The sequence below is a fragment of the Lissotriton vulgaris genome, chromosome 9 (assembly GCF_964263255.1).
Source record: "Lissotriton vulgaris chromosome 9, aLisVul1.2, whole genome shotgun sequence".
NCBI lineage: Eukaryota > Metazoa > Chordata > Amphibia > Caudata > Salamandridae > Lissotriton > Lissotriton vulgaris.
The window spans coordinates 674451497-674739854 of NC_141697.1; the positions used below are offsets into that span (position 1 = coordinate 674451497).

General features: G+C 43.7%; 1 protein-coding gene across 1 annotated transcript; it reads left to right on the plus strand.

Moving 5' to 3' along the window:
* The first annotated feature begins 61896 nt into the window (after positions 1–61896).
* FOXA3 (forkhead box A3) lies at positions 61897–181290 on the plus strand. The gene is made up of 2 exons (XM_086938394.1): positions 61897–62670; positions 175930–181290. The coding sequence occupies exons 1-2, from the start codon at positions 62599–62601 to the stop codon at positions 177112–177114; spliced, it is 1257 nt and encodes a 418-aa protein (XP_086794520.1). The 5' UTR covers positions 61897–62598; the 3' UTR covers positions 177115–181290.
* Positions 181291–288358: the final 107068 nt, after the last annotated feature.

Here is a 288358-nt window from a genome sequence, read left to right on the forward strand (position 1 = left end):
ACAAGTCAGGAACGGCGAGGGAACAGAAGGCAAAGAGGGCACAGGGCACAGAATCCAAGGGGAAGGAGGAAAAACTAGCAAATTAAATTATTAAAAACAGAGGCAATACAGTACAAGCAGAGGGGACGGGCCGCAGGGGAAACAGCGGCGAGAAAGACAGGGGTAGTAACAGCGAAGGGACAGAGGCAAAAAGAGCACAGAATTAACAATGCAAAACCGAAGGAGGAGAAAAATGAACAGTTAAACAAAAACAAGCAATACAGTGCAAGCAGACCTACGGCCAGCCACTGGCCACCAGGGATGAGGCGCAGGTGGTAGCCTGCAGGTGGAGGAGGGCCTCGAACTAGCAGCAGTGGCAGTGGCAGCAGCAGCGAGCACGGAAACACAGGCACAGCAGGTGGTGCTGTCGCGGCGTGGGGAGCAACCTGGCTGGAGCAGGGTCAAGGGTCGCTCTACTCACCGTGCAGCGGCCACCATAAGAAGGGGAGGTGGGAGGGAGGAGCAGCTAGGAGGAGTGAGTGGACGAATGGGCAAGCGGGGGGCAGGGCTGCAGGGGGAGACAGCGGCTGGGAAAACAAGTCAGGAATGGCGAGGTAACAGAAGGCAAAGAGGGCACAGGGCACAGAATCCAAGGGGAAGGAGGAAAAACAAGCGAATTAAATGATTAAAAACAGAGGCAATACAGTACAAGCAGTAGGGGCGTGCCGCAGGGGGCACAGTGGTGGGAAAGACGGGGGTAGTAGCGGCGAGGGGACAGAGGCAAAAAGAGGCCTCAGAATTAACAATGCAAAACCGAAGGAGGAGAAAAACGAACAGGTAAACAAAAACAAGCAATACAGTGAAAAACAAACAGTTAAACAAAAACAAGCAATACAGTGGAAGCAGACCTACGGCCAGCCACTGGCCACTAGGGATGAAGCGCAGGTGGTAGCCTGCGGGTGGAAGAGGGCCTTGAACTAGCGGCAGTGGCAGCAGCAGCAGCAACGAGCAGGGAAACACAGGCTCAGCAGGTGGTGCTGTCGCGGCATGGGGAGCGACCTGCCTGGAGGAGGGTCAAGGGTCGCTGTGTGAGTGAATGTTCAGGTTCTTGTGTCACTATCTCACTGGGTGTTTTAGTAGCCGTCTGCTTTTCTGCTTAGGTATGTCAGAATAAAGTTTGAGTGGCAAGGTAGATGTACAATTGCACACATGGGTCTGTAGGAGTGCATATAGTTCACTGAAACTTCAGATTACATGCCTTCCACTTTAAGCACATAGCCCCCTGCCCAATGGCTGAGGTAGCAGTCCGATGAGATGTTTAAGTAAATGAGCCAGTATCTCACTTTTTAAGCAGGAGAGACTATCCTTTATGGCATACCTACATCATATCTCAGAGGGCAGATATGTCTACTAAAACATGAATTTAACACTTCACAAACAGATGTTACATGCCAAGTGAAGCTGGCAGTGAGACTCCATAGGCACATTCAGCACTTGTAACCCTGACCCATGGTTTAACACTGCATGTTATACTATGCCTAACAGTCTCATACTACACATGTGGCTCAATACAAGTTTAAAAAACATACCTCCTCATCTTATCATATTACAAACCTGCCCTATAATTTAGCAACACAGACGCTAAACAGTATCTAATACATAGGTTCATAATTCATATACAGATACAGGTAATGTTTTCCCCTTTTAATTCTGAGACTTGTAGTTTTCTTTTGTGATGGGATAAATAGAACTACAAGTCCCAGAATTTAAAGAAAAACATTATTCCTGACCACCACATCATGTTTACACATCTAAAGCTTCCACATCTCATAATACATTATTAAGAATAACGTTACCATTACCATGCAGTGTTTTTTTCTATCATGAACAGAATTGAGTAATGCAGCACACGTGCAATATGCACTTTCATGTCAACACATTGTGTACAAACTTCTCACAGACCTACTTTGCACCTGAGACAAACTGAGTGTTAGTTAAGTGTTACTAAATATTTAAAAGCACTCACACTACCAGTTATAAATATTCTCATGTACTTTCAGTACTTTAAAAAAAATATATTTCATACTATTTTTTAACAATCTCACAAACACATATACCTTTAAAATCATTTTGTTCTTAAAATTAAATGAGCTCCATATACCAGAAGATTGAGTTCTTTGATGAAATTGCTTTTTTGCTCTTATTAGATAAATTCAATATTCTCAGGATTTGTGAAAACTAAACATAAGAATGGCACATCACTCTCATACAAAAGAACCATAAATGACAACCTTTTAAACTTTGCACTGTCTGCTACTGAAAAAGCCAGCAAATAAAAATATACCTTTCATATTTTACTGTTGTAAGTCTACTTCTGAAGAGCTAGTTGTGTTAACCCTTTCACTCACTTTTATGAAGAAGTACAAAATGGATTCCTATTTCTACATAATTGCAACTTCATCCCGATCACCACGATGACTACGCAAAGAAAAACGGGAGTCCAAAAACATATTTAGCTTCATAGTTTTATGATTTTAACAGTACACTGCACTGTATATGGAAGCCCTTGCTAGGAAATCAAACCCTTGTTATAGTACAATGAGTCTAAATACCTCAAAATTCTAAATACGGTGACTTCTCTTTAACAGCCTTTCCTAATACACTCTATGCACAGTCTCCATAGCCACCCACTAGAACCAATAGCTCACAAGTTCACACCACATTCTAGAAGGACCGTACTTATTATAAAATGCACTGCGGCTGGTTTGGTTTACTGTAAAAAATGAAAAGCATACCCAAGTCTGTATTGCACTTTTTTATTTTTTCAAAACAACCTAATTCAGCTCCAGCCTTCTCCTGTCTGCTACTGCTGCTTCACCTCAAAATGGTTAGAGTGTGGACTGTGGACCACATCTATGTCTTTTGAGCTACACAGGCTTCTAGAAAGAGAGGTACTTGGGTTTGCCTAATGTGAACATTAAATGGGTTGGTCAGAGAGTGTTAAAGTGGCAGAACTGCTGCTTTTGTTAAGAGTATCGTAGATTGCTAACATTTAGACGTCCTAATTGTGCACTGTGGTGGCAATGATTTAGGCACTCTTTTTGGGGTAAGTTTGGGAATTGCGATGAAGGAGACCTTTGGCTAATTATGCCACTTTTCCCTCAAAATGTCTCGGTGTACTCCAACATATGCCAAAGGCAGAAATGGAAGTGGTCAAACAACTCTATCCACAGATTGACAAAGCAAGTAAAAAATTTAATAAAGCTGTTTCTACATTCCTCAGAGACCATAGCTTTGGCTTTATCTGCAACAACCTGTATGGAATTTACAGAAGTGATGGGGTTCACTTTACAGACGATGGCAACAGGGTGTTTCTCAGCAACCTAAAAATCTGCATCCGCTCTTTTGTGCAGTTATTTTACACACAAAATGAACACAAAGGTTCTTCTAAATTTTTCACAATATTTGCTATTACATTGTGATATTCACGAACACGTAGCGAAAACACAAAACAAAAGCAAACATTCCATAGCCACCAGCATATTTTAAATATGTAACTATATATAACAAATTCTACACATTACACTAGCTACATCACTTTCTAAATAAACCTATAAACACGTGTATGGCTTTCTGACTGTGTCTGTGATTGCATCTGTGACGCTTTGATTGGGTCTGTCAGTGGGTGCATAACTGTCTCAGAAGTTCAGACAGAGGATGTGTGAGAGTTTCACTACATCTATAGAGCATGTGTGAATGAGTGCGTTAGTGGGTGCATTACTCTCTTAGTAGGTTTCTAAGTGGTTGTATGAGAATATGAGTGAGTCTGTGAGTGGTGCATGAGTCTGAGTGGGCTTGTCACTAGGTGTGTAAGTCTGGGCGGGTCTGTGAGTGGGTGCATGAGTCTCTCAGTGGGTCTGTGAGTAGCCCTATAAGTCTCTGAGTGGGTGGGTTCATAAGTCTCTGAGTAGCTCTGTGAGTGAATGCATGAGTCTCTGAGTGGGTCTGTAAGTGGGTGCATAGCTCTGAGTGGGTCTGTGAGTAGGTACATGAGTCTCTGAGTGGATCTGTCAGTGGGTGCATGAGTCTCTGGGTGTGTGAATGGGTGCATGAGTCTCTAAGAAGATTTGTGAGTGAGTGCAAGAGTGTCTCAGTGGGACTGTGAGTGGATAGATGAGTCCCAGAATGGGTCTGTGACTGGAGGGATGACTCTCTGAATAGGTCTGTGAGTGGATGCATGAGTCTCTGTCTGGGTCTGTGAGTGAGTGCATGACTCTGTGTTAAGACTCTTCAAACAGCGCCAAAGACGAAGGGAAAATCAGAAATGCATTAGCTATGGAAACAATGATCATAACTGTGTATATATATATATACATATATATATATATATATATATATATATATATATATATATATATATATATATATATATATATATATATATATATATTCCAATTGAAACTGCTCACAGATAGAAGACACCGCACAAAACGTTGTATGTGACCCTCCTTTATTCGGCAGGCAAACAGCAGAATGAACCGTTCCTTTCAGCGAAGTCTTGCACCAGATCACGCCATACGCATTGCGGGAACTTTCCCTTCATCATTAGCTTGGCCGCTCAGTGGAAAGAAAACAGCGTACCTGATTCTTGCAAGTGTTTTTAGTTCTTAATCATGCCTCAGTGGGCGTGGGCTTGCAATGAATGCTGGATATCGTAGTCCAGCTAAGTTCTTGATTCTATTGTAGAGGCCGCTGTGCCTTCACCTCCATGATTAAAATCCATTGGGTCGCTGAGGGGAACAGGGACAGCTTGCTGCTTCACTTGTGTCAGGCCCCTACTGAATGCAGAGTCTATCATTTGTGCCTTAATCAGCAAAGGTCATGGCCCAATGCGGGGAAGACAGGAGTAACGGCTGGACAGGTTTAACTCGGCACTGGAACTCCAAGATGGCCGCCGCTTCCGAGTTCTAGCGGCGGTCTAGTGTTCCTACCCACAGATGCCTCAGAGATGATGTGAAGCTTGTGGACAAACGCACACTTCACAGATGAAGATTCCAAGGAAACATCGAGAGAAAACCGCCCCATAGAAGTTAGGCCAAAGAATTATTTACGTTGGATTTTCGTCGAGGCTAACGTCGTAGAATCGTCGGAGTAGTTCAGGAAAGCATTCCGCACCTGATAACGTGTAAAATGGAAGGCTGTCAAGTGACGGTTTCTCGGAAGCGTCTTCTCACAGTCTGAGGAGGAATTAGCAGTTCTACAGCGGCACCTTTACACGGAGGAACAGAAGACAGAGCAAGTCATAGAAATTGAAAGCACTGTATAAAGAAATAGTTATGAACCGTTTAAAACGAAATTGTGTATAGATGTAAATAAGCTTGAATACTTACCAGAGTTAAAAGCCATAAATCTTGACCTTTAAAAACCAGAATTGCAAATTAAAATTGATAAAACAAAGTCAAGGAAAAGCATAATCACATAAACTAGATAAAAACTTATCTGAGCAAGAACAACGTATAAACATCTGAATAAAAAGGAGAAATAATTAAGCCAAGTGTTAGCCAGTACCTTTTGGAAAAACTAGTGCATTTAACATTACAAGAGAAACTTTCTAGAGAAAGGGAGATAAGCACCATTGAGAAGTGAGTGAAGGGAAATCATAAAATATAAGTAAGCAGCATAAGATTTGCTCCATCACCAGCAGGAAATTGTTTGTTCACGAACTGATTTGCCAAGAATCGTCTGAATATAAAACTCCCTATGCAGCACCTATCTGGACTCATCACGATGCATTCTGGGTGTTGCAGTTCTCATCCACTATGTGAGCTGACAACAGGTGAGCAGTAATCTACAGGGGGCGCAGCGTACTCTCAACGAATAAGAGGCCGGCAGAACTCAAGTTTGTTTGTTGGAAGCCTCCTGGATACTTGGGCTCTGAAGAAGGCTGATTAAATTGCCGAAATGCATTTGCCATACAAGGAATAAAGCGTGCTTCCAAAGTGTTCCCCTGCGTGGTCTCTACTCATTCGCAAGAAGGAAATTTGGTTGTATTGTTCGCTGCCGCGGTGGCTGTTCGTGTCTCTAAGGTATTAGAAGGTTGGGCCAGCCATGGACTTTGAGGAGAATAGAATGCGGTTTTGAGGTTACTTAACCGCATGCTGGGCGGCAGGCATTGTCTTTGCTGCCCCCGCCGGACACAACACCGTATGTCTAAGGCTGGGGCGGTTTGGGGACCCAAGGAGGTGCTTTGCTCCATCACAAGCAGGAAATTGGTTTTTCACGTACTGTTTTGCCAAGAACCGTCTGAATCTAAAACTCCCTATGCAGCACTTACCTGGACTCATCACGATGCATTCTGGGTGTTGCAGTTCTCATCCACTATGTGAACTGACAACAGGTGAGCAGTAATATACAGGGGGCGGAGTGTGCTCTCAACGAATAAGAGGGCAGCAGAACTCAAGTTTATTTGTTGGAAGCCTCCTGGATACTTTGGCGCTGAAGACGGCTGATTAAATTGCCGAAATGCATTCACCACAAAAGGAATAAAGCGTGCTTCCAAAGTGTTCCCCTGCGTGGTCTCTACTCATTCGCAAGAAGGAGATTTGGTTATATATATATATATATATTACCTACTGGCGATAGCCAGTAGGTATATATAGTTAGGATTTTTTCTCTATGGAACTTTTGAAAATTCTATATCTAATAACTTTGGCGTTTGTGGACAGAATCGGCTGAAATTTTCAGGAAAATGGCACATTTCGTTTCTGAGCAGCCCCTGAAAATTTGGGGGGGTTCCGTCAAGGGGGGGCCGAGAAAAAGGGGGGTCCCAAAACACGTTTTTCCCATTCATTTTTCCATAGGGCCTTTGGCCTCACTTTTAGCTCAAACGGCTGAATGGATTTACAAAATTAACGTTTTAAAAAACAGATATATCTGTGACAGCGTCCTAGATAGCGCTCCAGATCGCGTACTTTTCGCGTAACGGAGCTTTGCACAGCGAAGCTGATTGGCTCTCCGGTGTCTGTCAACATTCTAAACAGTCCGGTGCGGCCGCCATCTTGTCTCTCGGTAGGATCGAGAGACAAGAGGAGGAGAAAAACGAAGGGGGAATTTAATGAAAGGAGGCAAGGTAGACCCCTCTTGACCCCCTAGGAATGATGTTGGGGTTATTAAAGGGTCCCGTGGGGCAAATAAAAAAAAATTGATTTTTCTCGGTAGAAGCGCTTCTCGGTTCGCGAACCGGGTCGCAAACTGGTAGCGAAACGTGAATTCGCCATTTTGTGTTTCGATTTAATTAAATTACTAGATGGAGGAAAAGCAATGTGAGTATTGGGTATAAGGGGGTATGGGAGACGTATCCTGACCCCCTATGTTTTCTGAGGGTGGTTGAGGAGGCTCATATATGTTGATACTTGTCTTCCAGCGGTTGCGCGTGAGCAATTTTTTTTTTTTTTTTTGCCGCTTGACTTCTGTTAACGATCGATTCGAAGGAAATTAGGAAGTGTTGATCGCCATTTTGACACTGCGAGTAAATATATTGTTAAAAATAATTGTTATAAATTAATTCGTATTGATAAACATTGTCTGCGCCATCTTGCCTTTTTTCCAATGCCACACTTTTGTTGTGTACGGCAGCCATTTTAAATGTCTTGACCAGACCCACTCTCTGTACGCCGCAGATCCTCAGCATGGCTCCCCACCCTTGCAAGCATCTCCCCCACGCACTGGTCACCCGTGCTCTCTCTCTCATGCATGGGCCACAAACTTCCCCCCATCTGCGCTGCTCTTCCCTGAGTATCACACCCTGTGCCCGCCTGACACCTCCCTTTCACCCTGTTCACTACCGCACCCTCTGACACTCCTCTTCCTCTGTGTCTGATTGTCCAGGCCGGTCCCAGGCTATCACCTAGCCCTGTGGATGTAGTTTATGGCCCCAACTGTAAAGAATCACCCCTGTTCAAAGGAGTTACAGTAGATCAAGGTCGCCACCTCATGAGATCCGTCACAGCACACGCGTTCCTACTATCTGATAACAATCCTGTATTGTGATTGGGGAGGGGATTCTCACTGTAAGGGTGTGTGGGACCTAGCCTGAAGCGGAAGATTCCAGGGATGCCTTTTTGTACATCAAAGTCTTCACAATTATGAGTCACATTAAAAATATATAGCACTCCAATAAAGTAGTAGGATTATAACACTTTAATAACTTATAAATATATACAACGCTCCAACAAAGTAAACATGTTAAAAAAAAACTTTTTAAACAACTATTTATATGACATTGCTTTAACCAGGATAGACAAAGAAATGACACAGTGATGTAAAAGTTTCTGAAAGAAATGCCAAGAACGTCCCATGTGAAAGTGAATTTTATCTGGCAATAGTTTTCTTTTCCTTCTCATGAAAAGAAATTTAATGCCAGGTTCGTTACCTGCCTCATCTGCAAAAAAAAAACTCTCGAGAGGGACCGAAAAAAAATATAGTTATGGTAATCATACCATGCATCGGCACATGGAGAGGTGGCACCCTCTTAATTATTCTAAAGCACAACTTCGAGATTTGGTGGATAATCCCCTTTCGGCAAAAACATCCATCAATGACTTAGCAATAAGTGAGTCAGAGGCAAGGGAAACGGTCCCAAATCTGCAAAAGAACTTTGGGCAGATGAGATTGACTTGTGTAGCATGTTGAAAATTAATTTCATGCGGCGAGAAGAGTATTACTTTAATAAATAGATCATATGAAAATCATCAATGTCCAAAACGTCCTAGAAAGTAATTTTTGTCATTTTTGAGGAAGAGAGATAACCTTTAGTGGTACGGGGTCGTTTTCGTTCGAACTAGGGGGGCCAGGTGACATTCCTTCGGGGTGGCTTAGGGGCATTTAAAATACCTGATACAGGTAGCATATAAAGTAGAGGGTAAATACCAGGATCTTTATCGATTGTTTTATGCTGTACAAAAATGAAAAACACATACAACAAACTTGGACCATTCATATTTTCAATGTTTCTGCGTACTATACTTTTTAACCCTTCACTAATTGAGCTGCTTGATTTCACCTGCTTTTTAAAAAAAAAAAACATCGGAAACAGTGCCCATTTCTTCGAAACTTACCAATCTACGCGTTACAACTACGTTTGCTTTTTCAAAAACCTTTAATAAAAATGTTGGTGCCCAAATACGGGCCTACAACCCCGTGGGCCGGCCACGGAGCAGGCTGGAACTGTAAATGGGGGGGGGTATTTATTTGTGGAAAACATAACAGAGTCAGTGGTCGTTGATTTCATAGTAAAAAGTGCGACAAGTGCAACAAAATCATATCGATAATTCATTGTGAGCAAGTACCATTAGTGTCGACAATTCCAACCTTCAATAATAAATACAGTAATCAATGATGCATTAAAACTTAATATCAATTCATTGTTCGAACGTGTAATCAGTCTTATCCCATATCAATTCATGTGCTAAAAACTGCATACCTATCTCATGATATCAAGGCTGAGCAATCGGGGCACAACAAGGAGTTGAGAGTTTCATTTGTACCGGCGCCATTTTGGGTGAGGTCAGGAAGGTCCAAGTATAGTCAAAATGTCTCCACCAACTCGTGGCAACAGTGCAAGAGTGTCTCAGTGGGACTGTGAGTGGATAGATGAGTCCCAGAATGGGTCTGTGACTGGAGGGATGACTCTCTGAATAGGTCTGTGAGTGGATGCATGAGTCTCTGTCTGGGTCTGTGAGTAAGTGCATGACTCTGTGTTAAGACTCTTCAAACAGCGCCAAAGACGAAGGGAAAATCAGAAAATGCATTAGCTATGGAAACAATGATCATAACTGTGTATATATATATATATATATATATATATATATATATATATATATATATATATATATATATATATATATATATATATATATATATATATATATATATATATTCCAATTGAAACTGCTCACAGATAGAAGACACCGCACAAAACGTTGTATGTGACCCTCCTTTATTCGGCAGGCAAACAGCAGAATGAACCGTTCCTTTCAGCGAAGTCTTGCACCAGATCACGCCATACGCATTGCGGGAACTTTCCCTTCATCATTAGCTTGGCCGCTCAGTGGAAAGAAAACAGCGTACCTGATTCTTGCAAGTGTTTTTAGTTCTTAATCATGCCTCAGTGGGCGTGGGCTTGCAATGAATGCTGGATATCGTAGTCCAGCTAAGTTCTTGATTCTATTGTAGAGGCCGCTGTGCCTTCACCTCCATGATTAAAATCCATTGGGTCGCTGAGGGGAACAGGGACAGCTTGCTGCTTCACTTGTGTCAGGCCCCTACTGAATGCAGAGTCTATCATTTGTGCCTTAATCAGCAAAGGTCATGGCCCAATGCGGGGAAGACAGGAGTAACGGCTGGACAGGTTTAACTCGGCACTGGAACTCCAAGATGGCCGCCGCTTCCGAGTTCTAGCGGCGGTCTAGTGTTCCTACCCACAGATGCCTCAGAGATGATGTGAAGCTCGTGGACAAACGCACACTTCACAGATGAAGATTCCAAGGAAACATCGAGAGAAAACCGCCCCATAGAAGTTAGGCCAAAGAATTATTTACGTTGGATTTTCGTCGAGGCTAACGTCGTAGAATCGTCGGAGTAGTTCAGGAAAGCATTCCGCACCTGATAACGTGTAAAATGGAAGGCTGTCAAGTGACGGTTTCTCGGAAGCGTCTTCTCACAGTCTGAGGAGGAATTAGCAGTTCTACAGCGGCACCTTTACACGGAGGAACAGAAGACAGAGCAAGTCATAGAAATTGAAAGCACTGTATAAAGAAATAGTTATGAACAGTTTAAAACGAAATTGTGTATAGATGTAAATAAGCTTGAATACTTACCAGAGTTAAAAGCCATAAATCTTGACCTTTAAAAACCAGAATTGCAAATTAAAATTGATAAAACAAAGTCAAGGAAAAGCATAATCACATAAACTAGATAAAAACTTATCTGAGCAAGAACAACGTATAAACATCTGAATAAAAAGGAGAAATAATTAAGCCAAGTGTTAGCCAGTACCTTTTGGGAAAACTAGTGCATTTAACATTACAAGAGAAACTTTCTAGAGAAAGGGAGATAAGCACCATTGAGAAGTGAGTGAAGGGAAATCATAAAATATAAGTAAGCAGCATAAGATTTGCTCCATCACCAGCAGGAAATTGTTTGTTCACGAACTGATTTGCCAAGAATCGTCTGAATCTAAAACTCCCTATGCAGCACCTACCTGGACTCATCACGATGCATTCTGGGTGTTGCAGTTCTCATCCACTATGTGAACTGACAACAGGTGAGCAGTAATCTACAGGGGGCGCAGCGTACTCTCAACGAATAAGAGGCCGGCAGAACTCAAGTTTGTTTGTTGGAAGCCTCCTGGATACTTGGGCTCTGAAGAAGGCTGATTAAATTGCCGAAATGCATTTGCCATACAAGGAATAAAGCGTGCTTCCAAAGTGTTCCCCTGCGTGGTCTCTACTCATTCGCAAGAAGGAAATTTGGTTGTATTGTTTGCTGCCGCGGTGGCTGTTCGTGTCTCTAAGGTATTAGAAGGTTGGGCCAGCCATGGACTTTGAGGAGAATAGAAGGCGGTTTTGAGGTTACTTAACCGCATGCTGGGTGGCAGGCATTGTCTTTGCTCTCGGTAGGATCGAGAGACAAGAGGAGGAGAAAAACGAAGGGGGAATTTAATGAAAGGGGGCAAGGTAGACCCCTCTTGACCCCCTAGGAATGATGTTGGGGTTATTAAAGGGTCCCGTGGGGCAAATAAAAAAAATTGATTTTTCTCGGTAGAAGCGCTTCTCGGTTCGCGAACCGGGTCGCAAACTGGTAGCGAAACGTGAATTCGCCATTTTGTGTTTCGATTTAATTAAATTACTAGATGGAGGAAAAGCAATGTGAGTATTGGGTATAAGGGGGTATGGGAGACGTATCCTGACCCCCTATGTTTTCTGAGGGTGGTTGAGGAGGCTCATATATGTTGATACTTGTCCTCCAGCGGTTGCGCGTGAGCGTTTTTTTTTTTTTTTTTGCCGCTTGACTTCTGTTAACGATCGATTCGAAGGAAATTAGGAAGTGTTGATCGCCATTTTGACACTGCGAGTAAATATATTTTAAAAAATAATTGTTATAAATTAATTTGTATTGATAAACATTGTCTGCGCCATCTTGGCTTTTTTCCAATGCCACACTTTTGTTGTGTACGGCAGCCATTTTAGATGTCTTGACCAGACCCACTCTCTGTACTCCGCAGATCCTCAGCATGGCTCCCCACCCTCGCAAGCATCTCCCCCACGCACTGGTCACCCGTGCTCTCTCTCTCATGCATGGGCCACAAACTTCCCCCCATCTGCGCTGCTCTTCCCTGAGTATCACACCCTGTGCCCGCCCGACACCTCCCTTTCACCCTGTTCACTACCGCACCCTCTGACACTCCTCTTCCTCTGTGTCTGATTGTCCAGGCCGGTCCCAGGCTATCACCTAGCCCTGCGGATGTAGTTTATGGCCCCAACTGTAAAGAATCACCCCTGTTCAAAGGAGTTACAGTAGATCAAGGTCGCCACCTCATGAGATCCGTCACAGCACACGCGTTCCTACTATCTGATAACGATCCTGTATTGTGATTGGGGAGAGGATTCTCACTGTAAGGGTGTGTGGGACCTAGCCTGAAGCGGAAGATTCCAGGGATGCCTTTTTGTACATCAAAGTCTTCACAATTATGAGTCACATTAAAAATATATAGCACTCCAATAAAGTAGTAGGATTATAACACTTTAATAACTTATAAATATATACAACGCTCCAACAAAGTAAACACGCTAAAAAAAAACTTTTTAAACAACTATTTATATGACATTGCTTTACCCAGGATAGACAAAGAAATGACACAGTGATGTAAAAGTTTCTGAAAGAAATGCCAAGAACGTCCCATGTGAAAGTGAATTTTATCTGGCAATTGTTTTCTTTTCCTTCTCATGAAAAGAAATTTAATGCCAGGTTCGTTACCTGCCTCATCTGCAAAAAAAAACTCTCGAGAGGGACCGAAAAAAAATATAGTTATGGTAATCATACCATGCATCGGCACATGGAGAGGTGGCACCCTCTTAATTATTCTAAAGCACAACTTCGAGATTTGGTGGATAATCCCCTTTCGGCAAAAACATCCATCAATGACTTAGCAATAAGTGAGTCAGAGGCAAGGGAAACGGTCCCAAATCTGCAAAAGAACTTTGGGCAGATGAGATTGACTTGTGTAGCATGTTGAAAATTAATTTCATGCAGAGAGAAGAGTATTACTTTAATAAATAGATCATATGAAAATCATCAATGTCCAAAACGTCCTAGAAAGTAATTTTTGTCATTTTTGAGGAAGAGAGATAACCTTTAGTGGTACGGGGTCGTTTTCGTTCGAACTAGGGGGGCCAGGTGACATTCCTTCGGGGTGGCTTAGGGGCATTTAAAATACCTGATACAGGTAGCATATAAAGTAGAGGGTAAATACCAGGATCTTTATCGATTGCTTTATGCTGTACAAAAATGAAAAACACATATAACAAACTTGGACCATTCATATTTTCAATGTTTCTGCGTACTATACTTTTTAACCCTTCACCAATTGAGCTGCTTGATTTCACCTGCTTTTTAAAAAAATAAAAAAAAATCGGAAACAGTGCCCATTTCTTCGAAACTTACCAATCTACGCGTTACAACTACGTTTGCTTTTTCAAAAGCCTTTAATAAAAATGTTGGTGCCCAAATACGGGCCTACAACCCCGTGGTCGGCCACGGAGCAGGCTGCAACTGTAAATGGGGGGGGGGGTATTTATTTGTGGAAAACATAACAGAGTCAGTGGTCGTTGATTTCATAGTAAAAAGTGCGACAAGTGCAACAAAATCATATCGATAATTCATTGTGAGCAAGTACCATTAGTGTCGACAATTCCAACCTTCAATAATAAATACAGTAATCAATGATGCATTAAAACTTAATATCAATTCATTGTTCGAACGTGTAATCAGTCTTATCCCATATCAATTCATGTGCTAAAAACTGCATACCTATCTCATGATATCAAGGCTGAGCAATCGGGGCACAACAAGGAGTTGAGAGTTTCATTTGTACCGGCGCCATTTTGGGTGAGGTCAGGAAGGTCCAAGTATAGTCAAAATGTCTCCACCAACTCGTGGTTGGACCAGGACCTCTTTCGGCAGTCCAAAAGTTTTCGTTGAAGGGTAGCAGAGGGGACTGGCGACATGAACCATCAGTGAAAGTGGGGTGGGAGGAAACAATCTCTCCTACTGGGTCATACTGGTGTCCCACCGGAACTGATCAAGTTGGTAGTCTTGCAGGATTTTGATCATTTCAAGACTGAGGCCGGCGCCGGCATGAGCGCGCCGACGTCCCTCGGCTACGTCGTGGTCGTTCCGTGGGTAATCATGGCAGTCATTTCTCATCGGGGGCCCCCGTGGCTCTTATAGAATCTTCAAAGTTGAGGAGAACGTTTCTGGACGCAGGACTCATTTTCTAGCTGAACTGAAAAGCGTCGTTGTACCGCAAAAGTAAAGGAGACCCCCGCTGGGTGAGCGGAGCATCATTGCCTCGCAATAGTGGACGAGACCTTTTGTTGGGTGAGTGCAGCGCCGCTGCATCGCAAGAGTGGAGGAACCCTTTTGTTGGGTGAGTGGAGGGTTGGGGGTGCAGCTGAGGGGCCCCCACCTGGGGGGGTGGGAGAGGCTCGTTCGCGCCGCCTCTCCCTCCCAGCGCACCCCACGCTGACACCTGGCGTTGATATCCGTGATGTCCGGACTAGGCGATAAGGGGGGGGTCCGAGGCAGAGGCAAGACATGCCCCCCCCGTGGCCTGCAGGGCGCCGCTTCAGGACCGAACGGGGAGCTCATATCAAGCCGGGGCTACACCAGGAGATACGAGGGGAGGGTCGGTGGCATTTGCAAGACATTCCTCTCCAGTGTTGTCGCAGCTAGAGTTCCCGTCGGCCTCGGCTCTTCTCCTGGTCCAGGGGGGGTCAGTGGCATGTGCAAGACATCCCCCCCAGTGTTGTTACAGCCATTATTGAAGAAAGAAGAAGATACCTTCGGCCTCGGCTCCTCTCCTGGTGCACCTTACGCGACGACCCTTTTGATGGGTGAGTGGAGCGTTGGGGGTGCAGCTGAGGGGCCCCCACCTGGGGGGGTGGGAGAGGCTTGTTCGCGCCGCCTCTCCCTCCCAGCGCACCCCACGCCGACACCTGGCATTGATATCCGTGATGTCCGGACCAGGCGATAAGAAGGGGGGGGTCGGAGGCAGAGGCAAGACATCCCCCCCCCCGTGGCCTGCAAGGCGGAAGAAGAAGGGAATCGGGAGACCAGAACATTTTGGCCCATCCACGCCACGGCTGATGGCAGTTAGCTGGGTCCCGCCCTGCACGTGTCGAGGCCTCATCTTCCGGATGGGCGTAACCGTGGCCCTGTTGCACTTCGGGAGTTTCCGGAATGGGGGTAGGTATCTGCTGATTTGTATCTATTTCATGTTACCGTTAATGGGCGTGGCGGGCGGTGGGACAGACATGCTTGGAGCAGTGGGGGGGTGGCGGAGCCTAGCTACCTCGTGGCTGCCGTAACGTCAAGCTTGGCTTTTTTCACTACTTTCATGTTTCTTATTTCTAGCGAAGTCAAAAACTCATCAGTGGCCTACTGATTTTGTTTGATTTCTTTCCCTTCCTTTTCAAGTGTGTTTCATGCTAAAATTTCTGTTTTACAGGATACAGAGATTACTTCGTTTTTTACATATGTCTTCTTTATTAGGGGTACTCTCCAGTTGAGCCAGATGATGTACCTCTAATAAATGGTCCGGGTGGAACTAGTTTCTCAATCAGTGGGGAGTAGATGGGTATGACAGATTACAACGGGGGATAAAGGTCCGCATTACCCACCCTTCACTACTTGCAAAGACTAGACAGAATATTTCTATTCCACGTTATTTACAAACAGAGAATACCTCGAGAGAACTATTCCTTGAACAATAAATGTCCAGCCAATCAATCAATCAGTGGGGAGAAAAACAGGTATGACGGATTACAACGGGGGACAAAAGTCCGCATTACCTATCCTTCACTATCTGCAAAGGGAGACAGAATATTCCTATTCTTCTCTGTTTGTAGACAGGGAATATCTCATAGAGCAATAATCAATAAAAAATTAACAACTTTAAGGTAAATACTCACAATATGACTACTCAACGAAGTTAAAAAGTAACGGATATAGGTACTTGAGAGGTTTTCGGTGGCAGATAATCTACAATATACACTTGTACATATGAGTCTGATACAGGGCAGATCTCTGTATAACTATGGATAATTAGATATTAGGATGGCATACAAAGCTCCCAACCTTCTTATATTTTCTCTTAAAGGGTTTTAAATTGGGGACAAATATTAGGCTGTGCTCTAGAGGTTGACGGTGTTGCTCCACTGGTACTCGGGCCTTCTCATGAAGCAGAAGGAGCCGCTCTCAATCTCCTTAACTCTTCCCTTGCAAAGTTGACCGGATTCTTAGTCTGCAACTGCTTCAGCATACTTGCAGTTCCACACAAGTCCTTTTTATTGGGGTCTCCTCTTGAAAGCAGTCTTGCATATGCGGCAAGTAACTTTTCTTGCATTCACCTTTTTTAAGACTTGTGAAAATTAATTTCAAAACATTCAATAAATACGGTGTTACTATGCATTGTGTCAAATGCTTTATTAAAAATATGCAGAAAATGTTCCCTTTATTTGTTTTTAAGGTGTTTACAAGAGAATTTGAAAGGAGAAAGTAGGAGATGAATAACACATGTAGGACGTTAAATCTCAAACTGCAAAAATTGATAAAGAGGGTGGACCAAAGTCTGCATGATGAATGCCAGTGGAAGCGTTTCAGGCACACTGCGAAGATTTTAAAAAATATAAATATTGTCAAGTTTTACTTTGACTTGTGATGTTTGATCTCATTTAGTCACTTCAATCTAATTTTAAACACTAATTTTCTTTTTGTTTTGCAGATTAACTACAATACTTATTTTGGACTCCATATTACATGTTGTTTATTATATTATTTTGTTACTTATAGTTCTAGTTATTTATTGTAGTGTTATCTTTTAGTTATAGTTCCGGTTATTGTTTTAATAAAAGTTAATTAAAAAAGTACATACGTCTGTTTTTTTGTGGGGGTAGCAGTCATCAATAGAAATAATATTTATAATTTGAAGTATAATGCTGAAGCTCACTCATTAGCAACATATTGTGGTGAAATTTTAACCTATGTGCTGACGTAAGTGTTCCATAAACTACTACTATGGTAACAGGCAAAATACTGTTTGGGGGTAGGGTATAATACGCAGGAATGCTGTAAAAATAAATGGGCAAGGGCTGTTTTGTTTTCCACTGTTGCAACATAAAGTGATCGATAAAAATCTGATAATCAGGCCTATCAGCGACTAAGACAGCAGGCCGAGTCTCTTTTGCTCAACGGCTCCCTCATGGGACGAAGAACGCCCTTTTTCACGAAATAGGAATATTTTACTTGCAGGACAGTTGTTAATTTCCCGTGAAAATACATTAGCCTGAAACATTGTTAGTGATAAACTGTAAATGCATCTGGGTCCTTTGCTTAAAAAAAAATATATAAAATATATTTGTGAATTAGAATAAGAATATATGTTACAGCTATAGATATTTGCTATTAAAAAACCATTGAAATTCACTGAAAAAACCATAGGTTTTAGGCCATATATAGTTAGGGATTAGCATTTACAAAACCTTAATTTACTCGCACAGAACCATAGAAATTCGCATATATAGTTAGATGCAATAACTATATATCGCGCACCCGCAATCCACTGCTGATGATGTCACATATTACATCATTCATGACATGGTCAGTGACATCACTGATGACATCACTGATGACATCATCCAGTGACTGTATGTTTCTGTAAAGTTAAAATATGTCTTACATATTGAAGAATGAGTGGATGTATAAGTGTCTGGATGAAGGACTTAGTAGGTGCATGACTGATTGTATGAGAGAGTGATTAAATGTGTCTCACTGAGTGCATGGGTTAGTGACTAAACTGTCTTAACTTGTGCATCATTATTTCTGTAGTTCTGTAAACTGCTGCATGTGTTGATCAGTAGCTATATGAGTAACTATATGGGTTATTGATTGGTTGCCCAAATATTTGTATGGGAGAGTGAGTGTGTGTGTGGGGGTGGCTGGGAGGTGTGTGACTCTGTGCATAGATGTGTGAGCAGTTGATTCACTAGATGTATGGGTTCAAAAGTGCATGTGGAAACAGCTGTATGGGCGGTTGAGTGTCTGCATGAGTGTATTGGTGAGTGATTGGATTTCTCAGTGCTACATGTCAAAGTAAGTACATATGTAAAATACAGTACATGTAAGAGTTGACATATATAAATAACTGTGCATAAGAGCCAGTGAATGTGTGAGTGGCTCTATGGATCATTGTGAACTTGTATCTGGCATTGATATCCGTGATGTCCGGACCAGGCGATAAGAAGGGGGGGGTCGGAGGCAGAGGCAAGACATCCCCCCCCCCGTGGCCTGCAAGGCGGAAGAAGAAGGGAATCGGGAGACCAGAACATTTTGGCCCATCCACGCCACGGCTGATGGCAGTTAGCTGGGTCCCGCCCTGCACGTGTCGAGGCCTCATCTTCCGGATGGGCGTAACCGTGGCCCTGTTGCACTTCGGGAGTTTCCGGAATGGGGGTAGGTATCTGCTGATTTGTATCTATTTCATGTTACCGTTAATGGGCGTGGCGGGCGGTGGGACAGACATGCTTGGAGCAGTGGGGGGGTGGCGGAGCCTAGCTACCTCGTGGCTGCCGTAACGTCAAGCTTGGCTTTTTTCACTACTTTCATGTTTCTTATTTCTAGCGAAGTCAAAAACTCATCAGTGGCCTACTGATTTTGTTTGATTTCTTTCCCTTCCTTTTCAAGTGTGTTTCATGCTAAAATTTCTGTTTTACAGGATACAGAGATTACTTCGTTTTTTACATATGTCTTCTTTATTAGGGGTACTCTCCAGTTGAGCCAGATGATGTACCTCTAATAAATGGTCCGGGTGGAACTAGTTTCTCAATCAGTGGGGAGTAGATGGGTATGACAGATTACAACGGGGGATAAAGGTCCGCATTACCCACCCTTCACTACTTGCAAAGACTAGACAGAATATTTCTATTCCACGTTATTTACAAACAGAGAATACCTCGAGAGAACTATTCCTTGAACAATAAATGTCCAGCCAATCAATCAATCAGTGGGGAGAAAAACAGGTATGACGGATTACAACGGGGGACAAAAGTCCGCATTACCTATCCTTCACTATCTGCAAAGGGAGACAGAATATTCCTATTCTTCTCTGTTTGTAGACAGGGAATATCTCATAGAGCAATAATCAATAAAAAATTAACAACTTTAAGGTAAATACTCACAATATGACTACTCAACGAAGTTAAAAAGTAACGGATATAGGTACTTGAGAGGTTTTCGGTGGCAGATAATCTACAATATACACTTGTACATATGAGTCTGATACAGGGCAGATCTCTGTATAACTATGGATAATTAGATATTAGGATGGCATACAAAGCTCCCAACCTTCTTATATTTTCTCTTAAAGGGTTTTAAATTGGGGACAAATATTAGGCTGTGCTCTAGAGGTTGACGGTGTTGCTCCACTGGTACTCGGGCCTTCTCATGAAGCAGAAGGAGCCGCTCTCAATCTCCTTAACTCTTCCCTTGCAAAGTTGACCGGATTCTTAGTCTGCAACTGCTTCAGCATACTTGCAGTTCCACACAAGTCCTTTTTATTGGGGTCTCCTCTTGAAAGCAGTCTTGCATATGCGGCAAGTAACTTTTCTTGCATTCACCTTTTTTAAGACTTGTGAAAATTAATTTCAAAACATTCAATAAATACGGTGTTACTATGCATTGTGTCAAATGCTTTATTAAAAATATGCAGAAAATGTTCCCTTTATTTGTTTTTAAGGTGTTTACAAGAGAATTTGAAAGGAGAAAGTAGGAGATGAATAACACATGTAGGACGTTAAATCTCAAACTGCAAAAATTGATAAAGAGGGTGGACCAAAGTCTGCATGATGAATGCCAGTGGAAGCGTTTCAGGCACACTGCGAAGATTTTAAAAAATATAAATATTGTCAAGTTTTACTTTGACTTGTGATGTTTGATCTCATTTAGTCACTTCAATCTAATTTTAAACACTAATTTTCTTTTTGTTTTGCAGATTAACTACAATACTTATTTTGGACTCCATATTACATGTTGTTTATTATATTATTTTGTTACTTATAGTTCTAGTTATTTATTGTAGTGTTATCTTTTAGTTATAGTTCCGGTTATTGTTTTAATAAAAGTTAATTAAAAAAGTACATACGTCTGTTTTTTTGTGGGGGTAGCAGTCATCAATAGAAATAATATTTATAATTTGAAGTATAATGCTGAAGCTCACTCATTAGCAACATATTGTGGTGAAATTTTAACCTATGTGCTGACGTAAGTGTTCCATAAACTACTACTATGGTAACAGGCAAAATACTGTTTGGGGGTAGGGTATAATACGCAGGAATGCTGTAAAAATAAATGGGCAAGGGCTGTTTTGTTTTCCACTGTTGCAACATAAAGTGATCGATAAAAATCTGATAATCAGGCCTATCAGCGACTAAGACAGCAGGCCGAGTCTCTTTTGCTCAACGGCTCCCTCATGGGACGAAGAACGCCCTTTTTCACGAAATAGGAATATTTTACTTGCAGGACAGTTGTTAATTTCCCGTGAAAATACATTAGCCTGAAACATTGTTAGTGATAAACTGTAAATGCATCTGGGTCCTTTGCTTAAAAAAAAATATATAAAATATATTTGTGAATTAGAATAAGAATATATGTTACAGCTATAGATATTTGCTATTAAAAAACCATTGAAATTCACTGAAAAAACCATAGGTTTTAGGCCATATATAGTTAGGGATTAGCATTTACAAAACCTTAATTTACTCGCACAGAACCATAGAAATTCGCATATATAGTTAGATGCAATAACTATATATCGCGCACCCGCAATCCACTGCTGATGATGTCACATATTACATCATTCATGACATGGTCAGTGACATCACTGATGACATCACTGATGACATCATCCAGTGACTGTATGTTTCTGTAAAGTTAAAATATGTCTTACATATTGAAGAATGAGTGGATGTATAAGTGTCTGGATGAAGGACTTAGTAGGTGCATGACTGATTGTATGAGAGAGTGATTAAATGTGTCTCACTGAGTGCATGGGTTAGTGACTAAACTGTCTTAACTTGTGCATCATTATTTCTGTAGTTCTGTAAACTGCTGCATGTGTTGATCAGTAGCTATATGAGTAACTATATGGGTTATTGATTGGTTGCCCAAATATTTGTATGGGAGAGTGAGTGTGTGTGTGGGGGTGGCTGGGAGGTGTGTGACTCTGTGCATAGATGTGTGAGCAGTTGATTCACTAGATGTATGGGTTCAAAAGTGCATGTGGAAACAGCTGTATGGGCGGTTGAGTGTCTGCATGAGTGTATTGGTGAGTGATTGGATTTCTCAGTGCTACATGTCAAAGTAAGTACATATGTAAAATACAGTACATGTAAGAGTTGACATATATAAATAACTGTGCATAAGAGCCAGTGAATGTGTGAGTGGCTCTATGGATCATTGTGAACTTGTATCAGTGATTGTATAAGAGAGTAAATATGTGTTAGTATATGTTTTAATAAGTAAGGTGTGTATAACTGTATAGTTGAGGAAATGGAGGTGTGATTGATTCTTTGCATGACTAACTAGGTGTGTGAGTAACTCCATGGATGAGTGACAGTCTGTGAGTGTCTGTTTACACTGAGTGTATCTAAGGTTATATTAGAGTCTGAAGAGGTTCATCGTATTATCACATGAATGATGTCATCAGTGATGTGATCAGTAATGGCAAATGAGATTTCATCAGTGATGTTATCAGTGATGTCATTTGAGATGTCATCAGTGATGTCATCAGTGATATCATCAGTGATGTCGTTTGAGATGTCATCAGTGATGTCATTTGAGATGTCATCAGTGATGTCATCAGTGATGTCACTGACCATGTCATGAATGATGTAATATGTGACATCATCAGCAGTGGATTGCGGGTGCGCGATATATAGTTATTGCATCTAACTATATATGCGAATTTCTATGGTTTTGTGCGAGTAAATTAAGGTTTTGTAAATGCTAATCCCTAACTATATATGGCCTAAAACCTATGTTTTTTTCAGTGAATATATATATATATATATATATATATATATATATATATATATATATATATATATATATATATATATATATATATATATATATATATATATATATTCCCAGTGAAACTGCTCACAGATAGAAGACACCGCACACAACGTTGTATGTGACCCTCCTTTATTCGGCAGGCAAACAGCAGAATGAACCGTTCCTTTCAGCGAAGTCTTGCACCAGATCATGCTATAGGCATTTCGGGAAGCTTTCCCTACATCCTCCTAGGGGACCTCAACTTCCACCTGGAGAACAGCAATGACAGCAACACCGCCGCCCTGCTGGACAACCTCGCCAACCTCGGACTCAAGCAACTGGTGAACACCCCCACCCACTACGCCGGCCACACGCTTGACCCCGTCTTCTCCTCCAGCAAGCACATCTTCTTCAGCCACTCCACCAGACTACACTGGACTGATCACAGCTGCGTCCACTTCAACTTCAGGAGAACCACGACCCACCACCACCCGCAACAGGTTCCCCGCAGGAGCTGGAGCAAGATCACCGCCGACCAGCTCACCACCTCCCTCAGCCAGAACCCTCCCATCAACACAACGGACCCCAACGAAGCAGCCCGCAACTTCACACAGTGGCTCACCAACTGGGCCGTTGACCTCGCACCACTGAAGAACCCTCCCAGCAGACCCAGCAACAAGAAAGCCTCGTAGTTCACCAACGAACTCAAAACCTCCAAGAAAAACTGCCGCACCCTCGAGGAAGCCTGGCGCCACAACCCTGACAGCCCTCAAGAATGCCCCCCCACACACCACCAGCTGATCCGCACCACCAAAAGGGCAACATTCAAAGAACGACTGGACAACAACACCCACAACTGCAAGGAACTCTTCAGCATCGTCAAAGAGCTCTCGAACCCCAGCGCCTGCAACAACGACATCACACCATCGCAAGACCTCTGTGACTCACTCGCCTCGTTCTTCCACCGCAAAATCGGCGACATACACAACAGCTTTGCCGCACAGACCACGCACCCAACCACCGAACCAGCGCCCCCCACCACCACCCTCAGCAACTGGACACCGGTCAGCCCCGAAGACATCACCCGCACGATGAACACCATCCACTCCGGATCCCCAACCGACCCCTGCCCGCACCACGTCTTCAACAAGGCCGACTCCATCATCGCACCCCAACACCGGGACATCATCAACACCTCCTTCGCCACCGCCACCTTCCTGGAGAACTGGAAACATGCTGAGCTCAGCGCCCTCCTGAAGAAACCCACTGCGAACCCCACAGACCTCAAGAACTTCCGCCCCATCTCGCTCCTCCCTTTTCCTGCCAAAGTAAACGAGAAGACCGTCAACAAACAACTCGCCACCTTCCTCGAGACAAACGGATCCCTCGACCCCTCACAGTCCGGTTTCCGAGCTAACAACAGCACCGAGACCACCCTCATCGCAGCCATCGACGACATCAGATCCCTGCTTGACACCGGGGAAACAGCAGCCCTCATCCGCCTGGATCTCTCAGCAGCGTTCAACACAGTATGCCACTGCACACTAATACAGCGCCTCAGCAACACCGAAATCCAAGGGAAGGCACTGGAGTGGATCGTCTCGTTCCTCACCGGAAGAACCCAGAGAGTCCGCCTCCCCCCGTTCCGCTCCGCAGCCACTGAAGTCATCTGCGGCACACCCCAAGGATCCTCGCTTAGCCCCACCCTCTTCAACATCTACATGAGCCCCCTCGCAGCCATCGCACGCCCACACCACCTCAACATCATTTCCTACGCTGACAACACCCAGCTGATCCTCTCCCTCACCAACGACCCCGCCACCGCCAGAGCCAGCCTCCAGGAAGGAATGAAAGACGTCGCAGAATGGATGAAGTACAGCCGCCTGAAACTGAACTCAGACAAGACGAAAGTCCTCATCCTGGGATCATCCCCCTCCGCATGGGACGACTCCTGGTGGCACCGCCCCCAAGCCAACAGACCACACACATAACCTGGGTTTCATACTGGACTCCTCCCTCCCGATGACCAAACAAGTCAACGCCGTCTCGTCATCCTGCTTCAACACCCTGCGCAAGCTCCGAAAGATCTTCCGATGGATCCCCACCGAAACCAGGAAGACGGTCACCCAGGCCCTCGTCACCAGCCGACTGGATTACGGGAACAACGTCTACGCGGGAACCACAGCCAAACTACAGAAAAGACTCCAGTGCATACAGAACGCCTCCGCACGACTCATCCTGGACATCCCCTGCCACAGCCACATCTCTGCCCACCTGAGAGACCTGCACTGGCTCCCTGTCAACAAGAGAATCACGTTCAGACTCCTCACCCACGCACACAAGGCTCTCCACGACTTGGGCCCCAAGTACCTCAACAACCGCCTCACATTCCACACACCCACCGCCAGCTTCGCTCGACCAGCCTCGCCCTCGCCACCGTCCCACGCATTCGCAGAACCACCGCCGAAGGAAGATCCTTCTCCTACTGGCGGCCAAGACATGGAACTCCCTCCCCATCCACCTATGACTGACCCAGGATCATCTCTCCTTCAGGAAACAACTCAAGACCTGGCTATTCGAGCAGTAGCGGATCCCTCCCCTCCCACCGCCTTGAGACCCTAACGGGTGAGTAGCGCGCTTTACAAATACACCTGATTGATTGATTGATTCCCTTCATCATTAGCTTGGCTGCTCAGTCGAAAGAAAACAGCGTGCCTGATTCTTGCAAGTGTTTTAAGTTCTTAATCATGCCTCAGTTGGCCTGGGCTTGCAATGAATGCTGGATATCGTAGTTCAGCTAAGTGCTTGATTCTATAGTAGAGGCCGCTGTGCCTTCACCTCTTGATTAAAATCCACCGGGTCACTGAGGGGAACAGGGACAGCCTGCTGCTTCACTTGTGTCAGGCCCCTACTGAATGCAGAGTCTATCATTTGTGCCTTAATCAGCAAAGGTGCTGGCCCAATGCAGAGAAGACAACCAAGGAGTAACGGCTGGACAGTTTTAACTTGGCAGTGGAACTCCAAGATGGACGCCGCTTCTGAGTTCTAGCGGCGGTCTAGTGTTCCTACACACAGGTGACTCAGAGATGATGTGAAGCTCGTGGACAAACCCCATAGAAGTTAGGCCAAAGAATTATTTACTTTGGGTTTTCATCCGGGCTAACGTCGTAGAATCGTCGGAGTAGTTCAGGAAAGCATTCTGCACCTGATAACGTGTAAAACGGAAGGCTGTCAAGTGACGGTTTCTCGGAAGCGTCTTGTCACAGCCTGGGGAGGAATTCGCAGTTTTACAGCGTCACCTTTACACGGAGGAACAGAAGACAGAGCTAAGTCATAGAAATTGAAAGCACTGTATAAAGAAATAGTTATGAACAGTTTAAAACGAAATTGTGTATAGTTGTAAATAAGCTTGAATACTTACCAGAGTTAAAAGGCATAAATCTTGACCTGTAGAAACAAGAATTGCAAATGAAAAATTGATAAAACAAAGTCAAGGAGGGGGAAGATGGCGGCCGAGTGAGACGCTCGGTCGGAGAGCTCCTCTCGAGAGACCTAGTATGCGGAATGAAAGGCTTGACGGAACCGGAGCAGCGCAAAATGTAAAATAAACAATAACGGAGTTTAATGGCAGTCGACAAAGTATTCTGAAAAGCAGATTTTCGTACGTGGAGAATAAGCGAAACAAATGAAATAATTAGACAAACCAGAATTTCAACTGCGCACAGCGGAGCATAACGACTTCTTCCTGACCCTCATATGTGCAGCAAGTAAATATCGAGTAAAGACCGATGGTCGGTTACCTAATCTGTGAGGAGCTGGGAGCGGAGCCCACCGAGAGTGCCGAGTTGCAGGCGTAGGAAGAGAGAGACGCATCGGTCTGCAGTGTGAGCCTCCTCGGCGTCTGGGCAAAGGCTGGGAAGGCAAGAGCGGTGCACAGGAAGGTGTGTGGAAGGCTTGGCTTCCTGTTCCGGGGCATCAGCGGCAGTGGCAGAGACAGTGGAGACGGCAAAAGCGAGGGTGAGCAGACTGAGGTATCGTGTTGCTCCGTGTTTCAGGGCAGAGTGTGGGCTAGCAGCAGAGGGGGGCAGAGCAAAAATGCAAATAGAGGTGAAGTAAAAAGAGCAGTATTAAACACTAACACAACTTTAAATTGCCAAAAAAAGGTAAATTTAAATCTTGAGCCTCACATGAATAAAAAAGTGCAGGAGGAGGAGGGTAATTTTAGTGTAACCGAGTTAAGAAAGGAAAAAGGCATAGAAATTGAGACTGACATTTTTCAAGAGAGGGTAGCTTCAAAAAAAACGGACTGCTTGAAAAATATAGAGGAAATAAGTGCAGTAGCTGTGGTCTCAAATTACTGCCTTAGGAACAGGAACTTTCTCAAACAGGAACAATATCCCAAAAATATTACCCCCAGAGAAGTGAAAAGAAGGAAGGCGAAAAAACCACCTCTAGAGCGTACAAAAAAGCTCTTAAAACTACCAGGAGACAAGGTTGATACAAGTCAGAAAATAAAGATTACACCCTCATTAAGAACTTTTTTTAAAGTCCAGGTACAAAAAACAAAAGATGATGATGTAAAGCTATCAGTACCTGTACTATTATCGGAAAAATTAGTGCTAAGCCCACCACAGGAAAAAAAATAATTTCACCTTTCACAAAAGGGGTCTTTAAATATCCTACAAAGCAAAAATCCAAATCTCTTCTCAAAAACGGTAACCAAAGTTGGATCAGAGGGCAAAAAAATTGATAAAACCAGACCTCAACTTGATCCTCAAGAAATGGCCGAAGGAGGCGCCGCAATAGCTAAGGCTACCTCAGTTACAATACAAGAAGAATCAGAAGGAAATATAGCAGAAAAAATTCAAATTAGTAACAATGAAGTAGTAGAGCAGCAAGTAACTGAGAAGGAAGGACCAACGGGTTCCATAAGTCCTAGGAGTCAAACCAACGATTTTCTTGAGAAAATATGGACCGAAATGAGAGACAAATTCGCCATATCTGAGGCAAAACAAGACAAGATTTAAGAAGTCTGTGAAAAGCTGGACTGTAAATTAAACGCTTTAGGGGAGAGAGTCACAGCAATAGAAGGAGAAGTGAGCAAACTGAACAGTAGGGTGGAAAGTAACAGAAAGGAAATTTACACGTTGAGACAAGAGGGAAAATCTATAAGCGAAAAAATGGAATCTCTTGAAAATCAGGCTAGGAAAAATAATTTAAGAATTTTGAATGTTCCTGAAAATAAAGAGGGTAGTGACATTAAGAAATTTATTGTGGAACTACTAGTGGAACATTTCCCATGGTGTGAAGCTGAGACATTAGGAGAAGACATACAAAGAGTTCATAGAGACCCCTACGGAAAGCCCAAAGACAGGAAAACACCCAGAAAGATCCCTATAAACTTCAAGACATATACGTTAAAAGAGAAAATCTTGGGTGAAGCCCTGAAAAAGGGAAATTTCAGTAAAGACTCATGGTCTTTCAGAATTAGATCTGATATGTCTAAAGCTTCTCAAGACAGACAATGGGAACTGGGGAAATTCATGCCGGAGTTACAAGCTCTCGGAGCCACAGTACAGATGAAATTTCCTCCCTCTTTCAGAATTATGTGGCGTAATAAAATGAGGAACATTAGAGATCCTGAAGAGGTGAAAAATCTGATTTGCTTAATGAAGGACACTGTTCAAATGGAAAACTCCACAATCTGAAAATAGACTCCAAACGACTACAAATGTATATAGATGTAGAATAAGTGCCTAAAGAGCTGGACTCCTGAATACATATTCCAGGTCCAAAGAAGAGGAGCGAAAAGGGGGTAAAATGAATACCCCAATGAAAGAAGAAGGAGGCTTCCCCAGGGAGGGTAAGAACAAAACACTAAAACAGAAAAGCATAAAAAAATACAAGACAAAAAATGGGTGGGGAGCAAAATGGGGGAAAAAAAATCAAAAAAATAAATCCTCGATATTGAAAAGAAAAATGGAAAAAAAGGAGTGGAACAACAAAAGCATTACGCTAGTGAAACTTACCGGAATAAAAATGACAATTAATAAAGAAAATGGGAGACATTGGTAGAACCGTAAAAATTCTATGTTGGAATGTTAATGGAATGAGAACCAAAAGTAGGAGAAATAAAATCATGGAATACCTCAAAACATCTGAAAGTGAAATTATTATTCTTCAAGAAACACACCTACTGAAAGAAGAATGGGATCAGATAATGAGAAATAAAGGATGGGCGGATGCTTATATATGCACAAACCAAAGTTGTAACATTAAAGGTATAATAATCATTTTAAAAAAATCTTTAAAGGCAAATATAGAATCCTCAGTAGTTGACAGGAAAGGGAGATGGGCAGTAGCAGAAGTAAAACTAGGAAACATGGTATACACAATAGCAGGATATTATGGCCCCAATCTTGATGATCCAGATCCCTTACAGAAACTATATACACAATTACTAACAGCTAACACCCCAGTAATTTTGGGAGGAGACTTTAATCTCATCTTAGACCCTAAAGTTGATAGGTCTCCCCCAGGAAGAAATCCCAACTCACCTAATCTACCTAAAATGAGGGAGTGGATTAGCATATACAAAAGGGATTTAGAATTAATAGACATATGGAGAGAAAAAGGGGATAAGGGCCAACCTTTCACACTACATAACAAGAGACTAGGACATAGGTCTAGAATTGATTTCTTCCTAGTAGATAGAAGTCTACTGACAAATATAACAAACCTAATTCACATTCCAGCCCATCTTTCAGACCACTCAGCTGTACAGCTAACATTACAAACTAAGACAACCTTTACACAAAAAAGATTCACAGTGGAAAGAGCTATGTTTTCAGATCAAGAAATAGTACAAGCACTCAGAGAAGAAACAGAAGCCTTTTTTGAGAATAATAAAACAGGAACATCTAAACAAATAGCTTGGGACACGTATAAGGCAGTAATCAGGGGTAAGCTACTTAGTTTGGGAACATACAGAACAAAGAAACTAAAACAAGAATTACTAGATATCGAAAAAGGTATAAACGTTCTAGATGCGCAAATACTAATAGAAAGGGATCAGGTTAAGAAAGAAAATCTGCAGAAAGATAGACAGAAACAGAAAGAATGTTTGAGCGATATTCTTGAAGAAAGATTAAAAGTTAAATGGGAAGCAAGCAAGATGGCGAAGCATGAATTCGGAGAAGGATGTGGGAAATGGCTCGCATGGAAGTTAAAGACCGATTTAGTAAGAAACAAAATAAATATCATAGGTAAACAAGACCATCAAGCCTAACCACAGAAGAAAACGAAATCAGAAAAGAATTCGAGACCTTCTTCTCAGAGTTATATGCTGAAGATATTAACCCATCTGAGGAGCAAATAGAAGAATACCTAAGAGACTTACCAATATTAAAACTATCGGAGGAGGAGAAAAAGGAGCTTAATTAAGAAATCACCCCTACCGAGGTTAAAAATATAATAAAATCATTGAAAAAAGGGAAAGCAGCAGGCCCTGATGCACTTCCGAATGAATTATATCAAGCTTTAACAGACACACTAGTCCCACAAATAACAGAATTAGCAAACTTAATACTCAAACAAAAGGAAATACTGCCAGATACCTGGAATGATGCAATAATAACAATCATATTAAAGCCAGGAAAGGATCCCAAAAAATGCGAATCATACCGGCCGATATCTCTGCTTAATGCAGATTACAAAATTTTTACTAAAATTATGTCAACAAGACTAGGGAAGATCATACCCCAACTTATACATTTAGATCAAAAAGGTTTCACAAAAGGAAGACAATTACATGAACTGACGCATGAACTCATAAGCACAATTGATATAGCCACATCAAAAAACATTCCTCTTACAATATTAACTGTCGATGCTGCCAAAGCTTTCGATAGAGTGAACTGGGCCTTTTTAAATAGTATAATGGCTAAAAACAATCTAGGGGAATCCTTTCTTCATGCAATAGGGGAAATTTATAAAAACCCTAGATCAAGAATCCTAGTTAATGGCTACCTTACGAATAATATAAACATTGGTAGAGGCACAAGACAAGGGTGTCCTCTCTCTCCCCTGCTTTTTAACTTGTACATAGAACCTCTAGCAAATAAACTTAGAAACTGCAAAGATATAACTCCCTTTAAATATCAAGGATGGGAGAAAAAACTAGCACTTTATGCAGATGATCTGATGCTATTTACAGAGGAATATGAAAGATCCAAACCAGCTATAGAAAAAATCATTTCTAATTTTGGCCAAGTTTCAGGATATTCAGTAAACCATACCAAAACAGAAATAATGACATGGAATACTCATTTTCATAGCCCTAACATAAAAAAAGAGATAAGATACTTGGGCATTTTGATAAATCAGAATATAGACAAAATACCACAAAATAATCTAAACAGAGTAGCCCGAGACGTAAGAAAATTACTTAAAGTATGGTCTAGCCTGCCTTTAAGTTTTATAGGGAAGTCAAACATCATAAAAATGAATATACTTCCAAAATTTACCTTTTTGTTTAATAATATCCCATTGCAATTCAAAAAAGCCGAACTGAAAAAGTTACAGGGAGAGCTGTCAAGCTTTATATGGGCCTCCAAGGGAACCAGAATATCATGGAAGAAGCTAAGGAGAAAAAAAGAGAAAGGAGGTATTGCAAGTCCGGATCTGACAGAATACTGCAGGGCTTTCCAATTTAAAAATATAAGGAACCTTCTGGGAATACATCAATACTATCCGGAATATTTGCAAGCGATTACAGAAACAGAGGATCACTTTCTATTCAAATTCGGACATCAAAAATACTTTAAAAAAGTTAAATTAAAGGTTCTTAAGGAAGCAATAAAACTGTGGACACAATTTAGAACAATATTAAAAATTCCCTACTATAGTGCATTGGCACCGATATGGAATTCTCCTGGAACCCCGAACTGTCTGAAAGACGCTATGGCCATTCCCTTAAAACAGAATAATATTAACTATTGGGGTCAATTACTAAATGGATCCACCTTGATCTCTTGGGAAGAAATGAATAAAATCACTAATGGAACAATATCAAAATTTAAGTATTATCAACTGAATAGTTGGGCAAGAACAATACCAGCACAGGATAAAGATAGTAAAACCTTGGAAAAAGAAATGACAAAAATCCTACCCATAAAAAAGGAGGTAGCAAAATGGTACTGGACTTTAATAATGGAAGAAGAGGAAAGCTACCAAATAGCAGAACAAACATGGGGGAAAGATCTAGATACAGAAGAATTAGTAAACCTATGGGAAGACTCAATAGAGAAATGTTGGTCAACACTAAAATCTGTAAGACTAAAAAGAAATCATCTGTATACCCTGCATAGAGCCTACTGGACCCCGAAAAAACTTTCAAAATTTAAGAATGCAGGAATTAAAAAATGCCCTAAGTGCGGGGAAGAAAGGGCAGACGATATTCATATGTTCTGGAGCTGCCCAACCCTGAGAACATTCTGGGAAGAAGTTGGTAAGACGCTAAATTTGATATTCCGAAAACATCTAAAAGTAAGTGAAACTCTTATTCTTTTTGGGATTGGTAATACAACAGAACAAGTAAAACTAACAGTAATGGAAACAAAGTTACTTTTTGTGTTAATGGTAATAGCGAGGAGAGAAATATGCATTAAGTGGATTGGGCCAACACCACCATTACACGGGGAATGGATAAACTCAGCTATCAAAATAAACAAACTAGACAGAAGGGGTAATTGTAGTAAGAGGTTTAATTACTGGGAAAGTATGGAAAAATACCTAAACCCATAAAAAAGGCAATAACACACTGTCCTATGATTAAAGCGAATGCACAGTCTGGAATATGAGTATGATACTCATAGAGTAGTCAAGGTGGCTAGCTCCTTCTTCCTTCGTTTACAGACTTGTGAATATGTAATGGCAAGGGGTCTCCTCTGATTAAACATGGAAAGGGAAAACTCCCATGACAAGAGAGAAATGGGAAGTGTCGGTACAAAAAAAAAGTTTCAGAGGCAGAAACCAAAGTTTCCATATACATAGAATTTTCGCAATATGAGGATTAAAAAAAAAAAAAAAAAAAAAAAAAAACAAAGTCAAGGAACAGCATAATCACATAGACTAGATAAAAACTTACCTGAGCAGGAACAACATATAAACATCTGTGAATAAAAAGAAGAAATAATTAAGCCAAGCGTTAGCCAGCACCTTTTGGGAAAACTAGTCCATATATGAGGAACATTACAAGAGAAACTTTCTAGAGAAAGAGAGATAAGCACCATTGAGAAGTAAGTGAAGGGAAATCATAAAAGATAAGTAAGCAGCAGAAGATTAGGCAAAGGTCTAAAAGAGATTTGTATTACAGGAGGATTCTCAAGAGCAGAAAGAAGAACAAAAGAAGAAAACAATTAAATAGAATAGACAATATAGAGGAGAGGCTCAGTTCCTGGAACTCATGGTAGGCAGAAGTAGCAAAGAAATAGACGCTAGGAAGTAGAGTAAAGTAGGTTAACACATTCTCGTAATATATCTTTTAGATTTTCTCTGAACAACAAGCTCTGCAGAACTGAAGAATTAGAATAGCTAGAGAGAAAAGAGTTACAGGACCAGTATCTTCTTGATTTGTTATTTTATCCACTCCCCCTTCCCACTTGGACGTATCTCTGGAGTTTTAGTTAACACACTACTCTCCGGGGTATCTTTGAGAGGGATTTGGGAACTAGCATCTTTGTTCCTGCGCAAGCTCTTGGTAAGGCAAGTAAGTCTTGACAGAGAGAAGTGCCCAAGTGGTATAATTGCGCCTGAGCAGAGATGGCAGAAGGAATACATTTGCAGACCTTAGGAGCGGTGTTAGAAACCATACAAAAGGAGTTAGTTGCAGTAAGAGAGGAAAACCAAAGTCTTAGGCAGAAAGTGGTAAACTCTAGGAAAGAGACCGCAGAATTGGCCTAAAGACTAAAATAACCTTTAGGTTCGGGACGAGGCACCTTAAATCCTTCAGCGGAAGACCCCAGTAGAATAACGACACAGGTAATCCATTCCTTATCTCCAGTTATCCTATTAGGCCCTCCAGAGTGGTTTGGTGGGGACCCACAGAAAGCACAGATATTCATCATACAATGTAGTTTGCATTTCATGTGTCACCCTTCGATTTCCCCAGACGTGCAGTCTAAAGTGGCCTTTGTTTTGTCGTACTTGAGTGGAGACGCGGCGTCATGGTCAATGCCTTTAGTTTCTCGTGACGATCCAATATTGCAGGATTATGAAAACTTCAAGCAAGAATTCTTTCGAATTTTTGACCGATGGAGAATATCTCAAGCTGTAGATAAGGAATTGCTTGATTTAAAACAAGGGAATCGAGACATTGTGGCATACTTAGCTCAGTTTAATAAGCTGGAAGTGGAGATTGACTGGCCAGAAAATAAACGAGCTGCGATTTTCTATAGAGGCCTAAGAGATGAGCTCAAGAATGTGTTAGCGCAAATACCCAATCGGCCAACAGAAATCTCGGAGTTAGTGGACCTGGTCTTGGAAATTGACTTCCGTCAAGGCGAAAGGAGAGGAGAGAAGAAAAAATAATTCAAAACAATAGTTCCTAGGTTTGATCGGGCTCGATCAGATGGTAATAGAACTACTGAAGGACAAGTGGGCTCAGAACCAATGCAAATAGGACCAATAAGAGGTCCCTTAACGAAAGAAGAAAAAGAGAAAAGAAGAACAAGTAATCTATGTATGTACTGTGGTTCCAGTGGGCATTTCGTTAGAAGTTGTCTGAAGAAGCCCAAAACTTCTTTTAAGCCGAAGGAAAACTAGTAGCACCACCTGTAGCAGGAGTTGGACCGGTGGATGCTACTCTAAAATCAACTCCAAGAGAACACCAAGTGGCAAATACTCTGCAATTCTCTGACCCTCACTTGATATTATCCATGGTACTCAAGTTTCGACAAGTAACCCTGACAGAGGTGTCAGTAATGATAGACTCTGGAGCCACTGGAAACTTTTGTGATTTAAAGTTTGCAGCCAATGTGGGGTTACGAGCAATACTGAAGCCCAAGAGTGAGCCAGTCCGAGCAGTGGGCGGTACAAACCTATCGTCAGGGCCAATACTAAGCCACACAGAGCAAGTGTGATTAATCTCTAACGATGGAAATGAGGAAGTCATCCAATTTAATTTAATTGATGCACCTCAATTGCAACTTATCTTAGGTCTGCCATGGCTAACCAAACATAACTCAACCATCAATTGGAGTTCGAGGACGATAGTAATGGATTCAGAATATTGTAGGAATAATTGTTATGAAGCTGAGAGAAAGACCGATGAGTGCAATCCAGCCCATTCCTTATGTATGACTGGAGGATCCGTATGTATGATAAATTCACAGGAAATACCAACAGAATACGAAGATTTTGAAGATGTTTTTAACTAAACTGAGGCAGAACAATTGCCACCTCATCGGGTTTATGATTGTAAGATAGATCTGGAGCCGGGTGTTAATTTGCCTTGCAGTCGGGTTTATGCTCTAACCGAAAAATAACATCATCATCTGAAGGAAAACTTGGACAAGTACTTGGCAAATGGTATTATTTGGCCATCATAATCTCCTGTATCTTCGCCTCTATTTTTCGTGCCTAAGAAGGAGGGAGTTCTGAGGACTTGTATCGACTATCGCGCAATAAACAAGATCACCAAGAAAAATCGATATCCGCTTCCTCTCATTTCCGTCCTATTAGACCAAGTTAAGGGGGCACAGATATATACCAAATTGGACCTCAGAGGAGCCTATCACCTTGTTCGAATGCGTGAAGGGGATGAATGGAAGACCGCCTTCAGAACGAGATTTGGGCTGTTTGAATATCAAGTTATGCCATACGGTCTGTGCAATGCCCCGGCCGCCTTCCAACACTTCATAAATGACGTTCTTAGTGATTATATTGATCAGTGTGCAATTGTTTACATTGACGATATTCTAATCTATTCTGCTGACAAGAGTAAACATCAGGGACAAGTGAGAGGAGTTTTACAGAAGCTCAAAGAGAACAAGTTGTTTGTAAAATTAGAAAAGTGTGCATTCAATGTTTCGCAGGTGGAATTTTTGGTGTTTGTCCTGTCTCCGACTGGAATAAACATGGATGAGCGGAAATTAAGGACGTGATTGACTGGAAATCTACTGAAAATGTAAAAGAAGTCCAGAGTTTCATTTGATTTGCAAATTTCTATCGAAGATTTATAGGTGAATACTCAAGAAAGATACTTCCTCTTACATGTTTAATCAGGAAAGGTGTTCGTTTTGAATAGACGAAGAGTCAGAGAGGGCCTTTAAGTCACTAAAGAAAGACTTCACCACCGCCCCAATACTTTTGCATGCAGACACAACCGAACCATTTTACGTTGAGACAGATGCCTTGGATTTAGCAGTTGGAGGAGTGCTATCACAAAGACACAAGTTAACGGGGCAATTGCATCCTGTTGCCTACAGATCACGGAAACTGACGCCTGCTGAAGTAAATTATACAATAACAGAAAAAGAGCTATTAGCAATCAAAGATGCCTTTAAAGAGTGGCAACACTATCTCATGGGGGCACAGCATCAAGTAACAGTTTTCACGGATCATCGAAATTTGAAGTTCCTGAAATCAGCCAGAACGCTAACTCCAAGACAGCTTCGGTGGTCATTATATTTTGCAGACTACGATTTTGTGATTACTTTCAGACCAGGAGCCCAGAATGGTAAGGCTGACGCCTTATCAAGATTAGGGACCAGTGACCAAAGGAACCAAACAGCGAACCAAACTGTCATTCCGAGTTCAAAAATTATTGGAGCTACAATCTCAACTGATCTAAAAGAACAAATACTCAAGATCATGAGCCCAGAAGAAATGCAGGATTGGGTAGAAGAAGACGCAGAAAGAGAAATCCAGCATCAACTATCCTATTTTAAGGGGGCCTTATACTGGCCCACCAAAGAGTTGCAAGACCAAGCTATGTACGAATTACATGATAATCTCTTAGCAGGTCATAAAGGAGAGGCAAATACTGAAAAATTAGTCAAAAGACACTACTGGTGGCCTCATATCACCAAGGACATTGAAAAGTACGTTAAGACCTGCGAGGTCGGCGCTCAGGGAAAATCTGAACGGCAAGCTCCTACAGGGTTGTTACAACCTTTGCCCACACCAGCTTTTCCATGGCATACAGTTACACTAGATCTTATAGTGGTTTCAACACCATTCTAGTGTTTGTGGATGCATTAACCAAGATGGCGCATGTTTGGGCCTTAAAAGGGGTTCCCACAGCTCATCATTTTAGTACACAAATAGTGAAGGTACATGGAATCCCAAAGGTGATCATCTCAAATAGGGGTACCCAGTTTGCGTCTCATTTTTGGAAGGCCTTTGTGAAAGGACTAGGTATAGAAGCTAGATATTCAACTAGTTACCACCCTGAAACTGATGGACAAACAGAGAGAGTGAACCAATAATTAGAACAGTATTTAAGATTATTTCTTTTGAAACAAGAAGGTGAATGGTCAGACTATTTATGGGCAGCAGAATTTGCACACAATAACGCTAAAAACGCTTCCAAATGCTATTCCCCAATTTATCTGAATTATGGCAGACACCCAAATTCCACCATCAGACAAACTGATATATCAGTTCCAGCGGCGAAGGATTTAGTTTCTCATCTAGAACAAGTCCATCAAACAGCAGTGCAAAACCTAGAACATGCTAAAAAGAAGCATAAAATTTACGCAGACAAAAAGAGACGAGAGGGCCCTCCCATAGAGAAAGGAGATAGTGTTTGGTTAAGCACAAAGAACCTTAGACTAAAAGGTAACCGAAAATTTCAACCCAGGTTTATAGGGCCATATCTGGTTGAGGGAAAAATGACCCCAGTCACTTACCGATTAAAATTACCCACTAAGCTGAAGATTCATCCTGTTTTTCATGTTTCCTTGTTGAGAAAAGTATCACCAGAATTGCGTAGAGTCCTGTCTCCAAAACCTATCCTTCTAGAGTCTGGCATGGAACTTGAGGTAAAGGAAATCTTAGATTCAAAGTTAGTTAGAGGAAAACTGTACTACCTGGTAGATTGGAAAGGTTATGGACCAGAGGAGCGATCATGGGAATTGGAGTCGGACGTGCATTCTCCCAGATTGGTGAAATCTTTTCATCAACGATTCCCTAAGAAGCAATGATTGAGAGGACATCCTTTGTTGGGGGGTACTGTCAGGCCCCTACTGAATGCAGAGTCTATCATTTGTGCCTTAATCAGCAAAGGTCATGGCCCAATGCGGAGAAGACAACCAAGGAGTAACGGCTGGACAGGTTTAATCTGCAGTGGAACTCCAAGATGGCCGCCGATTCCGAGTTCTAGCGGCGGTCTAGTGTTCCTACCCACAAGTACCTCAGAGATGATGTGAAGCTCGCGCTCGTGGACAAACGCGCACTTCACAGATGAAGATTCTAAGGAAACATCGAGTGAAAACCGCCCCACATAAGTTAGGTCAAATAATTATTTACGTCGGGTTTTCGCCTGGACTAACGTCGTAGAATCGTCGGAGTAGTTCAGGACAGCATTCCGCACCTGATAACGTGTAAAACGGAAGGCTGTCAAGTGACGGTTTCTTGGAAGCGTATTGTCACAGCCTGAGGAGGAATTAGCAGTTCTACAGCGCCACCTTTACATGGAGGAACAGAAGACAGAGCTAAGTCATAGAAATTGAAAGCACTGTATAAAGACATAGTTATAAACAGTTTAAAACTAAATTGTGTATAGTTGTAAATAAGCTTGAATACTTAACAGAGTTAAAAGGCATGAATCTTGACCTGTAAAAACAAGAATTGCAAATGAAAAATTGATAAAACAAAGTCAAGGAAAAGCATAATCACATAGACTAGATAAAAACTTACCTGAGCAAGTTCAACGCATAAACATCTTTGAATAAAAAGGAGAAATAATACAGCGAAGTGTTAGCCAGTACCTTTTGGGAAAACTAGTGCATTTATGAGGAACATTACAAGAGAAACTTTCTAGAGAAAGAGAGTTAAGCACCATTGAGAAGTAAGTGAAGGGAAATCATAAAAGATAAGTAAGCAGCATAAGATTAGGCAAAGGTCTAAAAGAGATTTGCATTACAGGAGAATTCTCTAGAGCAGCAAGAAGAACAACATAAGAAAACAATTAAATAGAAAAGAGAATATAGAGGAGAGGCTCAGTTCCTGGAACTCAGGGTAAGCAGAAGTAGCAAAGAAATGGATGCTAGGAACTAGAGTAGAGTAGGTTAACAAATTCTCGTAATATATCTTTTAGATTTTCTCTGAAGAACAAGCTCTGCAGAACTGAAGAATTAGAAGAGCTGGAGAGAAAAGAGTTACGGGACCAGTGTCTTCTTGATTTGTTATTTTATCCACTCCCCCTTCCCCCTTGGAGGTATCTCTGAAGTTTTAGTTAACACACTACTCTCCGGGGTATCTTTGAGAGGGATTTGGGAACTAGCATCTTTGTTCCTGCGCAAGCTCTTGGTAAGGCAAGTAAGTCTTGACAACTTGCGCCTTATCAAACAGGTTCGTTGTTCCACACTGTGCCTCCAAAACATGGCACATGGACCTGCTATTCAGCAGTGGGGTTGTCTTCATGGTCAGAGCGGACCACTACATGTTCCAATTGAAACTGCTCGCAGATAGAAGACAATGCACACAAGGCTGTATTTGCCCCTCCTTTATTCGGCAGGCAAACAGCAGAATGAGACATTCCTTTCAGCGAAGTCTTGCTCCAGATCCCGCCATACGCGTTTCAGGGAGTGTTCCCTTCATCATTGGCTTCGCAGCTCAGGGAAAAGAAAACAGCGTGCCTGATTCTTGCAAGTGTTTTACGTTTTTAATCATGCGTCAGAGGGCGTGTGCTTGCAATGAATGCTGGATATTGTAGTCCAGGTAAGTGCTTGATTCTATAGTAGAGGCCGCAGTGCCTTCACCTCTATTATTAAAATCCATCGGGTCGCTGAGGGGAACAGGGACAGCCCAATGCTTCACTTGCGCCTTACGAAACAGGTTTGTTGTTCCACACTGTGCCTCCAAAACATGGCACATGGACCTGCTATTTAGCAGTGGGGTTGTCTTCGTGGTCAGAGCGGACCACTACATATTCCAATTGAAACTGCTCGCAGATAGAAGACACCGCACACAACGTTGTATCTGACCCTCCTTTATTTCGCAGGCAAACAGCAGAATGAACCGTACCTTTTAGCGAAGTCTTGCGCCAGATCACGCCGTACGCGTTTCGGAAACACATCAAAATGCATCTTAATCATGCTTCAGTGGGCGGAGTGGGCGGCGGTGAGGGCCTTATTATTATTATTAATATGTTTCTTATATAGCGCCTGAATCGACCCCCGAAGGGGTATCTCGGCGCTTGCCTTGGGAACCCATCCTGGCTTTTCCCTGTGAGATAGCCCCTACAGGGCATCCCCAAGGTGAAAACCAGGCATCCCGCCGCGGGGGGGCGTTGTGGAGATTAAGCAAGCTTAATGCCCAGAGTTGCAGAGTGTGAACCCATGATTAGGTCAGGCACCGAAGCGAGAATTATCGAGTCCATGGACATTTGAGCTCAAGACCCTGCCGCGTCGGGAATTGAACCTTGGTCCCGGGTCTGACCTCTGCTTCAGGGTCTGCCTGCTCTAACCAGTGAGCCACACTTCTCCACTTTAGGGGTTTGGTTTGTGAGCCTGTTGCTCCATTTGGGTCCCGGTTGTTGAGGAGTTGTTTCCTCAAATAATAAGTACTTTGTGCCTAGTTGGGATCTTCAGTTGGAGCTAAGGACTTTACAGTGCGCTCCCTTTGAGACTCTGGGAGAGGTGTCACTGTGTTTTTTGGCGATCAAGGTGGTTTTCCTTGTCGCTATTACCTCGGCCCAGAGGATTGGTGAGTTGGGTTCCTTGCTTTGTTCTAAGCTTCTTTTGCGTTTTTTTTCCAGATCGGGTCGTTCTCCAGCCTGATCCTTCTTTTGTTCCCAAGGTCCCTCCCTCGTTTCACTGATCAGACGATCTGGTTTTGACCGTGTTCTGTCCTTATCCTTTTTCAGAGGATGAGGTGTGGCTGCACTGTTTGGATGTTAGGTGGGCTCTTGAAGTGTACTTAGTGTGCACTAAGCTGTTTCGTAAGGTGGATTCAGTTTTTGTGATATTTGACCTGGCTGGTCAAGGTCTGAAGCCTTCTGGTGTGACTCTGAGTCGCTGGCTGAGGTGGGCTGTGAGGGTGACGTATGAGGCTTGTGGCATTCTGGTGCCTGGGTCAGTGCAGGGGAGATCTACCCGGGTGTGGCTGCTTCCTGAGTTTGTTTTCAGGGGGTGTCTATAGCTGAGATCTGCAAGGCAGCTACATGGAGTGCTCCTCACACCTTTATGTTCCATTATCGTTTGGTGGTGGAAGGGAAAGGGTTGGCTGTTATTGGGGATGCAGTGTTGCATTCTGTTCAGGTGGTGTGACTTTTTGCTTGTGATAATAAAGTCTGTTTCCTGCTCTATGGTAAAGCTGATTCTTGTTTTGCTATCGGCTCATGTGGTAATGACTGTGACAGGGAGGTCTGACGAAAAGTTAATGACCAGTTACTTACTGGTAATGTTCATTACTCTGAGTCGTAGACCTCCCCATCACAGTCCTGGTTCCCATCCCTCCCTCCCTGTTTGGTTTATTGTCCTTGGGGGGTACAGGATGTGCTGACGTGGGTCAGGGGTTATGAGCCTCAGGATGTGGAAGTGACCTGGAAGGTTAGGATGGGCTAAGGGAATTTTGCTTGGAAGTTCTGGGGAAGGAGCTATTGCTCCTCATGTGGTAATGACTGTGAATGGGAGGTCTGCGGCTCGGAGTAGTGAATATTAGCGGTAACTAACCGGTCATTACACTTGAAGCTCCTACAAGAGAGGGTGATGTATAACACTGTTAGAAAGGAGGTCTCTGGTTGGCAGTGGTTTGCATCCTGTCCAAGTAGCAATTTTCACTCTACTTAGGGTAAGAAATTTACACATTAAGAATTACCCGTGTTTGACCCAATGGTATCTTTCATTATCAGTCAAGCTTATACCCTGAGGCAATGTAAAATATTTGCAAACAGACACACACACACACACAGACACAGTGAAAACACCACAAAATTACTCAACACCAGTTTAGAAAAATAGCCAATATTTATCTGAGTAAAACAAGACCAAAAAGACAAACATTCAACATACATAAATCAAGACATGAATTTTCAAAGATTAAATAAAGTAAAGCTCTTAGAAAATAATAGCTTAAACGAGGCTATCTGGTTGCACTTGATGTCGCCAACTTCACAAAGTCAGTCCAACCTTAATGGAGGGAGGGCCAGCATCCGGAGTCATGCAAACACCAGTACAGTGCCTTGTAGGCATCCAAAACCAAAGACTATGTAAGATGCACGGGAGGTGGGGCGTCGGAGAGGCGAGTGCGGCGTTGGTGCCTTACTGTTAGTCTGGTTGTTTTCCCTTCGGCACTCAATGACTGTTATGTTATTGTTACTTATTAAGCACAACTAATCTCCCTAACAGGGTCTCTAGGCACTACTACATATCTACAATTTGAAAACTACAGATTGGGTCTTCTAAGTTATTAACTGAACAGCGAGGCATAAACAACCATGTTTTAAGAGCTTTTTTAAACTGTCTATAGTCAGTGCAGGCACAAAGTTGCGTTAGAAACTGGTTCGGATATTGTGCAACTAAGTACAAGAATGATCTTCCCTCCTATCTAGCGATAAGGATGTGGCGAAGATGTCACAAAAGTTTCCCGCTAGACCTGAGTCTCCTAGTAGGGGCATACCATTTGAGTTGTTTCTGTAAGTTTAGTGTTTTACTCCCATAAAGGGATTTCTGTAGGGATAGTGGTCTATTCCGATAAAGAGATTTGTTGCATTGCACGAAGAAGGTGAGGCGTCACTGAAGCAAGTGAGGCTTCAGTGCCTGCCCGCAGTCCAGAGTCATAGAGTCGCTGATGCCCGGGGACGTTGCAGGGTGCAGGGGAGGTGATGCAGTGGTTGCTGAGATGACCCTCAGTTCCTTACTGCTGTGTGTTGTTGATGAGGCGTTGCAAGTCAAGTCACGAGGTTCTGATTCCACAGTATCAATGTTAAACCACTGGGCCCCAGCTATGGCATCGGAGTCGGAGTGGTGTGTCACTGATGTTGGTGGTGCAGTGCTCAGGACTCCCGCAGTGGCTGTTCTTTGGAGGCGATGCAGCGACTTCAGTGCAATGCAGCGGCACGGTGTCAGAGTTGCAGACAGGTGCTGTTTCTGAAGTTGCTCAGCATCAGTGCATTGGCTTCTTCTTTTTAGTATCAGAAACTCACTTCCAAATGCCCCAGAACTGCATTTGGCACCATGTTTCAAGCAGGGCTCTCAGCAGAGGATCCCAGGTGCTGCAGATGAGATTTTACGGTCTTGAGAGTTCCAACTGGATGCAACTTCAACTCAAGCCCTTGCAGAAACTTTAGGGAGAGAATTGTCTAGTCCTCTCAGTCCTATGACAGCAGCAGGCAGCAGGCTAACTCAGCAAAACAACCAGAAAAGTGTCAGTCCCTTCTGGCAGCACAACAGCTCTTCTTCCTGGCAGAATATTCTCAGTCCAGAAGTGTTCTGAGTATATGGTGTCAGAGGTCCTCTACTTATACCCATTTTAGCCTTTGAAGTAAGGAGACATTAAATAAAGTTCTTTGTAGAGCATACAACTGTGCCCTTCCTTGCCCTGGTTCCAGACACACTACCTGGCGGAGACTTTTTTGTGTGGGGCAGGCACTCTAGCTCAGGAAGGCTCATCAGCCTGGTGATGAGCCATCAAGATATGTAGGGCAAACCTTAGCTCCCTTTGTATGTGACTGTCTAGAGTGAATTAACAAAGCCCAACTGTCAGCCAACCCAGACATGTATTCTAGGGACAGGCAAAGGGGCAGAATAGTTAAATGAGAAAATGCCAGCTTTCTAAAAGTGTTATTTTCAGGCCTGCATTTTAAAAACCAACTTCATTTAAAGGTGTGTTCTTAAATTGTGAGACCAGAGACACCAAACTCTAATTATTTTCTATCTGCTCCCAATTGGAAGATAGTCTTGTAAGATACTACCAGGCAGCTCCAATGTTAACCTATGGGAGAGATTGACCTTGCTGCAGCGGAAAACACATTTTAGCAGTTTTTCACTACCAGGACATGTAAAACTCACAATTACATGTCCTATCTTTTAAATAAACTGCACCCTCCTGCCCATCAGGCTACGTAGGGCCTACTTAAGGGTTGCCTCATACGTAACAAAAGGGAATGTTTGAGCCTGGCAAGTAGGTGTACTTGCCAGGTTGAAATGGCAGTGTAGAACTGCACACAGGCTTAGCAGTGGCAGGCCTGAGACATGTTTGCAGGCCTACTCGTGTGGGTGGCACACTCAGTGTGCCAGGACCACTAGTAGCATTTGATTTACAAGGCCTGGGCACACATGGTGCACTGTAGTAGTGTATTACTAGTAAATCAACAATTCTAATCATGGAGAAACCCAATACCATTCTTTTTTAGTCATAGTGCACAAGCACTTTACACTGATCAGCAGTAGTAAAGTGCCCAGAGTCCTACAACCAGCAAATATTAAGTCAAAACAGACGAGGACGAAGGAGGTAAAAAGGTTGGGGATGACCCTGCAAAAAGGGCCAGTTCCAACAAACAAATACTGTGTTATGCATGCAACCACTTTTCCACTATGACAAATTATTCAATTTCACATTTTGTGCATTACACCAGGAGATGCTGCTTTATTACACACTGTGCGCTCTATTACAGTGTATTGTGACACACCTGGTTTATTATACCTTTATACTTTGCTTCTCAGAAAGATTTATAACTAGTGATATTTATATTCTCTTTCATCGGATTAAAGACAGTAATTTAGGATGAAGACTCAAACTAGATAATTCCTGTTTGCTGGATAGTTGCTAAGAAAATGGGTTATTGTTTACATGTGCAAACTCCCAGCTTTTAGTTTTCTGATATTTGGACTTCTGTTGTATGTTTAGCTTTATTGGGAGCTCACAAATCCCCTTTGAAGCCCTGTTTTTTGTACACAAAATGGAGGATAAAGCGAGCCTGCCAAACAGGAATGTAGACTGGAGGAATATTTCCTCAGTTCTTCGAAGTGGACCAGGCTACGGTGGATAGAGAAAAAGGGTAACCGAACTTTTGAAGTCAATAGTCCCCCTGCTTGGGGACTATGGGCTTGTGCCAGAGACTTTCACCCTAACTCTGCTGGAGAAGCAGCATCTACCTTGAAGGAAAAAGACAATTTACAGTGAAGGATGGTGCTGGAAATGGTTACTACAGTGGGGTACCTCCAAAAAGAGGAGTCCAAAGCTTTGCAGGAAGGACAAAGAACTGAGATCAAACAAGTATGTGTTAAATACATGCCTAAAGGTTGAGCCGGTGGCCGGAGCCCACAACATTGAAGAGAACACAAGTGCCCAGGATCAGGAGGGTTCCTTTTCATAGCAGTCTGCTGCTGTGTTGCTTTAGTAAGGCCTTGTGGTGGCTGAGCATAGCAAAGGTTAGAAGGTCCTGTGAGTACTAAAGCAACCAAGCATATAAAGCGGCAGCCTCAGTGGACCCATGGCTTGTGCAATTAAATATGTAGTCTGATTGAAGGTTTGCATTAGCTTTCAGATGAGAGTCCAGTTTATATAGTGAACATTCATGTATTCATAGTTGGCAAAATGTATTGTTTGTACCTATCTGATGGTTGTTTTAGATCATTTTAGGCAAAGGCCATAGGCTGTTTGAATAGTATTAAAGGCCATGAGGTAAGTTTTTACAATAAACACATTTTCAAAAGCAATCTTATTAGTTGTTAATACCCTGACAAAGTCTGTTAGCCTAACAATGTTGATTGTAAAGAGTTATTTTATTGCCATAGGCCTAGTTAGGGACATTGTGGTTTTACATGTTAAGGTCTGCATGTGTGCAATTAGTATCTAGGTTCCTTACAGATGATGTCAGTAGACTAGATTTATGAGGTTAGACCCATTCTGTGCTGCATTCATAGGATAGGTGACATGCACCCTGGTTATCTTAAAGACCCCCTAATGGGCAGGTTTTTGATTGATGTTCCCATTATCAAAATGTACACTGTTTTGGAAATGTTTGTGCTCTAAAGTACGTTTCCTTTTAAAAAGTAAAAGCACCAGTCTAGATGTGAGTCAATGAGGTGTATTATATATGGTGTGATAGTGCTCCCTCGCCCTGTATTACACTTAAGAACCCCTTTAGGACCATGAGGTTTTGATTGTTAAGCCTTTCGGTCAATCCTGGGTAGTTGTGGCTCTGAGAAATCAGGCTTACACAAAGAAGCAAGTGTAAAGCATTTAAAAAGCACCAAAACGTTTAGGAAAAAAAACACGAGACACAAAAGAAATCTGACACCAATTTACAAACATAGGCTACATGTTTTTATATATATATATGTGAGCAAGGACATTATGTCCGAAACGCGTCTGATGACTTGCACCACAATGATTTAAATCATCTTTAAAAAGTGAAGACTGACTTTTGGCGTTATTTTGAAGTCTGCAAACCTGTCAGTGCGACAAAGCACTATTGAAGACAAGTTGGAGAGTCATATATATATATTAGATTGACCGCTGGGACGGCCGAAACGCGTCATGACACACTAACTGATGGCTGAATAAAAGAATGCTAAGAAAAAGCTGGTCCTTGCCTCGTGTCTCTTTGTGAGGAGCGCTGCTGCGAGGTATTTGCAGATATATATATATATATATATATATATATATATTACCTACTGGCGATAGCCAGTAGGTATATATATATATATTACCTACTGGCGATAGCCAGTAGGTATATATAGTTAGGATTATTTCTCTATGGAACTTTTGAAAATTCTATGTCTAATAACTTTGGAGTTTGTGGACGGAATCGGCTGAAATTTTCAGGAAAATTGCACATTTTGTTTCTGAGCAGCCCTTGAAAATTTGGGGGGGTTTCGTCCAGGGGGGCCGAGAAAAAAGGGGGGTCCCAAAACGCATTTTTCCCATGTTAATTTCCATAGGGCGTTTGGCCTCACTTTTAGCTCGAACAGCTGAATGGATTTGCACGAAACTTGGCAAAATTGTAGGGACTGTTAGCCCGATGTGCCTTTGCTGGGTCTCAATATATGTGCTCCAGTGGATTTTGAGATATTAACGTTTTAAAAAATGTATATATCTGTGACAGTGTCCCAGGTAGCGCTCTAGATCGCGTACTTTTCGCGTCACGGAGCTTTGCGAAGCGATGTTGATTGGTGCTCCGGTGTCTGTCAACATTCTAAACAGTCCGGTGCGGCCGCCACCTTGTCTCTCGGTTGGATCGAGAGACAAGAAGAGGTGAAAAACGAAGGGGGAATTTAATGAAAGGGGGCAAGGTAGACCCCTCTTGACCCCCTAGGAATGATGTTGGGGTTATTAAAGGGTCCCGTGGGGGAAATAAAAAAAATTGATTTTTCATGGTAGAAGTGCTTCTCGGTTCGCGAACCGGGTCGCAAACTAACGGCTGAATGGATTTGCACGAAACTTTGCAAAATTATAGGGACTGTTAGCCCGATGTGCCTTTGCTGGGTCTCAATATATGTGCTCAAGTGGATTTTGAGAAATTAACGTTTAAAAAACAGATATATCTGTGACAGCGTCCCAGATAGCGCTCCAGATCGCGTACTTTTCGCGTAACGGAGCTTTGCGTAGCGAAGCTGATTGGCTCTTCGGTGTCTGTCAACATTCTAAACAGTCCGGTGCGGCCGCCATCTTGTCTGTCGGTAGGATCGAGAGACAAGAGGAGGAGAAAAACGAAGGGGGAATTTAATGAAAGGGGGCTAGGTAGACCCCTCTTGACCCCCTAGGAATGATGTTGGGGTTATTAAAGGGTCCCGTGGGGCAAATAATAAAAATTTGATTTTTCGCGGTAGAAGTGCTTCTCGGTTCGCGAACCGGGTCGCAAACTGGTAGCGAAACGTAAATTCGCCATTTTGTGTTTCGATTTAATTAAATTACTAGGTATAAGGGGGTACGTGAGACGTATCCTGACCCCTTTTGTTTTCTGAGGGTGGCTGAGGAGGCTCATATATGTTGATACATGTCTTCCAGCGGCTGTGCGTGAGCGTTTTTTTTTTTTGCTGCGTGACGTCTGTTAACGTTCGATTCGATGGAAATCAGGAACTGTTGACCGCCATTTTGTCACTGCGAGTAAATATTTTGTTAAAAATAATTGTTATAAATTAATCCTTATTGATAAACATTGTCTGCGCCATCTTGTCTTTTTTGCAATGCCACACTTTTGTTGAGTGTTGAGCACGGCAGCCATTTTAGATGCCTTGACCAGACTCACTCTCTGCACGCCGCCGATCCTCAGCATGGCTCTCCACCCTCGCAAGCATCTCCCCCACGCACTGGTCACCCCCGCTCTCTCTCTCATGCATGGGCCAGAAACCTCCTCCCATGTGCGCTGCTCTTCCCTGAGAATCACACCCTGTGCCCGCCCGACACCACCCTTTCACCCTATTCACTACCGCACCCTCTGACACTCCTCTTCCTCTGTGTCCGATTGTCCAGGCCGGTCCCAGGCCATCACCTAGCCCTGCAGATGTAGTTTATGGCCCCAGCTGTAGAGAATCACCCCTCTTCAAAGGAGTTACAGTAGATCAAGGCCCCCACCCGATGAGATCCGTCACACCACACGCGTTCCTACTATCTGATAACCCTCCTGTATTGTGCTTGGGGAGGGGATTCTCACTGTGAGGGTGTGTTGGACCGAGCCTGAAGCGGAAGATTCCAGGGATGCCTCTTTGTACATCAAAGTTTTTACAATTATGTGTCACATTAAAAAAAAATAGCACTCCAACAAAGTAGTAGGATTTTAACACTTTAATAACTTATAAATATATAGAACGCAACAAAAACAGTAAATACATTTAAACATTTTTTTGAAAAAAGAAGCAACAATGGTCAGTAGCTGTGTTTTGTGCGAATAGTCCCAAGGCAGCACAACGTGCTGAGTTCTGGACGGCACCCAGGTGATGTTACCTGGGTGCCGCACTGGTTTTTGGTATCCTACAATGCAGCTCCGAAAAACGGCGTGGGGCGTCCCGGGGGTGCGCGGGGAGGCCTCGTCAGTAGCGGTCTGTTGTGCGAATAGTCCAAAGGCAGCAGAACGCGCTGAGATGTGGATGGCACCCAGGTGATGTCCAGTAAGTTGTCGCACTGGTTTTGGCATCCTACAATGCTGCTCGGAAAAACGGCGTGGGGCGCCCCGGGGGGGGGAGGCGGCGTGAACGGGCCTCCCCAGGTGGAGGCTCGTCTGCTGTACTGGGGCGCCCCTTTACCGTTTCAGGTGCCATTCCGCCCGCTTTTGCTACACTGTGCCTCATCCTCCATTCAGCTGTTTATCGCCCGCTCTTGCGGCTACAGCGTCTCGCTCACCATGTAGTTGAGTTGCGCCCACTCTTGCGGTGCAGCGATAGGCGGCTACCACAGGACTCTTAAAATGACGGACGGCTCTTTGGGTTTGGGCCTGGTCCACTAAAATGGCCCTGGGACACCTTGGAACTCGGACGTCCCTTGAGCCTTGAAGATTTTAAAAAAAGTCTTGGGGGCTCCCGACTCCTGCAGGCTTCCGGTGGGGAGCGGCTGCCATGATTGCTCGCGGAATGACCACGACGGAGCCACGAGATGGTGGTGCTCTCAGGCTGACGCCAGCTTCAGTCTGAAACATCTAGAAACAAGGTGGGGCTTTCATCGTTTGGGAAAAAAAAATGTTTTAATCCAATGAAAAGTGTTATTTTTAGGTCATATGATCAAGCCTTCCATCATTAGGAAACCAAAAGTAAAATGAACCAATGAAAAGTTTTATAAAGAAGTCACATGACCTGTTATGCTTACGTTACGCCCTGCTATAAAAAGCGTAGAAAATCCGTTGGCACGTGAGGCGGCGTCAGTAGCGGACCGATGTGCGAATAGGCCGAAGGCAGCACAACGCGCCAAGATCCGGATGGCACCGAGGTGGTGTCCAGCAAGTTGCCGCACTGGTGTGGCCATCCTACAATGCTGCGCCGAAAGTCGGCGTGGGGCGCCCCTTTGGCCTGTGAGGTCGCGTCAGTCAGTGGGGGCTGTTTGAGAAAGCAATGTGATGCTGTGCGTCGCCCCCAAGATGGAGGCTCCTCGGCTGCAGTGGGGCGCCCCTTGGTGTTTCACTCGCTATCCAGCTGAGTTGCGTCCGCACTTGCGGCTACAGTAGGCCGAAGGAAGCACAACGCGCCGAGATCTGGATGGCACCGAGGTGGTGTCTAGCAAGTTGCCGCACTGGTGTGGCCATCCTACAATGCTGCACCGAAAGTCGGCGTGGGGCGCCCCGTTGGCCTGTGAGGTCGCGTCAGTCAGTGGGGGCTGTTTGAGAAAGCAATGTGATGCTGTGCGTCGCCCCCAAGATGGAGGCTCCTCGGCTGCAGTGGGGCGCCCCTTGGTGTTTCACTCGCTATCCAGCTGAGTTGCGTCCGCACTTGCGGCTACAGTAGGCCGAAGGAAGCACAACGCGCCGAGATCTGGATGGCACCGAGGTGGTGTCTAGCAAGTTGCCGCACTGGTGTGGCCATCCTACAATGCTGCGCCGAAAGTCGGCGTGGGGTGTCCCGTTGGCCTATGAGGTGGTGTCAGTAGCGGACCGATGTGTGAATAGGTCGGAACCAGCACAAGGCGCAAAGATCCGGATGGCACGGAGGTGGTGTCATAGTTGAGAGTTCTGAGCAGCGCTTGTAACACTGTCTGAAGCTTATTTGCACCTGCTGCAGCTTCACTATTGCCCTGGTGTGGCCAAAGATCGCCCATGAGTTAGGCGGTCGGCTCCCATGGGCCGGCGGAACTTTTTTCCTTTTCCTTTCTGCATCTTGTCCCACAATCCGTTTGACCTTTAGACACGACCAGGTCCCTGAATGTGTGCAGGGGGACGCTATTGATTGAATCAAAATGGCGGCTTCACACAAAGCTGACTCAAGCGTTGCTGGTGATGCTATACAGACAAAAAATGGTTTTCAGTTTGTACATTCTTCAGGATTTTTCCATCCAAGTCTGCTTGAGAGTTTGTAGAACAATGGCTTTAGATCTTGCCCTCCCCTTTTTTGACTGTTGGTTCTTGTTGCCTATCTCTTCTGTTGTCATTTAACTGAACCTTTTTTGACTGCCGAAAGGGGTTCTGGTCCGACCGCTGGTTGGTGGAGACATTTTGACTATATCCTGGACCTGCCCGGCCTCGTCCAAAATGGCGCCGGTATAAATGGGACTCGTAACTCCTTGTTGTGTACTGGTTGCACAACCTTGATATCACGAGATACGTATGCAGTTTTGAAGCACATGGCGGGCGGGAACGAGAATTGATTGAATATTTCGACATCCCTATTGATATTAAGTTCTGATGTGTTATTGATTACTGTACTATTGAAAGTTCGAATTAACGTCACCCATGGTACTTGCCCGCAAATGTATATCTAGATAATTTTATTGTAAGTGGCCCTGTCGTATTTTAATTACAAAATGTACGTCCACCGATTCCGCAACTGTTAGACACCTTAGTTCTTGCAACCTAATGGCCCGCTCGTTGCGTTCCTCTACAGTGTAAATGTCTCCTCATGATATACGATTCCAGTTTGCTCCATGGCCGGCCCACGTGGTTATAGGCCCGTATTTGTATACTGACATTTTCACAATAAAGGTTTTTAAAACAAAACATGGTAGTAGTATTTACATTGGTAAAGTTTTTAATTTTAGTCACTGTTTTCGAATCAGTAAAAGGCAAGTGAAATAAAGCAGTCCAATTACATGACGGATAAAAGGTATAATACGCAGGAACGCAGTAAAGATAAATGGTCAAGGGCTGTTGTGTTTTTTACTCCTGCAACATAAAGTGATCGATAAGAATCTGATATTCAGGCGTATCGGCGACTAAGACAGCAGGCCGAGCATCTTTTGCTCAACGGCTCCATCATGGGACGAAGAAACGCCCTTTTTCTAGAAAAAGGAATATATTTTACTTGCAGGACAGTTGTAAATTTTCCGGGAAAATACATTAGCCTGGAACATTATAACATATATGTTTAAGAAAAAATAATGTTCGAAAGCAATAAAAAGCGTAATTTTTAGGTCATATGACCAAGCTTTTCATCATTAAATTAACAAAAGTAAAATGAACCAATGAAAAGTTTTATTAACAAGTCACATGACCTGTTATGCTTACGTTACGCGCTGCGCGCCGCGGAGTACTTCCGGGTGCGCTAACGCGGCGTGTCATATAACGCATTACGCGACAACGTAGGTCCAGAATATAGTCAAAATGTCTCCACCAACCAGCGGTCGGAACACAACCCCTTTCAGCAGTCTAAAAAGTTCTGTTAAATGACAATAGAAGGGACAGGCAACAAGAACCATCAGTCAAAGAGGGGAGGGCAAGTTCTTCCCTACCGGGTCACGTTGGGGCGCTACCGGAACTGATCGAATTGGTAGTCTACAGTGTTTCTGGATGTTTCAGACTGAAGCTGGCGTTAGCATGAGAGCACCACCATCTCGTATCTCAGTCGTGGCCATTCCACGAGCAATCATGGCAGCCGCTCCCCACCAGAAGCCTGCGGGAGTCGGGGGCCCCCAAGACTTTTGTAAAATCTTCAAGTCTCAGTGGACGCTTTCGAGAATGGGGCCCAAGCCCTAGCAGACATGCGTTCGAGTTCCAAGGTGTCCCATGGCCATTTTAGTGGACCCCGCCCAAATATGAAGAGGCGGCCGCCATTTTGAGAGTCCTGTGGCAGCCGCCTATAGCTGCATCGCAAGAGCGGGAGCAACTCAACTACATGGTGAGCGAGACGCTGTAGTCGCAAGAGCGGGCGGTAAACAGCTGAATGGCGGAAGAGGCACAGTGTAGCAAAAGCGGGCGGAATGGCAACTGAAACGGTAAAGGGGCGCCCCACTACAGCGTGTCTTCAGGTCAAACGGATTGTGGGATAAGGTCCAGAATGGAAGAGTCATCAAAAGGCAAAAAGTTCCGCCGGACCCCGGGAGCCGGCCGCCTATGTCGGGGGCGATCTTAGGCCACGCCAGGGCAACACGACTTGGGGAGGGGGCAGAAGTCAAGCGCACCCTACCAGTCCGCGCCACCATACCGTATGTTGAAAATCTGAAGCCATCGTTCTACAAACTCTCAACCAGCCTTGGATGAAAAATCTTGAAGAATGTACAAACTGAAAACCAGTTTTTGTTTGCATAGCATCAGCAGCAACGCTTGCTATCAGAGTGCATGAGTTTCATGCTCGATCGATTGAGCTAGCCGGATCAGGCAACAAAAAGTATAAAATAGTTATGTAAATAGTTATTTAATAAAATGTTTTACCCTGTTACTTTGCTGGTGTGTTGTATATATTTATAATATTTGCTTAGAGTTTATCGTTATTTTGGGTGGGGTGGGTGGCGGAGCCGAGCTGTCTTGCAGCCATCATGGTGTGGAGCTCAGTTCATCTCACTAGTTTCGTATTTCTCATGAAGGGTTGTTCCTAATGTTTCTATTTTAGCGAGGTCAAAAAGAGATCCCATTAGTGGCCTACTGATTTTGCTCGATTTTTTTTTTTTTTTTACACGATTTTTCACTATCTGCAAAGACTAAACAGAGTATTGCGGCTTTGTGCTTGTTAGTAAATAGAGAATGAACCAAAGAGAATAAATTCTAAAATAGTAAATGCTTGGATAACAATCAATCAAATGGAGAGACAAGCAGGCACGACGGATTACAACGGGGGCAAAGGCCTGCGTTAACTACCCTTCACTATCTGCAAAGAGAGAGTACTTCTAAGAGAAAAGGGGGGGGGGGCAGCGTTCAAAGCACATCAGCGTGCATAAACACGAAAATGTTTTTACCTATCACGTACTTGACATTTGACAGCTTTTGATATTTGCTATTAAAAAACCATTGAAATTCACTGAAAAAACCATAGGTTTTAGCCCATATATAGTTAGGGATTAGCATTTACAAAACCTTATTTTACTCGCATAAAACCATTGAAATTCGCATATATAGTTAGTTGCGCTAACTATATATCGCGCACCCGCAATCCACTGCTGATGATGTCACATATTACATCATTCATGACATGGTCAGTGACATCACTGATGACATCACTGATGACATCTCAAATGACATCACTGATGACATTACTGATGACATCTCATTTGACATTACTGATCACATCACTGATGACATCATTCATGTGATTATACGATGAACCTCTTCAGACTCTGATATAACCTTAGATACACTCAGTGTAAACAGACACTCACAGACTGTCACTCATCCATGGAGTTACTCACACACCTAGTCAGTCATGCAAAGAATCAATCACACCTCCATTTCCTCAACTATACAGTTATACACACCTTACTTATTCGAACATATACTAACACATATTTACTCTTTTATACAATCCCTGATACAAGTTCACAATGATCCATACAGCCACTCACACATTCACTGGCTCTTATGCACAGTAATTTATATATGTGAACTCTCACATGTACTGTGTTTTACATATGTACTTACTTTGACATGTAGCACTGAGATATCCATTCACTCACCAATACACTCGTACACAGTCAACCACCCATACAGCTGTTTCCACATGCAGTTTTGAACCCATAGATCTAGTGAATCAACTGTTCGCACATGTATGCACAGAGTCACACACCTCCCAGCCACCCCCACACACACACTCACTCTCCCATACAAATATTTGGACAACCAATCAATAACCCATACAGTTACTCATATAGCTACTGATCAACACATGCAGCAGTTCATAGAACAACAGATATAATGATGCACAAATTAAGATAGTTTAGTCACTAACCCATGCACTCAGTGAGACACATTTAATCACTCTCTCATACAGTCAGTCATGCACCTACTAAATCCTTCATCCAGACACTTATACATCCACTCATTCTTCAATATGTAAGACATATTTTAACTTTACAGAAACAGACAGCTACTGGATGATGTCATCAGTGATGTCACTGACCATGTCATGAATGATGTAATATGTGACATCATCAGCAGTGGATTGCGGGTGCGCGATATATAGTTAGCGCAACTAACTATATATGCGAATTTCAATGGTTTTATGCGAGTAAAATAAGGTTTTGTAAATGCTAATCCCTAACTATATATGGGCTAAAACCTATGGTTTTTTTCAGTGAATATATATATATGCATATATATATATATATATATATATATATATATATATATATATATATATATATATATATATATATATATATATATTAACACCAAAATGAAAGAGATCCACCACAGTGTTCCAGAGTTACAGAGTTACAGAATTTACAAGGTCTAGTAAATCAAACTTTTTTACAAATCTGCGAACAAGCATTGGCATGTTAATCAAATTTGACTTTTAGAAACTTTTTCCAGTAAAACTTTGGTACGTATCAATGTGGTTATTTAGAGTTACTTCAGGCGGTCAACTCCAGCAGGGATCGAGTCAGAGGGACCAGCAAGGTCCACGAAAACAGTTGCTTTGTCCAGACAAGCAGTCGTCAGTTCAGTTCCAGCATCAGTGGCTCCTTGCTATTGACCTCTATGGAGCATTTATAATGCAAGGGATACAGGATGATGAAGATGCTCAAGGATGCTGAAGATTCTATGCAGTCAATGGAGGTCTTTCTGGGTCTACTCCTCCATCCACAAGTTTGGTGAACTGATCCTGGCCACAGAGGTTGACGACCCTTGAAGTTCTCTCGAGCTTGGTAGAACTCCAGTTGCCAATGGGCTGCCAGTCGCCCGGTACAGTACAGTACCTTGCTTTCTGGGTGACCTATCTTCACTACTATGACTCTCACAGGTCCAACCAACTCAGGGGAAACTATTGAACACTGGATCGAGAGCCCCTGGTGTGCACGACAGCAAGGAGCAGAAATTCAGGCATCTGAGATACCAACTCACTCCAGCAGACTTCTTCAGTTGTTGTGGCCCTGTGCTGCAAACAACTGACCCTTGGAATCTCTGGCTTAAACTGGGCTCAGGAGTCGACTTCCCCATGAGTAGAACACAGCAGCCAGTGTCCCTTCTCCTTTGCTAGGTACCAGGTTTAGCAAGTGCAGTTCACATCAGTGTAGTTTCACTTCGCCGGGTCATTGGTGCAGAAGGACAGTCCTTCTTCGGTCCTCTTCTCCAGTCCAATGACCTCTGCATTCTGGGTGCCAAGGGTGCCTTTTTTAAGCCCAGAAAATGCCCTCAGGGGCAGAGGTTTGTAGAGAAATATCTGGAAATCCTTGTGGGTGAAAGTCAAATATACAGTAGAAGGGGCATATGATCAAGAGATGAATGAAACAAGATGTTAGATGCTAGTTCTGCTAAGGGTAACCAGGTAGCCCACAGTTTTGTTGGTTTATAGGGTAGTGGCATATTGTTTCGAATAGTGATTAATTCTCTACGGCTATCAGTCCGGGGATGATGACTAGTTGATTTAAAATTGACTGCTCAGTTGGTCAATCAAAATGTTCCAAATTTTCAGATGAAGGGCAGGTTGTGATTAGCATGCTTCAGATTTGGAGCTGTTGTGAAAACATTTTTCAAATGGTTGAAGGCTTATTGCTGTTCTAGTCCTCAGATGAAAGATAAACTTTTTAGTTAATTACACAACAAGTGTAACAACAGTGGAAAAAGAAATTGCCATAGAAATTGGCAAAGCCTAAAAACCTTTGTACCTCTTTTACAGTGCATTGAACAGGCCAATCAGCCACAGCTGAGACGTGTTGACGGTTCATGCTGAAGCCAGAGCTTAATTTGTAAAAGAAAAAGTGTCATGGACCTCACCAGGAAGCCACTGCTACATATACCAACCATTGCCCCTACCAGCACTGTCAATGAGAATACCAGCACTATTGCTATCCATCACACACTTACAAGTGTGACAATTCAGACCGCTCCAGGCCCACAAAGCTGTACAAATAGCTTGGGCGGTGAGGATGAGTCATTTTTAAAGTATATTGAAACCAGCTTGTTTTATGCTGATATCTAAGTTAGGCGAACAGCCCCACCACGTGGCAGACTGTCATAAGTACCAGTGCTGCCAATTAAGTGTAATGCCAATCAACAGAAAACACCGGCTCAAATTACGCACTGACTGAAGTCTAATCAGGCAAGATAAAACCTAAAATGGAATGGGTGTGGTCTCAAAATATGTTCATACAGCTTGAAAGCATAATCATGCAGTCTCCTCCAAAATTCTTTCAAATGCTGTTTATGTTCCTCCAAGGGTTGTGAAAAAATAGGGATATCATCAAAATATGCTATAATGAAAGAGAGATTTGGGTTAATTGAAGAGGGGTGGTGCCATGCAGGTGACAGTAGAGAGTTGCACTTGGAAAAGGTCATGAAAGTTCAGGGGGGCTCTTCCAGTAAATTTGGTGAGGAATGGCTGTTGCACTAGGAGAAGGTTATAAAAGTTAATGGGTGCTCTTCCAGTAAATTTGTTGGTCAAGGGATTACTCAGTGAATATTTCAACCTGTAGTTCTTTTCTGAAATGGAGAAAGGAAGTGGCCTGGCTGCCTTAAAATGAGATGGAGTTGTCCACCCTTTTTCTTCTTGCAATTCCTAGTTTCTACTCTGGTGATGTTCTACTATGTGTGACGGATAGCCCTCCAGACATCTTATTCTTCGACAACAAAGTTAAGAATGCCTTGGGTCCTGCATGTAAGGGGTGGAGATTAAAATGTGAAATGCAGACAATCATTTGAATGACTGATCTCATCTTACCTAACTTTTCTTGGGACTTGAAAGTTAGTCACAAATAACAAGCCTGGGTGAAACCTATCTCCTGCATGGACTGCTCTATGTGGGCCATGATTTATTGTGTGGCGCGCTATTCTGTTAGTACACACCGTCATAAGATCTATGAGTATCAGGCACTATCCAGGGGGCCAAAGGGCTGACTTGGGTCACTGGGTCTACTATGTTCCTACAAACTGGGCCATGTGCACTCTTTTGACATTGACTCTTAAAGTTTCGAAGGGCAAACAATCAAAGGCATCTCTGGGAGGTAGAGTTGGTGGCCAAAGCTCAGAACTCAATAGTCAACCAACAGATACTTTAACATAATGTCCAGTCTGATGCTTGTATTTTAGCAAGAAAATAAAGTGCTTTCATTTTTACAGCAAAAGAAAATACTACACAATTCAGTCGAGGTTTCAAGTACAGGGTTGTAATCTAAGCTATGCTCCTCAGCGAGACTCTACACAGCCTCCTGTACTCTCCTCCCTCTATAGGAGTTTGCTAATATCTACAGTGCCCGATAAAGATTGGGTATCAGAATTAATTAGGCTCAGATATTGTTCACAATGGATTACCCCACTGGTGAGATGCATGAATAAGTGCAATGGCCTTCACTGACCTAAGTTCCATTGGACTAAAGTCTTAAATTTGTTTGGCAGATATTTCTTCAGGCTCAGTCCTTTATGTTGATCACAGGTGGGGAACATCCTTTACAACGCAACTTTTACCACGCAGTGCTGTTACAACGCAGGTTTTACTACGCATACCATTACAACGCATTACACTGGGCGGAGCTCTAGGATAAGGAATAAGTTTAATTTACTATCCAACACCTTCCCTAGTGTCCACGGGGACTGGAGTTGGAATAGTAAATTAAACTATTCACTATCCAGCACCCCAAAGTGTAATGCGTTGTAATGGTATGCGTACTCTTTTTAACTTTACCCTGCCCTGAGCACACCCCCTCCTTCACTCTCCTCCCCTCTCTTCCCCCGACTTTGGGGCTTTCTGAAATGATTTATGAATGTATTGTTAATTGGTTGATACTGGGTATTGAAAAATAAATATCAATACTTTCATTCGGTAGTTTTGATTTTTGCCTACAGAGCTGATAAAAGTAAAAATAAGCTTTGGTTGTAGTGTATGGTATACATAACACTTTTCCCTTGCGGGGACCCTCTCTACACATACCATATAACGCCCAGGTCCCCGCGACTGCATGGGTTCAACCCCCCTTCATGTAACGTCCTACCAAGAGCAAGCTGCTGGATGGGATCAGCAGAGGAGACCTGCTGGAAAGGCACTCATCTTCAGCATTGATGGGCTCACAGGCCAGGTACCGAGAGGTGCTCAGTCACTGCAGATGCAGCTTTCCTGGCTGTGTGCACAGTCACGTCAATGAAAGAAATCTAGGCCAGATGCAGATGGGCACTCAGTCACTGAAACTGCACCCTTCCATGACAGGCACGTCTTCAGCAATTTCGGCTTCTGACCTTCGACAAAGGTGAGGAATCTTTCCCTCCAATCATCAGCAGGGGCAAAACCAGTCTCTTGATCACAAAGCACGATGCTAGACAACATGTTGATGCTTTGCTGAGTTAAAGACTTCGGACAGCTCACAACAGGAACCACAGAGAAGAAAAGGGAATTCATCACTACCTGGGTCACTCCAGGCTTTGCTCTTGGAAAGCCTTGGAACTGCTTCAGCAGGACATCTCACAACAGAGGACACCGGTGACTTTGCTTCCTCTTTCAGCAGCTACCTCTGGGTTTTTCTCATGCTGGGAACATGCGGGGCTTCTCCTCCTTAGCAGGCTCTCTTCTTGCATAGTCAGGCACACTCCTTAATGCTCTCAGCAAGAAGTTGAGCTTTTAGGTGCTGAGATAAACCCTCAGCTCCCCCAGCAGAAGTTTGAGACCTGGTAATGTCCCTTCACATCTGGGAAACTGGCTGTCAAGCACGCCAGCCCTTGTCACACAGAGGCACCTTTGGTACTTTGCAGAGCACTTCCTTCCTTGGTCATGAAACTTGAAACTGAAAAAAAGTTGAATGGTTAAGGTCCCATTTTAAATCCATTTTCCAGATCAGCAGTGTAAATCCACTATCTAAAACCACACAGGTTGTTTTTTAGACACAAACTTTGTTCTAGATGATAGCTTTCATGGCAAACAACAGTGATACTGGCTCCAAACAGGAGTGCCCAAAACAAGGACACAATGAACCAAGAGATTTCCGCACCATGCTGTCATCAGCCACTTTGAAGCAGTAATCAGGGACATGCAAAAGGGCAAGCCTGCCCAGGAACTTCCTAACATTGAACAACAGAAACTGCAGTCCAACCCCTTGCCCCTACCATCTACCAAATGGAGGTGTTCGGGATGAACTAATGAGCAGCCCTTTGATAACAAGACCTCAATACATTTCTAAGAGTATCCCTGTCCATCCCAGTTCACTTCAGTGTATGGATCTTCACTCTTCAGCCACAGGAATGCTGTTAATGCACTTTCACTATCTGAGTGTCAGACCCGTTCAGGAGCAACATGGCAGTCAGGAGCTACTTGTCCCCAACATTCATGGTTGAGGTAATGTGCCACTGATGCTCTAGAGCAGGGGTCTCCAAACCGGTCTTGGAGGGCCGGATCCATGCCAGATTTTTAAAATAACTACATGTATCTCAATGAGGATATCCAAAAAATCTGGCATGGATCTGGCCCTCCAGGACCAGTTTGGGGACCCCTGCTCTAGAGCCTGTCCTACTATGGCCCAGCAAATACGATCCCCTCTGCACTTGACAATCAGAGAAGTGAGTGCAAGCAGTCAAAGGCTTCTCAGGGAAGCAGTATGGGGCAGCCCAAGTCAGACGTCAACAGTCATCCAACAGACACAATAGCTTGTCTTTAGGAAAAGAAATCAAGTTTTAGTTGCACAGCAATACCAAATACTACACAGTTAACGTATGTCACAAGCCTGGGACCTTGGTGGCTCTTCTTCCTTGTGACCCTATACTCACGGAGTCTCCTTGCACAAAACCCTCCCTAGATTACCCCTAGATGCCTTATACCCCCGGTAGTTATCGATAAAGAATGAGGCAGACTCCTTCCTCTCTCCGCAGGCTGGTTTCTAGGCACTTACGGAGGCCCTCAACTCTTCCAGCAGAAATTGCAGACTCCAGGTGCTCTCCACCCACCTCTGGGAATCTGGCTGTCAGACAGACACCAGCCCTGATCATACAGCAGTCCTTGAAGAATCCGAGGAGCACTTCCATCAATGGTCTTAAAGAACTTGGGGTGATTCCCACGTTTACACTCGACTTCTAGACTGGGGATGTAGACCCAGTGTCACAAGCTTCAGCACAGGTTTGGAGTCTTTCTCTTTTAAGCTTTCCTTTCGGGTTGCTCTGCAGGTACAGCCCTGGTGTAAAATGTCCCTTGTCATGGAGGGTAGCACTGGGGCTGTCTCTAGACTGGAGCACCCACAACAGGGCACAATGAAGGGTGAAGGATTCTGCACCTGGCTCTCATCACCCTCTTTGAAGCAGTAATCAGGGACAGACAATAGGACAGGCCTGACCTAGAAACTTCCTCATCTCTCACAACAGAAACTGGAGGCCCCCCGCCATTGCCCCTGCCATCAAGCGAATGGCAACGCTCAAGGAGAGCCAATCAGAAGCCCCTTGTTAACAAAAGATCTCTTGTCATTTCTAAAGTTAGCCTTCTCTCCGTCTTCCTCTCTTCAGCGTCTGGAACTCCAGCCACAGGAATCCCCTGTCTGGAAAAGCTGTCCACATCCTCCATCTTGTGCCATGTCAAGTTAAGGGTATACAAATAAATCCCGTCTTCAGTATTAAGGCGCGTGCGCGCACACACACACGCACGCACACACACTCCTACTTCTACACAAGTGCTATACACACACTGGACATACACAAAGGAGGCCAGCACAAGATTCTGGACATGCTCTCAACGGCACAACTTTACAGAAGAGGGGCCTGTAGGCCACACCCTCATGTTCAATAAATCACCCTCTCCATTGACCTAGGAAAATGGTCTGGCAATGCTAAAGGTTCATATAACTCCGTACCCTCCCGCCGGTGTTTTCAGTGACCTACCCAGGGCATACACAGTCAGTGGCCCTATGCCAGCTATGAGGGGACGATTGCGGTGCCCCTGGCGGATTACTGAACATGTTCAGGCCCTCGAGATGCAGAGACAGGCCAATCCTCTACACACATGCAAGTTTAGGGTAATAAGGGCCAACAAAAAGTTAGGATGCCAATTTCGTATGCATTCAAGCAAAATGACGCTGCTATCCAGCGGGTGCTCGTGGAAGGCGGGGGGGGGGGGGGGGGGGGGGAGGTTGCCAGCACCGAAGTCGAGATGAGGGAGACATCCGTAACTTCAGACACTTTACCATTCTGACTTTAAAACACTGCGATTTCTCTTCAGCGGGCGAAGTGACGTTCCCCAAAATAGGGTATTTAAAGGAAACCCACACATGACCGAAATCCTGAGACAGGGCACTGTATTCAGCAGCCAGGTTTAGTCTGACGTCCGGGCACAGGAGAGCTGTGTTCCTCCCTCTCCCTCCAGTCGTAGCCTGGAGGTGGACTGTACCTTCAGTCCTGGAAACGCCCGCCTGGGACTGGAACACCAGAGGGCATGACAGGCTTTCACATGGCATAGAGCTCAGCTCGCGGCGCTCAGGTTATAGGCAGCAGGAGGTGGGTCCCAGCCAACCTGAGCTTCTATAAAGACCTGCGTGCGTTGCAGCGCCGCTCCTGGGAGAGAGTGAAGTCAGCTGGGACCGGGTGTGGAAGACACGAGTCCCTCGCCGCCTTTTGCCGGTGGCCCGACTAAAGAAGGCTGTCATTCACATGGAACACCCCGAGCTAGCAAGTCCGAATTCTCCCAAGGAAACGACTGTTCAGTAGCACAAGGCCCACGCTTTTTGAGTTATCCGTACTGCAACGCAAAAAATATTCTTGAAGTTTCGGACGAAAAAAACAGGACCCAGCATTTTCCTTTCTCTGATTGCGCCGTGGTTGTTTATTTATTTGTCAACTCTCGTACTCTCCGGAGACAGCTGCACAGAAAAACTGCGTTTTTGGAAGGAGTAAATAGGAGAAATTGCGCCAGACGGAAGAAATAACGAAGATAAAAATTTCTCCTGGCACCAAGTAACGAAAGTTTTTTAAAACTACTTCATCACCCAACAACAGCTTTTGGAAAGCAACGTTTTTTGGATTTTCACTCGTGAACAGAAGGCCTGGAGGCCTTTGATTGTTGCGTACCAAATATTTAAAACATTAGGGATTCTGGAATGCTGGGCTCAGTGAAAATGGAATCGCATGATATACCGGACTGGAATTCGTACTATGGGGAGCAAAATGAGGTAAGACACGGGCAAAAACTGAAAAAACGTGTATAAAACAAAATTTGTTTTTTCTACTTTTTTTTCCATGAATCAAGATACAATTTGGATACCAGAATAGACAACGCTCAATTTAAATATGGTGTGGTGCCGTATATATATATATATATATACTCTTGCGCGCATTTTTCTTTATAAGCTTCCCAGATGCAGTGCTGACGAAGTGGCGGCAGGTAGCTCGTGCCAAGCGCGGCTGCTGCTACGTGGAAGTGGCGGAGATGCATCGACACGGGGCTGGCTGTGGAACCAGTATGGCCGACACTGTTTACGCACACTTTATAGAGATGGGTGTATTGCAGAGGTGCCGTTTTGGCAACGGCGAGTGAGTTAACAGTTCTTCCATAGGGAAGCAGAGTGTGCATAATTAAAGGTAGTTCGTTTAGATAATAAATACCGTGAGCTGGTATGTTTATTGGCGCTTAGAAACTTTTGCAAAGTTAATGTAGTGCTGGTGACAATTGAAGACTGAAACCATTGGGCCTGCAGTTTGCCACAGTACAGTTAGATTACTGGACAGTGAAATGTACCTGTGCAATGGTTCCGTGCTCCGCCCTCCAGACTACCAATCCGCTCAAACCTCGTACCCTGCCATCAATGGGAGCCCCTCACACTTTGCCCCGGTGCCGACATGCTTACCCTACCCATTCGCGCGAGCTCCCCACACGCCACCCTGTTGTACAAACTCGTCACACAACACAGCGGTGTGGCCTCGTCTGCTTGTCCGCCACTTCTGCGAGTACCGATGTGAGTTCCTCACTCGACCCGCCAGTTCTACCTTTTCGCAGAATGAACCAGTGCCGGCTGCTCCAGGGGCGCATCCGTGGGTCGGAGGGCAGGAGGGAGTGCAAGGCTGACATGGCGTCGGCGTCGAAGCCAGAGAGACGAGTTTAGGGAAACGTCTGGGCTCTGAGTGCGAGACTGGCGCAGGTGAGGAGGCGGCAGGGGGTTCACTTTCAGGTGGGTCTTCCACTGGGTTTGATGAAAGTCTGTGAGGGGCAAGATGGCGAGTGAATATGAGACAGTGGCCTGTTGTAGGGGCTTCAAAGGCCTGTGGGGGTCGCTACCGGAACATCAAGATTTCAACATGGACCTGCCAACATAGCATGACCAAAGTATTGCGACCGCAGCTCCGTGGAGGTAAATATGTTGGAGTATACCTGGATGTAGAATCCTTAGCTCCACGTGTATGTACCTCCACTGTATATCCTGATATACAACTCATGTGGGTGCTTCGGGAGAGCGCAAGGTAGGCAGAAGTAGACCGCAGTAGTTAAGAAGAGACAGGACGAGAAAGTGGGCCAGCAAGAGGCCTGGAAGGAGAAGCATGGAAAAGCTTTGACAGTGTTTATAAAAATGATATGTCCTGTAGGAAAGTATTAACGCATTGCATCAGAGAAGGCTAGAAAGGTAGAAAAGGTGTCTGTCTGAGAGAAAAGGTGAGAAGAAACTAGGGTGGGAGAAATCTAGTGGAAACAAAAAAAGACTGTACCAGAACGAGAAGCGAGACTGGGGCCGCTGGGTGGCAGAGAGAGGGAGGCATGGGTGAGAGCAGCAGTGGGCAGACATTCGGTGGCCGGTTTATGTTATCTGACAGGGAACAGTCAACAACCTCTTGTATTTTATCATTTGCTGGTCCACGGATTTAGTTGTATTCTTTTTTCAGCTTTTTACAGGGCGAGATCGGCCCAAGGTCATTGGAGCGCTGTTTTTTTTTTTACATAAGGTCAGATTCTTTTTTAGGCACAGGGGGTAAATCCCTTCAACCCCTAAGAGCAAGGATGTCCCATGAAATAAGAGAAAGGGGGGAAAGTAGGGAAAGAAGGAGGAAGATCAGGTGAGCTTTGACATCCAGAGAGACAGAGGAGTGGACAGACACCGGCTAGAAGAGGAGAGATGCAGCGATAACGAGGGGAGAAGTTGAAATGAAATGAAATGAAAAAGATAATTTATAAAGTTCTGAGCTGAAAGCAGGGGATATATACAGAGAGGAGGCGAAGGAAGCCAGCATAGCTGGATAGAGACAAACATAAGGGATAAGAGAGTGGAGGCCTGGAGGCGAGGAAGAAGGTGGTGAGGTTTAAGAGGAGAGGAGGAGTGAGATAAGTAGTCATTTGGGGGATCTAGGGCGGGTATAAAGAGAAAGAAAACAACAGGAAAGGCAGAGGGTAAGCAAGAGAAACAGAGAACTATCTCATGAGAATTGAAACTTGAAACAATGTGAAGAGCGGGAAAGAGAGGAAATGGATGATAACGAGGAGAGATAGGATGTCAGGTGGAGAGACCAGGGCGGGGGAGTCAAATAAATAAGCTGAGAAGGGTTGAGGCAAAAAGGACTAAGCTTGGTTGCTCTAAAGGCTTTTTAGAAAGGAGAGCTGATTCGTACACAGGCCCTCTGAGGGGCCCTCTGAGGGGGTGAGGAGAACAGAGCCACACAGAGAGGCCCTGAGAGTGGGTGAGACATGACTCACACACAGGCCCTCAGGGTGAGTGAAGTGCACAGACTCACACACAGATCCACTGAGGGGGTGACTAGGGCTGAGCCAGACAGAGGCCCTGAGAGTGGGTGAGAAGAATTGACTCACACACAGGCCCTCAGAGTGAGTGAAGACCACTTGCTAACACACAGATCCACTGAGGGGGTGACTAGGGCTGAGCAGACAGAGGTCCTGAGAGTGGGTGAGAATTGACTCACACACAGGCCCTCAGAGTGAGTGAAGACCACTTGCTAACACACAGATCCACTGAGGGGGTGACTAGGGCTGAGCAGACAGAGGTCCTGAGAGTGGGTGAGAATTGACTCACACACAGGCCCTCAGAGTGAGTGAAGTCCTCTGGCTCACACGCAGATCCACTGAGGGGGAGAGGAGGGCTGAGCCACACAGAGGCCCTGTGAGTGGGTGAGAAATGACTCACACACAGGCCCTCAGAGTGAGTGAAGAGCATTGACTCACACACAGGCCCTCCGAGTGAGTGAATACTACTGGCTCACACACAAGTCCACTGAGGGGGAGAGGAGGGCTGAGCCACACAGAGGCCCTGAGTGGGGGTGAGACATGACTCACACACAGGCCATCGGAGTGAGTGAAGAGCACTGACTCACACACAGGCCCTCCGAGTGAGTGAATACTACTGGCTCACACACAAGTCCACTGAGGGGGAGAGGAGGGCTGAGCCACACAGAGGCCCTGAGTGGGGGTGAGACATGACTCACACACAGGCCCTCGGAGTGAGTGAAGAATATTGACTCACACACAGGCCCTCCGAGTGAGTGAACACCATTGGCTCACACACAGGCCCTCAGATTGAGTGAACACCACTGGCTCACACACAGGCCCTCGGAGTGAGTGAAGACCACTGACTCACACACAGGTCCTCCAAATGGGTAAGGAGGGCTTATCAATAAACAGGCCCTCAGAGAGTCGTAGGGAGGTCTACCTCATAAACGAGCCCCCTTGAGTGGGTGAGGAGCGCTAACACAGGCAGGCCCTTAGCGTGGGTGAGGAGCCATGACTCAACACAGGTCTACAGAGGGGGCAGGGCTGACCCACAACGCGGGGCCTCAGAGAGGAAGGCTGGTTTGAAGTTTGCACACAGTCTCAGTGGCCAGGTTAGACCGAGGATTTACCTACTCAAGGTCCTGGAGGGGGCGTAGGGGGTGGGGGTTGGCGAGAGGAGACCTACACAAAGCCTTCAGATGCCAGATGGGGAGGCAGCACAAGGGCTTGGGTAAGACACTGCACTATAAGGTTAATCATTAACCCAGCACTTCTGCTCCAAACAAACATGGGAGAAAGGAGGGGACCGAGGAGGGAGGGGCAGGAGATAAACACTGCTCTCCTTTCAGATACACCTGGAGCAGGAACACTCCCTTCCAGCCAGGGCTTCAAGTGGGATGAAAAAGGTGTGTCGGGGGGGGGGTCTCTAAAAGTGGCGTGGCTTATGTAGTTAAGGATGTGGATTAAACATACAAACTCATTTTCTGTGATTTCCATAGTGTGCCACCAGGCCGGTATTTTGATTCCTCTCTGAGGTTGAACACAACTAACACACGCATGGAATATATTGGCTTTGCCAGTGGTTGTTGGCTTCCAAGATAAATAATTTACAACGATTTTGTTCTAAGTAATTTGGAAAATATTTTTGTCTCCACTTCTGGTCCATCTGTATATCTTACACCTCATCTCTTTCCTCATTAGTACTCTCCTGAATGCGTTCCTGGCATTTCCTTCACTTCACCACCCCCAACCGCAGAACACACGCACTGACCTGTAAGAACTGCATTGTCTTTTACTTTCACCATGTCAACATATTGAAAACTGAGTCTCTCCCTCACACACATTTGCACGGAATCACAACTGCAACTGACATACGGGATCATTGCTCTGTGCACTCTGCAGAGAGGCCAAGGATTAGATGACCAAGTATTCTGAACACTTCTTGACCCCTAATAGGCACTGGGAGAAACTCCCACTACCTTCAACCTCAACTCCAGATCTCACAATTGTGGCCCATTATACACACCTGGAGGTGACCCAGTATAAAGTATGCACTGCACAAGGGAGAAATGTGCTCCTCGAAAAGAATACAAAAACCCAACATCCTGGAAATATCAAACATGCTCATGGAAGGCAAGATTATGGTAAACATTTGAAATATAAGCCGGACTAAAGCGCTGACATGGATGATTTTAAAAATGTATTATATTCAATTGTTCAGAAATCAAGACGTGTTTTTAGCAGCATATTTAAGGACATGAACATAGGGCCCAATAGGGACCCGTTTCATTGTCCATTTTGAGTACTGCTGGGTCTATGACCCGGAGAGACCAGCCTACTTAAAGCCCTGCTTCTATCCAATATATGTCTTCAATACAATAGAGGTATTGCTGCTGGTTTACCTCCCTAAAGTTTACAACCTTGAGAGATCACCGGAGCCTACATCTATAGAAGACAGTCATAGTCTGCTCCTACAGGCAGGCTTCATATCCAGCTAGCCAGACTCTCACTGCATGCCCCACACCACAGTCCGACCCCACAGCCTGCATCACAGTCACAACCCCACATCAAGACACGCAGAACCTGCAATTCTAGCCAGAACCCCCCAGCTTGCACCCACAGACAGCCTCCTAACCCCTGCATATCCCTGTGACAAGGCTCTCTGGCTAATCAGCGCCCTAGGGAGACCCTGACAGCCTGCACCAGAAGACAGAGCAACATAGCCTGCACTGATATACTATCTCCTCTGGCCTGCACCAGAAGCCTTACTTCCCCGTGTGCACTCACAGCCTCGCTCCCAAGGTCTGCGTCCCATGTCAAATGCCATAACTTGCAATGTATGTGGGTTCCCAGCCTGCACCCCTGTAGTAAGACTCCTAGGACCTGCAACCCCTGCCACACAGCAGCAACTTGTGCTCCCTACACAACTTACCACTGTCCTCATCACTAACACGTTTTATAGTACACACTATTGCCAAAGTGAATATTGTCTCTTCCCTAGCCAGGCTCTTGCTACCTACCCCTAACCGCCCTCCTTGGCCTGCAGCCATTGCCACCTTATTTGACTTGCAGCACTAGCCATATCTGTTGATCTTCATGCCACTCTATAACCCCACAGCAGGCATCCCAGGCCAGGCATTCACAGCCTGCACCACATCCAAAGCGAATATCGGCGGCCCTCCTAGACAAACTCAAACAGACTACACCACTAGCCAATCTTCTTGGCCTGCAGCCTTGGCCAGATCGCCTGCTGAAAGCCAGACACCCCTACTCTGCACTCCATGTCAGACTCCCACGTCCTGTAAGCGCCGCTGTACTCCCATGGGCTGTGCACCTAGCCAGACTCTCATGCCACAAACTCTGCCAGCGCGCCCACCCATCTTTTGGGCCTACAACCAGACCCTGTGCCACCTCAGGTTGCAGGAGTTCAGAGCACAAATATCTTCCCTGAACAAGACAGCTCTTAACAAACCTTGTAATTTACATCAGCTACACATAGTTTGCAGCCATCTTATTCGTTGCCGTTTTTAAATACTATCGTGCTATGGTATCTGCCAAGTAAACAGTTCTCCTTTGCTAACATGTCAGCAAAAACGTAAAAAAATCCCCCATGCCATGTCCAACCAACAAGAGTTCTCGAATACAACCTTCCCGATTCATTCTCCTTCCAGTAGAGGTTCTTTCAAACTGATTCTGTTTTACAGGTAACAGAGTATAATGTTCAGCGGGGCGGGCACAATGTAAGACTTTGAGGGAAAACAGGAACACTGTGTTACCATAAGGGCCTCTCACAATTTAAATGGACTCCGTTCTGTAAGTTCAATAAGTCATTTCATTTCATTTACCAAATAAATTTGCAATGATAAACTCAAATTACAAAATATATGTCGTTCATAATTTAAAACATGCAGAGTACACGTACAGTGATGCTTGATTTTTTTCGGTAGCTCTTGCTTCCGCCATTTTAGCGCTCTAAATAAAAGACATTTCCTTATGACGCACTACCCATTTTAGTTATACACGACTTAGAGAAACGCCGCTGTGCAACACGAATTAACTTTTCCTTCCGCCGGAAATGATTATTTTTCGAAATGTCATCATTCACGAAATACATGTTTATTGAGCGTGGTCCAAGAGGTCCAGCTGCGAGCGGAAAGGGGGAGGTCGAATGACAGGTGGTGCTTCTAGACACCCTGGCAGGGCTGCGGCAGAGTCCCCACAAGGGACTGGCCCTAAAACAAGTTTGTATCTCAAATGTCAGCCGTACGCAGGCACGCACAGTGGCGCGGAGCTGCCTCAGAGCTCACGAGGGGCCTCTTCACACATCTTATCCTGACATGTAACCTGAACTCCTATGTCTTGGCGCCTAGAAGACAATCGGCACAGCTGACTGCAACAGGGGTAGATGAAAACAATCAAACTTCATTATTTTAGAAATGTCACCCGCAAAAATCATTTCTGATTGTATACGTTTGTATGTGGACAGTAAACGCGTAAAACTATTGCTCCGTGGCATATTGCCGACCTGGGCCACAGAAAGAGAAAACCACCCGAACAGAAAGGTGATCAGCAGAAAAGAAGCGTCTGGAGCTCTCCGGAAGAGACAGCCTTCCTTGCGGCTACAGTGTGCAAGGATGGTTCCAGTGCTTAACTTGTAAAATAAACAATGTTTGCCAGAGTCTTTCTTAGGAGCCCTTCATTGCCAAATGCCCGGGTTGCCGACCACCAAGGCAGCCTGGTCTAGATTCCACCTCATGCCTCTCTCCCACCACCTTACACTTGTCTTTATCTCATTGTGCGTGTTCTTATTCAGCCGTCTGTTCACTGTTTTATATCTTTCTCTTCTTCCGTCCTTTTCTGCCTTCATCTCTATTGCTCTTGGTGAAAGCCCGAAGAAAAAATTAAGATATAATTCCCAAAACTAAGTCAGTGCCACCACGTGCAACCACCGGTACAAATTAAGTACTGGAAAGTTTGATCCCTAGGGCACTGAAAGCCGGCCACGTTAAGGCCCCACTTCCATCCCAATCCCGCACAGCGGATACGCTTGAAACGGTGATTGGCACAGGGGGCTGATACATTTGCCAGAAATAATAGTCCATATACTATAAAAGGTGCAGTGGGGCTTAAATGACCCTCTGCTTTACAGCAAGACAACAGGCACCTTGCGCGCGGAAGAGAATGTACCATATTTCGTCAGTTACAAGGTGCAAGAGTTTTAAACCGTTGCAGGTTGGCAGTTATGGACTCAAGTGTGGCCAGACTCACGCTTTCGGCGTGATTGATGCGTGACAGTGTACAGTATTAACTACACTCGGTAACCAGGGGCAGGCGGGACGAGGCGGCCTAGTCGAAAGTGAGCGGCGCTGCCAGGCGTGCGGAATACAGCGATATGCAAAGTTGCAAAGCGAGTAAATAAAATACCTTGGCTGACTATGTGTGTACTGTGCTCATGCAGCACACCCACCTTCTATCCCCGAGCGCTTTGAAACGGTGGTAGGATAGCAGAGTGGCGCCATGGAAACCGCACTTTAAAAATAAATGCAAATACTGCGGAACTCTTTCTTGCTTTGTGCACGTGTCTCGGCACATATGGGAGCTATGTGCACGTAGGTGCAAAGTGAACGAATAACTCCAGTATAAACAATGTTTACACCCAGTACTTTAAGTGGGATGAAAAAACTGGGGGTTCTCTCAAAGGGGCCTAACCTATGTAATTAAGGGCGTGTCTTAAAACATTTACGTTGAAAATCTATACTTCGGACAGTGTGCTGCCTCACTGGTGTTTTGCTGCTTGTATCCATACATCCAGATGTATAACACAACAAGTAACATTACACCTACAAGCCAGCAATATTGTCTTTGTAAATGGTTGTTATGTGCATAAGAAAAATAAGCAAAAACGATGACTTCCTTGTATATAATAACGAAAATGTTTCGGTTCTTGTGGGCGAGTTTTTGGTGACTTTCGAGCTAAGAAAGCAGGTTCGAGGCTGACCTCGGCTCAACATTCTGTGATTCAAAAATGAACATGTCGACTTTGCGCTATATAAAACGAGCAAGAAAGTATATTAGAATTTACATATAAGCAGTGAAGAATGGTGCTACTGCACAGTTAAGGTTTTTTTTTACCCTGAGGCACAATGGACAGCCTTCTCAGGGACCCGTTTGAGATCTGCCGGTGCTGAGCACCGGCAGGACCCGGCCCACTCAATGCCCTGTTCACACTCTTTCTCTCCTTCTCGCAGTCTGCAGGTGTTATTGAGTGATACGATTTTGTTCACTCGGTATTAAAATGCACGCTGGAGTTAGCATTGGTATTTATTTAGCACCAGTCACAGCTTGGCGGTATTTTTCTGTGCAAATCTGGGATCGAGCGCAAAATCCGCTTCTGATTGACACGAAGGCTTAAACGGGAGTATGTTGAATCATAACCGTACGCCGGTAATAATAAAAAAAGACGTACACAAGGAAAAAGGCGCAGACACAGGCACAAGCGCACGTGGCGATATGCGGACGAGCCGGCGTGAATTAGGGAATTAAATATAAACAAAAACTGGAACATGGAACGGTTCGATGATTCCGGAGGAGACAGAACGGGCGACGCCCGAACGCGGTAAACAGAACCAGCCGCCCCTCTGTGACCCTACCTGTCCTCAGGCTGCGTCTTCTGGACAGCAGGGTCGTCCATCCCTGACTGCCTGCATGAGGGTGAGCGGGCTCCTCACAGCCAGAGACATGGCAGCACTCTCGAAGGGGCATCGGCAGGCGCTGCATCACTGGAAGTATTTAAGTAGTAACGGTCAACCAGGTGTAAAATAACACAACATGAAATGTATGCTGTTAGGCTACAAAAACGCGACATCTCCCAAAAAAGTCTAAGAAACTTCATCGTGTCAGGGTCCAATAGCAGTGACAGAGAACTGCACACGAAGTACTTACTCTGCTTGCATTATGCAGTACTAACATGGCAGTGCTGTTTTCATCTCATTCTAAACCAATTAGACCTGTCCTAAAAATCTACAATGCTAAGGTGGGAGCAGCAGTTCTTTATGGAGCTGAACTTTGGGGGTCCAGTAACCTCACCAAGTTGACGGTAGCACAGAACAAATTTCTCCGCAACATTACTGGCTTACCTATGTCAACCCCATTGATACCTTTAAATTATGATTTAGGATTTTATAGCTTTATGGATTTGGCCAGGTATAGAACAGTGGCCTACTGGAGAAGGCTATGGGTAACACCAGAACTCTCCCAATATGCCCAAGGCTTCCTAGAAGTGAGGACCCTGGATACTGGCTGTAAGATAGTTTGGATGAGAGAAGTTAAATTCTTATATAGGGCACTTGGGTTATCTCATTTGTGGGATGATCCTCTAAATAATGTATTTCCACCTAAAAAGACACTCCGTGAGCTGTATTGGTGCATGCTAGAGATTAAGTGTTTTAGGAATCATAATGATCGTTCCTTTACTCATGATTACTTAGAACTCAAGCACTCTCCGGCCTTAGAATCCTATTGGGACTGGATCACGGTCCCAGGGGACCGGAAGAGGTACCATCAGCTGAGGGTGGGGACACTACCTCTGAATGCCCTAACAGCGAAGTGGAATAAGGTACAAACCTCAAGGTGCCCTTTTTGTCCGGATCATAATGAAAACATTGGACATGTGTTGTTTGCCTGCCCTGAATATAGAATGCCTAGATGTTCATGGCTAAAACCAATTTGTATCCAGTTAGGCTTAAGAACAGCAAACGAGGCTGTTAGGATTTTAAGAACAGATACCTCTCAGCCCGTTGTTATAGCCATGGCAAAATTCCTCCACTGGATGTGGATAATTCGGGCACGCAAAATGAGTCTGGAGTAACTGTAGGATTGCTACTGTCTGTCGTTATTGTTTGTGCTCATTTGAATTGGTAATCTGTATTAATCAACGATTAATCATGTACGCTGCTTAAGGAATTGTTATTTTTCTATTTTGGTACTATGAATTTAGCTTTTTAGACTTTTTTTAAGAGAAAGGAATTGGTTTCCTTTATTTTAATAGAGATTTTAAGATTATGTAAAAATGTAAATAGGATGAGATAGGGAGATTTTTAATTATGCTTTTTATTGTATCAAATCATTGTGGATCCTATAACTTCTGTGGGGTTGGGGGGAGGGGGTGGGGCTAAAAACAACAAATCTTTTTCTTTGTAAAATGTCTTTTATGATTGAAATATATCGAATAAAGACTAATTAAAGTGAAAAGTGAGTATGTTGAATCATAACCGTACGCCGGTAATAATAAAAAAGACGTACATAAGGAAAAAGGCGCAGACACAGGCACACGCGCACGTGGCGATATGCGGACCAGCCGGCGCGAATTGTTGAATTAAATATAAACAAAAACAGGAACACAGAACGGTTCGATGATTCCGGCGGAGACAGAACGGGCGACGCCCGAACGCGGTAAACAAAACCACCGCCCCTCTGTGGCCCTACCTGTCCTCAGGCTGCGTCTTCTGGACAGCAGGGTCGTCCATACCTGACTGTTTGCATGAGGTTGAGCGGGCTCCTCACAGCCAGAGACAGACAGCACTCTCGAAGGGGCATCGGCAGGCGCTGCATCACTGGAAGTATTTAAGTAGTAACGGTCAACCAGGTATAAAATAACACAACATGAAATGTATGCTGTTAGGCTACAAAAACGCGACATCTCCCAAAAAGTCTAAGAAACTTCATTGTGTCAGGGTCCAATAGCAGTGACAGAGAACTGCACACGAAGTACTTACTCTGCTTGCATTATGCAGTACTAACATGGCAGTGCTGGAGAAAGTTGACGCTGTTCGAACCCACAGCGGTGCCAACATGGCACTGCTGGAGGAAGTGTGCACAGCTCGAGTCTTACGGTGCAAACATGGCACTGCTGGAGAAAGTTTGCACTCCCCGAGCCTTACAGTACCAACATGGCACTGCTGGAAAACGTTGACGCTGCTCGAACCCAGCAGTGCCAACATGGCACTGCTGGAGGAAGTTTACACGGCTCGAGTCTTAAAGTACAATCATGGCACTGCTGGAGAAAATTAGCAGTGCTCTGGAAAAAGTTGACCCTGCTCGAAGCCAGCAGCTCCAAAATGGCATTGCTGGACAAAGTTTGTACTGCTCGAACCCAGCAGCTCCAACAATGCACTACGTTAAACAAAATTGCACTGCTCGAGGCTTACGGTGCATACATGGCACTGCTGGAACATGTTTACACGGCTCCAGTCTTACAGTACCAACATGGCACTGCTGGAGAAAGTTTGCACTCCCCGAGCCTTACAGTACCAACATGGCACTGCTGGAAAAAGTTGATGCTGCTCGAACCTTGCAGTACCAAAATGGCACAACTGTCGGAAGTTTGTACTCCCCGAGCCTTAAAGTCCCAGCATGGCACTGTGGAGGGAGTTTGCCCTGCCTGGGTCTTACTCGTCCTAGCATGGCACTGCAGTAGGACGTTTGCACTAAGCATGGGCGGAAAATCCGTTTCGCTCGCGGATTTTGCGGATTTTCGGTAAATTCGCAATCCGCGAGATTTGCGAATCTCCCGCAAAATCCGCAAATCCGCGAGCAGCGGATTTTGCTCGCACTGTTCGCACTGTTCTCGTGAGTTCGCGCCCCGTGAATAAGTGCAAAATTGCAGAAATACGATCTTAGCAAAACTGAAACTACTTACCAGGTTCAAAAGTTCAGGCTCATCATTAGTAGCCATTTCCTGTAGTGCTTCCTGAGGGGCCCCTCCAGAGTTCAGTTGCCAGTTGAAACTATTATGTGACCCTGCTCTGAACCTCAGAATAGTTACACATATGCCACAAAGGTCCTGAATTACAGCTAAGGGAGACAAGCAGGAGCCAGGCTGGAAGTTCAAATCCATTAATCAGCCCCTAATTCATTATTGTCAGTTGGGGCAGGGCAGGTGTTGTAACTAATTTTGCAACAATGAAAGCACTTAGCAAGTGCAAAAGATCACTAATCAGGAAGCACTAAGGAAGCAGGTGCCAGCTAAAAAAATATTCTGTGACACATTAATCAGCCCCAAATTAATTCAGGTCACTTGAGGCAGGGAAGGTGTGCTTGCGTTGCCACAATAATGTACACTGACTGGACAACCAGAGGGTGCTGTGAAGAAACAGAGGGTGGCATGGGTGGGCCAGAGGGTGGCATGAGTAGTCAGAGAGTGGCAGTGGTGACAGAGAGTGGCAGTGATGAAGAAGAGTGTCCCAAACAGGCTGGACACGTAGAAACAACAAGTTCGCGAAACTTGCGACCCAACAGGTAAGTTCGCAATTTGCGACATTGTACAAAACCCTCGCGAACTGGCAGAAACCCGCGCAAACACACAAAAAAAAATCCGCAAATTCGCAAGAATTCGCGGATTTTGCGGATTGCGAGTTCGCAAATCCGCAAAATTCGCGAACGCGAGATTCGCAAAATTCGCCCATGCTTAGTTTGCACTGCTTGGGTGTTACAGTACCGGCATGGCACTGTGGAGGAAGTTTACACTGCTCGAGTCTTACAGTACCAGGATGACACTGTGTCTTACAGTACCAGGATGGCACTGTGTCTTACAGCACCAAGATGGCACTGCAGTAGAAAGTCTGCCCTGCTTGGATCTTACAGTCCTAGCATGGCACTGCAGTAGGACGTTTGCACTGCTTGGGTGTTACAGTACCGGCATGGCACAGCTGTCGAAAGTTTACACTGCTCGAGTCTTACAGTACCAGGATGACACTGTGTCTTACAGTACCAGGATGGCACTGTGTCTTACAGTACCAGGATGGCACTGCAGTAGAAAGTCTGCCCTGCTTGGGTATTACAGTCCTAGCATGGCACTGCAGTAAGACGTTTGCACTGCTTGGGTCTTACAGTCCTAGCATGGCACTGCAGTAAGACGTTTGCACTGCTTGGGTCTTACAGTCCTAGCATGGCACTGCAGTAGGACGTTTGCACTGCTTGGGTCTTACAGTCCTAGCATGGCACTGCAGTAGGACGTTTGCACTGCTTGGGTCTTACAGTCCTAGCATGGCACTGCAGTAGGACGTTTGCACTGCTTGGGTCTTACAGTCCTAGCATGGCCCTGCAGTAGGACGTTTGCACTGCTTGGATCTTACAGTCCTAGCATGGCACTGCAGTAGGACGTTTGCACTGCTTGGGTCTTACAGTCCTAGCATGGCACTGCAGTAAGACGTTTGCACTGCTTGGGTCTTACAGTCCTAGCATGGCACTGCAGTAAGACGTTTGCACTGCTTGGATCTTACAGTCCTAGCATGGCACTGCAGTAAGACATTTGCACTGCTTGGGTCTTACAGTCCTAGCATGGCACTGCAGTAAGACGTTTGCACTGCTTGGATCTTGCAGTCGTAGCATGGCACTGCAGTAAGACGTTTGCACTGCTTGGATCTTACAGTCCTAGCATGGCACTGCAGTAAGACGTTTGCACTGCTTGGGTCTTACAGTCCTAGCAAGGCACTGCAGTAAGACGTTTGCACTGCTTGGGTCTTACAGTCCTAGCATGGCACTGCAGTAAGACGTTTGCACTGCTTGGATCTTGCAGTCCTAGCATGGCACTGCAGTAAGACGTTTGCACTGCTTGGATCTTACAGTCCTAGCATGGCACTGCAGTAAGACGTTTGCACTGCTTGGGTCTTACAGTCCTAGCAAGGCACTGCAGTAAGACGTTTGCACTGTTTGGGTCTTACAGTCCTAGCAAGGCACTGCAGTAAGACGTTTGCACTGCTTGGGTCTTACAGTCCTAGCATGGCACTGCAGTAAGACGTTTGCACTGCTTGGATCTTACAGTCCTAGCATGGCACTGCAGTAAGACGTTTGCACTGCTTGGGTCTTACAGTCCTAGCATGGCACTGCAGTAAGACGTTTGCACTGCTTGGATCTTACAGTCCTAGCATGGCACTGCAGTAAGACGTTTGCACTGCTTGGGTCTTACAGTCCTAGCATGGCACTGCAGTAAGACGTTTGCACTGCTTGGATCTTACAGTCCTAGCATGGCACTGCAGTAAGACGTTTGCACTGCTTGGATCTTGCAGTCCTAGCATGGCACTGCAGTAAGACGTTTGCACTGCTTGGATCTTGCAGTCCTAGCATGGCACTGCAGTAAGACGTTTGCACTGCTTGGATCTTACAGTCCTAGCATGGCACTGCAGTAAGACGTTTGCACTGTTTGGGTCTTACAGTCCTAGCAAGGCACTGCAGTAAGACGTTTGCACTGCTTGGATCTTACAGTCCTAGCATGGCACTGCAGTAAGACGTTTGCACTGCTTGGATCTTACAGTCCTAGCATGGCACTGCAGTAAGACGTTTGCACTGCTTGGATCTTGCAGTCCTAGCATGGCACTGCAGTAAGACGTTTGCACTGCTTGGATCTTACAGTCCTAGCATGGCACTGCAGTAAGACGTTTGCACTGTTTGGGTCTTACAGTCCTAGCAAGGCACTGCAGTAAGACGTTTGCACTGCTTGGATCTTACAGTCCTAGCATGGCACTGCAGTAAGACGTTTGCACTGCTTGGGTCTTACAGTCCTAGCATGGCACTGCAGTAGGACGTTTGCACTGCTTGGGTGTTACAGTACCGGCATGGCACTGTGGAGGAAGTTTACACTGCTCGAGTCTTACAGTACAAAGATGGAACTGTGTCTTACAGTACCAGGATGGCACTGCGGATGACGTTTGCCCTGCTTGTGTCTTACAGTACCGGCATGGCACTGCAGAGGAAGTTTGACCTGCTTGGGTGTAACAGTACCAGGATTGCACTGTGTCTTACAGTACCAGGATGGCACAGTGGAGAAAGTTTGCCATGCTTGGCTCTTAGAGTCCCAGCATGGCACTGCAGTAGGACGTTTGCACTGCTTGGGTCTTACAGTACCGGCATGGCACTGCAGAGGAAGTTTGCACTGCTTGGGTCTTACAGTACCGGCATGGCACTGCAGAGGAAGTTTGCACTGCTTGGGTGTTACAGTACTGGCATGGCACTGCAGTAGGATGTTTGCACGGCTGGATGTTTAGAGAACTGACAGGGCTCTGGTGAAGGACGCTCATATTGCTAAGCCCAACTGTACCAACATGGCCTGGGTCGGCTTCCACGGTTGGCCCCTGTCTGCCAAGTGGCAGGCAGGGGCTGCCCGTTTGCCACAGGGTCCAATTTTGGCTGGTAGTTGGACCTCCTGGCACATGAGCTGGCACGGGCAGTGTCTTAATAGGGAAGAGTAGCCATGATATTTATTAACAGGACAGGTGATGGCTATGCCACAATGTTGTTGAACAAGACGGTGATAGCAGGGTCCAAGGGAATATTTACCGACCTGGCACAGCTACATCCCCCAAACAAGACAATTTATCAAGACACAGAGTAGCTGTGGGTCACGAAGAGACAAACTGTCGATTAACTATGTGCCTGACATAAAGAGAATGTTGGATAAAAACACATATTTAGAAAATATACGTGAAAAAAATGTGACAAAAGGTCAAAAGGGTACTTTCTATGTGTGAAAAAATACCCATCAGTTCTCGACCGGAACCGCCCTTGTCATCATCTGGGATCCTTCACACCAAGAAGGGTAGATGTTACAACCATTTCAAAAAAGAATTTTCTTTGATTTGAACAATGTTTGTGTCCCAGTGAATTGGAAAGTATATGGGCTTGTGGTGACAACTGTTAAGCAGTGCGTGAATTTGAGTGAAAAAAATAAGGAATAAAGTGCCAGAAAAGAATAAAATTGGAGAGAAAAGAGGAAAAATAGTTTTAATTGGTACCTCTCTACTTCCAAACCAATTAAAACCAGTGTGATATAGTAGTTTAAACAACTAGCTACTATGTGTATTAACAGGTCAACATGTTTCTGCAGACTAATAGACCCTAATAGGTGTCCGCTGCTTTCATCAGGATCAGATGTCGCTACTGCTCATAAAAATGGTGAATTAAAAAATGGTGTATAAAAGATATCACCTTGGTATCCTAGGTGTAGTCATTCTCCTTGCTAATTTGCAGGAGAGAAAAGCTCCACCTCACCTGGCTGCGGCGCAGGTAAAATAGAGCACCGCTCTGACCGTCGGTACTCCGGGCGTACCTTCCCGACGCGGCCCAGAGGGAAGCCCGGAGTACCGACGGTCAGAGCGGTGCTCTATTTACCTGTGCCGCAGCCAGGTGAGGTGGAGCTTTTCTCTCCTGCAAATTAGCAAGGAGAATGACTACACCTAGGATACCTAGGTGATATCTTTTATACACCATTTTTTCATTCACCATTTTTATGAGCAGTAGCGACATCTGGTCCTGATGAAAGCAGCAGACGCCTACTAGGGTCTATTAGTCTGCAGAAACATGTTGACCTGTTAATACACATAGTAGCTATTTGTTTAAACTAATATATCGTGCTGGTTTTTATTGGTTTGGAAGTAGAGAGAGGTACCAATTAAAACTATTTTTCCTCTTTTCTCTCCAATTTTAGTCTTCTGGCACTTTATTCCTTATTTTTTTCACTCAAATTCACGCACTGCTTAACAGTTGTCACCACACGCCCATATACTTTCCAATTCACTGGGACACACACATTGTTCAAATCAAAGAAAATTATTTTTTGAAATGGTTGTAACATCTACCCTTCTTGGTGTGAAGGATCCCAGATGATGACAAGGGCGGTTCCGGTGGAGAACTCATGGTTATTTTTTTCACACATAGAAAGTACCCTTTTGACCTTTTGTCACATTTTTTTCACGTATATTTTCTAAATATGTGTTTATATCCAACATTCTCTTTATGTCAGGCACATAGTTAATCAACAATTTGTCTCTTCCTGACCCACAGCTACTCTGTGTCTTGCTAATATGCCACAATGTTTCCACATCCAAAACGCTGTGAGACAGTCAGGGACACAATGTATAACATTCAAAAAAGAGTTTTTGGAGGTGCTGCCCTCCTGGTATGCCCACACTGTCACGTAGGGTGAGGTGGTCACCGTGAAACAGGATTCAGGCCGACAAACCTGCAAGCAACAAGTACCGAAGTACACAGGAAAGTCTATAGGTTACTCAGGATGACTTACAGTTGAGAATATGGGACGGCTGCAGGCTTATCCAGGCTGTATTCTTCCTTTCCTGGACACTGACTTTGCGTTCAGATCCTTGACTAAGCTGAAGTACTGTCTTGAAGACTCACACTGTTGGGGTCCTGTGGCACTGTGGTGGAGACTCATACTGTTGGGGTCCTGTGGCACTGTGGTGACGACTCATACTGTTGTGGTCCTGTGGCACTGTGGTGAAGAATCACACAGTTGGGGTAATGTGGCACTGTGGTGAAAACTCACACTGTAGGTATCCTGTGGCACTGTGGTGAAGAGTCTTACTGTTGGGGTCCTGTGGCACTGTGGTGAAGACTCACACGGTAGGTATCCCGTGGCACTGTGGTGAAGAGTCATACTGTTGGGGTCCTGTGGCACTGTGGTGAAGAGTCATACTGTTGGGGTCCTGTGGCACTGTGGTGAAGACTCACACTGTTGTGGCCCTGTGGCACTGTGGTGAAGAATCACACAATTGGGGTAAAGTGGCACTGTGGTAAAAACTCACACTGTAGGAATCCTGTGGCACTGTTGTGAAGAGTCTTACTGTTGGGGTCCCGTGGCACTGTGGCGAAGACTCATACTGTTGGGGTCCTGTGGCACTGTGGTGAAGACTCACACGGTAGGTATCCCGTGGCACTGTGGTGAAGAGTCATACTGTTGGGGTCCTGTGGCACTGTGGTGAAGAGTCATACTGTTGGGGTCCTGTGGCACTGTGGGGAAGACTCACACTGTTGGGGTCCTGTGGCACTGTGGTGAAAACTCACACTGTAGGTATCCTGTGGCACTGTGGTGAAGAGTCTTACTGTTGGGGTCCCGTGGCACTGTGGCGAAGACTCATACTGTTGGGGTCCTGTGGCACTGTGGTGAAGACTCACACGGTAGGTATCCCGTGGCACTGTGGTGAAGAGTCATACTGTTGGGGTCCTGTGGCACTGTGGTGAAGAGTCATACTGTTGGGGTCCTGTGGCACTGTGGTGAAGACTCACACTGTTGTGGCCCTGTGGCACTGTGGTGAAGAATCACACAGTTGGGGTAAAGTGGCACTGTGGTAAAAACTCACACTGTAGGAATCCTGTGGCACTGTTGTGAAGAGTCTTACTGTTGGGGTCCCGTGGCACTGTGGCGAAGACTCATACTGTTGGGGTCCTGTGGCACTGTGGTGAAGACTCACACGGTAGGTATCCCGTGGCACTGTGGTGAAGAGTCATACTGTTGGGGTCCTGTGGCACTGTGGTGAAGAGTCATACTGTTGGGGTCCTGTGGCACTGTGGGGAAGACTCACACTGTTGGGGTCCTGTGGCACTGTGGCGAAGACTCATACTGTTGGGGTCCTGTGGCACTGTGGTGAAGACTCACACGGTAGGTATCCCGTGGCACTGTGGTGAAGAGTCATACTAATGGGGTCCTGTGGCACTGTGGTGAAGAGTCATAGTGTTGGGGTCCTGTGGCACTGTGGTGAAGACTCACACTGTTGGGGTCCTGTGGCACTGTGGGGAAGACTCACACTGTTGGGGTCCTGTGGCACTGTGGTGAAGACTCAAACTGTAGGTATCCTGTGGCACTGTGGTGAAGAGTCATACTGTTGGGCTTCTGTGGCACTGTGGTGAAGACTCACACTGTTGGGCCCCTGTGGCACTGTGGCGAAGACTCACACTGTTGGGGTCCTGTGGCACTGTGGTGAAGATGTTCACTGTTGGGGTCCTGTGACACTGTGGTGAAGACTCACACTGTTGGGGTCCTGTGGCACTGCGGTGAAGATTCACACTGTTGGGGTCCTGTGGCACTGCGGTGAAGACTCACACTGTTGGGGTCCTGTGGCTTTGTGGTGAAGATTCACACTGTTGGGGTCCTGTGACACTGTGGTGAAGACTCACACTGTTGGGGTCCTGTGGCACTGTGGTGAAGATTCACACTGTTGGGGTCCTGTGACACTGTGGTGAAGAGTCATACTGTTGGGGTCCTGTGGCACTGTGGTGAAGGTTTACACTGTTGGGGTCCTGTGGCATTGTGGTGAAGAGTCATACTGTTGGGGTCCTGTGGCACTGTGGTGAAGACTCACACTGTTGGGGTCCTGTGGCACTGTGGTGAAAACTCACACTGTTAGGGTCCTGTGGCACTGTGGGGAAGACTCACACTGTTGGAGTCCTTCGGCTTTGTGGTGAAGACTCACACTGTTGAGGTCCTGTGGCACTGTGGGGAAGACTCACACTGTTGTGGTCCTGTGGCACTGTGGTGAAGAATCACACAGTTGGGGTAATGTGGCACTGTGGTGAAAACTCACACTGTTGGGGTCCTGTGGCACTGTGGTGAAGATTCACACTGTAGGTATCCCGTGGCACTGTGGTGGAGAGTCATACTGTTGGGGTACTGTGGCGAAGACTCACACTGTTGGGGTCCTGTGGCACTGTGGCGAAGACTCATACTGTTGGGGTCCTGTGGCACTGTGGTGAAGACTCACACTGTTGGGGTCCTGTGGCACTGTGGTGAAGACTCACACTGTTGGGGTCCTGTGGCACTGTGGTGAAGATGTTCACTGTTGGGGTCCTGTGGCAGTGTGGTGAAGACTCACTTTGTTGGGGTCCTGTGGCATTGTGGTGAAGACTCACACTGTTGGGGTCCTGTGGCACTGTGGTGAAGAGTCATACTGTTGGGGTCCTGTGGCACTGTGGTGAAGAATCACACTGTTGGGGTAATGTGGCACTGTGGTGAAGACTCACACTGTAGGTATCCCGTGGCACTGTGGTGAAGACTCACACTGTTGGGTTCCTGTGGCACTGTGGTGAAGATGTTCACTGTTGGGGTCCTGTGGCACTGTGGTAAAGATGTTCACTGTTGGAGTCCTGTGGCTCTGTGGTGAAGACTCACACTGTTGGAGTCCTGTGGCTTTGTGGTGAAGACTCACACTGTTGGAGTCCTGTGGCTTTGTGGTGAAGACTCACACTGTTGGGGTCCTGTGGCACTGTGGTGAAAACTCACACTGTTGGGGTCCTGTGGCACTGTGGGGAAGACTCACACTGTTGGGGTCCTGTGGCACTGTGGTGGAGAGTCATACTGTTGGGGTCCTGTGGCACTGTGGGGAAGACTCAAACTGTTGGGGTCCTGTGGCACTGTGGTGAAAACTCACACTGTTGGGGTCCTGTGGCACTGTGGGGAAGACTCACACTGTTGGGGTCCTGTGGCACTGTGGTGAAAACTCACAGTGTTGGGGTCCTGTGGCACTGTGGGGAAGACTCACACTGTTGGGGTCCTGTGGCACTGTGGTGAAAACTCACACTGTTGGGGTCCTGTGGCACTGTGGGGAAGACTCACACTGTTGGGGTCCTGTGGCACTGTGGTGAAAACTCACACTGTTGGGGTCCTGTGGCACTGTGGGGAAGACTCACACTGTTGGGGTCCTGTGGCACTGTGTTGAAGATGTTCACTGTTGGAGTCCTGTGACACTGTGGTGAAGACTCACACTGTTGAGGTCCTGTGGCACTGTGGTGAAGGTTTACACTGTTGGGGTCCTGTGGCATTGTGGTGAAGAGTCATACTGTTGGGGTCCTGTGGCACTGTGGTGAAGAGTCACACTGTTGGGGTCCTGTTGCACTGCGGTGAAGACTCATACTGTTGGGGTCCTGTGGCACTGTGGTGAAGACTCACACTGTTGGGGTCCTATGGCACTGTGGTGAAGACTCAAACTGTAGGTATCCTGTGGCACTGTGGTGAAGAGTCATACTGTTGGGGGTCCTGTGGCACTGTGGGGAAGACTCACACTGTTGGGGTCCTGTGGCACTGTGTTGAAGATGTTCACTGTTGGAGTCCTGTGACACTGTGGTGAAGACTCACACTGTTGAGGTCCTGTGGCACTGTGGTGAAGGTTTACACTGTTGGGGTCCTGTGGCATTGTGGTGAAGAGTCATACTGTTGGGGTCCTGTGGCACTGTGGTGAAGAGTCACACTGTTGGGGTCCTGTGGCACTGCGGTGAAGACTCATACTGTTGGGGTCCTGTGGCACTGTGGTGAAGATTCACACTGTTGGGGTCCTATGGCACTGTGGTGAAGACTCAAACTGTAGGTATCCTGTGGCACTGTGGTGAAGAGTCATACTGTTGGGGTCCTGTGGCACTGTGGGGAAGACTCACACTGTTGGGGTCATGTGGCACTGTGGGGAAGACTCATACTGTTGGGGTCCTGTGGCACTGTGGTGAAGACTCACACTGTTGGGGTCCTGTGACACGGTGGTGAAGACTCACACTGTAGGTATCCTGTGGCATTGTGGTGAAGACTCACACTGTTGGGGTCCTGTAGCACTGTGGTGATGATACACACTGTTGGGGTACTGTGGCACTGTGGTGAAGACACACACTGTTGGAGTCCTGTGGCACTGTGGTGAAGACTCACACTGTTGGGGTCATGTGGCACTGTGGGGAAGACTCATACTGTTGGGGTCCTGTGGCACTGTGGTGAAGACTCACACTGTTGGGGTCCTGTGACACGGTGTTGAAGACTCACACTGTAGGTATCCTGTGGCATTGTGGTGAAGACTCACACTGTTGGGGTCCTGTAGCACTGTGGTGAAGATACGCACTGTTGGGGTCCTGTGACACTGTGGTGAAGACACACACTGTTGGAGTCCTGTGGCACTGTGGTGAAGACTCACACTGTTGGGGTCCTGTGGCACTGTGGTGAAGATTCACACTGTTGGGGTCCTGTGGCACTACGGTGAAGACTCACACTGTTGGGGTCCTGTGGCACTGTGGTGAAGACTCACACTGTTGTGGTCCTGTGGCACTGTGGTGAAGAATCACACAGTTGGGGTAATGTGGCACTGTGGTGAAAACTCACACTGTAGGTATCCTGTGGCACTGTGGTGAAGACTAACACTGTTGGGGTCCTGTGGCACTGTGGTGAAGACTCACACTGTTGGGGTCCTGTGGCACTGTGGTGAAGATGTTCACTGTTGGGGTCCTGTGACACTGTGGTGAAGACTCACTTTGTTGGGGTCCTGTGGCATTGTGGTGAAGACTCACACTGTTGGGGTCCTGTGGCACTGTGGTGAAGAGTCATACCGTTGGGGTCCTGTGGCACTGTGGTGAAGAGTCATACCGTTGGGGTCCTGTGGCACTGTGGTGAAGAGTCATACCGTTGGGGTCCTGTGGCACTGTGGTGAAGACTCATACTGTTGGGGTAATATGGCACTGTGGTGAAGACTCACACTGTTGGGGTAATGTGGCACTGTGGTGAAGACTCACACTGTAGGTATCCCGTGGCACTGTGGTGAAGAGTCATGCTGTTGGGGTCCTGTGGCACTGTGGTAAAGATGTTCACTGTTCGGGTCCTGTGGCACTGTGGGGAAGACTCACACTGTTGGGGTCCTGTGGCACTGTGGTGAAGAGTCATACTGTTGGAGTCCTGTGGCACCGTGGTGAAGAGTCATACTGTTGGGGTCCTGTGGCACCGTGGTGAAGAGTCATACTGTTGGGGTCCTGTGGCACCGTGGTGAAGAGTCATACTGTTGGGGTCCTGTGGCACTGTGGTGAAGACTCACACTGTTGGGGTCCTGTGGCACCGTGGTGAAGACTCACACTGTTGGGGTCCTGTGGCACTGTGGTGAAGATGCTCACTGTTCGGGTCCTGTGGCACTGTGGGGAAGACTCACACTGTTGGAGTCCTGTGGCACTGTGGTGAAAACTCACACTGTTGGGGTCCTGTGGCTTTGTGGTGAAGACTCACACTGTTGGGGTCCTGTGGCACTGTGGTGAAGACCCACACTGTTGGGGTCCTGTGGCACTGTGGTGAAGACCCACACTGTTGGGGTGCTGTGGCACTGTGGTGAAAACTCACACTGTTGCGGTCCTGTGGCTTTGTGGTGAAGACTCACACTGTTGGGGTCCTGTGGCACTGTGGGGAAGACTCACGCTGTCGGGGTCCTGTGGCACTGTGGGGAAGACTCACACTGTTGGCGTCCTGTGGCACTGTGGTGGAGAGTCATACTGTTGGGGTCCTGTGGCACTGTGGGGAAGACTCACACTGTTGGGGTCCTGTGCATTTGTGGTGAAGACTCACACTGTTCGGGTCCTGTGACACAGTGGTGAAGATTCATACTGTTGGGGTCCTGTGGCACTGTGGTGAAGACTCACACTGTTGGGGTCCTGTGGCACAGGCGTAAATGCTCAACTTGTGGGGTTCTCAAACCCTGTTGTGATAGTTGGCACTGCTGGAATTTGTGGCACCTTTGTGAAGGCTCTCATTGCTGAGATCCTGTGACCCTGTTGTGAAGGCGCATGCTCTTGGGGCCCAATGGGAATGTTGCAAAAGCATAAACTGCAGGGGACTTCTGGGACTATGTTTTTTGGAACTGTTGTAAAGACTCACTCTGGTACTGGTGTGAAGGCCTAGTGTTTGGGGTTCTTTGGCCCAGTTGTGAAAATTCACACTGCTACTTTTTGTGGGAAATTTGTGGAGGCTTCCGCTGTTGATATCCTGTAGGACTGTGATGAAGACTCACTCCGTTGGAGGTCCTGTGGCACTGGTGTGAAGGTTCACAGACTTGGGGCTCAACCTTATGGGTTTGTGGGGCATTGGTGTGAAGGTTCACACTGCTAGTTTTTTTTGAAGTATTGTAAAGACTCACACCAGGTCTTATGGCATGGGTGAGAAGACTCAAACTACTGGAACTCACAGTGCTGAATGTTGTGGCCCTGACAGCAATGGCATAACATAGGTCCACGCAGCCCCCACAGTGCGGGAGGGGTGCTCCATGTACATTGCAGGGGGGCCCCCTCAAGTTTTGATACGCCACTGGGACAGATCACCAATGGAGACAGCTCTGAGGGTCATTGACCCTCTATCACTTAGAATGTAGGGAATGGCGGCAATCACTACAGACAGGGCACAGCTGGAATCCACCCTCATTCACACAGGGCTCTGCTAGTGTCAGCTTACACGTACATGGCACCCCCAGAAAGGAGTCGCCCTGAAATTTGTGGTGTAACACAACATGACCTGCCCTCCCTACAGGATATGATGGGGGCCTTGAGTCTCCTGTACCTTAGTGATATTCATTGGCCTTTGACTGAATAGGGCCCCCTCTTGAGGGCCCCTGGAGGGCTGAAGGCATAACATTCACATTTTAGGGTGCTATGGAGAGAGGGTTTACACTGCAGGGTGCTGCTGGGAGAAAGTTTATTGTAGCTCTCTGATGGAAGAAAGACAACATTGGAGTGGCCTCTGACTGCTTTATTCAACTGATGGAGCTCAGGTCACTTTGTGAGGAAAGTGATGATTGGAGCATGGCCAGTGTGGGGCACCATTGAATCACACTGCAACAGCCCTGATGCCCTATCTGTCCTTCCTTTCATCAGGAGGACCCTCAGCTGAACTCAGTCCCACCAGTGTCCTTACATTGTAAACTAAGATACTGACACGAGCAGCGCGTGCTCACGTGGTCTGCACGGAGGGAGCTCATGCTGCTAGTGACTTTTGAAGGAAACTTACACTGCTTGGGTGTTGCCATGGCAAGGCTCAAGCAGGGGGCATGGAATACACGAATCTGCTTTTGTGAGACCCTGAAGTCCATTTCAGAGGTACCTATTGTGATTATCAGTAATAATTCGCCTTTCTTTTGTTTGCACTTTGTGCTCTTTTTAATACATTTAGAACAATATAACCAAAAGCCTATATATTTTGCAACCCACGTGGGGATTTAAATAAAACAAGCAGCTCATCTAAACTGATGAAGTCTTTATAATTGAAAAGAATAAACGACTCATTCATACATATGGGGGCTTAAGTTCCTCCCTCTTTTTCGATTGGTCTGTTCATGTGTGGTTCCCATTTTACTTCCGCCCATCAAATCATACGCCATGGGGCATTGGTTCACCCTCTTCATCTAGGGATATCTTCAATGTCAATGGAGCAGTTTGCCTGTGCAGATGTGCACACCACCATAAGAAGTAGATCTTTTCTATGGCTCACTATATGTTTGCAAAAAACAAATAAAACAAATCGAGAGCTTGCCAAGGCCAGACTTATTGGCATCGTCCATGCTTGTTTTAAAAGTTGTTCTATTGCTTCCTAAATACACATTACATTGAACTTTAAACAGTAATTAGAACATAATTTTCACAAAGCTACAGCTGTCAAGGAAGAAATAGTTGTTCTGTAAATGAGGTTAAACAGCACTATTCAACGGAGCACGCGCTAGGTCAATTTTAAAATATTTATTAATAAGTGTTTTACAATTCCCAACATCTGCCTTGATAAACATGTTATCCCATGGCCACTTCAGAGCATTCGTGCTTTACAGGCCATATTAGCAACAAAACCCGGTGGGCCAATCCAGGATTTTATCCTACCGAGGTCATGAAACAAGTACCACTGTAGGGTGAGTTATCTGCAGAGCCACTGGAACGGTGTGATTCTGCAGCCGCTGTGTTTTTTCAGACCTGCTACCTAAAACAAAACATGTCACTGCGTGGGGAGGAGGAGGGGTGTGTAAGTAAGTCATTTTTATTGTTTTAGGTTAATTAAAACCATTACAAAAATACATTGATAGCTCATACCTTCGGATAAAAGATTGTAAGAAGAATATATTATTTTTAAAACAAGAGAACTTTGATAAAAACAGTTTGGTGCAGGTGTGAGGTCCAAGAGTGGTGTCTTGGCCAATATCCAACTAATCCGGTCTGGTGCCATCTTCCAGGTTTTTTAGTTTCAGTTCCAGACATTTCAGGATTATGACCAACTTCCCATTTAATGGGGGAAGGCCTGGGTCGAAACAAGCAAGGGGTGTGGGTCCTTGGAGGGGTGGGGGGTGCTGAGAAGTCCCTAAGAGACACTTTTGTCTCGCCTTCCCCAAAATCCCCACCCCCCCCCCCCCCCCCCCCCAAAAAAGCTCGCTGAGACTGTTGCAAAATGAACTGGGGTGTTTTCATAACGCTTAATTGACGTCAAAGCATTTGAAGAGACCTAGAAATCCACTATTTACAGTGGTTTTTAACTTGTTTCCATGCCAGGTCATGCCAGCTTCTCACTGTGTGACCGTGTGAAGAGAGCTGATATCTTCTGTCATATGATGGCACCATGCGAGCTGGCACGTCTGTTTTCTGCATAGTTATGGATTTGCTGTTTTTGTCACACAATCATTCATCTACTGCATATATTGCAGATTTCAACAAAAAAAATGTTTCTAGCTTAAACCGATCAAAAGTTACAAGCATTGCTGCGACCCTTGTTGCTGCACAATTGAAGGCCCTATGCAAAGTTTGAAAGGCCACTTTCATTTGCTTACTGCTATATTTGGGTGTTAAACTGGTTCTAATGAAGTGGAAACTTTGCCCAGATAGTGTTAATTGTAAAAATGGCAAATTTAACAAGTAACACTTTATCAAAATGTGCTGCATTGTATTCCACAAGGTGCCTTTCCTTGCCACATAATTTAATAACACTGCTGCATAATTTGGTCCTCCCCTGAGACATAATCGCAATGGCCCTGTTTATTTGTCACCAGCATCAGAGCCCTTTGGGGTAAATTTGGCGCTCTACAAATAAATAAGTCTGTTACCCTGCAGCTGCACACATGTGCTGATAGGTACAGTGTCCGGTGCAGAGTTATTACGAAATCGGTCAAACATTCGATATATCGAGTTCGGCTCCTGGGTCAGGGAGGGGACGTCACGTGGAGGGGGCGGGGCTGGTTTCAGGCAGGTGTCCTGAACAGAGGACAGCAGCCTGTGAGAGAGACAACCCTAAATCTTTGGCTATGCACGCAAACACCTACACTCTCTGCTAAACTGCACATTCACACCCCGGAAGACAAGAAAAGCAATGTGAAAACACCGAGACCATGAATGTCGCGAGAACAAGCACGGCCTGCTCACGAAGACGACCAGTTGTCTGTGCAAAGAAAACAACATATCATGCGAAACTTTTTTTTATTATTATTGTTCAGCTTTGAAGCTAATGTAAGATTTGTTTTTAGTAAAACGAATAAAATACTAATTTGTATAGGTGCTTGTAAAGCATAACGAACTGAATTGTTGCTAGGCACAACAAAAGCAGAGGTGAGTATGTGCAACTTTAACGTTATTTGTTTTCTCAACTTGGATGCATGAAAGGCTGAGTTACCCTTCTGTGATCCGAGCTAGTGACATGCTGTTTTTTTTACTTAATTCTATGTATAATGTGCATAACCTGACGGAACTGACATATCAGTAAGTAAGCGTAAGAGTAATAGTAAAACGCCTGCTAGGAAATCGGAAAAAGACCTCACATAATTTAACACAGGAAATGGCAACCGTACTGCACATTTTTTCTGCGGGGTGTATAGATTCTTATTGCACGCACAAACACATACAAACGAGTAGATAGACTCTGGGGGCACGGTTACTAAATTTTCATGCAATGCTGCAAGTGAAGCTGCAGAGCTTCATTGCATGAAAGGAAGAGAGCAGAACAGCGCCATATTTTCAAAGATAAGGCCCAGCTCTGCTCTCTCCTACCACTGGCACACCTGTGGATGGCTTAGTACACACACGTATGCGTGCATCTCCAGTCCGATCAACTGATTTCCTGTTTCATTTTCCTGTCACACGTAAGCCCTCGTCTCTGCTATGTTTGAGTATTTTGGCCACTGACATTAGATAGTGCATAAAAACAAGCTATTATTATTATGCGGAGGACTGGTGAATATTTTAGCATATGTGATTTATTGTAAGCTCTAAAATGATCTTTTTTTGGAAATGAAAAAGTTATTTAAATGAAACATGTTGGGTGAAATTGCCTCTTATTCCGTTGTAGCACCGCTTTCGAAAGGTAATTCTCGTGGAGTTCGTTGTCCTTCAATATTCTGCGTAATTAATCATGAACGCAGCTGGCTTACTCTATAACGTATAAGGCCAGCTCCCGGGTCCCATGAAAGCGGCGGTGGTTTCGCCCGCAGTGAGGCAGGCGCAGCCTGTCCCCTCGGGGAGGGCGGCAGATCCTGTTCACAAGGATGTTGTTGGAGAGCGCTGTCATTACCGGCGCACTCTCCCGGGCAGGCGGTGTACTGGGCGCGCGCCAGGGAGCCGTCTTCAGCCCCGGGATCTGGAGTGCGCACGCAGCTTGAACGCGGGTCCCGGCAGCCCTGCGTTGTGGGGGGCAGGGACCCAGGCAACCGTGTGTCTGGAAGGGGGCCTTACTGAGCTGCGTGCGGCAGGAACCTCAGGGCTCCCTCCCGCTCCACGTTTTGTTGAAGGACTTCGCCATTTTTAGGCCTATGGTTTGACACTACGTTTTGTTGAAGGACTTCGCCATTTTGTTTAGGCCTACGGTTTGACACCGCGTTTTGTTGAAGGACGTCGCCATTTTTAGGCCTACGGTTTGACACCGCGTTTTGTTGAAGGACTTCGCCATTTTTATTAGGCCTAAGGTTTGACACAACGTTTTGTTGAAGGACTTCGCCATGTTTAGGCCTAAGGTTTGTCCGCGCAGTTATGAAACAGATCTATTGCTGACAGATACAGTGTTGGCTTTTGGTCATCCCATTTCAAATACTGTATTTTTTCAAAAAACCTGTTTCAGCCATTGCCCTATGACTTAAACAATTATGCACACGGGCGTACCCTCAGGGATGTCGCATGGGGTGTTATACCCCCCCTAAAACAATGTATTCTGTAGTAAATAGTTGGGTACATTCGGTAGGGTTTCGCAATATGTCTGTCGGATTTCATCAAGGATTTTTACACACACGCAGACTCCTAGCGATACACACCATAACTTAAGCCCCATACAGGCCCTGCTTCTGATATCATGAATTTTAACAAACTGTGCCAGCTTGATTGTTGAGAAATCTGAAGCCCCAACCCCCCAATTTTACTGATTAATGACGCCCCTGATTATGCCTTGCCTCAGCCCAGTGGAATATTAATATCTCACCAAATGCTAGTGCCTGTTACTGTGCACATATTCATATTCCGTTGTCCTAATGTTTTGACCTATATGCAAATAAATGATAATAGTACCTTGTTTCTATACCGCTTGCTCACTCATTCAGCCAGTCTAGAAGGTAGCTACATTTATTTTCCCAGTGTATAAGAGTGTATCGTCCAATCTCTACTCAGCATCAGGCATGTTCCAATTTTGCTTGTAATTTTTTATGCAGATGTTGGTTATCCCATTTCGATGCACTCTTGCCCTTGTCATGTAAGAGAAGGGAAATAGAAGGACCTTTGACCTGCCTACGCTTATCTCATTATGCTCATGTGCACACTGTAGGGCATTAAGCCATAGGCCCCATTTAGAGTTTGCTTGACAGACCTTCATCACAGAATGTGGCAGACGTCCCTTCCTCAGTATTGCAAATCCCATAGGCTTTAATGCACATGTAATACTGTGGAAGAAACATTTGCCACGTTTTTGGGCTGAGTACTCGTACATTACTGGCTCAGCTTGAATATAAAGAAACATCCAAAGAACAGGGTTTCTGCCTAAGTATGAGAAATGTATGGGCTCATGAAGACTCCCAGCATAAAAAATCTGTCAAAAGCCCGCCCAACCAATAAACAACATAATATCAAACAACCATAATTAGAAAAATAGTTTCATTTTTATTTTATATATATATTTCTTGAACAATCAATCAATAGAAAAATAATCAAACAGACACATCTTATGAACTAACATGATAAATAAACACCTCATTCAAAACTGGTCCCACACAGCCCTTCAAACATTCACATCCGCACATCCATACGTCACTATCATTCATACATATATCTAACAACGCAGAAACAAGTTGCCAGTTGATGGTGATGACTCAGGTCCCACAAGGTATCATACACAGTAGAGACCAAAGGTGGCAATAGTGGGACAATCTTCAAGCGCCAACGCGCATTTCGGTATTCAGTCCAATGTTTGAGCAAATCTTCATCAGGGCACACACAGAAGGGGAGGGGGACAGCAACACCAATCTAGGGGTGTCTTAATGGTCACTATGGGTTATTTTAACGGTGGAACATGGCGGTTCTAGGATCATGCAGGCAATTCCCTGGGGTGGAAGCAAAATGTGCCAGAACAGGCAGGGTAGCTGTCCTGCTGGTTTACGATGGATCCCATGGTCGAAGAGATAGTGACCATTAAGACACCCCTAGATTCCAAGCAAGAGTATTTAGTAGAATCAATATTTAATGGCTGCAACACTTTAAAGGGCCCCTTTCAAAGGGAGTAGACATCTCTCCTTCAGAAATGGCAGACTGGTCCTGCCCTGCGTTGCACTGGTCCGTCTGATGCAGTTGACACGAGGGATGGAGCTGGCCTCAGTCTAAGGGGGAAGAGGCTCATGAAACACGTGCATTCCTAATATTTACAGATCCCCTGCCAGAGGGCGCTGCATGAATGAGTCATGCTTGTATTTGCTCACAGTCTAAGGGCCTCCATGCCCAATGCTCCAAGGCCTGCATGTTTATTCATCAGAATGCACATGCGCTCTGCAAGTGTCGATGTATCTGCAAGTACAAGCAGCTGGTGCAGTGTGGCTCATGGAAGGGGAAATCAGTGATAGCTGCTTGGCCTGCTCCATCTCTTACTTGGATATCTTTGTCAAACCTATAGAGCAAGTACGTGCAAATAATTGATGACCTGTTGTGGAGAACGTGCCTTGAGAATCTAAGTTAATGATATGTACTATGAACGTATTTTCAATAAATCAAGATTGATACTAGGTCTAGTTTACAACAGAATGATCTGAGAGAAACTGTACAAGTCATTAGGGGGCCTGACTCACAAACGTAAACTTACTCGTTTGTGTAAGTTTGCAGTTTTTGATTGTTCACAAAACTGTATTTGAACAGCAAGTTCAAGAGTGTGGAGACTCCACATTCAGGCTGGACAAGACGGCACATGAAACTATAGGACTGTCCTATCTTTTTATGTGCAGAGTTCCACGCCCGAGTCAGTTTCGAGAAAGCTGTTTACAGCTATAAACCGGTTTATGGCCCTAAATGGTTCCATTCTGACAGATATACATAAAGGAATGCCTATCATGTTTTAATGGTGCTTCTACTGTGTAATTTCCTGTCAACGGTGCTTACAATTACACAATAGTAAAACCTACACAAGGGGTCAGGAGTGTAAGGAAAGCAAATTCATTTATCACCAGGAAATGTGTTACACTGAAGAGGTGCTCTTCTTACCAGCTTCAGCATTAAAACACCTCTACGTACCAGCTGACCTCTTCATGTGCACAGAGGTGGGCTAACCTGACATGCAACTTGCCCTGTCCCTGTCCTGCTTGTCATTTAGAGGCATCCTCCTGTGATAAAATGTTTCTATGCCTCTATCTTCACTATTACTTTTCACATACAGTATTGTATTGTATTGTATTGTATTGTAATTGCATTTATAAAGCGCTTACTACCCCTGACGAGGCAGGGAAGCCCTTTTTTCGGCAAATAGCATGCCTCCCTAGAACATAGCATGCCTCCCTAGAACCCATAAAGGATTAGTGGTGAATTAGTATAGTGAAATATGATAGTAATTTGAGTGATGGATATGTTAGTCAGTTATTGGATTGAGGGGGATAGTGGAGGGATTGAAGAGGTAAAAAAATGTGTATTCATATAACGCTTGCCACCCCTGATGGGGAGTTGAAGTGCTTTTTCGGTGAGTAGCACGCTACTCAGGAACCCATAAAGGATTAGTGGTGAATTAATATAGTGAAATATGAAAATAATTTGAGTGGTGCTAAAGTGTTGAGAGACATCTGAGAATTTAGGTGTTGAAAATCATCAAGCCCCCCACAGTTCTACCTTTAGGGGGTAAGCAAATTCTCCCCATTTGGAGAAAAAACTGTAAAATGTGTAAATGTATATTTTCAGCAGACTTACTTAGCTGTGTCGTGGAGCAGGAGAATATTTGGAACTCTACACTTAATTTTAATATGCAGGAATTTTCCTGTTTTTTTGTGAGTCCCAATAATCTTTGAATTTCTGCAAATTGTAGGTGTTGCTCTGTGATGCTTAGATTCTTACATGAGTGTGAATCTGTGTGAGACTTTGAAACCTCACTCGGTGTGCCAGCTTAGCCTATTATTTTCCGTTAGTTCAATAAAATAATATTTGGCCTCTTAACAAGGTCTAGGTAAAGAGTGACTGAAAGAGTCCCTGCTTTGCCTGAAATGCAGATGATGTGATGATAAGTGCCCCAGGTGGCAGTAAAGCAGCATCCAGACACGGAGTGATGCAATATTATGTGTGTTTTGAAAGTCGAGAGTGTGCAATCTAAAGTCCACCAAGATACCTTAGTGGACTGAGTGACAGCATAGAGATGTAGAGGCCAAAATACTGAATATCATTAACGTGACTCAGACTTTCAACCTTTTACTTAACTGCCTGTAGAGTATTCTATTTGTGCACTTTACAACTAGTGATTACTACTATTATGAGAGGAGCCTGGATTCTCAAACCCTTGATTCCATCTGTTAAGTCTACGCCCTTATCAAACATTAGGGCGACACCAAGGAGTGGCTAGATCGAGCTCGCCTCGGTCCTTCATTACTGGGCTGTGTGTTTGTTTGATTGTCAAATCACCTGTCCCTGGAAACTAAAGAGTCTACCACAGTTGGTATCAGATATCAGAACTTTTTAACTTTTTAACCCCTTCTATTCTCATGACGGAGCCGCTCCGTCATGAGCCTCGGTTGAGCTGTGCTCACGACGGAGCGGTTCCGTCATGGCCCGCTCGGCGCGCCTGCGCGGCGCGAATTTCGTGCCTGCGCTGGACGTTCCATTGAGCGGGCGGGGCCATGACGGAACCGCTCCGTCATGAGCACAGCTCAACCACGGCTCGTGACGGAGCGGCTCCGTCACGAGCATGCGAGCGCCGGTCGCCCCCCCGCCCCCTTAGCGCTGCGGCGGAATTCCCACCGCAGCGAAGGGGTTAAACATGTTTGTTTCACTGTGATGTTTGCCCCTTCATGTTTCATTGAGTGGTTAGCATAAGCTCTGTTAGAGGTCTGCTCTGTGATGCAATGGAAGTTCAAATCATATCCAACATCCTAAATTCATGTGGATGGAAGAATGCTGTTCAATGGGACAACACGTGGACAGAAAAAGTGCTTGATAAATATTGGTTGTGCTAAATACCTTCAAACTTGTAATTCTGACCCATGCGTAAACAGAGGTTAATACATGGGTTGGATTATTACGAGCAACTCGTAATCAGGCCCCAAAAGATTTGGAAACGTTTTTTGCATTTTGTTTCAACTTTTTTTTGCAAGATGAAGAGTATAATTGCATTGTCGCAAACTGAATTTAAAGGCCCAACCTGTAACACGTAATCTATAGAAAAAAGTGTGTGAGTTTAGAAAAATAAAACTAAATTGCACAGAAGCCACAATTCCAGAATGAGATAGTAAACAATGAATATTCTCTGACACAGGAAAAGTGCCATTTCACAAGATGTTCCTCTCTCCAAGCATAGAAAGGGTCTGCAAATGCAAATTAAGTCTCCAAATGACACCTCTGGGCCCTCTAGCGAAAGATGAACGCCATCATTTAGAAACTTCTGTTTTTTTATAAGACCATAGGGTTTAAGTAATGAAGTGCCCATTAGTAACTACATTTGCAGACATTCTGAACTTTCCAAACATACATGGTTCATCATTCAGACCTTGAGCAACCCCAGTCCCTCCTACTGGTCATATGAGACAAGGCAAACAGCGCCAAAGTTAAGGTCACTCCTGGAAAAATACTTTAAAAATATCTTTTCTCCTCAAAGAGGCCACATCATTCATCTACCTGTGCAAAATCAGAAAGATGGGAGAAGGAAGCATGTAGCGTAGTAATATCTGGAGGGCTGTCGACAGGAGAAGCCATGGCCACTGATACACACACACAACAACAATGTATGTGTTTAGATGCCCAGTGATTCATTACTGCTGGATTCTGTATGTGAAAGGCTGAGCCCTGGCGAAAGAGTGGCAGGTGACCCACACTGTCATTATTAGCAACATGAATTTAATGAAAAGACATATAGACCACAGTTCTGCCAACTTTCTGAAACTCAAGACACACTAATCAGAAGTCACTAGAGTGTATCAGCAGTAATCAGAAGACATTTCAGCTGAAGACTCTCTCTTTATTAGTCGCCTTGCCAGAGATGTAGGACACCCATAGCTCAGTGTGGGGTTGACGTACTTTCCACGAAGAATAGATTAGAAAGCTGACCGAATCGCTCAGGCTCCTCCTTGGGTTCATCTCCCGCTCGGGAACAAACTCATTCAGAGAATGGATAGCAAAATAGGAGTCATATCCAGCACAGGCATATTTGTTTCTCTCCCTTTGTCTTAGAAACCTCGAACTATAGACTAAGGAAAATGGGTAACATCACAAAATGTAGTGGAATTTAAAGAAGACAGAATGGCTTGCACTGCACAAGTCTTGGTCTACTCTAAGGCATCTGAAAAAGCCACTGGGATGTAAAGAGGACAGGAGGGTCTCTATTGTGTTAGGGAAGAAAGCAGATACTACAAGCCTTGCCAATGTTTAAGATCACACTGCCAAAAAAGTGGAGGTGGATCTTAAAATCTGAGGGAGAACCCCAAGAAATTCCAATTTAAAAAAGTTTTACTTCTGGATGAGTATTGGGCGAGTGAGGCAAGGAACTGTATTAGGGAATTGTTCAGGTTGAATCTAGACGCAGGCAGTCAAGAGAAGTTTATACTATATAAAAGTGTGCTATTCAAAATGAGAAGGTCCAAGATTATAGATACTGAGTCAAAAATTGTTAGGCCTGGCCAGAGCACAATATGCTTTTAACAGAATCACAGATTAGGAGCATTTAAAGGGAAGCAAGAAACATATAATGGATGATCCACAGAGAATCCATGATATTTTTGTAAGGCATTGAAAGAAAGTTATTTCAGGCAGGAAGTGAAATGTATACATTAGTGATTAGGGGATAGCTTTCACGTTCAGATTTAGAAACACTTTCAAACGACCAAGCTTAGCATATAATTAGCCTTATTAATGATTAGGAATTAGCTGACATGACAAATTGGCCAGTCTGGCAAGGAGAGGTGATGGTTGTGTTCCATCCTCATTTGTTTTACATAAACGAGTGGATGAACTGTGATCAATTCTTGGTAAATTGTTAAGTCACATGTTCACTGGAGAGCTGATACCTACCTCATGGGCAAAGTTAGGCATTTTTTAAAACTTGGTACAAAACAATACAAGCTCACACAGACCAATAAGCCCTCATAACACAATTGATAAGCCGTTTGCTAAAATTCTATCTAAAAGGCTAATGCCGCAAGCTGTAGATTTGATTCAGAACGATCAACACTGGTTAGTTCTGGAATGACATCTCACCTGGCTGTGTGTGAAGCACATGTAATTTGCTTTTATGTAATTATGCACAATTTTAGCAAAAATATGAGAAATTAAATGTAATTACTTCAAATTCAAGTACATCATTTCACACCATATTTAGCGTGAAATGCATTCTCGAGTCAATTTATGGTGCAAGGACGCATTTAAACAGCAGCATTGCAAACAACAGCCACTCGTGTTCTGTTGCTCCTGTGCATTCACTGTAAATTGTTATTGCAAAGGGCATCTTTGTTCGTAAAGTTTTAGCATGCAAGACGCATAATAATGTCAAGTGGCATAATGGTGTAATTTCAGCAAATTTGCCTAACAAATGTAACACAAAATTCCAGAAATTACTGGAACTATGCTGTGGTAAATACAATTTTGCCCATGCCTCAATTCTCACTACAAATACCAATGATCTAATTGATGCCATTTCTCTTCAATTCTCAGAATGAGGCAGCAGTCACAAAATTGGATGAGGAAAAAGCAGTGCTTAATTTGAGCCAGTGGTTTTCCAGTGCTCGGTGCCGGCCTTTAATTGTTAATACCGACACTTATTACAGTCTGCCACATGGGGTCGCTGTTAAACTAATATAGAGATGAGCACAAAAACAGGGGTTTAATAAGTCAATTTATATTTAAAATCACTAATGCCTGCCTCCCAAGCCATTCCTATAGCTTTGGGGGCCTGGAAAATTCTGAATTGTCAAACCTTTAGGATTATGATGGTTAGTAGTTGAGTTAGTAATGTCATAGGTGCACTAGTAGGGGCAATGGTTGGTGCAAGCTGCAGTTGCCTACTGAAGAGGCCCCTGGCATGAGTGGTGTCCCAGGTACAATATTGATTAATTTGAATACAGCAGGTGGCATTAGAGTCACCAGAGGCAACTGTCAGGCAGCCCCATGCTACCAGGTATATTTACCATCGTTATTGAAATGTTTGTGGCTTCCATTAGGGAGGTGAAATCATCTCTGTCATCTGTGACCAAATTAAATCTTCATTCTGATGACATGATTATGTTTCTCAGAGCATACAGAGCAAATATCACATTCTTTTTTGTATAAAATACACAATAAATTTACAGCTGTTCGAGGCTAAAAAAACAATCATCAAAATGCAGAACAGGGCTTCTTTCTCCCTCCCTGAGCTTTTAAACTTTTAAAAGGCCCAACGATATTTAGGAACTGGTTCAGAAAGGTGTTAGGACCAGTACAATTTGAATTATAAACCTCTGCTGAAGAATGTGAAAGCACTTTTTGCAAGATGTCAGGTTCTACCTCGGTCTATTGTTCGCAGACTGGTGTTAACTAAAATACTATTTGTTTTCCTGAGTATTTCATGAAAACTACAATATAGATATGTTCAGTCTATTGGAAGGTAGGAACTAAAGATGTGTATGAAACACTAAAAGACTGTGAACAAATGTATCTATATTATCTTTATTAAAGAAAGAAACGGAGGCCTTACCACTCTTATGGTTATACTAATATGCCGCACATGGCAATATCATTTCTAGGTTTAGTTTACCCAAAGGTTATGATAATTCTCTTTTAGAGCACATGTTGCAGTAATTGGAATTGGCAATGGATTTGCTGGATCTTCTGAAGATACTCCTCTTTCCTAAAAATTGATTAAAGTGTATGAATTCCTAATTTAATATGGATGATGCATTTTAAATAATTCAAATTAAACGTTTTCTATGTTAAACAGAATGGGGGTTGGGAGCACATTGCCTTACAGTCCCAGTACAGTTTGCTCCTTTGCATCCTGGTAAAAGCAGTACACAGTTCAAACTTACTTCAAAATTAGCTGAAGGTTTTCACCAAAGTTGGTGCAGACATTGCTGTATATCTCTAGACTTGTGTTTCTGGGTTCAGCCCGTCTACAGTAGAGAGAAGCAGTATTAGAGAGCAAAGAAAAATCATCTGGGGTTGCTGGAAATGCTCCCAAGTTTCTCTCAGGTCACAGTACCACTTACAGGCACACAGGTGCATCTCCAAAGCTCGTCAGCTTGCTGGCTCAAGGGAGCCTTTTAAACGTAATAGGGGTTGGTATCACACTGCCTTACAGTCCCAGCACAGTTTACCCCTTTGCATCATGGTAAATGCAGTACACAGTTAAAACTTACTTCAAAATTAGCTGGATTTTTTCACCAAAGTTGGTGCAGACATTGCTGTATATCTCTAGACACGTGTTTCTGGGTTGAGCCCGTCTTCAGTAGAGAGCAGAAGTATTAGAGAGCAAAGAAAAATCATCTGGGTGTTTCTATGTTAAATTTACTCTAAAGGACTGCAAATTATAATTGCCAACTGGGATATTTTGCTGATTTTCGTGTTGGAGGAAGTTGAAATCTTGAATTCAGGTATATTCATTTTGAAATGAGATTAAAAGCTTGTTTTGGCTTTCGTCTAAGCAAATAAAAGAGAATTTATCTCTATTATAGAAAATATTGAAAACTCCAGGGATAGTTAATAGCCTGTCCTCTAAAGAATCATTAATAGTTGGTATTGGGCGATAGTATAGAAGGTTAAGTGAAGCAGTTGAAAACACTCATGTAGAAGATTTAGTCGCAAAATGGGAAATATATATTGGGATGGCCATTACAAAACAGATGTGGAAGGAGTTGTGTTAATTTAATTTTTAATGTATTTTTGGAACTAACATATTTGCTAACTATATGGTGTCTCATGCTCCGGGAAGCTACATTAGGCAAATGTTAATATATCTCCCTGTTGTGCTAGATGTCAGAATGAAAGTATTAGAGAGTGACAACATATGACCTGATTATGTCCATATTTGGAAAAGCATAGGCGGACTGCCATTGACTTTTATAGGGATCTGAATACAATCCTACTTTCAACCTGCCCTATAATAACTTTGCTCAGATACACCATTCAAATTTTAGGAAGTCTCAAACAACAACAAAATGTATTCTTGGAGCTATGTTTGTGACAAGATTGTTAATTACTCATTAGTAGAAATCAGTGTAGGCACCAACCCTTTGAACGTTGGCTCAATAAAATGTATAAAGTAAAAAAAAAAAAAGGAAAATATGTATGTGCATGTGAAATAGGTTTGCCAAGAAGTGTTCTCAAATGTGGCAATATTTATTTCTTTCTTTTTGAAGAATGATTGCCATTATTAAATAATTAATGTAATAGTGTTTAACTTTTGAAGTGTAAATTGTATATTTTCTCATAGTAAATCTAAGTGCATTTTTTCTCTATGTTATGAGTTTTGGACTTTTTCTCAGTAAAAAAATGAAGTGCCTGAAATATATGGGTCTTGTTTTATGACATTTCAAAGAGCCTCTCGAATGCAAAGAAGATACCACTGCATTTTTCTTTTTCTCCCACATCACAAATAATCTGTGGAAAATGTACAGCGGTGAGGGATTTCTTTGTAACTGCTGCATTCACTGTCATAGAATGTGAAGACTTAAAAGTAACAAAAAACATCAGTAACTGTTGAATACATCACAAACGTTAAGAGAAATGTAATGAAGGCAACATTTTATATTGTGTGATGTCTTAAACAGTAGAAGTGGTATTATTAGTACGAGTATTATTATTATTCAAATATGAAGAATGCATCTTTCTTTTATTTGTATTCCTATTTTTGTCATAATTTAAATAAAACTTATTGACAAAGAACAACAAATCCACAAAATGCCACCTCCTCTATCACCCTCCAGGTGGTGCGCCCCCCCCCCTTCGTAGAGCAACTATCTCAACTGTTCATGCATAGTTCACTCTCCAATTACAATAACGTTTTCCTAGTTGACTTCAGCCTACACTGGATTGATGATAAGAACTCACTCTCACAGTCCCTAAGCAATATCCTTCCAAGCAATAACCTTATTCAGCAGTGCAAATGGCAAACACACTCCAGAGACGCAACCTTAGCGCCATTGTAGTGCAAAACGAAAAAATATCTATTGACAACATCCTCCCATGTGACTGGTTGGCCCACCACATCCTTCTATTTCACTTCAACCAAATGGAAGTACCCCCTTCTCGCACTCAGAAAACCGTATAATGGTCTGCCATCATAAGTCATATCCCCCTAGAGGATCTGGAAAATAAAATGAGGTCCCTATTCCCCCGACAACCTCTAAATAGATTACCTTACTTCCCACTATACCTCAACTATGTTGTCCATCCTAGATCAACTACCTCCCTGTAAACTCAAAACAATCAGAGAAACCCCCTCAAGATCCTGGTTCACCAAAGACCTCAACGCAGAAAGAAGACAACTGAAAGTGACAGAAATTCTGCGAAGACCAAAAGCTTCATATGCCTTTCCTCAACAGCTCAGAATGGAGTGCAGAAAAAATAAAACCCACACCATAAAAGAAAAATACTTTTTTTTCTGCAAAGTGCTAGATAACGCAAAAGAAACACCCTAAAGAACTGTTCATCATCATAAACCAAACTTCCATACCAGGACAACCAAAACTCCATATCTCCAAAGGACATTGCAACAATTTCGCAAAATTATTCAATGACAAAATCATGAAGATTGTACTCTCCTTAGACCAACTCACTCTGCCATCCACCGGAAACGGTCACTTCAGAATGGAGTAAACCAACACTCCCACACCATAGTCAAACTCACAAAAGGCGGCCATGCACCTTGAACTCACCGATTGTAAGAGTATCCCAGGATCCCCATAACTCATGGGGAAATGACGGACAAAGAACTTGCTCATGGAGCATGACATATCTAAGATGATTACAAATTCCACCCCCTTCACACCTTGCTGATTCCCTTCCGACGTGCGTGGCGAAAAGCTTAACCCACGCTCTAGCTTCCCTCTGGACCAAAATAATAAACAGCTCCCTGACAAATTGGGTGGTGCCCAACTACCTCAAATTAGGACAAGTCCCTCCCTTGCTAAAGAAGCCAGGTGCAAACCCAGACAACCTCAACAAATTCAGACCCATATCCAGCCTTCTACCTAGCTAAAATACTGGAGAAATGTGTTCTCACCCAACTCACCCAACACATTGACTCCAACAATCTTCTAGACTTGCTACAATCAGGCTTTAGGAAGGATGCAGCACAGAAACATCCCTACTGAACATAGCTGATGACCTACACAAGGCACTGAATGAATGAATGAATAAATGAATGAATGAAAGCATTTATAAAGCTCAACTATTGCTGAGGCATCTTGGCGCTGAGCTGCAAAGGGAGTGGTGACTGGTATGCAGTAGGCAGAGATCAGACATTTATATAGTTGGAAACAGCCAGGTTTTTATCATCTTCGTAAACAGAGCTCTGTTAGGTTTTAGCCTGATAGAGATCGGCATTGTGTCCAGAGGTTGATTGCCCGGTAAGGGAGGGTTTCCCCCCCATCGGGCTCTACGGATTTTAGGGACCTGGACTAGTCTTTTATTGGTCGACCTGAATTCACGTGGCGGGATATGCCAGTGAAAAAGTTGCTGAAGGCTCAGAGACCCTCCTCCATACAGTGTCTTGTACACAAACACTTAACACTAATAGATACTGCCTTCTCATCCTCCGAGACATATCAGCAGCCTTCGATATGGTCGATCACAATATTCTTCTATACTCCCTCCAAAAATGGATTGGAGTCGACAGCCGAGTCCTAATATGGAGGTTCTCCTGTCTCCATAACCGGTCTCAACTAATAAAAATCAACAACTCAACCTCAGACACAACCATCATAACCACCGGTGTGCCCCAAGGCTCAGTCTTCTCACCTACACTTTTCAAACTATACATTGAACCCCTAACCACCATACTCAAACAAGTGAACATCCTCTATCATATATATGCTGACTACACCCAGAACTGGGTAAATCCTTGCTAGAAGATGTACAACAACTTAATTTCACTCTCATAAAAATCCAAAACTGTCTCTCACTCAACCACGTGAAACTCAACCAAGATAAAAAGGAACACCTACTCCTATCCAACAATGGCCTGACACCCCTGTCCCAAGAGAGGATTAACGCCATTGTTGCTCTTAACTGCAAACAAACACTTTCAGATACCGTCACCTCTCTGGGGCCCTCACTTGACACTATCCTGAGCATGAAACAACACATACAAAATTCTGCTTGGAGTGCATTCTAAATCCTAAGACTCCTACACAAAATCAAATCCTTCCTCCCCCCGAATGATCTGAAATCCGCCACTCAAGCGATGGCACTGTCTAAATTAGACTATGAAAATGCCACCCTCACTGCCTCTACAAAATCACACCTAGCCTACCCAGGAGCCACACTAAATTAAGCCAAAAAACCACCACTGGGTTTGGGCTCTCCACAGTAAGGCCAAGCCACTGACCAATATAGAACAAAACAAATGCCAATACTGTTATCCCTACTTCTCTTCTTACTCTTTAATACATACGAATTATAACAACATGTACAACCACACTTTGTTGGACAGAATCAATCTCTTTCTTTATTTTTTCATTTTAAATTCATTGTTTGGTTGATTTTCACCAAATGTATCTTTTCAACCTATATACTCAACATACAAAAATTTCCTTGCATAATCATAAAATTACACCTTATACACATTCATATGAATTCTCATGCTCATCACCGTTTCATCCATCCAACATTCACTCACATACATACACACGTTCTGCACAAATTTTTTACATTTACATTACAATTTACATTATTCAAAAAATCACCATAGACAGATAATATGATGGTTCACACAAATTTGGAGCAAATAATAAATGTGTTTATGATCTTATGGCTCAACAAATATGGTCTACGCGTTTCGAACTGATGATCAATTTTAAATTCTCTTCAGGACCGAAGCTGTGAAAAGGAGTAAACAAAAACATTTCTTTAGTACCTAATAGCAGTTTTTTATAAAAAAAATGGCTCTACCACTTTGCGCATTTGCCTCTTACCGCCAAAGAAGGAAGCTTTTCTCTGATACCTTGACGTTGGACAATCTACAGAAAAAACAAATGGAACAACAAAAGCACCAGTAGTCACTTTTGTAATCTTATAGAAAATGGCACATTCTCACTCCAGACAATCGGTTTTCAGACTTACTTGCTTTCAGCAGTGAAAGGAGTCTATACTCTTTGTTTTAAGCGAGGACCCTGTAAATGAGGAATTGCAATTTAGGTGTGTGCGCTCGGCTACAGTTTCTATGCTAAATTCATTTGTTAGCCATTGGAAGTCAAGCTTACTTGTTTTGAGGCCCCTCGCCGTGTATAAAGTTTGGAATTGCTGGCATTCAATGGCAGCCTGTAATGGTAATGGAGAATCTTCATTAGCCTTCATGTTGCGCACTTTCTGATTCATTTTGTTGCAACACGCTTTTCATCACACAGGCTTACCGTGCATTAGCGAACCGGAGGCAGGAAACACTTTCGTCCGTTTCTCATTTTGCCGCGAGATAGTCAAAAACGCGGGCCTTGCCGGACCTAATATGTATGCGCTACTTCCTGGTTTGCATGGATTCTTGGGTGATGTAGTTCGATGCTTCACAAGTGTTTATATGATTTCTGTGGTCGCCATCTTAGAATGGTTTTTTGGACCATAATATTGCTTGCATTTCCGTTCCTGTCAGGGTGCTGACCTTCATTGGTAATAGAATCTTATGTATCTGTTTGACAATTTTGAGTACGTTGACATTCTGCATTAACTAATATATGTACACTACTTTGTAGTATGCACAAATGAATGATCTATAGGAGTTGGTATGGATTTTATGGCTGCCATTTTGTAATGGTCAATGAGCCATATTGTGGCCCAAGTATCTAGTCATGTTCGAATGATTACTTACATTGGTTGACGGATCGAACGATGTTAGTGTGTGTTAACGCTATATGGTTAGCTAGGGTGCTTCGTTTGAACTTTGGACCAATTTGCAAGACTTGGTTCATCTAGGGGAAGCCCTAGTTCTTTTAATTTAATTTGTAAATCTCAGTGAGCTCATTTAAGCCATTGACTGCCTAATTAAATTTTACAATGAGTATAGCTTCCCTTCTAGACAGCTTGGCATCAAGGTCTCCACCTCTGATGTCATGTTCAATTTTTGAAATCACTGTCCATTTGAGATCTAATTCAGTATGGTTGTTCAAACGCCAGTGGTTCACCAAAGGGGCTGTTTGCACATCCTTCTTAATTCTTGACTTGTACTGTGAGATTCTTGTTCGAACCTCTTGGTTCGAACAAGAATGTTCTTATGCTTGAAAACAGATCCTTCCTCTGTAGTTGCACAGCAGATGCAGGTTCCACATTTGTGGTGGCCTTGTTTTGGAAACACGAGACCTTTACAAACTGAAAGTCTCGGTATGTGGTCTATGGAATCAAATGTCCATGCGACATGTTATACATTGGAAAGACGAACCAATAGATTCGAACAAGAATCTCACATCACAAGTCAAGAATTAAGAAGAATGTGCAAACAGCCCATTTGGTGAACCACTGGCATTTGAACAACCATACTGAATTAGAACTCAAATGGACAGTGATTTCAAAAATTGTACATGACATCAGAGGTGGAGACCTTGATGCCAAGCTGTCTAGAAGGAAAGCTATGCTCATTGTAAAATTTAATTCGGCAGTCAATGGCTTAAATGAGCTCACTGAGATTTACAAATTGAATTAAAAGAACTAGGGCTTCCCCTAGATGAACCAAGTCTTGCAAATTGGTCCAAAGTTCAAACGAAGCACCATGGCTTACCATATAGCGTTAACACACACTAACATCGTTCGATCCGTCCACCAATGTAAGTAATCACTCGAACATGAATAGCTTGTTCTGTCACCCACTCACGCTAAGGGGCACACTCTGGATCTAGTATTTGCTGATAAGGAGCTGGTTGCAGTTAAAGAGGTCGTGGATCAATGCTGGACTGACCATGCACTGATTCTTATGTCTATCTCTTTGCCTGGTCCGTTAAGTACAAATGGCCCGGGCGGGACCAAGTCTAGCAGGCAATGGTCTTGCTTACTAAGGGAATCAAACCTACCTACACTACTGCCCAGAGCCTTTACTGTGGAGGACAGTGTGGATAAGAGCTATGCCGTCTTTTGCCAGCAAATCTCGACATCTTTAGATGAGCTGGCCCCTTTACGGAGGGTGAGGGACAGATCTAGAAGAGCCAATGCCTGGTTTACCAGCGATCTTGGACAGCAGAAACTCCGCTGTAAACAGGCGGAGCGTGCCTGGAGGAGAGGTTACAAGGAGTCAGATAGGGCAGCGTATAAAGTGGCCTTGCAGGAATACAAGGCCCGGCTTAGGAGGGCCAAAGCACAGTTTTTGGAAGACACCTTGGCTAAGGCCCTTAACAAGTCGCAGACCTTGTTTAAGCTAGTTAATAACCTAGCTAACCCGTCCTGTGCAGTACCAGCTATTCCGGCCACTCAGGAATTTTGCGATTCCTTGGCCTCCGCGTTTGAGGCGAAAATCAGGACAATCTTGAATGGACTCCAGATCTCTGGGCAGTCCGCGTCGTCTTTATCTTGCCCCTCAGAATTCCCCCACTATTTGGGCTTTGAGTGGGACGACGACAAGGAAGAGCTTCCCCAGCTGTCCTGTTTTCCTATCCCCTCTTTGGAGGAATTCTGCGTCTTGGCCAATGGCGTGTCCTCAGTATCACCGCTTGATCCAATGCCACATAAGATCTGGAAGTCATTCCAAGCCGAGCTGTTTCCCCCGCTCTACTCCATTTGCTGTCAGTCGTTGGCTACAGCTTCAGTCCCAGACAGTTGGAAGTTGGCAATAGTAACACCATTGTTAAAGAAGGCCTCTCTGGACCCTCTATGCCCAGCCAACTATAGGCCCATCTTGCTTTTACCATTTGCGATAAAAATCATAGAGAAGTTGGTCACGAGAGCCTTATCCAACTTCCTGGAAACCAACTCTTGTCTGGATGTAGTCCAATTTGGCTTCAGGCCGGCTCATGGCACCGAGAATGCATTGGCCAGCGTGTTGGATGACCTATGAACGCGTGTCGACAGGGGTAAGTCAGCATTTTTAGTGCTGCTCGACATGTCGGCCGCGTTTGACACGGTGGACCATGCGATTCTATTGGGCCACCTTCGGAGCGTGGGAGTAACTGGCCTGGCTTTAAGATGGTTAACATCTTATCTTTGTAACAGACAGCAAGCTGTGGCGTTACCACCATTTCGATCAGCCACACGACAGGTGAATCAGGGTGTCCCCCAGGGGTCAGCGATCAGTCCGATCCTTTTCAATCTATATCTTCGACCCCTGGTAAGCCTGATAAAGTCATTTGGCATATCAGTCATCAATTATGCCGATGACACTCAACTGATCTTTTCATTTGAGGGTACAGAGACAGTGTCGAGAGACACCTTTCACCGTTGCATGCCGGCAACAGCAGAATGGCTGCGAGTTAACTCGCTTCAATTTAACAGGTCAAAAACTGAGGTTCTCCATTGCTCTCTAGATCGACTCCCCCGCCCGCTACCGGATGATTTCTGGCCATCTTCCATCTTGGGCACGGTGACAGCCGCGGAATCGGCCCACAATTTAGGGGTTCTGTTTGAGCCTAATCTGCAGCTTGACGCCTCTGTTAACAGGACCGCGGCGACTTGTATGGGCTTGCATCGCGCCCTACATAAAATCTTGCCGTTACTTCCCTTGGGAGCCAGAGCAGAAGTAGTGCGGAGTTCCATTCTCAGTAGGCTAGACTACTGCAACGCTCTGCTTCTGGGAGTTCCTAAGACCCTGATCCTAAAGCTGCAGAGGTTTCAAAATATGGCTGCCAAATTGGCTTTATCGCGTCCACGCTCTGCATCTTCATCTGCAGCACTAGCTGATCTTCACTGGCTACCTGTCCAGCAGAGGATTGCCTTTAAGGCCTTATGCCTTGTCTTTAGGGCTCTGCATGGACTTGGACCGATACCGCTTCAAAATCTTTTCTCTTGGTATCAAGCTGCCAGACTTTTGAGATCTTCCTCAGCGTTCCTGGTGATGGTCCCTAGGATTAACAGAGTGAGGATGGGCGGTCGCGCCTTTAGTTTCACGGCCGCCACGTTATGGAACACTCTACCTCTGGCGCTGAGGAGTAGACAAGATCTGACTTCCTTTAAGAGGGATCTTAAAACCTACCTGTTTCCAAGAGCAATGTAGTGTGCTTCATCTGATGGAATGATATGGTCTCAGCGCCCGGATACCCTTTGGGTGACAGCTGAGCTTAACAAGTATCAATGCATTATATTACAGATACGTGGGCCACACTATGGCTCATTGACCATTACAAAATGGCAGCCATAGAATCCATACCAACTCCTATAGATTATTAATTTGTGCATACTACAAAGTAGTGTACATATATTAGTTAATGCAGAATGAAAACATACTCAAAATTGTCAAACAGATACATAAGATTCGATTATCAATGAAGGCCAGCACCCGGACAGGAACGGAAATGCAAGCAATATTATGGTCCAAAAAACCATTCTAAGATGGCGGCCACAGAAATCATATGAATGCTTGTGAAGCATCGAACTACATCACCCAAGAATCCATGCAAACCAGGAAGTAGTGCTTACATATAGGTCCGGCAAGGCCCGCGTTTAGACTATCTCACGGCAAAACGAGAAACGGACGAAAGTGTTTCCTGTTCGCTAATGCACGGTAAACCTGTGTGATGAAAGGCGTGTTGCAACAAAATGAATCGGAAAGAGAGGAACATGAAGGTTAATGAAGATTCTCCATTACCATTACAGGCTGCCATTGAATGCTAGCAATTCCAAACTTTATACACGGCGAGGGGCCTGAAAACAAGTAAGATTGACTTCCAATGGCCTACAAATGAATTTAGCATAGAAACTTTAGCCGAGCGCACACATCTAAATTGCAATTCCTCATTTACAGGGTCCTCGCTTAAAACAAAGAGTATAGACTCCTTTCACTGCTGAAAGCAAGTAAGTCTGAAAACCGATTGTCTGGAGTGAGAATTTGCCATTTTCTATATGATTACAAAGGTGACTACGGGTGCATTTGTTGTTCCAATTGTTGTTTCTGTAGATTGTCCAACGTCGAGGTATCAGAGAAAAGCTTCCTTCATTGGAGGTAAGAGGCAAATGCACAAAGTGGTAGAGCCATTTTGGTTAAAAAAAACTGCTATTACGTACTAAACAAATGTTTTTGTTTACTTTTTTTCACAGCTTCGGTCCTGAAGAGAACTTAAAATTGATCATAAGTTCGAAACGCGTAGACCATAATTGTTGAGCCATAAGATCATTAACACTTTTATTATTTGCTCCAAATTTGTGTGAACCATCATACTGCAGGTGCCTAGAATAAAAAAGTCCAGACAAGGAGGGTGAGCTTTGGCCCATCTTGGACCAAAGCTTTGGAATTCCCTACCTCTCGAGATGAGAACACTCAACAATCATCTGACCTTCCGTAAGGTCTTAAAAACACATCTATTCCCCAATAACTGATCCCCCTCTGTCAATATGTACCATTCATCTACCCATAATCATCTGAGGATATTCTTACTGGCAAAGCGCGGAGATACCCCTCCGGGGGTCTATTCCGGCGCTATAGAAGAATATAAAATAAATAAATAAATAAATTATCTGTCTATGGTGATTTTTTGAATAATGTAAATTGTAAATGTAAATAATTTGCGCAGAAGTTGTGTATGTATGTGAGTGAATGTTGGATGGATGAAACTGTGATGAGCATGAGAATTCATATAAATGTGTATAAGGTGTAATTTTATGATTATGCAAGGAAATTTTTGTATGTTGAGTATATAGGTTGAAAAGATAAATTTGGTGAAAATTAACCAAACAATGAATTTAAAATGAAAAATAAAGAAAGATGTTGATTCTGTCCAACAAAGTCTGGTGGTACATGTTGTTATATGTATTAAAGCGTAAGAAGAGAAGTAGGGATAACAGTATTGACATTTGTTTTGTTCTATATATACTAAATTAAGCAGCATGGATGGTCACAGGAGCAAAACAACATGTTCACATCTCCCTCTCCATGAAAACCTCGAATGACTCCCGATCGAAGCTCATTACTTCTTGCAAACAGCATGCCTCACTCACAAAGTCCTTCACACCGGAAAACCAGCTTGCCTTGCATACACAGTCACTAAAGCTGACTAGACAAGAAATCTTAGAGGCACCAACCTCTGCTGCTCATCCCACCAATAAAACACAAACAAAAAGCCCTCATGCCTACAGTGGAACCAGGTTTGAATCCCAATGTCGGCTCATCATCCAGTAATTCTGGGCAACTCACTTAACCAAAAGTGCTCAAAAAAGTAGGCTTTAATGCAAATGTTCTGATTGTCATTTAAAGTGCTCTGATGCCCCTAGGCTAAATTTGCGCATTATCAAACTGCCAAAGATTAGGCCTTGCACGTAGGACATAGAAGCTGATGCTTGCCAAAACTCCCTAATGTACGTGTTGGGAGCTGAGTGTTCGGTGACCCGGCTGAGTAAGGAGGTAGTGAGCTGAGGCACAGAACACATAACAAAAAATAAATGCAGGGCCACCTCAAATGCGGACTTGAATGTATGCGTATGTGCCTATGCCTGCAGTCACGTGCCCACATGTAGTGGCAGAGCTGGAAGAGACAAGCTGCCACTTACGCTGTCTCTCACACCCAATTCCAGAAGCAAAACGATTAGAATGTAGGTCTCATGGTGACGGTTTACAACTATCGAGACTACACCTTTAACTTTTTGTGATGTTATATGATGTGTGTTTGAATGGTTTAAAGTTCACCACCCTCTGATCCACGCCAAAAAAATGTGGCTATTGTAAAATGCCTGACTCACAGCCACACCCTCAGACACGCCCCTAACTGCCCTCCCAGTATACTTACTGAGTACTGGACCTTCTAATTTCCCATTTAAAGCACTGTAGGTCTCCGGTCGTTAACGTTATATTAAAATGGTATGTTATGTTATTGAAGATTTATAAAGCGCTTTATCTCTTAGAGGTGTGCTACAAACAGAAGCACATACACTCTGGCGTAGGTTCTTTAACCCACGGCACTATGGTTCTGGTACTGTACCTGGGACCTCCGGGCCACACAGCTCAAATTGCCAAGCAGTCCCTTTGCCCACCGAGCAGCCTCCCTGCTTCAGTCTGGTCCCATTGGCCCAGGCGCCTCCAGCCCACCACTGACGGAGCTAAATCACCTTTTTTCCGCTGATGACGCCAGCTCGGGGGAGGAAACCGAGGAGGAAAAGGGGCAGACGGACTTTTTCCGTTTCCAAACAAACTTCTCGGAACTATTTCTGTCCCTGCACAAAAAGGCCTGTGAGAGGTGCGGGGACGGGGAGAGCCCCGCCCGGCTTGGAAAGTCTGCTATAGATGTAAGATGGGGCAGAGGAGTCGGGCAGGTCCCGGCAGTCGACCACATCCCCGGCTGGCACTCAGGCACGGGACTGCCAGCGCCCGATCTGTAAACGCACCTCTTTTGCGTCTCTTTTTCAGGTTCTTATTTTTCTCACGTCTATTTCATGTGTTGACGGATCTCCTCACACGTTATACCTGTCTGGTCACCATACTTTCCATAGTGCTTCCTTGGCTTCTCTCTGTGTTCAGGGGCGTAGCTATCACCAGTGCAGCACGTGCAGCGGCACCGGGGCAAACTGAACTATGCTTGTTGTATTGTTATTGGTCAGCCGGCACCTTTGCTACTCCATCGTCTGTCGTCAGCACTTCCGTGTCTGTCCCTTCTGCCATCTCTCCGTCTCGTCTCAACAGTTTCTGCTGACCCCCCCCCCCCCCCCCCCCCCCATTGCTAATGTGTTTGAAAGAAAACGTGCAGGGCGGGACCCACAGTTTTCCTTGTGGACCGGCCACAGTTTTGTCAATATAGAGGTTACCGAATACCAAGTTTCGGCCCCACCTCGTGTCTCTTTCGTCCACAAATCCACCATTTTTTGTCTCATCATCCCACTCTTGTCAGTTTCCTCCTTATTTGTCCCGGTCTTTTTTTCCCATTTTTCTCTTCTATTATCAATTTGCTGCCTTTCTCGCTCTAGGTCAAATTCTAACGGCCCAAAATAAGTTCTGATTGCTGATTGGCAAAAGTGAGAGGCCACCACCCGCGACCACCGGCACAAATGAAGCACTGCCTCTCGGCAGCCCCTGCCTTTCCTCACTGCCCCTTTTGCGTTTCCGGCTTCTTTCCTCGACCTTAGTAGTCACTGCGTCATGGGAAATGTACTCCTACCACCTCACAATATGAGAGCCACCCCAGCTTTGTCTGCTAGCAGTCTGTCGGGTGGTCATCGCATTGCAAAATATACCCGGGGGAGACACATGAGGCCAACATAGCGGGAACCAATGTGGAAACTGCACGCGACGCGCTCGAACCATCAAGTGCGAGTCCGCGTGCCATGTCCATGGTGCTGAACAATGGGCACTTATGTCTGCACATTGATAGCGTTCACACACGGCAGACACATGCACGGGTCGGAGAACATAGTGTGCTGCGAGCGCAAACACGTTTTTGAACCTCTGATCTTTTTGTTGCAAAATTCAGTGTTTTTCCCGCGTGAAAGTTGAGGAGCCTGACGATTTTCCTGCGCTTGTACGTTTCTATAATTTTCACACTACTCCGAGTCAACCAAGCCAAAAGCAACATCCGAGGCACGATTCATGACACTTGCACACTTGTAACCCCATTCCATGCCGGAAAAAGTAGGCATACTTTTTTTCACAGCAAGTTTGCACTTTGCGGAGCTTTGCATGCACAATTGTGGCATTGCGGAGGCAAGCAAATCTTTTAGTGCACGATGTATATCTGAAGAATTATATTTCTCTTTGAACGAGGAAATTAGTAGGTTTGGTTGTGTCAAAATTCACAGTTTTTACAGGTGTCCAGAAGATTTGTTTTCCAAACTGCATTGCATTTCGATGTGTTTAACTACGCCTGTGAATGTTGCAAACGCATGTTCAAATTCACAGTCAATGACGCACCTGTAATTAATTTGTGGAGATAAAAATATGCTCCCATTCAATCACTCACTTAGGCGAGGGACTCACTGTTTCATCCATTCACTCGGTAATTCAAACACTGGCCCACTCACCCAGGCATTCGGCCACTGACTTCCACTTTCCGCCATTTATTCAATGAGTCATTCAACCATAGCTCAAAGCCGATTCTTCATTCACTCCCTCCCTGGATCTGTCGCTCCGTTGTTCAGTACCGTGTGCGTTCATTTGCGTAGCCTCTGACACCCCCTTTTCTCTCCTAATGTAAATAAGTGGTGCATTAAGATGGGGGTTCCATTTTTATTTTCCCAAAACATGCTTTTCCCTGAACTCTGAAGGATGAAAATGGAAGCCTCCTGTGGGTTGTACAGTACAAGTGTGATCTGCAGGGGCTTACATCCACCAAGAGATCTTGGTAGGGTTGGAGTTCTGGAGTCCCAGTGCTAGGACAGAAAGATACATACAGCTAGATCATGAAAGGAAATTGCGCTCGCAAAGGGCCAGATTCTGAGAATCTGGCCCTTTGCGAGCGAAATTTTTGCATTTGGGATTCATCATCCCAAATGCAAAAATCGCTATTTGCGAAATCGCATATTTGCGAGGAATTGCATTTAAGGAATCTCTATTAGAGATTCCTTAAATGCAATTCATTAACCAATTTTAAGTTGTGAATTCACAATATTTGGCCGCTATTTACCACGAAGTCGGACTTCGTGGTAAATAGCGAAAAAATAGAAAAATGCACTTTAGTGCATTTTTCTCTGTTGCATGTTACACACACACATGTCCTTTGGACATGTGTGTGCGCAACACCAGTGTAAATTTGCATTTCAGGGGTGCTACAGGGTGTCCTTTGGACACCCCTGGCACCCTTGAAATCGCTATCTTATTTGCGATTAGCAAATTGCTAATCGGTAGGAATCGCAATTTATTTAGCAATTCCTACATGAATCCCGTTTTGCAAGTCCTTAATAGCGATTCCTTAATAATCGCTATTAAGGACTCGCAAAACGGCTCTTTGATGAATCTAGCTGATAGTGCTAATGCAAGGCTGCACTCTGCTGCCGCAGTTGTTCCTAAAACTGCCCACCAGCACCCGCGCACGCCCTGCTGTACAAGGACCACCTCAGAATGTGCCCTATCAAACCCACAACAATGGATTACCATGAGTGTGTGACGTGCTTGACATACCGATGCACCTGTGGCTGATGGAATGCCAATGGTGCATTGCATATTCAGCACAATGTAATTTTGATGCAATGCCCAGAGTAGGAGCTTTAAGTGGGATGAACAAATGGTGGTGGGGGTCTCTCAAAGCGGCGTGGCTAATTTAATTAAGGGCGTGGCTTTAAAAAGTAAGCTAAAAATCTGTGCTTTGCATAGTGTGCTGCCCGACTTGTATTTTGCTGCTTCTTTCATTGCATCCAGACATATAATATAACAAGCAACTTTGCACCTTTAACAAGCCAGACCTATTGGCTTTGTCAATGGTTGTTAATTGCATAAGCAACAGCTATGGCTTCGTTGTGTGTAACATTGACAATCCTGCTGTTCTGAAATGATGAGACTGCGAAAGAACTTTAACGAGTCTCTTTGAAGTTGCCCCAAAGGCAGTGAAGGGTGGTTCCGCTGCGGAGTTTAGATTTTTATTTCACCATGAGGGTGACGGCAAAATTGGAGAGCCCGATAGGGACCCGTCTCAGCACATGCCTTTTAGAACATCCGGTGCTGAGCACCGGCAGGACCCGGCCCACTTAAAGCTCTGGCTATAGTGCTTTAGAAACTTGAATACTGGAATGGCAATGTTGCATACATACTGAGAAACATTTGGAGACAACATTGGTAACAGAGCTTGCATAACAAGGGACATTTGAATACTAGAATGGCAATGGCACTCAAATACTGCGTGATTGCAAAATACTGTATTGGCAATAGTGCATTACATGCTGGGAGGCATTGAAGATTAGTTTCATGACAGTGTTGCTTTACTGGTCCTGGCAGGAACCCTCACTGGTGGGAAAATGGTGCTTCACATACAGTGGCATATATGGATACTAGAAGGGCAATGGTGTTTTGCATACTGAGAGCATTGTAAAACTAGGCATGGCAATGAGTGATTTACATAGACAGCTAATGTGGATATTGGTGTCATTATAGAATTGCCCAACTACCTGTGGCCTGAGCCTGTGCTGGCATTTACCAGACAGTACTAAGCAACAACCTTGTTTCCATGAACAGCCGCCGGTAGTTAGCATCTCCCGGATCAATTAGCAAATCAACCAATGTCACTATCAGTGATCACGCTATAGAGGCTGACAATTGTAGCATTATATCATCAGGAATGTCCTGGATTACTTGAGCAAGAGCCTGATGCAATTGGTGCATTTTAGAATACCTGAGTAATATTCACCCATATGTCCTGCTTGTCCTGACATCTTATGGCAGCACCCTTGCATACAGCAGGACCCATTCTGATGCCATTTTCATTTCTGGTACATGCATTGTGATTGGTTGTTTACTGACGTAGGGCAGGTGATCAGCATGATGTTCAGGCATATTACCTACAACTAGTCTTCTTTTTTCTTGCATGCATTTTCAGTAGGTGCTTTTTTACAAGAGTCATATTGTTTCAGAAATGCACTGCTTCTTCTGTTGCAAACGTTTGTGCCAGTTGTGTCTCTATTGTTTTGTATCAATCATGGATATTTCTTATTGGCAATTATACAATTTGTTTTTAAGCAGCAATACTGGTGGCAGATGCTGAACTAGTTTAATATTTCATTAGTTACCATTTAGATCTGCTAATAATGCCTATTACTTTTTAACCAATATATTTAGAATCCTATACTCACAGACAGACCCATTGGCTCCATATTTTCACAGTACTTCTTGGAGGAAGAACTCTGTCAAACACAATGTAAAGATTCGCCCAACACAGCCAAATCTTTCTGAATGGTCAAGTATTTCGTAAGCTGTATCATAGATCATAAATAGCTTGATACGGTAAATCAAAACGATATACTGGGTATTCATTGCAGAAACAAAAAGACAGAGTGACTTTGTTTAAATTTGAAATCTCATAAAATAGGCAATGTAACATGCTTCCTCAAATCCATTGGCGTAACTACGGGGGTTGGGAGGGGCTGTCCACGGCACAAGTTTTTTGGGCGGCGGCCTCATCCCGCTTCCATCTGCTGTCTCGGGGGTGGCATTCGCCCCCCCTGCTCTACATTTCGGCCGTCAGCTTTGTGGCTGCTTCAGTGCAGGATTAGCTCGGGTGCTGCAGGACTGGATCGAAGTGTTTCTGAAGAACTTTGTCCCTCATTAGCATGTCTTTGGGACTGCCACGATAGGCCGTTGGTGGCTGTTCCGCCGACATCCAGGATATCAGTCTGACCGCCACATTACAATGTGGTCGGTCGGACTGCAGCAGTCAGAGGGACAGACCAAGACCTCTGCACGGAGTCAGGAACCCATCGGGCGTTGGTCGTACTGTAATCCCTACGGTGGTTCCTGCGCAGGCACCTCTTCAGGGATTACGATGTTCATTACCCACAGTTTTTCCATTGCTGTCTCACTGCCATGCAAAGGCTGTTGGAAAGGAACTTTGGGGGCTCCTAGAAGGGCCCCTGTCCCCTAGGGAACGCCACTATGTGACCAAGGGGGCACAAGTGGTGCCCCCAAAACATCCATGCACAGTAGGCCAGGTGCCACTTGGTGCCTGACACACGGTGCATGGATGTTAAAAAAAGTAAATTTTTCTATTTCAGATTGTGCTGCAGCCCTTTCCCGGGCCGCAGCACAAGCCACAATAGATATAAGTCAGGGAGGCCAACGTGAGCACAGGAGGGTCAAAACCAGTCAAAGGTGCAGATGGACACTAAGTATGGAAATGGAGTCAGTTTAGGTTTATTGTGTAAGTGTATCATTTGTAGGCCGCAAAGCACTGCTTGATGCCGCCAACTATCAAATACACAAAGTGAAAAAGGAAAAGATAAAGTATCAGAAACGAATAATAGGTCTAAAAAGAAATCTAACAAAGAAAATAATAGGGCTGGCTCCCAACTCAAAAAGTTAAAAAAATGAGAAGAGAGGCAAAGATTATGTATGAGAGTTTAGGTTGGTAGACTAAAGGTCGGGAGAGAGGCAGAAGTGAACAAACAGTGTCAGGGTGGCAAGGGTAAGAAGATACAAATAAATGTTAAACAAGTATTTGCGGCTCGATGCTGTTTGGGAGGTGGGAGGGGAAGTAGGAGAGGGGGGAGTGATAGAGATGAAAGCGCTAGCGGGCACATGCTGGCAAATGGTGACCTGCAGAGCGCGTGAATGGGAAGAGCGACCGTGGGAGGTGGGAGGGGAAGTAGGAGAGTGGTGGTGTGCGATGTGCACGCAGGGGGCGGGGGAGCGGCAGCATTTGAAGTGTGATTGGGGGGAGCGGCAGCCTTTGAAGTCTGATGCGAGGCACAGACAAATGGTGGTGTGTGACGTGGCTGGCCTTGTGCACGTGCCTGTCTCACATGAACTGTGTCTAATCCGCCTTTGTGGTAGACTGTTCTTTTGCCCTTACTATAATCTCGTCAGCAATGCACAAGCGCATTGGCAGGCGAGACCTAAAAAGGACGTTTCTGATCACCTACATGGCAGTTGCATCATAATCTGGCGGGTGGGACCTCCGACTACTTGTCTGGCTGTCCCGCTGCCATCGAGCGTCAACCGCCATCGTAATAAGGCCCTGTGTTTGGCTCACAATGTGACTTAGACCAAATGCTCAGCAGAAAGGTTTTGAACTCTCCTTTTTAGAATTAGAGGCTGTGTAGTAACCAGGAGCAGAGGCCTGCACTAGACAGGAGTAACATTAATCCTTGCACTGCTGGGTTTAGCTTTAAAAATCCCAAAGCGAGACATAGTCTCAAGGGGGGTAATTTGTTGTTTCAGACACTGAAAGAACTGACACCACTTAACACAATGTAGGATCCTTGAAGGATGGGGAGCATCCTTTCAGCAAGAAATTGACCCTTTTCATTGAACTGACAGGGCAATACATTTCACATACAAAAGCACACACTGATAGAAACTGTGATTTGACTGCTAACCATGATCCTAATTTAGCAACACATTCCCACAGAGGCACAGAATGAGTAAAGCCCTTTGAGACTTCCTTGTAACTCAAGCACCATATTACAAGCGAGTGTAACAGGGAGTCAGTTTACTCCATGAGGTGCGCAGGGGGATTTCCCCTCAACGACACTCCATTTAACAACACTTTGGCCCAAATTTATGAAAAATGTATGCAACGCAGCACTGCAACTCAAGTTGCTGCACTGCATGGAAGGGAGAGAGCAGAACAGCACCATACCTTCTAAGAAATTGCACGTTCTCCTCTCTTTCTATGCTTGTTCAATATACAGCTATGGCTGCTGTGAATCAAAAGTGGTGGGTCAATTCAGTGGGAAGCAGGGGGCAACATAGGTGGAGAAAAATGAAAATTAATTAAATAAAAAAACACTTAGTTGCCGGCCGCCGCTCTGGTGCTCTACTGCATCTCTCCTCTAGACTCCCACTGGTCAATGCATGGCTCCCAGTCCCCAGTGCCAATCCAGACGCTGATCTCATGCTGGCAATATTATTTACCAGCATGAGAGCAGCATAGTAGTTGGTCTGAGCGAACTGGTTTGATGCTCAGTTAGTGCCCGGGAACCTGTGCTGGGTCTCCATCCAACTGTGCAGCAAAGCTCGGGTGGAGGGATCTAAGTGCGCATGTCATTTGGCTGTCCTAAGACTGCCGGCCATACCGACATGAACATTTTGCAGCATTGCCCACCTTCTGCTCTCCATCAGGATGACCCTGCCTGTGACTTGATTCAGCAAGGAAAAATAGATTGATATTAGTCTGTGTTGTTATTTTATTTTTCATGTTTTTACTGCTGAGAGAGCAGTGGAGCAACGCCCCTTTGCCTTGCCGCCGGAGCAGCCACTGGCAATATAGGCTGCTATGTGACAACACACACACACATTTGCACTATAGTGCAATTGTGTTTTCTGTGTGTCTTCAGTCAGGAATTGTTTTTGTAGTGTAGTAAAAGTGGACACTTCCAGTACAAAAATTATCCTTAAACACTTTTCCTGGTTTGTGTGCTGCACAATACAGCATGCATGCAAAGTAGGAAAAACGAGAAGAAAATAAAAAAAATTCTCTTTATTACACCTGCCTTGTGGAGGCGTGAAATCTCTGTGTATGAATGTATATAGGGATTTGCATTAAAATCCATGGGTGGGTGCATGGGAACACACAAGTTCCACCCCTGGAAGCCCCTCCTCCTGAAACAAAGTAGTGCAAAGCAGAGCATAGTGCAACTATGCTTTACTTCAGTAAACTATTAAAAGGCAACTCCTGATTTGTGTTGCAGAGTACATTTCAGCATATCACTTTGCGAAGGGCTTGCCTTACAAAATAACACAAAAGTGTGTAAAAGATTAGTAAATCTGGGCCTTTGTGTGAAATATATATTAGCTAAGAGATAATGGCTTTAGTGACAATTCTGGCCGCGTACTGACAAAATAATCTGATATAAGATATAAGATGTGGTACCATATCCAATGCTTCTCCATCAACATATGTCCCCATTATACAATGTAGTGCATGGTACAGACACTGTTGAAACAGCTGCAGGACTGAAAGCACCTATCTAATTCATTAGTATCTTGTAGATAGTGACCATGGAAATTAGTTCCAGAAGATATGTCGCCCATTTTACAATTGATCAGATATCAGAGTGCTGCAGGGGGGTTATTGGATCCAGTTGCTGCCAGTGATGAGCACCAGCACTGATTTTTGGAGACTAGTACTTTTTTTCCCTCACCAAAAGTGACCTAGAACAAAAGACAGAAAGGCGGAAAAGGGAAAATGGGGAAGAAGAGAACGATAGGAAAACAGTGACAAATGGAACGCGCATGGGCCATGCATCGTTTTTGCCTATGTAATGAATAAAGAGCTGTTTTCATCAGTCATCATCCGGGTGAAGGAAAGAGCTCCATGACAGATAACACGGGAGTGGAGAGGATGTGGCAAAGTGGCCAGAGCTACAGACACAAGAGCTGGGAATCCCAGTTTGAGGCTCAGCTTCGCCATGCAACATACTGTGATTGTATGCAAATTGTTAAATAAATATGCTGCAAGAGTAAAAGGCAAAACTTTATGGAGATATAGTTACCCCACAGTGGATGTTAACATTATTTCGGTGGCAGGAAACTGTTAAGAGTAGCAGACTAGGGACAAGCATTGGTGAATGCAGAAAATATGCTACAGCCAATAGAAATGGAGGAACTGTAAGTGGCAAGCGGATGAACCAATGAGAAGCCAGGCAAGAGAGGAGGCAGGATGTAAGTCCCATTTAAGTTCATATCTAAAACAATAGATTTCCCAAGCATAGACAAGCGCTGTGAAGGTGAAACCTAAAAAGCAGGGATGAAAAATAATCTGCACGGTTGAGTAGAAACAGGAAGATTAGGGTGGCGGAAGAAAGATGCACAAGGTGGAATCAAGACTAGACAGCTTTGGCCTTCGTAACCCCAGCAACCACTGGGTTGCCATTCCAATATTCAGTAACTTGGGGTCCTGCATTTATGCTTTTACAGAGTACGCACTGATACGGTGCATATATGCCGGGGAACATCCTTTACAACGCGGATGTTACCCCGCAGTGCAGCTACGACGACGTCTTTTACAACGCAAGTCGTAACCACGACTTGCGCTGGAGGGCGCTCTAGGCTAAGGAATAGTAGATTTTCTATTCCAACACCTTCCCTACTGTACGTAGGCTGGTGTTGGAATAGTAAATTTAACTATTCCTAAGTCCAGCACCCCTACAGCGCAAGTCGTGGTAACGGCTTGCATTGTAAAAGACGCGTTGTAAAGTACCGCGATGTAATACATCGCGTGGTAACAACGTACATCCATATATGCCATGGGTGCTGTGAATACATTAGAGTGCTGATCAAATCTAGTAACAATGTGTTAATATTAGAACATCAAAAGACTCCTCTTGGCACTGATGTGGCAGGTAGAGGAAACACAATACTGCATCATTTCTTTAAGGAACAGCTACATTGTTTGTGAAATAGTGTGTCATTTTCTTCATTCTACTAAGCAAAGGGGATTGCTATATGGAGCTGCAGCCCGGAATGACAAAGCTCATGCTCTTTTACAAGAACTCTTAAATATGTGGAAAGCATGGAAACCCTGTGAAAATGAGCGCAGAGGGCGCCTAGGAACTTCTCTAAGGAGCTGTGTATCAGTCAGAAACGAGGGACCGGTGGACAGGAGTGCATAGCAGACCGGATTCAACTGAGGCCCTCATTCCGAGCTACAAGGTTTTGGTTGCGTGCAAACACACTCACAAAAGTCATGTTAATGTGCGGTAACACCCCACCAAGTAGTATACAATAACATGATGATTCCCCCCAGAATGGGAAATTACTGTACGGACATACATTTATTGGGTGGAATACTATACGGTGGCACTACACACATTTACCACCTGCTACGAGCAGGCGATAAATATGAGCTGGGGAGAGGGTGCTGGGTGAGGAGGGCTGGGAGGATAGGGGAGGATAAGGAAAGCAGAAAAGATACCCTGGCAGGGGGGACATAATATGTTTCCATTCCTCATGCCGAAAGAAAATTCTCACAAGGGACCAGGACAGAGGCTTGGCTGTCAGGAAAATAATGTGTGGGAGCACCAAGGTATTTATGATCAGATGGAGCTAAATCCCACCGGGGACACTAATTCGCCTGATTCCTTTTGAAGGCCTTAATAAGTACATTTACAGTAAGCCAATGAAGATACAGCAGAGTGATTGCAAATTGTTTGTAGTGGCTATTCCTGGCTGCTAGTTGGGGCGGGTCATTTTAATTCCAAGGCAAACAATAGTTCAAAAAGTGTGGCAAGCTAAGACATAAAAACACTGCAATAGTAGGGTCAAGTAGAAATAAGGGCTAAAACATTGCAGCGTTCGGTTGTTGGGGCAATGAAACAATTCGCCATAAAAATACAAATTGTAGGACTTCTTAGAAGCAGAGCAGCCCATTGCCTAAGAAGATACATATAATGTCATCCCTTGAAGCTGGGCGAGGGCATGGCCCCATAGAACCCCTCCTCAGCGTCCCAAAGCTACTCTCCACCACAGGTCTAGGCTTTAGTTTTGTTGTTTGTGTATTTAAGGTATTTAACCAGCGAAAAGACATGACTAACTTCTCCTGGAGGCTTACTAAAACCTCCCATCATTTCTGAAACAGATCTAGGTGTCATCTTTACACATATAGAATGAAGGGCATTATTTTGATAATGAACATAGAAGTGCCTTGAACAGGCCAGTGCATATAATGATGATCAGTAACCCGTAGAAAAAGATCACAATATTATCACCAAGCAAAAATGATGTTTGACCATATGCTGGTACAAAAACAGGAGACATCCATTAAAGTTAAATTCCTTTAACACCCATTTCTAGTTCTGCTTGGTTCAGAGGTAGTGCATGACCTGCAGCCATGACCTATGCACATTCTCCTGCCCTCCCAGAAACTAAAGGGTGTAGGTGTAGAGTGTGTACTGTGGACTTTATCATGCCCTGAAGATGTTCTTTGGCTTGCAGAAAACACTGGACATTTACCTATCGTTTGGATTTTTGTATTTAACAAGCAAAATAAAGTTGTTTTTTTTTTGACAGTTTAAGCTTTATTTCGATATAAAAACATATCATAAAAGCTGCACATCACATCAATAAAAAACAAAATTGACACAGGCAGTACGATGAACAACATACTTAACAGTATACAGTATAAAAACAGTCAAAATAGTTTTTAAAAGGGAAAAAAAGGGGAAAAAAGCATACTACTGTATCAACAATTTTTTTGCCGTTCTTAAGCGCCAGGCCCAGCCTAAGAATTTTGCCATGCAGCAGGCGAAAAAGGGTCTCGCATCGGTGCACAATATGCGCAGGGCTTCCAGATGAGATCTTGTTCCCAGACTCCTACATAAGGGTCTCAGCCACATCTTTCTAGGTGCTACATAGATATTGCATTCGAACAACAGGTGTGCAACAGACTCAACCCTCATTTCGCAAAAGGGACAAAATGGCACAGTTTGTACGGGCGGCTTCCAGGTTGAGGTAAATTGACCAAGAGGGAGTACACCTAACCTGAATTTGATGTACAGTGCTCTGTCACCTGAGTTGTGGATAGAATCCAAATAGGGTTCCCTAAAAGGGAGTTCTTTAATTAACAGAAACTGGGCGACAGATTTACAGTGATTAGAATTGCACATTCTTTCATTGTCCACCCAAGACCAGTATGCCTTTTTTAGTAATTGTTTTGAGGGCGCTGATTTATTATCCCAAGCATCTCCTAACCCCAGTTTGTAGAGAAGGCACTTAATATCCCTAAACCAGGTAATCTTGTAGCATCCTGGAATGGACAGAAGATCTTCCAGAGCATCTGCGTAGCTGTGGAGTTCAGGGACATTCCATATTCTAGACCATAGTAAAAGAGGGCGTAATTTTGCTTGGTCACATATTGGGCGGGAGCCCGCATCTAGAAAAATGGGGATTGTAGGAGTACTGTGGGGCAGCCTCATGAGATCTTTATGGAAATTATTATCAAGAGAGGCCAAGGTATCAATTTTCTGTGAGCCCCACAGTTCTGCGCCGTATAGTGCTGCGCTTACAACCCTTGACCTATAGATATCTAGGACTGCCCCAATGGGTTTCAATGGCGAGGCACGCTGCTGTTTAAGCAGGGCACCAGCTACCCTCTTGTGAGCAAGAAACACCTTCTGATGGTGTGCCCTCCAGCTCATAGAGTCGGATAATCGTATGCCCAGATAGTCGAATTCCTTGACTCTCTCTAGATGGACGGAGTCTAGAACGGGGGGAACAACTGCTTTTTTGGGAGGGTTGAGGACAAGGAACTTGGTCTTGCCTGTATTTATGGCCAGGCCTTTATCATCACAGAAGGACTTAAAGCTGGATAGCAATTTTTGGATGCCCACTGGAGACTTAGAAATTAGAAGGGTGTCATCCGCGAACAGGAGCGTCGGAATTTTCTTCCCCGCCAGGGTCGGTGCATCAGATGGATCTTATGAGAGATGCTCCACCACTCCGTTAACATAAAGAGAAAACAGAGTGGGGGCAAGCACACAGCCCTGGCGGACGCCCCTGTTCACCGAAATGCGAGGTGTTTTTTCGCCCTGAGAACCCCATCTAATTTGGGCAAAATTGCTATCGTGGAATTTTATGAGTAAGGCTAACAGGTAGGATGGTAAGCCTAACTCATTAAGGACATTCCACAATAAAGCTCGTGGGACCAGATCGAACGCTGTGCGTAGGTCTATAAAGACCAAGTACAAACTGCCCCCTCCCAGCACCACAACTTTCCAATAGAGCATGAGGAGGCGAAAAGTCTGCTCACTGGTGCCAGTCCCCATTCTAAAGCCTGCTTGAAGATCGGACAGTATCTGATTTTCCTCTGCCCACTGCAATATCCTGGTCAAAACAACTTTGCCGCCACCTTTTGGGTTGAGTCCAGCAAGCTGATGGGGCGATAGTTTGCCGGATCGTCTCTGGAGCCTTTCTTAAAAATAGGAACCACTTCCGCACCCCTCCAAGAATCAGGGAAAGAGCCTCCCAGCAGGGCCTCATTTAGGAGGGAAGTGATCAATCTGCTCCACCACGCCGGATAGGTTTTTAGCAAATCGCCCGGGATCCCGTCTGGGCCAGCAGCCTTGTTTGAAACAATGCCCTTAATTGCATTTTCCACCTCCTGCCTAGAAAATGGATCATCACTGCTTATGAGATCAGCTGTAGGGCAAGGTAAAGGAGCCAAGATATAGTGGCAAGCCCCCAGTGGGATGGAGTACAACTTGGAAAAATGTTCCAACCATACAGCACCGGGGATGTTGCAGGTTAGTTGCTGATCAATAGGCTTTTCCCTGGCTCTTAACAGATCCCAAAACTCCTTGGCATTTTTCCTTTTGCTTGCTTCTGCTAAGTCCCGCCAGAAATTTAGATCATATGCCTCTTTTGCTTCTGTCACAACTTTTTTATAAATCTTCCTTGCAGCTCTTATATTGTCTGGCTCTTTATTTTTTACTGCAGAGATAAGAGCCCCCTTCGCTGCCCGGCATTTCGAGGAGTACCACTTGGTACTGGTCATGGGAGCACCTTTTGGACCCACCTTAGTGCTCGATTGGGAGATAATAAACAAATCACTCAAGGCCTCTATGGTCTCTGTAAACAGTGGTAAGGTCTTTTTACCAGTGGGGCTTAGTGTATCAAGCTTGGAATCAGCCTCTAGCAGAATAGACCCAGCTTGTGCTAACCTCTCTTCGTCCGCCGAGACTCTTGCCCACTTCAAGCGCCTACCACAGTTAGAGGGAGCGATTTCACTTGAGGTTTTCCACTTATGATGTGAGATAGCATGGGTCCCATCTTGCCATGGAAAGGTGATCGAAAGAGAAAGTGGGTTATGGTCACTGTCACAAGATGCAATGACCACCATGTCTTGGTGGAAAGGCCAAAGATTGAAATTAAGCATGACAAAGTCAATTCTGGAAGTTCGCCCCGTCCTGTTGTATGTATGGGCTCCCATAGGGTCCGATTTGGAACGGCCGTTGGCTGGTCTCAAATTGTGTTCCAGACAAAGGGCATTAATATCTATTGCGCTCTGTGTCCATTTAGGGATCGGGTCAATAGTTAAAATAGGGATACCTCTCCTTGAGTCCTCTTCAAAGGTATCCAGAATGTCTTCCCTGGACAATGGCTCAAAGCAACAGTTAAAATCACCCGCAAGAAGGACATAAGAATCGATGTTACAGGAGGCTAGTTCACTGCTTAGACCTGTTGATGTTAAGCGTGAAGCCATCCATTAGAACCCCTCAGGTAAATGTTGAAGACTTCTAGGGTCCTCCCTCCTTTGCGTTGCAGTGATATCCATTGTAGGTCAGGTGATTTAGTAGACCTTTGGGTAACACCTAACCTTAAAGCGATGCTAATCCAAATCAGAAGACCGCCAGAAGGGCGACCTTTAGAGCCAACTTGTTGTACGGCTGGGACAAAGTGGGTCGTAAACCCCACTCTGTGCCTTGGTTCTTGGCACCAGGTTTCCTGTAAAAGGCAGATACTGTAGGGTTCTAGAAAGGCAATCCATTCAGGATTCTCAAGATTACGGGCAAGCGCAGCCACATTCCAACTCAGGATCTTCATTAACGGGGCACCAGAGGTGGGCTGTGAGAAGGGATAGGTAGGTGGGGAGAATTTAGGTGCAGCCCCTCTAAAAACATTTGCACAGGGGTCAGAATGCTGTGGTGTAGGAGCCTTGGTTGTATCAATCCGGTTCACCTCTGCTGCGCCCCATCGGGTTAATGGTCGGGGAGTCGTACTAGGTGGAACTGAACAGCCTTCCAAAACAAGTAGGTCAGAAATAACAGGAGGCATCAACCCTTCCTCGGTGTCTAAGCTATTTGCAAATCCTACTGGGACCGATGGGGGATCTGGGGGTACGTGCTCAGCTGGCCTTGGCGTGTACAGAGAAGAAGATATTTCTAGGTTATGTTGAGTATGCTGGCTAGAAAGTCAATCCACCTCCTCCAGGCCACCATATCTATTTGAGGTTGGAAAGCCGTTCCAAGGTGGTTGGATTTGGTTATAGGTTTTAGGGTGGCTTTTCCATGGTTGGTGCTGAACTAAGGACCAATCATCCGCCGGGGTATGTTGGAAACGCGGTGGATAGAAGAAAGACAGAGGTCTGGGTATGACCGGGGACCCTTCAGAACCAGGCCAGGAGCAGATGAATTGTGCCGTATGTGGGTCCTCAAAGGTCACCACTATACAGTCCCCTGGACTGGATTTCTTTGTTGGGCCCACCCAGCGAGTTCTTCGAACCATCAGGACTCTGCTTCTCCGGCCTTTAGGGATAGGTCTATTTATATTTAACCAATACATTATTTTATTTTTCAGCGACCAGTGGTTCTCATGCTGGTCTACACCAATCTGAGGGACACCCGTTAGTACCACCACATAGTCATTGGCCTCAGGGGGAAGGTCAATGTACCCTCCTCTAAAGTTGTCCTTTATCGGAGGATCCTGTACGGTACTCAGGGTAGGTTTGGGCTGGGCGCCAAGTTTAGGCTTTCCTGATTGGGGATTTGGGGCTCGTTGGGGAGCCTTAGGTTTAGTGGCAAGGGGAATTTGGTCCACCGCCACAGACCTTGGCTTAGGAATCGGCCGTAAGGTGGCTGGGGCTGAGGGCGGGACATCCTGCACTTGAGTGGTAGGAATTGGTGGTGTTACATCTGGTACAGGGTGACCCTGGTTGTCAAGAGTTCTCAAACCAAGAGTGGCCAAGGCAATAATGCTTTTTTCCATCTCGAGCAGGTTATTCTCTATTCTCGAGAGTCTAAGGTCGAGAGGGGAAAGAAGTTTCTTTAGGGTTGCCCAGACCAGATCTATGAATTCCCTTTCATTATTACCCAACCCTTCAGTCTGCAAGCCCTCGATCTTTTGGTCGGTGCTAGGTGGGGTGGCGTCGGATTCCACAGTACCTCCCTCACTAGGGGGTTGAGACCCTGTACTTTTTTCTTGATTTACATTAGGTAACAGTACTCTTGTGGAGGGTAGGTGTTGCGGAAGCGCAATTTTCGCTTTTTTGCGAGCATAAGCAGTACCTGTTCGACGCTTCCTTTTGGGTGGTTTACCAGTGGTGGAGTTTAAGGATAACTGGGGGTTAGGGGTCGGATTCTGGGCGCAAAATGCAGCTGGGAAGTTGGCTTCATCTGCGTTGGAATACCGCTCTAGCGATGGAGAGGGGATGGAGTTGATAGAAGTCCGATGGACATCAGCCTGTGTAACTACACATTGGGGGATGGCAGGGCGTTCCGGAGTAACAGAAGTGGCTATATGGCCTAGGGAGGATTTTTTTGGAAGCGCTATCACTTGTGACAGTCTTCTGGCAGCACCCAGTTCTAAGGACACCCGGGTTTGTAATTTGGATATTTCATTGTCAATGGCTATATTAGTGCGGGTGATAAAATCGTCCATAGGGCCGCTAGTTTGCGGGGCTGCCTTGGAGGCCTTACTCCGAGTGGCCCTGGTACTCATATCTTATGGAACAAGGGATGTTCACCTGTGAGGAAAGGGCGATAGAGGGTGGGCCAGTCCAGTCCTCGCCGTCCTCGAACGGCCTCAAACGGCCCGCTCTTAGCCCGGTCTTCGCCCCGAGCTGCGTCCCGCGCTGCGGGAGTGTAGTACTATGATATAGTGGGCGTGATAGGCGGGGGGGGCGGGCCGGCGGGGAGAGCGGACCGGATGGCAAGTCCGTGGTCTCGCAGGGACTCCTGGGTGTTGGAGTCCCTGCACACTCGCAGCCCACACCTAGCCTCACACCCTTACCTCCGCCTAGGATGCCCAGGTGCCGGTTGATGGAAGGTAACGCACTCCTGTGCGAAGCGGCACCCGCGGAGCGGGTGCGGCGAGCTGTGATGCCGGTTCTGCGCTTGGAATCCTTGACAAGATGCTAGTTTGCCTCTAACGCAGGGAAGGAAGAATGTCCCAACAGGTAAAGCAAGGAGGCGCCTTTTGCAGCTACAGGCGGGCGGGGGGGGGCGGGCCGGCGGGGAGAGCAGACCGGATGGCAAGTCCGTGGTCTCGCAGGGACTCCTGGGTGTTGGAGTCCCTGCACACTTGCAGCCCACACCTAGCCTCACACCCTTACCTCCGCCTAGGATGCCCAGGTGCCGGTTGATGGAAGGTAACGCACTCCTGTGCGAAGCGGCACCCGCGGAGCGGGTGCGGCGAGCTGTGATGCCGGTTCTGCGCTTGGAATCCTTGACAAGATGCTAGTTTGCCTCTAACGCAGGGAAGGAAGAATGTAAAAAAATAATGAAAAAAAGAACTGGAATACATTTGTAATCTCAATAAGACTTTTCTTTGTTAAATAATTGAATGCGGTGCACCTCTATTTCTATTATCAACACTTGGCATGGGGTTCAGTAGTGCACATTGGGTCGAGGTTAAGGGTGTGAACGTTGGCCTTGCTCTGTACCCACCCTTCCTGCGTAAAGAGTAGGCTTCTGCAGAATTTAGAATTGTGCCAGAGTAATTGTAATCATTTTGGTAATTCTGCATTAATTTTTGATGCAGAATTACTGAAAATTATGCGATTACTTTGTGTGACTAAGAGTAATTTTGGGGGAAAACAATCTTACAGTGAGAGCACATTTAGGGACGGCGAGTATTTGCCAACACTTGTGTTCTGCTGCCTTTAGCACTGTTTCTTAATGCAAAATGCTTCCTCTAGACCATTTTGTTCTTCGAAATAGCACTAAATGCAGAATTACTTTTCTCCTGTAATCCAAGTGTAATCTTGCAAAATTGTTATGTAATTCCACATGATTATGCTACATGGAATGACACGAGTTACACCCACCCCTACTATAGAGCTACCTGGCATGGCTTTCAGTCGCACTCTACGCAGAGTTTACTTGCTGTCGTTGCTAACTCAGTAGAGCTTTTATTGACACCCTGGGATCTCATGCCATAAGATGTGGTCTTCACCCATGTCCTGCAACCAAACCTCCAGCCTCAGAGATAACAGTCAACACCTTTTATCATTTACAGCAGGCCTTAGATGCAAGAACACACCTTTGGGGACTCACACTACCATGCTCACATTAGATGTTGGACATAGGTCATGGCAATGCTTTGAAGGCACTCTCCTTGCACTCAGTGTCTGCTATGTATGGCTTATGGCAAGGTCCATAATCCCAAAACAATGGTTAGACAATATATCAACAATTGGCACACTAAGTGGAATTTGAAAGTACACCCCATTGTGAATAGCAGAGACTTTTTGTTCTCCTGGTGATTTCAAGAGTGATGAACGGGCTGTCTCGGGTAAAAACATTGGACTGCATATGGGGAGGCAATGTGAGTGCATTCGAGCCTCAGGGGAGGGACACGGATGCATTAAGAATATTTGAAATTTAGATGTGAGATCCCGGAACTTGTTTGTCTGGCGCATAAGATGGTTGCTAGTGCCAGTTCCTGATTCAATGTTGCCAATTCAAGACCATCTTTCTGGAGTATACGTTAAAGGAATTGGGTAGAAAAGCGACCATGTCCCTTGCACCCGATAGAACGGCATGGGGCACACTCTAGAATGAGAAAAATGTCCTTATTCCCAAACAATATCAAAGTTAAGACGTGGGGTTCCTAAACAGTTACAATAACCTGCTCGTGAACAAGCCTTCTCACTTGAACTTTTTTTCTCAATTCTCAAACAAATATGTACATTTAAAAAAATCAATTTACTATTACCGTTCCAGAAAATCATGAAGGTCTTGGAAATGAGAAACAGGTCTATTCAACCTAGGGTGAAGAGAGATTTGTCTCAGTGCCTCATTAAAGAAATACCCCTTGAGTACTGAGGTAGGTAGTATAAGCATGGCATGGCTGAAGATAATGTTGTGTGCACAGAGCTTTCTAGACATAGCTATATGCTTTGCCATGTGTGCAGGGGGTTAGTTATAGGGTGTTGCCCAATGTCATACCTTATGCGGAATTCCGGGCCCTTCCTTTGAAGGGTGTGGGTGGGAGCCCATAGTGTGGCCCCTGAGAGCGTTCAATCTTGCCCAGTTTGCTTTTGGGAGTGGCATGAGATGGCCTTGGGTGTAGTCAAAGGTGACATCCTGTGGCTGGAGTTTGCTAGGCACAGCACACCTCTGTTACCAATCGGGTTTGATGGACAGGGAGTGGACCTAGTGCTTGGGCAAAGGCTAGGCACATCCTTAGAGATTGGCCTTTGGAATTTGGGAGTAAGAGGCCTGAGCATATGGTATGTCAAAAGGCCAAAATGTGCACCCTGAGCCCAGTAAGTACAGCCTTTTGCCTGGTTAAGTTGGCTCTGGAAACAGGTAAGCGGGAGAAGGCTGTGGCCAAAATGGCAACCCTTCTTCTCTTCCTACACTGGGCACTACTGAGGCTGGGTCCTTGAGATTTGGGCACTCAGATCTGAACCTAAACTTAGAGGCATCTGGTCACTATCGAATCAGGGGCGGCTCCTGCATTAAAGCTGAGGAGCAGTTTGAGAAGTAGGGGACCCCTATATAATAATATTAATGCACTTGCTATACATAGGGAAAAAATAATTAATTGGAAAAAGGTCTATAGCCAAGTGAAGAACTTAATAGACAAATCAATATATATGGAAAACAGTGATAGAATATGCAAAGATCTGCCCACTTTATGAAGAAACTAACCACCCAATTGATGAATCCATTCTTTCATTTTAATATTCAAAGCGTATATATATCTTTTTTCTTTTTGTCTTTTTTTCTTTCTTTTTTTCCCGATTTTAAATAATTTTCAATTCATATACAAAAATTCATAAAAACACGTACCAAACAGACAATTAGCATTAGACTTGACAGATGCTGGGGGCAATGCGGTAGTGTTCATCTACAGAGTTTTGCATATTCTATCACTGTCTTCCATATATATTGATTTGTCTATTAAGTTCTTCACTTGGCTATAGACCTTTTTCCAATTAATTAAAGCTGAGGAGCATCACCCCACTGCTGGAAGGAGCAGGTGAAAACGTGAAATAAAATGATAAGAAAGGAATTATTAAAACTGCTTTATTATCATTTTGTTTTGTCTGTAGGAGCCGGTTAGAACACAGCAGCCATCAGGTGAGTCCTCTGGGCGGGGTCATCATCAGCAGGACTGGTGGGCACTGTTGTCATTGTGCATGTGGGTTTGGCCAACCATCTCAGGACGGCCAAACCAACATGCGGACTGACCCTTCTCCAACCCGAACTGCATTGCTGGGTGGAGAGAACAGCAGGCGCCGGCTTCCAGTCCCCCTTGGAGCGGTAAAGAAGCCTGCTCAGGCCAATCCCTGCACTTCTTGAGAAGTGCTGGGATTGGCCATAGGGGAGTCTGGAAGCCGGTGCTCATGGGAACTGTAGTTTGCAGTTCCTGAACCAGAAGAGCACTGAGGCGAGGTGTGAGAGAAGATGATGGTAGAGGTGATATCAGGAAGATAAGTGTATTATTCTTTCTTGTTTTCCCCATCGCTGAACCCGCGCTGCCTCTCCACTTCGTGTCAGCAGCAGCCGCCACTGTATTGAGTGCTGTGCCCAGCAAGCTTGGGGGCTGGAGGAGTGCATTCAAGGCTTTCCTAAGCTTTTTTTCATATCATGTTGGGTAACTTTTTTAAGGGTTTACAACCTGAATGCCTTTCCTTCCCCTCCTAATTGGGGAATTGAAAGGCTATACATGTACAACCATACTCTTATGTTGCTATTTTTAAGTTCTCAAAGTAACAGGGGTTGGTGTTTACTGAATGGTTCTCATTTCATCAATCCAGACAGATTTGTTTTTATCTTCGGCTGAGTGAGCCCCAACTTGATTGAAATCTGTATCAAGCTTGTAATTACACGTCTAAGCAGTGAGTTTTTAAATAAATGCAGGACCTAACTGTCCCTGCACACAGAGCTGATATTTTCAAGTATTTTCGTTTGAGGGTCTTTTTCAGGTTTTTAAGTCTATTATTACTTTGGATAATTTCAAATATTTACTGCACAGAAATTATCTATGAGCATTGATAATAAAGGACTTTATAATATATTACTAGTATATTAAATCCATCACAACAAGAGCGCCGATGACCAACCCGTGCATATGTATGTCTTCTGGTGGGCTTTGTTACTCTGTCTCGTTGCTTTTTCTTTTAAGATAATGTTGGTGTCCAATTTGTCTCAAATACCAAAGCAGATATATCAAACTCTGACACTATTGATGTTGTTTGTGCCAGCAGAGGCCAAATAGACAAATGTGAGCCTTGAAGGCAAGCCATTAACCCTAAAAACAAGTACAATTGGTCAAATACAAATCTAACCCTGAATTGTATTTGACTTTTCAAATGCACCAGTTGCTATCAGGCACTGACTAATTTTGAAATCTTCAAATTTCTCATTGTGCCAAACATCCTTTGGTGGCCAAATATACTAGCCCTGAAAAATGTTCTCTTAGCAAGAACAGATGCGGCCCCAAACTGTAAGTGACTTTAATCACAGCAAATATGAGCTGAGTGTACTACTGCAGAAACCTTTGGTGATGATGATGACTCGGAGGGATAATAATTTAAAAGAATTGTTAGTGCCCCATTGAAGTAGAAAAAAGCCAATTCAATTATTGTGGTACCATGGTATATTTGAAACAGGAAAATAAAATCCTGCTGGGAAAATGCAGAGAATCTAGAAAATATAACAAAGAGGGAATCATGTGAGTCTATTGGGACTGATCGACGGAGTGGAGAGATGCATAATCCGGAATTTCATGTGTGCAATTTTTCTAAGTGCCTGGATTTGAAGGTAAGAGAGCTACACCTCTTCGAATGGAAGCCTTACAGATAATTGTCTATACTGAAATCAGAGGTTGTGACACAATCATGCAAAAGATAGAAAGGGAAAGTATTTTAATAATCTGTGCAATGTAAACAAAATGTCTTATTTTCGGCACCATCTAAACTGAGACTGTTTATGGAGAAGAAAACGTGTGTCTTGTGGTGTAGGTATGTCCTTTACTGTACATAATAACCATAAGCTTACTTAAAGATAAGATCCATGATCATCCATGGTTTAGTTTCCTGTAGATAAAGAAAATGACAAACCTCTAATGTAAATAAGAATCCTCCTATTTTTTTCAAGTGCTGTTAAGACACTAGACTGGTGAAGATAGTCACTGTTACTTTGTTATATGAGTGAAGCGTTATCTTCATTTGTTAGAATGTGTCGTTTATCTCTCAACATCCCGGCTTTGCTCTAGCTCCAACTTTAAATGTATCTACTATAGTGTTGAACTTCATAAAAAGCTCAGATAGGGAACTAAACTACTTATTTAAATTTATATTCTGGAAAAATGTGCTTAACTTGGAAGAATAAAGGAATTAAATTTTTTTTTAAACTGAACCTGCAAGATACCTATTTCTTCCAGTAGCAGTCCTATTCCAAATTATATACTAAATGTTCAGATAAGTAACGTTTGCCCTAATTTTTTTGGTTCATTTTGCAGATGAGGGCTTCGAAAAAATATATTGGCAGCAATTCATATTTCCTTTAGGGAGAATGTTATATATTTCACAAGACAGCATTGCAATTTATTCTGTTTACTACAAAAAACTAGGCATTCCAACAATGTTACCGTAATTGTGACCTATTATTACAAGCACTGGCAAAGCCAATAGGTGTGGCCTTGGGAAGCTAGTCCAATGGTTATTTTTTTTATTGCAAACGTATTTCACAAAGAAAAGTAAAAAGAGAAAACATGTTGCCACCTAAATATGGAAGCAGTAAGCATGCAATAAAAATTATAATACAATAACAAATTAGCCTTTAGCATGTACGTTTAATACAATATGTTTGCTTCTAGGCTAGCATGCTATAACAGTTATGGAAACACTTTTTAGTTTGAAGGAGCATCAATGTAAAATGTGATTATTATTTTCACAAAGAAAGGGTACTGTTGATTTTGAATTGCATGTGCCCAAGGACAAGCATTGGTCTTTAAGACCTTTTGGCTCTTGCAATGTTTTATTTTTCATTCTCTACAACAGCAAAGCTATACAGCATGAACAAAGTGGTGTGTGGGAGGGGCAAAGAGATTGGCTTTGGATGCTTCATCATTTTGAAGGTGTGTGCATGCATCAAGATGCACGCAGGTGATACAGGCGCTATTGTTTTCATTTAGTGATCTGAGATGATCAGTAATTTAAAAAAGTATTGGCGAAGTCAATCGTCCTAATTTTTTAGCCGTGCTTTTGGTTTTGCCAATGCTTCTTGCTGATGACGAGCAGCATCAAAAAAAGAGAAAAAAATGCTTGTCTAAAACAGCATAGTCATAAACAAAAAATATTCACAATGCCTATAGGTCTGGGATTAATGTGGTAAAGCAACGAAATATAATTGCACATGTCTGTGTCTGCATGCATTAAAAGTGAATGCTATACCTATTAGCTTTGGTGCATGCACTAGCATATGGACAAAAGCAAATGCATGGACGGACCTGTGAAATAAGACCTATAGATATATTCTCACACAAAAACATCAGTCAAAGGTACATAAAGATGCACTACATAACATGTACCACCACAATGAGGGCATAACAGGAATTAAGGAAAGGTGAAAGAGCAAGTGAGAACAAAAAAGGGAATGAGAAAAAGTTCATAGAAAAGGTGGAGGGGGCTTATCTATGGGAGACATACATGGAGAAAACACTTGAAATATAGGAACAAAAACAACAGGAAGAAAGGCTAAAAGGTAAAAAAGAAGGGTCGGGGAAAGAAGGGGATAAAGCCCAATAGTTAAGAGGGAGAAAATATATATGGACATCCAAAGTATGAACACAGCATTAGCAGAGGAATCATTGATACAGGAAGAGGGACCCCACCTCCAGCTCACCAGCATGAAAAAGGGATGACCAAGTCAGCTCCTGACTCTGTAGTGTTACCAAATCCCTTACGTTTAGCTGCAAAAAGTTAAAACGCAAAGGGGGGGAGGGGGAAGGGTGAGAAAATACCAGGGTACTAAGGTATACATGAATTAACCAGAGTGTGTCCCCTGTCTCCTTGTAATCTGTGCCACTGACATAGTTGGGGAGATCCTGGGTGTGACAGAGAATCATTGTTTTGTCACTTAGTCTCTCTCTATCTGCGAGGGATGGTAATTAATAAACATAGTGTATTGCATCCAGACTGCCGTAATATAGCGCTGCGTATCTCCGTGGTGCTGAAACTGATTGAACGCTAAATGGGAATGGGTCTCTCAAAATATACTTGGCAGTGAAAATGTAGCATGCCTCTCATTAAATATATGGCTGTGTTTTATTAGGCCCAGTTGTTTTGTTTTGGCCTTTACTAACAGGGCGCTCCATGCATGCGAGAGCTTAATGCAATGCTGGAGAATAAGATTGTAACGCGGATTTTAACAGTGTTTTGCCGGGGCAGCTCTTCCGTTGGAACAGAGGAGCATCGCCTCACTTAAAATACCCCGAAAACTCCAGAGATGAAAATTGAAATGGTAATTTATTACTAGTTTAATTGTCATCTCCCGTCCTGATCAGAAGCAGGGAGGTGGGTGTGCTGTCTCTGCACTGTTTGAAGTGCGCATGTCGTTTTGGCCTGCCGTCTTGCGATGGCCAGCCACACACGCATTTTGAATATCTCCAACCCAGCTGTCTTGAGACAGCTGGCTTAGATGAAGTGCACGCCTCCAGAGCGCATGAGAGTAGTGCCAGGATTGGTCAAGGTAGTTGCAGCATCCAGTTCCTGTAAGAAGAGGAGGGCGTTGTAACCATCCTCAGGTAAGTATTTTTTTTATATTACTTTCACGTGTGTGCACGCGCGCACCTGCCCTCCCCTCCCACATACCAGCGCCACTGGTGTTTTGACAGTCTTGGGGAGAGGGAGAATTTGATTGTTTCCTGCGTCAGTCACAGTGTATAATAAAGTTAGAATGTTTACAAACTTATTTCCATTTTTCATAATTATGAAAAATAAAGAGTGAGTAGTAGGTGATTAAGGAAAAGTGGAGGGAATATTGGAAAAAAATCAGGAAATTAAAAATATTTTGCTCTAATATGCATGCACACCTAGAACATGACAAGTGTGCCTTTTTTTATTTACTAATCTGGTGAATAAAAAAAAAGGAACTAGGAGTAGTGGAAAAACACTTTTAAGGCGGACGGACTGGCAGTAATTTGCCTCTTGGTACTTACTCATAAAATTAGGTTTTGCGGAGGAAGAGGGCAGCAATGGGGAGGAGCAGTTGGGAAGAGGAGATGGCATTTAAGGGAGAAGCACACAAGCAAGAAAGCTACATGGTAGCTGGAGAAGCAGATGAGGCTGTGGCTTAAATGGAAAAGTGGGAGGAGAAGCGTAGGGAGAAGATAAAGCAATACAGAGCATGGCAGAGGGAGGAAGAGGGCCAGACTCACTACCGGGCAGTTTGGAATGCTGCCGAGCTGGGGGCTGATTTAATTGCAGTGGGGGCTGATTTTGTTCATGGAGACCTGCGTGTGCTTTGAAATAATGAAAGCAAAACGAATTTCGTTTAGTACACGCAGGTCCCCATCAACGATATCAGCCCCCAGCTCAGCAGCATTCCAAACTGCCCGGTACCCAGTCCGGCCCTGGGGAGGAAGACAAGTACACGACGATGATTGCTGGAAAACACATGCAAACTGATGGAGTGCATAACCAAAAAGAAAAAGGCAACGCCTGAAAAGCAAGCAGTAGAATGATACAAGTAATGAGGCTGGCTTCAGGGTAGGGACAAACACAAAAGTGGAAGGAAAGCCCACAGAAGCTAATGAATAAAAAGCAAGCGAATGAGAGTGACAATAAACCAACCAATGGTAAGCAACAGGCGACTCTAAGGTCCATGTTTGGTTACAATAAGTCTTTTCGCAACTAGACGGTGCTAAAGGGGAGACCTAAAAAGGATAAAGAAAAACAAGTAATGCCAGCCCAGTCCTGGCAGTGAAGTGCACTTCTTTTCAGGCCAATGGGCACAAATGATCATGCAAAATGCAGTCACTAACATTGCAAGAGAGACAGTAGCTGATGGAGGCTGACTCCCTGGCCCATTCTGTACGTTCCAGTTGCAGGGGTCTCCAAACCGGTCCTGGAGGTCCGGATCCATACCAGAGTTTTAAAATAACTACATGTATCTCAATGGGGATATCCCAAAAATCTGGCATGGATCCGGCCCTCCAGGACCGGTTTGGAGACCCCTGAGTTAGAGGAAGCAAAACCTGAATGAATTGAACAGATGAAGAAGGCTGGTCTTCAGCCCCTCTGTGCATGTATGTATATTTGTATTGCTTTTTTGTATTTACGAAATTTTGTTAATTTCATGAGGCCAGTAAGGCAGCTAAAGCTATCTCAAACATCTCTTGGCCAAACCTCAAAATGTCATCAGGATACATTACCAACCCTGCTGCCACTGCTTTCAACCAAGATACCGCAGGGCATAACACCTCTGTCACGCACCATGGAGCCAATCAATGACAAACCGACAGTGACACTGGTATATTTCTATAACACCCCCTCCCCCCCCACAGGGATTTGCAAATGTCACTGAAGAGGCACTCACACTGGAACGATTGGAGAGGTATCTTTCAAATCCAGAAGTGTCATCCTATCACCCCTTGGCAGCAAAACTATGAGGAGATGAACTTCCTCCCTTTTGAACTGATGCATAACTTTAGCCTCAGTGCTTGCCATAAAATCCCGATCAGTATTGTAACTTTCACAACGCGCATTTTGATTTTGTCCACCCTGACTTTTCCTGTATGCCACTGTTACAAATAATTTGAGACTCTATGCAAAGAAAGCGTGATACAATTACTTTCTTGCATGTTTTATGGTACATTTTCAACCATGATGTCCCCATATTACAATTCACAATTCTAAAAGAAACCCCATGACATGAGATTCGACTGCAATCCTTACATATTCTTGCTCCAGGAATGAGAAGTAGGTGACACTAAAGAGGAGGAAAGCAATATTGAGCTGAAGAGGGCTATTTCAGAGCAACACACTTATGGGAGAGATTCAGTAGTAAGAATCCAAAATATATTAAAACAATTTAAAAACAATGTCTAATGTTAATTAATGCAATACGCGCCACTAGAAGTAGTGCACGCAAAAAGAACAAGAGGATTAGAAAAGCCTAGAGAAATGGCATAGCGGGCGACCATGCTGATGTGTGGTCCAAGGGCATTTAGGAAAGGACGAGGCTCCTTCAGCTAGAGGTCTCTGGTGTATTTAAAGGCCCTGATTCCAAGATGGCCATAGTTTTCCAATCGCTGAATATAATCCTTCTTGCACAGAGGTTGGAACTCTAAGCTGCGTGATATTGACAGCACCCAGTAATTAATTACTTCACCGTCGTTTAATTTCGGCAGACAGGGATTTACCGAAGGCAAGTAATAGGGGCATATTACCAACAACTAGCGATAATTATCGCTATGTTGGTTTAGCGGCGATATTTTTATCGCCGAGCTGCGGCGATTTTTATCGTTTAGGAACCTTGCTATTATCAAGGTTTATCTCCTAAGCGATAAAAATCGTCCGAAATGCATGAATATCGCTGAAAAGTCAGCGATATTCATGCATTACCGAGCTAATACTCTTAACCATATTATCCACCTCCCATTGGATAACATGGCTAAGAACTGCTCAGGGCAGGTGTTAGCTTTTGGAGATATTCGCGCTTAGCGCAAATATCTCCAAAAGTTGGTAATAGGAGATAGAGATGTTGGCGACTGTTTCCAGTCGCTAACATCTTTGCACGCCCACTTTGCATGTCATTAGTGATAAATATCACTGACATGCAAAGTGGGGCCCAAGATGGTCGCTATCTCCTACTAGCTGCCGCTAACTGGTGTTAGCGACAGCTAGGTAATAGGGAGATCATTTTATCTCCTCTTTCTTAGCTTTTAAAGCCAAAAAAGCGGAGATGAACCCCCTTGATAATATGCCCCTCAGTAATTAATTACTTCACCGTCGTTTAATTTCGGCAGACCGGAATTTACCGAAGGTAAGTAATAAAGTATTTTTATGGCATACGAACTTTGGGCCGATAATCACCAAAACCCGAATTTTACTCCCCAAAAACTCGGGAAAAGGTGCTATTTATCACTCCCAATAAATTCGGAGTCCCTGGGAGTCGGATTTTATTAGGTGCGATAAATAGCAGCTAATCACCCGTTCAAAGTGGAGTCAGGGCCAAAGTTTCTGACTGCCTTCTCTTTGGTTGAACCTGTCTTGCACTAGCATCGTATGGCTGTACTTTCTGTGTAAGTCATGAAGCTGGGAAGGCATTTGTTTTTAGACTTGGCCCTCTTTTGAGACGTTTGGGCACACAGCAGCAACAGTTTAAACATAGAATTAGTCTCTCTCCTGCAAGCTATTAAACATGTTGCAGTGTGTACCCAAACTTATTTGTGAATCAGTAGCGGGCTCCCAGAGTCAATATTAGGAGTTTCTACTCTCTTCAGATGTGAAATGCTCTAACGGCTTGCCATGGCAAGCTCGTAAATACATCCACATTGTAAAAATCCCTTTTACACCCGGCCAAACTAAAAACAGCCTGAATACACAGTAAACTAGGTAGATGGCAGCACATTTCTTAAATCGCCACAGGAGCCAGGGTTTTCACTAGACCAGTGAGAAGTGTTAATTAAACCAGTGAAACTCCTGAATTTCACAGTATTCAAAACTGGCCAAACTTCTAGAAATTTCTTGTTATGCAACTTCATATCATTCTTGTACGCTAGAGCTCGCTTTGCCTGAATAAGTCTTGAGAGCAGAGGTTGAAGGGAGCGGGATCACATGGGAGCAACATTCCCAGTCCTTTTTAATCTTCCACAAACAGTTCCAAATCCTCTTGTTGCCTCATTCACAGATTTGCTGACCCCACACACAATGCACTCATCATATTCCATGCTATTTTTATACACATCAACCTCTGCATGAGAGTTACCAACGCAAGATTGGTTTGCAGGACAAAAAAGATTTTGCAGACAAGTCTCGTGGTATCACGTGAGACTTTCTTATTCGATGTTTACGCATGTTTCAAAAACTTCAAGATACTGTGAAAAGCATTTTGCTCAAAAGGTGTACTTTTCCAAACTGTTCATGGAATTTCACAAAATGTTACAAAAAAGAATGGAATTTCACAAAATGTTATAGAAAAGAATGCAATATCTCACATCTATGGTTTTCCCACTCCTTCTGACAAAATAAAATCCTGTGCACCCAAGTGTGTGTGGTGTGGTTTCACCGAAACTTTGCATAAGTTGCAGGGTAGTTTCACATTTCAAAATTCTTTATTGGTTTTCACAAGGAATACAGAAAGCTTAACTCAGGGTAAGCAAGGGTAACCAAGGCAACATTTTACATAAGTAGTCATAAAGTGACAGTCAGGTGCCTTTGTAGATGACCTGAGATTAACCCAAGTGATCAGTGATAGAAGAAGAAAGGACAGCCAAGAGAAAGAGAAAAAACAGGGGAGAAAAGAGAAGGGAAGGGAAGTAAGAGAGTGGCTAGCCGGGCTGTAACATCATTTTAGCAATTCTATGTCTTTGTTGGTCCCAGGGCACCCAATCTTGGCAGGGTTTACATATTATAACACTCAAGTACATGTACCTGCATCAATGAACATTACACTTATACATCATTATGCAATTGGAACAACAGTAAATTCACAGTATATGTGTCTGTGGTAAACACTTTGTTCATGGAGGTTTATAAGAGTCTAGAAACGTGTCCAGCGAGATCCACACCGTCCTGGATGACGGTTTCCATGGTGAGTTTTGTGTAATGCTATGTTGTCTGCCCCTCTGAGATGAATGATCTAGTTTATCCAGCAATTATAAGATGTCTTACTTGTGTCCTTCCAGTTAGCAAGAACCATTTTCACCACAGAGGTTAGCAACAGATCTAGCAGATCTTTGTCAGAATCAGACCTCGGGTTTGTGCTTATACAGGCTGTGGGTAGATTGAAGGAGTCTCTGACCATAGAACATTTAAACAGACCAGTTATGAAGGCCAAGATTATGTCCCAGACGGTTTAAGTAAAGCACAATGGAAGATAAGATGGGCTAAGTCCCCTGTGTCACGTTTACAGATCCAGCATGTTGCATCATTCCGGAGCCCTAATGCGAATAACTGGGCAGGGGCCCACAATGCCTTCTGTAGTAGCCAGTATTTGGTTTGGTAGAGAACAGGGGAGATCTTATTTCGTGAGATGGACCTCCATATTGAGGCCCATTCTTTTTCATTAGGTGGATCTGGAGACAATTGCCGCCAAAAGGATATAGTCTTATCATTAGGTTTGGACGTTTTTGGACGGAGGAGTTTGTATATCTGCGAGACCTGGTGACCCAGGTTGTTGATATTTGTCACAAATAGAGAAACTGATGGTTGGGCGGTGGATAATTTGGATTTTGTAATGGCCGATCTGATTTTCAGGAAGTTGTAGAATTCAATGTCACCTAGATTTTTCCTCGCTTGGCGGTCTGAAAATATAACTGGGTATGTGGTATTTTCTAGTTGATAAGGGAAGAAGATTCCTTTCTTAGTCCATGTGTCAATGGATAGGCTTTTGGCTTTGTACAATATCTTGCTTTTAGCCCTGAGTGATTCCATTTTAGACCCTTTAATGCTATTCTCCAGGTTTCTATTAACCCTAAGTAGTGCATTTTTTGTGTTTTTAAAAATGGGCTTGGAGGTATGTGGGTATAGTCTGTTTGTTGTTAGGAGTGCAAGGGGCTTAGTTTATTAAGAATTGCTCTCTCTGCCTCTCATCAGGCCAGGGTGTAGTTGGAGGGTGGTGCGATCCAGTATGATCCTTGTCTCACCAGGAAAGCCCACTGATATAGTCTGAAATCCGCTAGGTTCACCCCACCTAGCATTTTTTCCAAATCTTATCTTTTTGATACTAATACTTGCTTTCTTCCTGCGCCAGAGGAATTTAAAGATATGGATATCTAGTTTTCGTCTGGAAATCGTCTGTGAGAAGGAGCGTAGGGTTGTTTTAACAGTGTGTTTCTGCTACTGCCCTCCACAATGTGAAATTATCATTCCAGTATGAAGCTTCCAGTCCACCTAGTGTCACTGTTATTTACTATCAGTGGAATCTATTTCTAAAGGCGGCTCATGGCATGGTACGGTAAAAATGGCAGAAACTAGGGAGGCGTAGAGAAAAATTAGAGCACAAGCAAATAATACTAATCTTTTTGAAGGGATAAAAGTCTTTGTTGAAAGCCACTTATAATGTTGACCATGAACCAGCTAATCGTTTGACCGCCCAAGCTGAGGTACCCTCGTCATTTCAGTAACTTTGTTGTGGTGCACACGCAGTGTTTGGTAGGAACAGAAGCTGCAGGTCTTCGTAGTAGTGATAACATTGCCGATTTGTATGGCCAACACAATCGGAACTGTGTATCATTGCTCTAATAAACATTATTACTTTTATACAAGTTCACAATATGCCCTTTATCGACCAATAATGCATGAAAGGCCAACCCACCCCTGCAATCGATTGAAACCTGAGATTGTGAACAAACTTAGAAATAAGTGATGAACAAAGTTAGCTATCTCCCTACTGGCCAGGTGCTTATAGCTTTAAAAGATTTTCTGTGGTTTCACTTTTCACGCTTTTTGTATAGTTTTGTATCATATTGGTAATACAAAGAACTTTAGTTTCCATACCCATTGCGAAGCCTAAAGCGATTGATCGATTATCTAATCACTGCTGAACTGAAGCTTCTCACTGTTCTTGAAAGTGTATTCTTGTTTCCTTTACTGTGTGATTTGGGCACACCTGACACTTCGGAAATAAGTCACATGTCATTGGTGTTCTGTGCAGAGTGCCTACCAAAAGACATGGGGACATTTAAATATGGCGCTATGTTGGTGCACAAGGGTGCTGGAACTGTTAATATATTATATGAATATATGACATTGTTCTACATTCTGTCCATCAACTGTGTTTTTTGCAATTTTCACCCCGAGTGTGCTGAGTATACTCAGACGTGAGTCCCAGGCTCTCCCCACCACTGGAGTCAAGCTATCCAGGCTGATGAAGGGTGATAGCCAGAAACCGGTCCTTGGATGCTTGATTCCGGTCTGGGAAAGACATGGCTTGGTAGTTCGGACTGGACTGTTCCCATGAGGCACAGGGTCAGAGCTGATTTGCATATAGCCAGTGTCTAAACCAGGGTGGTGTGGAGTGCAAAAAAAAGATGGATTTAGGCCCATATCCTTGTACTGGGGTGAATGTATGACATTGTTCTACATTCTGTCCATCAACTGTGTTTTTTGCAATACATCAGTTTTCAGGCAACAACAACATTGTCAAGATAACTCTGATGATTAATATTACTGCTGGTGACAGATCAGAATTCACTCCTGTGGCAGTTTTTACTCATCATAAAGTAGCGCAGAGGGTTAATGTGCCTGCTGCAAAGAACATTTACCATGCAGATCACAAAACTGAGTGTGGGTGGACCATGAGCAACGCTTAAAAAAAATGAAATGTATGTCAGAGGGGGCAATGTGGAGATGGGAGTCACTGCTGGAGAATGGTAGTGAGGAACTTTCAATCAATCAGGGGTTTTATAAGCTCACTACTCACCCGTGAGGGTCTCAAGGCGCTGGGGGGTGGGGGGGAGGGGGGCAGCTCAGGATCAGTCGAAGAGCCAGGTCTTGAGGTCCCTCCTGAACGTGAGCAGGGACGGGGAGCGTCTGATGTACATGGGGAGCTCGTTCCAGGTCTTGGCTGCGATGTAGGAGAAGGCTCCGCCACCAGTTTTGTTTCTGGGGATGTGGGGGACCTCTGCCTTTGTGTAAAAGGAGGTAAAGGGAGGGCACCATAAAAGACTGTGCGCACCCGGTGCCACCAACACTAAAGCCAGCCCTGGGTACAGAGAGGAGGCAGAAAGCAGAACCACTGTACATGCTGTATAGCCACTGTTATAATTTCACCAACATCATAAGGGAGTCTAGAAGGATAATCAAATACTCTTTTACATAGTTGTTTAAATAACCAACAGTGACATTGCATGTTCCTTGACACTACTGACTTCACAAGAAATGGCACCAGACAGCTTTTGGCTGTGAATACACAGTTCTATATTACTATAAAACAAATAACTTGACAGCCAGGCACTAAAAATGCAAGAGAGAACGGGGGTGTCACAGTTGCAGCCCCTGATGGCAACCCTTGTATCATTGCAGTGATACAGGACACATAAAAAAAACTGTTCTTGGCTGGTTCCAGTAGGAATGGATGGAACATGACAGTACTCACTCCCGTGGGCTGCAGGTACTAAAGAAACAGCTGTTCTTAAAGCATCACAGATCATTTAGAGAGGCGGAAAACATTCCTGCTACAGCAAGGGCCTGCTCAGTACCTCTGGACTTATGCTGTTTGACTTTGGTACCCGATCCCCTGCTTGGAGGGCCTTCCTTACACCCTGACTAAGTTCCAAAGCTTCAAACACCAGTCTCTCCCCTGCCCACCGTCGTAAGTCTTCTCAGAATGCAGCTGAGCCCTGTGCTTCCCCACCCTCCAGTCACACTGCACCAGCACTCTTGTCCACCCTTTAGGCCCTGCACTCCACCTGAAAGCCACCCCATCACATATAACTGGTGACTGTGAGAAATCTCTGGGCAGCGGGTGCCACAAAGATTTTAGACATCACCATGTACCGACCTTTCACATCCTGGAGCAGGAAATCGTCATTATAATTCCACTGGCAAGGCTTTAAAAATGCATCTGCTACTAAGGTAATTGACAAACTTCAACAGTTTCTGATGGAAGGGAGCATACTAAAACCATCATTGGCATAGCCAATAGGTCTCCCCTTTGGGACCTTATAAGTGTTTAGCAATGCAGCTTGTTATCCTGGATCCTGTGCCTTTATGGATTGAAGAGCACTACAATTACCACACACTGGGTCATGCAGTTTGAGTCAGGAATACATGCTTGCCTCAAGAAACATTTCTGGACACATTCCAAGGGTTTTTAATGCACAGACAGAAAGACAAGTGCCTCGATGCAAGTCAACAGCACTATAATATTCTGTATGCAACTTCATCACTCGGGTATTGAGCAGCCTATGAAAAAAAGCAGTGAAGTTCTACCAATGTTGGATACGTAAAAATCCCTCCTCCCCAGGCCTCATTTCACCAGGCACCCTTCTCTAGTGTTTTCCATTCAAAACACTGCTTGCACCATCCGTTTACCAGCAAGGCCTGGCCCCGCCCTCAGTCCCAGCCACCCTGGGTATAGGAGAACTAGACATAGCAACAACAATAAAATGCTCCCATTTACCAAGTAGAGGGAAAATAATGAATGAACATGGATGGTGTCGGCTGCACTTCATTCATGTATGTCGAATTCACGCTCTATAAAATTGCCTCCAAAAAAGAATCTAAACTTGAGTAATGTAACTATATTACGCTCATGTAAAGTGCTCCCAACACATTCGGGTGCTCGAGTTCACATTATCTAATAAAAAAAGTCTTGCAGTCCCTGGAAAGCTGCTGTGAATGTGCTTTGAAATCAGACCTATGAGTGGAGGAGGACCACAGGTAGAAGCAGTGGAGTGGGCATGCAGCAACATGGAAGGAAGTGGGAGGGATAAATGCGGCTCCCATTTGACAGGTAAAGGGAAAATTATTAATAAACAGGGAAAGCGTTGGCATCACTTAATCTATGCGCACCTAAAAACAAAGTAACATAACCTAGCCTTGCATAATGTAACTAGTGTTTTTGTAAAGAGCTTTGATACCTTTGGGTCAGTTGAGTTCGCGCTTTATAAAAATTACCCCAAAAATTAGTCTGGCATTGGGTATGTAACTAGTCTCATGTAAACCGCTCCAACAACTTTGGGTTGCTCGAGCTCCCATTATATAAACATGTGACAGAGAAAATGCAATGGGAGTTGCCCAAGCCTTTGCCTTAACTGTGCTGCAAGGTTGGGCTGCAGAAGGTCCATTGACAGAGGCTCGCTAAAGGAACAAGCAGTGGAGCAGGAGGGGTGTGGGGGAAGTGTTTGCACTTTGAAGTCAGAGAAGATCAAAGATGCTGTTTCAAAACAGCGACTGAAGTGTCTGACATTTCGTCTCATGATTTGAACTGGACAGGGGGATTAAATTAAGGGCACCAAAGCTGAACCACCAGAGACGGGCAAACAGTGACACAACAGTAATCAAAGAAAAAAATAGTCTCCAAATGAACACACAAATGCAGAAGCGTAATGCTAACAGTAATTGGGTGGTGCTCTGTGGGAGCAAACCAAACACAAAAAGGAGAGACGGAGAGGAAGGATTAACTTAACGACTAGCAAGCAAGCATTTTTGCAAGACAATCAAAGAGACGAATAAAAAGGCAATGGGTGGGCTGTATGTCCACAGAGTGAATATTGAAATGTCTTGAACAGACAGTGCATGCACAGCCTAGGCTCAACCAAAGAAATGAGGTCCAAGGATACAGAGTAAGCTTGGTGCCTGAACACAATAGCCCATCACATTGTGTGTTTGTGATCCCATGACCAGTTTGGTACCTGAACAGAACAGCCCATCACAGTGTGAGTCTGGGAGACCCTCATGAGTTTGCGAGCCCACTGTCAGCTTGTTACCTACTGCCTGAACACTAAGGTCTTTAGCAGTATGAGTTTGTGAGCACGTGACCAGTTTCGGTCTGAACACAATGCCCACTGCTTTGTGACCCCATTCTTAATTTGATCATTTATACAATTTACTGCTGTGTATAATGATTTTTAGGTCTCGCGCCTAGCTTTGCAGTGCGCAGCACTGCTCGTGCAGCGCAAGACATTTAGTAGATGGAAAATGGGGTTTTGAAGCTGACCTAGGAATGGCACACGATCTTGCGCGTGCTTTTCCTTTTGTTGCCCGCTTTTGGCCTTTGCGTGAGAATTTTTTTTTAAAAGACAGCACGCAATTGGCCAAAGGCGGGCGCATTGCCCTGCCCACGGAGTATTGGTGTCTGTTACGAGCACTGGCTGAGCTCGTCATCAGCATCGAAGGGGTTAAGTCCCAACCCATTCTCCTACATAATGGTAGACACGTTGTTCAAAATGCCAGAATGTTCTTCTTTTGTGGGAGAAAAGGCCAACACATCATCCAGGAATGTAAGTAAGCACTATATAAATACAATTACAATTATAATCATTCCATCTATCCATTTGTACAGTTGCCACATATTTACCTGAAAGAAGCAGCTGAAGTCAAACTAAAAGGCATTATTCAATTTTGATATGTACCTATGAGTGACATGAATGCTGTATAATGTCTTCACTTGGTTTCTAAAAGAACCTGATGATACAGAGAGGTTAAGTCTAATTTGCTAAACTACATAGATCCCTAACTAAAGCCAACAATTAGAGATGTTGGGAAGAGGGTGTTAATCAACCCAGATGGCCTTGTTGAGACTCCTAACGTTATCACAAACCCAGAGTTCAGCACTATGTATGCGTGATACCACCATTGGTGATTACCTAAAGTGATGGCTCAAATGTTTAATTTATGCCCTAAAGACATAACTATTTAAGTTATTTCTCCAAGTTATCTCTGATGCAGAATGGAACATTGAGAAATTTGTGTTTGACGGGGACCGCTCTTATCTTCACCTTGATTTTTTTTATGGAAACTCTTGATAGTACCTAGACTATTACTAAAAACTTCAGGAACTTCCTTGCTAGATAATCAACTAAACACTATCCCACCACAAACACTTGATATTTGGCGTCAGGTATCAGCATATTGTGAAATAGTCCCTGATGCAAACACCCTAATGTGCAGAATCCTTTAACTACAACGCAAATTTCCCAAATGTCTTCCTACGTCTGCAAACAAGAATCCAGACAATTCAATTCTTCTACCCTCATATGGCAAAGGGGCCCATCAGGTGGTTTAAACCATCTTACTGGCCACACTTCGTCAAACAACTCATGCCTGATCATTGCTATCCTTGCACCTGGGTCCACACATCATGAAGGATGATCAATGGACTCCTCCTTTTCACAAACAATCGTAACCATATAGTTCAGGCCATCTTGAATTGTGACAAAACAATTGTCATCGTCATCCACATCATCCCGGATAACAGTAAACCTTTTTTCACCCTTTTTCATTTGATTTTGACACACTCTTGCATAATGACCCACATTATTACAAGACCTACATGTAACAAACATTTATGGACGCACTCTACTTCCTTAGACATGACTAGAGTTGCCGCATCTGAAACACAAGTTGGATTGAATAAATACCGCCTTTCCTGTTCTGTTCAATTCCTTACAATCCTTGCTGTCTTTGTTATTTTTGCTCTCCCAAGAACGAATCATTTTGACCGTATCAGATTGTTTTTCTTCAAGTTTTTTAGCAGAACGGAAATTAGAGAGGTTCCTATGCTTTCAACAGTGCTTATAGTTTCCTCCAGAGATAGAGTCCTAATTTATAAAAGTGTTTGCTGAATTGCTTTATTATTATGATGACATATTAACTGGTCATGAAGTAGTTGATTTGTAAAGTTTTTGAACTGACGATCAACAATTAAACTCCTCAACACTGAAGAATAAGTATCAACATTTTTCCTTATATGTTTTTTCCTGAAAAAGAGCTTATGCTGTAGTACAACTTCACTTGGCTGTACATCAAATCTTAATTTTCAGTCTCTTAACAGCTTCCAAATACTCATTCATCTCTACTTCTTCACTCCAGGCAACCCCAGGCAGGCGTTTAAACACAGAATGGCCTTCCAACCCCAAGGAATGTAAAAAAAGACAGTTCTCTCTTTCTGCTCTATACCTCGATGAACCAATTGCCCCAGGATACCTTTTAAAAGTATCATACCACTTTTCCTATTGAATAGGGGGTTCCCCTGACATTTCCAATAACGGTGGAGGAGGGTTTACAAATTGCATGATGGAATTATCACTGTGTATGACAATCTAAAAAATATACATCTACTATATGAAAGAAATTATTGTAACTATGATAATGAAGAGTGGATGTCACTGACTGTTATGTATAGTATATACTACAATCCATACACTTTGTAGATAGCTCAATTAGACTCCTTCTCATCAAGGTCCCTTTGATCAAGCCCCCCATGCACCCTTGCAACATCCTTAGTGCTCCATCTCTCACATTGCAGCACTTACCCTTTGCCTCAGGCTCGCCTCCAGCTCGTCACTTTCAGTGCTGCTTTTTGGTAGAATGATGTCCTGCCTGTCATGGGTGCCAAATCCAGCTGTTGGAAAAGACCCCTGTTCTAGTAGTGACAGGTACATTTTGACTCAACAAAGTTAGACACAGTTAGGATACCTATGAATTTGCCTGTCTTCGTCCATCTACGCTGCCCAAAGCATTTCACTGTGAACCCTAGTTTTTTATAGATTTGGTGTAGACAATCATTGTGAGGGCATGTATGAGAGAACCTATATATGTTACGTTATTTGGCTCTGGAGGTTCCATGCACTAATGCAATCACTGAAGCCTCCTGTGTTTGACCTCGAGGTCACAAGTTTAAATCCTGGGGGTTCCACCCATCAGATTATCCTTCCTAGGTCAATAAAAGAAGATCCTTTGAGTTGAGCAGCAATCATTACCTGTTTTTCAGCATCAAGGCACGTTTTGGAGTGAACATGCACTTTGCAAATAAACATGGCATGATAGGTCTGTCATATAGAAAAACCTATCTCACACAGGTACTCATGTTATTCAAATTCAAAAGATGAAAGCTAAAGACGGTATGCTGATTTGAATCCATGACTTTTAGGTTGTACATAAATCTTTGAAGAGAATCCTTAAATCACTGATCATCAATACCTGCAGACACTAGTAACTTAACTGCCTTCTCTATGATTCCCATTAAATATTCACATTTTTGTGTTATGTTGTGTTATGGCAATCTATAACATAGCAACATGCCCGAGTAGTAACTTCTTAAGCGATCATTTATGGTTTTTAGGAGAAGATCCCTTTTCTATGATCACCTGAAGTCATAGTGCGACAACAAACTACTATGCCACCTGTGTTTGTGAGGAAAATTCTTATTGTTTCCACTGTAGAAGACTTGGAACATTGTTTGATTGCTTCCGATCCGCACGAGCCTTGCTGTTCCGCTACATTGTGTAAATAGGTGACTATGAAAATATTTGCCTTCAAGAGTTATATTTATTTAGTGCAATTTAGTTATCCACTTTGTGTACATCCAAGTGTATCCATTGAATTAGTTCATAAGATAACCTATTCCTCAAGTGCTTAATAAACAAGTCCTTCGAAGATCGCTGTTTGTTCAATCCACAACTTTTATGTTGGCGCATCCAAGTTCTTTTCCTCAAGTTGTGTATTTTTCATCAGAATGAAAGGCAAACTCCACGATTTTTCTTTTTTTCTTAAAATGAGGATTTTTTTTTCCAGATTCTAAAATAATGAGCTCAAATAGTGACATTTAAAAAAAAATCTGGAACGTCGACCTAAACGTTCAAAATAAAATCAATGAACGTCAAGACGTATTTGTGAGACATACGAATTTTGTGCAGTTGTATTTTTTTATGCAAAACTTGCAGATTGATTTTTTCCACCACACTTCCTAATATGAGCTCAATGACACAGTGTGGAGCTTAACCTTCACCACACACAAACAGTGTGTCTTTCTTCTACAGAGTATAAATACACAGAAACACATGCAGATGTGAGTAGAAGTATAATTGCACGACTTTCTAAACAAAGGACACACACACCTTTCTCAGTGGTTGGAATTTGTGCACCAACTTTTTTTTACAAATGGAAGAAATGTTTTTAACAAACCGATATAATAATAGGCCGCACCACAAATCCCATTCAGCGTGGGTCACAATCCAGCCCACATCTCCCCTATTCATGTACTATGTTGCAAAAAGCAACTCACTCCGATTGGTGGCCCTCACAGTTTTGGCAGCCTGCTGCAGAGTAGGCAGACCACCATTTCTGTGATAATTCTTTGAATTTTTTTTTTACATGTAGCTCTTTTTCCTTAAAGAAAACAGCAGTGCATTATATACATTATATATATATATATATATATATATATATATATATATATATATATATATATATATATATATATATATATCAAACGAAGTAGGTTAACCTTGGGAATGCCAGTTGTTATTTCTGTCCCAAGTAGGAAAAACCAACGAATCCCAAATTGCTGGCAGAAGGTACTTTATTTAAGTGAAGGTCACAGCAGCGCTCACAGATGACGCGTTTCGGGCGGATGCCCTTGCTCACATAAAACATGTTTCCCATAATGCCTCTTTTTAAACCTGTTCATGAACACCATGTGATGCACAAATAATAAATATAAAGAAAATACTTATAGGTCACATGTTAATACAATGTAAAGTGCCTTTAGTTACATATGTATATAGTTGGATGACATTATTTCTTTCAGTTGTTAGCTTTTCATTTTATAACAGCATAAATGCTTATTTTCATTCAATTTGCCCAAAACCGCAATAAAGTGCAATATGCATATATCCCTTTAGTATGTGCAAAAGAGTGCCAATAAATATTTTACGCCATATTCCAAAAATATATATGATTTATCCTATTTGTAAAATAGACATAAAATCAATGTTCTAAAACATGCTTTAAAACCAGTACCTTTTCCCACCACAAACAGTTTAAAAACATTATTTTAAAAAAACTGTTGTATATAGGTAGAAAAATATCTGTCATTTCATTCATCAATTTACATTTTTTAAAGTGCAATGGCATGATGTAAACTAAACACTCTACTGTGCAACTTACGCAAAGAAAATGTGTGCAATATCAAGCAAGATAAATAATTGCAGTTTTTGAAACCTCTCATTTCACACCCAACTAGTTACATATTCGGGGACATCAAATGTCGATGGCAACCCCACTAATTGCACATTTGGGGACATCAAATGTCGATGGCAACCCCTATGTGACCTATTTTTTTGAAAAACAATAACGTAATATATATATATATATGCGGAAAAGTGTGTTTATGTATCAGCAGTGGACGTCTAGACCACTGTCCCCTCCCGAACAAACTTTTTTTACATTCACAGTGGAGAAGGAGTGTTAAGGGGGCTTAATATAAACCAAAACTCACCTGTCTCTGCAAAGCGGATGACCATTTCTATTATCTACGTGGGGATCCTTAGCTTTATTAAATAGTTTCAGTTGTCCATCTCATCCCTGGTGACACATTACTATTAACTTCGAGCTGCAATCCATTACTTTTATGATGATTTTTTTTATTGTGCTAACTTTTTAACAATGAGGCATATTTTAAAGCTGTCTTCTGGCTGCATAGCAATGGCCACTCGAACCTGCTGAAAGGGTGTTTAGTGTCAAATTAAATAAGTCAGGGAAACATGCTATTGGTGTTCTGCAATGGTCTCTCTGGAAACAAACAGCCATCTAATGTTTCTTTTATTGCAACACCATCCTCAGACAATCTCTTTTGAGTCTTGTACAATACACACCGGGGTGAAGGCCCCCTCTGTTTGTTTCGTTTACCTTGATGCACTGTAATTGAGACCTGTCTGAGCCTCTTGCATAGCTTTTATAACCTTTCTGATTTGAAGGATATCTTTAGACACCTGTCTTATCTCTCTTCCACTGATTGCTGGGGTTCAAAGTTCATTCTGTTACCTTTATGTCTTGTCTGTAGGATTTCGTGAGCAATGCCTTCTCTACACAGACAGATTAAACAATTCCTCTGTCTGTGTCCCAAGGTAACTCTTAAGAGGCATTTAGCAGCATTTATATAGTTCCTGGTGTTAAAACTCCTTTCCCACAATGGCGCTTGATCAGAAATCAATAGCAGCATTAATGAATATTAGAAAGGATTCAGCGTCTCCGGCTAATGGTACTGTTTGATTGAGAACTGTATGATGCAGGTATCTGGTTAGGGAAGCTACTTTGATTGCAAAAATTATATTTATGATGTGCTCCTTTATAGGGGTTTTCTGTCAGCTCTCGTCATCCACTAATCTGTCATTCATATTTTTCTTCCACCCACAACATCACATGGGGCAATGAGTGAGGCCACTTCAACCATTCATAACTTCAATGAGAGCGACAACACTCGCGCTTTCACAAGGAGCACATGTGCACATAAAGTAGTTCCTTCAGCACCACAGACAAATGTGGCAATGTTTGCTTCTTGAGTCCATACATATATTTTTGCCGTTAGCTATTTCTTTTTATCTTGGTGGGAGCCCAACAATTAAGATTTTTCCAAAACTATGATAAAACAAAACACCTATTGACTAAAACAAAGACTAGCGCCCTGCTCCCGACCTATTGGCTTTGGCAATGCTTGTTTTCATTTCTAACATGGCTTAGCCTAGGACAGTTTCCTCTAGTCCGAGCCGTGCTCCGTACCATTATACTTCTCTCTCAAGCTTTGACGCAGATGCTATGCTCTCAATTTTGTGTGCTTTCTGTCTCGATTTTGTATGGCATGATGTTTCTGATGCTGCTTTTCCAAGTGTGAGAATGTGTGGAATATATGGAGCAGCTGACCCTCTTGGGGCAGGAGGGTCTTCTGCTAACCAACAAATTGCATGCCCCTTATTAAAATAATTCACTTTAGTTCTACTTTCAAACACAAAAATAATGAAATACTACCCAACGGTATCCTCCATTTGAGGAAGGTTCTGTGACGCAGCAGCTTTTCCGAATGACTTCTCCCATGCACAGAATCAAAGAAGGGGCAGTGGAATATAAATGGCAATATTAGACAGTCTGTTGTAGCCCTTTTGGTCCTAGTATATCTTCTTGAGATTTCATTGGAGCTGTCCAGGGACGTCTGAGGTAGGACCAGTTCATATAGCTATCGGAGGCCATTTTGTGCAGTGTTGTGTTGCAGAATTCATACTGTGCTTCATACCCCTATGCCAAAGCGCCTTCTCAGATAGGTAGCAAACAATGTTTGGTCCAAGCTTAGCTCCAGTATCCTACCAGGAAGCATAGTAGAAAGCATTATCTGGCAGATGCATCAAAGTTATGTTTTGCGAGTCCTTAATAGCGAATTTTAAGGAATCGCAATTAAAGACTCGCAAAACGGGATGCATGTAGGAATCGCAATGTTATTAGCGATTCCTACATATTCCTTATTAGCCCATAGGAATGAATGGGAAAGCCATTCCTTATTAGCGATTAGCTATTACCGAATCGCTAATGTTCCGCTATTTCAAGGGTGCCAGGGTGTCCAAAGGATACCCTGTTGCACCCCTGAAACGGACCTGTGCACAAATGTTACACACACACATGCCCTAAGGGCATGTGTGTGCGCAACATGTAACTTTGAAAAAATGCACAAAAGTGCATTTTTCAAAGTTTTAGCAAATTACCACAAAGTTCAGCTTCATGGTAATTTGCTCCCCCTATTAGCGAAATCGCAATTTTTGGGGGTTTCATGCATTGCATTTAAGGAATCTCATTTTGGGATTCCTTAAATGCAAGAGCAATTTAAGGAATCGCTATTTAGAGATTCCTTAAATTGCGATTTCTGCATTTGGGATGATGCATCCCAAATGCAAAAATACCGGGAGCAAACGGCCAGATTCTGAGAATCTGCCCGTTTGCTCCCGGTATTTTCTTTGATGCATCTGCCAGTATGTTGTTTTGGCATCTTCATGTGTGAAGAGTTTACAGGCCCCCAATAAGAGGCCGGCTTCTTGGAATTCTAGGACGTGAGGCATCAGTCAGAGAGGGCCTAAAATGTTGTTTCGGGTATTGTGCCAGACCAGGAACAACTCGATTGATCTGGATATCTAGGCACTTTACAAGCAATCATGAATCCTGCATGGGGTTAGCGCAAGAGTTGTGCTCCGGGTTTGTCAGATTTACGTTTAGTTATTTTATTGACCTAGTTTCAGTATGAAACTTGCTTGCTCCAGAACATTTTTCCCTTTTTGCAAAGTTTCCATTGAATAAATCTGACAAAAGGCCTCTTATAAGACATTTGAAGGATTGGAATGTACTGTATCCTGACCTCCCTAAAAAAACTGATACACAACTTGCAAATGCTTTCAAATGGGGCTACCAGAATGTGCTCTAATTTAAGGAAGTGTGATCCCAGCAAACCCTCCATTGGCTCCGAGTGAAGTTCAGAATCGGATTTAAAACACTAGCTCTGCATTATGAATGAGGCCCATTGGAAAAGGGCTTTATATGCATTCAAAGGCGGCCTTTCATATGCATAACCACTAGAAACCCTATTCGGCATTAATACAACGAATCCTCAAAATGCCGGAAATACAGAGCCCAGATCAAGGATTCAAGGGGGATGCCTCAGAGCCCATCTTAGCTCCCAATCGCGCTAGCTCTGCTTCAAGACTCATGAAGGACCTTCTTGCCCTGATCAGTTTCTCCCAGGCCTAAGAGGGAAGCTGCTATGCTGTATATCTGGTCATACATGACTTGGCTGTTGTTTGTCTGTGCATTGATCTGTGATTTACCTACATTCTGCACACCTAGGGCTTTACTGTTATCGAAGGATGATGCTCAACTTTACAAAATACTGGAATAAATAACTACTACCAGTGGCAATCCTAGGATATAAAAAGTGCAGAAGTTCCAAAGTTTATTATAAATGTTTCAGCATATAGCTTTAACGTTCAGACCGATTTACAGCCAGAGATAAAAACATACCACTGTTGGCAGCATGCAAGTAAAAATTCGGAGATAACAACCAAGTGCATATATGTTAAAATAACAGTAAAAACAACAAACAAGCATTTGCAATGCAATAGGTCTCACCTTTATGTGAGTTTAAGCTATTGGCATTGTAAATGACACTGCCTTTTATTTATGTTTTAGAAGACAAAAATAATAGGCATTGTCATTTACAATGCCAATAGCTTAAACTCGCATAAATGCGACACCTATTGCATTGAAAATGCTTGTTACTATAATAACTAATCCATACATACAATATTTGTTCACCGGTTCATTTTTGTATATGTCTTGATTCAATTTGCTTACAAAGGCGCCAAATGCTGCATCGAGGCACAACATCACAGCGTCACTTTTAAGGGCCTACTACTTGCCCAAGGAAAAACAAGAACCGCTGTATTAAGAGGGACACTTCGGAGTGTGGGGTATGTTATTATTGCAGACGGGTGATTCTTTGTGTGAAAACGATAGTCATCTCTTCCTGTGAAGTGACGTCAATTTGCTGTATAGCGTGTATCAAACACAGAATCGCTTCTAGTAGCTGGTCCTCTGGCACGCATGCATTTCTTGACTTTAATTCCTCGGCTGTGGCATAAGCACCCTCTCTGAAGAGGGTTCTGTTATTCCTTTAACCTCGCAGTGCCCATAGTTTCCCCTTGATTAAACTACACTGCGTTCTTGTTGTTGTGGAAACAAAGGGTGTGCACATTTAATCCGGCTACGCTTATGGTCATGACGTGTATTGGATGAACCTGTGTTTTATGTATCGGGGGTTCAGAGGAGAACCGGCAGGGGCGGGCGGCAACGCATCCGGCACTTTCTGAACACTCTCGGAAAATTTCTCCTCGGGAGCAACACATTCACCTCGGCCCCTTGGATTTAAAGTTCGCGGCACCCGGGCCCCCGACGATCATGGTGGCCTCAAGAACAGACACTCATGGTAAGCGCACCTCCGGCTAGTGAGCGACACGTACCGCAGCCGGCCCCTGATGGGGAAGCAGCGCCGCTGCTGAGCTGTGTGCACCTGAAAGAAAGTAGTGCTCACCGACTATACAAAGCCGACCGTGTAACACCTCAAGTAAAAGATCCAGTCCTGATGGGTGGTCACAAAAGGAGACAGGGCGGTAACAAGGAGGGGCTAAGAAGCCTTATATTGAATCGGAAGCCAGCGTTTACCAAAGACAATGACACCAGCCAATGAAAAGTATGGGCGGAGGCTTCCACATCACTTCAACATCTATCCCTACTACAGCATGTCTCGCAGAGCGAGCCGCGCATGCGCAGCAACACAAGGCTCAACCTAAAAGCACATCAAAAGTTCATTATTTGTTAGTGCATGAGACACTTCATGAATCAAATTTGTACGTAAAAATAATATCAGCCTCCCAGACTAGTGCTGCTTCTCAGCCCTATGTTTGTTCTTTATTCAAAATAAGCCAGGCAGGTCATAAATAGGAGTCACCAGTGCAAACTATATCAATTGCATCTGTCCTGTAGCACGGGTGAGAAGGCATCACGGTAAAAACCTTATTCCAAACGTATTGACCAGAGGGTGAAGCTAGTTCCGCCTTAGGCTGGTAGCTTTTCTGCAGAAAAACAAAAAATGTAATAATGTATCCTTGCTTCCTAAAGTGCATGTACAATAGTGGTCAGGTGGGCCACCAATTCGGAACAATGCACTCCAGGTGGGTGTTTTGCTATCCTAAATGTTATGTAAAATTAGTGTTTATGTTCCTGGTGTAACAGATCTAAATATGTGATTTGACCACCAGTATAACGCTAAAAAGTAGGGTTTATGTTGATACTAGCACCGATGAATTTCAAGTACCAGTGTGACTCCTTAACAACTGCAGCGCTCTCACCATTTATTTGACTTGAGTCCCACCAGAGATAGCCCATGAAGTCTTTATTCAGTGCTTTACTTACGTGTGCCCTCAGCTATGTCCCTCTCTACGTTATGTAGCCAGCGCCTCCATAGCGGATTGGAGATGCACACCTGCCAGATGGTATCTGATTGGATGGATCCAATATAGGCTGGGTCTAAAGCAGCTATATCTGCTACCGGTTGTATACCCAGTTCTGCATGCAGGGGCAGTAGAGGAGTCCCTGGGCCCAGTTTTAACAAGGTACACAAGAAATTATTTTCCACTCCTGGCAGGTCCCTGGCTTGGTTATAACCCCACATATCTGCGCCTTAGAGAGCTGCAGCAGTAGCTTTCTGTTCATAAACCTTCAAGGCGACGGTTAGCTGCAGGCTGCATATCTTTTTGGCAAATTTGAGGACTGTATTACTGCATTTTTTAAACCTAACTGTGGATTTCTCCAGGTGGGGCTGTCCGCTGAGTGAAAGATGAAAACACAAGCCGAGATAGGCGAACTGATCAACCTTTCCTAATGATTCCTCATCTATCTTGAATGACCTCCTTAACTGCAGACCTGTTTTCATCACCATTACCTTCGTTTTGTAACATTTTTCTAAATAATCGTTTTACTCTACTCTTTTTTATTGATCATGGCACACACTCAGTTTTTCAGGTAAAGGTAGCAATACTGCATCATCCACATATAGCAGTGTTGGTGCCTTCTCACCTAGTATCTTAGGGCAATCTATGCCTGACTCCTCCAGAGAGGCAGTAACATAATAAAAAACAATCTATAAAGGAGAGGGACCATTACACAGCTCTGCTGAAACCCAGAGCTGTGTAATGTGTGGCTCAATGATTGTGAATGTGTGGCTCAATGATTAGAGCGGCAGGCCCTGATGCAGAGGTCTAGCCCGGGACCAGGGTTCAATTCCCCGTCTCGGCAGGTCTTGGGCTCAAAATTCCACGGACCTGATAATTCTCGCCTCGGTGCCTATTCCAATCATGGAGTCGCACTCTGCAACTCTGGGCAATAGCTTGCTTAAACTCCACAACGGCCCCCACAACGCTACGGATGCCTGGCCTCCACCTTGGGGGTGCCCAGGAGTGGACGCCTCACAGGGAAAGCCAGGATGGGTTCCACAGCGGTATTCATACAAGCGCCTTGAGACCCTTGCGGGTGAGTATGCGCTATACAAGTATCAATTTACATTTACTAGGGATGAAGGGGGTGCTGCATTTCCCTGCTGGACCAAATAGAACTTGTGCTGTATTGCAGTAGTGAAGATCTTATATGGGTTCCAGCAGAGGTGGGTAAATGCCAAGTAGTTGTAGACAGAAGAAGGAGTGCAGACGCGCAGAGCAGAAGAAAATATATGATTCCATGACCAAATGGAAAGCATAATGCTCAACTCCCTTTCTTTAGGGATCTCACACAAGAACTACCTTCAGGGCCAAGCTATGCAAATGCACTTTCTAACTGAGGAACATTCTGCATTTCAGATTCAAAACGTGTGTCCTCTATAAATATTCCATACTGATGTGAAAGATTCATATGATGGAAAGCATTCCAGGTTTCGTAGGGGTCTTTACCCTGTCTTGTACTTTGTAGTGTCAATATATGCCCTCTTCTCCTTTTGACCAGCTAAAGCCGGTTGCCAGTTATTATACAGCCCTATGCACATGACACTCAGATATTCAAGGAAGTAACTCCCAAGCCAAACGCACAAGACTATTTAGTTAGATGCTGTAAGTCTTTCATGTTCAGGGCTCATCTGCATAATTCTGTGGGCAGCAATTTACTCAATTTTATTGCTCCTTGTCTCTGCAATTTACCTTGTATGAGTAGTGATGTTCACACATCAAAAGCCTCCTCACTTTAATACTAAAATTACATCAGCCAATTTGATAGCTTTGATTACAAGCATTAATTACAATTTGACTGCATTCTAAGTTCAGTGAAAGCGACGTGGCATAGGCGAGGGAAATTGCAGTGCGTCTGCTTGTTGAGACTGGTCAACTGGAGGCAGCAAGAAAACAAGAAATGTGTTGTCTGCTGTGAATGGCCCTATTGTCCACATGCTACCAGACATTAACAGTGGTCAATTGCCTTTCCCTGGTCCTAAACTGCCTATTTCACATCGGTTAAGACCACAGGTAAGGGCAATAGTGCATAAATAACACTCTCTCTGGAAACCTGAGATTGGCTCTTCTAAACAGAAGACTGAGAATGTGGGCATTTACTATTTTGTTTGCCCATATTGTAAGACTCCTTAGATCATTGAAATCTGAAGGCCTGGGCAAAAGCATAGGGGGATAATGTGACTGTGCCACTGTCCGTGCGGTTGATCAGGCTGGGGGACAAGGTTGTCAGTTTGAACTCTTGTGAAGGCTTTAACAGGTGTTAATTGCTTTTCGTCCTCATTATACAACCTCTGCTGTGATACAGGCCTATAAATTCAAGAAGGGAAATTAACAGCCCCTACTCTCCTCTGATTGAGGCAATAACACTTAACCCTTTCGCTGCGGCGGCTATTCCACCGCAGTGCTAAGGGGCGGGGGGGCGCGCGGCGCTCCGACGCTGGTAGCGGAACTGCTCCGTCACGCCCCTCGGGTGAGCTGTGCTTGTGACGGAACATTTCCGTCACAGCCCCGCCCGCCCAATAGAACGCGCCGCGCAGGTGCAAAATCAGCGCCGTTCCATCACCAGCACAGCCCACCCGAGGGGCGTGACGGAGCGGTTCCGTCACCAGCGTGGGAGGGGTTAACTTGTATGTTTCATGCTTGAATAAAGATTGTTTTAAATGGACATTCCATGGCCAGTCATCATAGCGAAAAGTCGCGTGTCTCTTCCACCCATGATCTGGAATGTATACAAGGGTGAACACTTTCACTCAGACACACCTAGCATTAGGTAAACCATACCCCTGTCCACGATTGCAATATTAGTATTTGCCCGAACCTGAATGCAACGAATTGGATGTTATTTTGTTGTACAGTAGGTAGAGATCTAGCTAATATTTAGGCACCTCTGCTGCTGATAGAGTCTTCTCCCGTAGTAAACAAAGTGTAACATTTGTGAATACATTTAACTCTAACAATGAGGAGGAGTTTAAATTGCGAACATCTTTGAAGCTGCCCTTTTTTATTTTTTTCATTTGTATAATTTTTTTGTTACAGATAAATGTTTTGTTTTCACAGCTTTATTTTTACTAGATAATTATGAACCTAATTTGGTTCCGCTTCTGCATTTTTATGAATGGGTTGAAAAAATAAATGTGTCTCTTATTTAACAAGGTTGCTCAGTTTTCCATATTTTTTTCCTCGTGTGTTTTAGTCCGTTGACAGTGTCTTGTTTAGACATTTATGTGGGTATGTAGATCTACTGTATGCATATGTGCGTCTTGCTTAGCTGAGTACTGAAAACGTGTGTATGTGGTTGCAGTGAACTTGTACCAGTGATACAATGATCATTGGTGTATTTCAATTTATGGCATGTGTTTATGCTTGGTGTATGTGTTTAGTGTTCAGTGCAGGTCATTTTAAGTGCAGCCATGTGCTAAGTCTCTGTCTATGTTTGCTGTTGTCCTGTTTGACCTGCCTCCATGTTTGCTTCGTTATGTCACTGCCTTAGTTTGCTGTATGTCAATATCTACTGTGGGTCAATGATTTCAAAGTGTCTGCGTCGGGTGTAGTTTTATTTTTGAGACATTCCTATTCTGAGTGCTTTTCAATGTTAAGCATGTGTTGATTTTAGATGGTTGGGTGAGTGCCTTTGCTTGTCTTGTTCTCTCCCTCCCTATGTAATGCGTGTCTGTGTGTGTGCCTATGTTGTTTTCTGTTTATTTTTGTTAGATAGATGCCAGTCTGATTCTATTTATAGTTTTGGTATAGTGCTTTCACTACCTGCGGGTTGTATCGCAGTGCTATGTAAGAGGAGAGTCAGAAAAGGAACGGGAGAAGCAATCAGCCACAGACTTAGTTGTGGGTGTTGGAAGTGGGTCTTAGAGGTGATCAACAGGAGATGCCTCCACCATCTTGATTAGCGGAGTTGAATGAGTTTGATGGATTTTGCTTGGTCATATTCCATTTGGGGAGGCAATAGAAGATGTTTCCAGTCGGGAAGCCTGGTGCACGCAGTGTTCTCCCTCTGACACATTGCTGTGTGGATGGAGAGTCAAATGTTGGTCGGTTGTTTGGGGAGCAGCAGCTTGGTGAGTGGTTGCTCCCCCCCACATGTGCCTGCGGGCTAGGCAGAGGCCCTTCGAGTCCATCAGCTGCTTCATCAGAAACCGATGCCGTAACATCAATGCCAGCACGCTGATGCCATGTCATGCATGCATCTGATACGGCAGTCTTTGGTTAGGTTAGTGTCTCTTACTGTTAGTTGTTTGTTATATTCATGTCCGTTTGCTGTCTCTATGTTTTAAAAATGTCTCTTGTTTATACATGCGCCTTTAATGTTAGTACCCTTCCACACTACAAAATTATATATGACATACCACACGGTTGATATATGACGTACCACAGTCTTTCATGATTGATACGTGACACACCACATAGTCTATCATGATTGAGACATGACGTACCACAGTCTTTCATGATTGATACGTGACATACCACATAGTCGATTATGATTGATATATGGCGTCCCACAGTCCATCATGATTAATAGATGACGTCCCACAGTCCATCATGGCTGATACATGACGTACCACAGTCTTTCATGGTTGATACATGAGATACCACAGTCTATCATGGTATATGTCCATGTGCCATTTTACATATCTGTTTAACCTTTTCCATTGCATGGGTATGTTATATATGTGGCTATTTGCTGATTGTCTATGTTGTGGGCGTGGCTGCTAAGTATGTCACTTTTGTTGGGTCTATGTTATGTGCGTGGCTGCTAAGTATATCTCTTTTGTTGGGTCTATGTTATTTGTGTGGCTGCTAAGTATGTCTCTTTTGTTGGGTCTATGTTATGGGCGTGGCTGCTAAGTATGTCTCTTTTGTTGGGTCTATGTTATGGGTGTGACGGTTATGTGTGTCTATTTTGTTGGGTCTATGTTATGGGCGTGGCTGCTAAGTATGTCTCTTTTTGTTCCACACATGCACACGTCACCACACTACGCAATGACGAATTGATCCACATGGAATGAGCAATCAAAGTGAGGGCCCAGTTTTCCCTTGTAACATTCCACACTGATTTCCCACTTTTATGGGGATTGCCTCTTCCATGCACAGCCTCCTCTGAGGGGGCAGTGGCAGTGCAAGTAGAGAGGGCAGGGCACACAGGAGGAAGTGGGGTGTCAAGGAGGAGGGTGTCGAGTTGAGCCAGGCTCCGAGGCTGGGCCAGGCCGCCGAGCTGTAACCAATTTTAATGGCTGTATTTTCCGGAGTGCTGACGCGCAGAAATTGTGAGAACACCAGCCCTAAAATAATTGTGCAGAGTGGTGTGGTATCCAACCCGGCGATACTGCTTCGCTCGTTTCACAGTAGGCCACTAAACGTGTGTAATGTTTGCGGTTGTGTGCTGCAGGTGCATGCCATCTGTATCTTGCTGCAGAAGCGCCTTCCTTACACAATCTTTTATACAACTCTTGCGAGAATGTTCCATGCAGACTTTTTTTTGCCTAATAACCTCTGCCGTTGCGTTTCTTCCTGGGACGCCCCCACCCCCCTCCTTCCCCCTGTATACGACTAACTTGAAAAAAATACGTGGTCTTGTGGTAACGGATGTGCACATCCGTGTCTTAAGGTGTGTTTTCTGTGCCCAGCATTCGTTTTGCTCTGGGGCGAGATGAGTGACGCGCTGCGCACCTGCGTGCGGCTGAGACACTGGGATTAGGGCCAAAGATGGCGCAGCTGCGTTCTGTGTCTTAACTGCAAGTGCCCAGAAGGACGCTGGCAGGGCACTTAGCGCGGGAACTATTGTACCAGTAAGAGGCACAGACAAATAATATTGGGCCGTACTTCGTACATAGCAGTTCCTTTGCCTGACTCAAAAAACTTACGATATGACTTTGCGAATGAAGAATAAATGGAGTAAGAAAGTCAGAAAAGCTGAATTTTTAGTTTTACTGAAGGCCGCTATTGGTGATTCTCACACTGGGTGTCTTCCACGGAATGGTACCCAGGGCAGCGAAACATCTGAGGTGCCTTGAGAATGACGGATCCGAGGGAACTTTTGGTTGCACGCCCTCAGGGGATGCACTTTGGCAGGTGCTGATGGAAGTGCGTCGTCCCTGGGGGAGGCGAGATCTGGTGCCCCTTGGTTGTCCTCTTCCGGCCAGGTAGGCATAGAAGAAATACTAGCCCCTGCCGGGCAGTGGGGGAATGCTAAGGGGCTGTCCCCTCTAGTCAGGGCACAAGTCGTAAAAAAAGAAGTAAGGGGACGCTGTCACCGGGAGTGACGTCACGACAGGCAGTGACGTCACAAAAGGTGCCGCGCTCCTCCTCCAAGAGAGGCCAAAGAATGAAGTCCAGCTGTTTGGCAGGGGGGACAGCGTCCCCCCGGGAAAATAAGTGGGGGGACGGCGTCCACCCGCGTGGTACCCTAACTCGAGCCCTGCCTCTAGTGCCCTCCTGTGGGTGACCTGGCCATCCGCCTCCCGCAAATATATTCAGACCACATGCAGAAGAGATCTTCCCAGCCCGCTTTTCAGGAGACAACCGCTTTAGAACCTCATGGCAACCAGCCACCAAAGAACACCTGATGTCATGTAATTTCACCAGAGATCGCCCTGTTTCATAATACTACACACTACACCACAACCACTTTTTTTCCTCAAAAGACCATAATACGGGAAAACGTGTATATAAAGTTAATAATATAAACCTAGTTATATGCTAATCCAAGTGTGGGAGGAGAAAAGAAAAGGAAGGCTAGGGTAGGGTGGGGAAAGAGAGGGAAAAATCAATCAACCAGGAGACCTACTAACATCTTCTTGGATCTTTTGAGCACCTAAACCGAACCTCTCCCAGAAAAGAGTTCGCCATGTTGACCTATTGAATCTTTCATTAAAAACGCGAGTAGGGACGGAAAAAAGAGATTTATCGGCTTTTCCATGACTCCTGCACACGCTGTGAGATTAGAAAGCAACTCTGTGTAGTGATCAATGTCTCTCCAGTTGTCAGCATGTGCAGGGCTGCAGTGTGGTTTGTCACTGTTGCCCACACCTCATACACTTTATCATGTAAAATGTTGCCAGCATCCATGTGTGATCGCAGGGCTTTAAGTGAGCTGGGTCCTGCCGGTGCTCAGCACCGGCAGTTCTTAAAAGGAGGTTCTGAGATGGGTCCATTTCGGGCTGTCCATGTTTGCCTTCATGGTGAAGAAAAGCCCTTAACTGCAGTAGTACCAGCCTTCACTGCTTTTGATGTAACTTCAAATATACTTTTTAAAAAAAAGTTTTACATAGCACAAAGTCGACTGAAGATATTCGAGCAATTTACATGCTCCAGTTACATTACACAAGGACATGTTCATGTTTTGAATCACAGAACGTTGAGCCAACATCAGACTCGCATGCTTAGCTCGAAAGTCGGCAACTCCAGCCTTACACCACAAACTCGCCCACAAGAATAGAAGCATTTTCATTACATACAAGGAAGTCATAGTTGTTGCTTATTTCTCTTATGCAACTTACAACCATTGGCAACGCCAAATTGTCCTGGCTTGTAGGTGTAATAATATATTTTACCAAAAGTTCCAAAGCAAGTGACCTAACAGAAGAGACTCTCAGGTAAGAAAGAAGAGGAATGAGATTTTAAATGTGGCACTTGTGTGCACAAGTTTGGCACATCACAGCCACTAACACAAAGTTGCTGCCTCGCTCTTTCGGTAGACGTGGCTAGGTTCCAAAGACCTGATGATTCGATGGGAGGATAGTGCACCGGGCACTCACAGATGCAATAATGCCCGGTTACTCACCGGTAATATTCATTACTACAAGTCCTGATCTCCCCGTCCCATTCCTGAGCCCTTCCCTCCCTCCCTCTATTTGGTTTTGGGGTGATTGTTTAGTTTCTGGGTTTTTTCTTTGGTATTCTAATGAAGTTTCTCTGCCGTACCTCCCCCTTTATTGTCACATGATGGTGACGCCATACTGGGGGAGGGGCAAAAAGCTCTGTAAGGTACTAGGTTTCTGTGGAGCAGACTAGCTGCTCACTGTTAAGGAATGGGACAGGGAGACAGGACGAGGAGGTAATACCTCCCAGACAGTGTCTGACACTTGTCCTCTGAATTCAGGCTCCCTGCTCAGTACTCCACAAGCAGCAGATGGACACACGCAGGGACAAAAAAAGGACGTAGAACTCTTATAAGGCTGGAAAGAATCTTAACAAGAGGCAAAAATATCAAGGTTCATCAAAAGATGGCTCGAGCAATGTTATGAGGAATTTCCTTGCAAGGTGGTACTCATTAAATATTTGGTTGTATTTCTTGGTTTGCAAAATACTTCAGTTGCCCCAAGATTGCTGCTGGGTTGAAGAGAAAGTTTCAAGGGCATATCAGCAGCGAAGGGAATCTGAAATAGTTGGGATGAGACCTTGAAACGAGCCCACTGGATCTTTTTGGGAGCCATGGTAGGCAATTATAAGATGACTCCCTTTTGAAAGAAACATACTTAAACATGAAATAGTGTGAAACTGAACCTTGGTGCTGCCGTGATGTCTGTGAGTTGCTGTGGGAATGCTTGAATTTATATGTGATGTCGTTTAAAGCATTTTGATTTCTTTTAACATTTAAAACGCTATACAATATGCAAATGGAAAATCTGAAATGATAACTATATAAAGAAGGAGAGAACCTGTAAATTTCAAAAGCGACGGTAATAACAGATGCACAACAAAAGGGATATGGTGAACTAAAAACTAGGCTATTACAACTGATCGTGTGCAGCACTAGTGCTTAATTTGTATGAGTTGTTGCAGGTGGTGGGCGGCACCAGCTCTCATTTTAGGGGAACCAGGACTTATTTTTCATCATCAAACTTTGCTTAGGAACAAAATGAAAGGAAAAGGAAGGATGAAGAAGGAAGAGACTGATAGCCAACCAGAGACAAAAGTAAAAGGGTCGATAAAAAGTAGCCTTCAAGAGGAGATAACGGTAGAGGAAGTGTAGGGCAGTGGAAGACAGAGGCATGAAGTAACATGGAGACTTGAAAGTCTTTGAATTCAGCAGCTCTGGCATTCAGCAGAGCATGTGGGAGAATCATATGAAAACCCCTGCGATTACAAATTAAGCACTGTTTCCCTGTGCAAGCTACTTAATGCAGCAAAAGGTAATAGCAGAGACAGCGCCTTCGCTATGGCGGAGGAGCGTTGCCTTCCTGCTCTGCGAGCAGTAGTTAAAAGAAAACAAAAATTATAATAACAAGCGTTATTATCATTTTAGTTTTGTGTTTCCTGGTACAGGGCGGGTCTATACTGGCAGGGCAGGGGCCAGGAGGAGGAGTGGTTGCTCCACTCTAAAGTGCACATAACTGTTTGGCTGGCCCTCTTGGGCCGACCATAACAGTCATGTACACTTTGCATGTTCTGTACCCAGACTGCATTACAGCCTGAGCTCAGAACATACCCAGGCCCCCATTCCCCATCTGGGTACTGATTCACGGCACTCAGACCAATCACAACACTGCACCACAGCATTGTGATTGGCAAGGGGAGTCAGGAGCCTGGGTGCTCCCTGCTTCCGAGGAGTGAGAGGCGGCGTGAGCGGACTGAGAGGCTGCGGCTGGCCGGGTGCCCAGTCTGAAGGTAAGTGTTTTGTTGTTCTTTTTTAACCCCTCCCATGCTCGTGACGGAACCATTCTGTCACGAGCCTCGGGTGGGCCGTGCTGGTGACGGAACGGTTCCGTCACAGCCCGCTCGCCGCGCCTGCGCGGCGCGAATTCCGCGCCTGCGCTGATGTTCTGAAGAGCGGGCAGGGCCGTGACGGAACCGTTCCATCACAAGCACAGGTCACCCGCGGGCCGTGACGGAGCGGTTCCGTCACGAGCACGGGAGCGCCGCGTGGCCCCGCCTCCCCCTTAGCGCTGCGGCGGAATAGCCGCCGCAGCGAAGGGGTTACTTTATACCCAACATTCCTCTGGTAGGTAGCGGCCGCCACTGGGTAAAAGCAACCAAGAATTTTCCGCATCCCATACAACATGCCCAGCTGTGTCACCACTGATCGCTCGGATGTATACGTTCAAGTGCAGTAACAGCTGAAGAAAAAGGCACCAGAGTCTAGGAGTACTCAAGGAACCAATGCAAGCCTACAATCCATCAGCTGTGCACCTGGAAAAATGTACTCTGACTTGTCATTTGCGCCAGTGTAACTTCTGTCAGTGGTGTACATTCGGCTGATAAAATGTGTTCCAATATATGCATTATAAACAACGAATATCTGTTTTGTACGCAATTTTGAACATTTCAAATAGCAAATGTTACCGTTCCAGAATTGGAGTCTGGGTTCTAGTTGTAAAACAAGACATGACAAAATATGGATTGAACATATGGAATATAAATTAATTTTTTTTCAAAACATATTTTATTTGCATTTCTAGCCACATTTGGTCGCAGGGCCGACTGTATAGATGCAGTAATTAGAACATACAGGTATGACACCATTTTCCTTCTGGTGTGTACATTTAAAAAAACAGTAACAAACATAAAAACTAAGGGTGCTCTGCCCACAACATGTCTCCCAATGGGTTCCATCCACATCTGGTTGTCGTCTGGTATATGTATGATGAACTAGTGTTGGGTATCTGTATCTGCACCGGGGCATGTCCTTAGCAGTAGGGGTGGCAGCAGAATGCCTCGGTAGTCTGCCCAGCGCTGCTATATCTTGATATGCTTTCGAGGGCACCCCTGTGCTTTGAATATTGGTCGTCCCAGAACCATGCAGAAGTCTGCCCCTAGTTTCCAGACATATATTAATGGAGGGGAGGGTACCTTCCAGAGTCGAGCAAATATACATAGAAACTTTTTACAGTTTCTCCATGGTAGCACTGCATGTCTGTGATGATGTTTTACTTCAAGTGCCAGCAATTAGGTGCACCATATTTCGTGTTTGCTATTAGGTGTGCTATTGTGGCGCTCAAATATCCAGAGGGGGGATATTACCCAAGGTTTGGCAAGGAGACTGTCCCATGAAAGGGTTCTGAGTACCCTTTTTTCACTCTCTGTTTCCATCTGTGCCCAGATAGAACAGTAGGAGTGTCTCCATGTCTGTTGTCTGTGTGTCAGTCTATACACTGATTTCTTACTCGTTCCAGCATGTCTCTGACAGTCCACGCGATTCCCTAACTCTCTGTGGCACACTAATTCATGAGCCTGCTTGCCCTCTGTGTTTTTATATGGCCTCCCTTCCCTTGCTTCATCCCTCCTATTCTAATCTACCCCCTCATCTTCATCTCAAACTTTTCCATTGCCGATCAGGTGACTTGCGTCAGATTCTCTGGGCTCCACCGCGCCATCTTAGATGATACAATTACGTTCAGGGTAATCCTTCTCAAGTCACAAGTCTCCTTCCTCACACCTGCATTCTTTACCCTTCTATCTTCTACTCTGTCACCCCCTTGCATCGAAGCAGTCTTAGAGTGTGCAGTAAAGTGCACAGAAGCCCCCATAAGAAGATCACATTACAGGTGTCTATTGTTGAAATCAGCGCCTGCTTGCCTCTGCGTGCGTGCGTGGGCAGGGGCGGCCTTAGGCATGTGCAAGCTGTGCACCTGCACAGGACCACCAAATCCCAGGGCCCACCACGCCAATATATATCCTTAATATAATAATCCTCTGAGGATGGACACATATTTGTGTGGCGGCCCCTGGCAGGAATTTGGTGGACTCTGGCTCTGTTCCACTTCGAAACACCCTGACCCCCCCTCCCTCTTCACTGGCCTCCGTGCTCCGCCCCACCTGGACCCCCTCTTCCGGGGCCCCCTATCTACGCTCCCTGCCCAGGGCCTCCATGAGCCTAGAGCCGCCCCTGGCGTGGGCGCGCGTGCCAGTTCTGTGTGTGCGTGGATGTGTGTGTGGGTGAGAATGTACCTGTCTGCTCATGTGACTGTATGAGAGATCCATGTCAAAGTCTGAGTGGAGGCTGTGAGTCTGTGTGAATGTAGGAAACACAATTCAAACCATTGGCTTTTCGTTGCTTGTTAATAAGCGGGACCGTTTTTTTTTCTGGTTACTTGGTTTAGTGACATTGTAGGAAGCGTGTCCTAGGACCCGACCTGTGCTCAGTGATAAAGGTCAGTACTGTTGTACAATCCGTTCCAGGACAGAGGCATGCGGATTCCCGGACATGGTTAATGCTGGTTTCTGGCAGGGATGGTGCCCTCCGCCTCTCGCAGGCCTCCTCCATTCGTGTCACTGTCAGAGTCCAACGTGGCACCGCTCCCCAGGCCTTGGCGAGAAGTGATACAAGTGGCTACAACATGCACTCACAGCAAACGGAGCCAAAGGGTTCCCTTCTGGCCTTGGCCCTGCTCCTTTGTGGAAATCAGGGTCTTCAAAACTTTTCTTTTCTTCAGTCCCACAATAACAGGTGACAAGACAAGTCAGACGGCACCTGACGGTGATCAAAGTGGAAAGTATTATGCACATTAGAGGATACAAAACACTACAGATTTACATGCCATGTGACTGACGCCTTCCCATCCCTCCTTGACATTCACACCTGAAATCCCTATAGGTCAATTTGCATTTGGCTCTCAGCTATCAGCATGATGGATGATCCTGTGAACTACACTGCCTTGGAGAAGTGTGGCTCACTGGTTAGAGCGGCAGACTCTGAAGCTGGGATCAGGCCCGGGACCAGGGTTCAAGTCCCGACGCGGCAGGGTCTTGGGTCAATGTCCGTGGACTCGATAATTCTCTCCTCGGCGCCTATTCTAATCATGGGTCCCACGCTGCAACTCTGGGCAATAGCTTGCTTAATCTCCACAACGGCCCCTACAACACTGGGATGCCTGGCTTCACCTTGGGGGTGCCGGGGGTGCCCAGGAGGGGCATCTCACAGGGAGAGGCAATAGCTTGCTTAATCTCCACAACGCCCCCTACAACACTGGGATGCCTGGCTTCACCTTGGGGGTGCCCAGGAGGGGCATCTCACAGGGAGAGCCAGGAAGGGTTCCACAGCGTTATACAGCGCCGGGACGCCCCGTTGGGGCAGTACTGCGCTTTACAAAATACACTACATTTACATTCTCGCCCATATACTCTAATTGTCACTTGAGAATGATTTTAGCAACACATGGCTCAGGAGTCCCAGATGTGGTATTCTAAGTGTCCCTTCATCACCCTGTGAACGACATTCCCTAGCACGCTTTCTCACCTGTGACAAGTAATCTTAACTTTGCTATCCTGTGTGTGGACTTGCAGTGGTTACCTGTATAGGGCGGCTCCACTGTGCCTACCCTGCACGTCCCGTGGCACCAGAGGAGTAGGGTCAATATCTATGGGGTTATTAAATATCTGTGCAATCAGTGGGACATCTTTGTTGTCTTAAGCTTTAAGGCTAGAAACATATTTTTAGCAAATGGGTCAACATTGGGACTAATGCTACACCCAGGACCAATAATAAGTGTTGCTTATTTTTAGAACATGTGCAAGTCACAATGCCATACAGTTCTGCATTATAATTACAAAAACAGTGCTTACACTGGCAAAGTTAGATGCAGATTCCATGATGAGTGACATCTCCCTGGTTGCCACACCAACGGGTGGTGATGTCAAGCAGATCCTGTTCTCACGCACTGGCACTTGTTGAGCAGGATGGAGGGGAGGAGAGGTAGCGGCTGTGTTGACGCTGCAGGCGGATGTGTGTGCAAACAGCTGCATTCACCCTCAGGCACTCATACCTCTTCCCATGTACCGAGAACCTCCCTCGCTCAATCACTCAGCACTAACATCTTGGCACATTAAGCTGCCACCATGTATTTTTCCCATAAGATGGATCTGTGTTTGCATGGCGTACGACAATTGCCATCTTGAATCTTGAATTTCTCAGTAACATTATCAGTTTTTCTATTTTTTTCTTACTTTATTCTATGCTTATGCTTAAGTATCATTTCAATGATGTTCTTGGCTTTCCCCATGGATTGACAACTTCTGCATAATTTTAGCTAAGTACTTCGCCCTAAGCATAGCTCTCTCAGAAACCTCTTACACATCTACATCTAGAAACACAGATTGTAACAGCAACTAAGGCCCACCAGATCCTCCCATTTTGCCCCTCCTGTCTACTCTGGACATTCACGCTCCTGCATTGTTTCCAGTTGCCCATGCGTATTCAGTATTATTGCTTACCTGGCACTTTTTCTCATCCAGAATATGTTTTTATTTATTCTCTTTTTGCTCCCCATTTCGCCCACTTCAATAGGAAACAATTTACCTATTTGCCATTGTTTCTGAGAGTACATATATTTTTTTCATTTTATCCCAAATCTCCTCTTCCAGTTTTCTAATGTGTCCTCTACCTCCTGACCTTTGTCCCATCTATGGACTTCTAATTCTCACTGAACACCTAGGCCGAGTAAGATACTGTATAGGTTTTTCCACATTATGGTTTTAACAGCCCTATAGTTCCCTCTATCTTTCAAAAGTCTCTCTTCTTGGGACTTATGGTTTATACTGCACCTAATGAGGCCTGCCGAACCACTCACAGCATCCCAGTGACCACCTCCAGAGCTGAACACGATGCAAAAGTCTTACCCTACAGAGCTTGAGAACCATACTTCTGACGTCGTTCTATTATCGATGTGTAGGGTGATGGATGACACATCCTTCCAAACGCAACGCGTCTTTTGTTTTTTTCGTGATGTGAAAGTTTCCTGGAACCACTCACCTTCCATTATGAAATAAATTAAATTAATCGAGTGCAGTGCTCGTGCGTAAATGACCTACTGTTTGCGTCACATGCATTTGAGAAAAACGCTGGTAAAGCCAAAATGGCTAGTCTTGGCGACTGTACATTATTAAAAGGCTGCCGTTTTTTTGTCCCTGAGTTCAGGGAAATCTGATGCGTCACTATTCAGTCACTCAGGATTGCTGTGGCACCCAGGGCATTCCCAGATTAGCAGGAGTGGGGCGTCTTGCTTCGTTTAAGGGTCCCGTAGCGGCGCATGCCCTGCAGCCTCAGCCCTCCTGTCATTTTCCCAGTCAGCAGATGCGAATTTTGAAATGGCGGATGCTCCCAGGTTTCAGCATGCACAATCCACAGACAAGCCGATGATGTATTGTGAACTGATTGGTTGACTCAGAAGTTATGAGTGTTGATGTTTACATTTTTGTAGGCAAAGGGGGGGACAATTTTCGGCAATTTGGGCGAGAGGAGGTTCTGGTTTTAATAATTACAGAATTTAAATGACCTCGTCGTTTTGACTGAAAAGCCTAAAACCGGGAACAGGGGGACGCGCCAAACCAGTAGTTTGAGGAGGGCAATACCACGCAAATACAGTTAATGGGCTCGGAGATACAAGATAGTTTGCAGTTGAATAAATATAAAATAAAATGGGGAGTTTAATGAGACAGAATGACGCCGAACTGTGATGGCGACAAAGAATACAATGGACATTTTCACGTGGACATGTATAATGACATAGCAGTGGAGTTCAAGACAAGCGTGTGAGGTAAAAATAACCGTCTCCTAATATATGATCCACACATGAATTTTGGAAGCCAGTAAGCACGAGAGCACCTTTAAGTTATCCTAATTAATGATATATACAGTGTGGCAAGACAGAGGCATTAATAAAGCCAGGCCTAAATATAGTATGGCTTCCTTACCTCCTTCTCTGCTTTTTGATGGTCAAAATGGCTGTTGACTCTTCTTTTATGTCTTTAAATGGCAATTAATTTAATGTCATTGAACTTTCAGCATCCAAGTTTGTAACTTGTTTGAAGTGTCCCAGTTAAAACACAAGCTCCACAAAGTTAATATGTGACCCTTGAACAGGTTTTTAATGACATTTGTAGTGTATGTGCATTTCTTCAGTATTTGACTCCAAGTTGTGCAAAGTTAGGGGAAAAGGTCATGTTTAGGAGGGGAATTACATAAAGTAAATTAAAATTTGAAATTCTGAGTGGTTTCTAACCTCCCCACCTTTGTTTCTTTTCTTGCAGATGTATCCCACAGTGAGCACCATGGCGTCAAGCCTGGGATCCATGAACACCATTAACTCATACATGACGCTAAATTCAGTAGGCTCTTCTGGCTCCATGAACATGGCCTACCCTGCCAGCAGCTTGAACAGTTCCCCTTTGTCAGCACTGGGGGGCCCTGCAAACCCAATGGGACTCTCCTCAATGACAGGTCAAGTAAGTCCAACGTTGACCTCGCTGGGAGGACAGGGCCCTTCCATCAGCTCTTTGTCCCCTTACCAGAGTATGAGCCAGCCCATGCCACCCCTGTGTTACTCGTCTTCCAGCATGAGTAGGCCCAAAGAAATCAACAAGCCCTACAGACGCACACTCACTCACGCCAAGCCTCCATATTCCTACATCTCTCTCATCACCATGGCAATCCAGCAGGCCCCCAGCAAGATGCTAACTCTAAATGAGATCTACCAGTGGATCATGGAACTTTTTCCTTACTATCGTGAAAATCAGCAACGCTGGCAAAACTCTATCCGCCACTCTCTGTCCTTCAATGATTGCTTTGTGAAGGTGGCAAGGTCTCCAGACAAACCTGGCAAAGGATCCTACTGGGCTCTCCATCCAAACTCTGGCAACATGTTTGAGAATGGGTGCTACCTACGGAGACAAAAGCGCTTTAAGATTGAAGACAAATCCAAGAAGCAATCATCTAAGACATCTTCTTCTCAAGAATCTTCTGCGAAGCACTCAGAGAGCCACACCCAAGGTCAGAGCCCCAATGCTGGATCAGAAGGTCCTGAATCTGGTCACTCTGATGCCTCACATGGTTCCGAAGAGCAGAGGACCATGGTCCAAATGGACTGCCCTGGTGCCCAGGGATCATCTCCAGTCTCTCAGACCTCTCCAGTCCCTATTTCCCAATCAATGACCAGTCATTACTTCCCTGCTTCAATTACTAATCTGGACCTTCCTCATGAGCTCAAAATGGACCCTCAGTACAACTTTAATCACCCATTTTCCATCACCAACCTGATGTCCTCAGAGCAGGGTCATAAGATTGACCTCAAATCTTATGAGCAGGCCATGGCCTACAACAGCTACAGCTCCTCACCAGTTGAAAGCAAACACAACTACGAGTCATCCACATCACTCAGTGAAACTGGCGCATACTACCAGAGCCTGTATAGCCGATCCCTCCTCAATGCCTCGTAATGGACACAGCAAGATGGCCATACAAACATGGATGCCGTTCAGGTTCCATAAAAGGACATAGAGAAAATGTTAAGAAAATAAGTCAAGAATGTAAACTAAAGGACCAAAATGAAAGAATTCATAAAAAGTGAATTGCTGTATTTTATTTTTGTTCGTCTGTAAATTTGTAGGTGTTCTGAATTGTTACTACAACTTGTAAATAGTTATTTTAACTGTTGTTTTGGCAAAGTGGAATGTGAGTGCTGTAATTGAAAGGGAGGCGGCAAAGGAGATGCCACAATGAGAGGAATATGGTCTATGCTGCTGAACTATAGAGAAATGTGCCATGAGAAAATACAGTTGGGATAACTGTAAATAATGATGAAGACCATAATGCTGTGACAAGTCACTGATCTCTGGAAGATGACTGTACTCAATTGTTTTTCCTGCACTTGGGGAGGTATTTCTTTAGTGTGGGATGCCTTTCAGCATGTGGTGCTGCCTCTCTTTTGACTGTATGGAATGTCTCATGAACCTGCAAAGCTACTGTTCAGGCAGCAATTCTACGAGGTGGGAGATATCTCTTGTCTGATGGACAAAGTTTAAATTTGGATGCAGTATCTCTATGGTCATGGAGGAATCTTTCTCACCTCTTATATGTGTCCTTTGCACCTTCTCTCAATTCTGGAGAATGCCCCGATTTAGATTCTAAAAGATATGAGAAATATCTTCTCAATCACAGAAAAATCTCTCAATAACACACAACCGGCCCTGAAGTATTAGAGAAGTCTCATGGTCTCTAAGAAATGTGAATTAAATTATGCCTTTCGTTATGACTTTTTGATCAAACTAGATGTTATCCTATGTTGAGAAATTTAATATGGTAATAAGCTTGTGCCTCACTTAAGGGTCAAGAAATGGAATCCAGCAATTCAGAGAGGGAAAGAAATTTGCTGGTTGAACACCATTAGGAAAAGCACATTACTGTCAGAGTCAACCAAATGTGCAAACATAACAAAAGAAATAGGTCATGGAAAAGTACAAAGCTCGAGTCATATGTCAAATGTTAGATGCATTTGTGACCCACAGCGTCGTAAGAATGTTTGCTCTTCTAGCTGAGCTCTAAAAAAAAAAACAGGGAAATACTTGTTATCGAAATACTGCATAGATGGTGTAATATAGCGTGCATGTCCACTTTTGGTCCACTACGGTCTGATACATGGCAGATTTTCTGAATAAATGTAAATTTAATGAATATAAGTAGCAATCATGTATCCTAAAAAAATATCTTGGCTCCTGATCTTATAAACACAAGATGGGCACCAACCTTCTAATAGTCTGAAAATGTATCAACATTGTCGCCTGAGTATAGTGTTATCAATATATTGATCTAAACAATAGAGCTGCTAGCCTTCCCATAGCATACGAGTCAAATTTTCTCAGATATTTATGATTAAATAATACACTTTGCATAATAATGGTGAAACATGAGTTACTAGTATAAAGTTATAAGAAGCTAAACCAGGCCAAATGTATTAAAGCATTGCAAAAATGTGTTGTCTTTTAAGAGAGCAGTCGAGATACTTATTGGCATGACCACATTTGATCAAGCATGGAGAATAAGAAATCCCACACACTTGGAAAACATGAATTGCTAAACATCAAAAGGTTTAGTAAAAACAAATCCCAGAGAATATTTATTGTTTAGTCTTCACATTATTTGGACAAACTTACAGTCAGGCATTAGCCTAGAATAAAGGGTAAACAAGTAAACCTGGAGGATTTCACGTGAGGAGATACCGTGCTGTTTTTGTTCCAATCATGTTTTATCATGTGTCTCATGTATAGCAAATTCATGAGACACGTGAAATCATGACAAAGTAAGACATGCAAGAAAAATCCAGACATTGCTTTTCTTACCTTCTGCGGTTTTGTAATCTTACACAAATATTTAGAGAGCTGATTGGCTACTGAAACACGTAGTGCCAGGGAATCCACTGCGAAGGTAAGATTAACGAGGGTGATGAAAAATGTAAAAAGGGACAATAGAGTAGAACGGAAAGACAGTAGTCACCATTGAAGAACAGAATGAGTCCGTCCAAAAGAACACAGCATCCACCATTTAATATGCTATCCGTTTGCTAAATAGACAAAAGCCAGGTTAGCAGGGGTCCTTCTTTACTTCGACAAGCATTACAAGGGTCATTGCGGCAAATACAGAATGACCAAGGGAACGGACAATGACCACAACGTATGTCTTCCCTCGTCAAATGACCAGGAGAGCCTGGAGAACAGAATAGTTTATTATGGCATCTTGCTCACAGGAAAGGCTGTGGTATTATCATATCCTATCCCCAGCATGAAGAAAGTTCTCCTCTTCCTCCTGGTAGATTGCATAATCTGGCAGACTGATCATGGCTAGTGCTTGCTAATGGTCCTAATTAGCAAATACAGTTTGGGAAAATGAAAGGTGGCCATCAGTGCTGAAAGAGTAGAGGTTCTGGAAATAAAAAGGGCCTTGGGTCCTCCAATAAAACAGCTGATATCTATTCCACCATTCATCCTGCCTTTCAATTCACGGAGAGAAAACGGTAGCTTCTGAATTGCTCATGTATACACTAGGATACGGTGATCAGTGATCAGAGAGACAAAGTGCTTAATGAAGGATTAATCTAATCAGCATTTTAGAGGCTTAAAAGAGGAATTTGACTTGCACTACCATATTTGGTCTCTTGCACCAGTCACCAGCAGTTGGTTTGCAGATTATTGATTCGGTACATAAAGTATTTCATCAGATTGCATTAGATCTCCTAAACCTCCCTATTCAACCTTCATCTACACACCAAAGTACCAACAGATCCTTTCTGAAACAAACAATCAAAAATCATGATTCACTACTGCTCCGAAGAGCGACTGTCCCACCAACAGTTGTAAAAAGTCTTTTAAGGAGGTATGAGGTGACTAGCAGGACTAGTGAAACTATGTTTGTGTCCAATCGAGGGTAGGCAGAGAAAATATGATTACGCGTAGGACTTACTACGAAAATGCCCTGAATGTAATTTATATTGTACAAATCATTATGTTTATTTAAGTTCCGGTGCTATGATGTAAATGTCTGTCCTGTATATAGTAGAGAAGATTGCTGATTGTCCAAGTTGCTTTTCACAACCAACAGGAAAGAGAGAATTGCAATTGAGAGTGTGTTCGAATAAATCCATTATCGCCTGGAAGGTATAATTCATCGTTTGGAGAGGGCAGAAAGGACATCAGTCTTTAGAAGAGCTAGAAAGAGAACGTGAAGGCTGGTGATAAACAGGGGTTGAGAGCATGTATCAGGCACACCTATGTTCTTCAACATGACCAGTTGTACTCTGAGACCGCATAATCTCTTAAATTATACCTTGCTAGGTCTCTCTCTTTCCCTTTCACCGGTAAGGGTGTGACAAAGCAATGCAGCTCGCGAATCACTGACCTGTTCCAACCTAACCATTCGCTTAAAAAACTCTCAAGCACTCATACACTGGTGCTGGCGGTGTTATGTATGCTAAGCTACGTTTCCACTATAAAGCAAACGCTGACATGGAGCCATTAAAATGATATCAACAGCCAACAAAATGGTAATGAACAGTTCAACATAACATGGCTCTGGCCACACTTCCTCACTTCTCAGGTCTTTGTAGAAAGTTGCCTTTGAGTCATTGTTACCTACAATATTAACATCTACCAAGGTAGCCATTGGCTCCTTCGCCCTTCAATTATGTGAAGGTCCTTGCATTTTTCTGTGTCTCCATATGTTGGTGCTGCTCTTCTAGGTCACTGGGCAGGGAGAGTTCCCCATTTCCCCTGTAGGGTTTGATTTGGCCATAGGTCAAGGCAACTGAAGTTGTTGGTGTTGGGTGGGGGTGAAGCGTGGTTAGGAATGCTCACATTTTCCCTCAGATGTTACTATTTTAGAGCTGGGTCATTGCTTTCATACAGAAGCTGACTTTGACAGCTCATTTTTTTTAAATGATGGCGGGGGAGGGAAAGCTGTAATTGTGTTTTAGAAATGTTTGGGGTGGGAGGAGCTTTCTATTTAAATATTGCTTTGGAGACGGGATAATAGAGTTTGTTTAATATATCTGTCTTTTAAAAAAATGTTATATTTCATTTCCGTGTTGTTTCATTTTTTTGTTATTAAAGAGAATTAAAACTGGAGCAAGTTTGTAACAGATTTCTTTTGGGGCTCCTGTTGCGCATTGTACGGAAACAGACCCAAGCGTGAAACAGCAAACGTGCGTATGAAACTGATTAATCACGTTTTCCAATCAGGACGTGAGCACCTTTTAACACCCTATAGTGCAAGTGCAGCAGCTGGCATCGGTGAGGCTCAAAAGAAGAAGGAGTTTGTCCTGATGCATAAGGCACGGAGGTAAATATATGCAAAACGAGATGTTTATTATCATGTCCTCAGTCTTTAGACTTCTCCAAGTCGGCAACAGGTGGGACCTCCCTCGAAAACCTCTACTTGAATGTAGGCAAAAAAACAGGTTTTGTACTCAGTTTCACACATGCACATACGTGCTGCAGCCAGGGCATGCTCCCAACTCGACCTTATATCAATCTCACAGTTTCCTGCTATAAACACTAGCTTTAGTGTTTAATCCTTTATTTTGTTTGTTGTTATTTGTAACCCTGGGCGAAGCACTACGCTATGCTCGTGTAGTTTGCGAAGTTTGCGCTACTTCGCACTACGCAAATTTCATGTAGCACAGTGCAAACATGCGTAGCGTAGCGTGGAGGTCATTTTTTGATTGCTCGCGGTCCTCAACGTCATTTTGGCGACAGCGAGAGACCAAAATGACATCCCGGCGAGACTTTTTCCTCGTTCGCGATCAGCAACATCAAGTTACCGATCGCGAGCGTGGAAAATAAACCTCCCGGCGAGATTCTCAATGCGGGGAGGTCAGGTTTCTCATTGCGCGTGGTCGCGTATGCTTGTGACAGTTCGCGATGAGAAATTACCAGTCCACGTTGAGAAAGCTGCCACTCAAGTAGAAATCTACTCAAGCGGTAGAAAACGACCGCTTGCACTGTGCAAGATGCGGTTTGCACTGATTGCACAGTGCGGACAAGCATTCGGCACTGTGCAATCAGTGCGAACAGCATTTTGCACAGTGCAATACGCAGTGCGCGTAGCTACGCGTAGCTTGCGTAGTGTGAAGTGCACTTCACATAACTACAATAGCGCTACTATGCGAACTACGCCCTGGGTTAGTTATTTGTTTGTGGTATTCCATTATAGAGGGAAAGTCTAGCTTCATGCAGCAGGCAAGTGTTATACACAGAAATGGTGTTGTGCCCTTCGTTGTTGGTGGTGGATAGCGACACCCAGTTTTGGGGTCTGCAGCTTATTTTTTCATGAGCAGACTTTGACCCAGAACAAAAGAGAGAAAGTCACAAAAGGGAGAAAGGAGGAGGAGAAGGAAAAAGACAACCAATAGTGGCTAAGGAAGAAAGCCATGATGTAAAATAACCTTCAATTGTGAGTTAAGGGACAGGAATTGTAGGAGGGGAGATGCAAGAGGCACGCAGTGGCGTGGGAAGGGGGGTGCAGTGGGTGCAGGCCGCCCCGGGTGTCATCACTGAGGGGGGTGACCAACTATGAAAAATATGTGTTTTAAACACATATTTTTGCCATTTTGTCAAGCCAGAGGTGACAAGAAATGTTCCTCACCGGGTACCAACTGATCTTGCTATCCCACAGGAGGCATGAGATTGATGTATGCCTAAGCAGTCTTATAATTCAACAACCACAGCATCCTCGAGTAGGTGGGTTCCGAAGAAAACAATAGGCCCATGCAATTATTTGTTCATAAATTAAAAACGGAGATTTCTTAAATATTCACAAAAGGTGTTGGTGGACAATGGGACATGAGATCCAGGGATAGCAGCCATCCATCCTTTCGGGTAGGTTGTACATCATCAGAATATCGTTGGACACAGATTCCCATGTCAGCGTCATTTGGAATGAGATGACCATTGCAGTATTTTATGATCAAGGCCTGTGCATTGTCGAGATCATGAATGGTTGTTTTTTCCATGCTGCAGTGAGACCTGAATCGATAGTGGTGGGGTAGAGGGGAGATTGTGATCAATTGTCTGCGAGCATATAGTGCTGTTCATAAAGAATGACATCACATGATAGCCTAATTGGTGAAGTGGTAAACAAGAGGGATATTAGAGTGTGGGGAATATAATGTAATCTGATCAATATTGTTGAGTAAGTCCAAGATTTCTGCGACCAACAATGCCTAAACGTTGTTGAAGTAATGACGTTGAATAGAGTGACGCTTACTGTTTCCTTGGCGGGATGTGTTTCATGTTATTGAATGTGATGGGTATAGGGTTGTCTTAAATGAAGGGGTGAGTGGTGATTGAGCATGAAATGCTTGCGCATGCATGCATGGATGAAACAGCATGACATGAATCAGGCATGTGGTGCTGAGTTTATCTGGAATGTGTAGAATAGGGAATTTGACAATTTTTACGTCCCAGGCCCTAACTGAAATGGACAGGAGTAGCCACAAATGTCATCTGTGCCTTTCGAAGTGGCCATGAATTAAAAGAGATCATTGCACATGAACAATGATTGAGTGACCAATGGAGGGTATGTATGTTCTAAAGAAGGCAACCAGCCAATCAGTGTGCTCTCAAACAGGAAGTTACACCCTTTCTGAATCCATCAATATGTCTTTTGTCTTACTTTCCATGGAGAGGGACACAGCCTGCGTTAGATGAGGGGCTGGCCCCGGAGCTAAATGCAGTGGGATATTGAGGTTAAGCTTCTTGCACTGAATTGTGAGTTTCTTCTTGGTAACAAGACTGGTGAAAATCTCATGGGGCAACCACATAGTTTAAAGGTGAACCATGAGTAGTTTGGATCCTCTCAGGCAGATTTTTCTTTGGCCTCGAGTGAGCCTTTCTTTAATCATTTTTCAATGGGCTGGGATGGTTTGACGTTGTTTTAGGTCTTTTCGAAAGAGGGGATGTTGGAATATGTAGTAGAGACTGGGTGATAAGGAAAAACCTAATGAATTAAGGGGCATATTTACTAGGAAGTGGCGGAGCATGGCGTTAGCCACCTTGGCCTAAATCCGCGCTCCGCCACTTTCGAAACGCAGGGCTGCACCGTATTTACAAGGATACGGTGCAGCCCTGCATTTCCCCCTGTGCTGGTGCTAATTTTATCTGCTTAGTGCCAACTCAGACACACTTGCACTATGGTGTAAGGGTTCCTGCGTTGTAGGGGAAGTTTGTTTATGTGCAGGAAGGTTCCCTTTCCTGCACATAAAGAATCTGAAATGGCACTTTGAAACTTCTATGTGTGCTGCATAATGCAGCACACATGGAAGTTGCAAAACATATATTTTTTTTAGATTGATTGTTTATGTGCAGGAAGGGTCACCTTCCTGCACATAAACAATCAATTGCCTTTTTCTGTTTCTCTGTGTGCTGCACAATGCAGCACGCATAGAAACAGTAAAATGAGGAGAAATGAAACATTTTTCCTCGTTGCGTCATGTTAAGACCAGGTTTTCCCTGGTCTCAATGTTGGTGCTGACCCATATTTACGTTGCCCTTGTAAATATGGGGCAGCATCAAAATCAATGGTTGTTGCAGTGGAACGCCCACCACAACACCCATTGCCCGCCCCTTTCATGCTAATTATAGCATGAAAAGAGGCCTTATTAACGAGGCAGTGTTAAGCCACGTAATAGGGCTTAACTGTGCTTTGTAAGTGAGGAAAAGCCCATATCGCCTCTGGACGTTCCTGTGGTGATAGGGGCTTGTAAATATGCCTCTAAATTACAAAGATGTTAAACAGATAACTGCACTGTGATCTGTTACAGGACTCTCCGCTTTTTCCTGTTCACTGGAGCATTTCTTCAAGCTGAATAAATGTAGTGGCAGACTGCAATGGCTCTAACAAATTCTTTCATTCACATGTGAATTAAACATAAAGTCAAATAATGGAGTTGAATTCACATGGATTTCACCTGAAACACCTTTCAACTTGAAACAAGCCCCCACAATCTCTCTTTCTAGGTCTTACCTACAAACACAGACAGATTTAGCTGTCTGCTCTTGGATTCTGCTGTGAACAGTACCAATCCATACAGTGGGTTTTGGGTCAGTCTTTTGCATTGGTTGGCTTTGTTGTCAATCTAATTTGATTGGTTCATATTCAACGGCTTTCCTTCTTATTTTTGTGTTTGTCCCCGCAGTAGCATAGCTTCTTTATTAACATTTTGATTGATGGCTTGAACTCTTCCTTTGCTTACATTTAACAACTTTTTTATTTTTTTTCATCACTCTATGAGAGTGCATGTGTTTTCTTGCTTTCTCCTCCTCCCCAATGTGTAGTGCTTCCCCTTTCGATCACCACTCCCTCTGCTCTCCATGTGGTTCCTTCGTTGCTTTACACTGCCCTCCCCATACTACTAAGCTTTTTTATTACCCCCTCATTATACACACTCCAGTATACAATAGACCTAGCAGCAAATTATTAATGAAGTGCATAAACAATATTTGATATGTTCTAAAGTGCTTCTCAAAATTATTCGAATACATAGAACTCGGATTTGGAATAGTAAATCGAAGGATTATAATCACATAATTCATATTCAGCTTTATCTAGCACTTTCTATTACCCAAACTCTTCCGCAAGCCTATTTTGTTAGTAGCTCAATTCCCAATTCTTCCATATTCAATTTAGCTTAACTATGGAGCCCACCCTTTTAGCATACAGAACTTCTCGAGTGTATACTCTTTGCATTTTCAAGAGCCTTTGGGAAACTGTAGGGGTTGTCTCCGAGTTCCAATTGGTTAACATGAATGACTTTGCTACTAAGGTGGTGATAAAGACAAATTGAAGCTGTCCGATAGTTAGTTCATCAACTATCTCCGTCATTTCAAATAGAGTAGCAAATGAAACATTGACGCAATGGAATTTTAAATGATGTGTTTATTGTATATCTTTTATGATCACTCGATCGAAATAAAGATTTGAAACTTGAAATAGAGTAGCAGAAGCTGCTAGACAAAGATTACCTTGCAGTTTTAAACTGATTTCAGAAAAAAATGTCTTGCCATAATTTAATTAAATTGGTGCATGTAAATGCTATATAAAGCCAGTCCTTTATCATACGATTCAAATAGAAATTGGCTTCCTGTGAGCCCCTAGTGGAGTTGCTAACTAAACAATGAAGCAGTGATGCTTGATAGTATATATTTAAAATTAGGAAGGACTAGGGCACCTTCAACCACATCTAGCTTTAGAGCTTGGATTTGAAGTCTCGGATTTTCCCCTGACAAATAGTGTCTAATTTCCATATTAATAACATTACAAAAGGACTCTTAATCACAATATTTGAGAGTAAAAATTAAAATAGTGGGAGGATACTCATTTTCATAAGCGTCACCCACCCCATAATTGATTTAGAAATGTGTTGTCGCTGTTTTAGAAGATTAGGCCTTTTGTTTAACGTTGTAACATTTATTGCAAACAAGTCTTCTGGTTTAACTGTTACAAAGATCTCCAAATATCTTACTACTAAAGTTGGTGAGGAATGAGCCTGCATAGAGGTGAAGTTAAAAAGTAACGCCTCTGATTTTGAGCAGTTGATTTTGTAACACCCTATTACCGTATATTCACCTATTTTGGAGAAGGCACCAAAAAAATGAAGCTTGTCTGCTGTCAAAGTAAGAGCCATATCATCAGCGAAGAGTTTAAGTTTAGCTGACGCTGCGACTGGGGGTTCAATAGTGCTATGTTGCCGAATAGCACAAGCCATGGGCTCAATAAATAAATAAAACAAAATAGGGAACAGCCTTGGCGTGTACCACGACTAATTGAGATAGATCTTGCCATGGTTCCATTGATAATTCAGTTCAGTTCAAAATCTTAATTTGGATTTTAAAAATCCATAAAAGCATCAAGCATATCACAAATCAAAATGTCATTGCGCCTTTAGATTTCACTTGAGAAGAAAAAGGAGGGGTTATACCTATCATTAAGTACGTAGTTAAAAATAAGGCTAATATTTGCACTCCACTATCATCTTCCTACTTACGAAACAAAAATTATACACAACGTATTTTTAAAAGCACTAGGTTACTTCATATCAAAGCACTAGTTTAAAAACTATTATATACACACAGATAATTAACTACATAAAACCTGTTCATATCTCTTTCTAAGTGCTAGGCACGTCCTCAAAATTTTTTGAACTGACCATCAAAAATCTTTGTTTTCCATGCATTGTATGTAATGACCTGTACAGTGAAGCAACAAGAGCACACATAGCAGCTCCCTGTAACCAAGTTAACACTTCTGGAGTTTTTCTTACCATTCACTTGGTAAATATCTTCTAAAACAATAATGAAATGTCCTAATGCTGCCAGCAGAGCAATTTATGTTAACAGAATATGACTCGACTACACTGTTCATCTGTAAATATCATTGACCTGGAAGGATCTGCAGGTGGAAGTAAGCCACAAGTTCTTCAATCTTGGGAAAGCTAACAGTTGACTAGACACCCTTTTCTCATTTACCTTACCCTTCCTTTAAGGGGGTTAGATTCTCACAAGCCTCCCGACCCCTATTTAGAAAAAGAATGGCCCGTAATTCATGAAACTCTTGTAGCTGATGTGCCACAGCTCTCCTTGGTCTGACTAAAGATAACGGGGAGGACAACCTTAGCAGGGCATTAACCCTGGTAACTTGATATGCATACATGTTAAAGGTATGCTTAGTACATATGGCCCTAATTCTCCTGGGAATTGGCAAGGATGTGTGAATCTGCGATGGCAGGAGAGCTAATCTGACTGCTACATATCTAAGTTCAGTTTCTTTGCATATTCCTTCTCCCTTCTTGAGGAAGCGGCCTGCAGCCACCTCACTTATGCAGCACAGTGCAGAACCCCGCATCAACCACAAAAGGCTGGGTGCATGCATTGAACTTTGGGAACCTTCTGTGGTCTGTTGGTGTGGAAATGATCAGGCAGCAGCAATCTTCTTTGCTTTCCTCACAAACCGAATAAATGAGTTGAATGGAATAATGTCAAGAAGTCTCCTTCCCCATAGGATTTATTATGCAGACCAGGAACTCTGATCTGCTGCGATATGAACCTCCTAGTTCCCTCTCTGGGTTCCAACAGAATAAGGCAGTGCCCTGTCCTGGGGCACTGACGCGAAACGGACTCAGACCCTACCAGGATAAATGACTTATAATTACTGAGGATGACGAGTGTCTATTAAAGGGTGCAATACTCACTTCAATCAGCACCAATCTACTTCTGTTTGTAAGGTGCCAATTAGGGCAGTAAAAAATGTCGATATATAACATAAGAAACACAGGGGGTCTATTAGCTAACTATTAGAGCTATGCTATCACTACGGAGTTGCCTAGATCTCAACGTGTGTGAAAAAATAATGATGACATAATTAAAGACAAGTGGATACAAAGGTGAAAAAGAGATTGATACATTATAGACTATTCATCAGTGGCTGACCAGTCCAAAAGAGTGATATAGGGTTTCCATCAAAAGAGACTTTTTAGTGATCAGTCATATCATCTGGCCAAACCCTGGAGTGTGAACGGCTAGTCCCCTGATCATGGGGACTGAACCACACAGTGTTGATATCTTCGGATTTGGTCCACCAATACTGATGAAACATCCGCAATGACTGATCTATTGATGGTTTTGAAAAAAAGGTGCAACAAAACAAAAAATGTGACTTAAAATAGGATGGAATGTCCTCCTTTATGCAACTTTATTCTATGGACAAGACATGCCTCCTAATTAAAAACAGAACAGTGCAAGATGACAGTAACAAATATCTGTCTGTAAAAGGGACAACATGTTTCTGCCTATTGGGTATATAATCCCACGGCATTCATCAGGGCCTCTGTTCTTATACTCGTTGCACTTTTACAAGTGAAAAAAAGTTCACCTCCAACATAAGAAAAAATGGATAAACTGAAAAGAATTGGTTCAATACCGTACAACCTGTAATAACCATATGTTGTCACCCTCCGACTCACTCGTACTCTAGTGAATCCTGCGAAGGAAAGCACATCAAACAATAACTATATATCTGATTTTATCGATTCTCAATACACCCTATCCACCCAAATCCACCATAAATGTGTGAAAAAAGTAGTAGATTCAATGCTCACCCTGACTGATGGGTGAAGCTACCTCACCTCACCTGGACACTGCTCAGGTATAGGAGGCACCGCACTGGTATAGGGAAGAAAGGAGGAAATGTCGCATAATAAAGCTAAAAACATATATCAGCCTATCACTATGTGTCAAACTCCTTCCTATATTTATTGCCCTATTTCCCAGAGTTTAAAACTGAAGTAAGTCAATAACAGATTCAGTGGACCCAGCAACCTAGTATCCTAACACTCTTGACTCTGACACCTACTGGTATAAATCCCAGCTATATTCTAATCAAAAGATGTTATTTATTCATTTTAATACCACCTCTGTAGTATCTTGGCAGTTAATAGTCTCACTTACCTATCCGTCGGTACCTCAAGCTGTCATCTGAGGCTTGGGGAGGCACCGACGTAAGTGTGGATTGAGTATAAATAGGCTATGGGGGATAGTTTGTATAGTAACCCTCCGCCTAACTAAGATATTACGTGTCAACCCAATATTCAATATGCCATGTCCTGTACTATGTTGTATGGCCCTAATGTAGAGGACAGTACCTTTTTAAGTGTTGAATACCCATTAATGATCAAATATTAAGTATATTCGATTGCGCACTACTTTGCGTTCGAAAAAACGCCCCAAATCTCGCGTGATCCCATGTGGAAACTACAAGGCTGCATCATCGCGGCCATCTTAGTAGTCTTAACGCGATCATTTGGAAATAGCGCGTGAGTACGCGCGAAGACTACCAAAGATCGTCATGGCAGCCATGATTGTAGTCCTAGCATAGGCGTCCTCAGGGATAGGAACAATCGCGCTGGTATTAGGACAGAAACAATAGGGAACAGGTCTCCCTAGGTGTGTAATTAGTGTTTACCCCTCAGCTCTCCCTAATTGGCAAAGAATGGGGAAATAGAAGGACTACTGGGTGTGGCGAGATATCGCGAGATCTCGCAAGGTCTCAGAAGTAAGAACTACTCAGTGACATCACTTCAGGGCATACTGGTAGTCCAGCAGTAACGCGAATAGACAAACTTACAAATGGAAATTAATGATTAATAGGCTAAACAGAATTGCACAGCCAATCTGTGTATTTTGACCTAACAGAAACCAATTCATTACTGTATATAGAGAATAATTGTAAAAAACACTATGCCAATCTGATTCCATGGTAGTAATACTATATGGCCAGTAGTCTTATTGTTGTCATACTATCGAACCACATATATTGTGCTCAGGAACCTCTCCGTGTTCATAGTGCAGTAGCCCTTTTGAATGCAAACAGAGGTTGTGCTATTTTGTCTTTCCCATGATTCAAAAGACGCCAGTGTCTTTTAACTATCTTTTGTATTGCATTACTTCTGGTATTGAAGGTACTCACGAAAGTGAGTCTTTCCAATGGTGGTTTGACCCATGGGGCTTCGAGAAGGGCCTCTCTGTTGTTATTAAAAGCTCTTTTTCTCGATTGCTTGATGAGCCGTTTGGGATAATGTCTATCTCTCAATTGTTGACCCAGGTTATCGGCATGTATCTCAAAGTCCTCTCTATTAGAACAATTCCTACGAACGCGTAGGATTTGACCATAAGGTAAATTCTGGCGCAAGGACTTAGGGTGATAACTCTCATACAGGAGAAGTGAGTTTCGGGCCATTGGTTTCCTGTAGAGTTCACTCTGCAGGCCTGCAGGAGTGGCATAGATAGATAAATCCAGGAAAGCTATTCTCTCTCTGTTGGCTTCCATGGTGAATTTCAGGAACTGATTTTTGCTATTTAACCATTGATGGAACCTCTGTTTGCATTCAAAAGGGCTACTAGTATTCGGGATCGCTTGGTTCACACACGACCAAGAGAGACTCCGAAAAAACTAGGAGAAACCCTTTGGGATCTCCCTCCGGTGGTAGGGCATCATCCATGCGGCACATGCTCGGTATGCCCCCAGACGAGACACACCAAGGAGATTGACATAGGGACCAATAGACCTTGGCAACTGAACAACTTCAGTAATTGCAACAGCACTAACCTGATTTACATGCTTACTTGTCCGTGTTCTATACGATATGTAGGAATGACCACTAGGCGTGTTCGCACGAGAATACTGGAACACAAGAGTTCATTCCGATGTAAGAAAAGCCATACTAGACTCACCAGACATTTTGTAGAACAGGCACACCACGAAACAGATTTTCAATGGACAGTGCTAGAAAAACCGTACATACCTAGTCATATAAGTGATGTGTCTCAATATCTATTCAGAAAAGAACAGCAATGGATTTACAAGCTGGAGTCAGACAAAAGGGGACTAAACGATGAGATTCCGTGGACTCTACTGTAATTTCTTACTCTGGTATTGCAAATGTCATCAGTAGAAAGATTGATACAGGATAAGCTAATGCGATTTGTTAAGACTTGTTACACACTGATACAGAAGTCTTAGTGCAACATGTGAGCGGTACAGCTCTGATATACTATTAGTTCACATCTCTAGATACTGCACTATGAACACGGAGAGGTTCCTGAGCACAATATATGTGGTTCGATAGTATGACAACAATAAGACTACTGGCCATATAGTATTACTACCATGGAATCAGATTGGCATAGTGTTTTTTACAATTATTCTCTATATACAGTAATGAATTGGTTTCTGTTAGGTCAAAATACGCAGATTGGCTGTGCAATTCTGTTTAGCCTATTAATCATTAATTTCCATTTGTAAGTTTGTCTATTCGTGTTACTGCTGGACCACCAGTATGCCCTGAAGTGATGTCACTGAGTAGTTCTTACTTCTGAGACCTTGCGAGATCTCGCGATATCTCGCCACACCCAGTAGTCCTTCTATTCCCCCATTCTTTGCGAATTAGGGAGAGCTGAGGGGTAAACACTAATTACACACCTAGGGAGACCTGTTCCCTATTGTTTCTGTCCTAATACCAGCGCGATTGTTCCTATCCCTGAGGACGCCTATGCTAGGACTACAATCATGTTTCAACAAAACAAGGGAACCCTTAAGGTATAGCATAGGGACCTTGGGCATTACATATTACAAAAAAACAGTGGTCCCTATATGAGGAAAAATATACAGAAAAAAGATGACCATATACTTGATAAGTAGTACGTCTTCTGTCCGTCCGGACAGGATTTTTATTTTTCAATAGATGCAAAATAAAGTTTTTCTTAAGGAGAATGTCAAGCGGGCACAGCCGTGACCCTCAACATAAAACACAACACAACAACAAAGCAACAATGTAAGTATTTCCAGCGGTATAGTAATTTACCGGACTGCCATACTTGCAGCGTGGTCGGCGCACCTTTACAGTAGCCATTGTGCTCCCTGGTACATTGTATCGTCCAAGTCCCGGTAAATTACTATACCGCTGGAAATACCGATCAGTTTATGTAATGAAAAGGCTTTAAATATTTCTTCCGTTCAAGACAACAATAATGTCATTGCATGTCCTGATGATGATGCCGGTATTTCAATAGGCATCGAAACGTCGTCGACTTTTAAACCCCATATGCGTTCAATTTATGTGAAATCCAAAAATTGCAATGGAATGGTTTTTCCAAAAGTATTTGTCTGCTTTACTGAGGTACAAGTACGCAGATTAATTGGTTTGCCTTACTTACATTGTTGCTTTGTTGTTGTGTTGTGTTTTATGTTGAGGGTCACGGCTGTGCCCGCTTGACATTCTCCTTAAGAAAAACTTTATTTTGCATCTATTGAAAAATAAAAATCCTGTTTGGACGGACAAAAGACGTACTACTTATCAAGTATATGGTCATCTTTTTTCTGTATATTTTTCCTCATATAGGGACCACTGTTTTTTTGTAATAGGACTACAATCATGGCTGCCATGACGATCTTTGGTAGTCTTCGCGCGTACTCACGCGCTATTTCCAAATGATCGCGTTAAGACTACTAAGGTGGTCGCGATGATGCAGCCTTGTAGTTTCCACGTGGGATCACGCGAGATTTGGGGCGTTTTTTCGAACGCAAAGTAGTGCGCAATCGAATATACTTAATATTTGATCATTAATGGGTATTCAACACTTAAAAAGGTACTGTCCTCTACATTAGGGGCATACAACATAGTACAGGACATGGCATATTGAATATTGGGTTGACACGTAATATCTTAGTTAGGCGGAGGGTTACTATACAAACTATCCCCCATAGCCTATTTATACTCAATCCACACTTACGTCGGGGCCTCCCCCAAGCCTCAGATGACAGCTTGAGGTACCGACGGATAGGTAAGTGAGACTATAAACTGCCAAGATACTACAGAGGTGGTATTAAAATGAATAAATAACATCTTTTGATTAGAATATTGCTGGGATTTATACCAGTAGGTGTCAGAGTCAAGAGTGTTAGGATACTAGGTTGCTGGGTCCACTGAATCTGTTATTGACTTACTTCAGTTTTAAACTCTGGGAAATAGGGCAATAAATATAGGAAGGAGTTTGACACATAGTGATAGGCTGATATATGTTTTTAGCTTTATTATGCAACATTTCCTCCTTTCTTCCCTATACCAGTGCGGTGCCTCCTATACCTGAGCAGTGTCCAGGTGAGGTGAGGTAGCTTCACCCATCAGTCAGGGTGAGCATTGAATCTACTACTTTTTTCACACATTTATGGTGGATTTGGGTGGATAGGGTGTATTGAGAATCGATACAATCAGATATATAGTTATTGTTTGATGTGCTTTCCTTCGCAGGATTCAAGAGTACGAGTGAGTCGGAGGGTGACAACATATGGTTATTACAGGTTGTACCGTATTGAACCAATTCTTTTCAGTTTATCCATTTTTCTTATGGTGGATGTGAACTTTTTTTCACTTGTAAGAGTGCAACGAGTATAAGAACAGAGGCCCTGATGAATGCCGTAGGATTAGATACCCAATAGGCAGAAACATGTTGGCCCATTTACAGACAGATATTTGTTACTGTCATCTTGCACTGTTCTGTTTTTAATTAGGAGGCATGTCTTGTCCATAGAATAAAGTTGCATAAAGGAGGACATTCCATCCTATTTTAAGTCACATTTTTTGTTTTGTTGCACCTTTTTTTCAAAACCATCAATAGATCAGTCATTGCGGATGTTTCATCAGTATTGGTGGACCAAATCCGAAGATATCAACACTGTGTGGTTCAGTCCCCATGATCAGGGGACTAGCCGTTCACACTCCAGGGTTTGGCCAGATGATATGACTGATCACTAAAAAGTCTCTTTTGATGGAAACCCTGTATCACTCTTTTGGACTGGTCAGCCACTGATGAATAGTCTATAATGTATCGATCTCTTTTTCACCTTTGTATCCACTTGTCTTTAATTATGTCTTCATCCTTTTTCACACACGTTGAGATCTAGGCGACTCCGTAGTGATTCCAAACCAAAAAGGAGAAGCGTAGAGGTACTGATAGAATCACCCTCCAAAGTAAGATTTTTTAACCACAGAGATTCTATCAAAAAAGTGAACAAGTGATATTTTTTATAATTTTAACCGTTTCTACCAGGGTGCTAGGCTCTCTCTTACACATGGAAAGATGGGAGCACAATGTGCTTGTTAAAATACCCCTCACACTCTAAAAAACCAGGTAGAGTCATGCTTCATCATAGGGGTCTTCCCGCCCCTATAACGGGACGGGGCTTGCTACGACCAAACGAAATACGCGGGAGCACTAAGATGTGACAGAGGCTATGTGTGGGTGCATAGGTGTCAGTGAAGGTGTAGGGACCTAACACTAGTGGGTGTGCAAAAAGTGGAAAAGCATTAGCTACTACCTAGTCGACTAGGTAGTAGCTAATGCTCTACCACACAACCCCTTCTTAATGTTCCCAGCTGGAGAAGCTAATAAAATTGTTTTTTTCTACCAAGCCAGGGAATTTTTAACTCTTTTAATTTTTCCACTTTTTGCACACCCACTAGTGTTAGGTCCCTGATGACCATCTTTCCATGTGTAAGAGAGAGCCTAGACTCCGTAGTGATAGCATAGCTCTAATAGTTAGCTAATAGACCCCCTGTGTTTCTTATGTTATATATCAATTTGGAGCTGGGGATAAAACCAGGTGTGGGTCTCTAAACTTTATATCCCTTGGACCCCCCCTTTAAAAGTTGGTGTATTTATCAGTAAAAAATGTCGGACATTCTTGGAGATGAAGTAACACCAATAACGACAGTACAATATTGTAGGAAGCTGCTGCTTATAAAAGCAGAGCGTTGTCTGTCCTTACTTTTGTTACTGAGGAGAAGGCCTAGTGCCAGAAAATAGTGTAGGCTCAGAGTTAGACGAGCACCACCCGAGTCAGATAACTTTCATTTCCCTTGCCCTGAATTCACTGGCAGCATTACTGCTCTGGCTCCTAAAAAACAACAACCTGAAACCGATTCTGCTGCAGGTTATTGAGTTTGCCTCCTAATACCACTCATTTTTTGTCATTAGGAGGTTTGTCTGCCATACGTTGAGGGTCGTATTGTTTTGCTTCCTTTATTATTGTAGATATCAATTTGGTCTCAACCTAAGTCTCTCTTAATAGGACCATTGTTACTGATTGACTTAGCTTCCCTGATGCACTTAGGTTACCTTGGCTGAATTTATTAATTCTTCTTTCGTCAAACTTGACAGATTGTCAAGAATATTCAAAGCACTCCTTGATGCCATGATGGTCCGGATAAACTCACATATAAGTTTCCCTACCACAGCCCATGACATTGCTAAGACTAAGCAGGAGTTTTACCAGATTGCAGGCTTCCCACAAGTTCTGGGTTGTATTGATTGCACCCATGTGGTAATATGTCCCCAGCAGCACAGAAATATTTGAATAGGAATAGGAAATGTTATCATTCCCTCAATATTCAGGTTGTGTGTAATGCCAAAAACCTCATAAACGGACATTGTGGCGCAATTTCCCGGCAGTGCATATGATTCATTTATCTTCAGGCAAAGTGGCATTCACAACCGTCTTGAAAGGGGAGAATTTGGAGAGGGACATTTGCTAGGTAAATATGTGCAATACAGTAATACTTTCATTGTACGTTTGTCAATGTCAAACAACCACTGACAGCCTTTACTTCCTCACATGTAGGTGACAGCGCATACACCTTGCGGAATTACCTCATGACCCCTTATCTCAATCCTACAACTGCTGCTCAAAATAGATACAATGCAGCACATATATCAACAAGGAACGTCATAGAGCGCACTTTTGGGCTGCTGAAGAGCCGATTTAGACACCTTCATAAGGCCAGTGGAGCACTGAAATACAACCCTGAACAATGCTGCAAGATAGTGGCAGAATGTGCCATGCTGCACAACATTGCGACAAAGGGAGGTTTGGAAATGGAGCTGTCTGACAGTGACTTGGAGGATGGGAACCAGCAAGTGCAACACCACCGTGCCCTACAAGGATCAGGCGCAGCAGAAGGGCGCAGGCGAAGATTGGAGATCCCACAAAATAACTTCAAAGGTGAGTAATGATGGCACAAACACTGTATATGAAAAGAAAAGTAAGCTTTATGTAAACAAATTATGACCAGGGTGTTGAAGCACACTTTCAAAGTGAGTAGTGGCACAAGAGTCTTGCAAAGAAACATGTAAAGATAAAAAGGAACAATTACTTGAAAGTCAGTAATATGGTCACATTGTAACAATGGTTACGTCACCATCTTAGAAAAACAATGTACATGGGAGCCTAGCGCTATCTCCCACGAACACCCTGCCGCCTGTCAGTAGCAGCATCTTCTTGCCTCACGTTGGGAGTGGGGGGGCTGCCGCTGCGTGTATTGCATCTCACTGCAGTGGTAACCAGCATTATTGTACTGCCCATGCTGAGGCACACTCACTACTTTCTTCCTGCGCAGACATGTTGCCTCCACTAGTGGATGCATTCATCATCTCAACAGCATTGGTTACTTGGTCTAGTGCTTTGGCTACATCTCCGCTCCAATGACACATTTGGGTTTGCATGGTCACAGACCTACGTGCCAGCAGTGCAGTTGTATTGGCCAGCCTATTGTTTGACTTGACATGCAGTTTGAGCTGCTGCATGAGTTGCCGATGCTGTCTATTGTGCGATGCATGCCCCTCCTGCATGACCTTGGTCAGTGCCTGCACACTACTGGACAGTACTGCTATGTTTTTTGCCATCTTTGCCATTACTATTGTGACTAATCAAGTGTTCTTGCTCTGCAGTCGATGTGTACAAAGCATCTGTCCCTCCATGCCACCCCAGACCTCAATTGTCTGCTCCGCCTGCTGTGTTCTGCGTGCTCTGCATCTTCTCCGTCGCACTCTGAGATTGCCTCTACGGTTCTGTGTTGGTGTAGTTGTGGTGCTAGTCCTTTGCCGAAGGCTGACCTCAGGCGCTGCATTGGCCTCATCATCTGACGCCATGGGAACCAGTGTTGGGACAGGTGACCTACGGGAATGTGGTACACGTGACTGTGTAATTGGCAGAGCTGGTGTGTCCTCATGTTCAGATGCGCTGGTGTGCTGCATTTCCAGGACCTCACTATCCCCGGCCTCACCACGTTCTGCATCTGTGAGGTTAAACAGTGCAAGACAGCATTGATGTATGCTTGTGAGGTCATGTTAGAGTTGACAATTATTACATTTTCATTTCATGTGAACATCTGCTACACTATTTGTATTCGTTTTTTACATATGTGTGTGTTCGTCATTGTAACAGCTTGCCCTGCCTACATCTCCCATGATGCACTTCCCTTTTTAATAAAAAATTTAGTAAATGCTTTACAGTGTGCACTTACGCAGTGCTGAGCTCAAGTTCTGACTTAAGTGATTGGGACAATGGCAACATGCATTCCTCTTACCTTCAGATGTGTGTGCAGCTCCTGAGGTGTCCAGCTGCGTCACACCAACAACAGCTGCAGGCTGGATTGTGGACTCCACCAAGTCCTCCAGGGGAGTATTTCCAGTGTCTGTTGGTGTTCCCCCTCCTATTTTATGTGCCTCTTTCAACCGGCCTGCAATGCGCACCTTAGCTCGACTGCGCACATCGTACCATCGCTTTTTTAGCTCTTCATTGGTGCGGTGTGTCACCCCAATTGCATTAACTCTGTTCTGGATCCGGATCCATATTTTCCTTTTCTCCTGCTCTGGTACCTTCAAAGAAGCTTTGCCAAACAGCTTGTCATGGCTGTGCACTACTCCCTCAATCAGTGTTTCAACTTCTTTTTCAGAAAATTTCACTTTTCTTTTTCTGCCTGTTTGGCTGTCCTCTGCAGTTTGTGCAGCTTCCATTTTCAGTTTTTTGTCAAGTGTTTTCAATCTCTCTTTCCAACTCCTCTTCTGCTCCCAGAGCAAGCTCCCTCCTCTCCCTGAGCCTCTGCACTGAAAATGAGGCTTGAAGTGCAGACTTCTGGTTCTGATGTCATCAACATGCATCAATGTGCTGCTCCGGAAATTGCGAAATCGCAAAAACCAGAAATCGCAAAATATTCAGCGATTTTTACCAATTCCCTATTTTTTCGTAGATTTAATAATGCATCGCGTTTTGCGATTCCTTATTTGCGATTCCTTAAAAATCGCAAATAAGGAATCACAAACTCATAGCTTGATGCATGTGCCTGATGATTACCACCTGGTTGTGTCCGTTCTTAATTTGCTATTCCAATTTTGCGATTTCTAGGAAAATCGCTATTAGCGATTTTTTATGCATTTCAATTGCGATTCTTTATTTGCGATTCTGTATTTGAGAATCGCAAATAAAGAATCACAAAAGTTTTCTCAGAATAATTTGCGATTCCTTATTTTTGCGAAAAAATGAATATTTTTGCAAAAATAAGGTTGATGCATTGCCACACAGTAATTTGCGATCGCAAATGAATATTTTTTGCAATTCGCAAATTTTGCGATTTCTTAATCGCTTGATGCATGTGCCTGCTAGTCTCCAACATCTCTCTCACTCACAATCGCCACGTGAACACTGCTCATACATCAAACATCCCTCTTAGTGCCTTCCCTTTCATCTCCTCTTCAGTCCTCCCTTGTAATTTCTAGCCTTCATGTTTAACTATTCCTAACCCCTCGACTCAGAACTATCTCTCCCTTTTCTCCATCTTGTTCCCCAACTCTCACTCATTGCCTCCTTAACTCTCCTCTTACACTACCACCTCATCCAGTAAATTCCTTTCTTCTGTCCTGTCCCTTCACCTCACCCCATGTTCTCCCAAACATCATCTCCAGCAAGATCTTACCCTACTTACTTCCTCCACTTCTCCTTGCCTAGTCGCTCTCTCTCACCTTTCCATTCTCCCCACCTCGTCACCCAGTGTGATCTTAACGATTTTGGTGCCCCTAGGCAAGCAATATGTTGGGGGCCAGTATTCAGAACAACTTTGAATTAATTCACTTACCAATTGTCATCTAATTGAATCACCAGGATGAAAACAATATTGGTTTATATGTTAATGCCTGTGATAGAGAAATAGTATGAAAGAGTAAAAGTTCAGTTTCCCTGGGGACCCTTGGAAAGTAGAGGCACTCGTCAAAGTCCCCCACTGCCCATGCCTTAAAATGTCTCTGTGCTCACCTCTGAATGGATCATTCACCTATATGAAGCACATCATGCTCGCAGTAGCCCTTACACGTTCCTTCAACTATATCTTCCCATTAGTCACGAGGAATTCTCCTTTAGTGACTTTCATCTGCTTTACCAAATTCCCTTCTCCTTCCCTTTCTCCACCTAAACACTCTTCATCTCACTATATCCTGCCTCTAATCCAGTATTTCTCCCTCTCAGTGGAATTTGCCTTCATCCACCAGTCATGCCTCATTTTTCCATCCAATTTTCCTTCTTGTATACAACCCTAGCGTAATTTGTAATGTTCAAAGCCAACCCCTTACCCTTCTCTCAAATGCATCCATGAAAACCCTGAAGTCTGCAAACCATGCCAAACTCTTGCCTTTTCAGCCCTTTACTACCCACCTTAGACCCAATTAAATCTCTGCTAATGATGTTGAACTCCTCTCCTATCCTACACTATTGGTGCACAATATGAGATCTTAACTTTGACTTGATCCTTCATTACTAAACCAGACCTAATGTCACCCAGATCACGTATCGTGATTGATGTTAGATTTGTATCTCAAGATGTAGCTCAAACATGGTTTTCTGCATGATCACAGAACAAAGCTACTGTTCAACCTGAGACCTGCCTGGGGAAAGATGTGACCGCCACTATTTGTGAGGATATCCTACACAGTAACCCTTAGGCCATGGACAATTCTTGTTTACACAAGCACAACCCATGTTGCAACTTCTATGTATATTTGCAATCATTGATGTGGAATTACTTTGAACAATGCAAAAAAGTACTATAAATTGCAAATCATTGTATATTTGCAAAGCATAGCAACAGTGTCAAGCAAAGTAGATATTGGGGAAAACATTTCTATATGTCTGGGTGGAATCACATATGTAATGTAAGAATATGGGTGAACTGGTGGCAATGAAAAGCCAACAAACACCTTCATATAGTGGGCTAGGTGAGGATTATGTGTCAGTGCAACAATGAATGGCGATCATAACAACAACACAATTAAATTGCACCCTGCATTTCGATAGCTAGGTGCAACTTCAGTTGGATCGCTGTAAGAAAAACCTTGTGGAAATGGCCTTACACTGGGCTATATGTTAGCTCCCTGCTTATTTAAATTCCATATGTGATATTGCTGGACCTTGGAGGTTTTGTGTAACTTATGTAGCCCTGGTACTAAACTGTTTAACGGCAGGTTATACATGGGCATTATACCAGAGTAGTGGAAAGAAGGAGCAGTGACTCCCCTGTTGAAAAAACAAATCTTAACTTGGTGATCTGGTTACCTATCATCCAAACACACTCCTTCCAGCCCTTTCGAAAAGTCCCAGAGAAGACTGTGGCAGCCGGCTTTCGAAGGTTTTTGAAGAGCTCAACATCCGAAACAAAGGGTAGTTGGGTTTTCATCTACGTTGACGTCCTGAATCTACCTTGCTTTTGGCAATGAAAGAACACTTTCACACCCTAGATGAAGAAGATACCACAGCCTTGATCTTCATAGATTCCTCAGCTTTTGACATGGCAGATACTGGGATTCAGAGTACAGTTCTTGTTCGGTTTATATAATTTAAAAAAAAAAAAAGTCCTCATCTCACCACTAACGAGTGCAAATTGTCTCCCTTGGCCCAATCTTATCCTGGGCGCCCCGGGCCGGAGTTCTTGCTTTCGCCTGTGGCCAACCCGGCCTGCCTTTTTATACCAAGGCATGGTGTAATCATTGGACCTTACATATATTATAACAGTCTCATTGCTTTCCCCCATTCCATAAAAGGTTTCCACACCGTGATATTTACATTGTGAGTTGATTGTGATTCAAAGCGTGCAGTTCTAAGTGTAGCTCGAAGCCAATTTTCATATAATGGAGGGCTGGCATCTTTCCAGATCTTATATATTTCTCTTCGAGCAATCAAAATGAAAAAGAAGAATAAAACAACTTGTGTCTCCCTTAATCCAGCAATGAGCTCTGCATCCAGACCAAACATGACTCTGGCTACGTTAAAGCATAGTTTTGTTTTAAAAATACTCTCTATAGTCCTCTCCACTCTACCCCAGAAGGGTCCCACTACCGGACAGTCATAGAAGATGTGAATATCATCCGCTTCCATGAGTCCACATCTTGGACAAAGAGGAGATGGGTTTACAAACTTAGCCAGCTTTTTAGGTGTATAATATAGCCTGTTTATAGTGTAGTAGTGATTTTTTTTAGAGAGACAGTCCCGACATATTTGTAAAGTACTTTAAGAGAGTTATCAAACAAAGTAGGTGAGTCTGATGGAGCAAGGATTCGCACATAAAGCGACTTGCTCATAATCAAGAACCTTGCCTAACTTGTAATCATATTAATTCAACCTGTCCGTCATTTATTTAGCATTTCCCCAACACGCTGGTGTCCCCAGGAGGCTTGCCTGTGTGTCTTTCCATCCTAACAATGCTTGCACTATGGAAATGGCTGCTTCGCAGAAATCCAGTCTGCGCATGCGTCGGTCATACCCATGTGATGTGACGCACTCGCATTTTGGAGGGATATTGCTGCACATGCGCATTGTTGCAAACATGGCCGCTTGTCTCTAACCATGCTCTCTGCTTGCCACCGCTGCTTCTGCCTATCTGTCTTTTTGCACTAAACCTTAATGCTATAGATATTATAAAGTAAGGGGTGCAGTGAAGCTTTTTAATGGTGTACAGTGTAATCATTTTTACGTGTGATTCTAATTTGTTCTCGCTTACTTTTCATGTACCGCGTATCTATGGGCCGGGGAACGGGGAGCTGATCCATATTGAAGCTCTTCTAAACCCTGTCACGTGACATGGGAGAAACCCCACTGCGCAGAAGCTGAAACAAGCCAGCTGGCTCCTGAAGCACGATGCGCCTGGGAACCCACCTCGAAGATGCTGCAGTCCACCTTGGCTGCGCAACATTGTTGCTATATACTGTGCACTTTCGTTGTTTCCTATATTCCTATGCCTGGGAACGTGAACCCAAGGGGCGGGTATGACAAATTTCATATTCATGATGAGAACACTGAATTATAGGAGGTGACAATGACAAAGTCACCTCTCCTGACCAATCATAACGTGGGAACTTGTCACTTGCAACATTTGTGGGTGGTCTAGGGGTCCCAAAACAGTATAATTAGGCTAGTTTAGCTTAGAGAAATTGTCCGACTTGTCCGAGTAGCAGACCTGTCACTGACCCTACGAACTCTATAGGTGATTGATACAGAGGGCTGCGGAGCACTCTGTCCACACTTTCCACAAACTCCAAGGGGTGGAAATAGTCTTCAGTGCTGGCGAAGCACTTTGCTGGAAAAAATTCGAAAAACCCAATCGGGGTTCTTGGCGGATTCTGTGCAGAAGAAGGGGTAACGCAGGCGTTGCATCCGAAGCTGCAGGGGTTGGTCGTGCCCTTTGGTGAGCCCAGTCCTGAGCCAAATCCTGAGGGGTATCCTGTCCTGACTGTCCGTGAGCTGTACCTGCTCGGCTTCTGGTATTTTCCTGAATCCTTGAGGGTCCTGTCCCTGATCTTGTCCCAACTGACCCGTGGCCAGGGTTAGTCATCATTCTTGTTCTAGGTAAATATCCTCTATGGGTGTCCGTCTGACTATACTCTCACTTTTCCTTTCTTAATAAAGCACTCTTGCCTGTGATATTGCTTAAATACCTTTAAGTGATCTATATGCAATTGTTTATTAGTGATGTTCCACTTCTCTCCCTACCTGTAGGATTATTAAAACTGTCATATTGTTTTAGTGTGTTCCATTTTTCCCTTACCTTTAGTATGGTTGCAGTGAACTTAGTAAGAATAGCATAAGGTTTAGAATAAGTACATTAGTACACATGTTAGGCCCTTCTCATGTCCCTTGCCTTAGTTCAATCCTGTTTTAATAGCATGTTCCTCAATACCCATACCCTGTAGTGTTCCCAATTACTCTAATGGTACTTGCCCTAATCCATAGTTACATTGTGGCATTAATTTTAATTATTGACGTGCTGATTTGTATTTGCCTCATTATCTTGGCATATTCATTCTGAAATTTCTTTTATAAACTTGAAAAAACCCATCAGGTGTCTGTGGTCATTTTACAGTATAAAGTGTGGATAAATGTATTAAGTGTATAAGAGTTCTACTCCTTTAGGAATCTTGTTGCCTGTCCACTGCTAGCTCCTGAATCCATCAGGAGTAATGTGCCTGTGGTAAGTCAGGTACATGAATAGTAAGTGGTGTAAGAGTCACCCCCCGAATTACTCATAGTAGCGTGTGGAAAAATCACCCGGTTCACGCAAACACTGTCATTCATATGCACGCCAGGGCCCAGTGCGTGGAAAAATTGGTAAAATAGTGACCCGGGTGAACTGCGCGCTCTATCAGTAATTTTCTGGTAGCAGAGCTATGGTTAGGACTAGTTAAGATAGGTAGACAGGATAAGTTAAATAAATAAACCGTGAAAATAAAATGTGCTGCTAAGAATTTTAATATTGATTGTATTGCTTCAAATATTGCGCAAATGTTTTAAAGGATTGTTATGTATATATATATATGATTTTGCATTGCTGCTATAAGTATTATATGTGATATTAACAAAATTGTTTGTAAGTGTTCAGTGTAGTCCGAGTCCCCGGGGAAGTATATAGCTAACGGTGAGCAGAATCCGGTTAGCTGGTAAGGTCACTTGTCGTGAGTCATTAGTGCAGGGTTAGGAATAACTGGAAGCACTAATTAGGACCTTTTTGCATCTGAATAAATGATAGCTAATGAGTCCTTTTGTATAAAACTTCCATTGTGATATCACCTAGTAAGGGTCACATGCGGAAGGAGTAATAGGGTCTCCGAGGCTTGAATGGTAAGTAAAATAGTCCGCTGGTGAAAGCCTGACTTAGTATATATTCCAGAAAGAAGTGGATGAGTCAGGGGAATAGCAGGTTCTATATTGCTCGTGTGGGAGGTTAGGCAGAGAAGTCTATCCGGAAGTGAATGAAAAGTAGACAGAAGTGGTTTACTTGTAGTGAAAGAAAATTTTTCTATCTATTTAGAACACTCAGACACAGTGGCGAACGTTGCGTGTTATTGACTAAAATTTGCACTCGCACTTTAGGAAAAGTTAAAAGTTTCCGTTACCTTGTGAAGGAGGGAGTTGGTCGGAAGACTGCTCTGACGTCACTCCGTGCCGCGCTGGTATTGGTCGAGACAGCGGTTGTGTAGTGAAGCTAAAATTGTAAGGGAGGGGTGAGTGCTGGAGCGTGAGACCTCGTCTTGCGAAAGGCCGCGCACCCATTGGATGAAGATTTTACAAGCTTGGTTTCGATTGGTTGCTGCGAGATAGAAGCCGCGCTAGCATTGGGAGCACAAAGGTAGACAAAATTCATCAACAAGAGCTTGAAGATAGTTTGGAGGTGTGTATGTGGTATCCCGAATTTATACCCAATCCGCAGCATTTAGGCTTCTATAAGGAACAGATTTTACGAGGTAGACCAAACAAAATGTACGGAGTTAAGAGGAAGATGTCTCTTGCTGACAAAATTAAGAATTATTTCAAGAAAGACCAGCCCATTAGAACAAGGGAGGGTGTGATCATTCCTCCGCCAGATACTCCTGCCTCATTCATGATGTTTGATAAAGGGTATCATACTTGCGTGTGGTTAGAAAATTGGGCAAAGTATACTGCAGATGATGGAGTCTTAGCCTTTCCTATTAATGGTTCCTTTAATGGCAGAATCCTGTTCAACTTAAGAAACCGGATGAATGAATTGCATCCCAGACCCAGATTAACACAGTACGAGGCCCTAGAAGAATGGGAAATTGAGGCCCTGGAAAGAGACAGACCTAGAATGGATAAGGGCTTGAGTAGGTGGTATCCAAAATTGCAAAAAGAAACCAAAGAGCAGAAAATGAAACAGTGGAGACAGAATATGATGGTTGAGGGATTGTTTCCAATGATGGGGGTACTAGAACAGGGGAAAGGGAAACGTACAGAGAAAACCCATCACTTAATGGCCGTGGGGGACTCTGAAGATGAACACCTAGAGGATTTGTTGATGAAAAACCCCCCTCCCTATGTTGCAGAGTCAGAGCCTCTGAGTTCACCAAACCCGTTTTCTAAATATCCTAGATGTCGGAGGGATAGCGAGACAGATGGAACGGGTACAGATAGTAAAAACAGTGATGGGGATGGGTTTTGCAGACCTAGTTCTACGGTACCGAATTACCGTCCGTTTGGAGAAGACCCACATCGGATGGCTACTCCGACAGCCCCAAGTATTTACCCTCCCTTGGTACCCCAAGTATTGCATGACAATTCCGCAGAAAAGGCTTTGCGTGAGCGAGAGAAGGAAGCTCTAGCTAGACAGCGAGATGATTTAGTTCGGACCATAGCCCAAATACATCCCCATCCAGATTCACTGACTATCCCAGTAACTATTGGCCCAGCTATTCCTCTTTACGGGGATAGACTGGCCAGTCCTCGTCCTCCTGTTATAACCCCAATTTTACCAACCCCAAGTATTCCACCCCCAAGAAAAGAGACGCTCATAGTCGATGATCAAGAAAGTGACTGTGAGTCAGTAGTCTTAATGGATATGCCCATAAGGGAACCTAGAACAAGCATGCCAGGGGCAAGAAGTCAGAGTAGGGCAAAAGAGGTTCTAATTGAAAGCACATCTGGGGTTAGGAGTGCCACAGTAGTATCTCCAGAAGAATTGGACAGATGGACCAAAGAATTAGAGAAAGAGACCACACCCCAACCGAAACCCTTAGAAATCTATAAACTAAGGATAGAAATAGAGGAACTAATGGCTGGTAATGTAGGATTAGACCGGTTAAACTCCTTTAATGAAGAAGAGTTACTGTTTATCAGCAAAAACCTTACCCGGAACGCTAGATTGCTCCATGAGAGATTAATGGACACTGCCGCAGACATGGGAATCGATGTCAGTCGTTCCAAAATCCTTCAGAAACCCTACAGAGCAGATTTTTCCGACAAAGACTTAGAGAGCTTGAATGTAGTAGGAAAACAAATCCAGATAAAAGAATTACTGAAACTCCTACAGAAATGGGGGGATGTAGAAAAATGGAAAACCCGGTGGGCAAAGAAAAAGGAAGACAGTAGGGCTAAATCACAAACTTCAGAATATGTGCTTAAAGAAGTAGGTCCTGCTGAAAAATTGTGTCCCATGAGAGAGGTCCCTGGGGGAAAGTATGTCCATGTCCAGTGGTCCCGACAAGACATTGTGTCCTTTACTAATGGCTTCCCAAAACTACGAGAGAAGCCAGTCGACTGGTACAGACAGGTAGAACGCTTCATAAAAGTTCAGAAATGTCTCCTGAAAGACCTGGATGGGTTTTTCGACATTGTAGTACCTGTAGATTTGTGGACTGAGTGCAAAATTGAAATTGATTGGCCCAATGACGAATATGCGAGGGATGCTAAAACTGGAGCTCCCTCACCTGAAGTGATGAGGAAGTATAATCAAGTCATACAATACCTGAAGAAAAAGGTGCCCGCGAAGGAAACCGATTGGACCCGGATAGATAGAACTACCCAAGAGCGCGATGAAACCGTCCACTCCTTTTATGAAAGGTTGCTGCAAGTATTCAAAACTTACAGTGGAATCGATAATGTGGACATGAAGGACATGACCCATTTCAGTTACAGATTCGTGCTAGGATTAAGGCCCGAAATATCCCAGTGGATTCGAGATAATAAAATTAGTTGGCAGGGTAAGCCCATAGATGATGTCCTCAAGTACGCCAAGTACTGCGAGGATGAGATAGAAAACAAGAAGAAAGCCCTCAAGGAGAAGGTCATGTGGGCACAAGTGAAATTGGCTGAACAGCAAGAAAAGAAGTTAAGTAAATTGAATTCTAATAATAATGCCCAAAATGCCAATGCTGGGGGAGGAGGGAAGCCCCGGGTAAAAATGAGTCGGGAAGAGGCTATGAAGAAATTCCCCTGTCACGGGTGCGGCCAGATAGGGCATTGGAGAGACGAGTGTCCACACCTACAGGCCGGTAATGCCCCTGTAAATGGTTTAAATCCACAGGTGCAGAAAGAGGGGACACGAAGGACCCAGCAACAGGTAAAACTACCTCCAGTACCTCGCGCTCCTAGACAGAACTATAAGAATCAGGGTCAGCAGAATGAAAGGGCGGAGGTATGGGAAGTAGAGAATGAGAGAAATGCAGCAATTCCGCAGTACTTGTTAAATGATTCTTTCCTCTGTGATGATCAAGATTGACGGGGCCTGAGGGGGGAGGACAAGGAGTGCGTACTTGGCGCCTCCTTACCGGTAGACCAGACTGGACCATACATTGAAGGAAAGGTTGAGGGAAAAGACGTCACCTTTCTGTTGGACACTGGTGCTACCCGGTCCACTGTGAGAACAGTGGATGTTCCTAACCTACCCCTCTCGGGAGAAGCAATCCAAGTAGTGGGTGTCTCCAATCAGATAATCAGTACTCCAGTAACTGAACCTATGGAAATTTCCATAGGAAATTTCAAAGAAATGCACAGATTTGTGGTCTGTGATTCCAGTCCTGTGAACCTATTAGGCCGTGATTTGTTGTGCAAGATGAACTGTACTATCTTTTGCACACCAAAAGGTGTCGAAATTTAGACCCCAGAAGAAGACGGCCTGTACAAATTGATGTTAGTTAGACCAGACACCGAAATTCGAACCCTGCCCATTGAAGACTTACCTGAAGAACTGCAGTTAAGAGTGGTACCTGAAGTATGGGATTTCACAGGAAAAGATGTAGGCTTAATGGCAAATGTAGATCCAGTTAAAATAGCAATAAAAACAAATGCTGTATACCCCAGAACAAGACAGTACAAAATGAGTGCAGAAGTAAAGGCGGGAGTTGCAGTTGAAATAAACAGGTTGCTTGAAGCAGACATCATACAGGAAGTAATGAGCAGTCCCTGCAATTCGCCCATCCTTGGAATAAAAAAACCTAGCGGAAAGTACCGGGTAGTGCAGGACCTGCGCAAGGTAAACCAAATTGTTGTACCTTGAGGTTCCGTGACAATTTGAACCCGTGTTTTCAATATTGTCGGAAATGCATAATATTGGTATCAGCGAACCGCAAATGATCCATTTAGCATATCCTGGTGTTTTCGCTGTGCTACGAGCAAGAGCACTCCTTTTACAAACACATTTCTGATCTACCCACGGCATCCATCTTAGATCATGGCAGCCATTTTGTGTTTCTTGCCCTCACATACGCAATAACCTCTGATCACTTCATTTCGATTAAGGACACGTAGCCTTAGCCGGAGATTCACCTCTCTCATGACACGTGCACCTTAAACCAGATCACGCTGTAGCTACATGACTCGACAAAGGTTGCCTCCTCTGCCCGAGGCCAGCCCAACTGAACTGGTTCTCGTGTCCATTGTCCTGATCACGATTAGGTGGCCGAAGCCGGTAGCCTTGCCCATTTACGACCCACAAACATCTCTTATCCCGCTTTTCTATCTTCCACACCTGGCTCCGTTTCTTTCTTTCTGAATCTTTATTAGGGGGAGGTAACGAAATTTACGATGAGGCGGTCCGGCTCTTGAATGCAATATTGACAAGGGATTGTGATGAATTAGTGAGAACCCCTCTCCGTAGATGTTTTGTATCAGATTTTATCAACGGTTCCTGTGTACGCCAAATATTTATTGTTTGTGACACAAAGGTTTTGGGAATGTACTAACATGTGAAGAATTCGCCTGAAGGCCAAAAATCAGTATATAAGGAGCAACCCTCTTTGTACAATTTGAACAGGCTCCTAGTTACTGCCCATGTGTAGTTTCTGTGACTTCTGTGTCCCTGCAGTAATAAACCTTTGGTCTTTGACGCCACCATCGAGAAGCCCGTGTTTCTGTTCATTTGTGCACCAAGGCAGGTGGAACTCCGGGGTCTTTGGGTGTTGTTCCCTGACACCTCTGGACGGAACCAAAAAGTCCAGAACTCCAATTGGCGCCCAACGTGGGGCGACGTCATTCGGTACCGGTCCAAAAGCCTGAAGAGTTCGAGAAGCTTCGTGTGAAGATTCCTGAGGGAGGCGCCCCACTTCATCGATCCCGGCATATCGCAAAAGTGGCCCGAAGTTCTCTTCCACGAGGGTTCCCGTTCAGGACGGCTGCAGAGGGCCGTTGCCTTGACCGTCGCCCTGTCTTGGACCCGAGGTGCAGTCCTTAGTACAGCGAAACGTGACGGGTTTCTCCTTGGTGACGTCTTCAGTGCCTCAGTTAAGTATTTAGTGGTTGCTAGTTGGTTACTTCGTGAGGGTTGCTAAAATCCTTTTCGGTTCTTGGTTTGGTTTGGTTTCGTAAGATTATCACTGGTTGTTCTGGTCACGATAATCTATTTGGTTTAGTTTGGGTATCGATACATCAGTTCGTTTTGGTAGGCCTTAAAGTTCTTGGTTCAAGTGCACATATTTGTTTTGTGTTTTGTTTGTTTTATGTTCCGGACTGAAAAATGGTAAGTCGGAGAAATTGTATGTTGTCGTGTTTTGGTTGCAACAGTGACTCACGATTGGAGGACTCGTGTCTGGTTCCTCCGATTGGGACTCCCCTATATGACTTATATTGTAAACATGGAGTGGGTCCTATATCCTATAATGAGGTGTGGGTCCGATACACTGAGAAAAACGGTGTCCTTAGTTGGCCACTGCATGGTAGTTTTGAACCCGAAATTCTTGATAATTTAGAAGCGAAATTGTTTAGGAAGAAAGCCCGGCCGGCAATGTTTGATTCTTTCCGTTACTGGCGAAAAGAATCCAAACAGAGAGAAATGAAGAGATTAAAGAAAGAACAGAAAGAGAAAGAAGAGTTGACTCTAGAGCAAGCAACTAAACAGCTGCAAGATAACGAGTGTGAGAAGGCCATAGAGGTGGCCATTAGAGAGCATAATTTAGCGATCGACAAGTGCTATCCTGCCTTGCCATCGAAAACGGCTAAGATACTAGAGGACCCCGAAAACGATCCTCTGTTGTCTTATCTGTTACGGTCACCTCCACCGTATGCACAAGGTGCTACGGCTCCACTTGTACCAAATGTTCAATTGCCAGTTGCTGGACAACCTGGTATTCCTGCCCCTCAGAATCAAGTTCCTGTACCTCCTGTGGTTAATGTGAATGTTCCTACTGCTCCTCCTCTTCCTGGATTGCCGACTTCTATACCTGTATCTGTCTCGCTTACACCTACTGCTTCACAAACTATTTTTCTCGATACTCCTACTGCCCCGCTATCTGTTCCTACTTCCACTGTGTTTTCTACGTCTGCGAGTGTGTTGACTCCACTTTCTGTTCGTCGAAGAATCACTGATTCTGTGTCTAATATGCTGTCTCCTTTCTATAAAACTTTAATTAAGACTCCTACTTCTGACTCTGTTCAGAGACGTAGTCAGCATCCAAGCATTGAGGAACGGGGAATTTTAGATTCCACGGCTCTCAGATGGATTTCGAAGAGTAGGAGATATAGTACGAGAGATGTGTTAGATACATTTATGCAGTGGAAGGAACCAACGCAACGGTACGTCTTTGACGAGATGTGCTCGTTGTTACGTGAGGAAATAGAGGAAGATGATATTGAATCGAATTTAGAAGACTTAATTAAGGTTCAGAAAGAGTTTGCTGCTGGTATGATAGTAGGTGAAAATATAGAAGAAGCAATGGAACTGATCTTAAGTTTTAGGAATGATCCATCTCTTCGTTCACCGAGAGATTTAGAGAAAGGTAAGACGAAGCTGAGTCGCCAATATCCAATGAGGGAGGTTCCTCCGATTTGGCGCGATGCTGTGCAAGCCGATGCTATTAATGGTATTGCTGCCGCTCCGGCGCAATTCCAGAGAGTGTGGATACACATTCCGTGGAAGCGAGCCGAAGTGCTAGCAGTGAAACAGGCCTTGCCAGATCCGCGTAAGAATCCTGCTGGATATTACAAGGAATTAACACAGACAGTTGAGGCTTGTATAATGAACTTAGCAGACATTGATATGTTATTTGGAAATGTAGTTCCGCAACCAGTCTGGGCCAAAATTCGTAGGGAAGATCATCAGGTTGCTTTAGGTGGTGATTGGGCAGCTATCACTGCAGCAGATGGTCAACAAACGGGTGGTGCAAAACCTGAACCCCTAATTGCTAATCTTCCGGGTAGGATAATTGACTTAATGAAGACTCTGATGCCCGCATTACGTGTTAATTGGGACAAGTTATCCGCATGCAAGCAAAAGAAAGACGAAAGTGTCTCCGACTTCTTCACGAGGTTTGAAGAGACTTTTGTAGATCATAGTGGTCAGGATATGAGCACAGAAGGAGGACAGAGACTGTTTGTCGATAAATTTGTGCATAATTTGCTACCTGAGTTATGCAATAAATTAAAAGATTCAGAGAGTGCGTGGGCTGTTTCTACAACTGCGCAAATACTTGCAACAGCACAATATTATGAAAATAGGGATAAAGAGGAAAAGGAGAAATCAGACAAGAAAACAAAAGATTTAAAGACTAAAGTTCTTTTGCAACAGGCGTATCCGCCTCGCACAAATCAGACTAATATGCAACAGGGTTCGTATCAGAGGACAGATTATAGTTCACCGAGGCCTCAATATCAGTGGAACCAGTGTGCGTACTGTAAGAAAGAGGGTCACTACAAAAATGAATGTCCGGTCTTAGCGCAAAATAATGCAGCAGCAGCTCAAAGAGGTCGTGGTGGTTTTGTGCAGAATTCTAGAGGTCGAGGGCGAGGTGCTATGCCTCCACAAACAAATGATCGTCCTTCCAATCACTTTGATCAACGAAATGGACAGTCAGCCCAGCAAAATAGATCTCAACAATATCTTGTTGAAGACTATTGTGAAGTGGATGAAGGATTTCAGCAAAATGGGTACTAGGACAGCCATGGACAGAGAGAGGGAGTAGTATCAGTTCCAGTAGATCAGAGTGGGCCTTATGTCGCAGTAGCAACATCAGGTGTAGTCGAACCGTTTCTGTTGGATACTGGTGCCGCAAAAAGTTCTATCATTCATGCGAAACTCCCTGGCGCACCTTTGTCTGGCTCAACAAATGTTTCTGTAGGTTTTTCAGGCGCCCCTGTTTACAACCCTATATCTGGTCCTTTGTCTATTTCTGTCGGACCGTGTCAATTGAAAGCACCTTTGATTTTGACGACGGGTTGTAATGAAAATCTGCTTGGTTTAGACTTGTTAAAACGACTATATGCGACATTGTACTGTTCTCCGGAAGGAGTACAACTTACGTTGGGTAAAAGAATCACCTCTCCGATGTACTTGTCAATGGATGCACTTCCACCAGAGCTGCGTTCACTCCCTGATTCTCTTTGGGCGACTGGTCCTAATGATGTAGGCCTTTTAGAAATACCACCATATGTAGTAACTTTGAAAGCCAATGTGAAGTTTCCAAGAATTCCGCAATACAAAATATCTAGTGAAGGTGAGCGTGCACTTTTATTAATTGTGCAAGATTTGATTAAGAAAGGTGTGGTTGAAGAAACTAGAGGAAATGTTTGTAATAGTCCTGTATTACCGATTTTGAAACGAACTGATCCTACAAAGCCTCCAGTATATAGGTTTGTTATTGACCTTAGAGAAGTTAATAAGATTGTAGTCCCACAGTTTCCTGTGGTTCCAGACATTACTGCCTTGTTAACATTGATTCCTGCTACAGCCACTTGGTTTTCAGTTATCGACTTGAAGAATGCCTTCTTCAGCATTCCGATAGCCGAGGAAAGCAGAGATATTTTTGGCTTCTGTCTAGGAGGTCGCAGTTTCAGATTTAAACGCGCTCCACAGGGCTACTGTGAGAGCCCGTCTATTTACAGTCAAGCATTAAAAAGCCAGTTAGATTCCTTTGTCCTTCCTCCAAGTTCTGCTCTAGTACAGTATGTAGATGATCTTCTAGTGGCTGCTGATGACAAGGAAACTTGCAAAGCAGCTACGGTTTCGTTATTACATCACTTGTCTAATTTGAATCACAAGGTATCACCTTCTAAGATGCAATACTGCTGCCAAGAAGTGACCTACCTAGGTCATCTCTTGTCAAAGGAGGGAAGGAAGTTGACCCCAGAGAGAATAAAAGCAATCACGCAAATGAGTGTTCCACGCACACAGAGAGAAGTACGTGCCTTTTTAGGTATTACCTCTTACTGTAGGCAGTGGATCCCAAATTTTTCTCTTTTAGCGAAGCCATTGGTAGCTTTGACTGGGAAAAATGTTCCGAGTCCGGTACCATGGTCTGATGAATGTCAAGAGAGTTTTTCTGAGTTACGAAAAGCATTGTGTTCAGCTCCTGTATTGGGTACACCTGATTACAGTAAGCCATTCACGCTCTACGTTCACGAGAGAGAAGGTTGCGCGTTGAGTGTTCTGACACAGAAATTTGGTGATAAACAACGCCCTTGTGCGTATTTTTCATCAACATTAGATCCGGTAGCTAGAGCGTTACCAAGTTGTTTGAGAGCTACAGCGGCAGCTGCGGCTTCCATTCGACAATCTGCTGGTTTGGTGATGAACAACATGCTAGTGGTCATGGTTCCTCATGCGGTGGATACACTCATGAACCGAACCAAGACACAACACCTTACCAGTGCGAGACTATCTGGTTACGAGCTGACATTACTAGCGAGTCATATTCAAATCAAAAGATGTAATGTATTGAATCCAGCAACATTGTTGCCGGCTAATCAAGAGTCGAGTGATTCCGAGCCACATGATTGTTGTTTTAAAACGGAGGAAGAGACAAAAGGACGAATTGACTTGAAGGATACTCCATTATCAGATCCAGATGGTACGCTGTATGTGGATGGATCATGTTTTAAACTAGAGAATGGTGATGTGACCGCTGCTTATGCAGTAACGACTTTGAAAACGATTGTGGAGACTGCAAGAGTGAGTCAGAATTCTGCCCAAGCTGCAGAATTAATAGCTTTAACGAGAGCGTGTGTTTTAGCTAAGGGAAAGAGAGTGAATGTTTTTACAGATAGTCAGTACGCATTTGGCGTGGCCCATAGTTTTGGCCGTTTGTGGAGAGAAAGAGGTTTCATTACGTCCCATGGGACTAAGATTCAACATGGTCAGCTAGTTAACGACTTGTTGGAATCTCTAACCTTGCCGACTGAAGTTGCGATTGTAAAGTGCAGTGCTCATAAAGCAATCACGGATGATGTTGGTCGCGGGAATGCTTTTGCTGATGAAACTGCTAAACAGACAGCTAGAGACACTATGAGCAGAATGTATGTTGTTACGTCTGCAAGATGGATTGCTGAATCTGGAATGTGTGAGGATACAATGGAAAGTGTGAAAGAAATTCAGAAAGAAGCAACTGAGGAAGAGAAACGTGTATGGAGAGAGAATACAGGCAAGTTGGATTCGAATGGGTGTTGGATTGATTTGACAGAACAGCAACGTTGGATGTTGCCTGACGCGTACGTGCTTGCAGTGGTGACGATGGCGCATGGAGTAGCGCATATAAGTTCTAAAGGAATCTGTAAGATGTTGGCTCCAGTCTGGAAGAATGATGGGATCAGTAAGTGTGCAGAGAGAGTGGTGAAAAATTGTATGGTATGCCTGATGCATAACCCTGGCAAGGGAACTCCAACTCCTGCTGGTCACTTCGCCCCTCCTTCCTGCTTCTTTGAAGTGATTCAGTTAGACTTCATTCACATGGATCGCTGTAATAATTTGAAATATGTCCTGGTGGTGGTCTGTGCTTTTTCCAGGTGGATCGAAGCATACCCACTAAAGGACAATACTGCCCTATCAACTGCCAAGATTCTTCTCAAAGAATATTTCCCTAGGTATGGAATGCCACGGATTGTATGGTCAGATAACGGAAGTGAGTTTATAGGGAAAGTTATACAGAGTGTGTGTGCCGGCCTAGGTTTGAAACAGAAGTTTCACAGTGCAAATCATCCCCAGTCTGCTGGTTTAGTGGAGGGTTACAATGGCACCCTCAAGCTGAAATTAGCTAAAATACAAGCATCCACAGGTTTAGCCTGGCCAGACGCACTTCCTTTGGCTTTGTTATCAACGAGAGCAACTGTACATTCTAGAGTAGGGCTTAGCCCTTACGAGATAGTCTTTGGCCGCCCGGCAAATATCTGGGGCGTGCCAAGGCCTAAGGAATTTTGTTCTCTAGAATATCCTATGTTGATAGACTATCTTTACGACTTGACTGCTAAATTGAGTCTTATTCATCAACAGGTTTTCGATGCTTTACCAAAGCCTCCGGAGAGTCCAGGGCATCAGCTGAAACCAGGAGACCTAGTAGTCATCAGAAACTTCGCGAGGACGAAGAACCTTCAGCCGAGATTCGTCGGCCCCTTCCAAGTCCTGCTTGCAACAAGAACAGCAGTTCGTGTAGCTGGACGCAAGCACTGGGTGCACGCATCCCATGTTAAGCGTGTCCCTTTGCCGCTTCCTTACGACGACTGGGTGAAGAAGGGAATTGGTTCCTCCGAATTTGAAAGCACACCAAAATTCATCCCTTTCAGCGATGCCGAATTAATCACTGACACTCCAAGCTCTGACTCTCCTTCAGAAAAGACTCCTTCGAACACCGAACATTTGTCTCCTGCATCAGAAGAAACTCTGCCATCTGCGAACTTGAACACTGCAACAGCTACCAGTGAAACGCTATTTGCTGATCAGACAGTACCTGCGAAGCAAAGATATAATTTACGAAACCGTAAAATGGACAAATAAAGCAGGCAACTGCATATTGTGATGTTTTGAAATTTTGAACTTTTGTATTCAGCCAGGAAGTTTGCTATTGTTTTATTATTTTAAAATTGCCTTGCCGTCTGGGTAGCCGTAGGGTCGTGGCTGTGTGCCTAGTTGGATTTGCAGGGGTCTGACACAAGGTCGATCTTTCTGTTGGTTCTGGGAACTCCCAGGGCTGATAGAGGCATTTTCATCTACGTACACATCATCAGTGGTCGCGAGCGGATTGTAGAAGATGGAGCTTCCTGCGCTGCAACGAGAAAATGTGATTTACGTTCGCAGAAACAGACTTTACAGAATTCTTCATAGCAAATGCTTTTTGACGCAATGTGCCATTACATTTCTAATTGTTTTGATAACGTTGGTGGGTGGAATCGTTTTTGGTATAAGTTTGATTTATGTACCAGTAACTACAGTACCTCCCCTTAATCCTGTTACTTCTACTGTTTCCTCAATACACTCTTTTCAGTCGTTTCCCGAACATGAGCAAGCCCGACGCTCAGAGTTCATTAACAACACTTTTGTACAGCTCTTGCACCAACACCAACTGGTAGTTAACACTACAGACTGCTGGGTGTGTGGCTTGATACCCCACACTATGGATAAAGGTATTCCTTATCTGGTTTTGCCTTTCAGCTACAATGGATCATTTCAGGCCCTTCAAACCATCTTTGCTTATGCCCTTGAAACCTATCCTCCGCGCCCCCCACGTTCCACTAAATATAACTCTGCCAACAAAGCTTTAGTCCAGGGAATTATTGACATGATCAAGGACGTCAATAATACTCCATCATACCCTAGAGACGAACTGCGAGTGTATTTAACTTGGAATACTTCAGAGTATCGCCTTAGTTTAGGAGAAAGCAAGCGTAAAAGCTCAACTCCAATCTGGGTCGTACCTCACCGAGGTCAGGTCTGTTTGCAAGGTAATGGGAGAAATCCAAGAGCTCAGCTAGGGAGGAGTGAGTGCGTTGAGACTTATGTGTTTCCGGCTAACTCTTCCCCTGCATTCCTTACTGCTAGGGGTACCTACTTCATCTGTCGAGACCGAGCGTATACCTGGTTACCTGCCGACTTTTCAGGTTCATGTTATATTGCTCGATTGTTGCCTCCAACATACACTGCTTCATCTGATTACCACAGAACCAGAGTAGCGAGAGGTGTCTTCAGCAAGGAAGATACCGCTGGTCAGGAAGCTGGAGATTTTTTCAAAGGCTTCCTTCCGTTCTGGGGGCCTATGGCCAATAGTAGAAACATACGTCAGCTAACACGGGTAGTTGAATCTACTATTACCGAAACTGCTGGTGCCCTTAGCAATTTGACCGCTGAGCTTCAGGCAGATAGACTCATGACGTTACAGAACCGTATGGTTCTAGACGTTATCCTTGCAGATCGAGGTGGGGTATGCAGAATGATCCAATCGAGCTGCTGTGTCTTTATTCCTAATAATGCTCCAACAGTCTATGAGGCGATCTCTAAGCTACACAAGATTTCCGACTCTATACACGTAGACAAGGGAAACTGGTCCTTTATGGAGTGGTTTTGGACTCTGATCTCAGCGTGGGGATGGAAGGTTCTAATGGTCATTGGTGTCATCTTAGTATTCCTATTCTCATGCTGCCTGATTATCCAGTGTGGTCCCGCTTTGTGTAGTCTTTGTGCTGCAACCTGTTTTAGGAAACCACCTGCGTTTGGAGAAAAGGCACGAGAAAGGATGATGATACAACAGCATGTCACTGACCTGATGAGCATAGAACTAGACTCTGACATAGACTGAGTAATTGCCTATGTAAGGGCAAAAGGAGGGTCTGAGGTTCCGTGACGATTTGAACCCGTGTTTTCAATATTGTCGGAAATGCATAATATTGGTATCAGCGAACCGCAAATGATCCATTTAGCATATCCTGGTGTTTTCGCTGTGCTACGAGCAAGAGCACTCCTTTTACAAACACATTTCTGATCTACCCACGGCATCCATCTTAGATCATGGCAGCCATTTTGTGTTTCTTGCCCTCACATACGCAATAACCTCTGATCACTTCATTTCGATTAAGGACACGTAGCCTTAGCCGGAGATTCACCTCTCTCATGACACGTGCACCTTAAACCAGATCACGCTGTAGCTACATGACTCGACAAAGGTTGCCTCCTCTGCCCGAGGCCAGCCCAACTGAACTGGTTCTCGTGTCCATTGTCCTGATCACGATTAGGTGGCCGAAGCCGGTAGCCTTGCCCATTTACGACCCACAAACATCTCTTATCCCGCTTTTCTATCTTCCACACCTGGCTCCGTTTCTTTCTTTCTGAATCTTTATTAGGGGGAGGTAACGAAATTTACGATGAGGCGGTCCGGCTCTTGAATGCAATATTGACAAGGGATTGTGATGAATTAGTGAGAACCCCTCTCCGTAGATGTTTTGTATCAGATTTTATCAACGGTTCCTGTGTACGCCAAATATTTATTGTTTGTGACACAAAGGTTTTGGGAATGTACTAACATGTGAAGAATTCGCCTGAAGGCCAAAAATCAGTATATAAGGAGCAACCCTCTTTGTACAATTTGAACAGGCTCCTAGTTACTGCCCATGTGTAGTTTCTGTGACTTCTGTGTCCCTGCAGTAATAAACCTTTGGTCTTTGACGCCACCATCGAGAAGCCAGTGTTTCTGTTCATTTGTGCACCAAGGCAGGTGGAACTCCGGGGTCTTTGGGTGTTGTTCCCTGACACCTCTGGACGGAACCAAAAAGTCCAGAACTCCAACCTTGCTGCCCCATTGTGCCAAACCCCGCAGTGATACTGTATCAGATTCCTTGGAATGCGGAATGGTTCACTGTCATTGACCTGTGCCATGCATTCTTTTCCATCCCATTGCATCCAGAAAGCAAGTTCCTTTTTAGTTTTGAATTTGACAGCCACGTCTATGTCTGGAATCGTGTCCCCCAAGGGTACACTGAAAGTCCATCGATTTTCAACCAGATCCTAAAGAAATGCCTTGAATCTTTGGTACTGCCAAGAGAGTCCGTTTTGGTGCAGTACATAGATGACCTTTTAGTGGCATCTAAAACTCAAACTGACTGTGTCACGGACACCATTGCCTTGCTGAATCACCTAGGAAAGGGAGGACATAAAGTATCACCAGACAAATTACAGTTCTGTAGGAACTCAGTAAAATATCTGGGGCACCAGATAGAAAAAGGGATCCGAAAGGTCACTACAGAGAGGATCAAGATAATTCAAAGAATGAACCTACCCCGAACTCAGAAAGAGGTAAGAATGTTCCTAGGAGTTGTAGGGTACTGCAGGCAATGGATTGTAGGATTCGCAGCTCTAGCCAAACCCTTGATAAAAATGACCAAGAAAGGAGTGGAAGACCCAGTCAGTTGGGACAGTGAAAGCATGTCCGCGTGGGTAAAATTGCGAAATTGTCTATGTACCGCTCCTGCATTAGGAATGCCTGATTATTCCAAGAACTTCGAACTGTTCTGTGACACAAGAGACAATTGTGCACTCTCAGTCCTGACACAGGAGCATGGGCTGGTCAGGCGTCCCGTGGCCTATTTTTCGGCCACTCTGGATCCAGTGGCTGTTGGATTGCCCGGATGCCTGAAGGCAGTAGCTGCTACTTGCGTCAGTCTAGAACAGAGTGAGAATATTGTCATGGGACATCCTGTAACTGTATATGTTCCACATTCTGTTGTAATCCTACTGACAAGAACCAAGACCCAGTATCTCACACCTAGTCGGCTGACTAAATATGAGAGAATTTTAATTGGTGCTGAAAATGTAATTATTTCCCGGTGCAATATCTTAAACCCTGCAACCCTGTTACCTGTTCCTCTGGATGTAGAAGCAGAGGATGAAATGGAGCATAACTGCATCGATTTGACAGGATTCAGCACTAAGCCACGTCCTGATATCAGAGAAATAGCCTTACTTGATGGGGATCTTACAATATTTGTGGATGGCTCATGTTTAAGACATGAGAATGGAGGTCTGAGTGCTGCCTATGCTGTAGTCACATTGACGACCACCCTGGAAGCATCTTACCTATGCGAAGTGAAATCTGCACAAGTAGCAGAACTCATCGCGTTGACAAGAGCTTGTAAGAGGGGTAAAAACAAAAGAATAACTGTATATACCGACAGCCAGTACTGTTATGGGGTTGTTCATGACTTCGGCCAACTATGGTTACAAAGAGAATTCATGACTTCCTCAGGTACCCCCATCAGAAATGGAAAGGTGGTACAAAACTTACTGGAAGCTATTCAATTGCCCAAAGAATTGGCTGTGGTCAAATGTGCGGCTCACAAATCCGGAAATAATGATGTGACAGCCGGAAACAGATACGCTGACCAAATCGCCCAGTTTTGTGCCCGACACCAAATGTCCCTCCAAATTGGGTTATGGGGTGGTGGAAACAGCTGCCAACTGATGTTGTTTGAAAATGTGTCAACATGGGAAGAATTGAGAGACTTACAGCAGGCAACAGACAGGGAAGAAAAAGGCAGATGGAGGGCGAATGAATGCAGAATAAGGAATGATGGTGTGGTGGTAAACTCAACTGGGGTGCCTGTACTGCCCGACAGCCTGGTAGATCCCATGGTTAGAATGATACATGAACCAACACATATGGGAAGGGACGCAATGTGTCGTGTGTTCGACAAAGTGTTCTATAATTCAAAATTCAGGAACCAAGCGGAAAGGCTTTGCCAGAGGTGCCTAGTGTTTCAGCAATTCAATGCAGGAAAGAGGACTGTAGTAGAACAGAGTACCATTGGAAAGGCAGTGGGTCCCTTTGTCAGGATGCAGGTGGACCTTATAACAATGCCCAGGTGCAAGGGATATAGATACGTCCTCGTCATAGTTTGCCTGTTTTCCAGGTGGGTGGAGGCCTACCCAGCAAAGAAAAATGATGCCTTGACTGTAGCCAAACTGTTACTCAGGGAGTTGATACCTAGGTATGGAATTCCTGAGACGATTGAAACAGACCAAGGTGGGCATTTTGCCAACGATGTCCTAAACGAACTCTGTACAGCATTTAAGATGGAGCAAAGGCTGCACTGTGCATACCGTCCAGAGGCTTCTGGAATAGTTGAACAGATAAATGGCACAATAAAGTCCAGACTGGCGAAAATGTGTGATTCCACCAAAATGAACTGGATAGAAGCTTTGCTCCTTGTGCTGATGAGTTTGAGAAGTATTCCGAACAGAAAAACAGGCCTGAGCCCCCATGAAGTGCTAATGGGGAGAGTGATGCGACAGGCATGGGTACCTGGACACAAACTGCTAAGTATTTCTGATGATTTGGTACTAGAATACTGCAAGCAGCTGGGTGACCAAGTGCGTTCTATCTCTCACCAGATTGGAGAGACAGCTGACGACTGGCCCAAGACTCCAGCACATAAACTGCAACCAGGTGATTGGGTGGTGTTAAAGAAACACACCCGGAAGAGTTGCCTTGGACCAAAGTGGGGAAAGCCAAGACAAGTGATCCTTGTCACCACAACTGCTGTAAAGTGTGCTGGTGTACCGAAGTGGATCCATGCCAGCCACACAAAGCGGGTAACTGGAGAAAACGCGACTGAAGCTGAAGGTAGTCCAGCTGAGGAGACTCCCGAAGAGGGTCCGGATCTCGCTGACATCGAACTACAGAGCACAAGTCAAGACGTTGATTGTTTCCCTGCCGACGACCAGGTTCTTGATCCAATACGAACCAGGAAATATTCCTACCTAGATAGTGAGTGGGATAGTGCAGGTGAGACAGAATTAGAGGACGAAGGTCAGGTCATCGAGACTCACATCAAACCTGATCAGGAAGTAGGCCAAGTAGGGACAGATCAAGCCATTGACACTCCTCCTGAAACTCCAGAATCTGAAAAGGGGCAGATAGTGGTTAAAGTTGAAGTTCATGCGGAAGAAAATCAAGGGATCGAAGTGCATGAACAGGACCAGATAGATATAGACGAACGTGTTCAGGGAGCAGAAACCAGATTGCCTGAAAGTAAAGAACAAATACAAATTCAACCTGAACAAAGCCAGCTTAGGAACCAGGCAGAAGAAATAGATGAAAGACCTGGAACTAGTCAGACAGGAAGGGAAATAGACACTGCCAAGACCAAAGTGCCACAACGAAGTGAAATCAAGAGAGTTCACGAGGAAGGCCAAGTTTCCTCGACCACTGAAAGCCACGTAAGCAAGGGTGAACCCCGATACATCAAGAGACTAAGACTCCGAATAAAGACAGTTGAAGAAAAACTAAAAGACCGAAAAAGGGCTGAAAGTGAAAGAAAAGCAGCCCGAGGCAAGTCTCTCAGAAAAGGCGACAGAGTAAAGAAACAAAACAGGCTGTATTGGAGCCCTGAATGGACATACTTGGTGTTGGAAGAAATTGATGAGCCCAACCACAGTGGCAAAAGTGACGAAGAGTCCATTGCTGATCAGAGTTCTGACGAAGACCCTCCTTGAGATGCCCAAGTGAGCCTCTGGTGTAAAGAGACAAAGAGGGGTGCAAAAGCCACCTGTAAGCTATAATGTCTGATTCAAGTGTCAATGGAAGATCCAGATTTAGTTGTTGCAAAACCTGCTGTAAAATATGCTTATGTAGTATAGCTATGTTAATAGTGATATGGATAGGACTAACAGTCTTTATACCTTTTATGATAAGTAAAGATCCTAACTTGTCACCTACTGAACCAGAGACGCTAGACACAGACGTTGTACAGACTGAAGAAACACCACGAAGTTTAGAGAAACGTGACAATGCACTTAGCCTGAGACACACACGACCTAAATTAGAAGCATCAGATGAGGGTGGACTACATTTTCACAAAATGAGAAACAGGACACATTTAAATGTTTTTGCTAACCTTTTAGTGCACTATGTAGAAGCTATGGAAATAGAAGATTGTTATATCTGCATGAAGCTACCCACTTCAGTAGCTGAAGGTGTGACCTATCACCATTTACCCCATACCTATGGAATTTCCTGTAGTATATTAGCAAGCTTATTCTATAGAAGCACTTTACAGTACTATTATTCAAATGCTGACGTAATCTTCTCTGAACTTCCTATCAGAGGACACCTGAACCTTGTACATGTCAGAAGCGAGGTAACCCATTATATGGGAGAATATTTCTTGACTATAGGTGACATAGACTTAAATGAAGCAAGACAAGCTAATCTGACCTGTTCCTTGCAAGAGCAGGAAAAGATGTTTATAAAAATGGCAAACAGAAGGAGGGAAAAGTTTCAGAAAAAGGCAAATGACGAAAAAGATAGAGTCCCTAGGTGGGCAGAACATATGGACAACACCTCACAAGGCGAAGTTAATCCTGCTTTGTTGCTGGATTTTGAACGGAAAGGGAAACTTTGTCTCCATAGAGAAAGGACAGAATATTATAACAATGTATTCATCGGTTCCAGCGAGTGTGAACATAATTATAAGGTAATTGGAGGTTGGGGTTTCAAAAATGGGTCAGAACCTGTGTTTCCCGGAATTTATTATATATGTGGGAACAAGGCTTACTTCAAATTGCCGGATCACTGGTATGGAAGCTGCTACTTTGGCATTGTCTTCCCAAAAATATACCATGTGAATAATGCTGCTGGAAGCAATGAAGAGACTAATGGCTTAGCGCGTAGCAAACGTGAAAGTGTAGGAGAAATTATAGGTGATATTTTTAGTGCACTGATACCTGGAATGGGGGTAGTTCTGAATACTCACAGAATTTGCAAATTGTCTACAGTAGTGGATCGGTTATCAACTGACACTGCTGCTGGATTCCTGCTGGTCAATACTGAAATGGTTGCGATCAGATCAATGGTTTTACAGAATCGCCTTCCTCTTGACACCTTATTGGCAAAAGAGGGCGGAGTCTGTAGAATGCTGAGGGCGCAACATTGTTGCACCTACATACCTGACAAAAGTATCGAACTTAAGAGATATGTAAAGAACATAACAAATTTGGAAAAAGAACTCAAACCATTAGAGGTTGACAGTGCCTGGACGAGACTGACTGGAGGTCTCTCCTCTATAGGTAGTTGGTTTTCTAACTTAGGTAAAAATCTTCTATGGAAAATACTGATGCCAATAGCTGGAATAGGTGTGGTTGCACTGATCATATTCATTTGCTGTAAATGTAAAAAATGCAAAAAGTACACTGTGAATAAGAGAGGAGTGAAGCGAAATATTGATGAGTTAGAATTAGAAGAATTAAAGAATCAAATCTATAAAAAGGGTAAGAATCACCACTCTCATAGAGAAGCCGAAAGAAAACTCAACAATAAGTCTGTTGAAATTGAGATGGATGATATGGAAGAATGAAAGTTGGCATCTGTTTCCTTTATAGTGATGATAGTAAATATCATCAAAGAGGGGATTGATGGAGCAAGGATTCGCACGTAAAGCGACTTGCTCATAATCAAGAACCTCGCCTAACTTGTAATCATATTAATTCAACCTGTCCGTCATTTATTTAGCATTTCCCCAACACGCGGGTGTCCCCAGGAGGCTTGCCTGTGTGTCTTTCCATCCTAACAATGCTTGCACTACGGAAATGGCTGCTTCGCAGAAATCCAGTCTGCGCATGAGTCGGTCATACCCATGTGATGTGACGCACTCGCATTTTGGAGGGATATTGCTGCACATGCGCATTGTTGCAAACATGGCCGCTTGTCTCTAACCATGCTCTCTGCTTGCCACCGCTGCTTCTGCCTATCTGTCTTTTTGCACTAAACCTTAATGCTATAGATATTATAAAGTAAGGGGTGCAGTGAAGCTTTTTAATGGTGTACAGTGTAATCGTTTTTACGTGTGATTCTAATTTGTTCTCGCTTACTTTTCATGTACCGCGTATCTATGGGCCGGGGAACGGGGAGCTGATCCATATTGAAGCTCTTCTAAACCCTGTCACGTGACATGGGAGAAACCCCACTGCGCAGAAGCTGAAACAAGCCAGCTGGCTCCTGAAGCACGATGCGCCTGGGAACCCACCTCGAAGATGCTGCAGTCCACCTTGGCTGCGCAACATTGTTGCTATATACTGTGCACTTTCATTGTTTCCTATATTCCTATGCCTCGGAACGTGAACCCAAGGGGCGGGTATGACAAATTTCATATTCATGATGAGAACACTGAATTATAGGAGGTGACAATGACAAAGTCACCTCTCCTGACCAATCATAACGTGGGAACTTGTCACTTGCAACATTTGTGGGTGGTCTAGGGGTCCCAAAACAGTATAATTAGGCTAGTTTAGCTTAGAGAAATTGTCCGACTTGTCCGAGTAGCAGACCTGTCACTGACCCTACGAACTCTATAAGTGATTGATACAGAGGGCTGCGGAGCACTCTGTCCACACTTTCCACAAACTCCAAGGGGTGGAAATAGTCTTCAGTGCTGGCGAAGCACTTTGCTGGGGAAATTCGAAAAACCCAATCGGGGTTTTTGGCGGATTCTGTGCAGAAGAAGGGGTAACGCAGGCGTTGCATCCGAAGCTGCAGGGGTTGGTCGTGCCCTTTGGTGAGCCCAGTCCTGAGCCAAATCCTGAGGGGTATCCTGTCCTGACTGTCCGTGAACTGTACCTGCTCGCCTTCTGGTATTTTCCTGAATCCTTGAGGGTCCTGTCCCTGATCTTGCCCCAACTGACCCGTGGCCAGGGTTAGTCATCATTCTCGTTCTAGGTAAATATCCTCTATGGGTGTCCATCTGACTATACTCTCACTTTTCCTTTCTTAATAAAGCACTCTTGCCTGTGATATTGCTTAAATACCTTTAAGTGATCTATATGCAATTGTTTATTAGTGATGTTCCACTTCTCTCCCTACCTGTAGGATTATTAAAACTGTCATATTGTTTTAGTGTGTTCCATTTTTCCCTTACCTTTATTATGGTTGCAGTGAACTTAGTAAGAATAGCATAAGGTTTAGAATAAGTACATTAGTACACATGTTAGGCCCTTCTCATGTCCCTTGCCTTAGTTCAATCCTGTTTTAATAGCATGTTCCTCAATACTCATACCCTGTAGTGTTCCCAATTACTCTAATGGTACTTGCCCTAATCCATAGTTACATTGTGGCATTAATTTTAATTATTGACGTGCTGATTTGTATTTGCCTCATTATCTTGGCATATTCATTCTGAAATTTCTTTTATAAACTTGAAAAAACCCATCAGGTGTCTGTGGTCATTTTACAGTATAAAGTGTGGATAAATGTATTAAGTGTATAAGAGTTCTACTCCTTTAGGAATCTTGTTGCCTGTCCACTGCTAGCTCCTGAATCCATCAGGAGTAATGTGCCTGTGGTAAGTCAGGTACATGAATAGTAAGTGGTGTAAGAGTCACCCCCCGAATTACTCATAGTAGCGTGTGGAAAAATCACCCGGTTCACGCAAACACTGTCATTCATATGCACGCCAGGGCCCAGTGCGTAGAAAAATTGGTAAAATAGTGACCCGGTGAACTGCGCGCTCTATCAAGTCTGCCTCCAGCCTAGTGGAGTTCCAAACCCGATGTAATGGGGGGGACTGCAATTCCTCCGCTTCCAGCATTTTCCTATACCAGAACCCAACTTTCTTCTTCCTAGACCCAGGAAATAGGAGGGCTCGCTCAATTTCCCAATTACCACCAATATTCTCTTTCTCGGCCTTATACCAGGAGCAGCGTTGGATGTATTTAAATCTAGAGAAGGAGTCCCCTATCCTAGATTTCAGTACCTCCCACGGAAGGACCCCTTCTGGTGTTATTAAATCAGACCAGATACTTATTCCTGCTCTCCTAATAGGAAGAGACAGGCTATCCCTAAGGCATGGGGGAAAACCTGGAGATTCCCAGATTGGAGCACATTCAGAATTATATTTGATGCTCCATCTTGCTTTAACTTTGTTCCATACGAAAAGAGCTGATTTTGAAACCTTTAGACGCACTTTTTTGTAGTATTTTACTGCTTCAAATTTATATAGAAACCCGGACTCGCCTCCCTCTTGACCTACTATTATATTCAGGATTCTCCCCCAATTAGAATCGTCAGGGCGTGAAAGAAGACATCGGATATTTTTCACTTGGAAAGGTAGAGCATACCAATTTATATCAGGTAGTGCTAGCCCCCCTTTAATAATCTTCTTTTCAGCTTTTTCCATGATAGCCTGGAATTTTTTTTAACCCAAATAAAACTGCTGATCTTTCCTTGAATATTCGCGAGAATTTTGTCTGGAAAAATGAGGGGTATTTAGTTAAACAAATAGGTTAACTTAGGCAGAATTATCATCTTGACCAGGTTGACTTGGCCATATATTGCAAGAGGAAGGTTCTGCCATCTGGAGAAGAGCTGGTCAATATCCTTACATAGTTTCTTTATATTAGTTTGAACTATACTGTTAATATCTGAAGTGATAATAATTCCCAGATATCTAAACTGGCTGCTACGTGGACCTTCCCAATCATCTATCCCCCAACACATGATTTCTGTCTTTGAGTTGTTTATTTGATATCCCGAATGAAGACCAAAATCAGCCATTATCTTCTCCACCCTAGGGAGTACATCAGCAGGGTTGCTGGTATAGATCAAAAGATCATCAGCATATAAGGCAAGTTTACAACTCAACTCCTTGTATTTGAAAAGTGTAATTGTCTCGTCATTCCTCAGTGCTTGCGCCAACGGCTCAATATAAATGTCAAAAAGAAGGGGCGAGATGGGGCACCCCTGCCTAGTACCCCTCACAATATTGAAGCTTGATGTTAAAAGATCATTCAATAAAATTTCTGCTGAGGCACCCTCATAGCACCCTCTCATGGTTTGAATAAAGGTCTCACCAAAACCCATTACCCGAAGTACATTAAACAAAAATCCCCAGTTGACACGGTGACGTAAATAATTAATTTACTCTCTTAATTTCTACGCAGGTAAGTACTTAATCAATAATAACTCAATCGGAAAGAAAGAAAACAGAGTCCGTGGTGTTAGAGTTCTTAGGGGTTTTTATTCCTTAAAAAGGAATGGTCTTGACCAGGATATCATGTTCTGACCACCACAGGGGTGTCAGAAGGGATAGAGCAATGCTTTATTACATTACATAGCTTATATACTTAATCTATGTCATAAGAAACAGTTGTAATGGGCGTAACAGCTGAGAGAAGACAAGATAACAGTATACACGTGTTACAAGTGCGTAATCAGAAGGCGTGAACTAGAGGTGTGTGCTAGAAACGTCACAGGTAGGTGTCACAAAAGGGGTGGCACTACCAGAAATGTTGCAGTGTCAGCAGAAATCGGAAGCTTGGATGCGCGCGCAGCTGTATGACGTGTGATTGACGTGAAGCTGGAGGGTGCAGGGGACTTGACATTTACACTGACGGAAAGAGACAGAAGTCTGGCATGTCAGATCAACTTGTGCTTCTATCATATCGGATATCTGGTGTTTAGGAACTAAGCTATCTGGGCGGAAAGGTCTCTAGGGCAGAAGCTATTCTATACTTGCTGTGAGTGCGTGTTTAAGCGCCTGAGTGTCTGTATGAGAAGCGTGGGGGCATGGGCCTTCCATGGGAGCATGGCAACAAGGGCTATGAATTACTTGAATTACTTGCACAGAGACAGGCCGGCCCTTTGGCTCTGCAGCTGAGGGGAATGTTGACTGAAACTAGCAGGCAGGAATGTATTTCCGGGGAGCGGAACAGATAACTCGAAGGTTATAGTCAATCTTGGCAGGCAGCAGGCTGAGCTGAGCGCGAGGGGCCGCGCTGAAAGTAAGTCAGAGTTCACGGGTACAGAGGCAGCCTGGGCAGAGGCCCTTGGAGTCAGAAGCCAGAAAAGAGGCTCGGTGGCAGAAATTCAGGGGCCTACTCAGCTAGAGCTGAAAAACGTTGAAGTATACTACAAAAAGACGTTGGCATAGCATACTTAGGAACGGACCATTCAACCCATTCAAGGTGGGTCTGAAAGAAGACATGTTAACGGTGGACGCAAATGTATTTGCGTCTTCATAGCTGGCACAGGAGGGAAGTTACATGCACCTTAATTCGTACATGGAGACGGTGGGGTGCGCGCTAGGGAACACATCTTGACCATAAAATTTATATTTCCTCATTCCCTCCTTGTTCCCTACGGACCCTTCATGATATATTAATCATCATAAATTGATCAGTTTGTTCTTGCAACATCATTTGCTCATCTTTCTTTCTTTGACGGTTTGAGAGGAAACTGGAATGTTCAATGCACGATGTGGCACACAGTCCACATATCGCCGGCCCACACTGTAGGCACAGGCAACAGCTGAATACTATGACAAGGCCGAAACCTAGGAAGGATAGGATCTTCCATCCCCAGGCAGTTAACGTTGTCCAGAACCAACCGGACCAAGTCCAGGTGCCTGGATTCTGATGTATCTGATTTGCAATTTTATGCAGACGGGTAATAGCTTGATAGACAGATGGCGCGTTTTGTGGGATGAAAACGCAGCAACTTGACCCGATGACCTTACAGGCTCCACCTCTATCTGCCAAGATGACGTCAATAACAAGACGATTTTGAAGGACAACAACCCGCATAGCAGATTGCTCCTCTGTTAAGTTACCTAAAGCGGAGGCAGTTTCATGTACTACAGCTTCAAGTGTTCTAGTTAATCTTCGTATTAATTTACTGTTTTGGACAGGTCCTAAAAAGAAAAAGAATCCCTTATTAAAATCAGTGTACTGTTCCCATGCCGTTTCTGTGTAGTCGACAAGTGGGATATCTCTTCTGGGTCTATTCTTTACGAGATTTGTACTTCTATGGTAATCAGGGGGAGCTAGGAAAACAGGTGGCAGAAGGAATGCAATATAACAGGTACCATCCCAATCTGGAGGCAAACGTATGTATGCGGTATGACCACAAACAAAATAGGAGTGATTGATAGCTTTAAAGGACGATTTACCATGGTCACTGAATTCGACCACGGTAGTGCATTTACTATGACCTAAGTGTACTGAACCTTTCTTTCGGACACATAATTCACCAGTAACTGGTAATACTAGCATATGGGGCAGAACTGGTGCAGCTTCGTATTCAACAGTAAGGATCATAAGACTAATTGTGTAGTTACCTAATCCATATACTTCATTTTCTAGATCAGTTCCTATTCGAGTGGGGAGTCCCTCCTTATCAGGGTAACAGACGTCGAGCAGGACTAAGTTCAAGTTTCCCCAAACCCAGCCCCCATCGAAAACAGCAATATCAGGATCTAAGGAATTAATTATTTTAAACCATGCCCCACAGGAGCCATTGTGAGTGAACGGGTACGGAAAGAGGGGCAGAGCTCCCTTGTAGTTCTGGTAGGGAGGGAGTCGGCCACATATCCAGCAGTCTGTAGCATTGTTCGTCTGATGGGAGTGGTGTAACATACTAATGAATGTATTGTTGCGCAGCGCAAGTCTGTAAGAGAGTTCGTGTGCAGGTAATTCACTAAAAGTGTGTTCAGCAGAGACATTGTAAACAGACTGTTCACGCTTGAAAATAGGCCAGTAGATAGGTAGCAGAAGGCTAGCAACAATAACTAAAATACTTAGAATAAACATGATTAATAGTGTCACTATACAGTGACTACGGAGTGATTTACAATATGCACCTTTTTTAACTTGTCTCTCTCTCTCTCTATCTCGATCTAGGGGATACATGTCAGAAACTATTTAACCGATTCACCTAGGGGAGGACTTAAACAATTAAACTGTCTGACTTGCTAGATCGGAGTTTCGACCTGTACTCTTCTTGGGGAGTTTTTTCTCGTTCCGATACTGTAAAGTCTTTTGGCTCAACACAGTCTTTGGTGGGGGTGGACGAGTCTCGATCAGGTTTCAGTTCGAAAAAGTTTTTCACATGACTCGTGTGGACCCACCCCTTTCTCCCCTCAATCTTGACGGCGGTCCTCGTGGTGAGAAGGACGGTCTTCGGAGATTTCCAGCGGGGCTCCAGCGGACTCTTCCTGTCGAAATTTCGGACCAGTACCAGGTCCCCAGGACGGACCTCGTGCGGCTTTACATCAGTGTTGTCAGGGAAGGCTGCGGCAACCTGTGAACGACATGATTGGAGTGCAGACATCAAGGAGGCAAGGTAATCTGTCAACATGTTACAATCAACATCAGTGATCTTTTTCGGAATGGGCGTCCCCCACATATTCGGTGGTCTGCCAAAAACCACTTCGTACGGGGATAGCCCTGATCTCGAGTGGGCGACCATCCTCATGTAGAATAGTGCCACGGGCAGGGCGACTATCCAGTCGACCCCTTTCTCCTGACATATCTTTGCAAGGCGGATCTTTAGTGTCTGATTATGCCTTTCTACAAGGCCTGCGGCTTCAGGATGTCGGACACAATGGAATTTCCACTGGTAACCTAACAGTAAAGAAACCTGCTTCATTAACTCGGACGAGAAGGGTTGTCCATTATCTGAGTATACGACACGAGGCAAACCGTATCGTGGGAAGAATTCACGAACCAACTGCCGGGCAGTGGTCGGGGCAGTATAGTCTGGGACTGGGTATGCTTCGGTCCAACGGGACAGAGCACAAACAACTACAAGGACATACTTGAATCCTCGACATCGGTCCATCTGGATATAATCCATCTGGAGGACTTCAAAAGGGTGATCGGGAGGATGGAATCCACCTTGCTCTACAGGGACGCTTTTACCTGGATTGAACTGACAACAGATCATGCAAGTACGCACTTTCTGTTTTGCTGCTGCTCGTAAGTGTTTATTGCTCCAGAGATTTTGTAAACTGTCTAACATCGCTTTCTCTCCTAGATGTGCTGGGCTATGTGCTGTATTAATCATAACTTGAACCATAGAGTCAGGGAGAAACCATGTAGATTTTCCCTTCGTCATCCAACCTTGATTTGTCTGGATCCCTCCTAGTTCAATCCATTTCTTTATTTCATCTGGGGTAGCATGTGCCTGAATGTCAATTACATCTAGAGCGGGATCCTTGACTGCCATACACTTTGTCGGTACTATTGTCTTTGTCACATCAGTTGTCTGGGTGTGAGTTAGTGCTGTATGTTTTGCTGTCTGGTCTGCCAGGTCGTTACCCTGGGAAACAGAATCTGTGACCTTAGTATGTGCTTTACACTTCATGACTGATATGCCCGAGGGCAAATGTATTGCTTCTAGCAGGGCTTGAATGAGGGGACCGTGTTGTATCTTGGCACCGTGAGAGGTCAGGAAACCTCGTTCTTGCCATAGCATGCCGAAGTCGTGTACGACTCCGAAAGCATAACGGGAATCAGTGTATATGTTGACATTTCTGTTCTTGGCTAGTATACAAGCTCGGGTCAGAGCGATGAGCTCTGCTGCTTGAGCAGACAGTGTGTCAATACGATGTGTTTCTTTAACTTCAGTTTCAGTGGTCACTGCATATGCGGCCACTAATTCTCCTGTATTTGTTCTCATGCATGAACCGTCCACATAAAGTGTCAGGTCTGGATTTGTCAGTGGGACATCTGTTAAGTCTCGTCGTGGCTTTGTTACTGCATTAATGATTTCTATACAATCATGCTGGGCTGGATCTATCATAATTGTAGGTAACAGTGTTGCGGGGTTCAGAATACTGCAGCGTCTGATTTCTATGTGTGGCTGGAACAGCGTTAATTCATAACCTGTCAGTCGTGCTATAGTCAAGTGCTGAGTCTGGGTTCTGTTTAACAGAACCTCTACAGAGTGTGGAACTTGTACTGTTAATTTATGGCCCAAAACAATTGAGTCGCTCTGTCTGATGGCTAACGCTGTTGCTGCTACTGACTTCAAGCACGCAGGGAGTGCCTGGGCTACTGAATCCAATGTACTTGAGAAATAAGCGCAAGGCTTATGTGAACCTGCTTGATCTTGGGTGAGGACAGACAAAGCTGTACCATCACGTTCTGTAACAAAAAGTGTAAACGGTTTGCTGTAACATGGTGTCGCTAAAACTGGTGCTTGGCATAATGCTTTCTTTAATTCTTCAAAAGCTTGTGTGTGTTCCTGATTCCAAGGAAGGGCAGTCGAAGTCGCCGCCTCCTGTGTCGTTAACTGGATGAGTGGTTTAGCTAGAAATGCATATTGAGGAATCCATTGTCTGCAGTATGAGGTGAGGCCTATAAAGGCCCGCACTTCCTTTTGTGTCTGGGGTTGTGGCATATTTACAATTAACTGAATGCGATCGGGAGTGAGCTGTCTCCCCACTTTGGACAGCAAGTGACCCAAGTACACAACTTGCTGAACACAGAATTGTAGCTTCGAAGGAGACACCTTGTGTCCCTTGTCGGCCAGAGAATGTAAAACTGTCAGTGATGCTTGTTCACATTCGGGCTCACTTCGTGCGGTGATCAGTAGATCATCGACGTATTGCAGTAAAGCGGTGTTGACTGGCATTTGAATACAATCTAGTTGTCTTTTCAGTGCTTGACTATAGATGCTGGGGCTTTCTGTGAATCCTTGAGGTGCGCGTGAAAATTTGAAGCTACGTCCATTTAAACTGAATCCGAAGAGATATTGGCTCTCTGGATCAATAGGCACGCTGAAGAAGGCGTTCTTGAGGTCAATTACAGTAAAGAACGTTGCTTCTGAATCAATAGCAGTCAATAGGGATGAGATATCGGGGACCACAGGGAACTGTGGTATAATGCATTTGTTCAGTTCTCGAAGATCAATCACCAGCCGATATACTGGCGGTGCATTGGGATCAGTACGTTTAAGAATCGGAATAATGGGTGAATTACAGACATTGGAGTCGGTCTCTACGACCACTCCTTGGGCAATGAGCTCGTCAATGATTTTCAGTAAAGCCACTACAGCATCGGGTGGTAACTTGTATTGTCTGATTCGTGGTAGAACCACACCTGCCTTGAGTGTAACGCGGTATGGGGTGATATGCATGCAACCTACATCAGTTGGGCCTTTTGCCCACAAGTAATCTGGCACATTTTTCAATCTGACATCGAATTCTCGCAAAACATAATGACCCTTGAAATCCCGTAGAAAGAGTCTAACTCCCTCCGGGGAACAGCATATTATAGCTCCTAGAGCCTTCAATGTTCTAATTCCTAACAGATTTTCTGGACATGATTTTGTAAGTAATAGGTCTGTAACGCGTGATAATGGGCCCACAGCCAGGGGGACTGGTTCTGATACCTCATTTACAATAGGCTGTCCTGAAAAACCCAGGGAAACATTCTGTGAGCCTGAGAGGGGTGCCCCTGGGACTTCATCATGGCTGATCGTAGTGCGACTTGCCCCTGTGTCAATTAAAAACTTTCTGTCTTTTCCCAATACTTGACTGTGTACATAAGGACCTTCTTGATCTACAGGAATCTCAATAAGAGGCAAGCCAACTTCCCTCTCTAGGCTGTTTCATGTATATCGGGGATAATCTGGATACGTGGACTGGGCATACTGGTACATCTGCTGTGAAACTTGCTGAGACGCGGCAATGGGCTGTGGCTGTGGTACCGCTACCGTCTGTGCTGGAGGCGAAGAAGCATGCATAGGCTGTGTATTTTGTGTATTCTGTGAAGACTGATGCTGGTTATGGTCTTGTCTAGGCGGATGCGGTCTTTCTTTTGTTTTACCTGTCGCTATATTATGTTTCAGGACCGGGCATTCATGTACGTAATGACCTGGCTGCTTACAATAGTTACATGTCCCTTTAACGGGAGCTGTAGTGTGACTTGTCTGGGTCCCACCCTTTCTCTGACCATCAGCTGGGACCGTCTGAGCTACTAACATTTTCATCTTCGTGTCTTTCATGCGTTTTTGTTCCTGATCTTGTTCTTCCCTAATTCTGTTCTGATGATATTGGAGCATCTGTAACATCTGGGATGGTGTATTTGCCTGCCAAGTACTTTCCACCTTGTACACTCGGTTTTTAACTAATGGTAGGGAATTCTCGACTAGCTTTGATACAAAAAGATGCGGATATGACTCGCTACTTGGTTTGAGGCCACTGTTAATAATAAAACATTTCTCGAATCTTGAATAGAAGTCACTAGTATCTTCATCATGTTTCTGTTTACAGGACGAAATCGCGTCCCAATCTTCCTTTCTAGTCGTCAATAATCTTGGCAGGACCTGTACTATCAAACCTGGTAATGCTTTAGTTTTGTCCCCAAGGCCTACCCCTGGGACCCGTTTACTTTCTTCATCTTCTATTTCTGCCCATGCAATCTTTGTGTCTCCCACCTCCCATTCCTTTTCCTTTAGTTTCTCGTAGATGCCCGTGGGCAACAGTACTTTTAACATTTTCATGATGTCATCATATGTGTAATCCCCCATCAGTAACATGTCTTTAAGCTCTCTGTGAAAACCTGCGGGATCTTTATCGTGACACGGTACTAGCTTCTTCATTTCTAATAGTTCTAACTTGGTCAGAGGCGTGTGTACATATACGCGTTTCAAGACGTGATCCGTACCCATAACAGGGTGTACTTCTCGTAAGGGGTTCTGACTTTCAATACCACCCCCGCATTGCATGTGGTACATCTTCCTTTCTGGAGGCGGGGCGGGAACATATTCAGAGCTGATGAACGTGTCATATCTACGGCGTTGTTCTAGAATTATTTGTATTAACTTGGTACTTAAGCCTCTCCATCTATCCATGAGTAGTGCTTCTAGTGTTTCGTGTAAGGGACCTGGATCAGAATAATGTTTTCTGTATTTGATGAGGAGGTGCTGAATCATGTATACACCTGCTAATTTCTGTTCGTCGGGGGAGAGGTTCAGAAATGTCTGCGCTACCGTGTCATCATTATATATGTCTGCATTTTCGGCCCATGATACAGCTGATCGGGCTAGTTCTTGTTCATCCATAGAATTTAGTACGTGGTACCCAACTCGATCTCGAAGCCTTTTATCAGTTTCCTGGAACTGATGCTCAGCAGAATTCGGATTTGTCAAGGCAGAGAAGAAGACTCTCTTGCTTTCTGGACGGATGCCTCTCCTAAGGTAATTTCCCTTACCTACATATGCTATAGTATCTGCAGCTCTTTCTGGTTCTTCAAGTTCCTCTTCCTCCTCGGAGGAAGCTTTTTCTTTCTCCTTTTGGTGTACTTCTAGCACTGCCTTCCTAATTTTCCTATACATTGTGGCTATGCAGGTCCCTTTATCATGTTTTCCTTCAGCTATATTTTGACCCCACTTGTTCAGTGCATCTAATTCACTCTGATCTGTTCCAGGCCTATCTCGTTCTCTTATTAGACAGTTTATGAAAAATCGTAGTATCTGTGCTTGAATGTCAACTTTCTGTTTCTCCATGGCATCCTTAATGCTGTCAGGGTCTTTCCCTGTCTGAACAAACTCATATATTCTATCTAGACGATCCTTCATACCTACATAACATAGCAACATATCAGTAGCAGATCTTAACCGTAGTGATGCCAATATCATTAGGTCGTCTTTTCCGGGTACTGGATCGTATCTGCAAACTGACATGTTTTCCTTGAATGCGTCAAAGCGGGGTGACCTGAACGTGAGAGGACTCTGGATATCCCTGAGATTTAATCTGTGAGTCAATGGCGGGGTCCGAGGACCCGCGGTCGCACCCCCTGAAGCGGAGGCTTGTGCATTATCTCCCTGTGGAGTCTGTTTTTGTACTTGAATTTGTCGTTTTGTTAGATCAGGCAAACGTGGTTTCGGTAGGTCTGTTTTGAGTGCAGGGAGTGGCGGGGCTGGCGGAACGGGGGAGGTCGGTCGTGGTACTGGCGGAGCATGATCTGGGGGCGGGGTGCCCCCGTCCCCGTCAGTAGGCAAGGTGCGAACAGGCAGATTGGTGTAAGCCGGTGCTACATCCTCTAGATAAGAGTTTAGGAATATATCTTTAGTAGTCTTATGCATTACTTTAGTTGGGACTAATGGCGACGGTAAGTTTTTCGGTATTTCTGATAGGGCCTCAGGTGTACCCTCGGCCACAAGATACATACCATTCACAAGATTATTTCGTGCGCGGTCTATCTGTTCACTTTTTACTCGGATCCCCTCGGTAACTAGTTCATTTTCCTGTGCTTTCTCTGATTCTTTAAGTCTGTCTTCTCTACGGAGTGCTCTTTCAGCACGTTTATGTGATTCCTTACGCCAAAATTCTATGGCGTCTTTCTGAGATTGTCTGGCTTTCTTTTTCCATAGTGCTTCCTCGACCTTCATGATGCACTCGGCATCCCATGTTCCGTTAACGGGCCATCGGTGTCTTTCGTCTAGGTGTTTAGTATAGTCAGTCCATAAGTCTAGATACAATATGGCGTCTATGCCATGTTTATGGTACATAAAGTTACCTGGAGTGTCCCTAGGGGGAATAGGAATTTCTTCCTCTAGTATCCCTTTCCTAGTTCCTATCTGCTTTAACTTGTTGAAAAACGGCATTTTGCCTACTTGATACTGAATGCTCGATCCTTGATACTTAATTCTGAATATAACTAGTTATACAAGAAAACACAATAATGCACATAAAAACGGTCACATTCATACCACAACATTAATCACATGAAAAGACATTTGAGACATAGATGACTACCCCCCATACCGGATGTACTGCTAAACAGTACAGATACACTGGTGTAACAGTGCAGAAATTCAGACTAGATATACTGCTAAACAGTACAGATACACTGCCTAAAAACAGTGCAGACCGGACTTGTGTACCCAAACCCGTCTAGATACATCCCAGCAATGGTACTCACCGGGAAGCACGGAAACAGAAGGCCTCGGAAAACTCGACTGGACTCGACTCGACACTTCGGAAAACTTCGGGAAACTTCGGAAAATTTCGGAAACCTGGTGGGCCTCTTGACACCTCGGACCTTGCTTCTTTCGGCTAGGCTCTGGTCGGGATCCTCCGCACTCCTCACCGCCTCGTCTGGGTACTGATCGCAGTCTTCGTCACCTCCGTGGGTCAGAGGGAGATGCAGGAAATCCTGCCGGTACGCGTAGATTCCGTCTAACTGATGGCAGGGGACACAGCTTGCAAATGCACCAACCGGCGCGTGAGGTGGGGGAGGGGTCCCTGTTCGGGCGCCAAATGACGTAAATAATTAATTTACTCTCTTAATTTCTATGCAGGTAAGTACTTAATCAATAATAACTCAATCGGAAAGAAAGAAAACAGAGTCCGTGGTGTTAGAGTTCTTAGGGGTTTTTATTCCTTAAAAAGGAATGGTCTTGACCAGGATATCATGTTCTGACCACCACAGGGGTGTCAGAAGGGATAGAGCAATGCTTTATTACATTACATAGCTTATATACTTAATCTATGTCATAAGAAACAGTTGTAATGGGCGTAACAGCTGAGAGAAGACAAGATAACAGTATACACGTGTTACAAGTGCGTAATCAGAAGGCGTGAACTAGAGGTGTGTGCTAGAAACGTCACAGGTAGGTGTCACAAAAGGGGTGGCACTACCAGAAATGTTGCAGTGTCAGCAGAAATCGGAAGCTTGGATGCGCGCGCAGCTGTATGACGTGTGATTGACGTGAAGCTGGAGGGTGCAGGGGACTTGACATTTACACTGACGGAAAGAGACAGAAGTCTGGCATGTCAGATCAACTTGTGCTTCTATCATATCGGATATCTGGTGTTTAGGAACTAAGCTATCTGGGCGGAAAGGTCTCTAGGGCAGAAGCTATTCTATACTTGCTGTGAGTGCGTGTATAAGCGCCTGAGTGTCTGTATGAGAAGCGTGGGGGCATGGGCCTTCCATGGTAGCATGGCAACAAGGGCTATGAATTACTTGAATTACTTGCACAGAGACAGGCCGGCCCTTTGGCTCTGCAGCTGAGGGGAATGTTGACTGAAACTAGCAGGCAGGAATGTATTTCCGGGGAGCGGAACAGATAACTCGAAGGTTATAGTCAATCTTGGCAGGCAGCAGGCTGAGCTGAGCGCGAGGGGCCGCGCTGAAAGTAAGTCAGAGTTCACGGGTACAGAGGCAGCCTGGGCAGAGGCCCTTGGAGTCAGAAGCCAGAAAAGAGGCTCGGTGGCAGAAATTCAGGGGCCTACTCAGCTAGAGCTGAAAAACGTTGAAGTATACTACAAAAAGACGTTGGCATAGCATACTTAGGAACGGACCATTCAACCCATTCAAGGTGGGTCTGAAAGAAGACATGTTAACGGTGGACGCAAATGTATTTGCGTCTTCATAGCTGGCACAGGAGGGAAGTTACATGCACCTTAATTCGTACATGGAGACGGTGGGGTGCGCGCTAGGGAACACATCTTGACCATAAAATTTATATTTCCACGTGGACCTTCCCAATCATCTATCCCCCAACACATGATTTCTGTCTTTGAGTTGTTGATTTGATATCCCGAATGAAGACCAAAATCAGCCATTATCTTCTCCACCCTAGGGAGTACATCAGCAGGGTTGCTGGTATGGATCAAAAGATCATCAGCATATAAGGCAAGTTTACAACTCAACTCCTTGTATTTGAAAAGTGTAATTGTCTCGTCATTCCTCAGTGCTTGCGCCAACGGCTCAATATAAATGTCAAAAAGAAGGGGCGAGATGGGGCACCCCTGCCTAGTACCCCTCACAATATTGAAGCTTGATGTTAAAAGATCATTCAATAAAATTTCTGCTGAGGCACCCTCATAGCACCCTCTCATGGTTTGAATAAAGGTCTCACCAAAACCCATTACCCGAAGTACATTAAACAAAAATCCCCAGTTGACACGGTCAAAGGCCTTCGCCGCATCATATGCAGCTACCGCCAAGGGCTCCGACCGTGCCACGGCTAGGTCTATGCTTCCAATCAACTTCAGAGTCAATTCATGAATGTATCTTCCGGGCACAAAGCCTTTCTGGTCCGAACTGATGAGTTGTGGAACCAGTTTAGCCAATCTCCCTGCCAAAACACTAGTAAAGATTTTGTAGTCAGCGTTTAGCAGGGAGATGGGTCTATATGAGTCTGCGTTGAGGGGGTCCTTCCCTGGCTTTAAAATAAGTACAATGATGGACTTCTTCCAGGATGCTGGTATCCTGCCCCTTTGACTATAAACGTAATTGAATAATTCACATAGTCTAGGTGCCAGACTCTCATGGAAAATTTTGTAGACTTCGCCAGGGAGGGCATCTCGCCCTGCTGCTTTGTTATTTTTAAAATTTTATATTTGAATCCTGACCTCTTCCTCAGTGAAGGGGCTATTAAGAATGGTTCTGCATTCATCGGTCAAGCTAGGCAGGGCATTACTCTCTAGCAATTGTGTTCTCATGTGTTGAAGATGGTTCTTCCTCATAGAGTTTAGAGAACATAGATAGCAAATGATCTTCCATATCTTTCTGTTTGCAGAATATATTCCCCTGGTCATCCATCGTTAACCTGTCAATATTATTCTGCACCCGGTCCATTCTGATCTTACTTGCCAGGACTGCACCGGCTCTCTCCCCATACTCATAGTTATCCATAGCATGAACGGCCCATTGGGCCTTTATTTTTTGATCTAATAGCCCTCTATATTCTGATCTGAGGAGTTCCAACTCGTCTTGTAACCGTGTTAAATTTGGTTGTTGTGTACCCAGTTGAGCGTTCTCTAGCGCAGTTATTTTATTCTCTAACGTTTAAAATTTCTTGGCCTCCTCCTTATTTTCCGTACAAATTAGGCTGTGAAGATGACCACTTTTATGTGCTTTCCAGGCATCCCAAATGTACTCGGGAAGAGTGGAGCCGGCATCATCAGTAAAATAATTCTCTATAGATAATTTAACAGATGTAGCTATATCATGACTGTACAGTGCGGACCTTTTTAGGGTCCATCTAGGTAATGCCGTAATTGGAGCCCTATTGATCGAAACCAAGAACGTGATGGGTGCATGATCAGATATAATAGTAGGTAAAAATCTTATATCCTCCATGATCTCTAAACACTGCCTGTCCACTAAGATATAATCCAACCTCGACGCATGACCATGCTTTTTACTGAAATAGGTACATCCAGGTGCTGCCCCCCCCCCTTAGCCTTCCAAGCATCAATTAGCCCAAGCTCTTTCATCATATTGGCCATGGCACGCCTAGATCGCGGTGCGGTCTCATGCTTAGAGTAATTGGAGCGATCCTGCCTGGGGTCAAGCAGGACGTTAAAGTCTCCCCCAATAATAATGGATGATCTAACCTCCACCAAGTTAGATTGTACTTTAAGCAGGTGGGTAGGATCGTCTATGTTAGGACTATAATAAGAAATAATAGTCTGCAAATTTCCACTAAAATCTAGCTGAGCCATAACCCATCTTCCTGTGATATCCGTTGATGTTGATCTAATGGTACCTCCTGTCCCAGCCTTTATCAAGATTGCAACCCCCTTATTTGCAACTGCCTGCCCAGAGCAGCAATAGCCCCCCACCCATCTAAGGTTACCAAATATCTCATTACCCTCAATAAAACTTAAATGTGTTTCTTGGAGAAGAGCTATTTTGGCCTGTAATTGTTCTATATACTTCAGGACTAGCCTTCGTCTTCTGGGGCAGCGGAGCCCGTTAACATTCCAGGAAATATAAGAAACCTTATTATTATTCATTAGATTTTTCCCTTACCCAACGTCCAAAACCCCAGATGGTTAATGGGGAACCCTGCCCAGCTTGAATCTGGTAAGAGGTGGATGGTGAATGTGATGAGAACTTAATTTTTGTTTTTTACCATGCCCGACTCCCCCCCAAATTCCCCCCCCCCCCACCCACCCCCTGCCTCCATGACCCCAGAACCCCCATCCAACCCTGGAGAATAAGCATGAGCGGATTTTGCGGATTGGCAATCCGCGAATTTTGCGGATTTGCGGATTCGCAATCCGCAAAATCCGCGAATTCCCGCGAATTTGCGGATTTTTTTTTTTGTGTTCGCCCGTGTTTCTGCCAGTTCGCGAGGGTTTTTACAATTTCGCAATTTGCGAACTTACCTGTCGGGTCGCAAGTTTTGCGAACTTGTTGTTTCTACGTGTCCAGCCTGTTTGGGACACTCTTCTTCATCACTGCCACTCTCTGTCACCACTGCCACTCTCTGACTACTCATGCCACCCTCTGGCCCACCCATGCCACCCTCTGTTTCATCACTACACCCTCTGGTTGTCCAGTGTACATTATTTTCGGCAAAGCAAAGCACACCTTCCCTGCCTCAAGTGACCTGAATTAATTTGGGGCTGATTAATGTGTCACAGAATATTTTTTTAGCTGGCACCTGCTTCCTTAGTGCGCCCTGATTAGTGATCTTTTGCACTTGCTAAGTGCTTTCATTGTTGCAAAATTAGTTACAACACCTGCCCTGCCCCAACTGACAATAATGAATTAGGGGCTGATTAATGGATTTTAACTTCCAGCCTGGCTCCTGCTTGTCTCCCTTAGCTGTAATTCAGGACCTTTGTGGCATATGTGTAACTATTCTGAGGTTCAGAGCAGGGTCACATAATAGTTTCAACTGGCAACTGAACTCTGGAGGGGCCCCTCAGGAAGCCCTACAGGAAATGGCTACTAATGATGTGCCTGAACTTTTGAACCTGGTAAGTAGTTACTTTCAGTTTTGCCAAGATCGTATTTCTGCAATTTCGCACTTATTCGCGGGGCGCGAACTCACGCTAACAGTGCGAGCAGTGCGAGCAAAATCCGCTGCTCGCGGATTTGCGGATTTTGCGGGAAATTCGCAAATCTCGCGGATTGCGGATTTCCCGAAAATCCGCAAAATCCGCGAGCGGAACGGATTTTCCGCCCACGCCTACTGGAGAACCCTCCCTTTCTTCCTGGGTGTGTGCCCTTTGACGGTGCGCCCCCCCCCCCCAGTGTATAGTCGAAAAAATAAAAATAAAAATTTTGTGCTAATAGAATTTAAACTTTCTAAACCTTGGTGATTATGCTTTAAAATATGTACATGTACATTTTATGTGAACTACTGCTGAGAGGAAGGTAGAATATAGCAGATATAGGGCCTATAGCATATTTCTAGCAGAATTCAATGGTAGTCATAAACTAAACCCTATATCGTACCCCTACCCCTATCCAAACGCTTACCAATACTCCCCCCTTCACAACCAGCCCTTATTTTCTCGATCAGAGCATCTGCTTCCTCCACATGACGTATAATGTGCATATGATTACTCCACATTACACGGAGTGAAACGGGGAACTTCAGCTGGGCACGGGCCCCCAATGAATTAAATATTGCCGCCCTCTTGCCCAACTCCCATTGTTTGGTAGCTGTTATAGATGAGACATCCGAACGGATCATGAATGTAAACGAGCTGGAGAAGGAAGATGATTTTATGTGGCCTGTTTTGAGGGCCAGTGATAGTATTTTTTCTTTGATAGCATAGGTTAGGAAGTTCACCAGTTTTTTCCTGGGATGCTCTTTGCCTGGTTTCCTCCTATATGGATCATGATGGGCCAGCTGAATATCGGCGAATAGATCCAAATCCACTTCAGGGGAGTCCTTTAGCACTGTTGTTTTTAAAAGCGCTACTATAAATGCCTTGATATCACTGCCCTCAATATCCTCAGGAACATTAAAACATTTTAAGTTGTTCTTTCTTGTATGGTTTTCTAACCTCTCTATGTCGTCCCTCATCTCCCGATTCTGTTGGGCGAGTTTATCGAAAGCCATTGTGGTAGCTCCTATGGCCTCCTTAATTTTTGGCAGTTCCATCTCAAGTGCATCCGTCCTCGATGTCACCTCCTCCACCTTCCGAGCAAGTGTCTCACAGGAAGCCTGAATCGCATTCTGGTTTGCTTCTGAGATAGTGAACCGTTTTCCAATATCCTCTTTTAACCCTAGTAGTATATCCACCAGTGTTCCAGGAACTGTCATTGCAACTGGCGCTATGGGAGTATTGTCTATACGATTCTATATAATTTTTATTTTTTAAGGCTCAACTGAGGTCTTTAACGCTTTACCGTCTGATAAAACTGACACCTGTTGTGGTGTCTCACAGTACGTCTGATTTCCTTCAGACTTAAAGCATTATCCTCTGTCTCCAAAATCTATAGGTAGAACGGAGGACTGTTTGTCTGCTATGCAATTTTGGATGAAGCATCATTTTTTAAAACCCAATGCCAGCAAGATAGAGCTACTGGTTTTGGGCAACAACTACTTTACTAGGACAATGTGTTCAGCCTCCTGACTTGGTTTCTCCACCTACTGCATCCCCTAACGCTAAGATGTTAGGAGACGCTATTTTCATATACTAATGCTTTTATATCTACACTTTTCCTGATTCTGTGCATCCGTAGAAAAGTCCTTCATGTTCTGACAGATAACACACACACCATGATAATATCTGCCCTGATGTTATCATGATTAGAATATTTCCAAAGCCTGCACCTGGGTCTACCTTGTTACTTGATTAACAAACTACAGTGAATTCAAAAGATAGAAATTTTGTCTTGGTTGTTGTTCCTTCCACTACCGGACACCCAGTCTTTGGAATGTGCTCTGTTGAAGATGCAGATCTTAGACAACAATCTAGCCCTCACAGGATACCACAGAAAGGGGTTTTATTTGGTTAATTATTTTGTACTTCCTGCTTTTCCGGCAATTCCCCAGTCTTTTTCAGTCCCAGGAAATGCTGATGGTGTTAGTGCACCTTAAAAATAAATATGTCAGATGTCACAAACCATTTATCAGTAGTCTGCTTATGCTTTTGATTCAGACTTAATTGACCAGATATACATAGGATTGTAAAGATTATGGGATTCTCGAGTAAAGTACAGCAAAACTAATGTTATGAGTAGCACAAAGGCAAATGTCTCAAATTTAAAAAAACATTCACTATCAAATGTAAAAAACATTCACTATTGACATTCTTGGTTTGCAGGAGGGACATATCTAGAAATAGTACCCTGGTGCAACTGTCTGGCATCATTCTAGATAGTGAATTAAAGTGGATAGCTCATTATAGTGACTTGACTGAATGTATCATGAGGATTTGATTCCCTTGCTTTAATAATTGCAATGGCTGAGGTAGGAAACTGTGTTACTGGTTGAGGGGGTGAAACCCTACGCAAGCAGTAACCACAATTCTTGTCAGGGTGAAACACAAGCACCCCAAATCAACTTGTGCTTAATCCTCTGGTAACTTGGCGCAAAATCAGTCAGCCTTAACGTAAAGGCTATGTATAAAGTATTTATGCAGTACTTTAAACAGTAATAAAGTGAAAACACAAGACAAAAAAATCCCACATAAATTTAGAAAAACTGCAAAATGTCAATTATTTGAGACCAATTCAACAAAAATCCATTCAGTAGAACCAGAGATATGCATTTTTAAAGATTTAAGTGAAAATATTGTCTAAAAGCACAAAGCAAAACTGTAGTTATCTAGTCGCACCAGACCAGGCCACAGTCACAAATTCAGGGCAACCACAATAGAGCACGTGCAGGATGCAGGGGCCGAGTTAGGCCCACTGAACAAAGTACCTTAAATCCTGGTTGCAGAGCATTGCAAGATCTGCATCAAGGATGCGTCATGCAGCAGCAGTTCTGAGGAAGTTGCAGGACTGCCATGTGAAGTCCTGTGTCTTCATTAAGGATGCCATTGCCAAGGAGATTGCAATGTGAAGTCCTGCATCGATGTATCACAAGCGGCAGTTCCAAGGAAGCTGTGGTACTGCGATGCAAAGTCCTGCGTCTGAGATGCATTGTACACAGTGGTTCCGATGCGGCTGTGAGGAGATGCATTGCGCTTCCTCGGTTGTGCTCACAGGACCACAGTTGGACTGGTAGATCGCCTTCAGGTCCACTTCCTAGGGTCTAGGACTGGGGTGGCACCATTTGTGGGGCAAGACTCATAGCAGACTAAATCTAGGTGCTGGGTTCAAAATGGGTGCAGCCTTTCCTGTCGACGAGGCCCTGATCAGGAAGCCAGCCAACTAGACTTTGTAGTCACTCCAGTGGTCCTGGGATCACGGTGCAAGTCCGGTCCTTTTCCCTCAGGCAGCAGGGTAGCAGACCTTCTTGCAGAGCAGCAGAGCAGTCCTTCTGAGCCTTCCAAAGGTCCAGGTGTATACTGAACAGTTAGGTCTGGGGGTCCAATATTTAGACTTGGTGCCAGTTTTGAAGTAGGTGAAGGTTCTGGAGGTTTCCACCCCATCAGTGTTTGGAATTTTCTGCCTCCCTGCCCTGGGCCCAGCTCGTTGGGTGGCACAAGAACCTAGTGACAAACCCTTTGTGAGTGTGCTCAGGCAGAAGCTTTGTGATGTACAAGTGTGGTAGGTGACATCACCTTCCCCCATCAAGTCAGAGATGGCCCATCCTGCCACTACCTAGCTCCCAAACAAAGATTGGAGGATGTAGCCAGGGAATTTAAAGTAGAACTGAGTGAAATAGTCACTACAATATACAGAAAGCCTTCCAAAGAAAATTGTTGCCCTCCTCAATGGTTCACTGCTCATTGAACATACATTATAAACAATTAATACACAAAAATCGAGAGGTGACAAACATAGAAATACTATAAACAAATGGTCTTGAGTCTTAAATGTTGATGCAGAACTTTTCTTTAATACATATTTCCAAATAAGCTCAAAAATGGATTCATCAGGGCCAAAGAACCATGCCTTTATACACGGCAGAGAAGTTCCAGGTGCACCTTGATTTATATTGGCGTATAGAGTTCACATATAGTTCAAAGATAGATGTAAGCCAAAAGATATATTAGTTCAGGGGTCGTCACGTCTACCTTCTGATTATGCTGAGGGTGGCCAAAAGCGCCAATACGTTCACAAAACAGTAGTTCTTGATTCCACACTGTATCTGAAGTTGGAAAATCAAATATTAAGCACCATGTATGGCGTGAAGAGTTGCATCCTATCTCACGTGGCATCCTGCGTTTCAAACTAACAGGTTCATTGTCCCCTTTTGTCTCACAGTCTGAGAGCAATACACAAAAACCAACTGCCAGTTACACCCAGTCATGTGACCCTGGGTACAGGCTGTAGGCACCAAATATCTGTGACGTGAAAATGGCAAATTTCTAAAAGTTCATCAACTAGAAAGGGTTTGGCCTAACCCTTTCTAGTTGACGAATTTATAGCGGGTTGTTACTCGCGAGGTTTGTTCTTTTGAAAATTTCGGGTAATTATTTTTGGTGGTTGACTTTATTGTGTGTAGGACACGGTGTTCCTACAGATATAGTGGTGTACTTATAAAATATGACAGAGCAAGATGCCTTTGCTTACACACAAGAGCACATCCAAAGATTTCAGAATGCAATATCCCTCTTTTCATCAGTATCTTTAAGTGCTACTGAAAAATAGTAGAACAAATCCGATAAACTAAGTAGAAAAAGAAGCAAATCAGGGCTGATTTGCATGGATATTTCCTATTAGAACATTTAAAAGCCGGGACTATACCCCTTGGACAACAGAAACTGAACATTTCAGTGATCTTCACAGAGGATCCATTATACAAAAATGGTTATAGTTGCATAGAGACGAAGTGTCGCAGAAACTTAATGGTCCTGACAATTGAAATGGCCCAACGGCTATCTCAACAGCAGTTAGTAGAGCTTTCTACTTTAGAACAAGAGATCAAAGATAACCAATTGATCAAAGATGCAAAATCTTTGTTGACTAAGATAGACAAGGAAATAGCAGAGTTTAAGGACTTTACAATAAACCAGAAAGGTACAAAATTTTAAAAGGACAAAAAGTATTTCTCTTTGGAGACTATCTATCCTTATCTACAAACAGACTTTTACTCTCGACCAGATTCTAAAAGATTTCTCCTGGAATATCAGGCTAGATCACAGCACAAATTAATTTATTTTTCGGATACATCAACCTCGTCAGCCGACGATTCAGATACTGGAGAAGGTAGATCAAATACTAATCGGCAAGGAAGGAACCAACAGCAACAATCTGTTCCTTTTTTAGGCAGAAGCCAGCAACGACCATGAGGAAGAAACAGATACACAAATCAACCGTGGGAAATGACAACAATAGGGTAATACGACGAAACTTAGTAGGGTCCCCTATTTTTAATTTATCCACTCGTCCACTGTCCAAGGCAGTGAAAGTTTTAGAAAAAGCACTTTCTTTGTACCAACGAAAACTACGGATTTTGTGAAAATGAAATCAGAAATGATAGAATTTTGTCATAAAATTTGCTTAAAGGCATTTTTCTTGGACCATGCTTTTCTGCTGCTACTGAAGCCTCAGGGTTGAGGAACAAATCAACATGTTGCCCTCCGATGAACAAAATTCCTAAAGAGACTGTGATAGTCGAGCATACAGTGTTATCAGCAATCTGTGGCGTGGAAAAGAAGAAAAATGTTGTTAAGCATAATGTCTCAAAAATACAAAAGAGAGGCGTTGATAACCCTTAAAAATGGTCCCTCAATAACCATTAAACCACCTGATAAATGTGGTGCCATAATTGTTTGGGGCACTGTCAAGTATCAAAAAGAAGTATTGAGGCAAATAAGTGATCCAGAATGCTATAGGAAATTTCAAAATGATCTCAAGAAATCCATGGTGAATTGTCGTCAATTTTGAAGCAAGGGCAATATTATGGTTTTATTATGGTTTTTTAGGTCCAAAAGAATTGGATTATTTGACATAGCAAAAATGATGGGTCCCACTGATGTATATGCTGCCACAGGTGCATAAAAGTAAAGTTGTTACCAAAAAGAAGTATTGTTTCACCTAATTCTCTCTGTGCTGCCCCTAGACGGTACTGCTGTCGCATCTCCTAAGTTCGATCATTTGGGGAGGGATGGAGGGAATAAGGGAGAGGAGGGAGGACAGGGGGGAGAGGGGGGATCGAGAATGGGGTTATATTTTGTACTGGTTGTTTCCTTATGTTTTGTTTTTTGTTTCTTTTACTTTGTGAAAGATAGTGTTTCAGTAGTATCTCACGAGTCGCACATCATCCACCGCTTTGAACCCAGTCTTCACAGGTGCCCATATAATAAAGAAAAGACAAGCACTCCTCAAGAAACTAGTCTCACACCTTGCATTGATTGGTACACAGAGGGCGTCTATCCAGCTCTCCATCCTTCCGACTATAACACCATTAACAACAGCTCACCTAGCGATAACAACTCTCTAGATGGATAAAACAAACTCCCTAGGAGGAAATCTCATTGTAGTCTCCTTGAATGTTAAGGGTCTCAACCACCCGGTAAAAAGACGGAAAGTTTTTGAATACCTGTCTACATCAAAAGGGGATGTCATCCTACTTCAAGAGACTAAGCTCTCAGAGGAGGATATAAGTTTTATTAGCCTCAACTGGATTTCCCACACTCTCTGCTCCTCGGCCGTCCATAAGAAGGGGTGAGTGATCACCCTAATCTCTAAAAAAATCAAACTTATCTGTTACCTCACACACACATGACGCAGATGGAAGATTATTAATTACCCAGCTGATGAGAGACGATGATCCCATTCATGTGGTAAACATATAAGGTCCTAATTCTGATGCCCCAGATTTTTAGCAATCAATCTCTCTAACCATAGGGAACATCCCACAGGACGAACTTCTAATTGTAGGCAGTGATTTTAACCTTCCAATGGACCCCCTATTAGACCAACAATCCAAATGCACGTTCCAACCTTCTCGCTCTCACGAATCACTCTCATGCCTGTGCACCAAATTCCTACTAAAGGACTCTTGGCGCCTTTAACACCCTGATGGGAGGGACTATACTTTCCACTCAACCCCACACAATTCATACTCGGGAATTGATTACATTTTAATATCTAGCCCTTTCACTCATCTCATAGAAGAAACAGACATAGCACCCAAGCTGGTCTCTGACCACTCTTGTATTAGCACCAAACTCGCGGGCTCCCACTCTATCTTACCCCAAAAACGCTGGCTCTTTAATGGGGAGATTCTATCAGATCCCGATGGAAAACTACAAATAGAAAACGCAATTAAGGATTATATTACACTAAGGGCCAGATGTATCAAGGCTTTTGCGACTCGCAAAGGCCAAAATTCACAAAATTTCGGCCTTTGCGACTCGCAAACGGCCTTTTAGCATTTTTTCATATGTATGAAAAAATCGCAATTTAAGGAATCGCAATAATTTGCGATTCCTTATTTTGCCATAGCATTTAATGAATCGCAAATTTGGCGATTCCTTAAATGATATGTATGTAACATTTTGAAATTGCAATTTTGTGTTAAGAAATCGCAAATTACCACCAACTTGTAGTTGGTGGTAATTTGTGATTTCTTTTTAAAAAGCCCTATTTGGCATTTGTAAGGGTGGCATGTGAGGCACATACATGCCCATAGGGCATGTATGTGCACCAAATGCACACACATGTAAATTTCAGGGGTGCAGCAGGGTGTCTTTGAGACACCCCTGCACCCTTGAAATAATTCTCAAATTGCGATTAGCTGATTGCGAATTCGCAATTTGAGAATTATTGCACTATCATTCCTATGGGCCTCCTGGCCAATAGGAATGCATTTGAAATTATTCTTTATTTGCGAATTCGCAAAATGCGAATTCGCAAATAAATAATAATAAGGAATCGCTAAAAAATAGCGAATTTGTACATACATTCAATTTTGAGAATTCTAAATAGCGATTCGCAAAAAATCGCTATTTAGAATTCGCAATTCGGAATCTTGATACATCTGGCCCCAAATGATTTCCCTGATATGAACATCTCCACCGTCTGGGATGCCCTGAAAGCCACAATTAGAGGAGTGATTATTGGCATTAGAGCAAGGACCAACAAAAAACTTAACGCAGAACTTGATAGGCTCAAGAAGGATATCAAGACCCAAGAAAACACCCACTAAACTGAGCTAAACAACAAACTGGCCCTTGAGCAACTAATCAAAAAGAAATACGAATATAACACCATTGCGAGCAGACGAGTGGGCGTTTGGATTAGCAAATTCAAAGCCATGAAATTATGCGAGGGAAATAGAGCAGGGAAGTTGCTTGCGTCCTATCTCAAACACAGACAAAAACTACTCACCATCTAATCGATTAAAGACTCCGCTAATAACAGACACACCATACAAGAGAAATTTGTAGCCACCTTTAAGACCTTCTATGAGGACCTATACAAGAATACTATGTCATTTGATCTGCTCGCTTGTACTAACTACTTAGACACCCTGAACCTCCCCAAACTCTCAGACGAAGACAGCTTTACAATGGGGTCACCCATCACAGATACGGAAATCTTTACCTCTATTAAATTACTTAAAAGTAATAAAGCCCATGGCCCAGATAGGTTTTCTGTGGGCTTCTACAAAGCATTTGATAAGGCAATCACCCCATGCTTCTAAAACTATTTAATTCGATTGCTAACTCAGGCAGCATTTCGGTATCAATGGTCGAAGCCACTATAATTGTTATCCCAAAAGATGGTAAAGACCCCCTTCTAACTAAAAACTATCGTCCCATTTCGCGTATAAAGCTAGACTGCAAAATCTATGCGAAAATTCTGGCGAGCAGACTCAATGCCATTCTCCCTAAATTAATCAGCAACTCTCAGGTGGGATTTTTAAAACATCACATGTCCAACGACAACACAAGACTAGTATGCCACGTTCTGAAGAAAGCCAAAATAACATCCACCTCAACAGTAGCCTTGACGCTGAAAAAGCATTTGACAGAGTATCTTGGTCCTTCCTGCAACAATGCATGAAAGCCTTTAACCTGCGTTACTCTTACATCAATATGGTAATGGCCCTCTACTCTTCACGTCTGCTAAAATCACCACACTTATGGCGGCCAAAAGCGGTGCAAAACGGTGATGGATTAAACCCAGATCCTTTGACTGGGTGTGAGTGTCTGATTGATTCAGATGCTCCGTACATCACCACCCCCTTTTGTACCGCTTTTGGCCGCCATAAGTGTGGCAGGGTATGCTCAGACGTGAGTCCCTTGCTCACTTTGCCACTGGATTCAAGCAAGCTGGGCTGAAGACGGCTGGAAGTCCAGAAACCGGTCCTCGTAAGCTTGTTTCCGGTCCAGGGAAGACATGGCTTGGCAGTTCGGGCTGGACTGTTGCCATGAGGCACAGGGTTAGACTGATTTGCGTATAGCCATGTCTGAACTGGGGTGGCAGAGTGGGCTAAAGAACGGTGATGGATTCAACCCAGATCTTTTGACTGGGTGTTAGTGTTTGATTGATTCAGATGCTCCGTCCATCACCACCCCCTTTTGTACCCCTTCTGTAATATGGCAGTGCCCAAGATGTTCAAAAGATGGTGCAAATGCCTACTGCACCCATAGTACGTCTGTACTACTGCCCCTGAGATCTTCGTCTCTGTTACTATGCTGTCTAGAGTTGGAGGCTCACCATGGTTAATCTCCTTTCAAAAAGTAACGTTGTTGGAAAATGGCCCTCTCTGAAGGGGCACCCAAAACTTTTTGCCTTCCTCCTTATTTTTTGACCTTATTTTTATTAGCTTTAGGAATTTTTACACTTTACCACTGCTGACCAGTGCTAAAGTGCATGTGCTCTCTCCTCTAAACATGGTATAATTGGATAACACCAGTTTGGCATATTTGATTTACTTATTAGTCCCTTTTAAAGTGGTACACCGTACGCCCAGCGGCTGTAAATTAAATGCTACTAGTGGGCCTGCAACACTGATTGTGTCACCCAAAGAAATAGCCTTTCAATCCTGTCTCAGTCCTGACACTGCAGGGACTGTGTGTGCAGTGTACTGCCACTTTGACTTGGCACTTAAAACTTCTTGCCAAGCTTGAAACTCCCCTTTTATTACATATAAATCACCCCTGAGGTAGGCCATAGGTAGCCCTAATGGCAGGGGGCGGTGTTATTAATGGTAGGACATGTACTGTGATGTTTGTATGTCCTCATAGTGAAAAACAGCCTATCTAGTTTTTCACTACAGTGAGACCTAATCCTCTCATATGTTAGCATTGGGAATTTCTTAACACTTTTAAGCTGTAATTACTGATCAGAGAAGAGTAGCTTTTTCATGTTTCATATTTTGGAATGGTAATTACAAATCCTCCTTACTAGTAAAGTTAGATTTGGCGTTACTGTTTTATAAATGGCAGTTTTAGAAAGTAGACATTTCTCTGTGCTTACAACTCTGTGTGCTTTGCAGCCTTTCTACAATACAGGTCCCAGCTGGGTGACAGTAGTTCTGGGTGGTAAAATCTGCTCCATGGGCAGAGTTCACTGATTTTTTGTCACTCTGCGCTCCACTTGCATGCGTATTCTGATCTTCTAGACATCACCTGTTACGCTATTCTCCTATACCCCCCACTCGATTCCTAAGTTCTAGCTAGTTGGCTATGTAGTAGATGCATGGGCACTGAGATGTTGCCATTTGACTTTGTTCCTCCGCGCTCATCCTGCCCACATATCTGTGAAATGGTGGCTGCTGTTGAATGTAAGCAGAAGATTACCACTCGGAGCTCAATGGCACGGACTAGACATCACGGAAGTCAAGACTGTACTCATCATCTCTCGCCTTAAGCAAGTGAGGCACTGTTACAGAACTTTTGTACATTTTAAAAAGGGGTGAGGTAGCACGTTCACCTTGAATAGAGGGAAAGTATGGGTTTACTTTTTATGAAAGTAGAATCTATGTGTCCATTCCAGTGGTGCATTTTTTTATGTGCATGAGGTGAGCTGTAGTCCGGATTTCCAGTGAAGTAACATACTCCTAGAGGTGTGTCGCAGAAAATATTTTACTGTTTAAGTGAATATTAAGAAATCCTCAGTGTACGGGGAATTTGTGCTACCTTACAAGCATTATCAAAATAATGCACTTGATTGAAAACAGATACGATTTTACATTCAATGCATATATGTTTTCTGTGAAAATGATGACCGCACTCGAGGCTGATGAATTGGTGATTGCGCATCGCCGAGCTAATAGAATTAAAAATGTGACAGATTATTGCAACAATGTATCTACTTGTGTTTGCCAAGCTCTTTTTTTTTACACTTGCCAAATTTGCAGTATGAAAGAAACCTGGCAGGTGTGTTACCAGATTCAGATTAAAGACTGATCTTGTGGAGCAGGGCATCTCTTACTTTTATAGGCGTGATGAAGTATTTGTAGCTTGCACCCAAAAATTAGAGTCATGGACTCTCAATGTAAGGCAGCGGACAATAAATCTCTAGTTCGCAAGCATTTTCGCCGCCTCACCAGCCCCTGTGCTGTCTCTAGTCAGCCTCTGCTTTTTGCCATGCTGATTGCTGAGCATCTCAAATAATTCCCAGTTGCCTTGGGAAGTTCCACTTGAGGAGCCGGTAACTCTGCCTGCGTGCGGAACTCCACAGAATTTGTATAAGTATTTCTGCTACTCCACGGAATTCTACAGAGGGGAACTCCATGAGCTCTGCCCAGGCCTAGGTGACAGCTACACTTTGTGCATTCCCTCTAGACAGCCACAACACAGGAAGGATAGGTGTGTCTAAGGACCCATCTGCCTACATCTGCATTCTGGTGGCCCTGCCTGGGCAGGATGGAAGGGAGGAGCTAACCCTTCACTTGAATAGGCAGAGTCCTGTCCCCACATGAAAGACTTTTACCCCCCACACATAGCCTGACAGACAGGACTGGAACGAAAGGGATACTTGCGCACTTCAGAGAGCTGCTTTGAAGTCAACCCCACATCAAAGGCGCTTTTGGATATAAGTACTGGGTCTCTAACTCCATCAAATCATAGACTCCCGGATCTTGAACTGACCCTCAGTCAGAAGGACTGGTGTACTGCTTAAAAGGACTCATCTTTGGGCTCTAGCTTTGGAAGGCCTGCTTTTCTCTTGTGTTTCCCTGCTCCTCTCAGATTCAGCTGAAGGAGAGCTAAACTCTGCCTTCACACAAAGTGATCCTCAAGGGAATGCTGGTTTGCCTCCTGTTGCTTGAGACTCAGGGAAATCAAAGTCACTGCCCCTGCTCTAGTGCCTGGCTCATTGGAAGTGTCCCAATAAGTTCCAACATGGATTGTTATGTGTCTCCTGTCTGCATGTAGTGGAAGTAAAATTGGCGCATCGCATGAGAACCAGTGCTTTGCCTCCCGAGATTGACTCATCGGATAGCGTATCGCTACTTCTGCAGCTTGATGAGGTCGATGCAGCATCCCCTCAACTTGTTGCAGAATTCAGCGCATAGCTTGATACCTTTTGACTCCTGCAACTGACATTCGGAACTGACACATTGCCTTCACTGCATAGAGAAGATTGACGCATCTCGCACCCAGGAAAAGTACTTTTTTCACAAGGTCCTGTGTGGGTCCTGTTGCTGGCCTGTGCTTCCTCCAGGTCGGCCCGAACTTTGATTTTACCCTGCTCAAGCATGACCTAAAGTAAACTTATTAGCACGCTTTGCTTTGAAGCGCTTTACTGCATTCATTCTTTTAAAATTCAATATCTCAACTTCCATACATTGGATTTTGTCATTTTGGTCTTGTTTTGTATATAATATATTAACCTATTTTTATAAACCTGTCTGAAGTGTTTTAGTGGTGTACTCATTGTGTTACTGTATGTGTGTGTTGCACAAATTCTTTACTCAGTGCCTCTTTACATCAGCTTGACTGCTCATTTCCAAGCTACCAGAGGGTGAGCCCAGGTTATCTTTTAGTGTCTATCTAGCTTACCCTGACTAGGATTTTGCCTTCTGCTTGCCCAGGGTGCATACCTTTGCCAACCAGAAACCCAATTTCTGACAAACGTGAAATGAGACAGTGGTGCACACATGGATCACAAGAACAGCCTGCAAGTTTTATAGACCTGAAGCGTTCAAAAGTAGATGGTATGGGTGAAATTATAAATTGAGTTATGTTTCATTCAATACTATTGAGGGAAGCATGTTCAAGAACCACAAGGTCCATAATGTTTTGAAGAGGGGTATTTGAATAATGCTTTCAACTAATAGGAATGGCTGAAACATGAGGAAGCAGAAACGCCAAAAGGTTGTTTGCCCCTGTTCTGCCATGGAACATCACAGTAGTTTCTAAAACTCCCATCATGCTCCAGAGTGGAACTGAAACACCCATGTGAGTAGAACAGAATGCCTGCTCTTCCTATTCACACCCATTTAGTTGAGTTAACCAGATAAATGGAAAGGCGTACTGCTGAGACAGACTGTGCTCTTCAATTGTTTGGCTGTAGAAACTGTTCAAGTTTTCTAATGCAATTGCCCAGTTCACATAAAATTAATGGGAATATAAAACCTCCTTCTCTAGAGTCCGAATTTAGAAGGCCTCAACCATCACTAACTTTCTTTTCAGGGAAGAGATCATAATGCAAAACGTGAATACACATAATGTCCAAAGCAATAATCACAAATTGCTTGACTGCTGAGTTTACTCAAGAAGATTATAAGTGCAGAGACACGTCCATAGGACTTGCGGGTACTGAAACAACGAGTGTCAGAAATTAGTATGCATCGTTTAACTACCTACAAAGCGGCAGTTCATCTTTCTTAGCGGTAGACGCAGGGGGCTCAAGAGACGAAGATTGACGAAATTACAAAATCTGAGCAATGTAAAATGGCTTTCTTGAGTTCGTAAATTCGTCAGCGAATTTTGCAGATGAAATCGTAAACGTATAGACAGAGGATCAAATGTATTTTCTCTCAGGCATACTAGTTAGGGATCGTAACAGAGAAGGATTAGTCGAACTTCAGGCCAAGCTTTTAAAATATGCACAACAACCGGTTCCACAGGCATCCTCAGGGCCAGACTGGGAACCCAAAGGAGCCCTGGCAAATGTTGTCAGACCAGCCTCCGCCGGGTGCATAGTGATTGCAGCGAGCAAGTAAGACTACTACAAGGAGGGTTTGGTTCTCCCTCCAAGAAAATTTGGGCAAAAATTTCGAATTCTACAACACATATCATTTTACATTCAATGATGTTAGTTTTGTAAGCTGTAAATGATTACCCAAGAGTGCACCAGGAATCAACAATCTTCAATGATTCCCATACTATCACCTTCCAACAGTGCCCCTAATCTCTCCATCACCCTTCTCTTAAATGTATTTCATTTGTTTTATAGCACCTCTCAGACCAGTTGTAGGGTGCCAGAGCTCTTTAGATCACACACAAATACAGTGACAGTGAACCATACATGCATAAATCAGTGAATGGAAAATTTTGCATAAGACTACAAGGTATAGATGTATGTCATCCATACTGTGAGGCATTTTTTAGGAGTGCTTGGTTTGGGGAAGCACAAACCCAGGATTCAGAACGTAACACAGTGGTTGCGGTTGGCTTTAATAATATGAATGTATTTCAACCCAAAGAAACCTTTTTTAGCAACTTTAGGGAAATGAAAGACTCGGAAAAAAACATAACTTTCTAACCTTTACCATATAGTTTGCATGCAGTTCTTCGATGACACTTCATATATCATTGTGCTAGATTATGATTGTAACTTATGAACTGGAGAGTAACAAAAGGGTCGCTGTGACAAAAGCAGTAACCCACTGAGCTATGCACATAAAATACTGTTCTGTGATCCGCGTGGTACACTTCCTTTGCAGCAGGCATATTAACCATCTGCACTACCTTAGATGAGTCAAAACGGCCACTAGACAAAACTCAGATCTCCCTCCAGCAGGTACATTAATCACCAGAGTTAACTTGACCCTTTAATTGTTTCCTGAAAACTACTGGATATGGAAGGGGTGCTTCCAAAACTGCTACACTGCTACAAAACTGCCCCCCCCCACCCTTCCAGCCTCCGGGTAAACGCCTGATGGCTGGTATGGCCAGTGCAGCCTTGGGCAAAGTACGTGGACCCCAATCACCATTAGGAGTCGCTGGTCTGAGATCACACAAAGATGTTCCAATTTCTACTTCGACCAGTAGTGCTGAAAAAAAATTCTGTAAGGAAACTTTACTGTCTTCTAAAAAAGGCAATAACCCAAAGCGCCACAGGTGAGTCGGAGGAGAGCACAGCACACTCGAGCAGCCAATGCACATGATGGAGCAGGGGTGAGACAATTTATTTTGTATACCCCCTGTGAAGTTACACTCACATAACTATAATGAATGAAATATTATTTATATATTGCGCAACTATGCCCAGTGGGCGTCAAGGCGCCTAATCAAAATAACAACTGTTGGCAGACAGAAACAGAGCCTACTGGTATGCATTAATAAAAAGCCAGGTTTTCAGTGACTTCCTAAAGAGGTCAAGGGAGGGCAGTAGTTTGATTTCCAGGGGGAGTGAATTCCACATCAGAGGTGCCAGTATGGAAAAAGCTTTACTCCCCCATCTAGCCTTCTTGGCTCTGGGAATTACCAGTTGATTAAGCTCACTGGATCGTAGACATCTACTCGGAACGTATCTAGAGAGTAGCGATCCAAGGGCATCAGCCGGGCCTGCAGCTAAAGCCTTATATGTAAGGCAGAGGAGTTTAAAAGTAATCCTTGAGGGGATGGGGAGCCAGTGGAGGTTCTTCCTCGCTAAGGTCATAGATGCCAACCAGGGCAAAGCGAGAGCAAACCGCGCTGCCGCGTTTTGTATTACCTGCAAACGCTGAAGCAGGCCCTTGTTGGCCCCGGCGTACACTGAGTTACAGTAATCGAGCCTTGAGCCAACAAGGGCGATCACCACCTGTTTCCGTGCCTGTGGGGACAAGTAGTGAACAATTCTTTTCAGGGTCTTGATGACACCCCAACAGGTAGCCACCGTTCTGTTAACCTGAAGCTCCATGGAGAGCTGGGTGTCAAAGATGACGCCTAGGTTCCTGGCAGATTGTGTAGGTATAGGGCAGCTACCTAAAGAAGGAGGCCACCAATCACCTGACCACAAGCCCTGGTCCTTGCCAAATACCAGGACCTCTGTCTTGTCCCCGTTCAACTTTAGGGAGTTGGAAATCATCCACTCTGCAACAAGTTGCATGCAGGCCCTAAAGTTAGAAGCGGTTTCACTCACAGAGTTGGTCAGGGATACCATAATCTGCGTGTCGTCGGCATACGACACTACCTCCATCCCCTGAGATCTTACTAGTCTTGCAAGGGGGGCCACGTAGATGTTGAACAGGGTCGGACTCAATGCCGACCCATGTGTGGCACCCCACATTGCAAAGACTTAGCAGGGGAGAGGTATTCAACTAGCATGACACGCTGCTCTCGTTGGTGTAGAAAGGAGCTCAGGAGACTGAGTGCCGGTCCTTCTACCCCTGCCTCCCTTAACCTAGATGTTAAAGTAAGGGGAGACAGGGTGTCGAATGCTGCTGAAAGATCTAGCAGCACCAGTACGGTGGTTAGACCCAGATCCACTTTTCTGCGGATGTTATCCATGACTTTCGTCAAGGCAGACTCCATGCTATGCAGCTTTCTGAAGCCATGTTGGGACCCGTCCAAGAAACCAGAGGTATCAAGGAAGTTTGAGAGATGGAAATTCAAATGGGTCTCCAACATCTTCGCAGGGGCCGGCAGCAGAGAAATGGGTCTAAAGTTCTTCAGTACTCCAGGGTCTAAGGTGATCTTTTTCAGCAGCGGCTTTACAATGGCTTTCTTCCAGAGTGACGGAAAAATGCCCTGTTCCAAGGCTCCATTCATTACTTCCAGCATCGGAGGAAGAATGATCTCTCTGCAGTTCTTAAGTACTTTCAGAGGAACTGGATCAAGTGGGGATGACGATTTTGTTTTGTCCAACAAGCTATTGAGACCCTCTAGCGAAAGAGCAGGGAAATGTTCAAGGGACTGAGAGGAATCTTTATTCCAAGCTTCCAGTCGTTTAATTTGAGAGAAATCCTCAGAACAAAGCGAGTTCCTCTGCGACTTTAGAGCTATGTAGATATCATCTATCTTTTTGTAGAAAAAGTCTGATATGTCGTTACATAGCTCCTGGGAAGCAACTACAGGATCAGGAACCTGGAGAGAACACAGAGAGTCTACTATTTTGAAGAGCTCTTTGGAGGATGTTAAAGAACAGGTTAAGTTGGAGAAATAGTCCTGTTTTTCCTTAATGACTCTCTTTTTGTACTCTTGTAATAGGCTCTTATAGCCTTCTCTATCCTTGAGGTCCCAGGATTTACGCCACCTACGTTCCTTCTGTCTGCATTTTTGTCTGAGAAGCCTCAGATCGTCGGAAAACCAGGGGGCAGTTGGCTTCTGTCTAGCTGCAGGTTTCAAGGAAGGAGGAGCTAGTTCGTCAGCGGCTCTAGTAATGGCATCAATGAGTTCTTGGGCCGACTCATCCACCTTCCGCTGAGTAGAGATATGGGTGTTAAGAATAAAAGGGGCTAAAGCCTCCTTAGTAAAGTTTTTGAAGCTCCTTTTAGATTGTTTTTTGCCAAAGCCCACAATGACATCGGGGCAGGGAATGTCTAGAGACAGCGGGACTGCTAGATGGTCAGACCAGGTAATTGGTACCGGTATACCAACCTCTAGTCTAGAATCGTTAGAAAAAATCCCGTCAAGGATATGCCCCGCCTTGTGAGTCGGGTGGAGAACTCGTTGAATAAAATCACATGCCTCCAAAGAATTAAGCAAAGAGAAGGTATCTTTCGAAGTAACATCTTCTAAATGAAAATTAATGTCGCCCAAAATAGTAAGATGAGGTCTGCCAAAATAAGGTTCCAAAATTCTAAAAAGTTCTGGGCAGAAGTTGGCTCTAGACCCGGGGGGCCTATAAAGTAGTATACCAGAAAAGGAACTCACCGGGGTATGCACAATACAAAAGTATAGCGCCTCAAAGGGATCCGTAGAGACCGATAAGGGTTTTATAGTACATGAGAGAGTAGATTTAAAAAGGATGGCTATTCCACCACCTCTACAGCGTTCTCTGTCTAACCTTAGGAAGGTGTATCCTTCAGGTATGGCCAAAAGCAAATCATGGCCAGAGGACTCAGAAGCCCACGTCTCTGTAACAAAGACCCAGTCAGGATTCCTCGAACTGACAAAGTCGTGAAATTCAATCCCATGTTTGATCAGTGAGCGCGCATTGATCAAAAATCCCTGTTTGGATTGGGAGATATGACTGGCCGGCACAGAAGAGATTGAATGAATACGGGCCTGAGTAGAGCGAGCAAATGAAACATTACAAGAGGGACACAAGCGGGCCCGACGCAATACCTCAGGTCTAAGCCGATGATGGCAGCAGAGCGCAAGGGGTCTCAGGGACAGAAGGGTACCGTATACATCCTCCCGGGAGGGGGGCGCGTACACGCCAGGAGTCCCAGGGTCCAGCCCGTCCTGCAGCGCGTCCTCAGCGCGGACGGGCGCAGACAGGCTGAACTCTGGCGTAACTCCGGCGTCAATCTGGCGTCCCCGCAGCGCGTAACCGCTGCGCGTCAGCATGACTGGCTTAAGTACACGCCTAGCGTCCTTCTGACGACTAGAGCGTCAAGCCTACCTGCTCGCGCCAAAAAGCGGCACCGAGTACTTCCAAAATGGCGCTCCTGAAATGCCAATTACGCGAGGATGCGGACCCGCCCAACAGCGGTGTAGTTCCCGTAAGTTAGAGTGCAGGTGAGGGCCAGGCGCGTTTTAAAAACAGGGGCAATGCAAAGGAATCCAAATGAAATACAAAACGAGGTAATTTAAAAGCACACAGCAGCTCTGGTCCTACAGCGCGCACAGCGCGTGCAACAGTCGAGATAACAGCTGACAAGGGGGAGCCTACCGTTTACGTGGCTTAAGTACACGCCTAGCGTCCTTCTGACGACTAGAGCGTCAAGCCTACCTGCTCGCGCCGAAAAGCGGCACCGAGTACTTCCAAAATGGCGCTCCTGAAATGCCAATTACGCGAGGATGCGGACCCGCCCAACAGCGGTGTAGTTCCCGTAAGTTAGAGTGCAGGTGAGGGCCAGGCGCGTTTTAAAAACAGGGGCAATGCAAAGGAATCCAAATGAAATACAAAACGAGGTAATTTAAAAGCACACAGCAGCTCTGGTCCTACAGCGTGCACAGCGCGTGCAACAGTCGAGATAACAGCTGACAAGGGGGAGCCTACCGTTTACGTGGCTTAAGTACACGCCTAGCGTCCTTCTGACGACTAGAGCGTCAAGCCTACCTGCTCGCGTCGAAAAGCGGCACCGAGTACTTCCAAAATGGCGCTCCTGAAATGCCAATTACGCGAGGATGCGGACCCGCCCAACAGCGGTGTAGTTCCCGTAAGTTAGAGTGCAGGTGAGGGCCAGGCGCGTTTTAAAAACAGGGGCAATGCAAAGGAATCCAAATGAAATACAAAACGAGGTAATTTAATCAATCTAATTGTTTGAAGCATGAATAATTAATCAACAATAGTGCATTCAGACATCAACATTACACATGGGTACTAACTGCTATTTGCAAAATAACCAATTTATTAACAATTGTGAACAAGTCATACTAAAATAGTGCTAATACGAGAACCACATTTGTGTGTTGCTACTGTAAACGTGTATGTCTTATCGTGGCTAAAAGAAATTAAAGCATTAGATAAGTATATAAAGCCATGTGTGTGTGCGCTTCAGCTAGGTAATTTACTAATGGGAATATTAGAAAAGTGGGTGGTTAACAGTGAGAATAATAATTCTATATTTTAATATTTTATTGTGTTTGTTTTTGCACTAGTTCTCATTGAGGCCTATGTAGCCTGGGTGCTAAAAATGGCTGCTGACTGCAGTGTTAGCATTGGTCTGAAGCTGAGAGGTTGTGCGCGTGCGCATGAACAGAAGACAAACTCAGCAAATGTACCTGGTACATCGACCGACTGTTGTCAAGACCAGCTTGACCCAGGAGTGAAAGAGGATGCCAAGATTTGTTTTGCATCTGAAAACGTGAGAAACGGGAAGCCATATAGCGAGTGAATTAAATGACAAAATAAAATATGGAGATGACATCTATGGGAAAAAGTGAAATGACTGTGCATTTGGAAAACCCGTTCTGGCATGGATGGATGAGGTGATCGTTGTCACCCCATTGCTGGACCAATCAGAATAAACTGTGGACCCTAAAAGTTTCAAATTTAGTCAGATATTTAGTCGAAAAGGGTGTAAAAGATCTTGTCTGAAAAGGGTAAAGAGTTCTTGCTCCTGATTTTGTTTTGCACCACTACATGCTGTCAGTCTGATCTATTCTATGGTGCTAGAGACTTTGAAATATTTTTGGACTTTAACGTTTTGAGCAATGAAGATGACCGAATGTAGAGATTTTAATTTGAGGCGTGAAGGAGAATAGAGAGGCAGATTGAGACTCGTGTAACTCTGGTATTTCCATATGACAGAGTTTGGTAATGTAATTTCTAATTTCTGTTTTTCCTTCTAACATGTACTAATAAATGGCTAAATCTTCATTCAATTTTGAAAAAACTAAACTTCAGTTTCTTAAATGAATAGATAAAATTATTTAAAAGTTTAAAACTCGAGTTGTGTTTCATTTGAAGTCGCGCTAAGATAAATGTTATTGTTTTATTTGGATTACTATGATTAAGCTTATCTTAGTCCCCATCAACTAACTTCTATTAGATGATCTATTGATCAAATAGTGGAGTGCCTTGGTGTAGGGATTTCCAAGTAACATGTTGGCATATAATCTATGAAAAGTTAATGTAAATAATGTATATAGTTCAAACCTAGGTACCCCGCTAACCAGCATCTCTACCTCGTTGTCACTGATTCAGATGCAATGTGTATGTGTGCGAGTGTGTGTAACTTGCGGTGTTATGGGCCCCACTGATGAGTAGATCGTAGTTGCATCTGAGTTGAGTGAAATAGATATTAAAGGTTGTTAGAGGGACGCGCTGGATCAGATTTCTTGGTAGCAGATTGATGGTTTTATAGGTTAGTTTGGAGATTTTTTTGCTTATTGGTGTTATATGTTCTAACACTATATGTGGAGTTTGTATTGCGTTAAATGTATTCGGAATTGAAAACTGCTGGGATGTAGGAAGTTGGCCACTCTGTCTGCAGCCAGAGGGAGTGTGGCTGGTAAGTCACACATTACATAGTCTGTTTCAAAGTAGTAACATCGTCGTGTGTTACGTTAGGGATTTTTTCCGTGTGAAAGTGGTGAATAAATAGCGAAGGCAACCTATGAAATCTTGGCCTTAAGCACAGGAATCAATGTGCATTCTGACTAAAACTTATCAATGGGAGAGTAATAGGCTTTTTACCTACGCTTGAGAGAAGGGTAAGGTAGAGGGAAGTGCTACTTTGTTGGCGAAAGTAAATTCTGTGGTAGAGAAGAGATAAGCGCTGTCTACTGGAAATACAGAATACTTGTGAGTTTGGATAAATCTATCACTCTTGTTTAGCTAAACAGACAAATGGAAATGTTTTGTGTCGTTACTAAATGATTTTAGTTGTATAAAGTGTAAATAAATTGTGCTGAGAAATTTTGTAAAGGAGGGGTCAGCAGAAGCAGGAGTAGAAGCTGACGTAATAGGAGTCGCGCTGGGCTTGGTCCAAGTGACAGTGACATTTAAAGCTCTGATTGGAGCGTTAGAGTAAAGACGTGTTAGGATTGGTCAGAAATTGTATGACAAAGGTTTTTCTGATTGGTGTGTTGGTGTGAGATGCACTGGGATTGGAGAGAGTAGCAGTGCTGATCGAAGAGAAAATAAATGATCGTAGTTGAAACGGAATTCATAAAAATGGATTATTATTATTATGAAGAAAGCAGGAAGAAACCTTCATGGTTTAAGAAGATAAAGAATTTCTTTAAGTGTGACAAGAAAATAGTGATAAGAGAGGGAAAGTTGCTTCCTCCGCCAAAAATTCCTGCATCGTATATGATGACAAAATATGGTTATCATATTAGTATATGGTTGGAAAATTGGGCAAAGTATACTAAAAATGATGGAGTATTAGCATTTCCAGAAACAGGTTCATTTACTTCAACTGTGCTAAGGAATTTGAGGGAGAAAATGAAGAAACTTGAACCAAGACCTAGACCTACTCAGTTTGAAGCTTTGATGGAATGGGAAGATGAAATGTATATCAAAGAAGAAGAAAGATTTATAAGTATGAATGGTAAATGTGGAAGTTTTAAAGGATATTGGGGAACTACGCACAAGAGTAGAATGAAAAGATGGGGAATGGCAGGTATGTGGGATGGAATGTATCCGGTACAGACTGTAGATGAGACGGCTGGAAGAAAATGTAAAGAGAAGAGAGATAATCAGATCTCAGAAAGGAGTATGTATGGAATGAGTGATACAGAGGATGAGGTGCTTGAAAGCATATTGAATAAAAGACCTCCCCCATATCGATCAACTTCTAGAGAAATGATACCGAATGCACAGCCTATGGAGGAAAAAGTTATAGAAACTCCAAAAAGATATTCAGAAGAAAGGCAAAATTTTGAAGAGTCAGAATGTGTACAGGCTGAAAAAGCAAATACATCTGAATTTGAAAAAAAAACAACAAAAGAATTGGCAGAAACAATTAAAGAATTGACCAAGCATGTTGAAGCTGTGACAGTACCTGTAACTAAAGGTCCTGTAATACCGGTTTTTGAAAATCAGAAAAAAGATGATCATTTATTAGTTGTCCCTTTAAATTCAAGCGTATATCAAGGCAGAGAAGGGATTCATCCAGATTTAAATGAAGCAAGAAATACTGTTAGAACGTCCCCACCTAATTTGTCTATAAATCAAAGTCGTATATATAATACTCCTATGGCAGCTGAATCAGCAACCGTAACTCCAGAGAAAAGTATAATTGATTTAGATGAAATAAAAACTCCTGTGAGGATTAAATGATTGGTTAAAATGTTTGCAGCAAAAAGACACAGAACCTAAAGTTTTAGATGTGGTAAAATTAAAAATAGATATGGAAGAATTGATAATAGGGACTATTGGAACAGATAAATTGAAAACATATCAAGATGAGGAGTAAAATTTTATGAGCAAAAGTATAACATGGAGAGCTAAAAATCTTCATAATAGATTGGAAGAACTTGCAAATGATTTAGGAATAGAATTTGCTAAAATAAAAACGTTGCAAAAGACATATAGAGTACATTTTACAGAAAAAGATATTGATAACATGAATACTGCAGGGATATTAACCCAAATAAAAGAAATAATCCTGATTCTGAGAAGATGGAGGGATTTGGATCGATGGAAAATAAAATGGATGAAGAAGAGGGAAGATTCAAATAATAAAAATCTGCTAGCTTTTCCTGTTAGAGAAAAATAATCAAATGTAGCGAAAGAATACCCTATGAGGGAAATTCCAGGAGGAGGATATGTTCATGTTCCATGGAGTAGACAGGATACATTGTCATTTACACATGATTTCCCCAGATTACGAGAAAAAACAGTTGAGTGGTACAGACAAGTGGATAGATTTGTGAAAGTATCTAAAGTACTATGGGAAGATTTCAATGGATTGTTTGATATAGTCGTACCAGCAGATTTGTGGACAGAATGTAAAATCACAGTTGATTGGTCAAAAGAAGAATACACAAGAGATGCAACAACTGGTGCTCCGGCTCCCGAAGTTATGAGAAAGTATGACCAAGTTATTACCTTTTGAAAAATAAAATCCCACCAAAAGAAACTGATTGGCTAAAGATTGATAGAGCTATTCAGGAAGAAAAAGAATCAGTACATGCCTATTACGAGGGATTGCTGTTAGTTTTCAAACAGTATAGTGGATATGAGAACTTAAGTGAGAAAGATATGAGTCATTTTGTATATAGATTTGTGTTTGGGTTAAGACCTGAAATAGGTGACATGATTAGACATCATATGATGTGTTGGCAGTCTAGTTCGGTAGACGAAGTCTTGAGATATGCAAAATATTGTAGTGATGATATTGAAGCTAGACAGCGAAAACTAAAAGAAAAAGCAATGTGGGCACAGGTAAAGGTTGCAGAACAACAAGAAGCACAAATTGTTAATAATGGGAGTCAAATTAAATTTAAAAATAACTCGAATAAAGGAAAGGGGCTTGAGGAGGCTTAAAAGAAATGGCCATGTCATAATTGCAGAAAGATAGGGCATTGGAGAAACAAGTGTACATTACCACCAAGGGTTGACCAAGAAAATAAATCATTGAATCCACAGGTGCTGAATGAGGTAAATCAACAAATTCTACCACAGCAGCAGGTAGTCACTCAACCGAATCAGGTGCCATTGCCACCTCTTCCACAGAGTGCTAATCAACAAAGATACAGTGCAGAGGCAGGATTCTATGAAGTAGAGCAGGTAAAAAGATCACCACTTGTGGCTGGGATTCCACAGTACTGGTTAAGATTGGATGGAAATGAATCAGATGAAATTTTCTGATGGTGCCTAGGAGAGGAAGTGGGGTGTGTGGTTGACGCAACTCTGGAGGTAGATCAATCTGGTCTTTTTGTGAATGGTAAAGTGCATGGTGTAAATGTTACCTTTCTAGTGGACACAGGTGCTACCCGTTCTACAGTCAGATCGGTAGAAATTCAAAACCCTCCTCTCTCTGGTGAAGTAATACAAGTTGTAGGTGTAGCAAACAGAAAAATTAAAGCTCCATTATTACAACCAATGGAAACTGAAACTGGTAATTTTAAAGATATGCATTGTTTTGTAGTATGTGACAGCAGTCCTGTAAATCTACTTGGAAGAGATATACTGTGTAAAATGAACTGTGCCATTTATTGTTCTCCAGATGGCATAGCTTTCCAAACAGCAGACGATGATAGCATGTAAATAACGACAAATGTCCATAATTGATTCAGAAAGAAGTGAAACGTTTCCATTATTTAATAAAGAAAAGAAACAGTTAAAGAAGAAGTGTGGAATTTTACTGGAGAAGAAAAAGGGCAAATGAAGGATGTAACGCCTGTGAAAATCACTGTAAAAGAAGATGCTATATACCCAAACACACCACAGTATAAATTGACACCAGAAATAATAGAAGGAGTAACTTCATTGAGTAATAAAATGATTGAACAGGGAATACTGAGAGAAATAATGAGCAGTCCATGTAATTCACCTACAATGGGACTGAAAAAGCCAAATGGTACATTTAGAATTGTGCAAGATTTGAGAAAAGTGAATACACTTGTTGTTCCATGTTGTCCAATTTTGCCAAATTCAGCAGTGATATTATACCAGATTCCACATGATGCAGAATGGTATACTGTTATTGATCTATGCAATGCATTCTTTACAGTTCCTTTACACCCAGATGGCCAGCCTATTTTTGCATTCCGGTTTGGAGAGCGTATTTTAGCTTGGTGTCAAATTCCTCAAGGGTATACTGAAAGTCCTTCAATTTTCAACCAGTTATTAAAAAAGTCATTGGAGGATTTAAACATGCCAGGAAGATCAGTCATAGTTCAATACATTGATGACCTGTTGGTGGCATCAAAAACAAGAGAAAATTGTGTTACAGATACTATTGAACTGCTTAATAATTTAGCCAAAGGAGGACATAAGGTGTCTCCATCAAAATTGCAGTTTTGTAAACAAGAAGTACAGTATCTAGGTCATAAGATTGGAAAAGAGGTAAGAAAAGTGACCTCAGAGAGAATAAAAATCATAAAAGAAATGAATCCACCAAAACGCAGAAGCAAGTAAGAATGTTTTTGGGTATGGTTGGTTACAGTCGTCAATGGATTAGTGGATTTTCGTTAATTGCCAGACCATTGCAGAGATTGACAAAAAGTGATGTGAAAGATCTGATTGTGTTGAATGAGGAAGAAATGGAAACATTTGAAAAATTGAAAAACAGTCTATGCGAGTCTTGAACAAAGTGAAAAAATTGTGATGGGATATCCGATTAAGGTATATGTACCACATTTTGTAGAGATACTTTTGACTCATACTAAGACACAGTACATAACCAATAGTCGTCTGACTAAATATGAAAAAGTGATTTTGGGTGCAGATAATGTGACAATTGGAAGGTGTGTAAATGTGAATCCTTCAACCTTGCTGCCAGACGCTCTAGAAGTGGAAGTGAAAGATGAGGTTGATCATAAGTGCTTAGATGTACTTGTGTACTGTACCAAACCAAGACCTGACATTAAAGATGAACCTTTAGAAGAATCAGATTATGTTTTGTTAGTTGATGGTTCATGTTCGAGAAAATATGAAGGAACTTTGAGTGCTGCATATGCTGTATGCACAGTAGCAGATGTCATGGAAGCATCTTGTCTGAAGGGAGTACGTTCTGCTCAAGTAGCTGAATTGATTGCCCTGATTCAAGCATGTAAATTGGGAGAGCATATTCGAATTACCATTGTGACTGGTAGTCAAAATGGATTCGGAGTGGTCATTGACTATGGGCAATTATGGTCACAGAGAGGATACATGACCTTTGCTGGGTCACCTATAAAGAATTGAGAGTTTGTAAAAATGTTGATTGAGGTGATACAGCTGCCTAAAAGCATTGCGGTTGTAAAATGTGCTGCCCATAGGAATGGAGATGATTATGTGACAGAAGGCAATTGCTTCGCGGATGCCATTGCTCAATATTTTGCCAAAAATTGTGCTTCAATCAATCGGGACAGGGAAAAGGAACATGTTTCAAGTCCTTTAATGTTTACTAACGTTGTTGAGACTTGCCAAGAAGTGAAACAAATTCAGGATGAGGCAGATGATGAGGAAAAAGACAGATGGATAAAATCAGGTTGTAGACAAAGAGAAGAAGATGAAATTTGGATTTACAAAGATGAAAGACCAGTAATGCCTGATAGCATGATTTCAAATTTGACCTGAATGAACCATGGTCAAGCTCATATAGGCAGGGATGCAATGATACGTTTGTTCAAACAAACTTGGTACAATCCAAAGTTCAGAATAATCGATGATAGATTGTGCCAACGTTGTTTGGTCTGTCAACAATTGAATCCAGGAAGAAAAACTGTTGTGAGTTTGGGAACCATAGGATGGAAGGGTGGTCCTTTTACACGAATGCAATTAGACTTTATAGAGATGCCTCCTTGTAATAAGTTGAGGTATGTTTTGGTGATCATCTGTCTATTTTCAAGATGGGTCGAAGCTTTTCCCACAAGGAGAAGTGATGCAGTGACTGTTGCAAAACTGTTATTAAGAGAGGTGATCCCCAGATATAGATTTCCAGTAACGATTGAGTCCGATCGAGGGAGACACTTCCAGAATGAACTGATTCAATTAATTTGTGAGGCACTGGACATTCAACAAAAATTGCATTGTGCCTATAGACCAGAGGCTTCAGGGGTAGTTGAACAAGTAAATGGAACAATTAAGAACAGACTTGGAAAAATGTGTTTGGCAACTGGATTGAAATGGCCTAATGCTTTGCCAATTGTTCTAATGACCTTAAGAAGCATTCCAGACAGAAAGACTGGTTTAAGTCCACATGAAATTCTAATGGGAAGAGTAATGAGACAATCATTTGTACCTGTAAACAAATTGCTAGCAATAAATGATGATATCATACTGGATTACTTTTGAGGACTTTCTGACACAGTTGATTATGTGTTTCACCAGGTTGGAACAGATGCGTGTACAAAAGAAAAGAATCCAATCATGATTTAAGTCTTGGAGATTGGGTCCAAATAAAAGTACACAGAAGAAGAAATTGTTTGGTTCCAAGGTGGGACAATCCAAGACAGGTGCTTCTGGTTAGTACAACTGCAGTGAAGTGTGCTGGAGTTAAAAGATGGGTGCATGCCAGCCATACGATACATGTACCTGAACCTGAGAATCCAAAGTTACCAGAAACAAAGTCAGATTCAGATTCTGGTGCAGAAGAAACTGTGGATAGAGTTTCAGATAAGAAAGATCAACCTGTGAGGCGACATCTGGCAATATCAGATACAAGTTCAGCATCAGAAACAGAGACTGAAATAATTGAAATCTCAGATCTTGAATATCGACATGAAAGTCGAAATCTGTAAAAAGGAGAAGCCAGTTTGAAGATTGAAAAAGGGCAGAATAAAATAGGTTAAAAGAAATTCTAAAGGTCAAGAAGAAAGTTCTGAAAAGAGGAATATTAATCTTGAAACTGGAGGAAAGGAAATAACTCACGATGAGGATGAGATTCCAAGTACCAGTTATAGAGAAATTCCTTGCAAAAGAGCTTAATTGATTGAAAAAAACAAGTCAGAGACTGAATTTGAAACAATAAAGTTCAAAATACGAGGAAGTAAAGACACATCTGAAACTGAATCTGATGAAAGTGATGGGGAAGACACTTTGAGAAAAAGTTCAAGAAAAAGAGCATTTAAAAGTTGAAAGAAAAGAGATTGAACCAGCAAAAAGGTTCAAGAAAGGAGATACTTGGCCTAAAGAAATTAAAGGACTAAAATTTAAATTGATAAATGTAAATGGAGATCCACAAGAACAAGTACATGAAATTTCTAGCCAAGAGGCCAAAAGGAGAAAAATAAGGACACTTTGCAAAGACCCAGAATAGTAAGAAGACCAAATCAGAAATACAAATCACCTGAATGGGTATACATCTCACTACCTGATATACCAGAAATCAAAATTAATAAGGGAGATCAGAGTTACTCTAGTGAGTGAGAGAGATAAAAGACATTGAAAAGAAAATACTGATTGCAAAGAAAAGAAAATTAAGTGATAAAGGAAAAAAAGAAAAGACCCAATGGAATTAAAAAAAAAAAATAATTTTGAACATATTTTAAAAGGACACATATTTTTGTATGACAAAGTGTCAGAGAGACATTGCGAGCGATAAAAAAAGAAACACAAATGCCTACTAATAGTTCATCCAAATGTGGGATATTACATAAATGGTGTAGAATGAGTTTGATATGCACTGCTTTATTAATATTTATATGGATCATTTTAGCAATTTTTATTCCATTTCATTCAAGTTTTGAACAGTCATATAAAAATAGTATTGATAATAGAAGTGAGAAAATAGATGATGTAGAACTGATAGACAAAACAGAATTACACAAAGATAGATCTAAAAATGATTTCTCTAAAAATGTTTTTTTCTAGAGTGTTAAGAATATGTGGAAACTATGGATGTACAAGACTGCTATGTTTGTATGCAGTTGCCTGCATCTGTATCAGAGGGTGTTACCTATCATCACCTCCCTTTGACATATGGAATGACTTGTAGTGTTATAGCTAGTTTGCTTTATCAGACAGGTAAATTAGAGTATTACTATTCTGATGTTGATGAAATTTTTGATAAAGTTCCTGTAGTAAATAGAATGAACAAAGTAACACCTGCAAACGTTTTAGGAGAATTTTTCTTGGAACTTGATGAATTGACCATAGAATATGCATACACCAACAATCTTACATGCAAATTGAAAAGGCAGAAAAAGCATTCTTGGAAATGGCAGAAGACAGAAGATTAGCTTATCAAAGAAAAGCTACTGCAAGTAAATTAAAGCCATCTAAATTCCATTTTGATGAAGAGAGTTTTGTAAAAGGAGACATAAATGTTGCATTGGGAATAGATCTTCCCCAACAGGGAAAGCTCTATATTAGAAGAGACAACACAACCTATGATTATTATTTTGTGGGAGCAACTAAGTGCCAAGACACTTACAGAACCATTGGGTGGATGGGGATTTAAAGGTGGAAAAGATCCTGTGGTTCCTGGTCTTTATTTTATATGTGGCAACAAAGCTTATTATAGATTGCCAGATCGTTAGTACGGCACTTGCTATGTAGGTTTGGTCTTTCCTGAAATTTTTCATGTAGGTAGAGGTACTAATGGAGTTCATGAAATAGGTAAAGCATTAATACGTAGGAGAAGCGAAACTTTTCTAGAAATTGTAGGTAGCATTTTTGGTTCACTGATACCAGCAGTGGGTATATCTTTTAATGCAAACAAAATTCGGAAATTATCAACGATAGTAGATCGTTTATCAACAAGTACAGCAGGTGGATTGGTAATGGTAAATACTGAAATGGTTGCTATGAGAGCAATAGTAATGTAAAATAGACTTGCTCTTGATATCTTATTGGCAAAAGAAGGAGGAGTCTGTGGAATATTGAAAGTGCAACATTGTTGTACTTATATTCCAGATAAAAGTCAGAATGTACAAAGGTATATTAAAAACATTACTGAATTGTATAGCGAAATTATCCCACTGGAGGTTGACTGTTTTTTGGAGAAACTTGGTAAGACTTTTTGCGGAAATAGGTAGTTCACTAATAGGGAAAATATTAATAACTGCAAGTATAATAGTAATGATGATAATAATGATAAGATTAGCGTGTGTTTGTACTAGATGAAAAAGAGCTGAAAGAAAACTAAAAAGGAATATAGAAAAGAGAATTCAAAGAGAACGTGAAATGGGTGAAATTGAACTTGATGAGCTGAATAACAAAATAATGGAAGATTCAAGAGGGCAAATTATGAGAGATACTAAAGTCTAATACTGAAAGAGCCTGAAACATGTTCTTAAAGAACATTTTTGTGGGTGGATTGTGTGGTGATAAAATCACTAAAGGGGGGAGTTTATAGAGCAGGGGTGAGACAAAAAATGTTGTGTACCCCCTGTGAAGTTACACTCGCATAACTATAATCAATCTAATAGTTTGAAGCCTGAATAATGAATCAACAATAGTGCATTCAGACATCAACATTACACGTGGGTACTAACTGCTATTTGCAAAATAACCAATTTATTAACAATTGTGAACGAGTCATACTAAAACAGTGCTAATATGAAAACTGCATGTGTGTGTTGCTTTTGGAAACGTGTATGTCTTATCGTGGTTAAAAGAAATGAACGCGTTAGGTAAGTATATCAAGCCATGTGTGTGTGCGCTTCAGCTAGGTAATTTACTAATGGGAATATTAGAAAAGTGGGTGGTTAACAGTGAGAATAATAATTCTATATTTAATATTTTATTGTGTTTGTTTTCGCACTAGTGCTCATTGAGGCCTATGTAGCCTGGGTGCTGAAAATTGCCACTGACTGAAGTGTTAGCGTTAGCATTGGTCTGAAGCTGAGAGGTTGTGCATGTGCTCATAAACAGAAGACAAACTCAGCAAAAGTGCCTGGTACATCGAGCGACTGATGTCAAGGCCAGCTTGACCCCGGGGTGAAAGAGGATGCCAAGATTTGTTTTGCATCTGAAAATGTGAGAAACAGGAAGCCATGTAGTGAGTGAATTTAATGACAAATTAAAATATAGAGATGACATCTATGGGAAAAAGTGAAATGACTGTGCATTTTGGAAAACCGGTTCTGGCATGGATTGATGAGGTGATTGTTATCACCCCATTGCTGGACCAATCAGAATAAACTGTGGACCCTAAAAGTTTCAATTAAGTCAGATAGGTAGTGGAAAAGGGTATAACAGATCTTGTCTGAAAAGGGTAAAGAGTTCTTGCTCCTGATTTTATTTTGCACCACAATATGCTGCCAGTCTGATCTATTCTATGGTGCTATTGACTTTGAAATATTTTTGAACTTTAACTTTTTGGAGCAATGATGATGACCGAATGCAGAGATTTTAATTTGAGGTGTGAAGGAGAATAGAGAGGCAGATTGAGACTCGTTCAAGTCTGTTATTTCCATATGACAGAGTTAGGTAATATAATTTCTAATTTCCGTTTTTTCCTTTTAACATGTCCAAAGTAAATGGCTAAATCTTCATTCAATTTTGAATAAACTAAACTTCCGTTTCTTAAATGAATAGATAAAATTATTTTAAAATTTAAAACTCGAGTTGTGTTTCATTTGAATAAAGTAAAAATAAGATAAATGTTAATGTTTTATTTGGATTACTATGATTAAGCTGGTCTTAGCCTTCCTCGACTAACTTCTACTAGATGATCTATTGACCAAATAGTGGAGTGCCTTGGGGTAGGGTTTTCCAAGTAAGATGTTGGCATATAATGAATAAAAAGTTAATGTAAATAATGTATATAGTTCAAACTTAGGTACCCCACTAACCAGCAGCTCTACTCGTTGTCACTGATTCAGATGCAATGTATATGTGTTTGAGTGTGTGTAACTTGCGGTGTTATGGGCCCCACCGATGAGTAGGTAGTAGTTGCATCTGAGTTGAGTGAAATAGGTATTAAAGGTTATTGGAGAGCCGCGCTGGATCACACACTCGGGCGCCCAAACATGCATGGCAAAGCGGACGCATGCAGAGGGAGAATATATTGAAACAGCAAACAAGGGAAGTACTTTGAGGACATGGACAATGCCTCCTGCCAGGGTTAGTGTATCTTCACAATGCCTTATACCGTAGCCAATGACAAGTTGTAGAATCCCAGGTGGAAGGGCAAGCCAAGGAGAAGGAGCAGCAGAATTGTCCCTGCATTTCCGAAAATGTGAGGGTGCAATGCTAGATGTTTACAAGAAACAGAATAAGGCCACTTGTGAACTACCCTTCAAGGTGGGATATTACATAGAACTTTTCAAACTTGTACTGGCTCGATGACATGTGGTGCAAAGACAGGTCGTTGGCTGTAGAAGTATCAAGAGCAATGTGCGGAGGAAGGGGCAGCATACAGTTGCTGCCAGTGCCAGCAAACCTATGAATCAAGTGACACAGCAAAACTGGGATTTCACACGGTTCTAGTATGTACACAGCAGGAGCAGGAGTGGTGACATGCACTGGGTGACAGGTAGGGTTGGTCAGACCAAAGCGGTTGTAACTTTCTGATGCCCATGCCATGTTTATTGTTGCTCGATAAAAAAAATGTATCTTCAAGAATGGGGCACCTGCTTTGATCCTCCCATGTTGTTTTGCTTTCCGTTATCTGGTGGACCTTTCAAAAAAGAGGAATTGTTAATTGTTAGCAACTCATTTGTTATTGTGTATTCATTAAAGGCCCTTTGCATGAATCTCACTTCATACATAAATAAATGTACGTCATGTGAGCTCTGTATGCCCTGACTTCTACGATTCGTTCAGGGTCTTGCCCGTGCGGGGCGATGAGAAGGACCTCATCCTCCTCTACGTCATAATCCATAGGATCTTCTGGCAAGCCCTCAAGCAAAGCAATGTTGTACAGAACCGTTGTCAGGGCTATGCTCAAAGGCACTGCAACTTTTGTGCAAACACCAAAACCTTTCCCTTCAAGATTTAAAATATTATTTCTATAATCATATGACTCTAGCCTTCGAATACACTGCATTGTAACAGTGCTTCAAGTGTATCTGGGGAGTCAAAAATGATGGGTTGTTGAATGTTATGTGCACTGTCGTCTGCAGCAAAGACATATGTATGTGAGTGATCTGTAAGACGGGGTTTGGTGGATTAAACAACTTCATGGAATGTGACACTCTGAAAGCAAATAACTTTTCTCCATGTTTCCCTTGCATGTCGATTGTAGAGTGCACAGTGCTAAACAGAGGAAGTTGTGTATACTTCGAGGATAACTGGCTACTAGATCTGTCTATTCAGCATTGCACACCACTAAGATATTCAGCAAATAATATTCTTCCTGTTTCTACATAGGTGCTCTGTACTTGAAGGGGGCATATTGGAATGTGTGTGCCATTAACACATCCCATCACGTTAGGAAATTCTGCAATTTGATCAAATTGCACTTATTGGCCCGCAAATCACATGGGGCTTTTGGAAAAGTGCTATATGCACGTACCTGGGCCGGCATGGTATACAGTAGGGCACTGAGGACATATCTAAATACCTGTGTCAGGGTTGAGATACACCTCTTACTACTGCACTAGTCCCTTGTTAATTTCCTGATGCTAGCAAATGTTGAAAGCACCAAAAGTGGACATTCGGAGTTGTGGTTTGGCTGCATTGAGTGTGTCTGGCTGGCACCAGGTCCAACTCATTAAGAAGTAGGGGGCATAGTAGCAAGAACCCTGCGTAAAGTTATCGCCGTTTTATCGGCAGGAAACTGCCGCTAGAACGGCGATTATGGGCTTGCTAATATGCGTTATAGAATTCCAATATAAGCCCAGGTTAGATGTGCAGGACATCTAACCTGGGCTTCTATTGGAATTCCATAACGCATATTAGCAAGCCCATTATCGCTGCTTTAGCTGCAGTTTCCTGCCGATAAAACTGCAATAATTTTACGCAGGGTTCTTGCTAATATGCCCCTTAGTTATTAAAGGCTAGTTGAGCCTCTATCTGGCATACATCTCATTTGTCTGATGAAAGAGGGTGACTCTCTGTCTAAAAATCAATTTCTTCTTACCCCTTTGCAGGACTCCAGTGCATGTTGTCTCACCACCATCTCCTGCAGTGGAGCCATTGTGAATGTTTGCGCTGCATTTTAGTTTTTTGTATGCAGTGTTTTTAGACCTTGCACCTGGTTACAACCTACTTCTACTGTATGGTATCTTGCAAGTACAGTTCAGTTGTTCTGCAACAGATTTTTTATACATATGGTATGCAAATTGCTTTTTCAGAGTTTCTTTTTGAGATTCATTATTTTAAGCTGCATTTTTAGGTCGAGCCTGGGCAGCACATACGATGCTCTGCGAGGCATGCATAATTAAAGTATGGGCTTGAAGCTCCGCCCACTCTCCAACCATATTTGTCATTGGCTTGTGTCACTGTCCCTTATAAATGCTGGCATCTGATTCGTTAATAGGCTTGTTAGTTCTTCCTTAGTACCGCCTTGTCTTCATTTGTAACCTCCTATGAGGACTGGCCCTTTTACTTCTGTTGTTACACAATATGTCTTCTTTAGTCTGTAAGCACTATTTTCTTTAATGAGTTTCTCCATCTGCAGGCAAGACATGCTGTCCTGCAACATTCAACATTCAGTGCGTCATGAGCGCTGTCACTTTCCAAGCAGCCTGGGACAATGGGGTCCCTTCTTTGAAATGAAATAGGTCTTGCATTTACTAGAATTTGAGCTATTGGCATTGTAAATTGTAATGTGTTAATTATCAAAACAGATAAATAAAAGGCATTGTCATTTAAAGGCTGAGTGCCCGATTCACAGAATGAACTTAAGACTCAATCCTAAACTTACTACTATTTTGGTATTCACAGAATGCACTTACTACTTTTGACATTAACAGAATGAACTTACTACTTTTGGTATTCACAGAAGTGAGGTTCCATGAATTCTGAAATGTTTCATAAAGGTCCTGGTTTCGTTACGAATTTGATAGTAGCGAACCATAACTAGTGAGTGCGGCAAGTACGAGTGATTTCGCCATATTAGACCAATGGATTTACTATGTATTTAGGGATTCTGTTCTGAACCCTCGGGTTCCATTTTTTGTACGGCAGCCATTTTGTGGTTGCCCTCAAATAGGCCGATGACTACGCCCGAACGAGTCTTTAGTACACGTACACTTTAGCTGACTCCTAGGTGACCTGAGCGAACTGACCCCGTTGCCTGAAGCTAACCTTGCTAAGCCAGTTCCTTGTCCGGTAGTTGATCGAGATAAGGATCAAAGAACAGGACATTGTTGAGTTTATTACACACGCACACACCCTTTATCTTGCTTCTCATCTGTTTCTGTTCCTTCTTTTATGGTCTTTTTATGGTATGGGTTGTGGTCTTTTATTATGGGTTTGTCTGGCCTGTCCGAGCAAGAATGTTGGGCTTTCCCGTGTAATTGATGGTGGGCTGGACAACTGAAGAGTGGGTTTGTCGTCATGCGATACCTTTTGCAATGTTACCTTTGATTGGACAATTCGTAAATAATGGGTGTGATTTTTTGCATAAAAGACGATGTCTCGCAATACGAAAATTGAGCAGATTCTGACTAACCTACATGTGTCGTACTTCGTAGACTTCTGTTCCTGGTTGCAGCCAATAAATTTGATCTTTGATGCCACCGAGAAGTATCCCGTGTCTCTGTATTCTAAGACAGGTGAACTCGAAGACTTTGGGCGTGCCCCTGGCGCCGCTGGGTTCTAAAACCCGGTTTTTCAGTTGGCGCCCACATGGGGCGACTTCAGTGGTACCGGTCCAAGCCTGAAGATCGTGAGGAGCTTCGTGAGGAAATTCTGGAAGACGGCCCCCACTTCATCGACCCCGGCATGTCGAATGTGGACTGTAGGTTTTTATTGCGAGGCTTCTCGCTTTTCCGACGGCTACGAAGGACTGCTGCCCTGACTGTCGCCCTGTCTTGGACCCTTTGTGACGATTTGTATGGCGAGATGATAGACGGGTCTTCTGGTGACGTGATCGATACTTCAGTTAAGTATAAGTAGAACGTTACCAGTCCTTAGTTTTGGTTTCTTTCGGGATCTTTGATTTGGGACTTGCAAGTGCCAAAGCCGAGGGACTCGTATATTTGCGAGACTATCGTGTTTGGTAATCCCTTGAAGTTTGAAGCTAGATTAGTGAGCGAAGATGCCTGGTTTTAGCAAAATTGCAAAGATATTTTGTTGTAGTTGTAACAGGGATTCCCGATTGGAGGACTCGTGTCCGATGCCTCCGGTTGGAACTCCGACTTATGAGCTCTATTCTAAACTTGTATTGTTACCTCTTTATACTGTGTCATAACCTCTCTACACTTCCTCGAGCACTACCCCTCCCTTCTCCTTCCCCCCCTCTGGGGCCTTTAATCTACATGACTTTTGGATTGCACTTGATAATCACAAAGCATTGGTCATTAAATAATATATGCCAATCTGATATTCGCTTACATAATTTTTGCCTTATTGTTGTTTGAATATTTGCTGTGTATGTAACACACAATACACCTTTCTCTCCTACGGGGACCCCCCTTTTATATGTATCACATAGCGCCCAGGTCCCCGTGACTGCATGGGTTCAACCCCCCTCTTTGTAACCTATTCTAAACATGGCGTGGGCCCCGTTACGTATAATGAATTGTGGGTCCCATACACTAGGAAAGACAGTGTTTTAAAATGGCCCCAACATTGTAGCTATGACACAGAGATTTTAGATAATCTGGAAGTTAAACTATTTAAAAAGAAAGCCAGGCCCGCGATGTTTGACTCTTTCCGCCTCTGGCGTAAGGAAGCCAAACAGAAAGCAATTAAACAAGCGAAGAGAGATAAAAGAGAGAAGGGTATATCGATAATGCAAGCTGCTATACAGTTTAAAGATAATGAAGAAGAACAAGCGAGTGAGCAGTTGCATAGGCAACATAAAATGGCCATCGATAAATGTTATCCAGCTTTTTCACCTCTTCTACAAGGTGCAACGAAGGACCCTGAAAAGGATCCTTTGATGTCACATTTGTTGAGTTCGCCACCCACTTATGTGCAGAGTGCTATGGCACAACCTCCAGCTGTTCAGCCTCCTGTTGTTGCACAGCCGCCAGCTCCTCTTCAGTTGGTTCCTTCTCCTTTGGTGCAGCCTTCTCTAGGGCCGCCGACTTTGCTATCAGTTCCGCCTCAAATTCCTACGACTTTTTCTCCTGTACTTGCTACTTCTTCTGCTACATCTTCTGCCACTACTCCTACGTTTGCTTTGTCTCAGCCTGCTTTGCCTTCTGTCCTTATGACAGCTTCTCCTTCTGTTTGACAGAGAACGACTGATACTGTTACTGGTCTTTTGTTTCCTTTCTTTGGATCATTGACTGTGACCCCTGTTTCGGCGCGTAAACAGTTGCGTAGCCAGCTTTCTGGTCCTGAAGAATGGGCAGTATTGGATCATATGGCTCGTAAATGGGTTACTAACTCTTCGAGATATGATTTAGAGTCGGTTATGGATGTCTTCCGTCAATGGGAAGCATCAAAGCAGAGGTATGTCTTTGATATCATGTGTACTTTCCTTCGTGAAGAATGGGAAGATAGTGAGTTGGGTCAGACTCCATCGGAGTTGTTTAATGTACAGTCCGAGTTTGCGAAAGGACGATAGTGGGTTCCGATGTTGAGAAAGCAGTTGCGACGTTGCTTGCGTTTAGGAGTGAGTGTCCTTCTCGGTCGTTGTTTGAGCCTGATTCTTCTGTTAGGAGAAAAGCGCAACAGTACCCAATGAGAGAGGTTCCTCTGGTATGGAAAGAGGCAGTTCAGGCCGATGTTAACAATGGTATTCCAGCTGTAGAAGCTCATTTCCAGCGTGTTTGGGTACATATTCCGTGGAAGAGAGCTGAAGTTTTGGCTCTTAAGCAGACTCTACCTGACCCCCGAAAGAATCCTGCAGGTATTATAAAGAGTTGTCACAGACAGCTGATGCGTGCATTATGAATTTAGCCAATGTAGATATGTTGTTTGGTGATGTGGTTCCGCAACCTTTGTGGGCGAAGATTCGTCACGAGAATCATGCGCAAGAGTTAGGTGATACATGGGCTAACATTACTGCTGCAGATGGTCTTCAAGGTGGTAGAGCTAAACCTGAAGCTTTAGTTGCGGAACTCCCCGGTAGGATTATAAATTATATGAAGACTTTGATGCCTGCTATGCGAGTGAATTGGTACAAATTGTCTGCATGCAAGCAGAAGAAAGATGAAAGTGTGTCTGATTTCTTCACTAGGTACAAGGGATGTATGACGGTACAACGCGTACCGTCACAACGCATCCCTTTACACCGCATCCCTTGCAACGCAAGTCGTTACCACGACTTGCGTTGGGGACGCGGATTTCGAATAGTATAATTTACTATTCTAACACCAGCCCCCGTGGACCCTAGGAAAGGTGTTGGGATAGTAAATTTACTATTTTTAATCCTTTAGCGCCCTCCAGGGCAAGTCGTGGTAACGACTTGCGTTGTAACCGCCGCGTGGTAAAGGTACTGCGTGGTAAAAACTTTGTGGTAATGGATGTTTACCGGTTTGAAGAGATGTTTATAGATCATAGTGGTCAAGACATGAGTACGGAAAGTGGCCAACGGTTGTTCGTGGATAAGTTTGTTCAATAAGTTGAAGGATTCAGAGAGTTCATGGGCCGCTTCTTTTTAACGACAGGTTGTGGTGAAAATTTGTTGGGTTTGGATTTGTTCAGAGATTGAATGCGACATTGCATTGTTCCCCTTCAGGAGTACAGCTTACATTGGGTAAGAAAGTGATCTCTCCGATGTATTTGTCCAAAGATCAGCTTCCATTGGAATTGCGTTCTCTCCCTGATACTCTTTGGGCTACTGGTCCTAATGACGTGGGTTTTTTGGAGATTCCACCATACGTTGTGACACTGAAAGCGAATGCTAGATTGCCACGTATTCCCCAATATAGGATTTCTAGTGATGGTGAAAGAGCACTTTTAGCGATCATCTATGATCTGATTGAGAAAGGTGTGATTGAAAAGACGAGAGGTAATGTGTGCAATAGTCCGTTTTTGCCTGTCCTGAAACGTACTGATTCTTCGCAACCGCCTGTGTATAGGTTTGTGATCGATCTTCGAGAAGTGAACAAGATTGTCGTGCCACAGTTTCCTGTTGTTCCAGACATTACTGCTTTACTGACTATAATTCCTGCTTCAGCTACCTGGTTTTCGGTGATTGATCTGAAGAATGCTTTCTTCAGCATCCCGATTGCCGCGGAGAGTAGAGATATTTTTGGCTTCTCTTTAGGAGGCCGAAGTTTCCGGTTTAAGCGCGCTCCCCAAGGCTATTGTGAGAGTCCATCCATCTATAGTCAGGCTTTGAAAACACAGCTTGATACGATTGTCTTGCCTGATAGTGCTGCTCTTATTCAGTATGTAGTCGATTTGTTAGTTGCTGCTGATGATGAGGAGACTTGTAAAGAAGCTACTCTTTCATTGTTGCGACATTTGTCTGACTTTCATCATAAAGTGTCACTTTCGAAGTTGCAGTATTGTCGACAAGAAGTGACCTATTTAGGTCATCTCTTATCGAAGGAGGGAAGAAGGTTGACCCCAGAACGAATTCAACAATTGCAAAAATGAATGTGCCAACTACACAGAGATAAGTGTGTGCTTTCTTGGGTATTACTTTGTACTGTAGGCAATGGATTCCAAAATTTTCGTTGCTTGCAAAACCTTTGTTAGCACTTACTCTTAAGGATACTCCGAATCCTCTTCCTTGGTCTGACGAATGCCAGAAAAGTTTTTCTGAATTGCGTAATGCATTGTGTTCGGCTCCTGTGTTGGGTACCCTCGACTACAGTAAGCCTTTTACACTCTATGTTCACAAGAGAGAGGGATGTGCATTGTCAGTTTTGACTCCGCAGTTTGGCGATAAACCGCATCCATGTGCGTATTTCTCGTCGACTTTGGATCCGGTAGCTAGAGCGTTGCCGAGTTGTTTGAGCGCTACAGCGGCAGCAGCTGTTTCTATTCGACAGTCTGCTGGTTTGGTAATGGATAACATGTTGATCGTGATGGTTCCACATGCAGTGGATACTTTATTAAACAGGACAAAGACACAGCACTTGACTAGTGCTCGATTGTCAGGTTACGAGTTGACGCTTTTGGCGAGTCATGCGCATATAAAGCGATGCAACATGTTGAATCCAGCTACGTTGTTGCCGATTTCTGTAGAGACGGATGTTCAGGAACAGCATGATTGCTTTCTTAGGACAGAGGAAGAAACAAAGGGTAGAATTGATTTGAAAGACACTCCTCTTGCAAAGTCTGATGGTATCTTATGGGTAGATGGTTCATGCTTTAAGCTTCCGAATGGTGATACGACTGCAGCATATGCGGTTACGACTTTGCATACGATTGTTGAGACTGCACGTATCCCTCGAAAATTCAGCTCAAGCAGCAGAGTTGATTGCACTGATGGGAGCGTGTGTGTTGTCGAAAGGAAAGAGAGTGACTGTGTATACCGATAGCCAGTATGCTTTTGGTGTTGCCCATAGTTTTGGTTGTTTGTGGAAGAAACGTGGGTTCCTCACGGTCGTGGTAATGCGTTTGCGGATGAAGTTGCGAAAGAGACGGCGAAAGTTGTGATGAGTCGAATGTATGTTGCGGGTCCAGCAAGATGGGTTCCGGATAGATGAATGTGTGAAGATACGATAAAGAGTGTGAAATTAATTCAGGCTGAAGCTACGGAGAAAGAATTGAGTGTATGGAGAGAGAGTACGGTAAAATTGGATTCAACTGGTTGTTGGATTGAGTTGTCAGAACATCAGCGATGGTTGTTACCCGATGCGTATGTGCTTGCAGTGGTTACGATGGCGCATGGAATGGCTCACATTAGTGCGAAAGGGATTTGTAAGTTGTTGGCTCCAGTATGGCAAAATGCTGGAATTCCTAAGTGTGCGGAGAATCTGGTCAAGAATTGTATGGTTTGTCTGATGTATAATCCTGGCAAGGGAACTCTAACTCCAGCTGGTCATTTTGCTCCTCCGACGTATCTGTTCGAGGTGCTGCAATTGGATTTTATATACCTGTGAAAGTTGTAACAACTTAAAATATGTCCTTGTAGTTGTTTGTGCCTTTTCGAGATGGGTAGAAGCATACTCCCTGAAAGATAATACTGCCTTGTCCACTGCTAAAGCCCTACTCAAGGAATTTTCCCCAGATATGGTTTGCCAAGGATGGTGTGGAGTGATAATGGAAATGAATTTGTTGGTCAAGTCATGAAGAGAGTGTGTGAAGGTTTGGGCAATAGGCAGAAATTTCAAGCTGCAAATCACCCCCAATCAGCTGGTTTAGTCGAATGCTACAATGGCACTTTGAAGCCGAAGTTAGCCAAGATTCAGGCGAGCTCTGGTCTCCAATGGCCCGATGCTTCGCCATTGGCACTTTTGTCAACTAGAACTACAGTGCATTCTCGAGTGGGCCTTAGCCCCTACGAGATCGTATTTGGTCGCCCGGCAAACATATGGGGAGTGCCGAGGCCGACAAAGTTTAGCGAGATTGAACATCCTGTGCTGATTGACTATTTGTATGATTTGACAGCTAAATTGTTTGTCTTACGCCAACAGGTTTACGATACATTGCCACAGGCATCTGAAGATCCAGGACACGCCATTGGTCCTGGCTCGTGGATTCTGGTGCGGAATTTTCAGCGGACAAAGAACGATCAGCCCCGCTGGACTGGACCATTTCAGGTCCTGTTATCGACGCGTACCGCAGTGAGAGTTCACGACAAGAAGAACTGGATCCAACGCGTACATTGTAAGATAACCTCGGAAGCAAGCAGACAGTCCCGAGCGGATCCCACACCAACACGAACCGAAGCTACAACAAAAAATTACTCAGAAAAATGCACCTGCAACAAACATGAGACCGGCACTACTGAAACAACACAGAACCACCGATCAACAAGCGTTGCCATCTCGTTAAGCAGCCAGATAAAGGAGAAACCGGAGGGGATGACATCCAATAGCAGAACAATAATTCCGCTCACTCATAAGCCACACGGTAATACCCAAACCGAGCAACAAAAGCATCAGCAAACACCTCCCCTGGGCGAAAAGGACTCGGACACAATCTTATTCATCCCCGAATTTATCTCCAGAGGAAGAGTGGACACTTTAAACAGGGGCAACATTTTAAAGCTCATCAACTCAATAGAGAAATTAAAAAACATAAAAACCACCGATCTGCTAACACTTGAATTCCAATCAGCCCCCCACCCACAAGGAAATGAAACAACAAAGACTACATGGTCATCAAGGGAGGTAGCAAACTTAATTATGAACGAATCACCCACTTTTACACTGTGGGGAATCAAACTCGAAGCAGAAAAAAGCCTCCCTACCCCACTCTGCTCCTTGAAGAAAGGAACCAAGAACACACCCAACCGGCCAAATCAATATTGAAAGGAGCGCTCAGCCACTCCCCAGGGTTGGACAAACATTCACTATTCTCTCGCAACCCCCCCACACAGCAATCAACATTATGCAGTCTCAAGATCACACGCACTATACCTGGAGGAGACCTCAACTGACAAAAAGTGCCATTCTTAGCACCCGACCCAACGGCCACCCCCACCAAAATCAAAATATGCAGTTGGAACATTAATGGCCTCTCAAACAAACTGGATGACCCAGACACACAAAATTACTTAAACAGTTTTGACCTGATCCTCCTCCAGGAAACATGGGAACCAAACGACATCTCTTTACAAGGTTACACAACTTTGACCCATCCGGCAACCAGAGGCTCTCAATATGGCCGATGCTCAGGAGGTCTCGCAATACTCTCCTCAATATCTTCCTTAGGCGCAATGGAAATTAAAAGAGCAAACATCACCTCACCAAACGAAATACAGTTTATATCATTCGCAGTTAAAAAAGAACAGGTCATTCAACAGTTACACGTCATAAACACATACATTCATCCGAAGCACAAAAAATCAGGGTCAAGAGAACTCGTCAAAGAACTGACAAGGCTCATGGTCGAGGGGGACATGGAGAACGTACTTGTGGCAGGAGATTTTAACCTTAACCTTTTCAGAGACAATACCACGGACGAAATGACAAAGAAAATGGATACCACCTGGAAAATCCCATGCCAATCTCTCCCCCCCCGAAACAGATACACCAAAACCGCAACCCAGCTCGTACAAGATCTCAAGCAATTAAACCTGAGAGTGCTCAACGGACGACTCACAGAGGACATTCCCCCAGCACCAACTTATTTTTCAGCAAGCACCTTTTCACACCTCGACTACATGCTCGCATCACTTCCACTGTACGAGAAGATAAGCTCGTTCAAGATAGGAAATAGCACCCAAAGCGACCACCTGCCGCTAGAATCCACTCTTGAATTGACCGGCGTAAATAAAGCAGCTGCAAGAAGATACCTTGCCGCAGAACACACCACCAACTACAGAAGAATAAGATGCAAACCTACCGAGCCTGAGAAACTCCTAAACAGCGCTAAAATAATCATACATTAGACATCCAGCTCAAACAATAACCCCCTCGACGCCTGGGTTGACTTCGTAACGGTAATAGGAGACAAACATGCAACAGAGACAAAAACCCATAAAGGCAACAACATCGCCAGGATCACATACGGCAAAATAACAACCGCAGAGACAAAAAACATAAAGCGAGAAATAAAAAAGACCCTCAAAGATCTCTGAAAACACCCTAACATCGAGGACTCCCAGAAGAACCTCCGCAAGCTAAAAGCATTACTAAAAAAGAAGACCTGGGAAAGAAAAAGGCAACTAAACGAGGACCTCTGGGCAAAAATCCTCCACAGCTCCAAACAGAAGAACAGCTCCGGCTTCTGGAAGATCGTCCATAGTCTCCAACAACCAGGTCACAAAGGCATTGATTCCAATATCTCTGAATCTGACTGGGCTACCCATCTATCAGCTCACTTTAATGCAGCGGACCCAACAACGGTCAAGCCAGCAGGGGGAGACAGGTCAGACGCAGGGCATCAATGCCCCGACAACTTGGGCACACTTCCCTATAAAGATAACCAAGCCCGTAGGTCTAAACCAATCAAGGTCCAAACCCCATCCGAGGCTAGAGGTCAACCACCCACACTGGACCCAACTGCGCTCCGAGAAATAAATTCATCCCAGGTCAAACCAGACAGGTTAAGGAAACTAATCCAGAAAGGCAAACTTGAGGGGGCCCCCGGTCCCAACGGGATACCGCCGATCCTATACAAGCAAGACCCTGACTTCTGGTGCAACACTCTGACACCAGTATTTCACGCAATAGGAGGAACGGCAAGTATACCAACATCCTGGAGAGGCTCAATAATAAGCCCGATCTACAAAAAGGGAGCCAGGAACGACCCGAGTAGCTACCGTCTTATAGCCCTCATTGATACAGAACTGACCCCGTTGCCTGAAGCTAACCTTGCTAAGCCAGTTCCTTGTCCGGTAGTTGATCGAGATTAGGATCAAAGAACAGGACATTGTTGAGTTCATTACACACGCACACACCCTTTATCTTACCTCACATCTATTTCTGTTCCTTCTTTTATGGTCTGTTTATGGTATGGGTTGTGGTCTTTTATTATGGGTTTGTCCGGCCTGTCCGAGCAAGAATGTTGGGCTTTCCAGTGTAATTGATGGTGAGCTGGACAACTGAAGAGTTGGTTTGTCGTCATGCGATACCTTTTGCAATGTTACCTTTAATTGGACAATTCGTAAATAATGGGTGTTTGTCAGGAATGTGATTTTTAGCATAAAAGACGATGTCTCGCAATACGAAAATTGAGCAGATTCTGACAAACCTACTTGTGTCGTACTTCGAAGACTTCTGTTCCTGGTTGCAGCCAATAAATTTGAT

Coding starts and splice junctions, on each gene's coding strand:
- FOXA3 (XM_086938394.1), top strand. CDS start 62,599: ATGCTGGGCTCAGTGAAAATGGAATCGCATGATATACCGGACTGGAAT. Junction 62,671..175,929: donor ACTATGGGGAGCAAAATGAG/GTAAGACACGGG, acceptor CTTTTCTTGCAG/ATGTATCCCACAGTGAGCAC.